Genomic DNA, 285000 nt, shown 5'->3' with positions numbered 1-285000 from the left:
GGTTGGGTATTAGTTATAGTCAGTTTATTCAGCTCCAAGGATCAAAGTCCAAGAGCTATAGAAGGCCGGGTGCTAGTTTCCTGCCTCTGGACAGAAGTTGTGCAACTTGCGGGAGGAGGCTGGCCTTGGCCTGGGTGGGTGTGGGGATTTCTTCTTCAGCTCTGTCTCAATCAGAACTGAGCCTGGCAGCCTGCATTGCCTTATCTAGACAGAGTGGGTGAAAGTTAACGCTATATAATTAATAACATTTTCCCTACTTCACTAGGGTGACAAGGGGAACTGTGTGGGTGCTGAGCCTTGAGGCTCCTGAGTCTTTTTCTATTATTATTATTATTTTAATGGAAATCTAGCAGATAAACTGTTGCTACAAAGCCAGTCCTTCAGCTAAAGGCCAATGACAACCAAGTTGCTTCGCTTGACTGTGTTAATTGTCCAATCGTAGAAGAGATATTTGAGTTCATTTCTTGAAATTTCAGATATCCAAGAACTGAGGTGTTTGATAAACATTGGTTAAGTTTCACGTAAGCCTGGGCTCACTGTGAGAACTTAGGAACCCAACTAGCTCCTTCATTAATCTTTTGGGACCTGAGCATTGGGCAGACATTATTACTTGAATGGCCAATTAGTAGGTAATTAGTGCTCTGGAACCCTGTGGTCAGGTCCTGCCTAGAAACCCTCTTGAGAATGAAACAGTAAATTCAAGACATGGGGGTGGCTTGTGGTGGCACAATGTGAAACCCAGCCCTAGGTAGGCTCAGGCAGGACAAACATGAGTCTGACTGAAGCCTGGGCTATGTAGTAAGCCTCTATCTAAAGGAAGGACCAAAGGAAGAGAGGGAAAATCTAGCCTGTAACTCCTATTATTCAAAAACATTCTTCATTGAAATCCTCACACTGGGGCCTGGGGATGTATGTCAGTAGTAATAGTGTGTGTTTACATGCCTGTGACACACACAGCTACATACTGAATTATCCCACCTATACTGTGGGATTAAATTACCTTAATTTACCATGTCCTTTTTGTTTTTTTCCTGGAGAGGTAAAGAGGGTACAGAAGTCACAGGTTATGAAGTCTAGATAAAGTCTATCTGGACCATCATGTGGGTAGCTAAGCAGCTCACACGTTCACTGGTATTGGAGGAAGTAGTAATACATATTTTGGAGATGTACTTTTTTCATATTTAATGCCTTGCTAGACTATAAGAGGAGAGTGGCGAGCCGGGCGTGGTGGCACACGCCTTTAATCCCAGCACTCGGGAGGCAGAGGCAGGCGGATTTCTGAGTTCCAGGCCAGCCTGGTCTACAAAGAGTTCCAGGACAGCCAGGGCTATACAGAGAAACCCTGTCCCAAAAAGCCATAAAAAAAAAAAAAAAAAAAAGAGGAGAGTGGCTTTCTTGGTTCTTGTATTTGGGGAAATTAAAATATTAATTCAGCGAATACTTGTTCAGTGTTTTTTCTGTGTCTGATGAGAGTGCACATGTAAGAAATACAGATGAACAGGGTGAGGACAGGATGCCACCAACCTTAAAAATTACATCACCAAATATATAGTTAGCTACCTCCTGCTGTGATTTGGGCCCAGGTTTGTCTCCTGGAACTGAGGGTCATATGTTAATGAGTCAATCTGAAGTCTTTTTTGTTTTTTTTTTTTTGTGTTTTTTTAAAGATTTATTTATTGATTATATGTAAGTACACTGTAGCTGTCTTCAGACACACCAGAAGAGGGCGTCAGATCTTGTTACGGATGGTTGTGAGCCACCATGTGGTTGCTGGGATTTGAACTCTAGACCTTTGAAAGAGCAGTCAGTGCTCTTAACCACTGAGCCATCATCTCTCCTGCCCCAATCTGAAGTTTTTTATTTAGAGCTAAAGTGTTTAGAAATAGTCGGGCATGGTGGCGCACGCCTTTAATCCTAGCACTAGTTAAGCAGAGGCAGGCAAATTTCTGAGTTTGAGGCCAGCCTTGTCTATAGAGTGAGTTCCAGGACAGCCAGGACTACACAGAGAAACCCTGTCTTGAAAAAAAAAAAAGTGTTTAGAAATGACTAAGTTTACAAGTTCATTAGGGTGGAGTACTGGTTTTTGAACCTTGGTGGCTTTATAAGAGGAAGAGTGGCAAGAATAGTAGGCCAAGTCATGCTCTATGCCACCACAGGACTGCCGGGAAAAGGTCTGTCGTTTGAAGTTATCCAGCTGAGGGAGGTATCACAGGTGGGTGCACCAAAACTGCCAGGTAAATGAACTCATTTTCTTTAAAAATTTAACCTGCTATTTCATCAGCAACCCAAAGCAGTCAATACCATGCTCTTTTTTTTTTTGTTTGTTTGTTTTTTGTTTGTTTGTTTGTTTGTTTGTTTTTTGAGACAGGGTTTCCCTGTATAGTCCTGGCTGTCCTGGAACTCACTCTGTATACCAGGCTAGCCTCGAACTCAGAAATCCGCCTGCCTCTGCCTCCCGAGTGCTGGGATTAAAGGCGTGCGGTGGTGGCTCACGCCTTTAATCAGCACTTGGGGGGCAGAGGTAGGCGGATTTCTGAGTTCGAGGCCAGCCTGGTCTACAAAGTGAGTTCCAGGACAGCCAGGGCTATACAGAGAAACCCTGTCTCGAAAAACCAAAAAAAAAAAAAAAAAAAAAAAAAAAAAAGATTTATTTGATAAGCTTCACAGCACAATAACTGGGTATTTATTAACCTATTCTATCCCTCTAAGGTACACTCTGCCTACCTTCCAGCCAAAATCCCAATGATACTTGCATTTTTAGTATTGATCTGCCTCTCTCTGCTTCAGGTGTTTTTACATGGTATCTCTTCAGCCCCCTTCCTCCTGGCAACTCCTCTCCTCCTCCAGTCTCTCTCCTTCCCTTAATAGAAGGGAAAGTCCAGGCCTATTCTCATTTCTGCCCAGCCATTGGTTGATCAGGTTTTATTGACAAATAAGAGAATAAATGGAGAGCAATGTTTACACAAACTTGAAGCAGGAGATACTTAGAATAAACATTACAATGCCATGTCCGGATTGTAAGAAGGTATGGGGGTAGAGGAATCAGTATTTGGATAGCACAAAGATAATCTTTACAGTGCACAAAAACACTGTGCCTACACTCAGCTCTGCTTTTATAGATAACCAAGAGTCAGGCCATCAGTGGCCAGGATGTGGGACAGCAGGGTTCTCTGCAGCTTCATAATGCACTCGGAGTAATAGCAATAGCCATCATAGACATCACAGCTGGAGTGATAAGGGGTGCAGGAGGGAGGAGAGCAAGCGGTCAGAAAGTAAAGGGCCTGTGTATCAAGCTAAGAAGGAAAGCTGAACTTGATGCCAAGGCAAGTGCCAGAGTCAGAAGCAGGGATTGAAATCATGTCACATGTGCGTAGTTGGGAAAATAGAATGTTTACTATAAATCCAGTGATGTGCACAGTTTTGTATCTATGTGCGCGTTGTTTCTTCACTGTTGCGGCCTGCCCGCAGTCCACAACACAAACGGTTCAACTGAGAATGGCAGTTCGAACTGAAAAGAGAGGAATCTAGATGGGGCGGAAGAAACAATGGAGCCAAGACAACAAACATTCTGATCAAGGCTCAATTTTACTATTTTCAGACACTCAGTTATAAAGGAAGGGGGAGGGAACCCAATATCCCGCCAAGTAACTCAGGGTCCAGTAGCAGGACGCACACGTGTGTGCCTCCAGGCAGCAAAGGCAGGTTCCAGCAGTAGGCGTGGCAGGACGAATGAGCAGGAAGCTCCACCCTTGAGCAAGCAAGTTCCAGGCTGGGGGAAGGGAGGCCACACTTCACAACTAGAAAGGGCCAGAATTTCTGGGCTCATGAACCATATATAATGAACTTTGGCTGGCCTACTATTTCAAGCAGGCTTGCCTCAAACTCCCAGAGATCTGCCTGCCTCTGGCTCCTGAGTGCTGGGGTTAAGGATGTGAGCCACAGCACTGGGCTAATGACCAGGTTTAGGAGGAGATTATGAATCCTCTCTTCGTCTCTTTTTCAGGTGTCCAAGCCATTCCCCCACATGAGATGATTCTGCTTTGAACCCTTTTTGGTTATACTGGTCTCAGATGAGAGTTCATTTGTCAGTCTTGTCATCCCTTAGGAGAAAATGGAAGGACAGAATGTAAAGAAACCTCTAGAATTACCATGTGTAGTTTGCTGAGGAAACATGACTAAGTGCTTTAAGGGAGGTGAGATCACTGCTTGTGGTTAGAGGTGTGGTGGGACTAAGGATTAATCACTGAGGCGTTTTTGCTCACAGATAAAGCTCTCCTTTCCCAACATATGCTATCTCAGTCCTTTGTGACATTTCCATCTCCAGTCACATCTGTCAAATGGCAAAGCCACTATGACTTTCTTCTGTTTGTTTGAGACAAGGTTTCTCTGCAGAGCCCTGGCTGTCCCAGAACTCACTATGTAAACCAGGCTGGCCTTGAACTCACAGAAACTTGCCTGCCTCTGCCTCCCCAGTTCTGGGATTACAGGTGTGCACCACCATACCCGACTGTGGCTTTGTCTAAAAATCAAGCCAAAGAGCCACTGTAGAGGGTGTGCATCTAGTCCCAACGTCACCAGTCTTCTTCTTCCTCTCCTCTTCTCTTCTTCCTCCTCCTCCTTTTGTTTGTTTGTTTGTTTTTCAAGACAGGGTTTCTCTGTGTAACCCAGGCTACCCTGGAACTCACTCTGTAGACAAAGCTGGCCTCGAACTCAGAGATCTGCCTGCCCCTGCCTCCTGAATGCTGGGACTAAAGGCGTATGCTACCACCATCTGGCTCATCATCATTCTTTTCATTGCAATGTTTTGGCAGGAAAGGACCCCTTTCTTGGGAAGTTGTGGCAAGGACAAAGGACTGGAAATACAGTTCATACAAGGATATTCCCCCGCCCCCGCTTCTTGATGACAAAACTCCTCCTGCCAATGACGTCAAAGGGGCTGGAGCTAGCACAGGCTGGAATTCACCAGCCACTTATATAATGTTCTCTAGTTCAGTGGTCTCAACCCAGGATGACTTTGTAACAGGTATGCTACTAGAATTTAGAGGGCAAAGGCCAAACAAAGTGTTACTAAATTCCTTATATGCACAAGACAGGCCCTGACCCCTTAATAAGGAATTATAGGATTTTAAGTGTCCATAGTGCCAAGATTGAGAAATAACAAAAACAATATTTTTACTTATAAAGATGTGGTTTTGAAATCTGAGACCTAACTGATTCTAGTACATAGGTGAAACTTTTTGTCTTATTTTTTTATATATGCATTGGTGTTTGGCCTGCATGTATGTCCATGTGAGACTCTCTAGAACTGAAGATATTGAAATTTAATACCAACTTTAAAAGAAAAATTAGATACTGGGGTTAGGAATTTTACTCCGTGGTAGAGTATTTGCATGGCCCTGGGTTTGGACCTAGCTCCAAATACAGTCTCACAGTACCCTTGACTAACCTGGAGCTCACCGTGTAAATCAAATTGGTTTCAACATTGCAGTAATTGTCTGTCTTTTCGCTTTTGCCCTCTGAGTGCCAGGATTACAGGAATGTGCCGCTGTGCCCAGCTTTAACAGAAACGTATTCTGAGTCACTAGGATTACCTCATCAAGAACCATCTGTGGTCTGGTTTCCATGATTTTCCTTTGTATTTGTTGTTACAATTAAAGAGACCATTTAGTTTTAATAGTATATATGTTTAATTTTAATGGAGTTAAACCCATCTAGGAAGGGTTGTCCTGGAGTTAGGTTGGCAAGGTTTAATGTAAAAAATATTGGCTGACTCGAGTTCTGCCTTATGCAGCACTGTTGGACATTAGTGGAGCTGTCTTGCCAGCCACAGTTAGGTAGCTATGAAGCGGGAACAATGGCTTTTCATGCGTCAGATAATTGTCTACCATAACAAATTAGGCCTAAGGCAACTACTGACAAAGAACACTTTGATTAAAGATTCTATGCTCCCTTACAGAGACTAAAGAAATAAAAACTGAGTCACCATGCAAGGGTGTAGTCAAGGTAGGAGCCTGACGCTAGCAATCGGGACCCTTTTCAGACAGAGCATCCCCTCAGGAAGCTCAACTTGTGTGTTTCTACTCACATTTCCACCCTGATTTTGTTTTGTTTTGTTTTTTGTTTGTTTATTTTTAAATAAAAGCTGTATTTAGAGGCTGGAGTGGGCTGGAGAAATGGCTCAGTGGTTAAGAGCACTGACTGCTCTTCCAGAGGTTCTGAGTTCAATTCCCAGCAACCACATGGTGGCTCACAACCATCTGTAACAAGAATCCGATGCCACCTTCTGGTGTGTTTGAAGACAGAGACAATGTACTCACATACATGAAATAAATAAATAAATCTTTTAGAGACTGGAGAGCTGGCTCAGGAGTTAAGAGCACTTGTTCTTCCAGAGGACTTGAGTTCAGTTCCCAGCATCTGCAAGGTGACTCTCAACGGTCTATAACTGCAGTTTCTGGAGATACAAACCCCTTTTCTGGCCTCCTTGGACACCAAATATGCACATAGTATACATACATACCTACAAGCAAGACGTTCATACATGGTTAAATGAACTAAATACATCTTTAAATAGGGAAAAACAAAACAAAACAAAACAACAACAAAAAAACAACCAAAACCATGTGGTGGCAGTGCACAGCTTTAGTCCTAGGAAAGGCATGCAGATCTCTGAATCAAGACCAGCCTGGTCTACAGGGTGAGTTTCAGAATATCTGTGTGAGTAAGTACACGTGTGTGTGTGTGTGTGTGTGTGTGTGTGCTTGTGGAGGCCAGAGACATTGTATGCCCTGGAGCTGGAGTTACAGGTAGTTGTGGGTGTCCAACATAGGTGGTGGGAACAGAACTTAAGTCCTCAGCAACAACACCAAGTGTTCTTAACTGCTGAGTCAGCTCTCAAGCCCCTGACACTGACTCTTTCGGTTCATGAACATGATTCACCTTCATTTATGTACATGTTCTCCAATTTAGAATTTTATCTAAGTTTATTATTTTTAATGTTTATTTTGAGATAGGGCCTCACTTGTGCTCGCCTGCCTGCCTCCAGTCTATTATGGCATGCAAATGGAGATCAGAGGGCAGTGTAAGGTAATGAGCTCTCTCAATTCACCTGTAGGTTCTGGGCATTCGACTGAGGATGTTAGGATTGGCAGCAAGTGCCTTTATGCTTGAGCTTTCTTGCTGACTAGAATGGTAATTTTCTTTTTTTTCTTTCCTTTTTAATTTTTAAAAAAAGTTATTTTTATGTATATGAATGTTTTCTTTGCATATATTAATTGTTTCCATATATATACATACATACATATACATACGTACATATATATGGTCCCATGTGGATGTAGCTTGTTCTATAGCTTCTGTCTACCTAGCTCGTCGAAGGCTCGTTCAATCTGTAGCATCAAAATAAAAATTAGGGGGCTGGAGAAATGGCTCAGGAGTGAAGAGCACTGAGTGATCTTCTATCCTGAGTTCAATTCCCAGCAACCCCATGGTGGCTCACAACCATCTGTAATCGGATCTGATGTCCTCTTCTGGTGTGTGTCTGAAGAGAGTACTAACATATATAAAATGAATAAATCTTTAAAAGCGGGGGGAGGGGATCTGAAGAGATGGCTCAGTGGTTAAGAGCAGAGATTGGTCTTCCAGAGGTCCTGAGTTCAAATCCCAGCAACCACATGGTGCCTCACAACCATCTGTAATGGGGGGGGGGGCTCCTATGTCCTCTTCTAGTGTGTCTGAAGATAGCGACAGAGTACTTATATAAATAATAAATAAGTAAACCTTTTTAAAAAAGGGGGAAGGGTTTACAGTTTATATATATATGTGTGTGTGTGTGTACACATGTGTGTGTGTGTGTATATATAATTAAAAAAAGTGTGGCCCGGCCAGTGGTGGCGTATACCTTTAATCCCAGCACTTGGGAGGCAGAGGCAGGTGGATTTCTGAATTCAAGGCTAGCCTGGTCTACAAAGTGAGACCAGGACAGCCAGGACTATACAGAGAAACCCTGTCTCGAAACACCAAAAAAAAAAAAAAAAAAAAGAAAAGAAGAGAAAAGAAAAGAAAAGAAAAGAAAAAGTGTGAAACCTGTCATTATAATTCATAGCAGTAATCTCAGCATTTTGGAGCTAAGTCACAGGGACTGTCTAAGTCACAGGGACTATCCTGAGTTTAAGCCAGCCTAGGCTGTATAGTGAGACTCAGACTTCCTTTACAAAACCAAAGGCTAGGCACAATGGCTCAGCAGGTAAAGGGCCAAGCCTGATGACCTGAGTTCCATCCCCAGGAACCACAGGGTGGGAGGAGAAAGCTGATCAGTCTGAAAGCTGTCCTCTGGCCCACCTTGCTCTCACAAGAAAGAAATGAATAATGACAACCATTTACCTTCAGGGTGGGAAGGAAAAAGGAGAAAAAGAAACAATAAGGCTGGAGAGAGGGCTGGAGAGAGGTGCCGTGGGTACAAGTGCTGGATGAATAGGAAGACGTGGCTTTGGATTCCAGCAACATCGGGAGAGAGGGCTGTAGCTGCATAGCTGTCTATAAAACCCCAGGGCTGTGTGGGTCGAGACAGGAGCATCTCCACCAGCTCTGCTTCATGTTCATGCTTCTTTATAGAGAGAGGCACAACCAGCATCTGCCTCTGGTCTCTGCTCAAGTGTACAGGTACATGACTCTGAGAACACACTTGAGCATATACCACACATGAGCATACATCTATGTCACACTCATACACACGCACACATACACACACACTTGAGTATATACACACATGAGCATACACATATATATCATGCTCATACACACACACACCAAAAAGTAACTGAACAACAACAACAAAAAACTACTGTTGTCAAGAGAATTGATAAATGCATAAAAGGCCAGATGCTCAGGCAGCATGACATGGCACTTCCCCATTTCTATCCTGGTGCAAGGGCCGTGGGAAGTAGTGGGGTTAACTCCTCCACCAACTGGAAATGAATAATGTGAAATAACCTCATGCTGAAAAGGAAAACGAAAGTCACTACTGTTGTAAAGGATGATACATACCCAAAACTTCAGATACTCAGCTAGCATGACATAGCTTTTCCCCTATTTTTTTTTATCCTATTATGTTACTAATAAGAGTTAAGAGAAGTCTTGAAAATAAAAGTGCCAGAGGTTTGGCATCATGTGCCTTTAATCCCAGCACTTAGGAGGCAGAAACAGTTGGATCTATGAGTTTAAGGCCAGCCTGGTCTAAGGAGTGAGTTCCAGGACAGCAAGCACCATACAGAGAAACCCTGTCTCAAAAAACCACACATGCATGCACACACTCACACACAGTCATTGTTCCTTATATGTGACCTTACAAAAAGTATAATCCTACTAAGCCTTGTCTTTTCTTGCCTATACAATAGAATAATTCTAACATCTTTCTTCGGGAGTGGGGATGACACTTTGAGGCAGGGTTTACCTGTGTAGCCTTGGCTGTCCTAGAACACGTTTTGTAGACCAGCCTGGCCTCGAACTTAAGAGATTTCACTTGCCTCTGCCTCTCAAGAGCTAGAATTAAAGGCATGCATCAACAAGTCTGGCTAACTCTAGTATCTTAACGTAAATAACTAGTATCTGTTAGCATAATACCTAAATTTGATGTGGTGGTAGGTGTTTTGTTCTGTTTTGTTTCTGAGACAAGTATCTCCTTTACGGTCCGGGTGACTCAGCCTCTTGAGTGATAAGATTATAGCCATGCATCCGTAAACCTGGTCCATAATACGTAGTTCTTACTGTGTAAGAGAGAAGTGAACTATCATTTCTGTTGTAACTTTTTCATCACCCTCACTTAAAGCTCAGAGCTGCTTCAAGGCTATCTATTCAAACCAGGAAAACCAATTCCACTTAATTGCAGAGAGGATAAGCCTGTAGACTCAGATAAGCATTACTTCCTGGAAAGCTGATTAGTCCCTTTAACAGAGTTACCAGCTCTCATTTGTCCCCTGACTTGACCATTATGCCTAAACCTCTATGGCCTAATAAAATCTTCTAACTGTTGTGTTTCCATGTCCGCCCCATCCTTGTAGCATGACTTTCTAGAGGGTAAAGTTTGGATTACATCCATCTCTGGGTTCCTAAATCACACAAAGCATGTGATATGAAATGGGAACTCTGAGCTTTGTATCTATCTGGCTTCCCCTCCTCTCCCCCAAGGTCTCTATGTTGTCCTTGCTGTCCTGGAACTTGCTATGTAGACCAGGATGGACTGAAAAAACACAGAGGTTCTCTTGCCTCTACCTTCCCAGGGCTGGCCATCAAGCCTGACCCCTCTTTAACTCTCTTGACTTTTTTTTTTTTTTTGGTTTTTCGAGACAGGGTTTCTCTGTATAGCCCTGGCTGTCCTGGAACTCACTTTGTAGACCAGGCTGGCCTCGAACTCAGAAATCCGCCTGCCTCTGCCTCCCGAGTGCTGGGATTAAAGACTTTTTTTTTGGAGGCAGGATTTCTCTGTGTAGCTCTGGCTTTCCTGGAACTCGCATTGAGACCAGGCTGGCCTCGAACTCAGAGCTCCATTAGTCTCTGCCTCTAGAGTGCTAAGAAGATGTGCCATCACTGCCTGGCTTGGAACAGTGACTTTTTTTTTTTTTTAAATCTTTTTTTTTTTAAGATTTATTTATTTTTATTATATATAAGTACACTGCAGCTGTCTTCAGACACTCCAGAAGAGGGCGCCAGATCTCATTACGGATGGTTGTGAGCCACCATGTGGTTGCTAGGATTTGAACCTTGGACCTTCGGAAGAGCAGTCGGGTGCTCTTACCCACTGAGCCATCTCACCAGCCCCCGGAACAGTGACTTTTAACTCAGGAAATTAACCACAGAGCCCCAGTTTTTAAAAACACAAATCAGTTTAGTGACAAGCTGAGATTCAGAAAGATTTAAGAATAATGCAAGAAATGGGAGTGAAACAGAAAAGCAGTATCCAGTAATCAGAGACCAATGGAGGCTGCCCTGAGTGGTGAGGGTTACTGAGGACCAGACTAGAACAGGAGTTTTTGTTTTTGTTCTTAACGATTTATTTCTTTTCATTTTCCGTGCATTGGTGTTTTGCTTGCATGTATGTGTGAGGGTGTTGGATCCTCTAGAACTGGATCTACACAGCTATGAGCTGCCATGTGGGTGCTGGAAATTGAGGCCGGGTCCTCTGGTAGTGCAGCCAGGGCTTATAACGGCTGAGCCAGCTTTTCCAGCCCTAGAATAGGTTTGTGAGGCTGGGGTGCAATTTGGGAGCACAGTTTTCCCTGAACGTTGTTTAATTTTAGACGTGGCCTTCCAAGAACAGTAAAACAGACCCTTCCTCTAGTTTGGGTCTTGATTGCACACCACACAGTGGTCCTGGGAATAGAGAGGCACGGATTACCCGGGTACCCCGATTAAAAGATGAAATGACTCAAAAGGAAGTGCTTTTCTACCTCTGAGAAAAACATCACTGAGAGTGTGTGCCTTTCTCAGAGACCCCCTCCACTCCAGGCCCATCCAGGGAAAGCGCTGAGTCATCCCCCGTCCGCCGGCCAGGGTGGGGCGGGGCTCAGCCAGGTCCCCCTCTTCCCGCACCCCCGGCCCGTGCGAATCTCGCGAGAACTTTGTGGGCTATAAAAGCAGCTCCCCGCGCGCGCTGTCGGGCGACCTCTTCCTGCGTTCTCACGGCTCTTTCTGTTTGTGAGACCTGTGGCTCGACCCTGGTGAGTGTGCGGGTATTGCCGCTAGGAAACGCCGTTCGCGCCCATCACTGGTTCCTTCTCCCTCTGGCCGGTCCCGGCTCGTCCGGGGCGATCACGGGCTGAAACGGCAGGGCGAGGCCTGGTCCCGCGAGTGCTGGAGCTCTACTCGCATTCTTCACGTGGCGCTTAGCTCCCGGACTTGTTGGAACCCTGAGGCTAACGTTGAGTTTCCTCCTCTCCCGCTCACCGATAGAGGGCGGAGATGGCTTGGTGGGACGAGTTTGTGCTGGAACTTACTGCGCGCACTGGGCTGGGTCGTTGTTTTCTGAAGTGCTAGGGTGGGTGATGGGGTGAGTGGTAGGAACGTACCTCCGGAGAGCTTGGGGCGTGACCTTCTCTGGCGTTCTAGTCCGATTCCTACGGAGAGACTTCTCAGCGGCCGGAAGTCGCTTTTCCGGGATTGGTTGAGTTTGGAAGTTCTGGGCCACGTTGCAAAGCAAGTTTGATTAAAAGATGGTTTATGGTAGGGGGCACACCAGATAGGTAGTTGCTATCTGCAGGTGCAGCATGTCCCTGAAAAAAAAAATACAGTTAAAAGTTTTTTTAAAGTTTGCGATGAAAGATGCTTTTTTCTTTGCGTTTCTTTTGGTTATTGGTGTTATGAACCAAGAGAGGCATAAAATTTCTTTTAGGTTGTGGGTTTTTTTTTTTTATGTGTATGTCTACGTGTGTGGCACTCCCCCCCCCCACACACACACCCGAGCTAGAGCTAGTTACAGGTGGTTGTGAACCCATCCTAAGTGGGTGGAGGAATCTGAACCAGGACTTTTCCCCAAAGGATCAGTGTAGGCTCTTAAATTGTTGAGCCATCGCTGAAGCTCCTAATGTTGTACATCTTAATTTATTTGTCTTGGTGTTGACCTGGGTAGATAGTGCAGAAATCGGTTTCTTTTTTCTTTTTTTTTTTTTTTTTTTAATATTTATTTATTATATGTAAGTACACTGTAGCTGTCTTCAGACACTCCAGAAGAGGGCGCCAGATCTCGTTACGGATGGTTGTGAGCCACCATGTGGTTGCTGGGATTTGAACTCTGGACCTTCGGAAGAGCAGTCGGGTGCTCTTACCCACTGAGCCAGTCACCAGCCCCAGAAATCGGTTTCTTAGTAGTACATTGACTTTTTTTGTATTTTTCTTAGAGTTTCATGTAACTAGGTTGTCCTCTAATTTGGCTAGCCTTGAACTCCTGAATCTTAAGCTTCTACTTCCCAAGTGTTGAGATTACATATCCCAAGTTTTTTCTTTTAAACATTTATGTGTGTGAACCTTGTAGAAGTCGACTTTCCATCTTTCTGGGCATTCTGGAGATTGGACTAAGGTCATCAGATAGCAAGTACTTAACCTGCATAACCTCCCTCATACAGAGACTTTTTGAGACAAGTGTTGCCTCGGTTTGGTATCCTCCTCCCTCAGCATGCAGAGTGCTGGGATGATGCTCCACGGTCCCTGGGTTACACCTAAAGAGAATTTTAAGACAAGGTCACTAAATCTAGATTGGCCTCAAACAAGTTATGCAGAGAAAACTTAAGCTTAAACAGAACACCTAAAGATCAGAAGCAATAAATGCCAATGTCCTGGCATTGATGTGCTTGGGATTTTTGTGTCTGTTCCATTTCCTTCCTGCTTCTCCCTAATGAATATGCAGATTAAAATGCCATTGCAAAAACTGGCTTAGAAAGGGTGGGAGAACTGACCTATTTAGACTCTGGAGCTGTTAGCAAGTGAAAACAAAGGCTGATTTTTCAGTCTCACTTTGACCCTGGAGTTGGAGCTTTGGGTTGAGACCCTAAACTGTGAGCCTGTGCTCTGATTGAGCTACAGTTAAGTTCCTAGGTAGGCGAAAGCTGTTGCTTATTTAGAAGAATAGGGTTTACTTTTTTTTGTTGTCTTTTCCAGCTGATAGCAAGATGTCTTCAGGAAATGCAAAAATTGGGCATCCTGCTCCCAACTTCAAAGCTACAGCTGTTATGCCAGATGGACAATTCAAAGATATCAGCCTAAGTGAATACAAAGGTAAGATTAATTAAAGAGGCCACTTCACATGTCTTTATGTTGAAGTGAAGTCAAGGTTAGGACAGTGATAACAAGGGTAGGTATCCTAGGTATGAGTCATTTCTAGAGAAAGTATGCTTGCTTTATTATACCTTAACATTTACCTGATTACCTTTTTTAGTGGCATTTATTTATTATCTGAAGTACACTGTAGCTGTCTTCAGACACTCCAGAAGAGGGAGTCTGATCTCGTTACGAATGTTGTTGCTTGCTGGGATTTGAACTCAGGACCTTTGGAAGAGCAGTCGGTGCTCTTAAGGGCTGAGCTATCTTTTCCTTTTCTTTTTTACTTTAATTTAAAAAGTTTTCTTTAAGATACGATCTTTATGTAGTTCTGGCTGTCCTAAAGCTCACTATGTAGATCAGGCTGGCCTTGAACTCAAAGACATCCTCCTGCCTCTGCCTCCCTAGTGCTAAGATTAAAGCTTGCACAATCTTGCCCCCTTTTGTTTTGGTCAGTTCTCTCTCTCTCTCTCTCTCTCTCATTTGTTTATTTGAGCTGTCTCACTATCTATTCCCTTGGCTCTCTTAATATGTAGACCAGGGTTGTATCTAACTCCTAGAGATAGATACAACCTGCCTTTGCTTTTCCCTTCCTCTTTTTTTTTTTTTTTGTTTGTTTGTTTTTGTTTTTTTGTTTGTTTGTTTGTTTTTTTGAGACAGGGTTTCTCTGTGTAGCCCTGGCTGTCCTGGAACTCACTTTGTAGAGCAGGCTGGCTTCGAACTCAGAAGTTCGCATGCCTCTGCCTCCCGAGTGCTGGGATTAAAGGCATGTGCCACCACACCTGGCGTTAAAACATTTTTTAATCTTATGTGTATGGTGGATTTTTTCTTTTCCTGAATGTGTCTGAGCATCATGTACATATGGTACATGAGGAGGGCATTGGATCCCCTGGGACTGGAATGTAGATGTTTTTGAGCAGCCATTATGATTAACAGCCGAGCCAACTTTTCAGTCCCCTTCAGCTCATTTTTTTAAAAAAACTACATTTAGTCTTACAAATCAAGTCTGGAGCTGTGGTTTTGCTTCTGCTCAAAGGGAAGACTTGACACTCCAATTACCTTTTGTTTTACCATAGTTTCATACAGATACTTGGCAGGTTCTGTTAATGGTTTACCTTCTCTCCTTTTAAAAAATTTAGCTCCTAGCTAGGTGTAGTGAATGGAGTGGTGTATCAGGTGGATTTCGGGTCAGCTAAAGCTGCATGGTGGGACCCTGTCTGAAAAAAAGAAAAGAAAAAGAAAAAAAGCAAAACAATTCGAGGCCTCCTGGTCTACAGAGTGAGTTCCAGGACAGCCAGGGCTACACAGAGAAACCCTGTCTCGAAAAACCAAAAAACAAACAAACAAAAAAAAAGGAAAACAAATCTATCAATCATATATCATATCTGATCATTTCTGTTTTTGTTTTGTTTTTTGAGGCAAGGTTTCTTTCTCTACGTAATCTTGACTGTCCTGGAACTTGGTCTGCTTGTGTGCATAGGTGTTGGAACTCCTGAGACTGTACTTACAGATGGTTGTAGATGTTTAGATCCTAACCAGAGTTCTTGGCAAGAGCAGCAATATACCTGTAAATGCTGAGGTATCTCTCTAGTCTGCATTCTTTCTCCCTTGCCGTCTCAGGGTAATTAGGTCTTTTGAGACCATTGAGACTATAGATTTCTTAGGTACAAGTTGCAAACTCTGGTTTTAAATGTACCTTCTTTAGTGCTATATGAGTTTCTGGAGATAGCTTTTGAGTAAAATATTCAGTTAGATTTCCTGACATCACACTTTGTAGTTGGGATGAGAACAGGTGCTGTGGGTTGTATAGAGAAGATCTCACTGGCAAACAGTACCTCTTGGGAGGTAGAGGTGACCCTGGCACATGGTCTTGGGAGGAGTGCTTGCTCTCTGCCCTGTAGGGCTTGGTCTGCTGAGGCTTCAAAGTGCTTATTAAGCAAAGCCACAGAGAGATTGCTTAGATGAGTCAAAGACTGCTTGTTTTGACTTTCAGTCATAGTTACCACCTGGAAATAAGTAGGTATTTGGAAACGTTCCAGTAAGTAGTTTAGCCATTAGGCATGGTGAGAGGCTTCATAGCCTTGAAGATTTGCTTTGGTAATCTCAGTTACTAAAGTAAAATTGGAGCTAGAGGTCCTGTTACCTACTGGTACTTAGCGTTCTTTTGGTTGCAACATTTTTCTTGTCATGTCCTGTTGGACTTGTTAGGAACACATTGTGATTTATGACATTACTTAAACATAGCCCATGAAGCTTGGAAACATTGTTCAGTAGGTGAAAGTGTTTGCTGCACATGCACAAGCTTGAGGGGCTTCAATTTATCTAATCCATGGGACCTACATAAAAGATAGGGTTAATTCGTTGGCTTCTATAGTATCACTAGTCCTGTATAGTATCACTAGTCCTGTATAGTATCACTAGTCCTGTTCAAGGTAGATGCAGACAACTAGCCTGTTACTACCACACCTTAACAGCAGAAACAAGAACCTGCATATAACAAGATGGAAGGGGGGAAACTACTCAGGAGATCACTTAATTATTTCTTGCATCATTGTATAAAGGGTCTGACTTGACTCTTTGTTGTTGTTGGGCTTTTTGTTTGTTTGTTTGTTTGTTTGTTTGTTTTTGAGACAGGATTTCTCTGTGTAGCCCTGGCTGTCCTGGAACTCACTCTGTAGATCAGGCTGGCTTTGATGCTGGGATTAAAAGTGTGTGCCAGTACTACCCGGCTGCTTTTTTTTTTTTTTTTCCCTTAAATATGTATGTGTGTGTGTGTAAATAATGTGTGGGTGTTTTGTCTGCACATATGTCTGCATTACCCATGCATGTCTGTCTAGTGCTGGAAGAAGCTAGAAAAGTGTGTTGGACACTCTGGGTTGAAATTATAGGCAGTTGTGAACCATCATGTGGATGCTGGAAAAGAAATTTAGGGGTTCTAGAAGAGTAGCCAGATCTTAAAACTGCTGGATGACCTCGTCTTGATTCTCCTGTTCCCTGCCTCCCAAGTCCTGGGATTATGATGTTGAGTTTCTATCCCCAACTTTTTTGTTTTATTTTGTTTTTTGAGACAGAGTTTCTCTGTGGCTTTGACTGTTCTGGAACTTGCTCTATAGACCAGGATGACCTTGTACTCAGAGGTTCATCTGCCAGGCATATGCTGCTACTATTCAGGAGTTTTGTTTTTGAGATGGGGTCTCCTTCTTGGAATTTATTAAATAGCCTAGGCTGGTCTTGAACTTGTGATTTTCCTGCTTCAGCCTCCTGAATGCTGGATTTTGGAATACTGAATTACAGGCAGTGTTTGCTACCCACATCCAGGCTTTTTTCGTGGGTGTGGGTGTGTTTTTGAGGTGGGGGCATTGTTAGAGACTTTGACTATGCATCCTGAAGCTGGCTTGGAGCTCAGTCTTCCTGCCACTGGATCTCACCCTGACTTGCCTTTACTTTCTGAGTGTACCAGCACACTTGATGTTCTGGGCTCTGTTTCTGTTGTTGATCATTTACTAGATGAGTTGCATTCTTGCCCCCTCCCCCCCTTTTCTTTTCAGTGTGAAAAGAACTTGGTGTGTATGCTAATACTAACCTCTCAGAAGATCAAAATTGACTGAATAATGTTTATTCTATAGTTAGCAAGCCAAAGAAGAAACAGTCATTTTAATTTAGGCTTTCTTGGTACAAAGGTTATAAAAGTAGCTGCTAAGAGCTGCCTTTATTAACTATGCTAACATTGATTACTGTGTTGGTGATTAAAAAGTCTTCTACAGGATAATGTCTGCAAAAGAATCTTTTGGAAATTTCTTGTTTTCATTCAGACAGGGTTTCTAAACCTGGCTGGACTGGTTCTTACTCTGTGTGGTTCAGGTTGACCTCAACTTACAGCAACTGTCCTGAATGCTGGGAATTTAGGCATGTATTAGTGCCCCTAGATCAGAAACTCGGCTTCAAAGCTAACTTCTTGATTGTCTTTTTCCCCGCCACAGGAAAATATGTTGTGTTCTTCTTTTACCCTCTTGACTTTACTTTTGTGTGTCCCACGGAGATCATTGCTTTCAGTGATAGAGCAGACGAATTTAAGAAACTCAACTGCCAAGTGATTGGAGCTTCTGTGGATTCTCACTTTTGTCATCTGGCATGGTAAGTTTTTGGTCTATGTGGCCCATGAAATTTTTTGTTATTTATTTATTTTTTTTAAAGATTTATTTATTTCTTTTATGTATATGAGTACTAATAGCTGTACAGGTGGTTGTGAGTCTTCATGTGGTTGTTGGGAATTGAATTTTAGGGCCTCTGCTTGCTCTGGTCAACCCAACTTGCTCCAGTCAGCCCCGCTCTCTCAGTCCCTGCTCCATTCAGCCCAAAGACTTATTATTATACATTAAGTACACCGTAGCTGTCTTCAGATGTGCCAGAAGAGGGCTTCAGATCTCATTATGGGTGGTTGTGAACTATGTGGTTGCTGGGATTTGAACTCAGGACCTTTGGAAGAACAAGTCAGTGCTCTTTACCACTGAGCCATCTCACCAGTCCATTTTTTGTTTTTTAGTCGGGGTAATATTTAACTCAAGCTGGCTTTCAGCCTCATGAATACCTTGTACCACCAGCCTCATGAGTAGGTAGGATTAAAGGTATACCACAACTTCTGGCAGTGTGTTGTTGATTTCTTGAGCAAATTTAGAGGTTTGACAGTAGACCGAAGTGCTGGTTTCTGGGCTCCCGCTGCCTCTTAGCAGAAGCGAAGTACTTTGAGTTGCTAATATATAATACGCACTGGTGAGCACACTTAAAGCACATTGACTTTTACTATTGGAAAAAGTTGAAGTTTTTGGATAAAGTTAGATAAAGAGTTTTTAGAAAGGTGAGGATAGGTCTGGTTTTCTTCACAAAGATTTGAATGGTTGTATTTTAAGACACTCTTTTGCTGTAGGATTAACACACCCAAGAAACAAGGAGGATTGGGACCCATGAACATTCCCTTAATATCAGATCCCAAGCGCACCATTGCTCAGGATTATGGAGTCTTAAAGGCTGATGAAGGTATCTCTTTCAGGTATGTACTTTAAGGATGGGAGGTGGAAGTTGCTATGAGAACAGTCTTGCTAGCTAAAAGCCGTTTATTTGGAAAAGCCAGAACACATCTGAGGAATACCCTTCTTCATGTCTTTTCTTTTTTTAATAAATGTGTCATATAAATGTCAGTAGATAACCTGGTGTTTCTCAGACATTGTCCACTATCTTTTAGAGATAGTGTCTCCTTGACTTGGCAAGTGAACACCTGGGATTTGCCTGTTCACACCTCCTCAGTGTTGGGGTCGCATGCTTAATTTTAAATATATTTATTGTATGTACTTGACTGTGTGTATGTGCTCTACCTGTGCACAGTGGATCCCCTGGAACCAGAGTTAATGTTTGTGAACCACAATTTGCTAACCATCAATCCCAGGTCTTCTGGAAGAGCAGCCAATGTTCTTAACGTCTGAGCCTTTTCTCCAACCTCTTGACCTTTTTCTTATTTTATTTATTTATTTTTTTGTTTTGTTTTAAAGGTGAGATTACTTACGTGGTAATTTATTTTTTAATGTCTTCTGGGGCTCAAATTCAGGTGCACATAGTTGAAAGAGCAGCACTTCACTGAGTCATCTCTCCTCAACTCCTTTGTTTTTAGTTTTTTTTTTTTTTTTTTTTTTAAAGATTTATTTATTTATTACATGTAAGTACACTGTAGCTGTCTTCAGACACTCCAGAAGAGGGCGTCAGATCTCGTTACGGATGGTTGTGAGCCACCATGTGGTTGCTGGGATTTGAACTCTGGACCTTCAGAAGAGCAGTTGGGTGCTCTTACCTGCTGAGCCATCTCACCAGCCCTGTTTTTAGTTTTGAGACAGTCTTGTTATAGCCCTATTTGGCCTTAAACTTCAGGTTGACCTCTTACTAGAATTTATGTGCGTGTGCCATCATGCCTCTCCTCCAACCTATTTTATTTTGGAAATGGTGTCAGATAGCTGAAGATAAACTTGAACTCCTGATCAACTAACTGTCTGCACTTTACATTAGTGCACCATGTCTGCATCTGTCATGTTTGGTTTTGGGCATCAAACCCAGTGTTTTCTGCATGCTAGGCAAACACTCTGCAAACTGAGCTATAGCTCTTTCTCATTGAGTTATTTAATGTAGTGAGTGGTCTCACTAGTGGTAGGTTGGTATAACTTGTAGCAAGCCCATTTCCTTAGGAATTCTAACAATGAGGACTTGTAATGAGTTTTTCTCAATCCTTCAATTTCTTCCACCCAGGGGCCTTTTTATTATTGATGATAAAGGTATCCTTCGACAGATAACAATAAACGATCTTCCCGTTGGCCGCTCTGTGGATGAGATTATACGACTAGTCCAGGCCTTCCAGTTCACTGACAAACATGGTGAAGGTAAGTCATCTGCCTGTTAGTGGCATAGTGGGTGGTAGGGCACAAAGGCTATTGGATAAAAGGGTGATTGTGTCTGTGAAAGGCTGTGGTTAGAGTTTTCTGTGGGGATTAATAAATAGTTGCCCTGAGGAAAAAACAAAGGCTTTTTGTTCAAACACCATATTCTCCACTTCTGTTCTGATTTGGAATCACTGACTGCTGCAGATCTGAGGAGGATCTCACTATAGAGGATAAAACAAATTGGGTGTAGTTGTTTAAGCCCAGTAATCAGGAGGCAGAGGCAAACTGAATTTGAAGCCAGCCTGTTCCAGGACAGCCAGAGCTACCTAATCGTGTTTCAAGAGAAAAAAGAATTTTTCTTTTGACAAAAAAATAAACAAAAAACTAGAAAGGTAATTTAGTGGTTAAATGAATTAGATTTGATCCTTAGCACATACATGGTGGATCAAAAAGTCAACTCCATTTCTAGGGGTCCAGTGCCCTCTTCTGACCTCAAAAATGTATGGTTACTACAGATGTAGCTCCTTGGTAGCTTCTCTAACCTGTGAGTCCCTGAGGTTCATGTCTAGCATTCATGCTACCAAGAGTTGGTATTTTGGTGCTGGGGATGTAGCTTAGTATAATCCTAGCACTTTCGGGAAGAGGTTTAAGGTCAGGCTCATTCTGGGCTTCTTAGTGAGTTATAGGACTACATGCTCAAAAATAAAAGGTGTTGGAGAACTCATTATAGGATCAAGGTAATATTTTGCTGTGTGAAAGTCTGTTCTTCCTACTTGTAGCTCAGTCCTGTAATCCCAGCAGAGGCAGGAGTAGTGCACATTCAAGGCCAACCTGGACTAAAGAGTTAATTAAGTCTGTGTCCAAATTAAGGGGTTATGGGAGCCTTGCCAGCAAGCTGGCATCATACCACACCTTTTATACTCTTATTTTCTTTTTGGAGGCAGAGTCAGGTGGATCTCTGATGTTAATTTTACTTATTTTTTGGTTTTTCGAAGATAGGGTCTCTCTAGGTGGGTAGCAGTTGTCATGCAGAAAATACAGCCAATCTTAGACTTTTTCCTAAGTGTGTAAAAGATTAAGAAACTGCTCTTTACAAAGGAGTTGAAGACAATTAAAATGGAACAGCATTTGTAAACTGATGGCTTTGGTTTCTTTTTGGTTTTGGTTTTTGTAGTTAGACAGTTAACACTGAGAGGCAGTTAGGTATAGTGGGTTGCACCTACAGTCTCAGTACTTAGAAGGAAATTTGCTTGCTGCAAACTGGAGTCCAACACGTGTTACATTGAGTTCTCGTGTCAAAATAACAGACACTGGCCCCCTAAAAAAACAAACCAAATCACATACACCCAACAAAAATCCCTGGGGTTGTAGCTTGATATTTGAAGGTTGCTGCTCCTGGGATTTTGAAATGCTATGTATTTTGGGTTTTTAAGGCTTTTGGGTGGGGGTTGGGAGAGAATCTGATGTAGCTTAGGCTGCTCTCTGTAGCTAAGTTTGAACTTGAAAATCTCCACCTCCTGGATGCTGGTGCTGGGATTAACAAACTCGCATTTTATTTTACCTAGTCTTCTGTTAAGGAATGAAAGAATGCTAGTAAATCATTTTTAAGTGCTTTATGTTGGTATTTGCAACTTTTATTCTGGTAAAATAATTTACCATTTTAAATATATATACATCCATATCCATCTCCATTATTTCTGGAACTTTTCATCACTGGATATGGTGGATCTTTGTGCGTTTGAGCCCAGCCTGGTCTGTAGTGTGAGTTTCAGGATAGCCAGAGCTATATAGAAAACCCTGTCTAGAAACATCCCCTCCCCCCACAAGAAGGGTTACTGTATGCCAAGTCTGTGTAGGAGCCTCTGGAGGCCAGAAGAGTGCATTGGATCCCTGGAATCACAAACTTTGGACCTCTGGAAGAGCAGGAAGCACTCTTAATCACTAAGCCATCTCTCTAACCCCTAGCCTAGTCTTTTGTACTAAATGGATGCAGCTTCTGCCAGAACTTTTGCTTTTTGTTTTGGTTTGTTTATTTGTTTGTTTGTTTTGGTTTTTCAAGACAGGGTTTCTCTGTATAGCCCTGGCTGTCCTGGAATTCACTCTGTAGACCAGGCTGACCTCGAACTCAGAAATCTGCCTGCCTCTGCCTCCCGAGTGCTGGGATTAAAGATATGTGCCACTACGTCCAGCTGAACTTTTGCTTTTTAATAACTTATTTTGTGGCAGGGTGGGTGTGCTTATGTATCAATTGGTGTGTATATCAGGATAATTCATGGTAGGAGTTAATTTTGTCTTTCTACCCAGGGTTGTTGGGCTTCATGGCTTAATCACTAAGCCATTTTGCTGGCTTGTGGAGTATAAAGAGTGTTAATTCCATGATGGCTTCTTGAAGAACCAAGCTCTAGCACCTTCTGTTGCATGTTTTAAGTTTGGTTTTGGTTGAGACTAGGTCCTGCTGCGTTTTTGCCATTCAGACAGGCTATTATAGACATAGTAGAGATAAGTTTTATTAGATTTTTTAGATGCAAATAAATGAGCTATAATAAATAGTATGTTAGGGCTCTTGTTGCAGAATATTTGATCACACTGTGAACCTCAGATTGTATTGTTTATTGAACACATGCCTTTAATCCCAAACAATGAAGACAAAGTAAGTTTATAGAAGGAAGCACCCTTGTTTGAAAGTGGTGTCTAATTGAGAGGCAAAGTTGGCAAATTAGAGAAAGATTTGACAGAATAGGATATGCCCAGCTTTCATGAGAGAACGGGAAGCTACTTCAGGGGGCAGTGCAGGGACAGGAGGAGGCAGTTTTATCAAGATGGGTTGAAGCAAGAACAAGCTAGGCACAGGTGAAGACAGATTAAGCAAGAGAATGAGAAGGAAGCAGAAGATTAGAAGAGTTTGCCAATGTTAGTATGAAACTAAGAGCAATTCAAGAGAGGCGGAGAGGGAAAGGAAATTGAATTAGTTAGCCTAGAGAGGAGTTTGAGCTAGACGAGCTGAGTAGAATAGCCAGTTAGAGATCAGAAAGCCTCAAGCTGAAAACATTCTAGGCCTAGGTTAGCAGACAGAGGCAGCAAAGCAAGCCTTGGAGATGACAATTGGTTCAAGAAAATAAAGATAAATATTATAGGCTGTAGTGAGGTGTAAACATTGTTAGCTATACCAAAATCCTGAGTGGCAGATTTCAAAGTTGATCCAACTCAAGATCAGATTTATTTATTTATTTTTGCCTCCCCAGGATCAGATTTTTAAATTAAAGTTTATTATTTTTTAGAATTATGCATGTAGAAGGTGTTGAGTGCCAGGCAGTTGCAAACCATCAGATGTGGGCTATCTTCTCTAGCTGCTTTGGGTTTTGGTGGGGAGTTGAGGGACAGAGTCTTATCATCCATCCAGCCTAGCCTGGAATTTGGCTAAGATAGGTCTCACTTGGCTAGAATTCAGGGCTGGCCTTGAACTTAATTCCAGAGATCTGACTGCCTTTGCTTTTTGAGTGCTGGAGTAAAGGTATGTGCCATAAAACAATGTGTAGCCTAGGTTGGCTTCAAACTCATAACCTGCTTGCCTCCATATCTTTACCATAGCCTGCCAGCGTGTGCCACAGAAGACATACAAGGATGAAGGGGCGGAAAATACACAGCCGGAACAGGTTACTAATTAATAATCTCTTTCTCTTGGCAGTGTGCCCAGCTGGCTGGAAACCTGGCAGTGATACCATCAAACCTGATGTCAATAAGAGCAAAGAGTATTTCTCTAAGCAGAAGTGAGCGCTGGACCATTTTTCTGCCAGGCAGCATTGAGCAGCCAGAAGAAACTCTCTTGTACTCTACTCATGCTTAAACACATGATGTGGTGGGATTCCAGATAAGCCTTTCCTACAGGGCTGGGGATGGATAGCCTTTCTTCCACTATTGGTAATGGTCTGAGCTGTGTTTTGGGCAGACCATCTTCTATCAGTCACAGAAAACAGTCTGTTAATTCTTTTTTCTTCTTTTTTTAAGTATCTATTAAACGTGAATTCTGAGAACTTGGTGATTCATTCTTTAAAGGCAACATTGGAATTTTTTTTTTTTAATATTTTTATTACATATTTTCCTCAATTACATTTCCAATGCTATCCCAAAAGTCCCCCATAGCGCCCCCCACTTCCCTACCCACCCATTCCCATTCTTTTGGCCCTGGCATTCCCCTATATTGGGGCATATAAAGTTTGCAAGTCCAATGGGCCTCTCTTTCCATTGATGGCCGACTAGGTCATCTTTCGATACATATGCAGCTAGAGACAAGAGCTCCGGGGTTCTGGTTAGTACATCATGTTGTTCCAACAATAGGGTTGCAGATCCCTTTAGCTCCTTGGGTACTTTCTCTAGCTTCTCCATTGGGAGCCCTGTGATACATCCAATAGCTGACTGTGAACATACACTCCTGTGTTTGCTAGGCCCCGGCATCGTCTCACAAGAGACAGCTATATTTGGGTCCTTTCAGCAAAATCTTGCTAGTGTATGCAATGGTGTCAGCGTTTAGAAGCTGATTATGGGATGGATCCCTGGATACGGCAGTCTCTAAATGGTCCATCCTTTCATCACAGCTACGAACTTTGTCTCTGTAACTCCTTCCCTGGGTGTTTTGTTCCCACTTGTAAGAAGGGGCACAGTGTCCACACTTTGGTCTTCATTCTTCTTTAGTTTCATGCGTTTAGCAAATTGTATCTTATATCTTGGGTATCCTAAGTTTTGGGCTAATATCCACTTATCAGTGAATACATATTGTGTGAGTTCTTTTGTGATTGTGTTACTTCACTCAAGATGATGCCCTCCAGGTCCATCCATTTGGCTAGGAATTTCATAAATTCATTCTTTTTAATAGCTGAGTAGTACTCCATTGTGTAAATGTAAACATTGGAATTTTAAAGAGGATTTTATTTTCATGAGTAGGTGAAAGGGTTTGTGTGAGTGTTGTTTACCTTTTTTAAAAAGAATGTTTTCCCAGCATGTGTACCATTTACCTGCCTGTTGGATAGATACTCTGGGACCATGTGGGTACTGGGAATTGAACCTGGGTCTTCTATAAGAGCAATGGGGTTCCTAACCATTGAGCTATCTCTCCAGTCTTTTAACTTTTGAGACAGGATCTCTCACTGATCTAGAACTTGATGTATACCTGAGGCTAGTAAGCTCTCAGGATCTACTTTTCTAGTGCTGGTTTTATAAGCATGGATTACCATAGTTGGCCTTTTGTTTTTGGAGACAGGCTTTCTCTGTGTAACAGCCCTGGCTGTCCTGGAACTCTGTAGACTAGGCTGGCCTCTGAAAGATCTACCTGCCTATTTAATCTGCCTGGGATCAAAAGTGTGTGCCCACCACTGTCTGCTTCATGCCTAGCTTTTTTTTGTTTTTTTTAAATGGGAGTTCCGTGGAGTAAATTGCTTCCTCACAAGCATGTCACAGCTGAACTATCTCCAAAACCCCTGCTTTTCTTAGAAAATTGGGTTTGAAAGGTGACTCAGGTCTGGAGACAAAGCTTTTGGTAGAGTGCTTGCCTGGTATTCTGTTTTACTTCTTGTTGCTGTGTTATCAGTTGTGACTAAAAATATCTGGCTTATACTTCCTGGTCACAGTCATCTCTGAGGTAAAGTCAGGGTAGGACTTCAAGGAGGAACTGAAGCAGAAAATGTCCCACAGACCAGTCTAATCTTGGAAATGTTTAAATTGAGGTTTCTTCTCCTGGGTGAATGAATAATTGAAAAAAAAAATACTGTCAAGTTGACAAAAGTTAACCATTATGTTTAGCGTGCACAAGCCTTGTTATAACCCTATTGCCATGTAAACAAGGTGTGATAGTGCACACCGGTAATCTCAGTACTAGCGAACTGAAGGCAAAGGGATCAGAGGTTCACCTGTGTGATGCAGTAGGCCTGGTCTTTAAAGGGGAAAAAGGGCTTCAGTACACATACCACACAGAAGAAAGTTTTTAGTTTAACAATATTTTAGATTGAAAAGCAGACCCAAGCCTTGCTGTCCTCTCAGCCATTGCACTGCAGTTCATGTTTGCTGGGTTTAGGCAAGTCTGAGAAAGATTTATTTGAGCTGTTTAGCGCTGGGAGGGTTGCATGGGATAGAATTTTTGCTTCTTAGGATAAATGCCTAGTGTTTGTCTGCTCTGCAAAATAATAGGACTTGGCCAGTAAGAAGTTCATTGGGTATCTTAGAGTTTTATTGCTGTTAAGAGACTTCATGAGGGCTGGTGAGATGGCTCAGTGGGTAAGAGCACCCGACTGACTGCTCCTCCAAAGGTCCGGAGTTCAAATCCCAGCAACCACATGGTGGCTCACAACCATCCGTAACGAGATCTGACTCCCTCTTCTGGAATGTCTGAAGACAGCTACAGTGTACTTACATATAATCAATAAATCTTTAAAAAAAAAAAAAGAGACTCCATGACCATGGCAACTCTTAAAAAAGGAAAACATTTAATTGGGGCTGGCTTATAGTCATTATTTAGTCCATTATGGTGAGAAACATGGCACAGTACAGGAAGACATGATGCTGGCCAAGGAGTTGTGAGTTCTAGCAGAAAAAGACTTGTGTGCCACACTGGGTGTGGTTTGAGTATAGGACACCTCAAAGCCTGTTCCCACAGTGACACTTCGCACCAACAAGACCACACTTACTAACAGTGCAATTACCTATTACCACCACATTAAAGATGCTTGCCACATGGTGCAAGAAGAGAATTGGCTCCTTCTTACAAAGTTGTCCTCTGACGTCATAAATGCACTGTGATATGCCTCTCCCCATGAATATGAGTGTAATCGAGGAGGAAAAAGGAATGACCACTGGGCCTGTCAAGTTTTTAATTGCAGAGATGAGTGCTAGATTAGGCTATAAGGTAACACTTTGCTTGTAGACCAGAAGAATGTGTTGGACCTTTTGGGGCTGGAATGAGAAGCAGTTGTGAGCCGCCTGCTTGAACTGGATGCTTACTGAGGTTTGCTGGCCAATAAGCTCCAATAATTATCCCCTTGTTCCCAGCAAGCAAAGTATGGAACATTGGAGTTCTGGGCAGGGCACAGTAAAGTGCTTGAAAAAGTTATTAGGGCTTCTTTTTTCCCTTTTGCCACTACATTTTTTTTTTATCACGGAATAAGTAACACCTTGGAAATGTTACACCTACCAGTTTTCAGGATGCATTTTTAAGATTTACTATGTATACATGTTATATACATATCATGTATACACATGGTCTCCCCGCACATATACCTGCGGGCCAGAGGGCACCAGGTCACATGTGATTGCTGGGAATCACTCAGGACCTCTACAAGAGTATCCAGTGCCCTTAACCTCTCTCCATCCTGGGTGGAATTTCTTTTTTAAAACCCTCAGTAGTTTGCTTCTCCCTCCCTGTTGCAGGGTTTGGGGGGCAGGGGTGGATTCCTGTTCAAGGAAGAGATTTGAGATGAATATGATTGAGTCTGAGACTGGTCTGTCTCTTGTTTTCAGTTTTCAACAAGTAAAATCAGCACATTACAATTTACCAACTAACCTCCCTGGACCCTGGGAGTGAAACTTGAAATATCAGAATTGGGGAACTATCTCTGGAATCAACAAACAGGCAAACAAAGTTGGTGGCTTTGGATATGATTGTATTCAACTTCTTGTATTTTAGCTGTGATGAGAGAATATTCCATTTTGATCCTGTAAAGTCAGGAAGAAGTTTCTTCTGGATTCTTGGTTAGGGTAGACAAAACAATCCTATGACATCATGTCCTTCCAACATTCCAGAATTCAAAGTACATCTATTTGAGCATAAGTATAAGATTGCCTAAGCCTTTAGTAATAGCACACTGTAGGTCGGCAGTTTCAATGTAGTTTACTTAAATATTAATTCAGCATAGCTCTATGTGGTGGGTACCCCTAGGAGCTACTAAATCTGTTTCTCAGCCCCCAGGGGTTGTTGAACAACCCTTTCACTGGATTCCCTAAGACAATTGATTCATAAATAGCAAAATTATTAGGTAGCAACAAAAATAATTTTATGGTTGCGGTCACTACAACATGAGGAACTGCCTTAAATGATAGCAGCTTTAGGAACAGTGAGAACCATGGTTCTTAAATAGTATCTTAAGAGTACTACTCAAAGCCGGGCTTGGTAGTGCACGCCTTTAATCCCAGCACTGGGGAGGCAGAGGCAGGTGGATTTCTGAGTTTGAGGCCATCCTGGTCTACAGAGTGAGTTCCAAGACAGCCAGAACTATACAGAGAAACCCTGTCTTGAAAAAGAAACCAAAAAGAAAGAAAAAAAAAAAAAAAAAAAAAAAAGGTACTACACAAGAGCCTGGCATGGTGTGGTGGTGCACGCCTTTAATCCCAGCACTTTGGAGGGAGGCAGAGGCAGGCGAATTTCTGAGTTCGAGGCCAGCCTGGTCTACAGAGTGAGTTCCAGGACAGCCAGGGCTACACAGAAAAACCCTGTCTTGAAAAACCAAAAAAAAAAAAAAAAAAAAAAAAAAAAAAAAAAAATAGTAATGGGCATGAGTCTAATATTTGAAGTCAACTGCTGATTTTGAGTCTGCCTTGGCATCTGATTTATCTTGACCAATGTAAATTGAGTCTTGACTGTCTGAAGCACTATTATCAGGAAATCCTACCCAAAATGAAATGGTTTTACCACAGTGCAAAAAATCAGCACTCTGGAGGAAACAGAGGCAGGTGGATCTCTCTTAGCTTGAGGCCAGCCTGGTCTGGGCTACAAAAAAACTAAAAAAGGAGAAAGTGTTTTTTTTCACAACCCAAATCCTACTTAAAATAAATGTATTATGAGTGGGATCCCGAAGGGCAAAAGTTATCAAGGGCCTGGGGATACAGGTGGTGAGGCACTTGGACTCAGCCAGCTTCGAGCTCTCCTGGAATTCTGAGGTTTAGTAAGCAAGGAAAGAGGATGCTCAGATGTAGTGCTAGGGTGTTCTGAGGGTTGGGCTAAGCCTAATAGGGCCAAGCGTTGGGCAGGTGGGGTGGAGAAGTAGATCTTCTGTTCTTCGGAGTACCGTTCTTCAGGAGTCACAGCATCACGGTAAGTCCAGTCCCGCCAATGGAAATTGAAACCTTCAAGCAGAGTGATGCGGCCAGCTCTTGTAGGCACACAGTCAGGGGGCTTTCTGGGTGGCAAATTTGGCACTTCAATCCCTGGCAGCAACATTACCCCTCGGATGGCAAACCAGCCCCCAAATCGGGGGTGTATGCACACGCCTGCTATGTGCTGGGGAGAGGACAAAGAAAAAGCAGGGTTACAGAGGTCATTTTGACACTAGGTTCAACGACTATTGGAAACTTTTTATCCCCCAAGAATGGGTATGAGTGTCTTGCTTGCATGCAAGCAGTACCCACAGCGGCCAGCAGAGGGTGTCAATCTAAAAAGGAGTTGCAGATGGTTCTGAGCAGCCACGTGAGTGCTTGGGATTGAACATGGTTCATACAAAAGCAACAAATGGGGCCTGGGGTGGTGGCGCACGCCTTTAATCCCAGCACTCGGGAGGCAGAGGCAGGCGGATTTCTGAGTTCGAGGCCAGCCTGGTCTACAAAGTGAGTGCCAGGACAGCCAGGGCTACACAGAAAAACCCTGTCTCGAAAAACCAAAAAAAAACAAAACAAAAAACAAAAGCGGGCTGGTGAGATGGCTCAGTGGGTAAGAGCACCCGACTGCTCTTCCGAAGGTCCAGGGTTCAAATCCCAGCAACCACATGGTGGCTCACAACCATCCGTAACGAGATCTGGTGCCCTCTTCCAGAGTGTCTGAAGACAGCTACAGTGTACTTACATATAATAAATAAATCTTTAAAAAAAAAAAAACAAAAAAAAACAAAAGCAACAAATGTTCCTAATCTTTTCCTAATTCTTTCCCACTTAGTGCACACTCATTCCATGCAGAAGGCTCTGGCCCTTCTATTAAATTAAAAAATCTAGCCAGGCAGTGGTGGGGCACACCTTTAATCTCAGCACCTACACAGACCTTATACTTGAGGGGCCTTTACTAGCCTTCCCCTTGGTCCCCACCCACACATTCACTCTCTGACCTGGGTCCCCCATGGGTCTGCATCCACATCTTGTCGTTGGTAGTAATAAGCAGCACCTGCCACATGGGCTGCTGTCTGGGCGAGAATCTTAGGTCGCCGATTGGGGTGTACCTCATAGTCAGCAATGACTTCCATATGCACTTCTGGAAACTTCTGGAACAGAATACAGGGCGCTTGTTAGCACGATGGGAGTCATGACTTTGTTCTAAGGCCTATGTTATGTATTAATATGCCTCCTGTTTTCATAAGCCCATGGGTTATTTTTGTTGTTGTTTTTTTTGTGTGTGACAGGGTCAGAATGACCTTGAACATGCTATATATATCTAAAGATGATCATGAATTCCTGATTCTCCTGCCTCTATCTCTCTACTGCTGGGATTCACCATTAAAAGTCTGTTTGAAGGAAAAACAACTTTAACCTAAGGAGCTACAAAGTGAAGGAATTTAGAGTTTCTCTGCCCCCTCAGAAGGGCCTGTACTTGAAAGGAAATATAAAAGCCTTGCTCAGAAGCCTCCATTATAGGAGTTATTGAGTCGTCTGTGGCAATTCTAGAGTGGAAAGACCTAGAATGTATATGTAAAGATTTATGTGTATATAAATGAGTACAGGCTGAGAAATAGTCTTCTGCCTTCGAAGGCTCCACAGACAGCATAGAACGCATAAACCCAGGCAAAGGCCAACGACCAATGACTAAAGATGTTGGATTACTAATATTCCAACATCTTTAAGATTAAGACTACAGGTTCCTCTAGTTGTCTATCAGTGTAGTCACTTTACAAAACTGATTTCAGATGGGGAGTCTGCTAAAGGAAAGGGTAAAACCTGGGTGTAAGAAGTTGCAGAATGTCAGGGCTCCTAGCCCTAAGGGTAGATTGTGCCCTGAGTGAGGTCACCAGGGAAGCAGATGTGGGTTTGGGAGTTGAAGGAACGTTCCACATTACCTCTGTAACACTCCTCAGGTGGTAGGACACACATTGATCCACCGGGTCTCTCAGGGTTTGGAAGTGGCAGCTCTTCAAGAAGGGTTTGAGGGCTCGGTCAAACATAGCAGGTGTGCTGAGTACCAGGAAGGCCAGGGTAGGTCCTGGGAAGGGCAAGTGGAAGGCTGGAGGCAGGAGTTCATTGTACCACGCCACCTGGAACACAGAAAGCTCAGGCAGTTGGATCTCTGAGTTTGAGACCAATCTGGTCTACAGAGCAAGTTTCCAGGACAGCCAGGGATACACAGAGAAACCCTGTCTCGAAAAAACAAAACAAAAAAAGAACCCCATCCCCCTGCCCCCCACCAAAAAAAAAAAAAAAAAAGGAAAGAAAAAAAGAAATAAATGCACTAGGGGAAGCTTGAGAGATTAGTAGGAGAGAGGTTGGGCCTGGCCTTACATATCAACTTAAAAACTATGGCACCAACTTGATGAAGATGAGGAGTCATTTAACCCTTAAAAGAATAAAGTGGAGACTAGTGAGATGGCTCAGTGGGTAAGAGCATCCGACTGCTCTTCCGAAGGTCCAGAGTTCAGATCCGAGCAACCACATGGTGGCTCACAACCACCCAAAATGAGATCTGACGCCCTCTTCTGGTGTGTCTGAAGACAGCTACAGTGTACTTACATATAATAATAAATAAAATAAATCTAAAAAAAAAAAAAAAGTAAAATCTTAAAAAAAAAAAAAAGAATAAAGTGACCAATAATTGGAAAGATCTGGTTGCGCTGTAGAGAATGGATTGGAGCCAAGATGGCAGCAAGGAGATTATAATAATTCATATGTGAGAAGTGTTCTGGGATATAGGATAGGTTGGTGGGCTAAAAAACAACAACCTGTGTTTGGAAGATTCAGGTGATATTCATGGTGGCTGTTGGATATAGGACTGGAAAGGTGAGTAGCAAGACCTTATGAGACAGGCGGGGCTAACTCTGTTCAGTATAATAGTTCCTATTATCCAGACTAGACACACACACGTTTAAAATAAGATGGGGCCTCACTATAGCTCTGGCTGACCTGGAGCTTGCTATGTACATCAGGCTGGTCTGGAAGCCTCTGCCTGCTGCGTGCTGGGATCAAAGGCTTCGGCCACCATGCCTCACATTCACATAGGCACTCCTATTCTTTCCCATATCCGCCTTCCATCACTGCCTCCAAATTCTGACTTTTTAAAAAAGATTTAGTTACTTATTTTATGTATGTGAGTATACTGTAGCTGTCTTCAGACACCAGAAGATGGCATCAGATTCCATTACAGATGGTTGAGAGCCACCATGTGGTTGCTGGGAATTGAACTCAGAATCTCTGGAAGAGCAGTCAGTGCTCTTAGCTGCTGAGCTCTCTCTCTCCAGTCCCAATCTGACTCTAGAATGTACATAATTCTCCTCTCCTTTCAATCCATCTTTTCATATACATTTCTCTGTTTTTGTGCTGGTGATTGAGATTTGCAAATGCTAAACCAACACTCTAGCTAGCTAGCCATCCACCTATCAGATAAATTTCTGATAGATGGATAGATAGATATACATCTCATTTAAGTTTTATAGCCTCAGCTTTCAATTTTGTTTTTTCCTCCTTACTAGGAATTGAACCCAAGACCTCAATCATGGCTTTCAAACTAGACTTAACTTCTCAATAGTATCTTCTTACAAGTCTTCCCCTGGAAAGCTCAATGGACTAGGAATCTTAAGATAGGCCAAAGGACACAGGCGGATTTTAGTTTGTGTCTTAAACATCATTTTGTTCACTCAGCATTGTGGGAGGAAAGTGTGGAATAGGGCGGGGCTGGGTGGGGTGGAGAGGGACTGTGGTTACAGAGACTTCTGTACCAGGCGAGCGTGAGGAATTTCTATGCTCAGTCCTGTATTGATGGCAAGCAACACCATGAATTAGCCTTCTGTTGGCTGACCGAACAAACTAGCCAATTGTCTCTTGTTCAACATTAGGAATACTCTTCTCTCTTCATCTGATCGAGTACATAGCCACACCAGCCTTCTAAGTTTTGACCTCTTCTAATTCCTTTGGAAGAATCTGATGATCCCGCCCACACCGGGAGACCGTTTTCTGGTAAATTATAATGATGACAGGTTAGGGGATCTTGGGCTGTATCCCATTCACTTGTTTGACATCATAAAGACATAAAAGGGCAAACGTGTTTCTCTACGTTTTTTAATCAAGCCCCATTTTACAGCACGACCTGGTCCGTCAGACGGCTGCGGTAGGTTGAGAGAATCAGAAGGGCTCACCGGCCTTCACACTTTTGGCACCAAGGCAAATCCTAGAGCTCACCCTAGGACCACAGGGAAGACAAACCAACCTGGAAGGGGTAAACTTCGAAGCCAAAAGGACACAAGTTGTCCTCAATCTTCTGCTTCAGCTCTGCGACTCGCGGCTCCATAACGCACGCTGAACGCTGAGCTTGCTGGGAAATGGAGTCTCACAGCTAACTTGGGCCTGTATGCGTCCATCAGGGCTGGACTACATTTCCCAAGAAGTAAAGGAATAGTAACGGACTCAACTGACTCTGCACGGTGCATCTTGGTACACGTAGTTACTTTGGTCCTTGTAACCCAAACATAACCAAGTCTGGAAGACTCCGTGTCCCGACGAGCTTCACGGGAGGTGTGCACGTATCTCCAGGGAAACGTATTTCCGCCCTCTATTGCCTGTGGTCTCCGCAAGAAGCGGACTCAGTTTCCCGGGTGGCGCTGCGGCACCGGTCCTTAAAATCTCATTCTCCGCCTACCAGAGTTTGAACTCTTGAGCGGCACTTGTCACTTGTCTCAGTGGTGATAGCGTCCTTGATTTGTGGAGGTCTCAACCAAAATTCGTTTTATTCTACCCTCTCGATATTATTCTGTTTTCTTCGCCCCCTCGACCCCCCACTTTTCAAAGTACTCCGTTCCGTAGTTCTAGATTCACAATATTGCTATCGTACTGTATCTGTAGCCCTAGTATATTCCCACTTTACTCATTTCCACCTAACTCTGTGGCTTGTCCTGGGCTGGCCCGCGGGTATCTGAGTGTGGAAGAGCAAGAACAGGGAAAGTTAGGGACGCAATTTCAAGTGCTCCAGGATGAACAGGAGCCCTAGCTGGTCTGATCAGCTTCATGCGGTTCTCAGTTCAACTGATGAAAATATGGCCCGGATTAAGGTAAGAGGGGGACCCCTGGGATCCCCCTCTAACCCCTCCCATTGGGAGGCTAGGCTAGGGCGTAGTAAAGGGCACTGAGAGCTCACTGGCTTGTTGAACTGTTTGCTGTTGTTTGTTTTTTGTTTTGTTTTGTAGCAGAGTTTGTATCCCTTTCGAGTTTCCTCTACAGGTAAGTATTGTCTTTTCTCCCAGCCCTTTTGTCTTCTCAGAGCCTCCTTTCTTTCAGTGCCTGCCTGTACAGCTCACAGTTCTGTACAAATCCCAGCTACTCCCTCTGGTTTCCTACACAGACAGGCCCTGCTCTTGTCCCTTCCCTATTTCCACAATAGGGGACCTGGTTGACACCTGGACTTCTCATCACTTACCTCCTCAGCCAGAGGCCCAAGCTCAACAGCCTTGTGCTCTAAAGACTCCCATTCTTGGAGAGAGATTGAGCTGTACTGAAGCCCACAGCTCCTCTCTCTGGGATGAAGTTACTAAACTCCGATCCCAGCTTCAGGCTCAGGCTCAGGTGAGGTATTCAGGGTATGTACATGGTGATAATGTGAGATGATAATATTAGGAGTTGGGGAAATGACTTAGAAAGGAATGTCTGGGTTTTCTCTGCTTGGGTAGGTGACTGAGGCGCTGAAGCATTCTGTACAGAGCCTGTTGAAGGATCGGGAGAAGTATATGTTCAAGATCAGTGCTCTAGAAGGTATTGGGCCAATTCTTTTCTATGTACGGCACACAGAGCCAGTGAGCTCTCAGTGCCCTTTACTACGCCCTAGCCTAGCCTCCCAATGGGAGGGGTTAGAGGGGGATCCCAGGGGTCCCCCTCTTACCTTAATCCGGGCCATATTTTCATCAGTTGAACTGAGAACCGCATGAAGCTGATCAGACCAGCTAGGGCTCCTGTTCATCCTGGAGCACTTGAAATTGCGTCCCTAACTTTTAAAATGGAAACCAAGAGTTTGGCACATGCTAATGATCTGTGCTCTACCACTGATGTCCATACAGCTTTCGGTTGTGGGGCTTAGCCTTTTAGTGAGTGGGTGAGCTTCTCTCCCTCCAGCCCTACACAGCTTTACCTATGCGTCGTTTGCTCTCATGGGAGTCTCTTAGAGCCACTGACCTTTACTTTCTCCTCTACAGCATCGCTAAAACTGCTGCAGGAGGGCCCCAAAGGGAGAGCCCTTCTGGAGCAATGCCTGGAAGGGCTGAGAAAGGAACTGCAGGGCCTTCAGAGTCAGGTTCAAGAGCTAGTCCAAACACAAATGAAAGTAAGACCAGGAAAGTTGGGTCCTGCCAGTGGCTTTCACCAAGAGCTGCAGAGTGAGTAAGTGATGGGCAAGACTTCACCCTTTTGGTTGTTTAAGATGTGCTTCTTGGGGGCTGGAGAGATGGCTTAGAGGTTAAGAGCACTGACTACTCTTCCAGAGGTTCTGAGTTCAATTCCCAGCAACCACATGTCGGCCCACAACCATCTGATGACCTCTTCTGGCTTCTGGCCTGCAGGCATACATGCTGTATATATAATAAATAAAATTTTTTTAAAAATGTGTTTCACTCTTCCTCTGCTCCTTTTCCCCCTCTTCTTCTTCTTCCCCTTACCCTCTCTCTCTACACGTGTTCCTGGCAGTGGCAGGCCTCTCCTCTCCTCTTTCTCTGTTCTCTCTCCCTCTCTCTCTCTCTCTCTCTCCCCCTTTCCAACTCCCCTTCTGTGCCCTGAATAAACTCTATTCTATTCTATTAAAACAAATGTGCTTCTTGGTGGCACACGGTTTTAGTTCTCGTGCTCAGGAGGCAGAGATGGCCGGTCTCTATGGGTTTGAGACTAGCCTGCTCTACATATTGAGCTATAGGCCATCCAGGGTTACAAAGATCTTTTTTCAGAAAACAAAAAGGACACACAAAAAAAGTGTTTTACCTACATATGTATGCATGCCACATATATGCCTATTGAATCCCCTCTAATTGGAGGTAAAGATGATTTTGAGCCATCATGTGGAGGCTAGAAATCAAAGTTCTCCTTAAGAGCAATTGTTCTCATAACCACTGAGCCATCTTCCTAGCCCAAAGCTTCCTCTTTTGAGGCTTCTGAGCTCCTCGCATAAGATGTTTGGTGTAGCCGGGCGTGGTGGCTCATGCCTTTAATCCCAGCATTCGGGAGGCAGAGGCAGGGGATTTCTGAGTTTGAGGCCAGCCTGGTCTACAAAGTGAGTTCCAGGACAGCCAGGGCTATATAGAGAAACCCTGTCTCGAAAAACAAAAACAAAAACAAAAACAGATGTTTGGCCTACTCACTTTGTTTCTCTGTGATGTTGGCTATTGAACCCTGGGCCCAGTACATGCTAGGTAGATGCCCTTATCATTAAGTTGTGATCTCCAGCCATTCTGGGTTTGTTGTTTGGTTCTAGAATGACACTGCTGTCACTCATGTAGGCACCAGCTTTTGTGGGAAGAGTCAGAGATTCTTCGAGAGGAACTGAAGTTGCTTCGAGACCAGCTGAGTGAGTGAAAGATTGAAAGTGGTTTTTTGCCCTTGTTTTTGGAATATCTTCTTTTTCTTCCAGTAAGTGACATTACTTCTGACTGTTTGAACTATTGAAAAGTCTGGCATATTAGTTTTGTTATTTTTTTAAATTTATTTTTATTTCATGTGCATTGGTGTTCTGCTTGCATGTGAGTCTGTGTGAGGGTGTCAGATCCCTTGGAACTGGGGTTGCAGACAGTTGTGAGCTGCCATGTGGATGCTGGGAATTGAACCAGGATCCTTTGGAAGAACAGCCAGTGTTCTTAACCACTGAGCCATCTCTCCAGTACTCTACCCCCACCCTTTTTTTTTTTTTTTTTTTTTTTTTTTGGAGACAGTGTCTCTACATAGTTCTGGCTGTCCTGGGACTCATTGTGTGGACCAGGCTGATCTTGAACTCACAGAGACCATATGCCTTTGCTTCCTAACTGCTGGGATAAAGGCATGTGTTACCACCCCTGGCTAGGCAAATTATTATTGATATTATTATTATTATTGTTACTATTATTTGTATATTTTATAATTTAAATATTGTGTAATGTTGGGTATCAAATGCACAGGGCTTTTTATTTGCAAAGCGTCTGCTCTGCCACCAAGCTACACCTGTAGCCTTTGGCAAAATATTTTATTTTGCTCTTTATCTCTCATGTCATTTAGTCTTTCCCATCAGCTTGGTATCTTCCCAGCAGCTGGACCAGAATGTGTTTAAGTTTCTACCACCATTCTGGTCACAAGGCAGTGAAGAAAAAGGAATGAAGTTGGAGAATGGTCCCCTTATATTCTGTCTTATTTTCAGGCCAACATCAGGAGTTGTTGCTGGAACAAATAGCTAAAGGGCCCCAGGTTCAGGCCCGCAGCTGGAAGGTAAGACAGGGTTAGATCAAACTCCACATAGTTCATCCTGAGTCTCCATCCTTGCTTTACAGAAAGGGCTTGGATGTCTTCTCCCACCTCCATCTCTCTTTCATTATTTCCCTTGCTGATTCCACATCTCTCCAAAGCAGTTATTCCCAGTCTCTTTGCTGTAAACATGATTCACTGTCCTTGCCCACATGTAGGTTCTCATGTGTCAAGGAGGGGAGTTGTGGGAGGGAGTTTCCCTTGGAAAGAGAGAGATTTAGCCCTCCCTCTGCACCTCGGTCTGGCAGACGTTGGAGCACCTGCAGAGTGACCAGATGGACAGGGTTCATACCTTGGAGGTTTCCAGTACAGAGGCCCATGATGCCCAGAAGGAAGAGCCCTACCTCCTCAGGTCAGATGTTGTGTGTGCTGGGCCGGTACAGGGGGTTTGTGTTGTAGAGGTCAAGCAAAGTTCAGCTACCCTAAATTTGGCCAAAATTGGTTAGGATGGTCAGTCTGAGTATCTGGGTTTGTATTCATAAGAACAGCATTGGATAGTCTAGCTTAGGCTGTCTTTGAACTCCTGGTCCTCCTGATTTATCTCCCAGTGCAGATGTTACAGGTATATGTTACCAGACTATTTTTATTGAGATGGGTGGGTTCCACTGGGTAGCCCAGATTGGCCTCAAACTCACCAGCCTGCTCTCTTTGTTTCCTACAAATGAACAACAAGTGTGTGCTATTATGGTCACTTGTATTACTGAAATTGGTTTTTTTTTTGTTTGTTTGTTTGTTTGTTTTTTTTTTTGTTTTTTTTTTTTTGGTTTTTCGAGACAGGGTTTCTCTGTGTAGCCCTGGCTGTCCTGGAACTCACTTTGTAGACCAGGCTGGCCTCGAACTCGGAAATCCGCCTGCCTCTGCCTCCCGAGTGCTGGGATTAAAGGCGTGCGCCACCACGCCCGGCTTGTTTGTTTGTTTTTGTTTTTTTGAGACAGGGTTTCTCTGTGTAGCCCTGGCTGTCCTGGAACTCACTCTGTCTACCAGGCTGGCCTCGAACTCAGAAATCCGCCTGCCTCTGCCTCCCAAGTGCTGGGATTAAAGGCGTGCGCCATCACTGCCCGGCCTGAAATTGTTTTTTGTATTTTATTTATTTAGTCTGCATACTTGTGGGCATATGTAGCATGAAGTGCATGTGGAGGTCAGAGGTCTGGTAGGATTCAGTTCTCTCTTTCTACTGTAAGGGTTTTGAGGATCAGCCTCAAGTTGTTAAGCTTGGTGACAGGCATGCTTATCAGCTGAGCAACCTTGCTGGCCCCAGTGTCAGGCATTCTTCATTTGATTCAGAGTTGTGAGATATATATATATATATATACATACATATATATATATATATATATATATATGTATCTGTATATATATTTTTTTTTATTTTTTTATTTATTTATTTATTTTTTGGTTTTTTTGTTGTTGTTTTTTGGTTTTTTGGTTTGTTTGTTTGTTTGTTTTCAAGAAAGGGTTTCTCTGTGTAGCCCTGGCTGTCCTGGAACTCTTATATTTTATTTATATGAGTACACTGTAGCTGTCTTCAGACACACCAGAAGAGGGCATCAGATTCCATTACAGATAGTTGTAAGCTACCATGTGGTTGCTGGGAATTGAACTCAGGACCTTTGGATGAGCAGTCAGTGCTCTTAACCGCTGAGCCATCTCTCCACCGCAGTGATATATCTTTATATGTCTGATCAATAATGGAGGGGGTGGGCTGGACTCCTGGCCTCAGAACAGAAGGGTTCTATGCTGGAAGAGTATCCTAGGTCCATCACTTCTGCATGTTCTGAATGTTCTCTCTAGGAACTCCGTTCCTGCCCAGCAGTCAAAGCTGCCACTGGCACCCACTTTCGCCATGTCTCTTTCTTCATCCAGCTGTGAAGTCAGTCTCCCAGACTGTGGCCGTAGGTGGGAACTTTTAAAGAAATTGGATAGGGGTAAGGACGTATCTGAATGACTCCTGAATGCAGCTGTCTAATTGTTTGAAATTGTCTTTTTTTGTGAATCCATCTACCTATGTTATGTCATGGAGAGTAAAGCTACTTTATTATTTGATATTTGTTTAGTAAAAGGCAAAAGATTTATGTGAATTGAAGAGAAACCAAAGTAATTATTATTTAATATTTATTTATTTATTTATTTATTTATTTATTTATTTATTTTGGTTTTTCGAGATAGGGTTTCTCTGTGTAGTTCTGGCTGTCCTGGAACTCGCTCTGTAGACCAGGCTTAATATTTATTTAAAAGTCAGGTTTTGTTGTGTAGCTCAGGCTTGCTATGTAACCCAGATTGGTGTTGAACTCAAAATCTTCCTGCCTCAAGTTCCTGGTGTTAGGATTACAGTCATGGGCCACCACATTTTCATTTAACCACTTAAATGTAGTTGAGGGATAGGTACAGACAGAGAGAATTCGCCAGAGTCAGCACATGTAAGATCAGGCCTGTGTGTCTTTTCCAGGGCGGTCCAAGACCTAGTTCTGTGCATGGCAGTCTTGCTAATTTCTTTCCTTTTTGGGGGGTTGAGGGGAGTTGGCTTTTTTTTTTTTTTTTTTTTTTTTTTTTTTTTTGAGACAGGTCTTCTCTGTGTAGCCCTGGCTGTCCTGGAGCTCACTTTGTAGACCAGGCTGGCCTCGAACTCAGAAATCTGCCTCCCTCTGCCTCCCAAGTGCTGGGATGCTAATTTCTTTTTTAATTTAATTTTATTTTCCTTCATCTTAGAGCTCCAGAACAACTCCTTTCCTAACCTGGAGCCCAGCAGCTCTCAGCTCCGTGCCCGGAGGCTTGGGCACGAGGACCTGTTCCTTGAGGGCCCCACGATCTTCCAGAGTGACCTGTAAGCACTTGTGAGAAAAATGAGGTGCAGCTTCTATCCCAGGCAGCCTCCTCATCCTCTCCGTTCACGCCCTCTTTACTGAGGCATCGCACTGTGCAGCCAGTCCTGCTCCCTGGCTAATTCAAAATAAAGTAGCTTCATTCTCCCTGATGTGTTCTCTGTAAATCTTGCTGGTGATAGGCTGGGCCGTACCTTTCCTTCTTGTTACTTACCTGCGTCCTGTGACCCTGCCTCTGAAATCTGACAATCATAGGTGCTCCTTTGACTGACCTCCAGTGAACCTGGGAAGAAATCATCTCTTGTTTGGTGAGTAGAATGGGTTAGGATGTTGGGAGTATTGAGGCGATTACAGAGGACAGTGTGATGTTCCGGTGGGCACTAGATCCAGTCAGTCTCACTGCTGGGAGGCTTACCCCGGCCTCTCCCTACCTCCTCACCCTCAGTAGCCCAGTCTGTATGTCTACAGTTCTGTTTCTCTGAAATTGAGATGTCTTCAAAACAAACAAACAAAAGCCAACAAAAGAAAATCTCTATTTCTTTTTCTTTTTTTTTTGGTTTTTCAAGACAGGGTTTCTTTGTATAGCCCTGGCTGTCCTGGAACTCACTTTGTAGACTAGGCTGGCCTGGAACTCAGAAATCCGCCTGCCTCTGCCTCCCGAGTGCTGGGATTAAAGGCGTGCGCCACCACACCCGGCCAAAATCTCTATTTCTTATTTAGAGAAAGGATCTCTTTAAGTAGCCCCGGCTGTTCTGGGAACAGGCTTTCCTTGAACTCTCAGAGGTTCTCCTGCCTCTGCCTCCCTAGTCCTGGCATCAAAGGTGGCACAGCTACACCCAGCCAAGAAGTAGTTTTGGCTATAACCTTCATGAGGAAATAAAGAGTTCCATGATTCAAATTGTACTATTTTTATTTTTAAGCATTATTTTATTACTTTATGTATATGGGAATTCTGCCTGCACGTATGTCTATGCACCATCTGCGTGTAACGTCCTGAGGGACCAGAAGAAGGTGTCAGACCCTCTTGAATTGGACTTAACATGATTGTGAGTTGTCATATGAATGCTGGCCATCAGAGCAGCAAGTACTCCTAACCATCGGGCCATCTCTTCAGCTGCTTTTTAATTTTTTGAGGCAGGGTTTTCTTTTCTTTTTTTTTAAAGAGATTTATTTTATTTATATGAGTACACTGTAGCTGTCTTCTGACACACCAGAAGGGGGCATCAGATCCCATTACAGATGGTTGTGAGCCACCATGTGGTTGCTGGGAATTGAACTCAGGACCTCTGGAAGAGTAGTCAGTGCTCTTAACCACTGAGCCATCTCTCCAGCTCCTTGAGGCAGGATTTTATGTCACACAGATTGGCTGAGTGAAGTTGACTGTCTTAGTTACTTTCCTATTACTGTGATAAAATGCCACCACCAAGGCATCTCCTAGAGGGAGAGTTGTCTTGGGGCTTGTAATTTCACAGGGCTAGGAGCCCAGCACCATCATGGTGAGATTGAGATACATGTCAGCAGCTGGTGGGAGCAGAAGCCGAGACCACAACCATCTGAGACCACATCTCATCCACTAGCAGGAAGCACAGAGAGTGCACAGGGACTGACAGATCTTTTGAAACTTTAATGACCCAGTGACACACCTCCAATAAGACCATACCTCGGGGCTGGTAAGATGGCTCAGTGGGTAAGAGCACCCGACTGCTCTTCCGAAGGTCCAGAGTTCAAATCCCAGCAACCACATGGTGGCTCACAACCATCCATAATGAGATCTGACGCCCTCTTCTGGTGCATCTGAAGACAGCTACAGTGTACTTACATATAATAATAAATAAATAAATCTTTAAAAAAAAAAAAAAAGACCATACCTCTAATCCTTCTGAAAGAGTGTCAACAATTGGAGAACAAGTGTTCAACATATGAGCCTATGGGGGGCACTTCTCATTCAAACCACCACAATGACCTTGAACTTTATGATCCTCTTACTCAAACCTAAATTCTAAAATTGGAGGTGTATGCTGCCATACCCACTCGTCTTCTAGGTGGCTTGCTTGCTGCCACCCACCTGTCTTTTCCTTGCAGTGGCAGGGATTATTGTACCCAGAGCCTCATTAAATGCTAAACAAGGGGGCTGGAGAGATGGCTCAGCAGTTAAAAGCATCAACTGCTCTTCCAGAGGTCCTGAGTTCAATTCCCAGCAACTCTGACGCCCTCTTCTGGTGTGCATGAAGATAGAGACCGTGTATTCATATACATTAAAATAAATAAATTTTTAAAAAATCTTAAAAAAATGCTAAACAAGTGGTAATGCTATACCTCTGGTCCATTTTTATTCAATTTCATTTAAAAAATGCCTTATACATATTTCACGTAGTTATCTGAAATAATTATAAATAAATAAAGGTTGTGGCATATACCTGTAATCCTACCACTAGGGAAGTAGAGACAAAAGGATCTGAAGTTTTTTTTTTTTTTTAATTTATTTTTATTTATATGAGTACACTGTCTTTATCTTCTGACACACCAGAAGAGTGCATTGGATCTCATTACAAATGGTTGTGAGCCACCATGTGGTTACTGGAATTGAACTCAGGACCTTTGGAAGAACAGTCAGTGCTCTTAATCACTGAGCCACCTCCCCAGCCCAAGGATCTGGAGTTTGAGGCCAGCTTGGGCTGCATAAGACATCCTGGTGTCAAAGCCAACAATAACGACAACAAAACAAATACGTCTTATGGCTAGCGGTTTAGTCCTTAGCTTACTTTTCGACTGCTGTGACAAAACACTAAAAGCAACTGGAGGAGGAAAAGGTGAATTTTACCCATCGTTCAATCCTGAAGAGAAGTCAGGACAGGGACCTGGAGGCAGGAACTGACATGGAGGAAGGTAGCTTACTGGCTTAAAAAAAAAAAGATTTATTTATTTTTTATTTATATGAGTACACTGCAGCTGTCTTCAGACACACACTAGAAGAGTGCATTGGATCCCATGTGGTTGCTGGGAATTGAACTCAGGATCTCTGGCATTGAAGGGCAGCTTTGCTTTCTGCTTTCCTGGACTTTATGTTCTAGGGGGTTCAAGATTTCCTAAGAATCAGCAGCATTTCAGAGACCTCATGAAGCCTCTGCCAGTGGTAACTGTAGACAAGAGATAATGCCATCCATCCACCAGTTAGGTCTTTGGATGCATTTGCTTAGAACTAAGGTGTGCAGTCAGCTTATGGGAAGGTTCCAATTCTTAGTTCAGGCTGGCAAGAGGAGACAGTTATCTTAAAAAAAAAACAAATAGAAGGATGAGGTAGTAAAACGGGAGCTACTTTTAGTAATGGTATATTTAAATCTCTGGCCCAACTAATAGCCAACATTATGGGGAGAGGGCCTTGGACATTGAATAGTTATAGGGATGACTTCCACGTTCTTTTGTTGGTGTGTGTGTGTGTACATGCGCGTGTGCACAGTTGCGTACATGTGTGTATGCATGTGTGAGAGCGTGTGTGCACTTGCTCCTGATTATTCTGAGCATTAGTATGTGGTGACCAGAGGCAGGGTCTCTCAGTGGATGTGATAGCGCACATCTTTAAGCCCAGCTCTTGGGGAGAGGCAGATGGATCTCTGAGTTCAAGACCAGCTCTGACTGTATAATAAGACCTTGTGCCGGGCAGTGGTGGTGCACGCCTTTAATCCCAGCACTAGGGAGGCAGAGGCAGGCAGATTTCTGAGTTAAAGGCCAGCCTGGTCTACAGAGTGAGTTCCAGGACAGCCAGGGCTATACAGAGAAACCCTGTCTCGAAAAAGAAAAAAAAAAAAAAAAAAAAAAAAAAAAAAACCTTGTCAGAGAGAGAGGGAAGGAGAGGAGAGGTTCTTTTTGCTTTTGTTTTATTGTTATTTCATGTGAGTGGGTGCTTTGCTTTGCCTGCATGTGTGTCTGTACCACTGTGCTTGCCTGGTGCCTGCAGAGGCCAGGTGAGAGCACTGGATCCTCCAGAACTGGAGTTAACTAGAATCAGCATATATGTATGTGCTGGGAATCTAACCAGGATCCTCTGCAAAAGCAGTCAGTGCTCTTACCTGCTGAGCCATCTCTTCAGCCCTGTTTTCATTTATTATGTAGTATGCATTTACTTGGACTGACTCAGAACTCTGTAGCTCAGGTTGGCTTCAAACTGGTTTCAATCCTGCCTGAGTCTCCTGATTGCCAGGATTACAAGAGATACAATGATATCATACTTAGCTTCAGACCCAGTTTTATTTTATTGATTTATTTTGGTGTGTATATGACAGAATCCTGTGTTGTCCAGACTCTCTATATAGCCAAAGATGGCCTTGTTCCTCCCGTCGCCACGCCCCAGGTATTATAGGTATCTAGACCATACCTGGCTTGTTTGTGTACAGTCATGCTATGGAGTACACGTTGGGATTAGGAGGCAGCTCTGGTGTTGGTCTTTGCCTCCCACCTCCCAGGAGTGCTGGGATGACAGACTCTTCCTCAGGTTTGCACGGTAACTACTTGAACCCTCGTTGTTGTTGTTTTTCCTCCTTCCTCTATTTAATAGTTTTTATTTTGAGGCCAGGTATCAAGTGTCCCAGGCTGGTCTAGACTCCATATCTAGCTGAGGATGACCTTGAACTCCTGATATCCTGCCTCCACTTTCTGAATGGTGATTTGATAGGAGTGTGACACCACATCTGGGTGGCATGCATACTAATACTGCCACATGGACTGCATCTCCAGCCCCAAATTTTAAAATTTTTTGTTATTTAGACCCACATTTAACACAAGCCTTTTCATCAAGCCTCTCTCTGTCTTTCACAGGGCAGATAATTTATCTGGCACGGTGCCATTAACTCCGATTGCTACCAGTAGTATTTATCAACTGTTTGTATCAAGCTCTATGGGAGACACACTTGCAAGGGTGCCAAATCTTTCAACAGAAATGTTAAAGGACAACGGTGGAACAGTGGGTCTGATCTGCCACCAGGTGGCAGCACATAATTTATGTCAGAAAGATCCTGAACAGGCCAAGAGAACTGTGTCTAGGTACCTCCCTTCAGAGATTCTGTGAGCTGCTAATTACTCTTCCTCAAACAACTCCCTGTTTAGGTTATGCTTCTGTTCAAGGATAAATCACACAGCATTTAAAATAAAAAGATAATTTTATTATTTAAACTCCACTCATGTTTAGCCTCTTCCAATTTTATTTCCTACTATACATTTTTTGTAAACTCAGCTGTCAGTAGCACTACATTCCGTTGGTATTATTATTTTCAGTGCTGGGAATTGAACCCTGGACCACATGGTACATTACCATTGCTTTCTGCCCGTAGTCTTTTTTTGTTTTTGTTTTTGTTTGTTTGTTTCTTTGTTTGAGATAGGGTTTCTCTGTATAGCCCTGGCTGTCCTGGAGCTCACTTTGTAGACCAGGCTGGCCTCGAACTCAGAAATCCTCCTGCCTCTGCCTCCCTAGTGCTGGGATTAAAGGCGTGAGCCACCACGCCCGGCTCCTAGACATATTTTAATTATGTCCCACATACTAAAGATTTCTGAAGGGAGGCCCCTAAACTGTTGGGAGTAAGGCCTATATCCCACTGTATCTCTCTGCTCTTATTCTTCTTTTGCAGTCTGCTCAGCTATAAAATTATGAACCCTTGAGATCCATGGCTATGGAAAGTGTGAGGAAATCTGTACCTGATGAACACTTGGGTAGAATTCTTATTCCCTTCGAAGATCTTTCATAACTCTCCTTTCCATCTAGCTGGTGATACCAATCCTCTAAGCCTTCCCTGAATTCAATCTCTTCCTTTGGCATTTCGTTTAAGTTATACTTACTGCTCTTTCTCAAGACGTTAGGAATTATGTGCTAATTTTAGCTTGTCAATATACTGCGATCCTGCAGGACACTGCATTCGATCCAGCAGAACACCTTATTCAAAAGCCGCGCCAGTCTAGTGCTTGTTTAATTGGCTTAATTAATTTACCATTCGCTTCTGTTTGGGGGGTTCGATTGGTCTCTCTTGTGTCCCGCCCTCTGAGACTCTTTAGACTAGGTTTTCCCCAGGGTGAATTCTCTCCTCTCCGGTTCCGCTTTTTCAACACACTGTCCCTTCTGTTTTTACCTCCACTCCCTTCCTATTGGTTCCCTTCATCTTCTAAGAGTTGGCGCCGAGCGTTGCTGATTGGCTTTTCTGTACGCCCATTGTGCCCACCCTCGTACCACGTGGCATTCCTAACGTTAATTGGGCAACTCTACTAGCTCGTTTGTCAAAGGTTGAAGATTGATTGGCTGCTCTGAGGGAGGCCTGAGGAGGGGGCGGAGCTCATGGGACCCCGCCCCCAGTCCCCTGCCCCCCCCCAGGCATTTCAGACACTCACCGGCGGGGAGCCGAGAGTTTCCAGCAGCCCTCTCTGTCCCAGCGGTGATCCGCCTCCGGGCCCCGCCGAGCAGGCGGGGGAAAGCAGCCTAGACCGCAAGGCCATGGCAGTAGCCTCCAGCTCCTGCGCCGCCGCTGGCCCTGAGCAGTCGCCCGCTTCTGCCCGAGGGACCCTCACCTCCTCCGCAGGCTAAACAGCCGGGAGCTGCTATGCTCGCTCTGGGCCGCTGCCTCCCTTGCCCTCCGGCCGGCGCGGACGCCCCCTCCGCGGCTCAGTCGTGCCTCAGGTAACGTCGGGAGAGCGCCTGGGGACCAAGGCTCGGCATCCCTGCCGCGCGCTCAGCTTGGCTCATGGGTCGCTGAGCACTGGACTATCCGGTGCTGTACTTGAGATTCTCAAAGAAGCGGGGACTGTCTCTTGCCCCTCTCTCCCTTTCCTTCTCACTTCCCTCCGGGTCCCGGGACAGTCCCCACCTCGTCTCAGGGGTCAAGAACCCATTGGAAATTATACTCAAAAGGGTTGAGTTTGTGTCTGACCTTCCTCACTTATGAAGTTGTGGAATCCTTCACGTCCCGTTCCCCTACTGAGTGTGCCTCACTAGTCTCAGTGCCCACTTCTCCCTCTGAGATCTGGATTCCCTCCGAAACGTGCTCATCTCTCCTAACCACCCTGACTCCTATCCTAAGAGACTTCTCCTTTTTATTCACTTTCTTACCCTTCATTTTGAAGACTCTTATCTAAACTTACGATTCGGATTTAGCTGGAAATAAAAGCCAGATTAGACCAATTGAAAAACTTTTAAATTTAAACCTCTGAGAAAAACTTGTTAAAGAATTTGGACTTTATTTGTAGGCATACGGAGCCATTGAAGGTTGTAAGCAGGAGTTTGATATGGATTATCTCTGGAAAATGTGAAAGAAAGATTGAAAGTAAAACCGGAGGGCAGAAGGCCCAGGTAGTCAGGAGGCTGTTGTGTTCTGTGCGTGAGAAGAGGATGAATGAACTGGAATAGTTGTAGGGAAATGAAGAGAATGGCATGAAATTCCAAGAATTTTAGAATAGAGTTTAGAGGGTTTTTTGTTTTCTGCTTTTCTACATAAGGGCTTTCTCATTGGTTTACGGTATTGGGTTGGAGGTGCTAACAATGTAAAGAAGTAGATCTGAAGAATGGTAAATTGGGTTGTGCACAAGTTCAATCCGAGTTTTTGAAATAGAGGTGGAAAATTGGTCATAGAACTGATTAAGTTAGGCTCTAAAGACATAAATTGGAATTAAATATCCTCAGCAATGCTGCCTCTGTCCACAGCCCAATTCTCCGCTTTCTGGAGTACTACGAGGGGGTGCTAAGGTTTCAACAGACACTGAAGAGAGCTAGAACGCTGTGGCAGTATCTCGCAGAAGCCAAAGGAAGACCTTCTCCAGAAGGGAGGGGGATCCCAGGCGCTTCAGAGGTCAAGCAGAAGGAGAGTGTGAAGCCAAGGAGTCTGGCAATTAGGAAGTGACTTTCAAAGGCAGTTTTGATAATCTGGTGGTTGTAATACAGTGGTCAGCTCACGGATTTAGGAGTAAGTGGAAGGCAGGCGGCAGTGAGCAACATGTCTGTCTTCTTTCTCTCTTTTTCTGCTTGTTTGAGGGTAGGGTTGTGTAGCACAGGCCAGGCGGGAATTATGCGTGTTATCACACTAGACTGGTCTTATTTTTATTGTGATCAGTTATCTGTAGCTAAATCAGCTTTCTCTGGAGGTTGACGGAACTGCGGTGAGTTTCTGACATGAGCATTATAGCCATAGGAATCATCAGTGGGAAATAGCAAGGGTTTGTTGTTTTTAGATTTATTTTTATTTTATGTGATGAGTGTTTTTTCTGTTGGTTTGGTTTCAGACAGAATCTCACAGTGTAGCCCTGACTGATTTGGAACCCACTGTGTAGATCATGCTGTATGGTGTCTAAGTGTGTGCCTGTGTGTATGTTTATGCACATGTGTGATGGTGCCCTCAGAGATCAGAAAAGGGTGTCAGACCTTTGGAACTGGAGTGATGATTGTTGTGGCTGCCACGTGGGTGCTAGGACTCCAACCTGGGTTCTCTAGAAGAGCAACAAGTGCTTTAAACCACTGAGCCATCAAGGATAAGCATCCTTCCTTCCTTCCTTCCTTCCTTCCTTCCTTCCTTCCTTCCTTCCTTCCTTCCTTCCTTCCTCTCTCTCCCTCCTCTCTCTTTTCCTTTCCTTTCTTTCTTTCCTTCTTCTTGAATTCAGATCCACCCGCCTCTGCTAGAATTAAAAGGTTGTGTCACCATCAGATTTTACATTTTCCAACACCCTACGAACAGGCAGACAAAAAACAAAAATAAAGCAAACCCCAAAAGATTGGGTTGATCCAAAACTGGAATTTGCAAAGCAGAAATATAAAATGGGAGCCACTTTTCAGACTGCAAATGATACTGTGGGTCTATGATTTAACTGCACAGTCTGAATTAGAAGTTATAAGAAGTAAAATCTGGGGTTGAAGAGGTGGCTTAGCTTTTAAGAGCACTGGCCTTTCTCCCAGGGGACACAGATTCAGTTCCCATTGACTATATGCAACTGTGCGTAACTCCAGTTCTCGGGGAGCCAACACCTGTTCAGGCTTCCTTAGGCGATGCATGCATATAATACACAGACATATAGATAAGACACTCGTGCATACAAAATAAAAATTAAAAAAAATCTTTAAGAAAGCTAGTGTAGGGCTGGTGAGATGGCTCAGTGGTTAAGAGCACCGACTGCTCTTCCAAAGATCTTGAGTTCAAATCCCAGCAACCACATGGTGGCTCATAACCATTTGTAATGAAATCTGATACCCTCTTCTGGAGTGTCTGAAGACAGCTACAGTGTACTTACATATAATAAATAACTAAGTAAGTAAGTAAATAAATAAATATTTAAAAAAAAAGAAAAAAAGCTAGTGTACTTGGAGAAGAGGTGATAACCAGAATTGTGATTGAAGACTGGGTTTTGTAAGAATACATGATTGGAAAAATTCAGAGTTCTTTCCAAGGCCAAGGAAGAAAAAAAGGTGTAACTGTCTCAGTACTGTTGAAGGGAAGTGGAGCTATATAGGTCATTACAATAGTTCAGCAGCATTAAGGGCTGTGTTGACTATGTCATCTGTATAGATGTAATAACTACCCAATATGATGGCAGGAGATGGAACACAGGAGATATTATAGGTGGGGCTTATCATCAACAAGGAGGGACTCACCTGTTAGAAACTAGTGATCAATGGTACAGATTGTGTCTAAACAGTGAGGTTCTCAGACATCTGGGTGATTTCAATGCTTGATACGTTATTCTTTTATAGAGATAAATGTTTGGGATGGTTCCTCAAACCCTTGTCCTGTGTGGTTTGGCATATGAAGGCCTTAATTCTGGTTTAGACATGTACATGCCGGGAAGCTAATAACCTGCTCTCTCAGGCACTGCAGTGACGCTTTCTACTTACAGTCTCAGCTAATTATAAGAAGAAAATTGTTCCCTGGCTTATTTAGAGTAGAAAGGGGCTCATTTTTAAAAATGTTCTTCCCCCTATATTAAAGTAGTTACAAATACATTGTTAATATCACACACTTGTTTTATTAGAGTTTGACATCTTGGATAAGGACTTTTATGTGGGTTTTTTTCTCTTTCTGGTAACTGGAGCCTAATTAATGCATTGTTCATATGGGTGATGGTGAATGTTTGGACCAACAATGGGCGTTATGCTCTTTTCTGAGGCATCAAATGAACATGACTTCAGTGTGGTCTCAGTAGGGTTATGTTTGCTGAGTGGTCAGAGGGCTGGTTGTTAACATATTTGTAATGTGTCAACTATCCATTCTTGACATTTTATTTATTTTTTACTATTTGTATGTGTGTGTGTGTATGTGTGTGTGTGTGTGTGTGTGTGTGTGTATAGAGGACAACTTGGAGAACTTGATTCTGACCTCCCGTCATGTGGATCTTGGGAATTGAACTCAGGTCATCAAGTGTGGCAGCAGGTGCTCTTACCCATTTTTCTGGCCCTCTGATTTTATAAAGGCAACGTGAAAAGAGGAAAATATTGGAAATCTTCATGGTAAATCAAAACTGAGATTGTGTTATTAACTATATGGTTATAGGTAAAATGCTTATCTTCTGTAAGCTTTAGTGTTTTTTTTTTTCAATGTTATATTTAAAGCTGGGTGCTGTGGGGCACTCCTGTGGTCCTAGCGTTCAGGAGACTGAAGCGAGAGGCATCGTGTGCTTTGGGTTAGTAGCATCTTGTTCCACACAGTCAGAGTCTGTCTCAAAAATACCCAAATAGTGTATTTCTCTGTTAGAATTAGTTCCACGCTTGGGAACTTTCCACACTCTTCCTTAATATGTATGTTACTTGGAAATACAATGTATTCAAGTAGTTAAATATCAGACTGTTTACATATAACATGATTTTAAATATTTATATATTTTGTATAAACAGTCACAGTCTCATGACTGCTGTGTCTACCCAGCTCCCTGCTCCCTTCATGCCTCCCAACCATTTTTTTAAAACTCTCTGGGTGCTCGGAACTGAAGCTGAACTCTCAGCTGCCCTTGGTAGTAGGCCCTCACCTCACCCCCATTTTTATTTATTTATTTTTTTTTTAAAAAGATTTATTTTATTTATTTATTATATGTAAGTACACTGTAGCTGTCTTCAGACACACCAGAAGAGGGCATCAGATCTCATTACGGGTGGTTGTGAGCCACCATGTGGTTGCTGGGATTTGAACTTCGGACCTTTGGAAGAGCAGTCGGGTGCTCTTACCCACTGAGCCATCTCACCAGCCCCCATTTTTATTTTTGAAGAAGGGATTTTTGAGGACAACCTTCAACTTCTGACTTCCCTGGCATCCAGGACAGACCACCACAACCCAGCTATCTTTGCATTCTTTTAGACTTTGTTTAGGTAAATGCTTCCAAACATGAATATATATAATGTTTTTGTTTTTTTTCCCCCCCTTAAAAAGCTGATGGTTTCTCACAGTTCTGGGCTCTACTCACTGGGCGTGTCTTTCATTTTAGTGTATCCTGGAGAGCTTTTCAGATTAGAACTTTGAGGACTTCCTCTTTTGTCTCCCAGGGACATTCCTACTTTTTCTCCCAGGGAATTCTTTTGGGTGTAGATGGGTGTGGCCATGCATTCTGGCATTCCTGGTACTCAGGAGGCAGAATGAAGTAGATCTCTGTGAAGTCTAGCCTGGTCTACATATCAAGGTCAGGAATAGCCAGGACTACATAAAGAAAAAAACCTATCTCAAAAACAAAACAAATACCCCTCCCTCCCCTGAAAAACTTCTTTCAACCCTGAGATGTCTTCATAGAGCTTTGGGGTTTGTCTGTGTGTTATGTCACCCTGCCTCCGGGCCATAGATTATTGGCTGAGTTCAGTTGTACAGAATGGACGCTGGTGAACAGGGAGATCACCTCTGGGCTGGCAGGGAGATCTGCAGACACCTAGTAAGCCTTCTAGGTTGCTGTTGTCTGAACCCAGGCTTTGAATGGAGGAGGATAAATTCAGGACAGAGGAAGCCATCTGTGCTTCTTTGTGGAATAGAGCAGGCCTCCATAAATATCAGTCCTGGTCCCTGCTGAACTAGTCCCACAAGCCTTCTCTGTACTTGGTCTAGGACTATTCAGAATTTAACAAAGATTTTTCATAGGCTGGTGTGTGTGTGTTGCCATTTGGGGCTATCACAGTACCTGATGGGAGAAGGCTACACACAGCAAAAGGGAGGCCAATATAGGCTACATGAAACCCTGTTTTAAAAACCAAGACAAGCTGGGCAATGGTGGCACATGCCTTTAAACCCAGCTCTTGGCAGAGGCAGAGGCAGGTGGATTTCTGAGTTCAAGGCCAGCCTGGTCTACAGAGTGAGTTCCAGGGCAGCCAGGGCTATACAGAGAAGCCCTGTCTTGAAAAACAACAAACCAAAAAAAAAAAAAAAAAAAAAAAAAAAAACAAAAAAACCCAAGACAAAAGCAACAACAGGGCTGGTGAGATGGCTCAGTGGGTAATAGCACCCAACTGTTATTCCGAAGGTCCGGAATTCAAATCCCAGCAACCACATGGTGGCTCACAACCATCCGACTCTCTCTTCTGGAGTGTCTGAAGACAGCTACAGTGTACTTACATATAATAAACAAATAAATCTTAAAAAAAAAAAAAAAGCAACAACAAAATGGGCTGTTCACATGGCTCTGTGGGTAGATGTTCTCGTCACAAGAGTCTCTCACACTTGGTCTATGGGACCCACTTGGAGAGAGAGAACAGATTCCCATAGGTTGTCCTCCGGCCTCTCTACACACAGATAAATAAAATGTAATAGAAAAAAAAATGTTTAAAGAAACACCGAAAAGGCAGGGCATGGTGGCGCACGCCTTTGATCCCAGCACTAGGGAGGCAGAGGCAGGCAGATTTCTGAGTTCGAGGCCAGCCTGGTCTACAAAGTGAGTTCCAGGACAGCCAGGTCTATACAGAGAAACCCTGTCTCGAAAAACAAAAACAAAACAAAACAAAAAAAAAAGAAACACCGAAAAGCTATTGAATCTGTATTAAAACTTGTTGCCTACTCTGCGCATTCCTTTAGCCTTGCTAAGCAGTGCTGTAGTGTAGACCCTGAGTGTGTCACTTTGACATGTGTGCAAGGGGATTTGAGGGGTAAATTTACAAAGGCAGAATTTTAAAGTTGATGTGCATTTATTACCAGGAACTGCTCAGTTTCTTTCCTCAGGTATTTCCTATCTACATTGCCTGTGTCATAGCGAATGCTCAGACAGTGTTCTGTACAGTAAATACCATTCTAGGAGTTTACGTATGTCATCTCATTTAATCTTAGCAAAAGCCCTTTGAGGTGGGCACTGGTACTATCTGATCCATGGCCGCCGAGCTGCAGAGAGCTACCTGTAAGCACTGTGACTGGAGGATCAGTACTGTTACTATTATGCCTGCTGTTATCAATCTTGAATTGTTGCCAATGTGGTAGATAGAAAGAAGTGATAGATAAACTCGGAGAGGTTCAGCTCTTTTAATTATGCTGAGACGAAGCATCTTTTATGTTCGAGTCATAACTTTTCTGTTGAGCCAGGGATCCCTATCGTTCTGATTTCTTGGGCTCTCTATAAAAAGTTAAATAAAGGTTTGTGATATGTTTTACAAGAATTCTTCTTTTTCCTTCCTTGGGCGCAGGGTATTGAACTCAGGGCTTCCTGCATGCCAACCATCCACTCTGCCCTCAGGCCCTCAGGCTCGCTTTGATATTTGCCTTTCTGACGTCTTTTCTTTTATTCCTTATAGAAGTTCTAGATTTTTATGCTGATAAACTTTTCCATCTTCTTTTATGGCTTTTGGATTTTGAAATATAAAAAGGCAGGCTTTCTGCATTTCAGTCCTTGCTGTTTGAATCTATCCAGCTGGAACAAGGACACAGAATTGTCATAAGGGTCAAAGTGCTTTGTGAACTGTAAATCATTAGACAGATGAGACGTAGTGTTATTTATTAATTTATCTTCTGAACAAGTTGTACAGAGGCTGTCATGTCTTCCTCTGTATTAAGTAGAATAGAATGATATAATTTTGTGCAATATAGAAAATTAGAAGCTGGGCCTGATGGTACATGCCTTTACTTAGCACTTAGGAGGCAGAGGCAGGCGGATCTCTGTGAATCTGAGGCCAGCCTGGTATCATAGTGAGTTTCAGGACAGCCAGGACTCTGTAGAGAAACTCTCTCAAAAAACAAAACAAGAAAAAGAAAGAGAAAAAGAAGAAAAAATTAGGATGATTTTATTGTTAATGTTTTCCTAGGACAGTTTGCATGGGCTTTTTTTTTTCAAAATGATTTCCACAATGAAGCCAGTGTGATAATCTTGATAAATTTGCATATTTTATTTTTTAATATATTTAAATTTTTCCATTCATTAGATAGTTATGGAAATAACACATTTAAGGAGAAAAAACAATACAATGTATAGTATATATCATTATTGATATAGTGTCATATGAAAAAGAACTTTAGGAATGAATTTTCTAATTTCGGGAAAGTTTTACTTTCAGAAATAAATTCACAGAACAACATATTCCCTCCTTAACTGTCAAGTACCAGGCTCTGCCTTTTGGAATGATTTCAGCCACTAGGTTATTAGCCATAATGTGTTCTGGCTCTTACTCTTTAATTACTTTTACAGTGTGCCTTCAATTGATCTGTCCAGCGACATTCAATTAATTTAATTCTTAGCAACTTTTAAAAAGACATTTAAAAAAAAATGTGCACGAGGGCTAGAGAGATGACCCAGTGTTTAAAATCATTGACTATTGCAGAAAACCCAGGCTCAATCCTCAGATCCACACGACAGTCTCACAGTCATCTGTAATCTAGTTTCAGGCAGCTGTTGCTCTCTCCTGGCTCTGGTGGGCACTGTGTACATGTGATATACACACAAATGTGCAGGCAGAACACCAATATACACAAAATAAAGATAAACGTAAAAAGATCTGTGTGTGTGTGTGTGTGTGTCACGCGCGTGCGTGTGTGCGCGTGTGCTTATGACACATGTGTTCAGGTGCTAAAGGAGGCCAGAAGAGAGCGTAGCTCCCCTGAAGTTGGAACCATAGGTGGTTGGGAATCACGTGACATGGGTTATGAGTTCTGAACTCAGGGTCCTCTGGAAGAGCATCAGGTGCTCTGAACCTCTGATCTCCTTCTCCAGCCCTTCTGAGATCATTTGAAGTATTTTTCTTCTGCTATTTCTATTAATGTATGGCTAATTGATGCCTTTCTTTCTGCATCTTTTTTTTTTTAAAGATTTATTTATTTATCGTATGTAAGTACACTGTAGCTGTCTTCAGACACTCCAGCAGAGGGCATCAGGTTTTGTTATGGATGTTTTTTTGTATTAGAGTGTGAGTAGAGGTTTTGAATGTTTACTCTCACATTACTCTCATAAATATATATGCTGTTTACTCTGAGTACAGTTCCTGCTGATTGGCACAAATTTATAACTTTGGGAAACTCAGAAAAATTGTGAATATCAAAATAATGCATATTCACTAATGAATTGGAAAATATCAAAACCAAAGGAAAATGAGAACCAAAAAAAAAAAAAAAAACAAAAAAAAAAAACAGCCGGGCGTGGTGGCGCACGCCTTTAATCCCAGCACTCGGGAGGCAGAGGCAGGCGGATTTCTGAGTTCGAGGCCAGCCTGGTCTACAAAGTGAGTTCCAGGACAGCCAGGGCTACACAGAGAAACCCTGTCTCGAAAAACCAAAAAAAAAAAAAAAAAAAAACAAAAACAAAAAAACAAAAAAAAAAAAACCAAAGGAAAATGAGACCACTGGGAAGAGGGTGTAGTGGCCTGTGCCTGTGCAGGGTCTTAAGGATCTTAAGTTTGAAGATAGCCTAGAGTACATAGCAAGACAATCTCAAAAAGGCAGGGGATGAAGAAAGGATTGGGAAGTAAGAAGATTTCAGAAGATGTAACCTTCTCATAATCTGCCTGCCTTAGTGTTCTCTTCAGGTGAAGAGATACCATGATCAAGGCAACTCTGATAAGAGAAAACTTTTCTTTTTTCACAACAAGGTTTTTCTGTGTAGCCCTGGCTATCCTGGAGCTCAGTAGACCAAGCTAGCCTTGATCTCAGAGATATACCTGCCACTGCCTCTTGAGTGTTGGGATTAAGTTTATGTGCTACTACCGCATTTCACTGGGGGCTTGCTTATAGTGTCAGAGGTTTAGTCCATTGTCATGACAGACATTAGCCTGGGTTCTGGGTTAACAAAATATGGAGGATCTGAAAATTAGCATTGGCTACTAAACCAAAGACACAGAATGAGAGCAAACAACTGGGCCTGTCATGTGGAAACCTCAAAGCCCACCTCCAGTGATACACTTCTTTCCACAAGGTCACACCCACTTCAGTAAGGCTCCACCCACTCATCCTTCTGATCTTTTCAAACTTTCTAGTGACTAAGCATTCAAATATATGGGTTTGTAGGGACCGTTTTGTTGTTGTTGTTTTTAGATTTATTTATTATATATATATGTGTGTGTGTGTGTGTGTGTGCTCTATCTGCATGTACACCTACCTGCATACCAAAAGAGGGCACCAGATAACATTAAAGATGGCTGTGGGGCTGGAGAAATGGCTCAGCGGTTAAGAACACTGACTGCAGCCGGGCGTGGTGGGGCACGCCTTTAATCCCAGCACTCGGGAGGCAGAGGCAGGCGAATTTCTGAGTTCGAGGCCAGCCTGGTCTACAAAGTGAGTGCCAGGACAGCCAGGGCTACATAGAGAAACCCTGTCTCGGGGAAAAAAAAAACAAAAAACAAAAAACACTGACTGCTCTTCTAAAGGTCCTGAGTTCAAATCCCAGCAACCACATGGTGACTCACAATCATCTGTAATTGGATCTAATGCCCCCTTCTGGTGTGTCTGAAGACAGCTACAGTGTACTTACATATAACAATAAATCTAAAAAAAAAAAGATGGCTGTGAGCTACCACATGGTTGCTGGGAATTAAACTCGGGACCTCTGGAGGAGCAGCCAGTGAGCTGAGCCATCTCTCTAACCCTGTAGGGGCTATTCTTTAAACCACCACACTGCCCAAGATTCACTAAGTTTTTTTTGTTTTTTTTTTTAGCTTTTTTTTTTCTAGATTTTTTTTTTTTTTTTTTTTTTTTTTTTTTTTTTTTTTAGGTTTTTCGAGACAGGGTTTCTCTGTATAGCCCTGGCTGTCCTGGCACTCACTTTGTAGACCAGGCTGGCCTCGAACTCTTTTCTAGATTTTTATTGCTTGGCACTTAGTAACTCTCCTTCACCTGTGCTGCCTCCCTAGCCCATTGGAAAATCCTGTGACCAGGGAAGTATTGAAAGATGAGTAAGTAACCCCACACTACAGGCAGTCAGTCAAGGAGTCCTAGCTACTTAATGCTGGGCTGTTGGAAACAAAAAAAGGGGTCGGGGGAAGGCCCTGGGGAAAAGGAGGAAGGGAAAAGGGGCCCAACATCCAGCCAGAGTTCCTGTGCTCTGGGCAGGCAGACACAGGCATTGGGGGTGCTGCAGGACTCTTTCTAGTCAGCCCCAGGTGGGCATTAAATTTCACTAAATTAATAGCTGTTTTGAATCTGTATATATCCTCTCTTGGGTGCATGTCTCTCAAGGGCTTGGCATGGTATATAGTCTCTAGGAGATGCTAAATAATTTGTTGACTAAGCAAATGAAAGAATATGACATATGGCCGGGCGTGGTGGCGCACGCCTTTAATCCCAGCACTCGGGAGGCAGAGGCAGGCGGATTTCTGAGTTCGAGGCCAGCCTGGTCTACAAAGTGAGTGCCAGGACAGCCAGGGCTACACAGAGAAACCCTGTCTCGAAAAACCAAAAAAAAAAAAAAAATATGACATATGAATATGTCAACCATGGTGCTGTATACCTTTAATCCCAGGTCTCTGGAGGCAAAGGCAGGAGGATCTCTGAGTTTGAGCCAGCCTAGACTACAGAGTAAGTTCAGTATAGCTAGGGCTACACAGTAAAACCCTGTCTCAGAAAAACAAAAAGAGAAAGAAAGAAAGAAAGAAAGGAAGGAAGGAAGGAAGGAAGGAAGAAAAAGAATATTTTTTAATATAGAGTTTGAATGTCCCTAAGGTGAGATAGCTCAGTTAATAAAGTGCTTATGGTACAGACCTGAGGATTTGATCCAAGTTTGAGCTCCACATCTCATTTAGAAAGCTGGGATATAATGTATCTATAATCCAATGCTAGGGAAATAGAGAGGATTGTCCTGAGGCTCACTGGCCAGTCAGTCTAGAATAATCAGCAAGATCCAGTCAGAGACTATCCTCAGAACACAGAGTTGATATGCGCATATGCACTAGGACACATTTCAAACGCTTGACAACAAAAAGCCAAACTAAATCCAAAGCAAAAGAAAACTCTAAAATTTGTATCTAATAATAAGATGTATATACCATAATTCATTTGAAGGTGAGCACGTTCAAGTCCAAGTCCTTATGGAGCTCATAGTCCAGAAGCAAACAGATAAGCCACAATTAATGTACAGGAAGATAACTGTGATAAGGATTTGTGCAGGACAATGTTATATCAAAGCACAGACAAAGGAGACGGAAAGGTCAGAGAGCAGAGAGCACGTCTCATTTTAGTTGATTCCATGTGGAAGAAACCAATAAGAGCACACCGGGGAGAAAGCATGTCACATGCCTGGGCACTGGCATGTGAGCAGGCGTTACAGAGAAGCAGCTCAAAGAGAAAGGCTTGATTCAGGTCCACAGTCCCAGGACCTGTTTGCTGGGGTGGAGAAGTCAATGTGGTAGGCATCCTTGGGAGCAGCCGGTCACATCTGCTCAGAATCTGAAAGCAGAGAGAGAGTGAGTTAACATGCTGATGCTCAGTTCCCCTTCTGCCAGATCAAGGCCAGGAGTGGTGTCTGCACAGTGCATGGGGTGCCTCACCTGACTGATGCAGTCAAGATGATCCTCAGTGGCATGCCTGAGTGAGGTCACTATCATGGGACTCTAGATTTTGTCAAGTTGACAGTTAACACTAAGTGCATAAGTAAATTGTGTCTACGGATGGAAGAGTCAAGATGGATGAAATCGGAGGTAGGAGGGCAGGAGAGATAGCTCAGCAATTAAGAGATTAACTACAGCTGAGTGGTGGCGCACACCTTTAATCCCAGCACTCAGAAGGCAGAGGCAGGCGGATATCTGAGTTTGAGGGCAGCCTCATCTACAGAGTGAGTTCTAGGACATGGGACTAGATAAGCCCTATCTGGAACCTCCCTCCCCAAACCAAACAACAACAACAACAATGAAGCAGCAGCAGCTATCTTTGAAGATTGTACCCTTTGTTGAGACAGGATCTCATGGTGTAGCTTGGGCAGGACTCAGAGGTCCAGCCTCAGCCTTCTCCCTGTGGGATAACAGGTGTGAGCCCGGTGCCAGCTCACTAAAGACGTTTAACTGTTAGGTGTGATATATGAAAACTATTATAGGTTGTAGTTCACTTCCAGCTAGTCTGAGATGCTTTGAAATCATTCATGCCTAAGAAATAGTGGGGGTATTTTTAAAGAAAAATACATTTTGGTATTTATTTACTGGCCGTTGTTTTAACTATTAGCCTCAGATCCAGTATTCAAATAAAGTAATATACACTACAAAGCCAATACTACAAAGAAAATATCTGTAAGAATCTGAGCATCTGGGCAGGGGATGGAGCTTGCTTGCTGGAGTGCTTGCCCAGTGTGCATGAGTTCTGGATGGCTGGATAAAAGTGCTGTGGTAGAGCATGCCAGTTTGTTGTCACCGTTGGTCACACAGTTTAATTTTTTTTTTTTAATTACATTTCTTTTTTTTTTTTTTTTTTTTTTTTTTTTTTGGTTTTTCGAGACAGGGTTTCTCTGTGTAGCCCTGGCTGTCCTGGCACTCACTTTGTAGACCAGGCTGGCCTCGAACTCAGAAATCCGCCTGCCTCTGCCTCCCGCCCGGCTTTTTTTTTTTTTTTTTTTTTATTACATTTCTTTATTTACTCTGGGTGGGTGGGGTTTTAGTGCATATGAGGGTGTCTGTCAGAGGACAGCTTTCAGGAGTCAGCTCTTTCCTTTCCTGTGGGAACCAGAGATTGAACTTAGGTCACCAAGTCTGCTCTACAATCACTTCTACTTGCTGAGCCAGCTCGCTGACCTCGCTGACCTCGCGTGGGCAGGTCATAGCAGGGATTCCTAGCCAGATGTGGTGGTTTATACCAGCAATCCCGTACTCAGGAGGATGAGGCAGGAGAGTTACTATATGTTCCAGGCCAGCCTCGACTAGTGTGAAACTCTGTCTCGAGAAAACAACAAACTAACACACCAAACAAAAACTACAGAGATTCCTGGAAATGGTTAAGACATTTGAACTCATTTACCTTCAAATGCCTTTGTAACTCTCAGCCTAAATTTTTATTTTATGCTGTGGCCCGCTGCCTGGCCCGAGCCTGGCCGATCTAGTGTCATAGCAAATCTGGTAGTTACTCAAAAGAACCAACACACGTTTAAGAGCCATCTTTTGGTGTGCCTGGCACTAGTGGGTGCCACTGTGATGTTTGCAGCTGAGCGGGGGATGTCAGTTTTGTGCTAGAATGCCTTTGGTTTGAATGGCAGTTCCAGCTTACTGTTTCCCAGCAGGGCATCAAGCTCAGCAATATTGCTTTTAGTTTTAATTATGCAGCCATCCTGAAATGTGTCTGTGTTTACTGCGTTGGCCCGTGGGAAGGAGAACTGCTGGGCTGACCTGCCATGTACGTTTGCCATGGGTTTGGTCTTGAAACACAGCTCATGTGCTTGTCAGTGTCCTTATCCCGGAACATGAACAGGCGTACGTATCCCACAGGACAAATTCTTACTTTATTTTTAGCTCAGTTAAAGAGTTTTTATGATTTTAGAAAAAAAAACCAAAATGATTAGGACATCAGCATATTATATATTTGTATTCTTTTTTTCTTTTTTTAAAGATTTATTTATTTATTTTATTTATGTGAGTGCACTGTCCTGTTGCTGTCTTCAGACACACCAGAAGAGGGCATCTGATCCCATTCCAGATGGTTGTGAGCCACCATGTGGTTGCTGGGATTTGAACTCAGGACTTTTGGAAGAGCAGTCGGCGTTCTTAACCACTGAACCATCTCGCCAGCCCACCTCCCCTTTTTATTATTTGAGGCAGAAATCTCCCTGTGAATCCATGGCAAGGGGAATTGCTTTGTAGACGAGATCCACCTGCCTCTGCTGCCCATTGCTTGGATTAAAGATGTGTGCCACCACACTCAGTGACCTTCTTCCCTTATGTGGGAGAAATGCACACTTTGCAGAGATATCATGAAGATTAGAGGAAACATACATACAGTAATTGGTTGGGGCTCAGTGGTTATGAGTATTGGCTTCTCTTCCAGAGGACCTTGGTTCAACTCCCAGCAACCACATGGCAGCTCCCAACTGTTTATGGTCCTAGTTCCAGGATATCTGAGACCTTCACACAGGTATTCATGCAGGCAAAACACCAATGCAAAAATAAAAAATAAAAAATAAAATAAAACCAGAAACAGTTGTCAGAATGTATGGACCATGGTAAGTGGTGCCTGCAGTTATCTATAGAAGCATTTGAGCTAAGAGAGTGATCTGAGAGTCCTGAAAGTATCCTTGATTCATTGGGAAATGGTTTCTAGAATTGCCATTTTGGAAAGATAAAAAAGAAAAAAAAGTATAAGATATTTAGTCTACCATCTTTTATTCAATTGGTTCCAACCATGATTTTAAAAAAGGATTATACTTAAATATTTATTTATTTATTTATTTAATGTGTCCATGCATAGACTTGTTATGTGTTTAGGTAGAGGGTATGGACAACTAACTTCCTGAGACAGTTCTCTCCTTGTACAATGTGGGTCTTGGGAATGGGACTCTGGTGGCAGTCGCCTTTATCCACTGAGCTGTCTCACCAGCCTGCAACACAACTTCTAATTCTACCCACTTTGTTTCTTTTAAAAAGTTTTTTTGCTTTTTAAGATTTATTTATTTATTTTATGTATATGAGTACACTGTCGCTCTCTTCAGACATACCAGAAGAGAGCATCAGATCCCATTACAGATGGTTGTGAGCCACCATGTGGTTGCTGGGAATTGAACTCGGGACCTCTGGAAGAGCAGCTAGTGCTCTTAACCACTGAGCCATCTCTCCAGCCCTTAAAAAGTTTTTAAGGCTGGGTGGTGGTAGTGTCCACCTTTAAACCCATCACTGACAGTGTGGGAGTTTTCAAGGCAGGTGAGACCAGCTTAGTCTACAGAGTGAGTTCCAGGGATACAACACAGGACAAACTCTTTCCTTTTTTTTTTTTTTTTTTTTTTCGAGACAGGGTTTCTCTGTGTAGCCCTGGCTGTCCTGGAACTCACTCTGTAGACCAGGCTGGCCTCGAACTCAGAAATTCGCCTGCCTCTGCCTCCCAAGTGCTGGGATTAAAGGCGTGCGCCACCACGCCCGGCGGAAAAACTCTTTCTTGAAAAATCAAAGAAAAAAAAGAAAAGTTTTAAAAAATTTCTTTCATGTTTTTTGGGTGATTTACCTGCATGTATGCCTGAGCAACATGTGCATGCAATGTCTGAGGAGATCCAAAGAGGGTGTCATATCCCTGGGAACTGGAGTTACATGCCAGAGGTTGGGAGCCAAAATGTGGGTGCTGGGAATCGTAACTGCTGAGCCATCTCTCCAGTGCAACCTCAATGTAAATGAACTTTAAAAAAGAGGCTGGGTAAGAATTTCCCTCCCTCCTTCCTCCCTTTCCCCTCTTCTCACTCCTCCTCCACCCTCCTCTGCCCCCTCAACTCTTCTCTCCTTTCTTCTGTCTAAAAAGGTCCAAGTTGTAACGCAGTACAAAAAAAAAAAAGTTTGGCTAGGTACAGGCCTTTGATCCCAGCACCTGGGTGGCAGAGGCAGGTGGGTCTCTGAGTTTAAGCCAGCCTGGTCTGTGTAGCAAGTTCTAGGTCATCCAGGGCTATATAACTAGTCTGTCTTAAAAGCCAAACAAGCAATGTGTTTGTTTCCTTGTAAGCCACGTAAATTTGGCATTTTTGAAAGACCACTAAAGGCCATTTCCTGTTTAAGGACAAAAGCGATGAAGTTTTTCCAGCGCAGGCATCTCAGCTGGGCGCTGCTGGCATTCCAGGGAGGACAAGCCTTTGTTGTGCAGGACTGTGCTCTGCATTGCAGGACATTCAGTTTCTTTGGCTCCTGCCCACTAAAATGCCAGGATTGCCTACCCCACACCCTCAGCCTCCTTGACAAGGAGATCCAGCCTCCCTCCGGCAGAGTTTCACTGCCTCTAGTTGAGAGGTTCCTATTACTATCTGAGGAGGGATCAAGTATTACCAATTTTCATTTCTCAAAAGTCCATATTTTGTCTGGCACGTGCTCAGTGAAGGATGCTTATCTAGCACGCGAGAGGCTCTGGGTTCCGTCCCCAGCAGAAAGAAGAAAACCTAAGTTTTTACAAGCTTAAAATAACTCACACTTAGCCGGCAGGTTTGACACACGTTTCTTTAGCACTTGGGAGGCAGAGGCAGGTAGATGTCTGAGTCTGAGACTAGCCTAGTCTACAGTGCTGGTGTTACTACAGCCAGGGCTCCACAGAAATCTTGTCTCTGAAAACAAACAAATCCCTCATACTGAACGTAGTCTACATAGTGCTTAAAACCTGTGTTTCTCTTCTTCCCTTTCTTCTTTTCCTCCTTCCTTCTTTTTCTCTTAAGGTCAGAATGCCTTCAAACTCACTATGCAACCAAGGATTCCTTGAACCTGTGATTCTCCCACCTCTGCTTCCTGGGTTCTGGGATTACAGGCATGTGCACCACATCTGGTGAGATCAAGGGATGAACTGAGGGCTTTGTTCAAGCTAGGTGCTAACTCTGCTAGCTGAGCTAAAGCTCCAGCTCTAAAATGCATGTTTTTCAATCATTGCAGCTTCCTGGTAAATGTAAGAGTTATTTTAATTGTCTCTTCCCCCAAAAATTTGTATTTTGAAGGGCACCATAAGTGTCAAAAGTTACTATTCCAGGGCTGGAGAGATGCTTCAGTGACTAAGAGCACTGACTGGAGAGATGCTTCAGTGGCTAAGACACTGGCTGGAAAGATGCTTCAGTGGCTAAGAGCACTGGCTGGAGAGATGCTTCAGTGGCTAAGACACTGGCTGGAGAGATGCTTCAGTGGCTAAGACACTGGCTGGAGAGATGCTTCAGTGGCTAAGACACTGGCTGAAAAGATGCTTCAGTGGCTAAGACACTGGCTGGAGAGATGCTTCAGTGGCTAAGACACTGGCTGGAGAGATGCTTCAGTGGCTAAGAGCACTGGCTGAAAAGATGCTTCAGTGGCTAAGACACTGGCTGGAGAGATGCTTCAGTGGCTAAGAGCACTGGCTGAAAAGATGCTTCAGTGGCTAAGACACTGGCTGGAGAGATGCTTCAGTGGCTAAGACACTGACTGGAAAGATGCTTCAGTGGCTAAGACACTGGCTGGAAAGATGCTTCAGTGGCTAAGACACTGGCTGGAGAGATGCTTCAGTGGCTAAGAGCACTGGCTGAAAAGATGCTTCAGTGGCTAAGACACTGGCTGGAGAGATGCTTCAGTGGCTAAGAGCACTGGCTGGAAAGATGCTTCAGTGGCTAAGACACTGGCTGGAGAGATGTTTCAGTGGCTAAGACACTGGCTGGAGAGATGCTTTGGTGGCTAAGAGCACTGGCTACCCTGTCTTGGAAAACCAAAAAAAAAAAAAAAAAAAAAAGCACTGGCTGCTTTGGGTTCAGTTCCCAGCACCTGTGTGACAGGCAGGTCCCAACCTTCTGCTTCTGGTTATAGGAGATAATACAGTGCTCTTTTCTGACCTGTGAGGGCACCAGGCTCTCACCTACATACATGCAGGCAAAACCCTTATCCCATAAATCAAAATAAACACACACTTTTAAAAAGGTGATACTCTGTAAATAAGTCCTAAGTCAAGTAATCCATGCTCAGAAAACATCTTACTTAACATTTCATATATTACAAATAGTATATTTTCTGATTTTAAAATTAATCACTTTCAGATTTTAAAACTGTGGACAGGAGAGAACTTCAAGTCGTCCTCTGACCTCTCCGTGCTCACCGCGGCTCAAGGAGCTCCTCCCTGAATCCATAAATATGTACTTTAAACACACCGTCTCTTCTAACCCCCGCCCCCAGGAAAGCTTGTTTGTTTAAAATGTTTATTTATTTATTTAATGTATATGAGTACACTATTGCTCTCTTCAGACACACCAGAAGAGGGCATTGAACCCCATTACAGATGGTTATGAACCACCATGTGGGTGCTGGGAACTGAACTCAGGACCTCTGGAGAGCAGTCAGTGCTCTTAACCACTGAGCCATCTCTCCAGCCCCCTTGTTTATTTTTAAACAAGGTCTCACTATGTATTTGGCTCTCCTGGAACTCACTATGTAGACTTCAATTAAACTCACATCTGCCTCTGTCTCTTGAGTGCTGGGGTTAAAGGTACATGCCACTATGCCTGGCAACTTTAAACACTTTATTATTTTGTGTGCATGTGTGTGTGTGATTGTGTATGAACAGACTCCTCCTCTGTGGAACAGCTTGCAGGAGTTGGCTCCTTCCACCGTTAGTACCAGGGGTCAAACTCAGGCTGTCAGCAGGTGCCCTTACTCACTTAGCTGAGCCGCATCAGCAGCCTTTGTGTGGTGGTAGGTTTGGGTGTTTATCCATTCTTGCCTTTTATAGTTAATTAGAAGTTGTCAGAGAGCCAGGTGTGATGGTGCCTTTAATCCCAACACTGGAAACAGAGGCATGAATGTCTCTGAGTTCAGAGACAATCTGGTTTACAGAGTGAGTTCCAGGACAACCAGGGAATCTGTCCTCAAAAACCAACCCAACACAACAGCAACAAAGAGCAGAACTGAAGAGAAGCTCGTTAATAAGATCACTTAACTACCCTTGCAGGCGACCGGAGTTTGACATGTAGCACCCAGGAATTCATGCCTACATTCACATGAGCATACTCATACATGGGTATACACAACTGTCATACATGAACATACACCCCTCACAAACATGTATACTGCATCATGCATACATACATAATAATGAAGTAAAATATGGTTATTTAGTGGCTGGCCATGGGAACAGAGGGCACAGCTTAGGCATTTTCCTTTTTCAGAATTTTTTTTTTTTTTTCGAGACAGGGTTTCTCGGTGTAGCCTTGGCTGTCCTGGAACTCACTCTGTAGACCAGGCTGGCCTCGAACTCAGAAATCTGTCTGTCTCTGCCTCCCAAGTGCTGGGATTAATGGCGTGGGCCACCACTGCCCGGTCCTTTTTCAGAATTTTAAAAAGTTACTAGTGAATTAAAGGGACTGCACTGTCTACCATTCGTCCCAGCTGCCTAGCGATTAATATTACTTTCGCTGTAAGAGGGACTCTGAACTAAATACATTCTTTTCTATTTTAAATTTATGACTTGTATAAGTTAGACTTTAGTGTAGGATCTCTGTATTCCTTGGCTTGTAGTGGCACTGTTGCAGAAGTGTTTGAGACTCTGTATTCCTTAGACTGCAGTGCGACTGTTGCAGAACAGGTCACAGCATGCATGTGGAGATAAAAGGACAACTTGCGGGGGGTTGCTTCTTTCCTCCTCCGTGTGGGTCCCTGGCTTGGGCTGCTGGCTTGGAGCATGAGCTCGCCTGCCAGCTTGGAAGGTTTGCTGTTTGTTTGCTTGTTTGTTTGTTTGTTTGTTTTTGAGACAGGGTTTCTCTGTGTAGCTCTCGCAGCCCTGCAACTTGCTTTGTAGACCAGGCTGGCCTCAAACTCAGAGATTTGCCTGTCTCTGCTTCCCAAGTGCTGCTGGCATCAAAGGTATGTACCACCACCACCTGGCAGGATTTTGTTTTCTAGTAAAAGGAAATAAAATATAAATATTAGAATTCTTGGTATTTTTTCCTCAGGTCTCATTTCCCCTATTAAAGCAGCAGCTGTTATGAATGTAGTTTCTATATTAGTGATTTTTCTCCTTGTTGTGAACAGGTACCTCTCAAAAAGCAATTTAAGGGAGAACTTGTATTCACTTACAGTTTTGAGGGCTGCTGTTCATGATGGTAGGGAAGGTGTGGCTGCGGGTAGCTCTAACTGTGGGAGTCGCCTGCTCACATCCCATGGATAAGGACGCAGACTCCTCTCATTTGGTTCTCACTCCGTCCTCCTTTATCCAGACTCTAGCTTGTGTTGGTGCTATACATAGTCTCGCAGTGTTTTTCCTCTCCTTAGCTAATCCTCTCTAGGAAATCTCTCTCAGACATATCCAAGTGCGCCTGGTTGATGTTCTCGGGAATGTCATCAAGGTGACAGTCAAAATGAACCACCCTATGTGCATCCTTTATTAATTTGATACCCAAAGCAGTGGTTCTCAGCCTCCCTAATACTGCAGCCCTTCAACGTCATGACCCCCACAGCTGTATTATTGCTACTTTTATAACTGTAATTTTGCTACTGTTATGTATTGTAATGTAACTATCTGTGTTTTCCAATGGTCTTAGGCAACCTCTCTGCCTAACCAGGGACCCGTGGATTGAGAACTGTGGCTTTAAAGTGTAATATTCCACTCATGGCCCCGCTTGGCCCAGTGTTAATCTTTTTCTTTTGCTCAGAATTTATTTTTATTTCAATCCAGACCATAGTTTCTTCTTCCTCCTCTTCTCTCTCCCCACCTCCATCCACTCCTCTTTTGTCTTCCGAAAACAGCCTCTGTGGGTATTAGCCAGCCATGGCATATCAAGTTGCAGTAAGATGAGGCATCTCCTCTTCTATCAAGGCCAGACAAGACAGCTTCTGCTTCCCTCAGTGTTCATCATATAATGCAAAATGCCCTTAGCTCATCTCTTACAAGCCCCCAAAGCCTGAACAGCTCTAATCCTGTTCACAAGTCTAGTGTCTGCTCTGAGTTTCAAGCTATGTTCTCTGCCTCTCTCTTCTTGACTGGGTCTCATGTAGCTGAGACCGATCTTGAGAATCACAGTGTAGCTAAGGGTTACCTTGCATCTTCCTAATATGTGCTAGGATTATAGGCATGTATCACCATTCCTGGCTTCAAGGCCGGCTTTTAACTGTGAGGCTTTAGACAAATCAAGAAAAAAGTTATATAGTTCTAATATACAATAACACAAAGTAAACATTCCCATTCTAAAAGGAGGAATAGAGGCACGGAAAAGAAATAATTGGCTCAAAGCAAGACCAAAATGTGAGCATTACGAACATCAAACCATGTAGTTTCCTGGCTCCTCACAACATTGTCTGGGTTCCAGTGGACTTGGATAGCCCTGACTCTCCAGGTCTGCTATAGTGTATACAGCCTCCCTTCCTCTTGGGTAAGCTGTGCTCAGTACCTGCAGCTCTCGTTGGAGGTGTCTCACATTTCTGGTGCCTCCAATATCATAGAGTCTCCACTGTAAGTCAGGCTTCTTTATAGACTTTTCCACAGACCACTCAGTATTCCCATGCATAGATTCCAAGATGTTGCTTGGCCTGTGCTAACTTGGTACCAACCTCCATGACCACCTCTTGTATCTGGAATGCCTGAAAAAATCAGCACCATGTTGATAATGCCAAGTTCTGCCAGCTCTAACTGTAGCCAGGAAAGTTGGGAGTGTTGGCACACCCCTTTAATCTCAGCACTCGGGAGGCAGAGGCAGGCAGATCTCTGTGAGTTTGAGGGCAGCATGGTCTATATAGTGAGTTACTGGACACACAGGGATACACAGAGAAACCTTGTCTCAAAAAAATCTCAAAAGGGGGTGGGGTGGGGAGGGGGAAGGGGAAGGAAGGGGAGGAGACAAGAGGAGAGAAGGAGAAGAAAAAGAGTAGAGTAGCCAGGTCCTCTGGGGACTACAGTTGCAGCCATCGCTGTGCCCTCTGTGGCTGAGTCTGGGGACCAGCTTCCCAGGCACCAGTGTTCTAGTGAGTGCCCCGAAGCTTCTGTCCTCTGAGATACTCTCATGAATTTTCTCTGTTACACCTTGGAGCTCTCAATGTGTGGTATCTTGTTTCCTGTTGAGCTCGTGGGAAGTCTCAAGTGTCTCCATAATGGTGCTAATCTCTTCAACAGTTACAGCCACTTGGTCTCAATCTGCCCACCCTCAACTTTCTTTCATTGGCTTCAGGTTCCTTTCCTTACCAAGCTGCACATTTCTATCCATAACTTTGACAGGGTTCACTTCTCCCCCATATATATATATATATATATATATATATATATATGCCAGAGTGCCCTCTCCCTCTCTTTTCCCCTCCCCCTCCCCTTCTCAGTAAGTCAAGATAAATACTGTGAGCAACCACTATACCACAGCCCCTTTGTTCTGTTGTCTTGAAATGCTCTCCTTCAAACAGCTTCAGATCAGTTATTTTAAGTGCAGTCTCACTGGAGTTCTGAGGGTGTGGGCGAAAGCACGGCAGGTTCTTCGCCAGAGTGGAATGTGAATGAATGGCCTCCAGCCCCTTCCCTGGACAGTTCCTCTCTGAACCTCACTGTGCACTTTCCACGGCATTCTCATAGGCACTCAGAAGACCAGGATGCCATTACTGGGTTAAATATGGAATATACTATGCATATTTCCTTTGTTCCCTCTTTTAAGACACGTCCTTCTGTGGTAATAGACTTGCCTAAAAAACTTGCTTTGTAACTGGACTTGGAATCCTGAACCTCCTGTCTAGACCTCCTAAGTGTTTATAGTATAAGCATGCATGTACAAACACACATAGCTCTCCTTTACTTTATTATTGACAGGATCTCATGTGGTCCATGCCTGCCCAACTTGCTATATAGCTGAGGCAGACCTTGTTTGTTTGTTTGTTTGTTTGAGATGTGCTTGCTATGTAGCCCAGGCTAGCCCTGAATAATACTTGGCCCACATTATTGTTAGCCTCTTCCTGCTGAGCTTATGTGTATAGGCTTTGCTAATTGTGTGTGCTGGCCAGTCTTATGTCAGTTTGACACACAAACTAGAACTATCTGAAAGCAAGGAACCTTAATTGAGAAAATGCCTCCATCAAGATCCGGCTGAAGGGCATTTTCTTCCTTATTGATGGGGGAGGACCCAGCATATTGAGGGTGGTTTCATCCCTGGGCTGGTGATCCTGAGTTCTATAAGGAAGCAGGCTGGCCGGGCGGTGGTGGCGCATGCCTTTTATCCCAGCACTTGGGGAGGCAGAGGCAGGTGGATTTCTCTGAGTTCGAGGCCAGCAAAAAGCAGGCTGAGTAAGCCATGGGAAGCAAGCCAGTGAGCCGCATCCCTTTGTGGTCTTTGCTTCTGCTCCTGCCTCTAGGATCCTGCTCTGTTTGAGTTTCTGTCCTGACATTCTTTGGTGGTAAACGGCAGTGTGGAAGTGTAAGCCGAATAACCCTTTCCTCCTCCTCGACTTTGCCTTTTGGTCATTGTGTTTCATTGCAGCAATAGAAACTCTGCTAAAACACTGTGTTACTAAAAACCAAATAAATCCCCAGATTCTTCTCCTTTCTCTTAAGAAATGTTTGAGCTAGGTGTAGTGGGAAGTGGATGCTATTTCAGCACTCCAGAGGCTGAGGCAGGAGAATCTGGTTTGAGGCCAGTCTGGGATTCTAAATAAGACACCTCTCAAAAAAGAAGGGCAGGTCCTGTGAGCAGAGATGTGCTAGTTTTCAAAGTAAACACATACAATCTTTCAGTTTATTGTGTTATGCTTGTAACAAGACTTTTTTTTTACCAAGCCAGCCCAGCCCAGAGGCTGAAGACAGCGGCAGCGTACTCACATATATAAAATAAATACATATATCTTTAAAAAAAGATGTATTTATGTGTGAATACACGGTTGCTGTCTTCAGACACACAGAAGAGGTCGTCAGACCCCATTACAGATGGTTGTGAACTGCCATGTGGCTGCAGGGAATTGAACTCAGGTTCAGAGCAATCCGTGTTCTTAGGTTAAGCCATCTCTCCAGCCTTGGAATTTAGTTTTTAAAACAGCAGTTGAGAGTTTCTTTTCCCAAGTGACTCTACGTGTCAAGTTGATATAAAACTAGCCAGGATAACAAAAATTGTAACTCCAATTCCAAGGGATCTGAAGGCCTTTTCTGACCACTTTGGCAAATCACTCATCCACATGAAATGAAATAAATAATTATTAACTTTTTAAAGAGAAATTTTTATATTCTAGTCACATTAAGGATGGATTTTTTTTATAGCTTGCTTTTTGTGTATATCACTTGAAAGTAAAAACATAGAAATATTATTTAGATCTGGAAATCAATACAAATGGAAATATTTTTGTGTTGAGAGTTTGTTCATTTTTTTGTAGTCATTAATGGTTTTAGTAAAATGCGTATATGTGTTTATTTTTCTGTAGTGTCACATTGGAAAAGAAGTAAAATTGATCAGAAATTATGTGTGGAGTTTCTTCTTAAATGAAGAAGTGATTATTGAGATTATGGATCGGAGCAAGCGGAACTCAATTGCAGGATTTCCCCCACGTGTGGAGCGCCTGGAAGAATTTGAAGGAGGTGGTGGCGGGGATGGGAACCCTGTGCAGGTGGGAAGAGTTCCATCATCTTCATACCGTGCGATTATCAGTGCCTTTTCCAGACTGACGAGTCTGGATGACTTCACCCGTGAAAAAATAGGATCTGGGTTCTTCTCCGAAGTGTTCAAGGTGCGTGATACCTCAGCTTGTTTTATGTGGCTCTTCTGAAGGTCAGAATCGCTGCAGCATTAACAGTTGTTTGTGGTGGTTTGTTTGTTTGTTTGTTACTGCATTTTAAAGGTAGGGTCTCAGCATGTAACCCTGGCTGGCTTTGAACTCCCAAAGATCCAGCTGGCCCCACTTCCCGAGAGTTGGGATTACAGGCACGTACCACACGTTCACTGCCAGCCTCAAACTCTGTGTGCTGGGGTTATGTAAGCTGTGAACTGCCAGATGTACTTTAAACTATTTAGAGAGACCTCATTCATATATCTTCTACCTTTTTTTGTTGTTGTTGTTACAATATTTACAAGAGAATCCAGGGCCTTGTACATGCTAGGCAAACATTCTGCCACACCTCTTTTGTGGTGTGTGTATGTGTGTATGCAGGAGTGTGTAAGCATGAGTGTTCTGGCTAGCCTCAAACTTACTGTATTGACAGGGCTGGTTTTGAACTTGCATTGATTCTAATACTTCTGTCTCTGGTATAGGACTGTATTACTGAATGTGGCTGTCTTGTGTTTAAAAATATACTATTTTTGTTTTGTTTTGTTTTTTTTTTTTTGGTTTTTCGAGACAGGGTTTCTCTGTGTAGCCCTGGCTGTCTTGGCACTCACTTTGTAGACCAGGCTGGCCTGGAACTCAGAAATCCGCCTGCCTCTGCCTCCCGAGTGCTGGGATTAAAGGCGTGCGCCACCACGCCCGGCTACTATTTTTGTTTTTTTTAATTGAGTTTCTAATTTTGTTTGTTTTAATTGAATTTATCTTTAATTTTATGCATCTGGGTATTTTGCTTGCATGTGTCTGTGCACCAAGTGTACTATGCCTGGTGCTCATGGAAGCCAGACAGGGCATCAGATCCCCTGGGACTGGAGTTACAATCAGTTGTAAGTTGCCATGTGGGTGCTGGGAATCGAATCTGGGTCCTCTGGTAGAACAGCAAGTGTTCTTAATTGATGAGTCATCTCTCTAGCCCCACATTTGTTTTTTAAAAATCCTATTCATAGCCGGTCGTGATGGTGCACGCCTTTAATCCCAGCACTTGGGAGGCAAAGGCAGGTGAGTTTCTGAGTTTGAAGCCAGCCTAGTCTTCAAAGTGAGTTCCAGGACAGCCAGAGCTACACAGAAAAATCCTGTCTCGAAAAACAAAAACAAAAACAAAACAACAACAAAAAAATTACGTTCATATGCATTTTGGTTCAAATATGGTTTATGCATCCAAAACTAATGATAAAGTTTAATCAAATCCACTGTAAATATGCCTTCATCTTTGGTGTTTAGAGGTGTGTTTGTTAAGTGGTTATGTTTGAAGAGATGAAAAGAAGAAACTAAATATCCTGGTGGTGAAGATCTTGCCCCAAGGAGGGTGATGCCCCTGATCAGCAGGAAGTAGTCTAAGGTTATTGTCACACCTTTCCCTCTGTCCTCATTGATTAAAATTGTCATCTTTTTGTATTAACATTTCCTTTACAGTGTGACTTGGTTTCTTTCCAGACTTGGAGTCATTTTCCTATCTATTCATAAACCAGCATACATTGTTATAATAATTTAATCAAGTAGCTTTGATGTTTGATTAATTTAGTTCTCTTCTTCATTTTTAGGATTTTCTTGGTATTTATTTTTCCTTTTCTTCCTTTTATTTTTGTAGTTTGGGATGAGTCCTGGGCTTGCACACAGGTCTTTGTACATGCTAGCTAGACAAATGGTCTACTGTTGAGGGGCTTCTCCAGCTCCCTTATTTCTTGGGTGAATTTTAGAATTCGTTTTTAAAAACTTGCTCTTGTCATATTAATTGAAATTATGTTGTAGATTAATTTAGGTGCAGTTAATAGCTTTTTTTTTGTTCTTTGTTTATTTGAGACAGGGTTTCTCTGTATAGCCTTGGCTATCCTAGAACTCACTCTGTAGACCAGGCTGGCCTTGATCTCAGAGATCCGCCTGCTTCTGCCTCACAAGTGCTGGGTTTAAAGGCGTGCGCCACCACAGCCTAGCCTACTTTCTTTTTTTTTTTTTTTTTTAAGTGAATTGTATTAATATTTTCAGAGCATGTTTAAAATAATGACTTTTGACATTTTTGTCTTGTTCCAGACTTTAATGGAATGCTTTTAGTGTTTTCCAATTAAATGTGCTAAAATAGATATCTTTCATTCAGTTAAGGATCTCTTTCTTTTTTGATTTATTTTATGTGTATAAATATTTTGCCTGCATTATATGTATGTACCCCATGTGTATAACTGGTGTTTGTGGGGCCCCCACATATAGGAGTCATGGTTGAGCCATCCCTTTTTTCCCTATCCTCAAAACTGGAAAAAACAGCAAAAAATCTCCTGGGCTGTTGATAAGGCTCAGCAAGTGAAGGCCTTGCCAGCAAGCCTGGCGATTTTGTTTGATCTCTGGGACCCACATGGTGGAAGAAGAGAACCGATTCCCTCAAGCTGTCTTTTGAGCCCCATAAAGAATTGGCATGAAGCTGGGAGTGGTGGCGCACGCCTTTGATCCCAGCACTCGGGAGGCAGAGGCAGGTGGATTTCTGAGTTCGAGGCCAGCCTGGTCTACAAAGTGAGTTCCAGGACAGTCAGGGCTATCAGAGAAACCCTGTCTCGAAAAACCAAAAAAAAAAAAAAAAAAAAAAAGAATTGGCATAAAATGTTTGTACATACTAAAGTGAAACCTATCATGCAGTATGCGCACAAGGCGGGTAAAGCAAAGATGGGTGTCGGAGCTGGGATGCAGCTCAAGGACACTGCACTTGTTCAGGATGCATAGGCCGTGGCTTTCATTTCCAGCACTGAGAAAAATTTAAATGAATATTGAGTCTGCCTTTTCAGAGCCTGTGGCGTGGTAATTAATTTTATATACTTTCAACTTGACACCTGCGTTATGGGGTGTCAAATACTTGGCCAGATATTACTCTGGACGTGATAGATGATTTTGAAGTGAACTATGGACTGTGTTAGGAGTCTTCTTAATATGCATAGTCTTCAACTGATCATTTGAAAATCTGAAAAGAACAAAAAGGCTGCCCTGCAAGAAAGAACTCCTGCCTGGGTAAGTGAGCTGACATGCGGCTTTGCCTGGCTTTGGAGTGGAGAAGACCATGCAGCTCTTCCTGGGCTTTGAGCCTATAGTTAGGTGAAGACACACTGTCTTGAGCAAGCAGCACAAAGTGAGGACCCATGGCAGGGTCAAGCCATGAAAACTCCCATCATTTATTTTTAGCATGCTTCTTAGTTTTCTGTGGACTACTTTCTTGTATTTTCTTCTTTAGTCTTGAAGAAGTAACCACTGGGGATGGGATTCTTTGAGGGTCTTCAGCGAACCAAGGACTTCCTACGTAGGCTCCCGATTTTTCTTAGGCCGGCCTCAACTGTGCTGTGTAGAAAAGGATAAGGTTGAGATCTTGATCCTCCTGCCTTCACTTTCCCATGCTGGGACTACTGGATTGAGCCACCAAACCTGGCTCATTTGTTTTTTTCTAAGCAATCATTCATGAGGCATTTATTCACTATTTATGTATACTTGAAAGAAGTGTACACTGGAGTTTTCTATTCTCTACTTAACAAGATTATGAAGAGTCTAAAATATTTATGGATCAAAACACAACTGGTTTATACATGAACTATAAAGAACACTAAGTCTACATACAGCTGTGCTGTAAGACCAGAGACGGTTTTTTAACTCATGTTTTTATTATCAAAACAATTTAACTTATCTCATGGGGAAACAAGCCAGCATTGGGTGATGAAAACCTCTCTTGGCTATTATATCTCCTAATTTCTTGTCTTTTGTGCCTGAGTATTGAAGATGTAACAGCTTGAGGGGATGTCAGCAATAGATGGGCTACAAAGGACCCATCAGTTCTTAAAGACTAAGATTATTTGCTGAAATATCTGTTGAGATAGCTGCAGCCCCCTTGCAATCCATCTCTGTAGGATGCAGCAAGCGTTGATTCTACAGCATGCTTTGTCAAGGAGGCTGACCGCGAAAGGCGTGTGGTAGATACCCAGCGGCCACAGTGGGCATATTGAATGCAGTGTTAATTTATTTTTGACGGCTGCTTTTGTGCTACAGAGGCCAAGCTGAGTAGTTATTAGAGACCACAAGGCCTCAGGGCCCTGTTACGTTATGTTTACTGTCTGACCCCAAACGGAAAGTTTGCCAACCCATGATCTAATAGCTCTAGTGGATGGCTAAGGGGAAGTTAGGTTTAGTTTTAATTATAAAGTACAGATGGTTATAGAACTTAAAAGGTCAAGTGAAAGGAAAGGTGTCAGTAACAATGAAAAGAAATGTTTGACTCCAGATACAAGTTACACAGGCAACTTAATGACCTTCAGCTGAGAAGACCTACTAGCAAGAAGAAAAATGAAAAAAGAAAAGAAAGGGGGATTTAGTGGGGGGATGGTGACCAGCAGTGCTGTCATGCGCCTTAATTCCTGCCCAGCACTCAGGAAGTTCTTGAAGAGTGTATGTGGTATTTCAGTTTTGGAATTCAGGGCCCTGCAGACATTGTTAACAATAGATCTTCCTTAGTTGTATTACCTGCTTAGGTTATACTGTCTTTGTTTAGCTCTAAAGTCTGCCTCTATAGAGTCCTGGCTCCACAAAAGTTCTCAGTAGCTCAGACTACAAACTTATACCACTGTGCCGCCTGCGGCTTTTCTGTGTTTGTTTCTGTTTCAGCAGTATCTAGCACAGCCCTGCCACCTAGAGATAACTCATTAAATATTAGTTGCACAAGAGAAGACCTTTATATATGCACCTGTACATGTGTACCTGCATGCATGGGTTCATTTACATAATAAAAAGAGGGCCCAGAGCCGCGCTTGATTTCAATCGCAACTGCCACTGTAAAAGTAATTTTAAAAAAGTAAAAGGCAAAGGAAGTAATACCTAGTCAATGGAGTTGAAGATGTGCGAAGGTTCTATATATATGTAAAGGATTTACACCGTTATATACAGACATTATTCTAAGAGCTACTTGCTGATTTCATATACCTGTTTAAGAGCTGTTCAGTTCTTTGTGCTAGGTACCATGTTAACTTTTATGTATTTTCTTGTTTAAGATCTGTAAAAACCTTGTAAGTAGTTATACTTCCATTTTTTAAAGTTCATTTTATTTTTACTTATGTATATGTGACTATGTATATATACTTATGTATACGTATGTGAGCAGATACCCAGAGGAAGTCAGAAGAGTCTGTCCTGTCCCCTGAGCCCGGAGTTAACAGGCAGTTAGTTGTAAGATGCTTGACACGTGTCCTGAGATTCAGACTTGCTTAACCACTGAGCCATAGCTCCAGCCCCAATATTTCTAATTTATAATGAAGAAACTGAGGTTCAAAGATGATTACTATCCTGCCAGGTCCACCATGACATGTACATGCTGAAGCTAGGACTTTTGAGTTCCTTGGAGGAGAAGATGCTCAGTGGGTAAAATACTTGGTGTGCAAACATGAACACCTGAGTTTGGATCCCTCTACCCATATGGAAAGCTGGGCATGGTGGCCACACCTGTTCCTCCAGCCCTTAGTGGTAGAAAAAGCAGGACTCTGGGGATCTGTTGGCTAGCGTCAGGGTCAGCGTGAGACTGTGTCTTAAAGGAATGAGATGGGCTGGGTGGTGGTGGCTCACACCCAGATCTAGAGAAATCCTGTCTCAAATAACCAAAAAAAAGAAAAAAAAAAAAAAAGAAAGGAAATAAGATGGAAGAGCTGGAGAGATGTCTCAGTGGCTCAAAACCATCTTCCAGTGCCAGAGGATCCAGCCCCATCTGACCTCCATAGGCACTGGGCATACACATACTGCACAGACGTGAAAGCCAAACATTCATGCACAAACAGTAAGTCTTAAAACAATAGATATACAGTTGAGGAAACTGTGACTTCACACACACACCTACACACACACACACAGAGTCTTTTTCTCTGTCTCTCTCTTTCATTCTCTCTATCTTTTTCTCTCTCTCCTTCCTTCTCTTCCTCCCTCTCTCCCTCCCTCCCTCTCTCCCTCCCTCCTCATGGATATGAAGAATTCTAATTTTCTCCCATTATATTTTTCTAAACTGGCAACACAAATACCACCTTCTAAAGAACAATACACTTACAAGCTAAAAGAACCCAGTGTTTGCCATCTGTTTGCCACTGAAATATTGATTTATTCATGTTTCTGGTTATGCATTTATTATTTAACGCATATACAGCTTGTCATGCAAACTCTGAGGCATTCCCAACAGTTATGGTTGAAGGGAAGCAGGAGAACATTTTAGCAAACAAATATTATTCTGTGATGTTTATTGTTGTGACTGGGTAGATGGAGGTCTTATTTGTGCTTATAGGTATATGCAACCATGCCAGTTTTATGCATGCTTAAATTAAATGCCTTCTACCAGTGGAAATACATTTTTTTAAGATTTATTTATTATATATAAGTACACTGTTGCTGTCCTCAGACACACCAGAAGAGGGCATCAGATCTCACCACAAATGTGGCTGCTGGGGCCCAAACTCACGACCTCTGGAAGAGCAGCCAGTGCTCTCAACCACTGAGCCATCTCTCCAGCCCCAGAAGTTAAGTTTTTGCTTTTTTTTTTTTTTGACAGGGTTTCTCTGTGTAGCCCTGGCTGTCCTGGTACTCTGTAGACCAGGCTGGCCTTGAACTCAGAAATTTACCTGCCTCTGCCTCTCAAGTGCTGGGATTAAAGGTGTATGCCACCACACCGGACGAGGTTAAGTTTTTAAGTTTTTATATTCTCTCATACCTTTGTCTGGTACTTATTTATTTATTTATTTTGATTTTCTTTTTTTCGAGACAGGGTTTCTCTGTATAGTCTTGGCTGTCCCGGAACTCACTCTGCACCATCCCTGCCCAGCTTGGAGTTTTACTTGATCAGAGTCATTTGGCATTTTTTTAATCTTTGTTTTACTAATATTTCTCCTTCCCAAAATTAAGTTTTTAGTTTGTTGAATAGTTTCATAAAACTCTATAAATGGTTTGTTTTCTGTTTCATAATTCTACACTTGTCTATAAGTATACTTATTTGGAGTATTCTGTATTTTCCTAGTGTTTGTAAGTTTACCCATAACTCATTTTGTTGTTTTTGTTCCTTTGAGATAGGATTTCTTGTAGCCCAGAGGGCCTCAAACCCACCTTGAAGTTCTGTTCTTCCTGCTCTGAAACTGGTCTTTGGCCACTTTACAGGTTCTTCTTTCTTCTACTCTTCTCTTTCCTTGTTCCATCCTTTCAACACCCTAACACTAGATAGGAGAGAAGAAAGGATAGAGGGGGAAGGGGGGGAGCTATTGTTAGGCTACTTCCTGCTGATTGTCAATTCCTTGGGGCAAGTTTGATTTTCACTGTCAGGATATCTAATTTCTTCTTGTTGTTTTCTCTTTGCACAACAAACCACCACCAACAGCAGAAAAAACAGCCAGCCACCAACCCACCAACCATGACCAACCCTGAATCTCAGGGTGCTAACATTTCCATGCCCTCTGAAAAGTACCCAGGATTTCTGATATCTCAATATCACAGAAATTATCTGCAGCAAAATCATGCTCTTGCTAGATCTGAACTATTATGGTACCAGGTATACATGTGCTTGCTGTCTGTCTGTCTATCTATCTATCTATCTATCTATCTATCTATCTATACACACACACACACACACACACACACACACACACGGGGAAGCACTCATACACAGAAAATAAAATAAATATATCTTTTTTGTTTTTGTTTTTTGAGACAGGGTTTCTCTGTATAGCCCTGGCTGTCCTGGAACTCACTTTGTAGACCAGGCTGGCCTCGAACTCAGAAATCCTCCTGCCTCTGCCTCCCGAGTGCTGGGATTAAAGGCATGCGCTACCACTGCCTGGCTCTTAAAAACTTTTTTTGAGATAAGCTGTCTCTATTATGTGGCCCTGGCTATCCTAGAAGATGTAGACAAGGCTGGCTTTGAACTCGGAGATCTACCTGCTTCTGTTTCCTAAGTGTTGGAATTAAAGGTATGTATTACCTAGCTAAAATGAGTCTTTAAAATAAGAAAGCAAGCCTGACGTAGTGGCACTTTATCTTTAATCCCAAACTTGGGAAGCAGAAGCAGGCATATCTCTGTAAACCAAGGCCATATTGGTCTACATATGCAGTTACAGAGCAGCCAGAGCTATATAGTGAGTGTGTTTGCAAAATGAAACAAAGCAAACAAACAAAATAAATAAATAAATAAAAATTAAAGGAAGACAGATTGCTTATCCCTAAATGTTTTATTATCAAATATTCTTGTTTGTTTGTTTGTTTGTTTGTTTTGTTTTGTTTTTTTTGTTTTTTTTTTTTGAGACAGGGTTTCTCTGTATAGCCCTGGCTGTCCTGGAGCTCACTTTTGTAGACCAGGCTGGCCTGGAACTCAGAAATCCGCCTGCCTCTGCCTCCCGAGTGCTGGGATTAAAGGCGTGCGACACCAGGCCCGGCCAAATATTCTTAAGATTGAACATTTTGTTAAACATGCACAGTGGGGAGGGCAGGTGGTTGTGGTTTATGCTTTCAGTCCCAGCACTTGGAAGGCAGAGGCAGATGGATCTCTGAGTTTGGGGGCAGCCTGTCTAGAGTGTGTTCTAGGACAGCCAGGGCTATAAAGAAAAAACTTATCTCAAAAAATAAGAAACAAAAAGAAAAATTAGAGAAAGTCAGGCAGTGGTGGCTTGTGTTTAATCCAGCGCTCAGAGGTAGAGTCAGGTGGATCTCTGAGTTTGGGAGCAGCCTGATCTACAAATCAAGTCCCAAGACAGCCAGGGCTACACAAAGAAACCATGTACTGAAAAGCCAGGAAAAATAAACTAAAACTTCAGAGTGAACCAGGATATGGAGCACATACTTCTATTCCAGTACTCCCTTCGAGTTAGAGAGCATCCTGTTCGATCTGATGAATGCCAGTCCAATTCATGCTGTATAGCAGGACTATTTCAAAAATGATAACAAAAATATCCAGTGACAGTAGATGGGGAGACCCACTCACACACAGATGTGATCTGCACATAGAGCTGGAAAAATACTGTCAGTGAGATCTTTGTATAGAAAGGCCTCTTTTAACTTATCCTTGCAGGATCTAGAAAGGAAAGCCACTTCTCTTTCTTTAATCACGAGATACACGACAACAGTGTCATTGATTCCCCAGAAGAGAGTTGGCTTCCAGATCTCTAGAAGGATCTAGATGAAGAGAGGGCCTGCCAGCATTTTTCTTCGTTTTTCTGAGGATGGCTTCTGTAGCTTTCCAGCTTCTCTGCTGTGACCACTGCAAACCGTTGTTGCTTTAAGTACAAGACAAAGATAAGATGTGATGTGTCCTGTAGCAATGGATAAATTACACTTTAGAGTTATAGTTGTTTCATTGAGCCTTTGCAGGGCAAAGACAAAAGTCGAGGCAAAGTAATATTCCTGAAGTTCACAGAATGACAGTAGCTTTGCATTCCAGTCCCTGCTGCACCAGTTCTGAAATTAAATTTAAACAGTTATATTTGTTGATTGTGTGTGTGTGCGCATGTGTGCGCCCGTGCATGCATATGCACATGTCCAGTACACTGAGGTCAAAATCAGGACTTTGTGCATGATGAGTCAATACCCTACCCTTGAGCTACACCCCAGCTCTGTTATTCACCACTCAGAGATACATTTTTATAGTGCTAGTGCAAGCTGAAAGTATGTCATTTTTATGCCTTATAAAGTGTCTTATAAAGACAGTTTTATAGCTCATTGTTACATAAGGCTTACTCATACTTCTTCCCTTCCCCCACACTTAAGACTTTCAGAGGGACTGTTTCCTTCTGGAATCCCAACTCACCAGCCTTGGCCTTAAGGAAGCAGAGTAAAAGAATTGCCTCATTATCCAGGTGTGGGGGCTGAGTCAGGAGGATTGTGTGAAGCTACAATTAGACAAACAGCATCGTGAGATTCAGAGATACGTAACAAGACCCTGCCTAATCACCGTGTTGCTGGATGTGATGGTGTGCCTGTAATCCCACTCTAGAGGTGGAGGCAGAAGGATCAGGTGTTCGCCTTCATCCTCAGCTACATAGGCAGTTTGGGGCCAACCTGGGTTGGGTCCCAACTCTTCCCTGCCCCCCCAAACAAAAAACCCATAAAAATGAAAATAAAAGATATGAGACATTGTATTTCTGGCCAACTCAGTGTGGAACAATTTCGGTCTTGGATGAAATACATCTTTATTAATGGAGAAAGACAAGTACAATTTTTTTAAAGATGTATTCATTTTTATGTATATGGGTACACTGTAGCTGAACAGGTGGTTGTGAGCCTTCCTATGCTTGTTGGGAATTGAATTTTTTAGAACCTCTGCTCACTCCAGCCAACCCCACTCACACAGTCCCTGCTCACTCTGGCCCAAAGATTTATTTATTATATCTAAGTACACTGTAGCTGTCTTCAGATGTGCCAGATGAGGACGTTCGATCTCATTACAGATGGTTGTGAACCACCATGTGGTTGCTGGGATTTGAACTCAGGACCTTTGGAAGAGAAGAAGAGCACTCAGTGCTCTTGCATTTTGAGCCATCTCAGGCCCCTCCCCCCTTTTTTTTTGAGACTAGATCTCACGGTGTAGCCCAGGCTGGCCATACACTCATATTTCTGCATCAGCATCCAGAATGCAAGATTTGTTTTATCTAAGCTGTTACTAGACATCCTGGTATGTTCTGTGTGTGGAGACCTTGCTGTCACCTACAGCTGTTGCTTTTGCTTTATTTAACTTTGTAGGTGCGACACAGAGCTTCTGGTCAGGTGATGGCTCTCAAGATGAACACGCTGAGCAGTAACCGAGCAAACCTGCTGAAAGAGATGCAGCTCATGAATAGACTCTCCCACCCCAACATCCTCAGGTAATGGGTCTTCCTTCTTTCCTTCCTTCCTTCCTTCCTTCCTTCCTTCCTTCCTTCGTTCCAGGATCAGTAAGAGGCATCACTGGATGCCTGCTGCAGTAGTACTTTATCTCGTGGAGTCCATCTTGCTGGGGTTTAGCTAGGCTCTAGGTCTTTTTCTCCCCATTACAACTTAATTTCCTGTAATTAACAATATTTAGTACGGCAGCTTCTTCTCTCGGGTTGCTTTATTCTCATCAGAACATCAGTACTAGCCCATTAGAATAATTGTTTCCTGCTGTGATTAGGAATCCGTCAGATAAGAGACTGATCTATGTGGCTGTTTAATTTTTCTTAATTGCTTTATGAGGACTTGTAATTACATCAGTGAATGAAAAGAACAGCAACGTTATGGTGTAAGACTGTGAGTACTCACTTAGGAGACGCAACTTGCCTTTGAGAAGTGTTGTACTTATGCTTGCGAACCAGGATAACTCAGTGGGTAAAGGAGCCTGACCCCAGCCTGATAACCTAGTTGGGCCCCCTGGGTTCCACATGGCAGAGGGAGAAAATACAATGGTGGCCCTACTTTCAGCTAGACTGTCACTGACCTCTGTATATGCTTAACATGTAGTCTATGTCTCCTTTTCCTCTTGGCGTGCACGTGCAGGCATGCATGAAATAAATTTAATTAAAATTTTTTAATCCCAATATTCAGGAGTCAGAGACAGGTGGATCTCTGTGAGTTCGAGGTCAGCCTGGTCTACAGAGTGAGTTCCAGGACATCTGGGGCTACACAGAGAAAGCCTGTCTTGAAAAACCAAAAAAAAAAAAAAAAAAAATTACACTGGCTGAAGGAAGCTCAGCAGTGAAGAGCCCTGGCTGCATTCTCACCACCTACAAGGTCCAGTTATTAGTAAACTCAAGTTCCAGAGGATTCCACACCCTCTTCTGGTCTCTGTAGATACCAGGCATACATGTGGTGCAAATGCATATACACGTACAAAGCACCTGAAATAAAAATACAATCTTTTAAAAAAGGGTTGATATATGTATATATATATATATGTGTAATCAATATCTGAATATTTCTCACTTTAATCATGATATAGTAGGCAACTGTGCTGTGCTTCCAAATGATAGTGCACAGGCAATATAAGATGCTTATAATGTTGAAAATGACCATGCGGGCCTCAAAAATTCTATTGACTCCCAAGATCTGGAGTTACAGGTGAGTCACCATAAACAGGTTATATAAGAAATTTTTCTCCCCCACAACCCCTCTTTCTTGACAGGGTCCCATGTAGAGTCCACTGGCCTTGAACTCATTACATAGCTGAAACTGGCCTTGAACTCCCATCCTCCTGCTTTGCCATCCAAGTGCTAGAATCACAGGCATGGACCACCATATAGTTGATAGGAGTCTTTTGCCTGCAAGTATGTATGCCAGTGCCTGCATAAGCCAAAAGAGACTGTGAAACTGGAGTTACAGAATGAATTTGGGATTGGACCCAGATTGTCTTCAAGAGTGACCAGTGCTCTTTCTTAATCACTGAGCCATTTCCTTACCCCTCCTTTAAGGGTTTTAAAGAAAGGTTATCCTAGCTGGGCAATGGTGGCACATGACTTTAATCCCAGCACTTTCAAGGCAGAAGCAGGTGGATCTCTGACTTTGAGGCCATCCTGGTCTACAGAGCAAGTACCAGGACTGCCAAGGCTATACAGAAAAACCCTGTCTTAAACAAACAAACAAACAAACAAACAAAACAAAACCCCCCACAACAACAAAAAAGTAGAAAGTTGGGGGCTGGTGAGATGGCTCAGCGGGTAAGAGCACTGACTGTTCTTCTGAAGGTCATGAGTTCAAATCCCAGCAACCACATAGTGGCTTACAACCCACCCAAAATGAGATCTGACACCCTCTTCTGGTGTGTACTTATGTATAATAAATAAATCTTTTTTTTAAAAAAGTAGCAAGTTAAGTGGTAAAGTGTGCATGAGGATTCTAAAAGAAATAAAGAAATAATAAATTTCTCATGCATTTAGAATAGCAAAGAGATATGAGAAAAAACAAAAACAAAAAAAGCCCTGGTCAAAAGCCATTGGGGAATGGAAATTAGGAGGATATGGAATTGGGTTACAGATCTTGAGCACAAGACTTCCTGGCATAAACAACTCTATTCACAAGAAGCCCAAACTATCAATTCCTCCAGGCTCAACAAAATACTTCATTGTTTATTTAACTGATAACTTAGAACAACTGATAGTAAAACCCATCCATCTTACCTATACCTGTGTAGAAGAATATACATGCAAGCAAAGTGTATATCCCTCCCACCTCTGTGCCTACCCACTTGTTTTCTCGGATTTATTTACCTGCCCTTTGCTGGGATTGCAAGCGTGTGCCACCACATCCTGCTCTCCTTTTCTTTCTAAATGGAAATTTTTGTAGGGAAGATGATGAAAGGGAAAAGTTTAGCATGGAAGTTAGGGTCAAGGAGAGGAGACAGACAAACCTGGAGTAGCTCAGCTCACACTCTCCTGCTGGGCATGCAGAGCTCACACTCTGCATAGCTTACACTCTTCTGCTGGGCATGGCCTGCCGCAGAGGAACAATGTGTGCCCAGAGGATCGGGTGCCACCCTCCAGCAGGTCTCACATAGCAGCCTTTCCCCCACAGACTTCCAAATCACTAACTCGGGCATTTCCTTCCTTCCTCCTTCCTTCCTTCCTTCCTTCCTTCTTTCCTTCCTTTTTTGAGTGTTTAATTTTGTTTTGTTTTGTTTTGATTTTGAGTCAGGGTCTCCCTGTGCTGCCCTTGCTATCTTGGAACTCTGTAGACCAAGTAGTTTTAGAAGTCTGAGATCCACCTGCCTCTGCCTCTTCTGGGATTAAAGGTGTGCACCACCACGCCTAGCTCATGACAACTTGTTTTTGTTTTGTTTTTGTTTTCCTTCTGTTTTGTTTTGTTTTGTTTTCAAGACAGGGTTTCTCTGTGTAGCCCTGGCTGTCCTGGTACTCACTCTATAGACTGGCTGGCTTCAAACTCAGAGATCCCTCTGCCTCTTCCTCCCAAGGGATTCCTCCCAAGTACTGGAATTAAAGACCTGTGCCACTACCACCAGGCTGCCATTCTTTTGTTTAAAATTTTTTACATGTATTTTATGTATGGCTGCATATATGAGTGCACATGAGACATGCATATGTGGAGGTCACAGGACAGCTTGCAGGAATTGGCTCTCTCCTTTCACCATGAGTTCTGCAGTGATTGATCCCAGGGCATCGATCTTTGTTGCAAGTACCCTAGCATGCAAAGTCATCTTTCTGTACCCTACCTTTGTTTATGAGACAGGATGTTGCTATGTAGCCAACCTAGCCTCAACTTTGCAATCCTCCTGCCTCAGCCTTCTGCTAAGTTTTTCAGGTGCATGCATTGATCTTACCAAACATACTTCTAGTTTTTGTTGTTCCGGTTCGGTACAGCTAATTTAAAGAAGGACTCACTGACGTATTACGTCCTTGTTCTTTTCTGACTACTGGTGTTTGTTCAAAGTTTCTCCAGCTCAAGATGGGCATGGTGGGGATTGCCTGTATTCCAGATGGAGGCAGGAGGATTAAGAGTACAAGTTTAGCTTTGCTGTAAAATAAAATTGTATTTGTTATAATGGAGAATGTGACTCACTTACCAATCATTTCCCTGGGTCAGCTGTGGAGCAGGTTATCTAGCCTGTTGAGTACAAAGGATTTAGGAACCCATTGTCTTCCAGTCCCTTTAGTAAAGAAGCAGACTATGCACGTAAGAAATAGAAGGAGCTGAAGTGTAGCTCAATGGTAGAATGCTTGCCTGGTGCGAATAGGTTGTGGGTTCAATCACTAGCACAGAGGAGAAGGAAGAGGGCAGTGTGGGGGAAGACTAGGAGAGAGATTAGTATCAGCTACTGCCTTGATGATGGTTATTAAAATAGCCATCTTTCCAGTTAGCCAACCTGAAAAAATCCCAGGCATCTTCAGTATCCCTTTGTTCCTTGGTTTGATCCTGAATCTTGAAGACATATGCGTCTGTTCTTTTGTAGTGCTATATCTCTCTTCACTTTCACCTGCAATGGAAATTATTTTCCCTCTTCCTTCTGTCTCCATGCATCCTGAGGCATAGTCCTAACTGAACAGTCTTCCCCCTCTTCCTCTTTCTGTGCTGAGGGTAGAATATAGGGCTTCTTGCTATATCCCCAGATACGGTAGTTTTTTCTTAGAGTTTTTGATGACTCAACATTGATTTTAGACCTGAATCAGAAATCACTTAGACAATCTGATCTGTTTTTCCTGATTATCTTCTTTTCTTTTCTTTTCTTTTCTTTCCTTTTCTTTTCTTTTCTTTTCTTTTCTTTTCTTTTCTTTTCCTTTCTTTCTTTCTTCTTCCTTTCTTTCTTTCTTTCTTTCTTTCTTTCTTTCTTTCTTTCTCTTTCTTTCTTCTCTCTCTCTCTCTCTCTCTCTCTCTCATATATTTAACATAGCTTAAACATTTCTTAACATTCTCTAGGGCATATTATTCAACCTCTGAACTTTGATTTTAACTGCCAAATGAAGGACTAGGAATATATCAGTGGCATTAAGTCATTGTGATTTTAATTTTTTCAAATCTTTTTAATGATGGTTCTTAAATGCTTTAACCTCCCTTGTAGCCTGTCACCCACCAGAGGGAGTGGACAAGAAAGGATACAGGGGAGGTGGACCTGTTTAGAAAGGTTTCTTTGGAGCAACTCCTTTCTGTGTTGTGTGGAAATTGACAGTTCAGTTTATAGGTTAGCAGCGGCAGCTTGCTCCATTCACAAACACTTCATGGATACAACAGCAGTCCAGTTTGGTAGAGTCAGAATAGCAAACACAAATCAGCAATTGTGGCACTACCTAGCAGAGACAGCCAGGCCTCAGCCTCGGCTGGAGTCAGCAGGAGGGACCAGGAGGAATGCCAAGAGAAGTTCGCTGTGCCTCTCTCAGGGAGGTGAAGATCAGTGAGACCCACAGCTAGCTCTATAAGCAAGCCAAGTTCCACCTTTGTATGCTCAGGTTAAAGCATCATGTGTCCTTCATGTGTCTTGCCTCAGCACGTGAGTCTGTCTCAGCTGACATCGTGGTGAACCATCAGAAGTTTTTTTGTGAGGTTCTCTCTATGGAGTCCCAACAAGAGGAGCTCAACCATGCAGCGTAAAGTGGACCAGTATATGCATATTGTCAGCAAAGAATCCTACCTTCATCTCATGTCCTTTCATGTGCTTGCTTTAGCAGAACATCCTTTCTCCTGTGTCTGCTTCAGCTAAACATTCCTTCATGAGTCTGCCTTACTCTTTTACCTGTGTCCACTTTAGTTAAACCTTCCTTCACGTGTTTGCCCCAGCAAAACACCATCTGGTAGAAATCCCAAAGAACCCTGAAGTTTCCACTAGTATTTCTTTTTTTTTTTTAAAGATTTATTTATTTATTTATTATATGTAAGTACACTGTAGCTGTCTTCAGACACTCCAGAAGAGGGAGTCAGATCTCCTTAAGGATGGTTGTGAGCCACCATGTGGTTGCTGGGATTTGAACTCTAGACCTTCAGAAGAGCAGTCGGGTGCTCTTACCCACTGAGCCATCTCACCAGCCCTCCACTAGTATTTCAAGTCATACTAAATTAAATGGTGACTCTTAAATGATAAGGCTTGAAAATTTACTGTATTAGAGTGTCTATGTGTGCATGCACAGGTACACATGTCTGTTTCAGAATAGTGTTTAAAAATGATGGATTAAAGGAGATCTCTCGGATTTTATCATTATAATCCTGGTATCTAGGGCAGAGAGTCTTCAGAGATGGGCACTCTTAAACATCATGTACAATTAGGCCTAGTGGCTCAGGCTAACTTGGAACTTAGAACAATCCTCCTGCCGCACCCTTCTAAGTGCTGAGATTTCAGATATACACCACTATGTCTGGCTTTTTTAATATTTTGCTGTTGTTATTTGTTGAGTGCATTCATGCATTAGAGTTTCTATCACTGTGCTAAAACACTATGACCAAAAGCAACATGGGTTTGTTTCATTTTACAAGTTTGATGTCACAGTCCATCATTGAGGGCAGTCAGGGCAGCGGAGGCCATGGAGGAATGCTGCTTACTGGTCTGTTCCTCATGGCTTGCTTAGCCTGCTTCCTTACAACAACCACCATCTGCCCAGGGGCAGCATCATCCACAATGACCTGGGCCCTCCCACATCACCTGTTAATCAAGAAAATACCTCTCACGCTTGCCTACAGGCCAATCTCATGAAGACACTCTCGCAGTTAAATTCTCTCTTTCTAGATAGGTCTAGGTTTGAGTCAAGTTGGTAAGAACCAACTAGTACAGTGTATGTGTGCTTGCATGCATGTCATGAGCAAGAGACAGACAGAGACAGAAACAGACACCCCAAAACCTTTGGGAGTGGATTCTCTCTTTCTACTGGGGACGGGAAAGGGGAGGGTCCTAAGGATCAGATTCAGGCTGTCAGGCTTGGTGGTGAGTGCCTCTTATCAGCTAAGCCATGTTCAAGGCCATCTTTTTGATTTTTTGGGGACAAGGTTTTAGTACATAGTCCAGGCTGGCCTTAGACTCACTATTTGGCTTGTTTGCCCCAAATCTTCAAGGTACTCTTACCTCAGTCTCTTGAAAGAGGCTTGGGCATGGTCAGGAACTCCTGTAATCACAGCACTCTGGAGGTAGGGAAGGGGATCAGTGTAAGTTCAAGGCCAGCTTGGGCTACATAGTAGGACCCCTTCTCAACAGACAAGGCAGGCATTGTAGTGCAGCCCTGTAAACACTGCCCTGGTGTAGCGAAGGTGTGAAGATTAGGAATTCAGAGCCATCTTTAGCTTAGTGAGTTTGAGGCCAGTCTGGGCACATAGTGAGTTCCATGACAGCCTGCACTATAGGGTGTGTAACCATGGGCTTTTCCCACCTGGCCTCTTTGTTCTCAAAATAATGACTCTGAGACTTAATATTTCATGAATAAATGCCTAGGCCACAAGCTTTGGCTCATATCTGCTAGCTCATAACTTAAGTACCCATTTATTCTATTCTAAACCCTGCCACATGACTGGCTACCTCCCATCAGCTTTTCTGGAGCCTACTTTCTAGAATCTTATCTCTCTCTGTCAGATGTCCCACCACCTAATTCTGCTGCAGTTCCTTGTTCATAGGCTTCTTATGATAGGCGACACTTCCACATAGTATATAAGGATCTTCTCTACAAGAATGAGATGTTGTCACAAACCAACCACACAACACAATAAGAAGGGTAGTAATACAGCAGGAAGTCCCGGGATGACTTCTGAGCAAGGGCATAAACACTAAGTTGCCCAATGGAATCCAAGGATTATGAGTTTCAGGAGAAATGCTGGGTTGCCGAATGAGGTGTAAGGAATAAGATACATGTTTCTTGATGTTTTGGCAAGGTGGAAAAACATATTCCAAAGGATTTCATGATTTTTTTTTCAGTAACTTTGAGAAAAAGAACTAATGGTGGGTATAAAATGAGCAAAAAATTTAAAAGGCAAAAATTATAAAAGAAGCCGGGCGGAGGTGGCGCACACCTTTAATCCCAGCACTTGGGAGGCAGAGGCAGGTGGATTTCTGAGTTTGAGGCCAGCCTGGTCTACAAAGTGAGTTCCAGGACAGCCAGGGCTACACAGAGAAACCCTGTCTCGAAAAACCAAAAAAAAAAAAATATATATATATATATATATATATATATATAAAAGAAACTAAATTTTGGGGCTGGCAGGATGGCTCAGTAGGCAAGAACACTGACTGCTCTTCCAGAGGTTGAGTTCAAATCCCAGCAACCACATGGTGGCTCACAACCACCCTTTAATGAGATCTGACGCCCTCTTCTGGTGCGTCTGAAGACAGCTACAGTGTACTTATGTATAATAATAAATTAAAAAAAAAACTAAATTTAATTACATGATGTCTGATCAAATAATGAGTACAGTCAATTATAGTGTAAACACTAATTCTCAAAATTTCCCTCTCTAAATATTGATGTCGCCTAAGTTTGTTTTCTAATAATATCAGAAGGGAAGTAGTTTGAGGGCCATATCCTGAGCTTTTAGCCTTTGAAGTTGGTTGATAATATCAGCAGTAGCTGTGGCTGGAGAGATGGCTCAGCAATTAAGAGCACTTGCTGTTTTTGCAGAGGACTCATATTCAGTCCCCTGTACCCACAACGGCCGCTCACAGCCATCCACAGCTCTGGTTTCAAGGAATCTGATGCCTTTTTTGACCTTTTTAGGCACAACACACACATGAAGTGCATATGTAAGTGCAGGCAAAGTTTTATACACAAAATTCAATGAATAAATCTAAAAAATAAATAAAGATCTGTAGTAGCAGTGTATAAGCTAGGTTCATAAAGGTGAACAGGAGATGAGTAAAGGTCAGGTAAAGTTGCTTATGCCTGGAATCCGTGTATTCTCTGTGCAGGCTAAGGCAGGTGGATCTCTGATTTGAGGCCAGCCTAGGTGACTATGGTATCTACCCTTACCCCTCCCCACAACCCCCCAAAAAATATAGGAAGAAATGGTTGGGCCGGGCGTGGTGACACACGCCTTTAATCCCAGCACCCGGGAGGCAGAGGCAGGTGAATTTCGAGTTCAAGGCGAGCCTGGTCTACAAAGTGAGTTCCAGGACAGCCAGGGCTGCACAGAGAAACCCTGTCTCAAAAAAACCAAAAAAAAAAAAAGAAAGAAAGAAAGAAAGAAAGAAAGAAAGAAAGAAAGAAAGAAAGAAAGAAAGAAAGAAAGAAAGAAAGAAAGAAAAAGGTTGGAAGAGAACACTGTGCAATAGTATTATTCTATGTGGTTGGACAAGATAGAGAGGTCTGTTATTTTCATTAGCTACCATTTGAGCGTCTGTAAGTGTGTCTGTCAGTGGTGGGACGTGTTAGAACGCTGTCACAGCCATGCAGGCCACGCTGACAGGAGCTGAGGCTGCTATGTGATAGCACCTGAGATCGTAGTGCTGTTACTGAACAAGACCTTCGAGGGAACAGATTTTAGCAATGGGAGATCAGGAGACATAAAGTTGCAGTTAGATAAACAAATCTGGAATTTAGAGGAGAGGTTCTGAACCTGTACAAACAGTGTAGCCTCTGCTATCTCCACTTTCTAATCTCTGAAGCAGGGAGCAGTAACAGTACTGTGTGTTATCCTAGGTTGATGGTAGGATTAGGTGAAGACTGTACATAAACCATTTGAGGGGACACTAAGGCCCACTCAGTGGTTCAAAGCATTCATTACTCTTGCCGAGGATGAGGTTTGGTTCTCAGTGTCCACATGATGGCACACAACTGTCTCTAACTTCTGTTCCAGATGATCCAACCCCCCTGGCCTTCTCAGACACTGTATGTAGGTGGTACACAAACATATAGTCAGACCAAATACCCATACACATAAAATAAAAATTTAGGCCGGGCCTGGTGATGCACTCCATAGGAAGGGCCAGGCAGATCCCGGAGTTTGCGGCCAGCCTGGTCTGTAGAGTGAGTTTCAAGACTGCCAGGTATACATAGAGAAACCCTGTCTTTGAACACCCCCCCCCCAAAAAAAAACCCACCACCTTTATAAAAGAAAAGAATTTGAGTAGTAAGGCTGACATGATGGCCCAGTGGATAAAGGTGCTTGCTGCTAAGCTCACTGATCTGAGTCATGTCCCTGGAATACACATACATGGAGGGAGCAGAGAAGACTCCCAATATCCTCTGACTTCTACATGCCCCTCCCATCGATCAACAAATGTAAGTTATCAACAAAAAGGAGTTTGAGGTGAGCTGTGAGCATGGCTCAGTAGACAGAACATTTAACATTCAAACGGCTGTGGGTTAGATCCGCAGCACTGCACAAGCTGGGCAGGGAGTGGAGACAGGGTGAGGGGTCCACTGTCATTCTCAGCTATGTAGTGATTCCAGGCTAGCCCAGGCTGGTGTCCTGAACTGGTCAAAGATCCTCATCTTTCCTCTGAATCACTTGAAGAAATGACCATGCTTGTTTCTATAATTCTATTCCTTTTAGCCCCTGAATGGTACATAATGTATATGTAACAAGTAGTGAAGAAAAATGTGCCCGACAGGCAAACAACTCAGCCATTTGCTAACTTGTGCCTTTGTTTAAGCCACCTGTTTCCTTACCTGTAAAATGGCAATAACATCATTTAATGCCTGTTAATATTTTTATAAAAGTTAAATGGGGTAATCTTATGAAGTTTTTTTTTTTTTTTTTTTTGTTTTTTGTTTTTTCGAGACAGGGTTTCTCTGTATAGCCTTGGCTGTCCTGGAACTCACTTTGTAGACCAGGCTGGCCTCGAACTCAGAAATCCGCCTGCCTCTGCCTCCCGAGTGCTGGGATTAAAGGCGTGCGCCACCATGCCCGGCTTTCTTATGAAGTTTGTGTTTGACATTTTTAAACAATTTTTTGACATAGAGTCTTGCTTTGTAGCCCATGCTAGGTGTGAAGTTGAAACGCTCTTGAATATTAGGGTAACAGGCTTGGACCTCCATGCTTTGTGCTTGACTTAACCTTACATGCTCAACAATGCTCTACATCAGCATTGGTTTTGTCTGACTTGCTTGAAGATGGGGTCAGCATGTTGATTTCTATAGCCCTTTTCTCTGGCTCCAATGATGAAAAAAATAACAGTTCTGGGGTACAACTCAGTAGCTGGTTTGAACCCTGGAACCACAAGAAAGGGACCTGTTATATGCAGGCTAGATTGAAGTTTTCTTTTTCTGTATAATTTTCTATTTTGGTGCCTGTATTTTTGTGGTACTCTATTCATCCATTCATTTATTTTTGAGGCATTGTCTTCCAGTGAGAGAATCTGTCTCAAAGGAATGGATAGCATGTGGATGACACCTGAGGCTATCCTCTGACCTCCATGTGCACTTGCATATGCTGTCACCCAGGCATATATGTGCACACATATGCATATGTATACGAATACATACATGCATATATAGGCAAATCCTGGACTGAGAGGGTTAAGGGTGGTGGCAGACATCTGTAATCCCAGTATTTGAGATGGGAGGGGAGGAACATCGAGCGTTCGAGGTCAGTGTGAGCCCACGCTACCCCTGTGGTGATGAGCGGGAAATAACCTTGACCGAGCCAGCTCTGCTGAGTATCAGCTCTGTGAGGTTCGGTGAGTTTTCCTTATGAATACTCATGTCTAGGACCTGGCACAACCAGTTTTCTATGCTGTACTATATCCAGAGCACATCTGACCTGTGTAGTAAGTATAGTAAACCTTTACCCAAGGATATTACAGCCTTTTATAGATCTAGAGTCAGTGGAGACTAGAGATCTGCGTCATTACCTCTTCTACCTCTTCCTCTCCCTTTATTTCTTTTTAAAGATTTATTTATTATTGTATATAAGTACACTGTAGCTGTCTTCAGACACCAGAAGAGGGTGACAGATCTTATTATAGATGGTTGTGAGCCACCATGTGGTTGCTGGGATCTGAACTCAGGACCTTCAGAAGAGCAGTCAGTGCTCTTAACTGCTGAGCCATCTCTCCAGCCCCTCCCCCCCCCTTTTTTTTTTTGAGACACGGTTTCTTTATGTAGCCCTGGCTGTAGACCAGGCTGGCCCTGAACTCAGAGATCTGCCTGTTCTGCTGGAATTAAAAATTATGGCCTGGAGGGATGCCTCAGTAGTTAAGAGTACATGATGCTTTTCCAGAGGACCAGAGCCCAGTTCTCAGTACCGTCTTGAAGGTTTACAGCTGTAACTCTAGTCCCAGGGCACCGGATGCCTTCTTCTGGCTGTTAAGGACATCAGACATCCATGCAGTTCACAGCATATATGATACACAAACATGGGTGTAGGCAAAACATCTATCTATCTATCTATCTATCTATCTATCTATCTATCTATCTATCTATCTATCTATCGAGCATAAGTAATTTTTTTTTTGTTTTGGTTTGGTTTTTTCCAGATACGGTTTCTCTGTATAGCCTGGTTGTCCTGGAACTCACTTTGTAGACCAGGCTAGCCTCAAACTCAGAAATCCGCTTGCCTCTGCCTCCCAAGTGCTGGGATTAAAGGCGTGCACCACCACCGCCCGGCAGAGCATAAGTAATTTGCTCTGTTTAATTTTTCAAAATAGTGGAGAGATGGCTCAGTGGTTAAGAGCACTGGCTGCTCTTCCATAGGTCCTGAGTTCAATTCCCAGCAACCACATGGTGGCTCACAACTGTCTGCAACTTCAGTTCTAGGGAATCTGACACCCTGAAATGCTAATGTACATAATATAAAATAAATTATAAAAAATTTCAAAATAGCATGGCAGGTTGAGTCTTTTCCATTTTGTATCTTTTTTGTTTAAATTCCTTATTTATTCCTTGACAGTACCTGTATATGATACTGTTTTAGCCTAGGCTGGCCTTTAATGTCATAATCCTGCTGCTTTTGCCTCTGGAATATTGAGATTATAGGCAAGCAGCACCATGCCTAGCGTGCAGTTTCAATTCTATCTGTAACATTCATTCATTCCCTTTACCTTACAGCATTCATAGTTTCTAGGGACTTGAGTTTTGCTATCTCTTGGGAGCAATAGTCATCTACCACAGTGTCTCATTAGGAAAACATTTTTGAGTGTGTTCCCTTGTGCCACTACTAACTCATAATTAAATATTAATAAAGCTTGGGCTGAGAGGTGACTTGATTACTGAGAATGCTTACCGCTCCTGTAGAGGACCCAGCTATGGTTTCCAGCACACACATGGACGCTCACGGTTGTCTCTAACTCGAGTTCCAGGGATCCAATACTTTGTCCACAAGCTCTTGCATGCATATGGTGCACACACATAACAGGTATACACATACACAAACACACACACACATACACACATACTTATAAAGTTAAATTTCTCTTTTTACATAAAAGTTCTAATTTCCTTTCTATATCCTAACTGATGATCTTGGTCACTTTCCCCAGTGGAGGGTTACAGGGCCTAGGAAAGTTCTTGTCTTAGAATAAGAATCTTGAATTTTAGCCTGGCAGTGGTGGTACTTGGATGGCAGAGGCAGGCAGAGCCTAGATATTAGAGTGAGTAGCAGGGCCACACAGAGAAAACTCTGTCTTGAAAAACAACAAAAAAAAATCCAACAAAACAAAGAAGGGATTTTAAATTTTAATTAAATTTAGTAATTACTAACTAAACACTAACAGTGAAGTAGGCTACCAGTTTAGGTGGGCTTAATTACTGTAGTAAAGAAGATCTCGCCGGGCGTGGTGGCGCACACCTTTAATCCCAGCACTCGGGAGGCAGAGGCAGGTGGATTTCTGAGTTCGAGGCCAGCCTGTTCTACAGAGTGAGCTCCAGGACAGCCAGGGCTACTCAGAGAAACCCTGTCTTGAAAAACCAAAAATAGGGCTGGTGAGATGGCTCAGTGGGTAAGAGCACCCGACTGCTCTTCCGAAGTTCAAATCCCAGCAACCACATTGTGGCTCACAATCACCCGTAATGAGACCTGATGCCCTGAAGACAGCTACAGTGTACTTACATATAATAAATAAATAAATAAATCTTTAAAAAAAGAAAAAAGAAAAACCAAAAATAAATAAATAAATAAACTCATACACATAAAATAAATAAAATCCTTTAAAAAAAAAAAAGAAGAAGAAGATCTCCTAGCCTTAAAAGCATGTTTCTTGTTCCTGTCCTGGTGTGGTGAGGGTAGGTGGAGGTAGAGGTACTCTTTTTCTGCTAGGACAGAACCTCGAATGCCTCCACTGGATCTTCTGTATCTGCTGATGGATAAAGAAAGCTTAGTGGGTGATGTCGAGGTGTTCTGGGATAGGCCTAGGCGTGGCACCCTCTGCGCACATACCATGGTGATGACCAGCTGGGATCAAAACGGGGAAATGGCTGCAGCAGAAGGAAAGGTGAAGCAATCTTATGACCTTGACAGTCTTCCACATACAGGACCCCTGACCTGGCCCGCCTGCCTTGTAGCATAGTAAAGAGCAGCTAGACACAATTAGACATGAGGTAGGAGGTCGTGGGGCCTTCTGAGTTCTTCAGTAGAAGCTCCAAAATAGTCTTGTGTGTGTGAAGAGAAAGGGCAATCTTCATGAAAACATCAGAGAAATGGTTGAAATTGCAGCTGTGAATAGATTCTACCATAGCCAGCTTGAAAGGCAATTTTAGAGTGTGTGTGTGTGCGTGCGTGCGTGTGTGTGTGTGTGTGTGTGTGTGTGTAAGGGAATACTGTGGTTGAAACTAGAACCGTGAACATAATAAGCAATCTGCAGTTCTCAGCCTTCCTTTTTTTAAGATTTATTTTTATTTATTTATTTTTTTGTGTTTGAATGTTTTATTTACATGTATCTGTGCACCATGTTCCTACACAGAGGCCAGAAAACGCAGATGGTCGTATATGTGCTGGGAAATGAACCCATGTCCTCTCAAGGGCAGCTTGTGCTCTCAAGTGCTGAGCCATCTCTCCAGCTCCAACATTTCTCCCATTTTTTTATTTTTTATTTTATTTTTATTTTTTGGGGGGAGGGTTTCGAGACAGGGTTTCTCTGTATAGCCCTGTCTGTCCTGGAACTCACTTTGTAGACCAGGCTGGCCTCAGAAATCTGCCTGCCTCTGCCTTTCAAGTGCTGGGATTAAAGGTGTGTGCCCGGCTTTATTTTTTTATTTTGAACCTAATCTCAATAAATTGTCTAGGATAGCCTTGAAATAACTCTGTTCAGGTAGACCTTGCATTTACAATCCTCTTGCCCCATCTTTCTAAGCAGCTGGAACTGCAGGCCTGTCCCACAAAGTTCAACCAATGTAAGGAACTTAGCGACATAATATGTGGCCTCACTGTAGCCCAGCAGATACCATGTTTACTATATTAACACTATTTGTAGATTTTTGTTGTTGTTGTTGTTTTGTTTTGTTTTGTTTTGTTTTTTGAGACAGAGTCTCTATGTATCGCTGACTGTCTTGGAGCTTGATCTGTAGATCAGACTAGCCTCAGATTCAATAGATTTACCTACCTTTGAGTGATGGGATAAAGCAAATGTACCGCCACACCTGGCTTGTTTGAAGATGTCCTTAACTGAATTTTAAAGGATTGGTAGAATTTTTGAAAAGTAGGTTCCAAAAATACTTCTTCAAGCAACAGTGTAAACGTCTGAGAACTTAGACCCTAAGCAGGAGTGGCAAGTTATATAACTACAATAAAGAATGGTGTTAGATGTGATAGGAGATAAGGAGGGCTGGACCAGAACGTTCAGACCTTTTACAGTTTTTGTGTTTATTATTTTTCATTTTTTAGGTCTTTGGGGACAGAATCTCATGTTGTCCCAGCTGGCCTCGGCCTTTCAGTGGACCTGAGAATACCTTAGAACTGTTGTCCTCTGAGTCCTGCTCCCACAGGCTGAGGCTGTACCTTTGTGCCACCATGCCCTGCTCTCGGTACTGAGTAACATGTTGAGGAATTTGGTCCGCAATCAGGGCTGTAAAACTTTCAGTAACCAGGAGCTCGGGAAGGAAAGGGGGTGGGTTTTGTTCCTTTAAATTATTTATTTTATTTTAATCCTTTTTTTTATATGTATATGCATTTTACTAGCATGTGTATATGTGTGTGTACCAAGTGAATGTCTGGTTCCCACAGAGGTCACAGAAGGTATTAGACCTCCTGGAACTGGGAGTTACAGATGGTTGTAAGCCACCATGTGTATGCCAGGAACCAAAGGAACCAGTGCTCGTAATTTTTAAAGTTTTTAAAAAAAATTTATTTTATGTATATGAGTGTTTTGCCTGCTTATATGTAAATGTGCTACATGTATGCAGTGTCCATAGAGGTCAGAAAAGGATGTTGGGTTCCTAATAACTGGAATATAATAATTGTGGTTCTGAGAACTGAACCCAGGTTTTCTGGAAGAGCAGTTATTGGTCTTAACCACTGAGCCATCCATCACTCCAGCCCCAATAAGAAGTCTTTAAAAGAATTAAGGTGGAGAGCAATGGGAGGAGACCTGATGTTGACCTCTGATCTCTTACTGTGCACACATAGAATACTTTATCTGTACACACACACACACACACACACATACACACACACCAGCACACATGGAATAGTGTACCTATGTACACACACAAAAACACATGTACACACCAAAAATAAATAAATAAAATAAAACAAGATCCCAATTTTCTTCTTGATATGAATCAGTATGTAATATAAAACTAAAAATAACAAATTTGAGCCCTCACTAGCTTTTAAGCACTTGCCTAAGAACACACTCTCAAGGCCTGGAATGATGGCGCACTCCTTTAACCCCCAGCACTCGGGAGGCAGAAGCAGGCGGATCTCTGAGTTTAAGTCCAGCCTGGTCTACATAGTTAGTTCCAGGACAGCCAAGGCTGCACAGAAAAACCCTGTCTTGAAAGAAAGAGAGAGAGAGAAAGAAAGAGAAAGAGAGAGAGAGAGAGAGAGAGAGAGAGAGAGAGAGAGAGAGAGAGAGAAAGGAAGAAAGGAAGGGAGAAAGAAAAGAGAAAGAAAAGGAAAAAAGGAAGAAAAGAACAGAGCACACCTTCATCCCGAGTCACTGAAGTAAATGCTGGCTGGCATGATTGAGGAGGGAGTGGGCAATCATTCAGAAGCTAGGTGCAGTGGCACCGGAGGAGCACGTGTTTAAGGCCACCCACACATACATTGTAAGTTCTAGCCCATCCACCCTGTGCTACAGAAGACAACACAACAACAGACGCACAAAACAAAATAAACTAAAACAAAGAAAGGGCGGAAGAGAGGCTCAGGATGAATCAGGGAGAGTGTGGTTTTATTTAAGTGCCTCCTGTTTTGAGACTGGGTTTCACTGTGTCGCCCACACTGACCTTGGACTTACAGTCCTGCTACCGCAGCCAAAGTGCTGTAACTGCAAGTCCATGCCACCATATCTAGATGGCTTTTCAGGTTTTAATGTGGAAATGAACTTGTGCATAGAGCAGGCTGGCCTTAGAGTTCGATGACTCAAAGCCTTTACGTTTTGTAGCTGGTACTAGAAAGATACACCACCACACACAATTGATGTTATGCTAGGCAAGACCTCTACCCATCAAACTATGCTCCCAGCCCAGTGACACCACTTTGAATGTATCAGTGCTAGTCGGCTGTGAAAGGAATGAGGTCAGGTAGAAAAGCAATGCTCCTAATTGTGATATAATGATGCCAAAGCAGGGTGGGAAAGGAAGCAGGTAGAAGACTGTCAATATGATGTCTGTGCCTGTGGATGTGCTCTGTGAGTGATAGGATGTTATTGCCTGACCTCTTTATAAATACTAATTAAATAAATCAAATACATCTTGGCTTCCCAGCCTAGTGCCTGCCTGGAAATATTCCTCCTTTCTTTTCTTTATGCCTTTGGAGACAAGGTCTCAGTATATAGTGGCAGTAAAATGCTGTTTTATAATCAAGCTCACTGATTGGGTGTTAGGACCTCTCACTCAGTAACTGCTTACACAGAACACTGTGTGTGACCCACTCTGTCCATGGGAGCATAGGAGCTGGACTCTTTTAAAGAGGTATTTATTAGTAGTATTAATACTGTGTATGGAAGCCAGAGGACAGCTTTGTGGATTTGGCTCTCTCCTCCCTTTGTGTGGGTTCCAAGGATGGCACTCAGGTCATCAGGCCTCAAAGTAGGCGGTTTACCTGTTGTCATCTCCCAAGCTCAAGATCTGCACTTCTTTTTATTTTTTAATTTTTTTTTTTAAAAAGTTTTCAATGTTTTTGTTTGTTTGTTTGTTTTGTTTTGTTTTGTTTTCGAGACAGGGTTTCTCTGTGTCGCTGAACTCAGAAATCCACCTGTCTCTGCCTCCTAAATGCTGGGATTAAAGGTGTGCGTCACCTGCCCGGCTTCAATGTTTATTTTTATTTTATGTGCATTGCTGTTTTGCTTGCATATACATCTGTATGAGGATGTCGGATCCCCTGGAACTGGAATTACAGACTGGTGTAAGCTGCCGTGTGGGTGCTGGAATTTGAGCCCTGGGTCCTCTGGAAGAACAGCTAGTGCTCTTAAGCACTGAGCCACCTCTCCAGCCAGCCCTGCTTTTAATGTTTTTAAACATTTATTTATTTACTTGCTCTGTGTGTGTGTGATAAGGAGATCAGAGGTTAACCTGCAGGAGTCTGTTCTTTTTTTTCCACAGTATTGGTCTTGGAGATAGAACTCCTAGTGGCAGACACTTTTACCTGCTGGGGTGCCACACCAGTTCACACTGTACTCTCTTAATCTTCCAAGTAGGGGAATCAGTTATGCCATAGAATAACTATACTTTCTAGTTCATATTATGATTGTTTCCTCTTCACAATGGCTATAGGAGTTAGGCAATCGTAATTATTCCTGTTTTACGTGTGACCGAGTTTGACTTCAGACTCAGATGATCACTGTTGATGCAAACCAGCAGTTACTCAAAGCAGAGGGAACATGCGGGCCGGCAGCACGGGAAGGAGAAGGAAGAGCTGTTCTGCTAATAGCCTAGGTCAGCCATGACATCCTTTGCAGAGATGATGACATTTTAGCTGATCTTGGAAGGGTGATTTTTCAGAGTTCTATTACTCTGAAGAGATAACATAACCAAGGCAACTCTCATAAGAAAAGTCAGTTAATTCCGGGACCTGCTTACAGTTCCAGAGGCTTAGTCCATTATCATGTTGGGGAACATGGAGCTGGAGCAGTAGCTGAGAGCTAGTTTTCTCCTGATCTGCAGGCAGAGAGAGAGAGAGAGAGAGAGAGAGAGAGAGAGAGAGAGAGAGAGAAGAAGAAGAAGAAGAAGAAGAAGAAGAAGAAGAAGAAGAAGAAGAAGAAGAAGAAAGAAGAGGGGGGCGAGGGGAGGGGAGGGGAGAAGAGAGAGAGATGGGCTTTTGAAACCTCAAAGCCCACTTCTTGTGACATTCTTCTTCCAACAAGGCCACACCTTCTAATCTTTCTCAAATGTCCCACACCCTGATGACTAAGCATTCAAACATACAAGCCTCTGAGGGCTATTATTATTCAAACCACTAAAAGTATGTCCAAGCCATCTCAACAAGGGCACTTAAAACTATTAATAAATTCCTAGGTCATTAAAAAACATTCATGCTAGTCAACAAATCTTGGATTAATGTATGCAAGGCACTAGAAAGGCAGAGATCTATAAACTCTGTTTTTTCTCATATGAAGAAAGCTGCCACTTTTGAAATGAATAAAATGGGTGACAGAGCTGGGGTCTCACACCTGTAATCCCAGCACCAGGGAAACTGACCTAGGATGCCTTTATGACTGGCTGAGTTCTAAGGCAAACCTGAGTTTTATAGTCTCAAATTGTCTGTTTCCAACATTCCCTCTAATTTGCCATTATACTTTACTAGTTTTCTTTTAATTAATCTGGAAAGTATTGATCTATTTGTTTGTTTACAAACTTGTGCTAGGGATTGAACCCAAGACCTTGTCTTTGCTAGGCCATTGGGCTACAGCACTAGCCCTAAAGAATTGACAAGAGAGCCACGTGTGATGGCACACACCTTTAAGGCCAGCAGAGACAGGCGGATATCTGAGTTTGAGACCAGCCTGGTCTATAGAATGAGTTTCAGGACAGCCAAGGCTATATAGGGAGGAAAAAAAATTGTCAAAACTTGCCAAGGCAATCTCAAGTGAAGGCTTCATCTTCTTCTTCTTTTTCTTCTTCTTCTTCTTCTTTAGATTTATTTATTTATTATATGTAAGTACACTGTAGCATTTCAGACACACCAGAAGAGGGCGTCAGATCTCATTACAGATGGTTGTGAGCCACCATGTGGTTGCTGGGATTTGAACTCAGGACCTCTGGAAGAGCAGTCGGTGCTCTTAACCTCTGAGCCATCTCTCCAGCCCCTTCTTCTTCTTCTAAAGATTTAATTATTATATGTAAGCACACTGTAGCTGTCTTCAGACACTTCTTGCTCCGGCCCAAAGATTTCTTTATTTACTATTTATAAGTACACTGTAGTTGTCTTCAGACACCAGAAGAGGGTGTCAGATCTCATTACAAATGGTTGTGAGCCACCATGTGGTTGCTGGGATTTGAACTTGGGACCTTCAGAAGAGCAGTCAGTGTTCTTGCCCACTGAGCCATCTCTTCAGCCCCTGGCTTCTTATTTTATTATTTTGTTTATCTTATTTTATTTTGTCAATTCTGGGAAAGTGAATCTAGGTGAGTACTCCAGCCCCAGCCCTCCCCTGCTCTTTGAAGACTTGCTACCTCCCTCTTCACCACTGCACCATTGCCTTTTCCTCTAGGTATGCTACACCAGACATTTAATGACATTTATCAGTTAGGCATCTTTAAAACTTTAAAGATTACATTTATGAGATAGATACATAGATACATAGATACATAGATACATAGAGTACACTTGCTGTGTGTGGCACATGGAGGTCAAAGTTTCTATTGTTGTGATGAAACACCATAATCAAAAAGCAAGCTGGAGAGGAAAGGGTTTATTTGACTTACACTTCTGCATTGTGGTCTCTCATTGATGGAAACCTGATCAGGAACCTGGAGGCAGGAGCTGATAGACCGTGAAGGGGTGCTGCTTGCTGCCTTATTCTCCATGGCTTTCTCAGCCTGCTTTCTTATAGAACCCAAGACCACCAGACTAGGAATGGTACCATCCACAATGGGCCTGGCCCTTCCACATTTATCACTAATTAAGAAAATGCCCTACATCTTTTTTTGTTTGTTTGTCTTTTGTCTTTTTGAGACAGGTTTTCTTTGTGTAGCCCTGGCTGTCCTGTAACTCACTTTGTAGACCAGGCTGGCCTCAAACTCAGAAATCCACCTGCCTCTGCCTCCCAAGTGCTGGGATCAAAGGCGTGCACCACCACCGCCTGGCGAAAATGCCCTACATCTTATGGGAACATTTTCTCAATAAAGGACCCCTCCTTCCAGATAACTCTAGCTTATGTCAAGTTGACATAAGACTAGCCAGCCTGGTCTACAGAGTGAGTTCCAGGACAGCCAGGGCTACACAGAAAGACCCTGTCTTGAAAAAACAAAAAAACAAAAACAAAACAACAGCAAAAAGATTAGCCAGCATGGATACCCTGTAGGAATTAGTTCTCTCCTAACATCATGTTAATCCCAGGGATTGAATTTAGGTCATTGGGCTTGGTGGCAAGTGCCTTTACATACTGAGCCATCTTGCTGGCCTTAGTCGACCATAGTTATTTATTTAGATTTGGTTTTTCAAGACAGGGTTTATCTGTATAGTTCTGGTTGTCCTGGAACTCACTCTGGAGACCAGGCTGGCCTCCAGCTCAGCGATCTCCCTGTCTCTGGTTTCCTAGTGCTGGGATTAAAGGGGTGCACCACCACACCCGGCTCAATCTAGTGTCTTTTTCAAGATTGAGATGGTACAGGGACTTCACAAGCACTGCATTGTTTCCCTGGCTAACTCAACTGTTTTTTCCACATGGAATCGTATTCATGTCTTGTTCATTTTGTTTGAAAGAAAATCTGTTTTGTCTTTCAGGTTCATGGGTGTATGTGTACATCAAGGACAGTTGCATGCACTTACAGAGGTATGACGTCATAAGCATGCTGAAGTAGCTCCTTTACCTCTCTGTCAGCATCTATGATCTGTTTTACTCGTGCATAGAGGTAAAATGCATGTGTAATTATATTTACATTAAAGTGGCAGTAAGTTTGTTCATTGCCTTGGGACAACAGCCTTAGTGCCTATGCCTTAAATTCCTGTGTACTTAATATTTGGTGAGTGCCCTGAGAACAAAAGGTGTTCTGGTATAAAACTGGTTCTTCTCTGGATTTCTTCTCCCTTCCGGGTGAGGGGGTGGCATGGCTTGACTGTAAGCCCTTTCCTGACAGCAGATTCCCAAACCACTGGGAAGTGTTTGCTGTAGAGATCTGGAATCTCCTGCTCTGGTTTCCTGGTCCTTCTTATTGGAGTCAGTGGTACCGGCGGGGGGGGGGGGGGGGGGGGCATTGTGGTGTCACCTTGGAGGACCAAAGCATCTGTCTCATAAGCTTCCCAAATTCAGATACCAAGTCAGTAGGTGCAGAAAATGCTTGATTTCTTCTTGGAAACACTTCTGGAGTATGGATAGGTTCCATATATGTTCTTTGTTTTGTTGAGACAAGGGCTTGCTTTCTTCTGCTTCAGCTTTTTGAATGTGCAGTCCCTTACCACCACACCAGGACCCACATCTGTATTTTTCTTTGCCACCATTTTTATCTGTTTGTCTTTCTGTCTGTCTGTGTGTAGTTACATGTGGGCCACAACTTCCGGTGGAAGTTGGAGAACAACTTTCAGGGTTGGTTCCCTCTTTAGACTATATGGGCTTGAGGAATTCAGCTCAGGTTTGTTAGGCATGGTGGCAAGCACCATTAACCACTGAGCCTCTCACCAACCTTGTCTGTCTGTCTGTCTGTCCACTTCTCTCCCACCTCACCTTTTTTGTTTTTGTTTTTTTGTTTTGTTTCATTTTTTTGAGACAGGGTTTCTCTGTGTAGTCCTTGTTGGTCTGACACTCACTCTGTAGACCAGTGTCTTTTTTGTTTGTTTGTTTTTTTGTTTTGTTTTGTTTTGTTTCGAAACAGGGTTTCTCTGTATAGCCCTGCTGGCTGTCCTGGAACTCACTCTGTAGACGAGGCTGGCCTCAAACTTAGAAATCCGCCTGCCTCTGCCTCCCAAGTGCTGGGATTAAAGGCGTGCGTCACCACCGCCTGGCGACCAGTGTCTTTCTTATTTTTACTTATTTTGTGTATGTGTGTGTCTCTATCTGTATTTGTGTCTCTGTCTGTCTGTCTGTCCCATGGCTCAGAGGACAACTTTGTGGAGTTACTTGCTTGGAGGGGATTCCAGAGAGTGAATCTCTCTCTATTTTTGTGTATATAACTTGTGATAGTCAGGTCTTTCCACATTGGTTCTAGAGATTGAACTGAGGTCATTAAGGCTTGGTGGCAAGTCCCTTTACTTACTGAGAAATCTTACTGCCTCCACCCCATCTGTGTGGTTAAAAGCTCTCTTAAAGAGAACCAACTCACAAAAGTTATTCTCTGATTCCACACATGTGAAATAGCACATGCCATCTTTCCAATAACAAATTACTTTAAAAATTCTTTTTTTCTAAGCAACTTTAGTCCCAGTATTTGGGAGGCAGAGGTACCCAGGTGGATCTCTGTGAGTTCAACAGTTTCAGGATAGCCTGGGCTACATAGAGAGACCCTGTCTCAATGCCTTCTGCCCCACTCAAAAAAGAGTTTCTTAAGCATCTAGGCTTGATAGTCTTTGTTCTAGAATATTTTCACATTTCCCATCAAGAAGTACGTAGCAAAGTGTAAAAGTGAAGAAACTTAGGAAGGAAACTTGTTTAGTGGAATTTGCAAAAGTATTGGTTTCCTGTTGAGTGGTGCCTGGTGATAATTGTCCTTAATACCTTAAGAGCATGCCCTGTGTCCCGGGTGTGTTCTTTTCTCAGTTACTGAAAGCAAAATGTAGACTATCAGGCCAGTCCCAGCACTCAGGTGGAGGCAGGCCTGGTCTACACAGTGAGTTTCAGGTCAGCTAGGACTATGGAGTGAGACCCTGTATCAACAGAGAAAAAGAGTAAAGAATGATAGCCGGGCGTGCTGGCGCAACCTTTAATCCCAGCACTCGGGAGGCAGAGGCAGGTGAATTTCTGAGTTTGAGGCCAGCCTGGTCTACAGAGTGAGTTCCAGGACAGCTGAAACCCTGTCTCAAAAAAAAAAAAAGAGAGAGAGAGAGAGTAAAGAGTGTCTTGATGGAAGGAGTGCTGAGAAAGAGCATGGCCTTTGGCATCTGACTGCCTAGGTTTGAGTCTATTTGTGCCTCCATGGAGTTAGTGGAGATATTGATAGTTTTTGCTGAAAGGAACTGAGCCCTGGGGTATTTTACCTTTAGTAGGGAGGACAGTGAGGTGTAGACGGGGAGGCAGGAAAAAAAAAGCTGGAGAGCTTGTTGGTCTAGAATGGAAAAGAAGGAATTTCAAGGAGGAGGGAGTAATTAAACGTGACAAATGTTGCTGATGAAAGGGTGACCTACCTAGGCCACTGAGAGTATGAGATATAAAATGCTCATTTACCACAGTGCCGTGCTTATGAAAATTGCTTAATGCCCACTAACTGTTGAAACTTGTTTTCCTTTTTTTTTTTTTTTTTTTAAAGAAACTTGTATTTCTTACTGTGACATCTCTGCTTTGAATTCTGGTTTGCCTTTGTTTTTCCTATGTTTCCATTACTGTTAAATTTTGAAAAGCTTTTTACTGAATTTATGTAATAGAAGATACACATTTATGGAAAGTATTGTTCATTAAATTCTCCAAATTCATATGTTCAGAATTAGCTCCCCAGATCTACAAAGATTTTCTATTTCTGTTCTGAGAAGTAAACCTACACATTCTTTTTTAAAAACAAAAAAAAAATTTTTTGATTCTTTGGGAATTTCATAGCCTGCACCCCAATCCCACTAATTTCCCTTCCCCTTAGAGGCCAGCTGGGCAAGGTGGCTGGCATCTGTAGTCCCAGTTCAGTCTTTTAAGGTTGTTAACTTGGAGATGTTTGTGTGGACTGGGATGTGCTTCTGAGCTGCCTTGGTCAGACTTACATAATCTTTGAGCTTAAAGTGAAAGGAAACTCTATGGGTTCAGTGACCTAACTCATGCATTATTTATGAAAAGGAGCAGCTAGACCCTGATTCCAGTTTCTTGGTGTGCTGTGATCTTGCCAGTTGTCTCTTCCCTCCCTTGTTTTTGTATGGCCTAGGACAAAGTATTCCTCTGTCCTGAGCTGCCTTGAGTAGGATGCAAGGGCTGCCAGTCCTTCTGTGTTAGGTGAACGCTGGCAGCAGAAGCACGTGTGTCTTTCAGGCATGGGGCAGTTCCAGGGAGGCTATTGTGACCCATGGTAAAGAAGACTACTAAGATCTCTAGTAGCCTCTGCGGCTCAGAGATCCCTAAAGGACTGGCCATGGTGAGCACAAATAACCTGTGAGGAGGACAGTGCTAGGATATAGCTCAGGGCTAGAAGGTCCTAGGTTCAACCCCTAATACCAAAAAACACTAAGGAAACAAACCACCATCACAACCACAAAACCACAAAGGGAGAAGGTTTCACTGTTTACACAAACACCGGAGCGAGTCTGCTGTGGGCCAGACACTTTGCTAGTCCAGCTACAAATTCTAGTGCAGCATGGTCTACAGAGTAAGTTCAGGCCAGTTAGAATTACATAGCACGATTCTGTCTGAAGAAAGCACAGATAGATTGGGGACGCTTCAAACAAAAGCATGTAGGACACGTCTGGCTTTTCCTCATTTCCCAGTCCCATCTTGCTATTGTCTTTGTCTTTCTGTTTACATTCTTTTCCACTTTAACCTCTGTGATGTCATTGTATGCTTAGGTCACTACTAATATTTTATAGCTGGTTTTCCTGCCTCTATTATTTATTTACTTTTGTCTTTATTGTTTTGACACAGGGTCTCACTATGTATCTCTGGCTATCCTGGAACTCACTATGTGTAGACCATACTGGTCTATAACTCAACAATCTACTTGCCTCTGCCTCCCTAGTGATGGGATTATGCCTTGCCTTCTGGTTTTCTTGACATCATTTTGATATGCCCAAATTGGCTTCATCAGGAATAACTAAGAGTTAAATGCTTCTGTTTCAAATTCATTTAGATTCCTGGATCCTGTATAATCTGTTTTCAGAATATGATCCCCCTTTACATGGGTATTTTTGCTGTCTTCTATATACTCTGATTTATAGGTCTTAGAAAGTTTTTATCTTTTTTCTCTCTTATTCTCTAAGCTGTGTCAAGTTCCAGGTTCTCTAATGGAGCTTAGCTTACGGGATAGGACCTATAAAAATACCCTGTGCAACTAGGGCCTTAGTACACATTTAAGATATATTCATAGCTATGTAATGAGACTCAATTCTGTGAAAAGTTGGCCCCAGTGGTGGAGGGGATGCCTAAAAAGTGTCATGAGTGGCTAAAGAGATGGCTTAGCTGTTATGAGAACTTGCTCTTCTTGGGCAGTTTACAGCAGCCTGTGACTCCAGCTCAAGGGGATTTAACGCCACCTTCTGGCTTCTGCAGACACCTGCACATACATGACATGCACTCACGCAGACACACACATACACACACATAAATAAATCTTTATTTTAAAAAGTGGTATGAGAGCCGGGCGTGGTGGCGCATGCCTTTAATCGCAGCACTCAACTGAGTTCCAGGCCAGCCTGGTCTACAAAGTGAGTTCCAGGACAGCCAGGGCTATACAGAGAAACCCTCGAACTCAGAAATCCACCTGCCTCTGCCTCCTGAGTGCTGGGATTAAAGGCATGCGCCACCACGCCCAGCTCATAATTACAAGTTTAGTCTTTGTAAATTTATTTATATGTATGGGTGTTTTGTATGCATGTATGTCTATGCACCACATGCATGCCTGGTGCCTATGGAGAGCAGAAGGTGGTGCTGAATTCCCTGGAATTAGAGTTACAAATGGTTGTGAGCTGCCATGTGAGTGCCGGGAACTAGACCTCAATCTTTTGGAAGAACAGCCAATTGTACTCTTAACTGCAGAGCACGCAGCCTTGTAGACCTGTAAGAACTTTAGCTTTTACTCAGGGAGGGTTGTGACGTTTCTGGATGTTTCTGGATAAACAGCTGACTTGATGTGTTTGGGTTTTAACAGAGGCATCCTACCTCTGTGTGGTGAATTCCTGAAAAGGAATAAGAACAAAAGCAGGAAGAACAGCTAAGGGGCTTGTGCAATAAAGTCTGCAATGGAGGCTGGGGGTGTAGCTCAGTGGTAGAGAGAGGGCTTGCCTGGTATTTTTAAGTACCTAGGCTTAATCTCCAGCACTAAAAAGAAAAATTGGACTGGGGACATGGTTCAGTGGTAAAACTGGACGTAACTTCCAGTACTACAAAGAATGATAGGAATAAAAAGACCATGCAAAAAAGATGAGATGATGGTAATTTAACTGGAGTGATTGATACAGCTGTTGATGATGAGTCTTTTTTTGCAAGTAGAAAATAAGTCTTCCTAACACTGTATGTGGGGTGTTAAAGAAGTCACAACTAACTCTGACGTCCCGGGCATCTGAAACACACAGTTGTGAATGACAGTGGGGAAGATGATAGAAGGTACCAAATAGGAGATGTCAAAAAAAAATAGTCATTCGGGGGCGTGGGGTGTGCCTGAGTGGTAGTGTGCTCGCCAAGCATGCACGAAGCCCTGGGTGCATGTGCCCAGCTCTGGATAAAGCAGGCTTGGGGAGACACATGTGTAATTAGCATCTAGGAGATAGAGCTACCAGAATCAGAAGTCCAGGCTTTTCAGGCAGTGGTGGCACACGCCTTGAATCCCAGCACTCTGGAGGCAGAGGCAGGCAGATTTCTGAGTTCGAGGCCAGTCTGTTCTACAAAATGAGTTCCAGGACAGCCAGGGCTATACAGAGAAACTCTGACTCGAAAAAAAAAAAAAAAAAAACAAAAAACAAAAAACAAAAACCTAGGACTCACAGGATGGAAGGAGAGGACCAACTCCCACAGTTTGTCTGCTGTGTTTGTGGTGAGTTGCTTGTGCTTGTCCTTGTGCACATGCACACACACACACACATACACTCTGAATGTAATTTTTAAAAAAGGTTCATCTATGAATGTAGAGGAGTATACAGGGTTGTTGCTACTCCACGTCGGGCTGGAGGGAGCGATGCTCTTGAGCATGACCCAAACAGGTTACGATTCTGATAAAACTGTTTAGGATTTGGAGATGGGAAGTCAGATTGGATAAGGCTGTCAAGTGTGATCTGATTTAGTTCATGTCTTGAGGATGGGCATGTAGATGAGTGGTAGAGGGCTTGCCAGTCATGCATGGTACCCTGGGTTCAGTCCTCAGTGTCAGCACATTGGGGTACAGGCCTGAGATAGAGAGTGCCATTTGTTAACCTATAGCAGCTGGGGAGTAAAGACATGCATTCTAGTATGGACAGGTGCTCCTGCTGAGCCCTTTTTCCTTATCCCTTATCTCTTATCCCTTTTTCTTGTCTTGTCTTGTCTTTTTTTGTTTGTTTGTTTTGTTTTTCAAGACAGGGTTTCTCGGTATAGCCCTGGCTGTCCTGGAACTCACTTTGTAGACCAGGCTGGCCTCGAACTCAGAAGTTCTTCTGCCTTTCTGCCTCCCAAGTGCTGGGATCAAAGGCGTGCACCATCATTGCCTGGCCCCCTTTTTCTTTTCCTTCCTTCTTCCTTTTTCCTTCTTCCTTCCTTCCTTCCTTCCTCCCTTCCCCCCTTCCCTTTCCCTTTCCCTTTCCCTTTCCCTTTCCCTTTCCCTTTCCCTTTCCCTTTCCCTTTCCCTTTCCCTTTCCCTTTCCCTTTCCCTTTCCCTTTCCCTTTCCCTTTCCCTTTCCCTTTCCCTTTCCCTTTCCCTTTCCCTTTCCCCTTCCCTTCCCTTCCCTTCCCTTCCCTTCCTTCCTTCCATTTTTTCCTTTTGAGACAGGATTCCTCTGCATAGCCCTGACTGTCCTGAAACTCAGCCTGCCTCTGCTTCCTGACTAGTAGATCCCCAAGACTGGGTTCTTAATTTTTGCCCAGAAAAAGTATTTTAGACCAAGTACTTAGTTGGATGGAGCTGTTCTTGTTTTATTACATCTATTTGGTGTGTTTGTGTGTGCATGTATGGTCGAGTGCCATGACACATGTGGCGGTCAGAGGACAACTCGCGGGAGTTACTTTTCTCCTTCCACCATGTAGGCTCCAGGGATTGAACTCAAGTAGTCAGGTTTGTACAAAATGTACAGGTTTGTTCATTTTTGCTTGCTGAGTCATCTCTCTGGCCCCCAACTTTATTTTATTTACATCTAATTATTTTGGTTGTTGAAACAAACAAATAAACAAACAACCCACAGTTCTCACCATAAGGGTGTAGAGATAGTTTATTTTGGAGCCATTTTGAGTGACCATGGCTCAGAAACATGTTTTATGTTACCCTAAATTCTATGTCCTAGCCTGGAAGCATTTTCACAAAATTTTTATAGTTTTACAGAACAAAGACAATCATAAATCAAGACCAGTTTAAAATACATTTTTGGGTGTATCATAGGTAGGGACATTGAGGGAGGAGGGAGGCTTTGCTATAGGGTCAGGATGCTGTCTGAGCTCTTGGATTGCTAGAAGCTAGTTGCCTGCTAAGTTAATAGACTCAAAAGTTTTTTAAAAAATCTATTGTCCTAGCCGGGCATGGTGGCGCATGTCTTTAATCCCAGCCCTTGGGAGGCAGAAAAGCAGAAGGATTTCTGAGTTTGAGGCCAGCCTGGTCTACAAAGTGAGTTCCAGGACAGACAGGGCAATACAGAGAAACCCTGTGTCCAAACCCCCCCCGAACCCCCCCCCCCAAAAAAAAACTTTAAAACTGCTTCAATTTATTTCATTTTTTTTATTCTTTGAGGATTTCATACAATGTATTTCGATCATAGTTACTTCTCCTCAGCCTAGCTCCTCCCAGCTCCTCCCCCCATTTCTCTATACCTCTCAATCTCATGTCTTGTTTTTAGACCATTCATTGACTTTTACTTTATTTAGCATTGAATTTGACAAACTCTGCATTATTAAAAGTCAAGCAATAACATTTGAGTTTCTATAGAATCTGACAAGTTTATTTCTAGAGTATTATGGGGAAAAATATCAACTGAGAAAGAGATGTGATTGCCACATGCAGATACTCCTGGCCAAGAGGGAAGTAAGCCTGCAGGTGAGGTTCCAGATGTGCTGTACACTGAAGCCCGAAAGGAAGTGCAGGTCACTCTCTCAGGGTGGGAGGGCTTTCACTAAGTGGGAAGGTTGGCAAGATGGCAGGAACTCAAAGGCATAATTAGAATAGTTTCTCATTTTCCAAACAGTAATGGAGATATTTAAATCATGGGACTAGGATAAGAACACCCTAACCAGAGTAGGCTCATTGAATAATTCTTGGTTAATATGTACAATTTTCAACAATTTATAATAACCATTTAATCCTAGGTGTTGAGCCATGGCTAAAGTACAGATTTACCAGGGCCACACTCTTCAAGAAAAACCGCCTGTTCCTCCACCAGAAGCCATCAGCCTTCAGTAGTTCCTCAGTTAGGGGTGTGGGCTCAGGAGCCCCTCCTCCCTCCACTTTATTAAAGTGTTAACTGGCTTGATCTGGTTCTTGGAAGCACCCCAGTTTCTGTGACTGCTGGAGCAAAGCATTCCTGTTGTGTCTAAAAGACACTGGTTTGTTCCAGTTCTCATGGCTCTAGGCTCTTACAGTCTTTCCATCCCCTGTTCAGTGATGGTCCCCAAGCCTTGGATGGTAGTGGTGTTATAGACAGTGACAGCTTATTCATTTATTTTTAAATTGTTTTTTTGTTTGTTTCCTTGTTTATCCATGCCAAATAGGTTAGTTAGGATGCCCACAGAGCCCAAAAGAAGGCTGGATCCTTGGAGCTGGAGTTAGAGGCAGTTATGATTCACCAGACATTGGTTCTGGGAACCAAATGAGTCCTCTGGGAGAGAGCAATTAGTGTTCTTAAGAACTGAGTAATCTCTCTAGCCCCCGCTTCCATTTTATTTAAGTGCATTTAATTTTTTTATTCAACAGTTTATTGGTGAATTTATATAGGCAAAGAGGCTCAAACCTGTGATCTTGGTTCTTGGGAGCCTGAGGCTAAAGGATTGTAATTATTTTGTTAGTAGCCAAGATATTCAAGGAGAGACACTTGTGCCCCTCCCTATGGCTTTAAGACTATTGAGGCACTGGGCCCCCAGGAATTTCTTGCTGTGAGAAGCAAATGGCAGAAGCTCTGTGCCATTGGATGAGGAACTGGTTTCCCAAGAGACTAGAGAGTTCTGACTTGTTAACCACCTGGCAGTAGAGACTGGAGCTGAGACATTGTGGGTCACCAGTGGGTACGACTGTGCCTTGGCCAGGACTGCATACCTTCTGCCTTCATTTCAACCTAAACCACATATTAAGACCAGAAGATGGACTTGAGGTGGTGGGAGTGGGGTGGCGAAGGAGGAAATGGTGTGTAGGGTCATTGAACCTCTTTGTTCCTCTTCCCAGCGTGGCCACTTTGAAGAAATCTCTCTTCTTGGCTATTCACTGTTTTATTGAGGACTGGTGGTCAATCCTAGGTTGTTGGAGCTGCTAGGGCCTGACCCTAACAGCTTTGATAACAGGATCACTATAGCCAGGCCTGGGTATGTAGTGAGTTCCAAGCAAGCCCAGGACTGTAGAGCAAAACCCATTTTCCAAAACAAAATTTAAAATCCCATGGTTTATCTCTCTGGATCCTGCTAAATAGGCACCTCCGCCGCTTGCCTTGGGTTTGAAAGCTCAGAAATAATTGGTCTCTACCATCAGATTTTTACTGTGCTTAGCAGGAGTAGAAATATGTCCAAGATACAGAAATGGCACTAAATCAGGAAAAGGCCCCAGCCAGGCTTGGAAGGACAAATAAAAATTGCACAAAGAGAAGGATATGGGAAAGCAGAGCAAGTTCAAACCCTTATTCTGAATATGTTATGGGGGTAGTAAAAGCTATTTTGTAGCCAGAGCTAGTGTCCTCTCTTTCTTGACTCCACTCAAGCCGGCTTTAGTGAATCTCCTGGAGCGGCTGTTGAACAGTGGCAAACAGGTCTTAGCGGATGTGCCCATGTATGCTTTCCCACTGGCTATGGATGCTCCAACTGAGAACAGGAGGCTCCTTTGGAGCATAAGCCTCCCACAGGGCGCTCCTGGGGCGCCTGTCCTGGAATTACCCAAGCCAGTAACAAAGCTTTCTTTTCTTCTTTAAAGCAAGCCAGCGGGATGGGATGTCTGCTAGCCTTTGTGCTGAGAGCTGACCAACAAGCATCCAGTGGCTAGCACAAAAGCATTGTTAGGCTACAGTGAAAAGTAGGCCGGCACTCAGGCCCCTCTCTTTAGAAGACCCATCCAAAGAGCAGGGGTCCAACAAGCCTGTATTTGGCTATTTTGACAGCAATACTAGTTTTTCATTTACTGCTGACACAGTACGTCAGATAGGATCCTGGGCTCTCTTTCTGTTGCTGCTCTGAACATCTCAGTCTGGAGATTCCTGAGTTGCCTTTGACTCTTTTTCCTTAGCTAACATGCCTATTCTCAGTCATAGTTGGGGCGCTGGGAGGGGCTGGGGCTGGAGATGCAGCTCCACACTGTCTCCCTTTGCATCCTGAGTTTTTTTTTATAAAAGATTATCAGGGGCTGGTGAGATGGCTCAGTGGGTAAGAGCACCCGACTGCTCTTCCGAAGGTCCAGAGTTCAAATCCCAGCAACCACATGGTGGCTCACAACCATCCGCAACGAGATCTGGCGTCCTCTTCTGGAGTGTCTGAAGACAGCTACAGTGTACTTACATATAATAAATAAATAAATCTTTAAAAAAAATTATCAGGTGAAATCAGGATTCTTGACTTAACTTCAGAAAGGATTTTAGGAAGAGGCAGTATGAAGCAAAGTTGGAGTTTATTAAAAGGAGATAGCATAGGCTTAAGCAAGGGGGAGGGGGTGTTAATAGGGAGATAGGAGAAAGAAGGTTAGAGAATCGCGCTATTGTATTTACAATAGCCATATATACCATTTTGGTGGGTTCTGAAGTTGTATCCTCAAAGACTTGCTAAGGAATTGAAATTAGATCTCAGGGTGCCTCTTGGGGTGCTTTGGGTAGGATTTCAGTTGGTGAGATCATTGTGTGGCTTGGGAAGTTAGGATGCCTTAGATGAGCTAATCCTGCTTATAAGCCATCTTGTTTGTTGTTGTTGTTTTCTGAGTCAGGATTTCTCTCTGTAGTCGCAGCTGTCCTGGGACTAGCTGTGAAGGCCAGGTTGGCCTTGAACTCACAGAGATCCTCCTGCCTCTGCTTTCCAAGTGCTGGGCTTAAAGGCGTGTGCCACCCAGTTTAAAAGCCATCTTATAGTAAAGACAAACTAGGTTCATTCCTGTTTACCATTAAACCTGTTCTCAAGGATTGGGCTATGTATGCCCCACCAGTAACCTTAAGTACAAATGGTTCAGTACTGCCTGTTCCAGGAAATAGCCAGCCAACATGTCTTGTTTTAAAAAGTTTATAACCATCTTGGAATCCTATCTTTGTTTTAAAAGGTTGTTATGCCTACTTCACAATCATGTCTTTGTTTTGGGAGGTCGTTATGACTAACTTGTTAGGCTTGCATTTTGCCCAGCTGTCCCCTATTTGGAAGCCCCTATCCCTGAGCTATAAAAATCTTGCCCTGAGCCGGGCGTGGTGGCGCACGCCTTTAATCCCAGCACTCGGGAGGCAGAGGCAGGCGGATTTCTGAGTTCGAGGCCAGCCTGGTCTACAAAGTGAGTGCCAGGACAGCCAGGGCTACACAGAGAAACCCTGTCTCGAAAAACCAAAAAAAAAAAAAAATCTTGCCCTGCTGAGTGGGTACTTGGCCTTTAATGGAAGCCCTTGGGAAGTAGAGGCAGGAAGATGTCTGTGAGTTCCAGGCCAGCCTGGTCTACAGAGTGAGTGCCAGGCAATCCAAGTGTACACATAGAGACCCTGCCTTGAAAAACAAAACTAGCTAGCAAGCAAACAAACTGCCCCATCCCCCCCCCCAAAAAAAAAAAAAAAAAAACAGAAACAACCAAACCAACTTTGTCTTCCTCTTGCCCTATGCTGACCTATTGAAATCCACCTTAGGGGTGGCAGCCTGTGTACAGGAATAAAATAGCTTGCTTTAATTAATTTGGTCATAATGATTTGGGTCAGTGGTCTTTCTTCTTACATCTTTGGGATAAACATTTTCATTGCAAACAAAAGGTAATGGTTTCATTTGTGAGATTCCCAGAAAATATTTAAGAAAGGATTAAGGCTGTACTCAAGGTTATGTACCCTCAGGCCCTACAGCATGTTTATTGCCATTAACAGTCTTATTTGAAACTGCCTCTAAATAAATGGAGTGTTACCTCTATGTTGGCAATCTTCACAGCAAATGTTACTATGGTGTTTTTTTTTTAAAGCATTTTTTATATTTATTTACTTGCATATTTGTATGCATACTCTTAAATTTTTTTAAAATTAATTTGTGTGCACATATTTGAATTCACATTCCTCCTGTCTCAGCCTCCTGAAACACCATAACCAGCCCCAAATGTTCTTTATAAAATAAAATGCACTCTCTGTTGTGCTAGTCTACAATGTGAGTGATGTATAACACAGCTCTGAGGGCTGTGCCGACAGGGCCCATTTCCTCTCAAGGCTGTTGGGTCCTTTGCTTCCCCTTGACTCTCCTGGGTGTTACCAATCCTTCCTGTTCTTTGGCTCATAATGTGTGAACCCAATTTATGCCTTTAATATCATATGACATTTTTTTCCAGAGGATCTGATGCCCTCCTCTGGCTTCTGGGGAGTCAAAACACCCATACATAAAATAGTTTCCCAAAAAAAAAAAAAAAAAAAAAAAGTACACAGTCTGTGTAGTATGCGGGCTTTCTTGCCAGACTGAAATTTAATTTCATCCTAACTCTTAGTTTCATCTCCTCATTTATGAAGGACAAAAAGATCCAGTCTAGCCACTGTGCTTTCTTACTCTTTGTTTCTTTTGCCTTGGATGTCTTTCTTACTCCCAGTTCTTCCTATGGGTTATTAGGAAATGGAACTCTGCCCTGCACAATTAGTGAATGTGAGGTGGGGGTGGAGCAGGGAAGGGTATTTCACTGTAAAGCATGGACAAATGTGCAGGTTAAGTGGTTAATAAGAAAGGGTTTGTGGGCGGGTGAGATGGCTCAGTGGGTAAGAGCACCCGACTGCTCTTCCGAAGGTCCGGAGTTCAAATCCCAGCAACTACATGGTGGCTCACAACCATCCGTAACAAGATCTGACTCCCTCTTCTGGAGTATCTGAAGACAGCTACAGTGTACTTACATATAATAAACAAATAAATCTTAAAAAAAAAAGGAAAGGGTTTGTAAACTATTCTCAGAATTATGAGGGGTCTTGTCGTTGTTGAGACAAGGCCTCAGGTAACCTCAAGCTTGCTGTATAGCAAAGGCTGGTCTGGATTTCCATCCAGTTCCTCTGCCTCTGCCTCCCAAGAACTATTTTTAAGTTTGTCTGCCTGTTTTATGTTCATGTATGTCTAGGCACCATGCTCTTTCCTGGTGCCTGCAGAAGCCAGATGAGGGTGTGAGGTCCCTTAGACCTGGAGTTACAGCCTGTTTTGAGCTACTGTGTGGGTGCTGAGTATTGAGGCTGGGTCCTCAGGAAGAGCAGCCAGTGTTCCTAATGGCTAAGCCTTCTCTTTGTTCCCATCTGCTGAAGTTTTCAGTTTTAGTCCAAGAGTAATAGAAGATCATTGGATAATTTAACACTGGAGTAGCTTTAGATTGGCATCCATTTCAGGAAGATTATTCTAGTGAGGTATATAATGGGATATAATGAGATCTGACGCCCTCTTCTGATGCATCTGAAGACAGCTACAGTGTGCTTAGATATAATAATAAATAAATCTTAAAAAAAAAAGTGCACACTACTGTACCCTGACCATTAGTTTTGTTCTTTTGAGAAAGGGTATTGCTGTGATGCAAAGGATGGTTTTAAATTCATAGGTTCGTGTCCCTCCAGCCTCAGCCTATGAAGTAGTGTGGGACAGACAGGCAGATTGTCATCATTATTGTTGTTTGATATACAGTATCATTGTGTGGCTCTTGGTTAGCCTGGAACCCGTAGATCAGGTTGGCTTTGAATTTACAGGGTTTACCCTTATTATCCAAGTACCACCAAAGACAATCCCTCAATACTATTACACTGGGTATTAGCTTTTCATTTGTTTGGTTTATAAAGACAAGGTCTCACTATGAAGCTCTGCATATCCTGGTACATAGACCAGGCTGTCCTTGAACTCAGAGATCTCCCTACCTCTGCTTCCCAAGTGCTGAGACTAAATGTGTGCACCAATACGCCTGGCTTCACGGAAGTTTTCTTTTTTCTTTTTTTTTTTTAACAGCTCTTCAAAAATAGTAAATTCAGAGATCAGCTGAAAAGAAGCAGGTTTTGGTATAGATAAAATTGACATATGTATCATTTAGCAGTTACTGGACATTTAACTGAAATACCTATAACTCTCAATTGAGAGGTAAGGCAAGAAGATCAAGAATTCAAATTAATTCTCAGCTGTCTGGCAAATCTGAAGCCAGCCTCAGCTGAAGAGATCCTGCCTCAAAAAAAAAAAAAAAATGTTAAAAGTTTTGTAAGGTATTTAAGTATCTTGTCAGTATTGGCTTGTTCCATAGGAGAACCCAAGGGGATTTGCCTGTGAAAAATTGAATGCACAGCATGTGTGATTCCCGTCCAGGGAAGCTGACCAGGCCAATACAGCTGTTCTTGCCTTGGCTTTCCTGCAGAGTGATTTGTTCAGAGGCTGCACAGCTGAGTCTGCACTGGGAGTTGCTTATGGGGAAGTGAACGTTCCTGCTAATGGGGCACACAGTGTTTAGCAACCTAGAAATCTTCCTTGTTGGCAGATCTTAAACTTCCTTGCTTCATACATGCATGCATGGGTCTTGAGACATCGAGAAGTTGTGGTTTTTGAGGGCTCATGGGCTTATCAGCCCCACCAGCGAGTTCTCCAGCATCAGGCAAGGCAAATGGATTGTGGGGAAAATAAATTCTTTTTTGTTTCCCTCCCTGGATCTCATTTCTACTTTTCCATCCTGCCTAGGGAAGCCAGAGTCTGTTAGTCACTGAGTCCTCATCCTGCCTCCTCTTCTCTTTGCTCCCCCTTTTGGCTGTGGATTTAGTTCTTCCCTCCCTCTCATCCTGCCTTTCTTTTTAAACCGGATCCTTCTATGTCATTCATGGTGGCTTTGGATATTATCTTGCCTTAGCCTCCCAAGTATTACAAGTATAAACGTGAGCCACCACACCCAGCTAAGGTGACTTTCTTGGGTGTTGACACTTATTTGTAAATATGTGTTTCTCTGAACCAAAACCAAGAGTCTTACCATCACCAGGCCTCCAGAAAATACAAATACACACAGTCTTAGTTTCTTCTGCCTGACATTCAGCCATGTATGTAATGTGAGTGGTTTCCTGAAGATAAGCCTTCCTTGCCATACTGCTACCATGTCAAAGAAGTGGACTGTTTCTTTAGATGTTTAGCTTTCAGAGCTGTGGATGTTTGTCGGCATGATCAGTCCCATTTCTTTTCAGTATAGGCACTTCTGGTCTGAATTTGGGCAGATTCACCTAGAGTGAGAAGTTGTGGTGTTAATGCTTTCCGTATACCGCTGTAAGATTTCCAAGGTGGATCACAAAGAGGGTTAAGCAGGCTAACAGGTTTTCCTTATGAGAGTTACCAGGCAGGCGTATTTTTTAGCTGTTCTTTCTGCCTTGCCAAGCCTGCTCTGCTTTCTCTAGGAGATCTGATAATGCACTGTACGGTGCTGCCCCCAGCTGGACGGTGCTGCCCCCAGCTGGTTCTTTTTGATGCGTCTGTCACCATGTTCTTTTAAACAAACAAAAAGACAGCTGGCCTTACTTGTTGATTTGTTTTTCCAAAATGAAACCATTCATAGAAAGCATAATTGAACTAAAATTCAATTTAAATCTCTTGTCTGTTTTACCATTAGTACTCTAGTCCTTGATAAGTTCGGTATCATATTCTAAAAATGATTAAGGTACTCACTTGTAGAACTCATCCTTTTTTTTTTTCTCCATTGGAAAGAGGATGGAGATAATGTATCTTGAAAGGGTTGAGTAAATTCTTTTTATTTATTTATTTTTTATAAATTTATTTATTTATTATATGTAAGTACACTGTAGCTGTCTTCAGATACACCAGAAGAGGGAGTCAGATGGTTGTGAGCCACCATGTGGTTGGCTGGGATTTGAACTCTGGACCTTCGGAAGAGCAGTCGGGTGCTCTTACCCACTGAGCCATCTCACCAGCCCCGTAAATTCTTTTTAAAAGATTGATTTATTCATCTATTTTATCTCTATGAGTGTTCTGTCTTTATACCAGAAGAGAGCATCAGATCACAGATGCAACCATGTGGTTCCTGGGTATTGAACTCAGGACCTCTGGAAGTGAAGTCAAGTGTTCTTAACCACTGAGCCATCTCTCCAGCCCAAGTGGATTCATTTTTGAGTTCCTGTCCTGCGTGGAGTTCTCTCATTCAAATGCTATGACCACTGACTCCTTGTATAATGAATGTAGCTGTAAAAAGATGTACTCTGGAGCCAGACTCTATAATCTGCCTGATTCTGCCCTTAATATAATAGAATAACCTGAACCTTTAAGTGTCAAACTCTGAAACTGGGAACACCTTTGATCCCAAACATTTCAGATCTTGTTACGGATGGTTGTGAGCCACCATGTGGTTGCTGGGATTTGAACTCTGGACCTTCGGAAGAGCAGTCGGGTGCTCTTACCCACTGAGCCATCTCACCAGCCCGATCCCAAACATTTCAGAAGAGGGATGCTCAGCCCATGTGGATCTATCTTGTAGGATTGTTGTGTGGATTAAATGAGATAATGCATATAAAAACTTTAGGGATTGATGGCTCAGTGGTGAAGAATACTAACTGCTCTTCCAGAGGTCCTGAGTTCAATTTCCAGCAACCACATGGTGGCTCACAACTACCTGCAATGGGATCCGATGCCCTCTTCTGGTGTGTCTCAAGACAGCTACAGTGTACTCATATAAATAAAATAAATAAATCTTTAAAAAAAAACAGACCAAAAAAAGAGAGCAAGCAAATAAGTCTATTTATATATAGACCACCACAACAACCAATTTTCTTTTTTTTTTTTTTTTTTTTTTTAGTTTATTGATTTTTATTTTATGTATAATAGTGTTTTGCCTGCATGTATGTCTGTGTGAGGCTGTCAAATCTTTGAGTTACATACAGGTGTGAGCTGCCATGTGGGTGCTGAGAACTAAGCCCAGGTCCTCTGGAAGAGCAGTCAGAGCTCTCAACCTCGGAACCATATCTCCAGCCCCAACAACAAAATTTTCATTGAATATTTATACATAATGCCTATACGACATTAAACATTTCTAAAAGTTTTTTGTTTGTTTGTTTTAAAAGATTTATTTATTTTATGCATATGAGTACACTGTCGCTCTCTTCAGACACACCAAAAGAGGGCATCTAATCATATTACAGATGATTGTGAGCCACCATGTGGTTGCTGGGAATTGAACTTAGGACTTCTGGAACAGCAGTCAGTGCTCCTAACTGGTGAGCCAGCTCTCCAGTCGCCCCACTTCTCTTTTTTGATCTGTAGAGTCTTACTGTGTAACACAGTCAGGCCCAAAACTTACAGAGATCTGCCTCCCAAGTGGTGGGATTAAAGACATACCAACACACTTAGCTACTTTTCCAGACTTTAAAAAAAAAAAAAATCATCGGGCTGGTGAGATGGCTCAACGGTTAAGAGCGCCAACTGCTCTTCCAAAGGTCCTGAGTTCAAATCCCAGCAACCACATGGTGACTCACAATCATCCGAAACAAAAATCTGATGCCCTCTTCTGGAGTGTCTGAAGACAGCTACAGTGTATACACATATAATAAATAAATAAATAAATCTTAAGAAAAAAAAAAAAAGAATTGAGAAACCATCAGCTATAAGCCAAGTTCAAAGTCAACTAGTGTGACAAGACACCCAGACTCTAAAAATAAATAAAATATTAAAAAAAATCATCACAGGGGACTGAGAGTTGGTTCAGAAGTTAAGAGCACTTGCTCTTGCAGAGAGGCCAGGTTCAGTTCCCCCTACTTACATGGTGTCTCACAACATTCTTTAGTTCTTCCACAGCCCTGTCTCCTCCTGCTCGGCCCACTTAGGTCTTAACCTCTGAGCTGGAGCTGAAGTGCTTCAGCATAGCAGTAAATAACAGCCTAGTGGCCTGGCTGCAAATGGGCATTTTTTTCCCAAGCATCTTATTTGGTATACACAGCTATTTGATACAGTTTGCCATTTCCTTTTTGACTATTCTCTTCCTCTAGTTTCTATGGTAACATTTTGGCATGGTTTTTGTTTGTTTGTTTGTTGTTTTGCTTTTAGACAGGGTCTCACTTTTAAGAGCACTGACTGCTCTTCCAGAGGTCCTGAGTTCAATTCTCAGCAACCACATGGTGGCTCACAACCATCTGTAATGGGATTCGATGCCCTCATCTGGTGTGTCTGAAGATAGCGACAGTGTAGTGTACTCACATATATAAAATAAATAAACCTTTAATTAAAAAATAAAGAAAAGAAAAGAACAAATTTAGTTTTCAGGCGTTCACTCTTCCTGCTTTTACCACCAGCCGGAACCTTTTTGGTAAACCCTGACTGGGCTTTCTTTCTCTTTCACAGTACATCAACTCTGGGGACCTAGAGCAGCTGCTGGACAGTGACTTGTATCTACCGTGGGCTGTGAGAGTGAAACTGGCCTATGACATAGCCGTGGGCCTCAGCTACCTTCACTTCAAAGGCATTTTCCATCGGGACCTCACATCGAAGGTGTGAAGGCTTTGCTTTCATAACTGTTGAGGAGCACAGGGGTAAAAAAAAAACCAAAAAACAACCTGTACTTATTAAGAAATCTGGAACTATGGGGATCTCTGTTTTAGATTTCACTTTTAATCCAAACATAACTAAGTATTTCTAAAGATTAACTACTATAGTTAATCTTTAGAAAGCATCTACCTGGACTAAGACTCTTAGTTGGGAGGATGCTGGCTTAGTATGAACAAAGATTTGATCTCTAGTACTAGATAGTTTAAGCAGGAGGATCAAAAGTTTACGATCAATCTCAGCTACATAGAGTTCAAGGCCAGCCTGGGTAATTTAGATCGTCTCTAACAATCAAATCCAAATGGGCCTCCGGCTGCTCATAGCAGCCACTTTGAGCGTGGAGGCCGGCAACACCCACATCTCCAGAGCCTTTACATTTGCGTTTAGTCCCCTGAATGTGTGCTGTAGGAGCTGCATAAAGCCTCAGCACAACTGTGTAGCCCAATCAGTTTTCTCCCGAGGCCACCAAGAAGCAGCTCTCAACTACGGACCGAGTTCCCTGAGAGTCAAGGGAACGCATGTTTGGCGTGCAGGGTGGGCCACTGTGTGCTGACCCATTTTCTATTGTGTGATTGAGTTTCTACCTTCCTGCCAGGTCTTCTTTGATGTTAGCTGGTCACTGTAGTGTTGTTTTGTTGTCCAGATTGCTGTGTGACCAGGCTAGAAAAGTGTTTCTTTCAGAGAAAGTTGGCCTTGTTACAAAGCAGGAACTGAAGGACTGAATGTCCCAGGATACTTCCATGACAAGACTCCCCCCTTCCCCCCCTGAGACAGAGCTTCTCTGTGTGTAGTCCTGGCTGTTCTGGAACTTAATCTGTAGACCGACTCACCTTGAACTCAGAGATCTGCCTGCCTCTGCCTCCTGGGATTGAATGTATGCGCCACCACTGTCTGGGTCTGTGACAAGGCTTTTAAAATTATTTGAGCTAATGGAAGGACTGTACAGCCACCTAGTTTATGTAGTATGATGCCTGCCCAAGAGCCACATTCAAGTCTTCTAAGGTTTGTTAGAGGGTTTGTTTTGTTTTGAGGGTTTAGTTTTATATGTATGGATACTTACTTATATGTATGTGTCTGTACTATGTGCATGTGTATGCAGAGACCAGAAGAGGGTATCAGATCCCCTAGAACTGAAGTCCCTGATTACTGTAAGCATGTGGGTGCAGGGAAACAAACTCAGGTCCTCTCCAAGAGCAGCAAGCACTGCTGAGCCATCTCTCTAGCCTGAGAATAGGAGCTTCATACATATCCAAGAGTACTCTCACTCTATTCCCTGCCCCAACATATACATGTGCACATATATGCTTATATGCATCTAGCCAAAATGAGATCTTTGGCTTTCTATGAAAAAAAGTATCTCTTCTAAAATGGAAGAAATTTACAACATATCACCCATATCTATATGAATGTTTCCTATGCTTGGATTCATGGATAAAGTAATAGAAAAGGTAAATTTCGGGGCTGGTGAGATGGCTCAGTGGGTAAGAGCACCCGACTGCTCTTCCGAAGGTCCAGAGTTCAAATCCCAGCAACCACATGGTGGCTCACAACCATCTGTAATGAGATCTGATGCCCTCTTCTGGTATGTCTGAAGACAGTTACAGTGTACTTAGATATAATAATAATAAATAAATCTTAAAAAAAAAAAAAAAAGAAAAGGTAAATTTCTAACCTATGGTTACATATAGTCTCATTGAGAAATAACTAACTAAAGGAGTTGGGTGCATGCCTTTAATCCTGAGGTGCCTGCTTCAGGAGGCAGAGGCAGTGACACACCTACTCCAACAGGGCCACATCTTCTAATTTTGCCACTCCCTGGGCCGAGCATATACAAACTATCACAGTATTCTTTTTGAGCTTGTTATTGTAGAAATGAATAAGCTCTCTGGGCATAGATAAGAATGCCTATAATCTCATCCTTTCGAGAGTTGGACATGATGATCACCATTTGAGGTTAGCTCAGGCTATCTAGTGAGATTACCAAGTCAAAAAATGAGGTGGGCAGTAGTGGTGCACGCCTTTAATCCCAGCACTCGGGAGGCAGAGGCAGGCGGATTTCTGAGTTCGAGGCCAGCCTGGTCTACAAAGTGAGTGCCAGGACAGCCAGGGCTACACAGAGAAACCCTGTCTCGAAAAACCAAAAAAAAAAAAAAAAAAAAACCAAAAAAGACCAAATAAGCAAATAAAAAGAACAAACTAAAACAACCCAAAGGAACTATTGGGTACGATCACCAGCCTTTGATTTTCCTAATATGACAGTAGGGATTCTATTTATCAGTGGGCTTAAAACAAAATGTAGGGAGATGGCTCAGTTTCGAGTACTGGTTGCTCTTCTAGTTCCATTCTCATCTTCAGCATGGTGGCTTGCAGCCTTCTGTGATCCAGTGCCCTCTTCTGGCCTCTGCAGGCACTTAATTCACATGGCATTCAGACGTCCTGGCAAAACACCCAAACATTTAAAAAGAAAACTTAGGGACTTACAACACTCCCTGGATGAGGATCCCTCACTGGCTTTAATAGGGCAACCCTTGTCTCTGCCTCCCGAGTACTGGGATTGCAGACACGCACCACCCCACGTCAGTCTAAACTTTAAGGTGGTACTGAGGATCCTGGAAAGTGGAGAGATTTAATGACTTTTTAAAGGTCTAATGGTGGTATAGGAAGTTCTCTAGAATGGAACTCAAATTGAAAAGAGTAGATTCATCTATTCTTGTTTTGCAATGCTTGGGGTTGAACATAGAGATGTAGTCATGGTAGGTAGGTACTCTACCGGTGAGCGATATCACTGGCCCTCCTTTTTTATGTAACTATAACTGGTCTCAAAATTGTTGTATAGCCCTGGTTGGTCTCAAACTTAGCAATCTTGTCTCAGCATCCTTGGTGCCAGAATTAAAGGCTTGGGCCACCATGCCTAGCCTTTGTTTGCTCTTTTGTTGTTGTTGTTTTTTTTTTTTTTGATGATTTGTTTTTTGGTTTTTGTTTGTTTGTTGTTTTTTTAATTTTAAAAAAAGATTTATTTATTATAATCTAAGTACATTGTAACTGTCTTCAGACACACCAGAAGAGAGCATCGGATCTCATTACGGATGGTTGTGAGCCACCATGTGGTTGCTGGGATTTGAACTCAGGACCTCTGGAAGAGCAGTCAGTGCTCTTAACCGCTGAGCCATCTCTCCAGCCCTGATGATTTGTTTTTTATTATATATATATTGGTGTTTTACCTGCATGTATGTCTGTGTGAGAGTGTCAGATCTCTTGGAAGTGGAATTACAGACAGTTGTGAGCTGCCATGTGGGTGCTGGGAATTGAACCTGACTCCTGGAAGAGCAGCCAGTGCTCTTAACTTCTAAGCCATCTCTCTAGTCCCTGTCGTTAACTCACCCACATACAGACATACATACACACATACCTAGTTTCAAGTAATAAATATATTTAAAAAGTACAAAGGTAGCCGGGCGTGGTGGTGCACGCATTTAATCCCAGCACTTGAGAGGCAGAGGCAGGCGAATTTCTGAGTTTGAGGCCAGCCTGGTCTACAGAGTGAGTTCCAGGACAGCCAGGGCTACACAGAGAAACCCTGTCTAGAAAAAAACAAAAACAAACAAACCAACAAAAAAAGGTATCAGAGGGTGGAAGCAGACAGACACAGAGACGGCGTGGTGGGTAAGAGGACTTGCACCAAGCTTGATGACCTGAGCTCTGCGCACTGGGCAGGAGAAACTTACGCCTGCCAAGTTGTTCTGACTTCCACGTTTGCTAGGTGCACATCTACACACACACACACACACACACACTTTAAAATGTACCAGGATATGACGGCTCATGTTTGTAATCTAATCCTGGATTTCAGGGTGTCTGAGGATGAGGCGAGAGGATCACAAGTTCAAGACCAAGATCAAGTTTGAGCTACATGGGAGATACTGTCCCAAAACAGAAGATGGGAAAGTTTGAGAGATGCAGGGAGTGGCTGTTAGGGCACCTGGAGTTATTACCCTTTTTTTTTTTTTCTTCTTCTGAGACAGGGTCTCACTATTTATATTACTAAATGTCCTGGAACTCACTGTATAGACAAGCTAGCCTCCATCTCACAGAGATCCTCTTGCTTCTGAGCACTGAGATTAAAAGTATATGTCACTACACCTGGTCAGAATTTCTAAAAACCAAATCAAGCAGCAAATAGGGCAGTAGAACAGCCCTAGAAACAGAAGTTTGAGTTGTTGGTGAACCATGAAGAGGATGAGAGAAAGAAGTAATGGATGTGAGCTGTCACTGTCTCACAGGCTGACCTATACCTAGGGCTTTAGCTGACAAGTTGGCATAGGGCTCATCTTTTCATAGACAAAGTCAGAGATCTGGAGTGTTGATCCAGCAGAACTTAGGGATGAGCCAGCACAAGCACAAGGACAGTCCTTGAAAGCCACCCACTTTACTTCTCTGGGGTCCAGGATTGATTGTGATGGAATAATAACAGGGAAGAATAGGTACATCAAGATCAGAATACACAGTTAATGTGTACCTGGTGTGCAATAAACAGGAGGTAACTCAGCCAGACTGGCAACAGAGAGGGAGGGAGGGAGGGAGGGAGGGAGGGAGGGAGGGCTGGAGGGCTGGGTTGGGTCACATGGGGCCTTGTTGGCCCCACAAATGTTTCTGTGAGCCAAGAATTCCTGCTCTCTGCTGCCTCTGGAAGAGGTGGGGCGTGGGTCTCCTGAGCCTGGAGTGTTGGGGCTATTTCCACTACAGCTATTTGGGGAGAGCTAGCTGCAGCTTGAGTTATTTATAGGTCATTTGGGGTCATTCTTTCTCTAGAGATGGCAGTGTGTGTGCAGTACCATGCCCTTAGCCTCTCCCACAAACTGACTACTAAGAATCTGCTCCAGAGATGTTCTTCTAGAATCTTCTCCAGAGATGTTCTTCTAGACTGTCACAAGAGTGGCACCGAGGAACTTGGGGAGTTAAGAAGAGAAAAAGGTGAAGGGCTGCAGAGATCAGGGTTGCAAAGGTAGGGTTGCCTTCAAGGAAGGTGTGGTGGGGCTAAGGAAGGGTTCAGTGGTTGAGTAGATAGAGCACTCTCCATGTGTGAGCACTGAGTTTAATCCAAGTACCAAATACATAGATACACACACACACACAAAGAAAAATAACCTTATGCACTCCCAAATGCATAGATCAGAAAATATTCCAAATGGAAATAAAGAGAAAATATAAGCAAAGACTTAAAGGAGTTCTTCAAGTTTGCTAGGTCCAACTTGCATGTGACACGTTTGGGAAGGTACATTGCATAGCAGCACCAGGAGCAGGGATGTGGAAAGTGGGCCACATCATATTTTTGATGGGCAGATGCTAGGCACTGAACCAAGTCTCATGTAGGCTAAACTCACATTGTACCACTGAGATATGATCCCAGCCAGGTCACAAACTTCTTTTTTTTTTTTTTTAAAGATTTATTTATTTATTATATGTAAGTTCACTGTAGCTATCTTCAGACACTCCAGAAGAGGGCGCCAGATCTCGTTACAGATGATTGTGAGCCACCATGTGGTTGCTGGGATTTGAACTCTGGACCTTCGGAAGAGCAGTCGGGTGCTCTTACCCACTGAGCCATCTCACCAGCCCCCGGTCACAAACTTCTTATACCAGGGAATTTAGTTATTATCTTTTGGTCAATGAAAAATAGTATATGTAAACTTCAGAAGCTGTCCTGAGCCTCCCTCATTTGGCAAGATTAGGGTTGGGTCTTGGTAACTGTATACTGAGGAAACAGGGAAGCCAGTGGCTTGATAGTCTGTCCTTTGACAGTACATTATATTAAGTTATTTATTTGTTTATTTATTTATAATAGGATTTGACACTCTTGGGACTCACTCTGTAGACTAGGCTAGCACTGAATTCAGAGATCCACCTGCCTCTGCCTCTAAAGTGCTGGGACTAAGGCATGCACCTCCATTGCCGGCCTACATTATAGTAAGCTTTAAGAGACAGGATTTCTGTTTTATTCGCATTAGTATCTTTGATACTTAAGACCATGTTTAGTGCTGGGCGTGGTGGCACACGCCTTTATTCCCAGCACTCAGGAGGCAGAGGCAGGCAGATTTCTGAGTTCTACGCCAGCCTGGTCTACAAAGTGAGTTCCAGGACAGCCAGGGCTATACAGAGAGACCCTGTCTCAAAAAACAAAACAAAACAAAACAAAAAGTCAACGATGGCACCCCTTTAATCCTAGTACTCAGGAGGGAAAGGTAGGTGGATATCTGTGAGTTTTAGGCCAGCCTGGTCTACAGGGCAGTTCTAGAACTGCCAGGGCTATACAGAGACCCTTATTTGCGGGTGCGGGTGTGGGAACCTTAAAAAAAAAGTGCTTTAGAAATTCAGAACTTGGGAAGTGGAGACTGGAGAATCAAGGTCATCCTCAGATACGTACCAAGTTCTAGGCCAACCTGGGCTCTACCAAAAAATAAAATACAGGAGTCTGAGTCCAAAATCATGTTTTTGTCTGGTCATGGTGGCTTGTACCTTTAACCCTATCACCCCAGAGGCAAACAGATCTCTGTAAGCTGGAAGCCATCCTGGTCTGCACTTTTAGTTCTAGGCCAGTCAAGGGCTACATAGTGAGACTGTCCTGACAAACACACACGAAAACAAAAGGTAATAGCCACATGTGAGTTCTGGCCTTGTTCTGCCCATATTGATCCGGTGAGCACTGTGGGGAATGTGAAAGTTCCTCGTCCACTTCCTCACACTGCCCTGGATGAGAAGAAAGCTGCATGTTTTCCTCAAATCACCCCCTATAAGCATGGCTGACCAGAGTTTATTGCATACCTTCAGCTTTTTCACTGGGAAGATGGTAGTCTCCCATAACTGTCCTGTGAACCTGCTTCTTGTGTACTACAAAAAGGAGAAGAGAGATTCTGGACCATCACTCGGAAAAGTGTATGGGACCTTAAGCACACATTTGTTGTTATTGTTGGATCAAATGATGACCATTATATACTGATGCTCTATCCCTTTGCTTGTGGAGTATGTTGCTTACAGAAATACTTAGATTAAAAAACAAAAAACAAAATAAAAAACTTGCTTGAAGCCGGAAGTGAAACCTAAGGCAGTCACTCACTCAAAATCCAGAATTATCTTCTCACTTGGCCTTTTTTTGGAGGTGGGGGAGATGGGGGTGTATTAGGGTTCTCTAGAGCGATGATTCTCAACCTGTGGGTCATGACTTTGGCAAAATATTTACATTACAATTCATAATAGTAGCAAAATTAGTTATGAAGTAGCAAAAAAAATAATTTTGTGGTTGGGAGTCACCACAGCATGAGGAACTGTGCTAAAGGGTTGCAGCACTAGGAAGACTGAGAACACGGGTTTGAAGAACAGAACTTACAGAATGAATAGATTTATTACAATAGTTTACAGGCTGTGGTCCAGCTAGTCCAACAATGGCTGGACTAGAAGGGCCAAGAATGCCGTAGTTGTTCAGTCTGATGTCTCAGCTGATCGTCTATCTATGCCAGAATATCAAAGTAGGCTCTAATGCCAGTGAGGGCGTGGCATGTCAGTGAAAGTACAAGCAAGCAGGCAGAGAGGAAGTGTCTTCTATGTCCTTTATATAGGCTGCCAGCAGAGGGTGTGACACAGATTAGAGGTGGGTCTTCCCACCTCAAAGATCTGGATTAAAGTGGGACTTCCCACCTGAAATAATTTAGGAAAAAAAAAAATCTGTCACAGGTGTTCCCAGTCACCTGTGTTTTAGTTAATTCCAAACATAGGGGACAACCAAGAATAACCATCACACAGACTCTCATTATGTACCCTCGCTAGCCCGGACTTGCTGCCTCCCCAGGGCTGAGGTTAAAGGATCACACCTAACCTCATTCGCTATATTAAAGCCCCCAATTTTGACCTTGGGATCAGGCTAAGTGTGTGGTTCACCAATAAACAGGACAAGCTATTCTTGTAGAGACATTCGTGTTAACTCTGGCTGGCTGATCCCTCCTTCTAAGCTACCTTCTTTGCTTTGGGAACCCTAGAACTGCCTGATAAAGAGAGATGAAAACGGTTACTCTGCTGTGGTAGCTGACTTTGGCCTGGCTGAGAAGATCCCTGATGCTAGGTGAGTAACCCTAGTGGACACTAAGCCTACAGGCAGTAGTCAGAACTAAGGCAGAATCGGGACCTGGCCACGGCTCAGGTTCACTCCTGGAATTGACCCCTCCAAGTCTATACCCATCCTTGGGAGCACCAAAACCACAGCGATCAAAAGATCCGTGTATCTTTTTTTTTTTTTTTTTAAGATTTATTTATTTATTATATATAAGTACACTGTAGGTGTCCTCAGACACTCCAGAAGAGGGCGCCAGATCTCGTTACGGATGGTTGTGAGCCACCATGTGGTTGCTGGGATTTGAACTCTGGACCTCTGGAAGAGCAGTCGGGTGCTCTTACCCACTGAGCCATCTCACCAGCCCCAAGATCCGTGTATCTTGTTATAGTAGGGCATAGTGGCACACACCTGTAATCCCACTGCTCTCTGACTGTATGGACAGACATGGTGGCACACTCTAATCCCAGTGCTTTCAAGGCAGAGGCAGACGGATCCCTGCAAATTTGAGCCTAGTAGGGGCTTTATGAGCCTGTGTCTCAGCAACAAAGACTTAAAAAAGGGCTGGGGACACAGCCCAGTTAGAAGTTAGTTAACTAACTTCTGCTTGCTCACCTTGAATGCACAAAGCCAAGTAAATCCCATGCCGGGCGTGGTGGCGCACGCCTTTAATCCTAGCACTCGGGAGGCAGGCCAAGTAAATCCCAACACCAGAGCTCAGAAGGGAGAAGCTGGAGGATCAATAGCTAGAAGTCATCCTCCATTATATACAGTTTAGGCTATGTGAAACCTTTATTTATTTTGTTAATTCCCATTGCACCAGGCACTGGCAAAGTTTCTTTCCTTCACAGTATAGGGAGCGAGAAGCTAGCTGTGGTGGGCTCGCCTTTCTGGATGGCACCTGAGGTTCTCCGAGATGAGCCTTATAATGAGAAGGTAAGTATTAGAGATTAGCCTTTGTGGCCCAGGAAAAGATCTGAGCCATTCATGTTAGCATCTGGCAGTTACCTGGTGGGTGACTTGAATAGAATATGGGAAACATGGCCTAGACCTAGGCTGTTAAAGAGATGTGGGTGAGGCAGGGAAGGTATCCCACTCCTCACTCCACTGAGGGAAACTGAGCTCTGACTACTTACCAGGCAGACGTGTTCTCTTATGGCATCATCCTCTGCGAGATCATCGCCCGCATTCAGGCTGATCCGGACTATCTTCCCCGCACAGAGGTAAGCTGCTGGCATGGAATGAACACTACGGGGATGGGTTGCCTTGACTATGGAACTGTTTTACCCTTGGGGTGGAGTTGCTGGAACTACTCCATTTCTGAGGCAGCTCCCAGCTTCTAAGTGTGTGTATAATTTATGACTTTTCTGTTTGTGTCCCTTGTACACTTTTCCACCTTATTCACCCACAGAATTTTGGGCTGGATTACGATGCTTTCCAGAACATGGTGGGAGACTGCCCCTCAGACTTCCTGCAGCTCACCTTTAACTGCTGTAATGTGAGTGTCTTCTTCACCTGGCTTTGGTCAGGTGCTGGCTGAGTCCTTTTCATTTGGTTAGCATGTAGGGAAAGGCTACACATTTGCCTCTAAGGGGCATGCCATCGTTTCCCCCAGATGTGTAACACCAACCATATTCCTACTCTGGTCTGTACAGACTCTCCAGAGAGCCCTGGACCAAAGACAGAAAAAATGGCTGTTTTTTATTTTTCAATCCTCAGCCTGCAGGGTAAACCCCACAGCTCTCCTTGAGTGCTGACGAAGCTTTGTCAGGTTTTATTTGTTGGAGTAGAACACCAGCCAGTCCTAATACTAGAGAAAACTTTAGTTACACAATCTGAATCTTAAGATGCCAGAAACAGATTCACACTTCATCTTTGGGGTGAGAAGTGAACTATAGGGCTCATGGCTGGTATGGATGCCTGCAGATGGACCCCAAACTGCGCCCATCCTTTGAGGAGATTGGGAAGACCCTAAAGGAAATTATGAGCCGCTTACCGGAAGAAGAGTTGGAGAGAGATAGGAAGCTCCAGCCCACAGCTAAAGGTAAGAGATCAGATCAGAACCCCAAACTTGACCCCAAAGGGAGGGAAGAGACTGTGAGACATTCCCTCTAGGGAAGGTCGTGGGTTCAGAAGGAGGAGGGCAGTGGTCATGGGCAGTAAAGTACTAGGCTCTCTTACAGGGGTGACTTGTCACAGTGCTTCCCTGTTTGCTCCCTCGTTGATGAAATGGACAAGAAAAGTATGTAATAAAATACTGCTTATATTGCCTGAAAGTAACCCAGGCTTGCTGTTCTTTAGGACCACTGGAGAAAGTGCCTGGAGGGAAGCGACTGAGTTCACTGGATGACAAGATTCCCCACAAGTCTCCACGTCCAAGACGTACTATCTGGCTGTCTCGAAGCCAGTCAGATATTTTTTCTCATAAGCCCCCACGTACAGTCAGTGTCTTGGACCCCTATTACCAGCCACGAGATGGTGCTACACATACCCCAAAAGTCAACCCTTTCAGTGCACGCCAAGATCTCAAGGGTGGGAAGGTCAAATTCTTTGACCTACCCAGCAAATCTGTCATTTCCCTTGTATTTGACCTGGATGCACCGGGGCCTGGAAGTACAACTCTGGCTGACTGTCAGGAGCCTTTGGCCATGTCTTCCAGACGGTGGCGGTCTTTGCCTGGTTCACCTGAGTTCTTGCATCAGGCTTGTCCATTTGTGGGCTGTGAAGAATCACTGTCTGATGGGCCTCCAGCACGACTCAGTAGTCTCAAGTACGGAGTAAGAGAGATCCCACCATTCCGGACATCTGCCCGATCAGCTGCTTCAGGCCAAGAGGCCATGGACTGCTCTAACCCCCAAGAAGAAAACGGTTTTGGACCCAGGCTTAAGGGGACCAGCCTATGCACTGGGGCTGCCTCTGAGGAGATGGAGGTGGAAGAGGAAAGGCCACGAAAGGCTTCTGTCCACTTCTCTATCTCTGGAATAAGCTTGCAAACCCAGGGAAAGCAGGATGGGTGAGATGGGGGCAGGACTAGTCCCTGCCTGCTATATGAGAGGTGTTTCAGTAGTTAGGGCCAACCTAATTCTAAGCCTCTGAAATCCAGCAAGGAGATTTGGCTCCCATGGACCACAGTGCACGTCCTAGACAGGACCAAAAAACTCTTCGTTCTAGGCTGGGCTGGCAGGTACCATGTACCAGTTCCTTTCCTACTCTAAGTCTCTCATGCCGATTCTGGGGCATAAAAGCTACAGGATGGAAACTGGAGTTGGCTAGGAGGCTGTTAGGGGTATGGCTGTTTCTTAGACCTGAAGACTGGGATGCTTCTTGCCAGTATGTCTCAGACACTTGAATAATTGCTGTTTGCACTTACTGTATGTCAGACCACATCACTACATCTCTATGCAAGGGGGAGACAAGGCAATGTGGTGGTCAAGGATCTTTAAGCTAACCTATTCAAAGACTTTTCCAATTGATTAATCTATTTTCATATTTATAAAGGAGTCTTAATGTTTTGCCTCAAGACTTTCAACCTTGCGTTGGGAGTGGGGCTGGTATTGTAGGCCCTAGGGCCTGCTTTATGTATGTGTCAACAGGTGATGCAACCTTTAGTTAATGGTTTATACTTGGACTGATTTTGTTTTCTCCTGTAGCTGGAGCTCTGGGAACAGTCTGTCCTTACAGAGCCGCAGTAAGAAATAACCAAAGAATGAAGTTGGTCAATTCATTTCTGTTGATTTTTTTTTTTTTAACTTTTCCCAAAACACTTTCAGATTAAAAAAATAATAAAGTTGATGTTGCAGGTGCTAGTTAGCCTTATTTGTACCCAGGCCTGAGTCTGCAAGAGAAGACAGTACTGAAGTAGTCAGTATCTGCCAGGACCTGCTCGACAACTCTGTAGCAGTTAAATGTGACATAATTAGACTAAAGACTCAAATGACTTATTTTTGAAATATGATTTTGCTGTATAGCTCTGGGTAACTTGGAACTATGTAGGCCATGAACTTGTAACAGTCCTCCTGCCTTAGCCTTTAGGTTCCTGGGATGACCAACACAAGCCACTACACTCTGCCAAACATCTCTTCTCCTACTCTTCTTCGCTTCTCTCCCTGGGCCTAGTTACCAAGTAGATGTTGGAGTCAGCTGCTGCCCCAAGCCAGCTTCATTTTCTGGTTGTGGGCTTTGGATGGACGGGAAAACTGGCTCTTGGTCACTGTGAGGGGTACAGTTTTACCACTTAGATATACCTTGTTGTGACATTCAGGAAGCCAAGGTTCAGAGCTGCAGAGTTGAAGTCCCTGGCTCAGGCCCACATAGGCCATCACATAGCCTGTCATAAAGGCATCAAAACCAGCACGATGCAGTCCATCCCCAGGCACGGGGTTAGTGCTGGCTTGGTTCACCAGCAGTTCTGAGGTGGCCACATCAGCTGTTTCAGCACTTGTCCTCCTATGTGCCATTTCCAAGCTACTTGTGTGACCTTCCCTGGAGCCAGGCTGATCCCCAGCCTCACCTTCCGCCACTTTTTGTTCCATTTTCTCAGTCTTGAGGCTATCTTCACAGACCTGCTTTGTGGGAGGACCATCTTCAGCTTCCGCAAGGGCCTGTGTCCCTGGTTGGCTCTGTAAAGACCTCTTCCGTTTGTCCTTACGTCGCCGTCTCCGCCGCTTATCTTCTGCCACAGCCTCATCAGTGTCAATTATAAGGTCAATATCGTGTGACTGAGGACACTGTGGTCCCAGAGGACACCAGCCATAGGCCTGGAGGTTGGAAAAGTGTAAGAAGGGGCTCCATACATCAGAGCCTTCCCTCCCCAAGAAACAGACATATACTCACTGAGAACTTGTCACAGATGCCAGTGGGACGAGAACGACGGCAGGTCCCAGGGGACGTACAGCAGCGGTAGTCAATGTGCCCTCTCATGCTAGATGGATAGCTGCAGAATTCCAGGGCAAGATGTGGGCTGCCAGCTGCCCGTTGCTTCCCATTCTCCCGCTCACTGCAACAGCGCAAGAAGGTATTGCTCCACTAGCATATGAGTTCCAACAGAACAGGGGGGGGGGGGTTGTTTTGCTCACTGCTGAATCTTCAGCACCTAAAAACAGTGCCTGGCATATGGTAGGTACTAGATAAATAAGCGAATGAAACAGGCTCATGCCAGGCCCCACTCCTTCCCATCAACCATGTTCTCACCATTTCCGAAAAGCGTATTCTAAGTAGGAAGCTACAAATCGGGCATGGAACTCGGAGGCATATTTGGTGTCATAGATGCCTGCTGGGAACATCTCACACAGGTCAGCAGTGAAGGTCCCCAAGTTCTCAGGCAGGTGCGCGTAGAAATTCTGGTACAGGAACACCAAGTCTATAAGGCCATTATGTAGCACCAGGGGCCGACGGGCCCGAATCAGTTCAAGGAACAGCATCCGTACCGACTGGCTCTGGCTCTCATCTCCCTAGGTGGAAGGGGAAGGACAACGATGCCCAGTCAACACCCTGTCAGCACACTTAACCAGGTTTCCCACTGGGGAAGCACCGCCTCATTATCTAACCCCGCTCTGCCCCTTCCTCAAAGGTCTCGTTTCTCGAGCCTTGTCACACACATGTCACCCCCAGGCCTATGCAAGCAAGAAATAAACCACAGGGGACTCGAACTCAAGGTCAGAGGAAGCTGGAGAGCTACCTTGTCATTGCCCTTATGGTAGGGGATACCCTGGGCGTACTGCCGGTTGAAGTTGAAGCCATGCTGTACCAGGAACTGCACAGATTTCGGTTCTATAACGTACTCCTCCATGCACAGCAGGGTGAGATTGAACACTTGAGCCAAGTAAGAATTTTCACCCTGAAAAAACGAGGATCTGCTTTACCAAAAACTGTGAGGAAAACCCTCCACCACCTTTAAGATCTCAACTCTCATGCCCCATGCCTCCCTCAGACCTGGGATGAGGGTAATTCCTACCTTATCTGGTTGCTGCCTGAAGCAGGCGAGGCCCAGGGACAGGACAGAACGGGTCCTGGCAGCATGACACACGGCCTTGTAACGTTCCTCAATGCACCTTAGAGTTGGGTTTGGGCATGAGTTAGTTTCACAAAGAATCCAAACTACCAGGGCTGGCAGTCCCTAGCATCAGGGTTGAGACCTACATATTTGTTAGAGCTGGGATTACAGGCAAGGCTTATACTTACTGGTTCAGCAAATTCTTCCTATCCCCAAGTCCACTCAGCTCCTATGGGTGGGTAAAGGAAGTGTGGTTATCTTCCACACCCATCACCAAACCCTTCAGAGCCACCTGCCCTCCCTTTCTCCCATGACTCACCGTGTCCACAGCCACAAAGCTAGCTGTCTTTAAGGCTAGCAAGAGTGAAGGCCAGATCTCCTTGAAGTTGTCACTCTGTACGTCTACCACAGGAACCCGAACCACAAACTCCTCTGCAGATTGTGTGTTTTTGTTGACACCACCTGGGGATAAGGGCGTTGATGGATTTAGATGGTTTCACAAGGTCCCAGTGAAGCAAACACCAAGCTAGATGTGGGCAAAGGGGCGCCCACTGACAAGCTTTCGCTTAAAGATTTTGCATCTACCAGCTCTAAACACAAGCTCTGAAATGGGCAGTGCCCTAAATTTGGAAAAAGGGCATCTGTGTCCTCCAGTGCCTTTATGTGGGATTGGGAAATCATTTCTTTTTTGCATCATGATCAGGAGAAAAGTGGACTAGATAACCTTTAAGGATTCTTTATCCTCCAGCCTGTAACCCCAGGTCTAGGGAGCATTAGGCTGAAGGACCACGAGTTCAAGGCTAGCCTACAGAGCATGCTCCTATCTCAAACACAAACCGATCCCGTAAAGCCACATATGTATGGTGCCTCAACAGCTACCGAAGTGCTCCAAAGTTAAACCCAAGCTCCACTCACTGTGGACGACTACGCACTCCGGTATTACCGACTGACAACCACCGGCTCCATCCAAAACACACCTCCCAACCCGCCTCACTGCTCCACTCTACAACAGTTCGAGTTTTGCAGTTGCACGCGCTGCACACTGGGAGTTGTAGTCTAAGATAGCTGAGGCAAGAAGAACTACCGGCCTGTCTCCGAGCTACCGAGCCTAGGCTTTTCCCTCCCCAGGACCCCTTAGGCTTCTGTGGTCACCCCTGGGGAGCTGCTCACCATCAGAGGACGTTGGAACTGGAGGCACGCCATCGTCACTGTCCGCGGCCATGACGCCCTCGCTCCTCTCCAGCCTTCTGGAGGTACGCAGAGACTTCCGCTTCGTCTCCAGAAGCGACACGGATCTAGGATGGGGCGGGGTCTCGGCGTCTGGGTCCCGTAGGGTCAACTTCCGTTCCGAGTGGTCTGGAGGGGTGCGGAGCGTGGGCCTTGCGCGCGCTGAGTATCTATTGGCTGGACGGCCCTACTGAGCGAAGCCACGCCCCCTGCGGGGTTTCTCGGGAGCAGCCGGCCGGAGACTGCGCAGGAGGTAATCTATGCTTCCATTTGTGGTGGCGGGAACGTGGAACCTTGAAATTACAGCCGATCGTTTCACCTACACAAACTCAAGAGTTAGCATGGGCAGCGCAGGCTTCCCGGCGCTGGGTTGAGGAAAGAATGTTCCCTGCGCTGAGCTAAAGCAAGCATAGGAGTTCCGGAGAGAGGGGTGCGCGGCCGAGTAAAGGGGGCCTGAGCGTGGATACAAGCCCAGAAAGATAAGGAAGTGAGAGGGAAGCGTTCTACAGGACACACGTAGATAAGTAGTAAAGTGACCAGGAACATTTTAAAGATAATTCACCTAAGTATTAATGTGCACTTGAGTTAAAGTTTTGGTAGGACGATGGCAAGGAAGAGCCAAGTTGTCTTAGTTTGATCTGTAGGTGGTAACAATGTCGGAAATCAGTCCCATCCTAGGACGTGTTCTCTGACTCCACCGACCTAGATTTCTCCTTATCTTAAAAAGAGAAAAGGCTTCAAACTTATCTTAAAAGGAGCTGGGCGTGGTGGCGCATGCCTTTAATCCCAGCACTCGCGAGGCAGAGGCAGGTGGATTTCTGAGTTCAAGGCCAGCCTGGTCTATAAAGTGAGTTCCAGGACAGCTAGGGCTATACAGAGAAACCCTGTCTACAAAAACAAACAAACAAACAAACCAACCACAAGCCTGGGAGTTGAAAAGATAGTTCAGTGGTTAGTGACAATTAGCACAGAGTTGGATTTCCAGCACCTCCCAATCATCTGGGTGGGCTGGGTGGGATGGTTCCCGACATTAATCTCATCATTCAGGAATCAGAGGCAGGCAGATAGATCTCTTGAGTTCAAGGCCTACCTGGTGTACTGAGTGAGCTCCAGAACGTCCAGGGCTGCACAGAGAAACTCTTGGTCTCCAAAAACAAAACAAAAAGCAATCTTCACACCTGGAGTGCTGGGTTATAGGTGTGCACAACCACTCTGGTTTGACTTTTTAAAAAGATTTGTAGCCGGGCGATGGTGGCGCACGCCTTTAATCCCAGAGTTTTGGGAGACAGAGGCAGGCGGATTAGGCAGATTTCTGACCACAAAGTGGTCTACAAAGAACAGCCAGAACTACACAGAGAAACCCTGTCTCGAAAAACAAAAAAAAAAAAAAAGTTTGTTATTATTTTTAATTCCGTGTATGATTTCTGCGTGGGTCTGTGTGTGAGTGCAGTCAGATCCCACCCTCCAACACAGATCTCACAGCCCTCTAATCCCCCTGGCCCTAGCCTAGGGCTGATGTCACAGCTGGTTTATGAGCAGTCCAATATGGATGCTATGATCAAAACTCATGAGCCCCCACTGTGCAGCCACGTGGGATCCAGGATTGAACACAGGACTTCATGTACCCTAGACAGTCACTGACTGACCCACACCTCCACTCAAAGTTGTGGGATTTTGGGTTTTGTTTTTTTTTTAACTTTTACTTTGTTTAATATATATGACTGTTTTCCTGTATATGTATATGTGCACAGGGTCCCTGTGTCTGAGTTTATTTGATGTATATGAGTATTTTCTTGAATATATGTATGTGCACAGGGAGGGTCCCTGGTGCCCATGAGGCTAGAAGAAAGTGTTGGATCACCTGAAACTGGAGTTGCAGATGATTGGGAGGTGCTGGAAATCCAACTCTGTGCTAATTGTCACTAACCACTGAACTATCTTTTCAACTCCCAGGCTTGTGGTTGGTTTGTTTGTTTGTTTGAGATGAAACCAGAGTTCATAGTCATCCTGCTTAGCTTCCAAAGTGCTGTTTTATTTAAAGTAGAATAAGAAGACATTGACCAAAAGAATCAAAAGTAAATTTGATATTACAACTGGTATAAAAGCTGCAATGGAGAATGCCAGGTATGGTATTCAGGTGACAAAAGCCATGAACCTTAGCACTGGGGAGGCAGAGTTCCAGGCCAGCCAAGGCTGCACAGTGAGAGCCTGTGGCAAAATAAAGTAAAATAAGATTAAGTTAGGCAGTTGGAGCATAGTGAAAGGATGACACTCTGGCCTCTGGATATCAAAGCACCTCGCACACTGGGTTGGACTGGAAGGAATGAAGCTTAGCCGGGCTGGTGGGTTAGCAGGATCTCAGCCTCAGTGAGTGTGGAAGAAACAGCCCTCTCCTGGAGACAGGTGTCAGTGAAACTGCTCTCCTTTATTGGGGGTAACAAGAGCTATATAAACCTTGGGGAGTGAGTAGGGATTTTCAGGCTGGGTGTGCATTATTGGCGGGTGCTGAGATGCTGGGACTGCAGGAAGAGCAATTCTGGGTGCTTGCCTGATGTTTCCTTATAGGAAGAGAAGTTTAGCCTGTAATTTGGGCACCAGGCTACCCTCAAGGGTGGTGGGGGTCATAAGGCTTCATGCTCTGGGATATGCAGGCCCAGAACAAGGAGGAAAAGAGTCCCACTCCTGACACGGATTGGACGCTCCTTGACCTCACTCTTGCACTGGTCTGGCTCACCAAGTAGCTTACTCAATGGCTCCCCACTGAACAAGAACCTAGGGCACTGATCCATAGATCTTCACAATGATACCAAGGCAAGTTTGTCTAAGAGCCAGTAGTGTGACCTGAAAGTTCCCCCCACACCCCCAAGCTACTTCGTGACTACCCGACCTCTCCACCTCCTCTCACCTGAGTCCTACCTTCCATCCCCTTTCCCATGCATTACAACACACTAGATTGCTTGCAATGCCACAGACCTGCTGCCAGTCTCTTCAGGGCTCCTCCACTGTCGCATTTGTTCGTTTAAGATAGGGTCTCTTACTTTGTAGCCCTGGCTAGACTGGAACTTACTGGGTAGACCAGGCTGGTCTGGAACTCATACCTATCTGCTTGTCTCTGCCTTCCAAGTGCCTGCATTAAAGAAGTGCCACCATGCTTACCTCTGTATGCCAACAGTTACTTTATATTTTAATTTTTTTTCTTTTTCAATACTGGGTTTCTCTGTAGCTCCGGCTGTCCTGGAACTTGCTCTGAAGACCAGACTGGCCTCGAACTCCCAGAGCTCCGCCTGCCTCTGCCTCCCAGGTGCTGGGATTAAAGGTGTGCATCACTGCCAGCCAGCTAGTTACTTAAAGCGTTTTGTATAATTTGTTATGTGTATTGTTCATTGTCTACCTGTTAGAATATAAGTTGTCTTCTGGCAGAAGCTGTTCGTGTTTGCTGAGGCTTCATCATGGCCTCCCAAAGCACCTTGGTTTGGTTCAACACAACTCTGTAGCCAGTATTCGGAGTCTCACCCCTCCCCCCCCAGTGGATTTTTTTAGGCATATCTAAGCACAACACATTTTGGTGAAAGATTTCCTGGTGATAAATCACTCAGCCCCACGTGTACAATCAAACTTAAGATATCAAAACCTTTGACAAAGTACAGTGAGATCATCCATAGAGAACAGGTTCAAAGGCTGATACGGGTCTGGGGAAGGGTTGGGTGTTGCCTCAGCCGCACAGATAGAGGAGCTGTCACCGGGTTATTACCCGGCTTTCTGGGTGGAAAATGGGTTTTAGGTCTCTCCCTTTGCAGAGACCCCCACCCCTTCGTGTTTTAACATTCCTGGCTCCTCTGAAGCACAAGGACTTCTGTAGCTCCTACACTGGGGTAGATTGTTTGACATACAGTAGGCAGTCTGTAAATAGAAATATTTGTTCAGGGATTGATAGAAGCCATTAAACAGTTCATGTATAGAAGTGGAAAAAACCAAAGCATCATCACCTGTCTTTTCTTTTGCCATGTTGTTTCATGCCGGCTAGAGTAGCCCTCAAACTCAGCTTAGCTGAAGACGGCCTTGACCTTCTCAGCCTCCTGGCTTCATCTCCTAAATGCTGGGATTACAGCTGCCAGCCAGCAGGCCATGATCATGTCTTGCTTTCTTCTTCAGAGAACAGGCTGTAGGAGGAATTGTGAAAGTGAGTGAGCGTGGCAAGGAAGTTGGCGATGATGAGAGAATGTGTCCTCTTCAGAGTACTGTAGGCGTGGTCCTGGGGAAGAGGAGGCCTTCACATAAAGGTTGGGGGGAAGGCAGAGCAAATAGACTTACCTTGTATACCCCGTACACTGAAAGTGGAAGCAGGGCCATATGGTGAAAATGAAGGGGAGGAGGGGGGAGACTATTAAACAGGTTAGGTAGGGTTGCAGCACAGCAGAGATAAGATTGAATTGCTTCACTCTTCAGGCCTCTGCTTCCCGAGCTGTATGGAAGTACTAGTCCCTGCCTGCTGGGGTTGAACTCACAGTAAGCACTCCCTCTAAGTGTCAGGTACTTTTAGAAAGTCCCTTCTCCTATTGGCTTTATTTAATCTATTTCTAGTCTATGTATATGTGTGTGAGTCCGGGCATGCCATGGTCATCAGGCACCCGTATCTGCTCAGTGATCCTACTGTCCCCTGTTAGTAACGTTTTTTTGCAATTAGAGAAAAGATACCCAGGAAAGCAGGCTGGCAGCATCAGAAAATACCTGATGTATTTTCTCATGACTAATGGCCAGCCAGTAAAATTTACTAGCCCAGGAATCGATTTGGAATGAAAATAGTCTATCTGCCTTATTTCATTGATTTGCTATCTGTTCTCAAGCAAGTCTTTCCCCCTCATTCTTATTTCTCATTTCTGTGAAGTGGACTAGGTAGTTACAGATGTTTAGTATAACTATGCTAGATATCTAACAGACAAACTTCCTACATATCACATACTCCCAGACACCCCAAACACCCCATAACAATGGATACATGGTGCTAGGCATCAGGTATATATATATATATATATATATATATATATATATACACAAGTGCTCCTTGGGTTTTGGCCCCGCCCCACCCTGCCCCTTTACTTTTTGTCTAGCATCCTCTGAAGCCACTTGCTCAACTTCTTTGGGCATACATCAGTGCCATAGTTAGCCAACACCAAACCATAGGCATTAGTTTCTGTTTTATTGCTCAGAAAAGGCACCATGACCAAGGCAACTATTACTTTAAAAAAACAGAAAACAGAAAAACAAGAAGCATTTAACTGGGGCTGGCTCACAGTTTCATAGGTTTAGTCCATGTCATCATGGCAGGAAGCAGTGGCTGAGAACTTTGCATCCAGACAGCAAAGAAAGAAAGAAAAACCTGGCCCCTGGTATGAGCCTTTTTAAATTTCAAAGCCCACCACCCCCAGTGACACACATGCTCCAACAAGGCCACACCTCATAGTCCTTCCCAGACAGTTCCACTAACTGGGGACAAAGCCTTCAAACATGATCTTATGAGGACCATTCAAGTCAGGACAGGAACTCACACGGGGCAGGATCCTAGAGGCAGGAGCTGATGCAGAGGCCCTGGAGGGTGCTGCTTACTGGCTTGCTCCGCATGGATTGCCCAGCCTGCTTTTTGTTACAGAACCCAGGACCACCAGCTCAAGGATGGCAGGTGGGCCCTCCACTGATCACTAATTGAGAAAATGCCTTACAGCTGGATCTCATGAGGCATTTCCTCAACAGAGGCTCTTCCCTCTCTGATAACTAGCTTGTGTCAGATTGACACACAAAACCAGCCGGTACAGACATGTCCGGTATAGCTGTGCACACGTGGGAGGTAATGATAGGAGGATATATTTCGGTCTCTAAAGGGACAGACCTGATAGAATATACATATTAAGAGGTGACTTAATAGAGTGGCTTATAGGCTGTGGTTCAACAATGGCTATTTCCTGATGGAAAGGCCAAGAATCTGGTGGCGGTTCAGTCTAGGAAACTGGAGGTCTCTGCAGTCCCAATCTGTGCTGAAGTCACTGGCTCTGGGGACTGGAGAGCTGCTGGTCTTCAGTCTATGTTTGAATCCTGGAGTAGGTTCTAATACCAGGGAAAAGATGCCTCAGCAACAGAAAGATAAACTTGCCAGCAAGAGTAAGGGCAAACAGGCAAAAAGCAAGCTTCTGCCTGTTTGTCCTTTGATGTGGGTACCACCAAAAGGGATGATGACCCGGGGTTAGGATGTGCTTTCCCACTTCGTAATATCCAATCAAGAAAATTCTTCACAGACACGTCCAGCTGTTTGGATTTTAGTTGATCCTAGTTAAATTGACATCCATCACAGGAGATCAGGACTATGAAACCAGTCTGTACTATATAAGTGAGACCCTACTTCAAAAGTCAAAGTAACAGGGCTAGAGAGATGGTTCGGCATTTAAAGGCACTGGCTGTCCTTATAGCAGAGTCCTGTTCTTAGCACAAATCCTATAACTCCAGTTTCAGGGATCTCACACCTTCTCTAGCCTCTGAGGGTCGCACATGGTATCTGCATGCATGCATGCAGACAAAAGACAAAAAAAGGAAAAAAAGTTAGACATTCTGAGTGATCTGGGAAGGGTTGGCTATAATTCCTGCAGGACTCCTGAGATTCAGCCTCGTTGTGGCTGACCTTCGCCCTTTTGTTTCGAGAGATGACCACATTGGCCACATCTGTCTGTTCCAGGTTATCATGAAGAAACTCCGAGCATCTGTGAGGAGTCACAAAAAGCAACCAGCCAACCACAAGAGAAGGAGAACATGTGCCCTTAGCAGCAGCCAGGCTAAGCCTTCCAGCCTGGATGGTAAGGAGCTTGACCCTCACCAGTTTCAAGGAACTGGTTTCACTGGCCAGAAAAGAGGGCAGATTCAGGCTTGCTGTGAACCAAGGAATTAAGAAGCAAATTCTGACTGTGTTGCTGTGTAACTTTGAGCCACTGCCTTGGGTGTTTTATTACCAGTAGAATAGAACAATTTCTTTGACACATTCTTGTGTGTCATGTGGCTCTCATGGGGTCACATGAGCTTATAAGCCTGAATATGATTTGTAAATAGGGACGCCCATAGTATTGCATAGTATATATTCTGCCTAAAACTGTTGGATTTTTGTTTGTGGTTGAGAGAAAACAATGACTCTGACAAAACTAAGATCAGAAATTTGGTCTGGGCTTCACACAACCAGAACTCGGGTCTGATGGCAGTTGCAAAGCCTGAGCGAGAGACGAGAGTAGGAGGGAGAGGCCCCGAGTGGGAACAGATTGTATGGGTTATTGTGCTCTGGGTCCCCAATGCGCCTGTGCAAAAAACAATCCGTAAAAGAGCCAGCAGACGGTTCAGCTGGAAAAAGCCTTTGCCACACAAACCTAATGACCTGAGTTTGACCTCCCGGACCCACGGAAAGGCAGAAGGAGAGAACAGACTCCGAGAAAGCAGCCCTCTGACCTCCACATGCACACCATGGCACTCATGCCCATACATCACATCAGACACACAATAAAAACAATTAGATAAATCGTAAATACTGAAGAGCCAGGCGTGGTGATCACCCTTGTCATCTTAGCACTTGGGAGGTTGAGACAGGATTCGGTCATAACCAGCCTTGGCTACTTAGCAAGTTTGAGTCCAGCCTGGAGTGGATGAGATCCTGTTGAGGCCTTGCCTCAGAAAACTGAAAAGGGTTTCCAGAGATGACTCAGCTATCAGGCAGTTCACAACTGCTGAGAACTCCAGCTCTAGGGAATCAGAGACCTTGGACACACACAAAGTTAAAAATAATTCTTTAAAAAAAAAGATCCCTGAGTTCTCCTGGCTGTCCTGCAGGCCTGGCCAAGCAGAAGAGAGAGGAGTTACTGCAGGCCTCTGTCTCCCCATATCATCTCTTCAGCGACGTGGCTGATGTCACAGCTTTCCGAAGGAACTTGCTCAGCTGGTATGACCAAGAGAAGCGTGACCTCCCTTGGAGAAACTTGGTAAGTGGATGGGACAGAGACAGTGGAATGGGAAGTCAGCACTTCGCCCTTTTGACAGTAGTTTTCACCCTTGGTTTTATTGACAGGCGAAAGAAGAAGCCAACTCGGACAGGAGGGCCTATGCTGGTCAGTGCAAAGGCTGCTTTGCCTGGAGGTCCTTGCGTTTAGGGGTTGATCTTGTGTTTGAGGGCTAAGAGCTTGGAGCCAGCAGTCCTCTCACATTAATCCCCCTTCCCCAGTGTGGGTGTCAGAGGTTATGCTGCAGCAGACCCAGGTTGCCACAGTGATCGACTATTATACTCGATGGATGCAGGTGATGTTGGGGAGGGAGGGAGAGTTGACTAGACCCCAGAAAAGGCTTCCTCTATCATCCCCATTCTTGACCTTACTTCGTTTTTTTATTTGTTTATTTGTTTGTTTGGTTTTGGTTTTTCAAGACAGGGTTTCTCTGTGTAGCCTTGGCTGTCCTGGAACTCACTCTGTAGACCAGGCTGGCCTCAAACTCAGAAATTCACCTGCCTCTGCCCAGTGCTGGGATTAAAGGTGTGTGCCACCACACCCGGCTTTTGACCTTACTTCTTTTTGCCTGTCTTGGGTCTACAGAAGTGGCCAAAGCTTCAAGACCTGGCCAGCGCTTCCCTGGAGGTGAGGACCCCCCCCCACACACACACACTGTTTAGGGAAGATAGAAACAACTGAGAGACAGACCACTGAACTTTGACCTCTGACCTCCACCTAGGAGGTGAACCAGCTCTGGTCTGGCCTGGGCTACTATTCTCGAGGCCGTCGGCTACAAGAAGGAGCTAGGAAGGTAAGTGGGTGGGTGCGCTGAAAAATAGCCCGGTGTCCCCTGATATCTTAACTGTGAGCTTCCTGCTCCATTAGGTGGTAGAGGAGCTAGGAGGCCATATGCCACGTACAGCAGAGACCCTACAGCAGCTCCTGCCTGGTGTGGGGCGGTACACGGCTGGAGCCATTGCTTCCATTGCCTTTGACCAGGTAAGCCCATAGCCTGGCTATACTTAATGTGAGCGCCCCTTACACCAAGTCCAGTCTGACCCCCAGGCTCCTCTTGTGCAGGTAACCGGTGTGGTAGATGGGAATGTTTTACGGGTGCTGTGCCGTGTCCGCGCCATTGGTGCCGATCCCACCAGCACCCTTGTCTCTCATCACCTCTGGTAGGATAATGAGGTGACGGGAAGTTGGAAAGGGTCTGTTTAAAGGGCCTTTGCTTACAGAAGTGCTCCTTACTTTTAGGAACTTAGCCCAGCAGCTAGTGGACCCAGCCCGGCCTGGGGACTTCAATCAAGCTGCCATGGAGCTGGGGGCTACAGTGTGCACCCCACAGCGCCCTCTCTGCAGCCATTGCCCCGTGCAGAGTTTATGCAGGGCACACCAGAGGGTGAGCCTCCAGAGGAAGAGGTATTAAGAGTGTCCTAGAGAGTGACTCTTGTGCTGTGACACCCTCTTTTGTGTCTCCCAGGTGGAGCGGGGTCAGCTCTCAGCCTTGCCAGGCCGTCCTGACATAGAGGAGTGTGGTGAGCACTGGCCCTCACCCCAACCCTGGCCCTTTCAGGGAGGTCCCTTTTCAAGCCTGAGTATGATTCTGCAGTGGGACTAAGCCTCCGCCTGGGCTTGGCACCTAAGGCCCCTTGGCCTGAGCAGGGCTGGGAATCTTTGTTTCTAGCTCTCAACACCAGACAGTGCCAGCTTTGCCTCCCTTCCACAAGCCCCTGGGACCCCAGCATGGGAGTGACCAACTTTCCTCGAAAGGCCAGCCGCAGGCCTCCCAGGGAGGAGTACTCTGCCACCTGTGTTGTGGAGCAGCCCCGAGCCATCGGGGGTCCCCTCATCCTCCTGGTGCAAAGGCCTGACTCAGGTACCCAGATATTGGGACGGAGGACAGTCATGAGCAACAGGAGTTAGAAGAGGCAGTAGAGGAGGCTGACTGGATATCTGGCTGCCATCAGGTCTGCTGGCAGGACTGTGGGAGTTCCCATCTGTCACCTTGGAGCCCTCAGAACAGCATCAGCACAAAGCCCTTCTGCTGGAACTGCGGCGCTGGTGTGGGCCCCTCCCTGCCACTCGTCTCCAGCACCTTGGGGAGGTAGGTTAGCAAAGGTGACAGGGACGAGGGATTCTGTGTTCACATTCACAGACCTGGTTCGGTCTCTTCCTCCTCCCCCCAGGTGATCCACATCTTCTCTCACATCAAACTGACGTATCAAGTATATAGTCTGGCTCTAGGACAGGCGCCAGCGAACGCTGCACCCCCTGGCGCTCGATGGCTGACCTGGGAGGAATTCTGCAATGCAGCTGTGTCTACTGCCATGAAAAAGGCACCACCTTTGTTGTCTTTGCTGTCCTCTTGTCTGTCTCTTACATGCTTTATGTAAACTCCTTGCTGTGTAACTGAGAAAGAATGCATGCTGTAAACAGTATGGCTGGGGCTGACCTTAGGCTGGGGTGGAACTCTGGGTATTGGTTCTTTTTGTAGAAGGTGCCAGCCCTGTCTTGTTCCTTCCACCTCCATCTTTGCTAGGTGTTCCGCATGTATGAGGACCATCGGCAAGGGACCTGCAAGGTGAGCCTCGAAGGTTCATTCCGCCCTCTTCCCCCAGGCCTGTTTCTGTTGACCTTCTGGCATGAATATTACCCAGTCTAGGTTTTGCTGGAGGCGGAAGGACAGTTTGTAAACTAGGGACTGATTGTACACTGTGAACCTCAGGGTAGGGGAACAAGAACATTGGAGTGGGCTCTCTGTCAAAGGTACGCCAAGTGTTTGTGCTAGGTTTGTGGGAGCTTTGTAGTGAGCCATCCTTGAGAAAAGAATTAAGAAAAGCTGCTTAGAGAAAATAACTGCTAATTTGAGTCCTAGAAATGAGTAGCTTGCTTCAGCTTTGGGAGGAGAGTCAGCCATGACTGGAACATAGTGGAGTCTGCAGTGCTTAAGGAGCTGGAGAGGGTGGCTCTGTGTCAGTCAGTCAGCCAGGACATGAAATCCTGACTGCCAACACATTTTATGGAGAAGACAGGCTTTTTTTTTTTTTATTTTTTGTTTTTTTTTTTTTTTTTTTGGTTTTTTGAGACAGGGTTTCTCTGTATAGCCCTGGCTGTCCTGGAACTCACTTTGTAGACCAGGCTGGCCTTGAACTCAGAAATCCGCCTGCCTCTGCCTCCCGAGTGCTGGGATTAAAGGCGTGCGCCACCACGCCCGGCGTCCTGTAGGACATTCTTAACCACTGACCCATCCATTCTCACCCTCACTGTGCAGCTGAAGATGGCCTTGAACTTGTAATCCTCCTTCACGATGGGATTCTAGGCACACGCCCACTGCACTCAGTTTCATCTGACACTAGGACTCAAACGTAGGGTTCTGTGTGTGTTAGGCAAGCCTTCCATCAACCTAGCTATGTCCCCAGCCCAGCTTTGTATCTTAGCAACATTTTCTTGGGTACCTTTTAGGGAGTCGATTGAAGAGGTTGATGCTTGAAGGCAGTTGGAAATTTTTCCCTACTCCAGTGGGTAGCAGAGTCCCTGGTGTGCTCATTACCTCCCACCTTGGAATTTTGCACAGGGTTCAAAAAGGTCCCAGCTGTGTCCTCCATCAAGCCGGAAAAAACCCAGCCTGGGACAGCAAGTCCTGGATACTTTCTTTCAGCGTCATATCCCCACAGACAAACCCAACAGTACTACCCAGTGATACTGGGATTCCCCACCCAAAATCCAGTCCAATAAAGTGCTTATTTTTGTAGTCCTTTGGAGAACTTTCTGTGCTTTTTCTAGCCTCTTCACTTAAGTTTGAGAGACTCAGAAGATGGTAAAGTCAGCTCGGGTCTGACTTCCTCTGGCTGACAGTTCTGGAGGCTAGAGGCACCCTGACCAGATGTTCTCCCTCGGAAAAGAGCAAGGGCAGCTGGAGGGAGCATCTGTCAAGTGCCTGACATCCATCACTCCCATCTGGGTCTCAGGTCAGCTCTGATTGGAACTAGACATCACCTTACCCAGGCGGTTGGGCTAATGCTGGCCTATTAGTCTGCACCTGCAACAGGTGCTCCCTAGAGAGGTCAGCACAAAGGAAGATTTGTATCAAATTCCTTCCTCAACAACAGAATCATTCATTCAGGGTACATTTCACCTGTAATGAAACTTCAGAAAGTAAAAGGACTAACAGTCACAAAACTTGAAGGGTGGGTGGGAGGGAAATGCAGGAAGACACCGAGGCTCAGGAGTGTGGTTGTCTTACGACCGGATTCCTTTATTGATATTACCTACACATTTTAGGGGTTCTTGCTGTTTTAAATCCCATCTCAGATACTGTTTGGGATGAAGATCACACCTGACCCTAAGGGAACTAGAGCCTTTCTATCTGGGTGTAGTTCCGTGGAGGTGTGGTCCAGCTCCTGCTGGCCTGTGTCAGTTCCAACAGGCAAGGAGCACCAAAGACAAGTTCTAGCCTGGGTTAGGCTCCCTGGGCCCTGGCTGCTTCCTCTTGCACCGCCTGCCATAGTGCCCTGATGTTGTTCTGGCCAAAACCTGTGGCCCCCTGTCTCTGAATCAGCTCCAGGAAGAAAGTGTCTTCGGCGAAGAGGGACTTGGTGAAGACCTGAAGCAAAAACTCGTCTTTATCACCATCCAGCAGGATTCCCTGCCGTTCTAGAAGGCCAGGCTTGTGCCCTGCGGCTAGGATTTGTTCTTCTTTGCCGGGCTGTTGGTAATAAGCTTCAGGAGGAGTCAGAAGCCGGCATCCAGCCTTCTCCATTCCCTCAGAAGCGTTTATGATGTTAGGAGTGTACAGTCCTACGTGCTGCAGGCCTGGCCCCCCATGCCGGGTTAGAAATTGCTCTACCTGGTCCTGTTTGCTGTTGAGTCCCGGCAGGGACTCCGCCAGCACGAGGGTGGGGACAGTACTATTCGGCGGAGTCTGCAAGGCAGTAAGCCGTAGTCCCCCTCGCCCAGACCCTGCAGCCACCTTGAGGCCCAGCTCCGGATCCTCACCTGGGCTCAGCGGCAAGTGATGAAAGCCTAGGCAGTCGTGGAACCAGCGCATAAGTGTAGGGGAGCTGCCGGAGGTGCAGGCCAAGGTCAAGTGGTCCACGTGGCTGACCCAACCTGGGCCAGGTGTGCAAGGCAGAGGTCTGAACCCGGGCAGGAAGGATCCGCGATAGCCAGCACGCTGCAGCAACGTAAGGCTTAGATTACCAGCCGGAGAGCTGAGCACTGTGTAGGTGGCTGTGCCCTGTGCATCTCTCACCCTAGTGGGTGGTACCGGCATGATGCAGCCGCGAGCCGTCAGCGCGCGGGCGGCGCCGTCCACATCCTCCACGTCGAAGCACAGGTTCGTGGCACTGGGCACCGAATGATGCGGGTCCAGGCTGTACAGTGGCTCCTGGGGCCCGGTACCCTCATTCACTAGAAAGACAGCGTCCCCGCTGCGCAGGGCCAGCTGTCTCCAGCCGCCTGCTTCTCTCACCGCCAGGGGCTGGAAGCCGAAGAGACGATGTAGGTCCCTCGCTAGGGGCTGCCCAGCTGGCACATGGAAAGCGATGTGACACAGACGGCGGGCGGGCGCAGCCATGGCGAGCCCAATTGCCGGCCACCCGGATCTGTTTTTCTGGGGCCGCTCACTCGTTTAGAACTCCAAGACTCTTGGTTCAGGACTAGTAGTTGGAAGCCGGCGGAGTCCTGGTCTATCCGAAGAGCGTGTTTTCTGGGCAGAGGTCGCGAAGTCTAACTTTGGGGGACTGATCCTCTCTGCAGGGCCACCTCAGCCAGAAGCCGGCTGAGGACCTCAGGCTCTGCAGGGTAAATTGTATGAGAACCACGCGGACACTGTGCGGGGTGGACCAGGAGGTCGGGGTGGAGCCTGAGACTCCGCCTTTGACACTCCCTCCGTCCAGAACCTGTCTCCCGGAGTACAGTGGGCACGAAGGGCAGTTCCTTCACAGGGCCTTGGACCAGGTCACACCCTTGGGCAATGAGCCACCCCTTCCGGGGCCCGGGAAGTCACAATAGCCACCTTCACTCTGTGCCAGGCGCTCTCTTCCCGCGACCTTAGAGCTAAGGACTGCTTGTGTGTGGGAGGAGCCCCAGTCCTTTCTCTACAAATGGAATTTTGTTGGCCTGGTGTTTGTTCTTTACAATTCAGAAGTTTGTGTTCAAGAACGGGCTCTGTTAACGTTTTATTTATTTATTTTTCTTTGATTTAAGTTTTATTGCATTATGATGAGAAAAGATACATAATTTCAATTTATCTTATTTTTTAACATTAAAATATTTTTAGTGCCGGGCGTGGTGGCGCACGCCTTTAATCCCAGCACTCGGGAGGCAGAGGCAGGCGGATTTCTGAGTTCGAGGCCAGCCTGGTCTACAGAGGGAGTTCCAGGACAGCCAGGGCTATACAGAGAAACCCTGTCTCGAAAAAACAAACAAAAAAAAAACAAAACAAAACAAAAATATATATATATATATTTAGTTACAGATTTTCAATTCCCAAACAGGGCAGAGAAATTGATAGAAGAGCAAGCGTTTACAGCTCTCTCTATTTGGCAATCTCCACTTCACCTGACTCTGACTCTTCAATTCTACTTCTAAGTCTAAGTGAGCTTTGGAGGGATTAGAAAACCACTGTGTTTTGTTTGTTGTTCCTGTAAGGAACGATTGCTCATTGCCTTAGTAGGTCTCCAAGAACTGCCCAGGCCTTCCTAAAGATATCAGCCAGGGGAACTCAAGATATGAGATCACTAGAATGAGGAAACTGGAAGTCTTGTGGGACTTCAGCTGGAAGGTTAGAGGACATTGAAAGGGCAAAATGTGGGAGCAAACCTGAGAGAAGATGCAGGCCAGACTCGGAACAATTGCGCTGAGAAGACATTTGAGAAGGTCACCATGCCCAGAAACTTATTTGTCAGGCAATGAGAAAAGGCTGCCATAGGGGGACCAGACTTAGACAAGGAGGCTTGTCGAGGTCAGGGCCTCTTCCTCTGACCAGTGATCAGAAGAACATGGATTCCAGAGCTAAGCAGCCCTGGGTTAGAAATATCTCTAACGTGTACTTACAGGACTTTGGTCATGTTGGATAATTTCTCCAAGTTTCCTTATCTACAAAAATGAGCTTTCTCTCACCCCAACGCTAGGGAGCAATGCTAGGGTCTCACACAGGCTGGGCAAGCACTCTACTTAATTACATGTCACCTCTAACCCAGATTGCTGTGGTTGAGACACTAAGTTTCCATCAATAGTAGCTGTAGCTACTGTTTTATTTTCATTACACAATATCAGTGCTACTTCCCAGAGGGTACTGTGTGTCTTTGAGGACCTGGGAATGGGCAGAGACTGCACTGACTTGGGTCAAAGATTAGGCAGCCAAGTCAAGGAACAGTTCTGATAATGATCCAGAACAAGCTCTGACTCCTTTCTGGGAGTCTTGAATAGCATTAATACCTGATCCCCTGTGGCTATACCTCCCCCTCCCCCTAAGGCTTGAACTCAGAGCCTTGTGAATGTTAGGTAAATACTCGTATTGACGTTAGTTTACATTCTAGCCCTTTCTTCTCCCATACCCCTTAGACCTCAGCTTCATTCCTCTAAGACTGTGGAAAGTATGGGGACTGCCTTAGGGAGGGGCGTGTGCTAGGTAGTGCCCAGCCTTACTGTTTTCTTGAATAATGCAACCTCACTGTAAATCTGTATAATCCCACCTCAGTTTTCACAAATCATATTGAGGCCGATAGTTACCCATGGTCTCACGCTAGAGCCTTAGACAGCTGCAGATAAAATGAAAGACTAGATAGTGTAACGCCAGTGGCCTCACCTTCCCACCAAAAAGCAAATGCCCCTGTTATCAGATCCTAGATTGTGCTCTTCCCCCCCCATCCCCGCCCCCCGCCCCCAGGCATACACAGCTAAGGAATCGAAACCTAGCAAGATACGGCTTTATCCCATGAACCTGGGTCTGATGGTGTAGGGCCAGGTGGCTTTGACCTGGCTTTTAGTGAGCTTAGGTCACATGACACAACCAAGACAGGAGTGTCACAAAAAGACTGTAGCCTCGATGACATCACATAGTAGGACCACTCCCAGAGCACTTAGGAAGGCCCTGATTTTGGTGGATTCTGAGGACCTGGAAATACTATGGCTATGACTGCTGGGGTGAAAAAGGGGTGCCTTCGGGTTTTTGTTTGTTTTGTTTTAAGATTTATTTTTATTTTATGTATGTGAGTACACTGACGCTGTCTTCAGACACACCAGAAGAGGGCATCAGATCTCATTATAGATGGTTGTGAGCCACCATGTGGTTGCTGGGAATTGTACTCAGGGCCTCTGGAAGAGCAGTCGGTGCTCTTAACCGCTGAGCCATCTCTCCAGCCCGGTGGCTTGAGTTTTTATAGTCAGGGCTCCACAATCTATACCCTCCAAGCCTTCCACCCAGTCTCAGAAGTTTGCTTTCAAGGGCTCCAAATACAAAAACCGTGAGTATAAACAAGGCCACTGCCCTTAGCGCCCCACTTGCTTAGGAAGGAGACCACAAGGATTATGGAGATGATGCCTGCCCTCTGCTTGGGCTACTTATGTTTGGGGTCAGCAAGACTAAAGTGAAACGGAGGAAGCCGTAGGGGCGGAAAAAGAGCCCACGGGCAAGAGAACAAGGTCGTGTCACTGCGGGAGCTTCCTGCTTTTTAAGTCCGCTAGGTCAGGTGAGGTAGGGGTGAGCTTGGGCTGTGGAAAGCTGAGACCAAGTCGTAGAACAGCGCCTAGGCTGCGGGTCTCGACGCTAAACCTAGCGGACTGCTGTAGCTCGCCGGCTTGCTAGTTCTTCCAGGCTCTAGCTCCGGCCCGGTCCGACCCCCGCCCCGGGTCCAGCCAGCAACCCGCTCCTTTAAGGATCAGCCACTCTGAAGCCCTCCCGGGTCCTCTCCGTGCTCTTTTACCTTTCTCTTCCGCCGGAAGCGGCTCCGGAAGCTACGGCAGTTTTGGATCCGCCTCCATTCTTCTCGCTTGTCTGCCGGGGGTTGGCCCAGAAAAACCTCAGAGAAGGTGACCTTAGTTTTCCTTCAAGTTGTGCATATACATAGACTATACATACTTACTAAGGAATTAAAACAACAAAACGTACAGAGCCTCATGTAGCCCAGACTGGTCTCTAATGCGTTTGTAACTGAGATCACTATGTCTGCCTCCAGAGTGCTGGGATTATATGTGTGCACCGCGCCTGGTTTATGAAATGCTAGGAATGGAACTTGGAACCTAAGACCCAATGCGTGCTAGGCAAGCATGCCACAAAAGGAGCTACATCCCCAGCCCCAACTTAACTGATTTTTTGCTGTTTTGTTTCTGGAGACAGGATGTCTTTGTGTAACCCGGGTTGTTCAGTAGACCAGGCTGACCTTGAAATCAGAGACCCTTCTGCCTGTCTCCTGAATGCTGGGATTAAAGGCGGCGTGGCCACCCCTGCCTAGCCCAATTTAACTTTTAAAGTGCACAGTAAGGTGGGAGTGAGAATATTCAAGCCAGGGTAGAGGCATCCCCGATGATTTCTTCCTTTAGTTGTAGAATGGGCCCCTAAGTGAAAGGAACCAGCAGGAGGGAGGGGAAGAAAGATGGGCGTGGATAGTGCTTCAATGTAAAGGGCCTGCTTCCCTAGCATACTAGAAGTCCCAGCCTGGTTAACACCCCAAACAGCAAAACCAAAGCAGAATGTCAAATACTGTACAATTCCACTTACATGAAGTCTATTCTGGAGTTGTTAGGATCATAGACACAGATGAATGGTGGCCTCCAGAACTGAGGAGGGGAAATGGGGAGTTGGGATCTTAGGAGTACAGTTTCACTTGCGGTTGTGGTGACCACCCTTGAACAATATCCTGGTTTTATTGTTTCTTTGAAACAGGGTCTAATTCTGTAGCCCAGGCTGGCCTTAACTTCCTGGCAGCCTTCCTAGTCAGCCTTCCAACACTAGGACCACAGGTGGGGGGCACAAAATACAGCTCTACACGTGTGTGTGTGCCAGCACGTGTGTGTCACAGACAGGTGGGAAGTGGAGGACAACTTCCAGGAATTCTCTTCTTCCACTGTGTGTCCTGGGCTGGAACTCAGGTTGTCAGGTCTGGGGACCCCTACCTGCTGAGCTCCCTTGCTGGTCCAGTTGTCATTTGAAAATTACACACACTAGCCAGACCTGGTAACACAAGCCTGTGACCCCAGCTGCTCCAGAGGCTAATTCAGGCCTTCAGAGCGAATGTAAGGACAGTTGGGCAACTTAGAGAGACCGAGGATACTGCTCAATTGAAGGGCCGGGCGTGGTGGTGCACGCCTTTAACCCCAGCACTTGGGAGGCAGAGGCAGGCGGATTCCTGAGTTCAAGGCCAGCCTGTGAGTTCCAGGACAGCTAGGGCTATGCAGAGAAACCCTGTCTCGAAAAACCAAAAAAAAAAAAAAAAAGGACACTTGGCTGGCATGTATGAGGACCCAGGTTCTATCTTCAGTACCATGAAAATAATAAATAAACAAACAAACAAATAAAAGAATCTATCTACACAGGCAGGTAAGTACTTTTAATAGCTTGGGTGAACTTACTCTAATTGTCTGCAATGTGCTAATTAGACTTTCCCCAGCCACGCCGACCTATAAGGCTCCGACATCATCAACGGATTTTATGTTGCTCGGTACTCAGTCTTTAGCTCTTACAACTGTGGAAAGGTTTGATGTAGTTGACCATTCTCTCCTCCTTGTCTGTGCCCCAGTTCCATGGTGCCGTGCCCACTCCCCCACTGGCCCTGTTGCATCTCTTCTGCCAGCTTTTGTGTATCATCTTTTATAGAGACAGGGTCTCCCGTAGCCTTGGTTAGTCTTGAGCTCACTGTATAACTGAGGAAGAAGACGCTGAACTCCGGGTCCTCCTGCCTCTACCACCCAAGTGCTGACCCCTATGCCTGTTCTTAACTATCCTAGCTGTTCACTGTCCTCCTCCAGATGTCTCTCTTGCTGACATTGTTTAGCTGCTCTTCTGGCTTGGATGGGTCCCTCAAAGTCCACCATACCCAACACTGTAGTCTTATCCTCTTGGCAGCTGCCTGAGCCAGAGACCTGCACATGCCAGATCCCCTCCCAACACCACAGTCCTCACCTCGAGGTGTGTCCCGGTTCTGTCTCTGTAATGCCTCTGACTCCTCAGCTCTTTCCTCTTCCATCTCCACTATTTCCCATAACTGGGGCAATACAGTAACTTTAAACTGCCTTCAGGGACTTGAGTAAGAACTGAGAGGTGAGGTCTAGTTTCCTGCCCTGCTTGAAATTCTTCAGTCAAGTCCGACTGTGCTTAGGCTCAGGCTCAGGACAGAACTATTTCCTGATGAACTTGCCTGCCTTTTTGTTTTTTAATTGACTTATTTCCCTCTGCTCCCCTAACCTTCAAATGAAATGTATTTACTTTGTGCATGGAGTGTGTATAGACTTTAGGTCTGCTCTTGTCATGTTGCATGTGGGGGGGGGGGAGGGGGGGAGGACTATCGTGGGGAACTGGTTCTCTCCTTTCATCCTGTGGATCCTGGGGAATCAAACTCAGATCCTCAGGCTTGGCCCCTTACCTGCTGATCTTTCTCACTGGCCCGCTCCTGCTTGGTGTTTGTTAGTTTCTTATTAATATTCTCATCCCCCATAATATAATTAGATCCTGTGAGGGGTTTTTGTTTGTTTGTTTGTTTTGGGGGGGGGTTCGAGACAGGGTTTCTCTGTATAGCCCTGGCTATCCTGGAACTCACTTTGTAGACCAGGCTGGCCTCGAACTCAGAAATCCACCTGCCTCTGCCTCCCCAGTGTCCCCAGTGCTGGGGCTAAAGGCGTGCGCCACCACGCCTGGCAATCCTGTGAGGTTTTATGTTACCACCCAAGCTCTTGTCTTTGCTGCCTGAATGTTTTCCCTTGGACTGACCTGGTAAACATTTTCTTAATCAGTAGACATCGGCACAAATCCCAGTTGACTGAAATGTCTTCTCAGATCCTTGGGATTTTTGCTTCGTGTCTAGCATAAGAGTTGGCATGTGCTGAGAGGTCAGTAAATATTTATGAATGAACCAACTAAATAAAGCCCTTAAGGGCCAAATAGGTCGTTCGAAAGTTGCAGTTTTTCATATGACCTCTAGGTGTCACCATTGGCCTCATTTTAACCAGCTCTTGCCCTGGCTTCCAGGAGAGGTGCTGGTCTGGTCTACCCGCCCAGCAAGCTAGGAGGGGTGATGTACAACCCAGATTCTTCCCCGAGATTTGAAATCTCCCTCCTCCCTGGAAAGGCTGCTTTGATAGGGTGGTGACTTACCATCCCAGATTCTTCAGGGCTGAATTTTAGACACTTTAAAGAAAACTGAATGCTAAACCTAAGAAGGAACCTGGATGGGGATTCGTCAGTGGTGTTCGCCACTTGGTTTTTTTTTCCCCTCAAGGAGACAGAATCTCAGTCTCACAATGACTACTGTCTTACAGGATAGCCTGGAATTCAGGAGACTGACTGGGAACTCACATTCCCGGGACAATGTTGTCCTAGCTTCCCAACTTGCTTGGGTTATAGGCATGGGCCACGAAGCCAAGCAAAGATCCATGCCTTTAAACTCAGCACTGGGGAGGCAGAGATCTACCGATCTCTGTGAGTTTGAGGCCAGTCTGGTCTCCATAATGAATAATGGCTAGCCAGGACTACATAGCAAAACTGTGTCTCGAAACAAACTAAGACAATCCCAGATAAATAGAGAAGATTATGTTTATGTCCTAGTTTACATTAATACAACACCTCACCCAGAGTTTGAGTTCCTTAAATGGCTACAACAAAGGCAAGGCAAAACTCCTCTTCTTCCCAGGCACATTGTACAATTTATCTATTCATTCAAAAGTTGTATTTTATTTATTATTATTGTTGTTAGTGTGTATGCAGTGTGTGTGTGTGTGTGTGTGTGTGTGTGTGTGTAGGTTGGAGGCAACCTTGGGGAGTCAGTCCTTCCTCCATGGATTCTGGGGATTGAACCATCTCAATGGTTTCTCTTAAGTTGAGCTTTCGCTACAAATTCCGTATTAAACAAGAACTGGTTGTGTATAGACTTAGTTCTGACTTGAATGGACAGTGGCCACACAATAGTCTGGCAGCCACATATCTACTCCCTGGGACATATAATAAGCCAATTTTCGTATCTTTTCATGTTATAAAACAAAATTCAAACACCCCTCAAACAGTTTTAATTAATTAATTAATCAATCAGTCAGTCAAGACAGGGTGTCTCTTTGAAACCTTGGCTATCCTGAAACTTACTGTATAGACCAGGCTGGCCTTGAACTCGCAGAGATCCATCTTCCTCTGTACTGGGACTAAGGGTGTATGCTTAGCATTGCCCTGACTTCCTTTGATGATAGATTACAACATGGAAGTGTGACTCAGATAAACCCTTTTCTCCCAGGATGCTTTTAGTCTTGGTGTTTTATCACAATAGAAACCTTAAGACAATGACCTTGAGAAAGTCATTTAACCCCTAAATATTAACTTCCTCAACTGATAGAGATAATATATATACGTCACAAGTTTGTTTTGAGGCCTAAAATTGGCCAAGCTATATATTTAATGCCATAAACATTTACTGAGCAATTATTGCTTGGCCAACCAGGCTTAAGTTGCGTTGTAAACAGTGCGAGCTCACTTGGCCCTGCGTGTTATGTGCTTTCATTGTCTGAGCTCTGCAGATGCAAAGGCTGGGGCTGGAGAGCTTTAGTAACTTGCCCGCCACAGTCTCAGAGCTGTCAAATGGTGGGATGGGGTTTTAGACCTGGGCAGTTAGGCTCCAGTTAGTTCCCAAGCACCATCTACTAAGCCAGGATGCCATATGGAGCAGGGCTGAATAATGAATAGCTATTATGCTCATTGTAATTTAGCCTTAAGTGCTTTTTATATCCATGGTGCTAAGTGTTAATTATTAGTGTATTTGGATGCAACATTTATCCTTTTTGTTCCTATTTTTTCCACAGCCATGGCAACAAAGGGCCCTGTACTTTCTATAGAGGAGCACCCTGCCTTTGTCTGATCCAGTCCGGTGCTCCTCCGTCTCTGCAAACAACAAAAGATGTGGCCACCCGGCTGGCTTCCCCGCCCCCACTAGAGCGCTAACCGAGACTGAGGCAGGTACAGCTCAGCAGACCAGGAGCAGGCCTCACAAGTGAGGTCATGCTTAATAAACTTGATTAATTTCTTTGAGCAGCAGCCTTGCAAGAGGACAAGGGTGAAACAAGAGACAGTAATTCATCCTGATTTCGAGGTGCAAGAATACAGCTACAACCAGCAGAGATTTTTGTGAAGATGCTGTTGGGGCCTGGAGAGTCCCCTGGGGCTCAGCCATGGAAGCAGCAGGAAAACTCAGGGACAGGGACATATTTGCTCATGATGGCTTAGTGAAAAGGGAACCCGTACAGGGGACAGAACACGGACCCTCTAAGTCGTTGAACCAAGACACAGTCTCCTGCTTGGATCCCTTGAAATGTGTCCTCAGCATTTCGATCTGATAACAGTAAAGATAATCCTAGCTGCAATACTGTGTATAGAGTGCTTTAAGACAGTCTAAGAAAACTGGACATGGTGGCTCACCCCTTTCATCTCAGCACTTGGGGAGGCACAGGCGGATCTCTGTGACGTCAAGGCCAGCCTGGCCTACAGAGTGAGTTCGAGGACAAGGACAGCAAGGGCTACATAGAGAGACCCTATCTCAGAGAAAGAAAGAAAGAGAGAGAGAGAGAGAGAGAGAGAGAGAGAGAGAGAGAGAGAGAGAGAGAGATTATATACAACAGGGACTCAGGGACTCCAATACCTAGGCCTCTTCTTGCAGGCTCACTCTGAGTTGACTGTATCAGTACCTGAGTTTAGTGGAATGTCTCTTCCAGCAGGCGGGAGGCCTCTCCACAGCAGGAACCAGACTTCCAGCAGAGTTGGAATAGGAAACAGCAGGATCCTGCGTGTCCCTCGCTCTGAGCATGCGCACGCACGGCCACATGCACCTTTAGCTCCTATCTGCGCATCTTGGAGGAAGACCTCTGAGCATGCGCACGCACGGCCACATGCACCTTTAGCTCCTATCCGCGCATCTTGGAGGAAGTCCTCTAGAGAAGACACATAGTTGTTTCCCTTTCTTCTCTTCCAGCCCAGCTGCTTAGTACAAACCTTTCATATTTTTTTCTCATTCTTCTTGCAGGTATTGCTGTAGGAATGAGGCCATGCCGTGGTCTTTCTCGGTGAAATTCATAGGATTGTCTTAGGCACGGTCAGTTGCTTTAGCAGAATATCATAGACTGGACAGCATAAACACTTTTCTTTCAGTTCTGAGTCTGAGATCAAAGCACTTGAAGATTCCGTGTCAGGTGATGTCATGCCTCTGGTGGCCATCTACTTGATAGGATTTCATATGGAATAAAGAGGGCTTGAGAGCAGCCCGGTCCTTTTTGTTAAAGCACTAATCCCATTGATGAAAGTTTTACCCTTCGCCTCGCCTCTCCTCCTCAAAGGCCCGGTCTCCTGACCTTTTTACCTTGGTGGTTAGGATTTTACCTTGGTGGCTATATTTCATCAACAGCAAAGATGCCATCGTGGAGAACTAGGAATCTTGTCCCTCAACAGCACCCCGCCTTCTAACCCCGGAGGCCACGGTAACTCTGAGCTTCCTCCGAAAAGGTAAATCAAGGCCATTATCTGAGTCTTTTCAATCACAGTATCCATGACTGTGTAGAGAGCACCCTTACTGGTGAGACCAGGGTAGCCTCGTGATTTTTGTGGGCTCCTTCCTAGATTAAAAGGTTCCTTTGTGATGTGAAGGACGAAACCCGGGGCCTCAGACACAGGCTGGGTGTGCACTGTACTACTGAGGTAGATCCGATTGTGTATGTGTGTGTGCGCGTGTATATGTGTGTGTGCGTGTGCCTGCATGCATGCTGCAGTGCACATGTTACTGCAAGAGGACAACTTGCAGGAGCCACCTTTCCTACCATTCGGGCTCCAGGAATCTAACAGGTCATCCGTCTTTGTGACAAGTGCCCCTCCCTACCTGCTGACCCACCTTCCCAGCTCAAGTTATATTTTGTGACCAAATTGGCATGAAGTTGAAAATATTATAACTAGGACACCATTGGCTTAAGAGATAGCTTTCCTTCAAGCACATTGAAGTATTTTTGCGAATCCTGAGTACTGGAGGCACCTAACACATCCTAATAGGCTGCCTGGAGAACAGCTCCCAAGCGAGATGCTCATCTTCAGCCCTCACCTCTTGCCTTCTTTGGCTTGTTTATTTGAAACTCGGTCTCACATAGCCCAGACTGGTCTCGGAATCAGGAGCTGAGGATGACTTTGGACTCTTGGTCTAGCCTCATCGAAGTCAGAGAGGACTTACCTGAGTCTTGACCTTATAAAAGGTAACATCTGTGATTCTTCGTTGGATCTCAGGACATTACACAAAGTGTGCACTCGAGCGCGCACACGCACACACAGAGCAAGTTTCCAAAAAGTCTTTGTTAGGTAAATGAGAGTGAACAAATCTGTCTGCTCATTATACCCACTGGGATGTTAAATGTTACTCCAGTTGCTTAAGTGGCCGTGAGTGGTATAACTGTGGCAGAAGGGAAAGTCTGAACTATGTCACGTCAGTCCAGGAGGTACAGGATCTACTGTGCTATTGTTTGCTCATGTTTACATTTTCTTCACAAAAATATGTTTTTCTGGTTTACAATTCTGTGTGTTTTCCACCCAAGATGGAGTTTCTCTGTGTAGCCTGGCTGTTCTGGAGCTCAGACTGGCCTGGAACTCAAGAGATCCACCTGCCCCTGCCTGGTCTGCTGGTGCCACTGCCACCTAGCTTGTTTACAACTTTGTGGTCATTTAAGGGTGTGGCTTATTCTATGAAATACCGACTAGGTGTCTGTTCTGGCCCTCCGGTCAGGCATCTTCCTGGGATGCAGTCAGAGTTTAGAGCATCACTTCCCAGATTTCTTTGCTGCTAGTGTTAGTTTCCATCAAGCAAATGCAATCATGCTGAGTTGAGCAGGGGGAGGTGGAAGGGGAGCCTGGGGCGTTTATCTTGCTTCTCCAGATGGCTAGAAGGTGATGCATTCTAGACCTAGACATGCAGGAAATGACATCCTCATCTGATGTGACAGAGGCACACGATTCCAGAGCGAGTGACTCTAGGGTTCTGTCTGGTTCACGCATCTGGCACTCTCTCATTCTGGTTATGACCGTCCCCGAATCCCAGCTATGTGAAGTGGAGAGTTATTTCTGGAAGACCAGGTTCCAGATGGTCTTCAGCCCATCTCAGGACCCTGGACTCATCTCATACTTTCCTAATAAGCCCCTTTCTGTGCAAGGGGGTAAGTTATTTTCTCTGCCACCGACCCCTAACCAAAGAATCTGGAAGTTACTATGCAGCTGACAAGATGGTCTACCTAGTGATCGTGCGTTATTATACAGATATAGCAATATTTATGAAACTTCAATACTTGATTGTCAGACCCAGTTTCAAACAGAAGTACACACTCCTGCAATCATTTATGTATCAGGTTTTTTTGTTTTGTTTTTGGTATTTCGAAACAGGGTTTCTCTGTGTGGCCCTGGCTGTCCTGGAACTCACTCTGTAGACCAGGCTGGCCTCGAACTCAGAAATCCACCTGCCTCTGCCTCCCAAGTGCTGGGATTAAAGGCGTGCGCCACCACTGCCTGGCAGGTTTTGTTTTAAATCTTATCAAATTCCGGGGCCTGGAGATATTGCTCAGTTGTTAAGAGTACTGATTGCTCCTCCAAAGGACCTAGATTCAATTCCACAGCTAACAACTGTCTGTATCTGCCAAGGGGATACGATGCCTTCTTCACCGCTGTGGGCACTGCGTGCATGTGGTACTCAGACACATGTAGACAAAACACTTGCACACATAAGTAAAAGTAAAAAAAAAAAAATCCCCAGGTGATGGCGACACATGTATCCATTCCCAGCACTGGAAAGGCAGAGGCAGACAGATCCTGTGAGTTCAAGGCCAGCCTGGTCTGCATAGTGAGTTCCAGGACAGCCAAGGCTACATAGAGAAACCCTGTCTTGAAAAACCTAAATAAATAAATAAATATTTCCATTGGCTCTATTTAAGACAGTGGTTCTCAACTTGTATGTCGCAACCCCTTTGGCAAACTTCTAGCTCCAAAAAAAATTTACATTATGATTCATAACAGTAGCAAAATTAGTTATGTAGTAGCAACAACAACAACAACAAAAAATCTTACTGTTTGGGTGTCACCAGAACATGTGGAGCTGTAGTAAACGGCTGCAGCATTAGGAAGGTTGAGAGCTACTGCTGTAAGAGACAGGTGGACCAACGCAGGAACCTTCCTAGACTAAATTCTAGAATTCTGAGTAAAGCCTATAAAAGCCCATCCTGGGTCAGACAAGTCGCATCCACTGGAGAATGCCAGTCACCTTGTTTTGTGTGTAGAGGGTACCCCTGTAGCGCAACAGTTTGTGTAACACAATGTGACCCAACGTGACGTCCTTCCAAGCAGCCATCCTGCATCAGCCACTGTGTTACCTCATGAGAACCCGGCAGTACTGCCCCTGCAAACTCGTAGATTGTGGGTGGAGGGAGGTAGATCCTGAGAAGTCTAGAGGTAAGTTAATGTCTCCATTGTAAGAATGGCCATAGAGTGCTTTCTAGAGCTGAGGAAATGGTTGACTTTGTGAAGTGCTTGCTGTGCAAGCATGAGGACCTAGCCCAAGCTAGAGCCTCAGAATCTATATCCAAATCTGGCTGAGTCATTCCTATGATCCTAATACTGAGGAAGCAGAAACTGGAGTTTCCCTGGTGCTGATTGGCCAGCCAGCATAGCCATTCAGTGGGAGGCCTTGTATCAAATAAATATGGTGGAGGGGCTGGAGAGATGGCTCAGATGTTAAGAACACTAGCTGTTTACAACTGTCCATAATTCCAATTCCAAGAGCTCCAGCTCCCTTCTGAATTCTTACAGCATCAGGCACATACACGGTGCATAGGTACATGCAGGCAAAGCCCTCAGACACCTAAGTAATAAAGATAGAATCTTTAAAAGACAGGGAGGAAATTGGTAGAGTTAGACACTGCACACAACTTCTGTTGTATGTGTGCATCCACCCACAAATATATACACACACACATGCACACACACACACACACACGAACATGTATCCCCACAAACACATATACACACTATGCTGATTTTAAGCACATTAGACCAGAGGACAACAAATTATAACCCACAGGCCAAATCCACTCACCTGTTTCTGCGAGCGTGGTTCTATAGGAACATAGCTATGCTATTTGTGTTATAGCGATTGCTCCTTTTTTTTTTTTTTTTTTTTTTTTTGGTTTTCTGAGATAGGGTTTCTCTGTGTAGCCCTGGCTGTCCTGGAACACACTCTGTAGACCAGGCTGGCCTCGAACTCAGAAATTCGCCTGTCTCTGCCTCCCAAGTGCTGGGATTAAAGGCGTGCACCACCATTGCCCAGCGCAATTGCTGCTTTTCAACAAGCAGATCACCACTGACTTGTGAGGCAGACAAACTCTATGAAACTTACCGACTAGCTCAGTTGCCGGTCACTCTAAAGAAGATGGAGTTGTTGGTGGCCTCGGGGTCACCTGGGTGCTTTTCAGGCCCCCCTCTATCTTTGCCTGCTGGATGAGAATCCACTTTTTAACCAGATCACCAGGTGACTTTGGGACACACTGAAGTTTGAGAAGTGCTACAGTAAACTCAGTGGGCACAACCTGATTGAAGCTCTACCCTGACACAACGTCCGTTGAGGCTGGTGGACATATGCACTGGCCCAGGCAGAGTAGGTTAGGGGTTTAGTGTGCCACTCACTATCTCTGCATTTGATGCAATGATTTCTTTTTCTGACATTCTCAGGTCAGAGTGCCATTGGTCATCAGCCAGAATCTTTACTATGCATCTACCTGGACAGAGACTACAGTCTCTTAACTATCTGTACGCCCATTTGATAGAGGGCATAGCCTGTATTTGACTATACAATTAACTATAGGTGTGGACAGATTAGCATATCTGTGGCCCTCACAGAATTATGGAGTTTTAACACTTCATCTAGTTCTTTCTAAAACCTCATAGGTGGCTGCTTTACTCTCCACTCAAAAACCAACGGTTAGAGAGAGTAAATGATTTACTCAAAGTCATATATGGCGGAGCTGGAAATTGAGCGTCTGTTTTCTGACACTGTAGTTTATGTGCAGTACTGCCAGACATGATGGTGGGAGATCATAATCTAAATTAGATCTCCAGCCAGCAAACCCATGTTTTATAGATAAGAAATATTGTTCTTCTCTCTCACTTCCCAGATGTAACCAAGATGATCCTGAAAGATTGAGGAAGACTGGAAGTGAGGTCCAAACTCTTCTCCCGGCTCCTGCTCTTCAGAAAGGACGAACCTTCCACCTTTATCTGTGAAGAAGAGAAAGGGTGACTCTAGCAACCCTGTTCCTTTCAGATACCTAAAGTGGGAGGAACCTCTGAGGCTGGCAGTAGGATGAGACTTAGGGAGGAGAGGGCTCAGGGCTCATGTAGTCCCTGGGCCATGTCCTCCATTAGCTGCTTCCTTCACTGCCACTCAAGGGAAGAAGGAAGGCATCATGTTGGCTCACTGTTGAAGAGGGGACACAGTGGCAGCGTGTGAGGTGGTCACGTTGTGTCAGCAGTCAGGAAGCAGAGAGAGGTGATCGCTGGTACTCAGCTTAGCACATGGGAAGTGCTGCCCACAGGGCTGGAGAGATGGCTCAGTGGTTAAGAGCACTGACTGCTCTTCCAGAGGTCCTGAGTTCAAACCCAAGCAACCACATGGTGGCTGTACTGGCTATTTTTGTGTCAACTTGACACAGCTGGAGTTATCACAGAGAAAGGAGCTTCAGTTGAGAAAATGCCTCCATGAGATCCAGCTGTAAGGCATTTTCTCAATTAGTGATCAAGGGGGAAAGGCTCCTTGTGGGTGGGACCATCTCTGGGCTGGTAGTCTTGGTTCTATAAGAGAGTAGGCTGAGCAAGCCAGAGGAAGCAAGCCAGTAAAGAACATCCCTCCATGGCCTCTGCATCAGCTCCTGCTTCCTGACCTGCTTGAGTTCCAGTCCTGACTTCCTTTGGTGATGAACAGCAGTATGGAAGTGTAAGCCGAATAAACCCTTTCCTCCCCAACTTGCTTCTTGGTCATGATGTTTGTGCAGGAATAGAAACCCTGACTAAGACAGTGGCTCACAACCATTTGTAATGAGATCGAATGCCCTCTTCTGGAGTGTCTGAAGACAGACACTGTACATAACCACCTATACAGCTACAGTGTACTTCCATATAATAAATAAATAAATAAATAAATCTTAAAAAAAAAAATCTAGCCAGGCGGTGGTGGCGTACACCTTTAATCCCAGAGTGAGTTCTAGAACAGCCAGGGCTACACAGAGAAACCCTGTTTGAAAAACAAAACAAAACAAACAAAAAATCTTTGTGCCAGAGCAAGCAGGGCTGACCGGAGTGAGCAGGGTTCTAAATTCAATTCCCAGCAACCACATGATGGCTTACAACCTCCTGTACAGCTACAGTGTATACACTCATACACACAGCTACACTCACATACATACATTAAATACATAATAGATAATAGTAAAAAATTTTTAAAGAAAGAAAGAAAGGAAGGAAGAAAGAGAGAAAGAGAGAGAGAAAGGAAGAAAGGAAGGGAGGGAGGAAGGAAGGAAGTTAGAGAGAACCTTCCCTCCTCAGTCAGACTTGCCTGGAGACACCGCCATAGACATGATGCCCAAGGTGCTCGCTCTCCTAGATGATTCTGAAACAGTGAGTTGGCAATGAAGCATCACAGACTCCTCCCAAAATACGCTTACAACTATACCTTCCCTGTGTATCTGCATCCGGCCACTGGAGCAGAGACATGAGGCTCATGGAGTGTGCTAGAGGGGCTGGGCGTGACCGAATGCTGGAAAGGATGTTGGGCTTCACATAATTGAGGAGTGCAGGGAAAGGGAAAGAGAAGAGAAGTTCAGGACAGCAGGCAAAGTAGAATACTTGCTAAATAAATAAATAAAGCCGAGCGTGGTGGCGCACACCTTTAATCCCAGCACTCGGGAGGCAGAGGCAGGCGGATTTCTGAGTTCGAGGCCAGCCTGGTCTACAGAGTGAGTTCCAGGACAGCCAGGGCTATACAGAGAATCCCTGTCTCAAAAAACAAATAAGTAAATAAATAAATAAATAAATAAGGTCCCCCCCAAATTAAGACAACACATTTGTAGAAAATGTGCATCTTTATTGAAAATAGAGACCTTATTGCATAGATGATACAGCATTAAAACAGGGACAGAGTTGTTTGTTGTATCAGGTTCTATAAGAATCCTGGAGATAGGCAGGGCTTGGTGGCTCAAGCCTTTAATCCCAGCACCTGGGAGGCAGAGGCAGGCGAATTTCTGAGTTCAAGGCCATCCTGGTCTACAGAGTGAGTTCTAGAACAGCCAGATCTACACAGAGAAATCCTGTCTTGAAAAAAAAAAATCCTGGAGATGACTTAAGTATAGAAACAAAGTGCCCAGGGTCTATGCAAACACTGCACACACCATTTCATAATAAGAAACTTTAGTGTCTATGGAATCTGGCATTGGAGGTGGCCTGGAGCCAATCCCAGCAGGTACCAGCAGTAACATCACTCATCTGCATGCACTACATTTTTGGATAAATCTTTCCAGGCAGTGATGGTGCACACCTTTGATCCCGAGTGGGAGGCAGAGGCAGGTGGGCCTCTCAGTTCAAGGCCAGCTTCAGTGTAAGTTCCAGGCCAGCCAGGGCTATACGGGGGAAACCCTGTCTCAAACAAATAGCACAAAAGGGAGAGAGAGAAGAAATCTATCCAAATTAGTAACTAATTTTTTTTTTTTTAAACATAGTCTCACTATGTGAGCCTGGCTGGCCTGGAATTCACTACGTAGACAGGGGTGGCCTTGCATTCATATGCCTGCCTGCCTGCCTCTGCCTCCCAACTGCTGGAATTAAGAGTGTGCACCACAACACCTGGCTAAATCTTGAACAAACAAACATATTTACTTACTTATGTGTGTGTGCGTCTACATGTTTATGTGCACAGAGTGCACACATGTGTTCTCAGAGGCCAGAGAGTCTTGGATCCCCTGGAACTAGAGTTACAGACAGTGGTAAGCCTCATGTATGTATGGGTCCTGGAGTCCCAGCAAGAACAGTACCAGTTATTAACTGCTGAGCCATCTTTCCAGTCCCCATAGGAACTAAATCTTGCAAATTATGGGATCCCTTCCTTAGCTCATTTCAGGTCTGAACCAGGGAAAAGTTGTTCTTTGTAACAATCTTTTGTCTTGATTTTTAGCAATTGTAAACATGTCTCAACCAAATGGTCACACAACTCCCCGGGAGTTGTCAAGGGCGAGAGTATTAACTGTAAGAAGGACTTTGAACAGTGTGGCCTGTCCGGAAGTCACTGAGTGCTGGAAGCAGAGAGAACTTGGAAGGCCAGGGTGCCATTCTTGGGCTGTTCAAAGCAAGCTAGTCAGGCCTGCAATTAGACAGGCTCCAGGACAGAATGACAAAGGGTTCCCAGAAGCTGGGGTGAAGGGAGGTCAGAGGTCAGAGTACCAACAGCAGCTGAGAGAAGACTTTGTGAAGGCTGCCCAGGCAGAAATCTGTCCCAGTGAGACTCACCCCCTCAGCAGACTCCAGATGAATGTGTTTATCAGAGGAGGATCCTAAGCAGTATGGTGAGAGAATAGGAAGACGGGGCAGAGAAGAGGAGAGTGTGTGTCAACAAAGGCTTCTTAATGAGAAGGATACAGCCGATGCAATGGGGGCTCCGTGCTAGTGGAGGCTCTTCAAAGAGATGTATAGAACGGACAGACTAGACTCATAATTGTTCCCCCCAGGGGTTCAGGAAGCTGGGATATTTTCCTACCAGCTCCACCCCACAGTGGTTGAGAAGTTCTCTTGGCAAGTGTAATTATTTTTTTTACCGCTTCAGCCTGCCTGGTCTATGGGTTGGGCCCTCCTATAGCCAAATGAAACTCTCAGGTCAAGAAATGCAGGTGTTCCACTGTGGACCCAGGCGATCCACGGTTCTCAGGAACAGCAGGCACGCTGTGCTCCAGGCCAAGGCGTTTGAGTAGGGTGCTGATACCTTCTGCTACGTTCCCCGCAAATGTCTGAACAAATGAGAAAACTAAGAAGGGGTTTTTAATTTTTTTTTTAAAAGAACGATCTTTTTATTGGGGGAGGGTTCATCAATCCTTCTTGGCCGCCTTCCTCATGGCTGCCAGCACTTTGCTCAGCTCCTCCCGCTTTCTCTTGGCACGGATGTGCGTGCCCACCCTCTTCTTGATGAACTTAAGTGCGCGCTTGTCCTTGGACACTTTGAGCAACTCCATGGCGCGCCGCTCGTAGGGCGCGAAGCCGCACACCTCCCGGATCATGTCCCGCACGAACTTGGTGTGCTTGGTGAGGCGCCCGCGGCGCCGGCTGTGTCTCGGCTTGCTGACGTTCTTCGTCACCTTGTGGCCCTTGTTGAGGCCCACGGCCATGGGGTAGCGCAGGGCCATATCTGAGGGCAGCGGGGACAAGACCGCGGCTGAGACTCGGTACCTCGGCCCGCGCGCACCCGCCCGCCCGTCTGCACGCCGGGATGCCCCGCGGGGCCAGGAGGCCCGATGGCGCCAGAGGAGCCCCGAAGAGACCCACTTACCTGCTGCTCTCCGATGACCGCAGGGACAGCAAGAAGGCGGTTTTGAGGAAGGCCAAGGAACAGAAAGAGTCTAGTGAGGCTGGGGTGAAGAAAGCAAACGGGCGTCTGTAAAACAAACAAACATATTTAAAAGTGTAGGGTTTTTGTTTTTGTTTTTTGGAGACAAGGTTTTTCTGTATTACCCTGGCTGTCCTGGAACTCACTCTATAGACCAGGCTGGCCTCAGAACTCAGAGATCTGCCTGCCTCTGGCTCCCAGGTGCTGGGTCTAAGGGCGTGCACCACCAATGTTTGGCAAATGTGTTTTAAAGATGGTGAAACTTAGGTTCAGAGCTAGGTGTGGTGACACACACCTTTAATCCCAGCACTTGGGAAGTAGATGCAAATAGATCTCAAGGAGGTTGAGTCCAGCCTAGTCTGCATAGCAAGTCCTAGGAGAGCCAAAAAAGAATAAAATTAGGTTTTAGTGTGTGTGTGTGTGTGTGTGAGAGAGAGAGAGAGAGAGAGAGAGAGAGAGAGAGAGAGAGAGAGAGAGAGGGAGAGAGAGAGAGAGCTCCTGCACACATGTCACAGATTGCATGTGGAGGTCAGAGAACAGTTTACAGGAGTTTAGCTCCCTCTGTACCATGTACCTTCCAGGGTCAGGTACATCAGGATTTGTGGCAAGTGCCTCGCACCCGCTGAGTCACCTCTCTCTGGCTCTCCCCCATTTCATGAATGACGTTGAACATGATTTGTGAAGTGAAAATAGCAATACTTACATCAAAAATTTCATGTCAGCTCTGAATAAAATGATGCGAGGTGTTCCCGTGGTGGAGCCTTTGGCTTCGGGTTGGATCTGTAACACCGCCACTAAACAAACAAACAAACAAACAAATAAATAAATACACTGCAAAGCCCTGGCACATAGTAGGTCCTCTCTCTATAATATCTCAGATTACATCAGGCTTTCACAAATGTCAGCTACAGTGGTACATGACCCAGTGTGTTATGTATGGATGCAGGCATGTTGTGTTTGTTTAGCCGTGGCTTCACGTTGTGTTTAGTCGATGGCTTCTGGGAGTGTGAAGGCTTTGGAAGAGATTTGCATTTGGTTGGTAGAATGAAGCCTGAATGTCTTTGCTCCGATGGCCGTGCTCCAATCTCTTGAGTCTTAGTTACTTTTTCCACTTCTCATTGACAGTTATCTTCTTTTTTTTTTTAATATTTATTTATTATATGTAAGTACACTGTAGCTGTCCTCAGACACACCAGAAGAGGGAGTCAGATCTCATTACAGATGGTTGTGAGCCACCATGTGGTTGCTGGGATTTGAACTCTGGACCTTTGGAAGAGCAGTCGGGTGCTCTTACTTGCTGAGCCATCTCACCAGCCCGACAGTTATCTTCTTATCTTTCCCTGGACTGAGTTCCTGAGGACAGGGATGTCACATGGTTTATCTTGCAGTTACTCCACTCTCCCCACACCCCGTGGGAGCTTTTATAATTTTTTTCAGGAAGCAGGATCTCATCTAGTCTAGGCCAGCCTCAAACTCACTCTATAGCTGAGGGTGATTTTGAACTTCTGACTATTCTGCCTCTACTTTCCTAGCGCAAGGATTACAGGCATGCCTGGTTTCATGCCACCATGGCTGGTTTCACTCAGTGCTGGGGACCAAACTCAAAACCTTGTACATTTTTGGCAAGCACTCTACCACCCTCGCTCTAACCCCGGCCCCTCATTTAACCCCTGTTAACACAGCACCTATTTGTCAAACTGAGACACTTCGGACATGGTCATGACCGAGCTGCCTTCTGTACGTTCCCACAATGTTTAGAGAAGTTACTACATTTTATCACAACCATTGTGTCAAATGGTTGGCACCTAACTGAGGATGTGAACCCCAGACTGTGCCTGTGTTTTTAGAATACTCAAAGGCCACAGTTTGGGACATAGTACATGCTTATTGTATTTGTTAGATGAATAATCTGAATGGGAGTACTTTTTAATTGAATTACTCTTTTCACAACCTTCCAACTAAATACTGGCCCAAGCTACCCTAAGGAAAGCCAAGTTTTCCTTTATAATCTCCTGAAGCATAGAAGAAACATGGAGCTGAAAATGGTGTTGGCCTGGGTAAGTAGGCAATGAGCATCACTTTACAAACTAGACATCTATTTCTTTAGCCAAGGACAGTGACATGCAAAGGTGGCTAAGGTATTTAAAAATCACAGTGCCTAAAGCATTTCTTTTCAGTGTTTGTTTGTTTGTATGTATGTTTGGTTTTTTTTTTTTTTTTTTTTTTTTTTTTTTTTTTTTCGAGACAGGGTTTCTCTGTATAGCCCTGGCTGTCCTGGAACTCACTCTGTAGACCAGGCTGGCCTCAAACTCAGAAATCCACCTGCCTCTGCCTTCCAAATGCTGGGACTAAAGGTGTGCGCCACCACCGCCTGGCTTAGCATTCCTTTTCAAAAGAAGGAAGGCAGGCAACTGAAGAGTTTGGAAAGTGAGCCACCGGAACCAGGAGCTCTCTCTCCCAGGACTGAGTCTAGAGGAAACTGAAAATCAAGCCCCAGAAAAGGAGAGGTAGGATGTGAATGGAAAGGAGCAAGGCAGGAGGAGCTACAAAGAAGAAAGTCTGGCATTTGGGAGGGGAAGGAGGTAGTCTGACATTGGAAAGTGCCCTGCATGTAAGATGTGCATGCAGCGTGGAAGGGACAGGTGGCTAATCAGCCGTAAGAGACTCCACCTCAGGGCTGGTGAGATGGCTCAGTGGGTAAGAGCACCCGACTGCTCTTCCGAAGGTCCAGAGTTCAAATCCCAGCAACCACATGGTGGCTCACAACCATCCGCAATGAGATCTGGCGCCCTCTTCTGGAGTGTCTGAAGACAGCTACAGTGTACTTACATATAATAAATAAATCTTTAAAAAAAAAAAAGAGACTCCACCTCTTTTATCATCTCTATATCAGAAATACATTGATGAGGTCCTGACGTAATAAACATTAAAATTCTAGGAACAGCCAGGCAGTGGTGGCGCACGCCTTGCACTTGGGAGGCAGAGGCAGGCAGATTTCTGAGTTCTGAGAAACCCTGTCTCGAAAAAACAAAAAACAAAACAAAACAAAACAAAAAAAAAAACAAATCAGACGAGAGATGCTAAAACCAGACCCCTGTATATATGGAATGTGGTACAGTATTATGGCAGAAAGGAAGTTACCTGTCAGGAGACAGGGTGGGGGCATTACTGAGTGCTTGAGCAAACGATCTAAAAGACACAATCTTACCCAGACCAGGACACCATTCAGAAAGTGGTAAAGAAGAAATAAGGGGGAACATTTTTGTGACTTTGGGAAAAGATTTTTCTTCCTTCCTTTCTTTCTTTCTTTCTTTCTTTCTTTCTTTCTTTCTTTCTTTCTTCCTTTCTTTCTTAGACAGGTTTTCTCTGTATAACAGCCCTGACTATCCTGGAACTTGCTTCATAGACTAGGCTAGCCTCACACTCAGAGAGCTCTGCATGCCTCTGCCTCCCAATTGGCATGGGACACCACTGCCAGGCTCTCTGGGGATGTTTTTTTTTTTTTTTTTTTTTTGGTTTTCCCAGACAGGGTTTCTCTGTATAGTCCTGGCTGTCCTGGAACTCACTTTGTAGACCAGGCTGGCCTCGAACTCAGAAATCCGCCTGCCTCTGCCTCCTGAGTTCTGGGATTAAGGAGTGCGCCACCACTGCCCGGCTTGGGGATGGTTTCTTTTTTTTTTTTTTTTTTTTGGTTTTTCGAGACAGGGTTTCTCTGTATAGCCCTGGCTGTCCTGGAACTCACTTTGTAGCCCAGGCTGGCCTCGAACTCAGAAATCCGCCTGCCTCTGCCTCCCGAGTGCTGGGATTAAAGGCGTGCGCCACCACGCCCGGCGGGGATGGTTTCTTAAATGGAGCACAGAAAGCATAAAACATAAAGGAAAAGGCTTATCTCTTTTACATTAAAAGTTTCATAAATTGGCTGCATTTGCCTCCATGTGCAAAGCCCTGGACTCTGTGGAGAGCTTTGGGGGCCACTTCTAGAAACTTGGCAGGAATTGGACCAGGACAGGGAAGTAAGCTCAGGCAGGGATTTTGAGCTAGAATGAAGAAGTAGGCTTTAGGCAGGAATTTAACTTTGGGCTAGGACAGGGAAGTAAGCTCAGATATCTTAGTTATCCTGATAAGCCCCTAGAAACAGTGCTCATGGGTCTTTGTTTATTGCCTCGCTTGTTCCTTGACTATTTGTGTTAATTGCCTTGTGTGTTCCTTAACCTAGAACTGACATTATTTGCATGTACTTAGAATGGTAATAAAAGCAGACAGGAAAAAAAAGAGGAAAAAAGAAAAAAAATGCATACAGGCAAAAAATAAACCCACTTCAGCCTTAGAACAGACTGGGGTCATGCTACAGTGTTGTCTAATTGTCCTTTTCTATTTACTCCTAGCTCCCCCCCTTCCCCCCTGAGAACCCATTGACTGACTGAGCTGGCTTGGTAAGGCTTGATCTCTAGCATTTAGAGGGCATAGAGACCAGTGATACTGACAACATGAAAAGCTAAGTGACAAATTGAAAGAAAAAAATACTATGATCTAGCTGTTAAACAAAAGGCTTGTATTTAAAAATACAATGATCAGGGCTAGAGAGATGGCTCATTGGTTAAAGGTGCTTCTTGCTACTTTAATCCCAGCATTTAGGAAGCAGAGGCATCTCTGTGAGACTGAGGCCAGTTTGGTGTACATAGTGAATTCTAGGCCAATCAGGGCTACACAGTGAGACCCTGCTCAAAACAAAACAAACAAAACAAAAAGAATGCTTCCCGCTTCTCCAGAGCACTAGAGTTTGGTTCCTAGAATCCACATCCAGCAGCCTACAGCTGTTGTACCAGCAGCTCCTGGGGGTCCAGCTCCCTCTTCTGGCCTCCTGAGGCACCTGCACACATGTGGCATACACACCACAGACACACATGCACACAAGTTAAACTACAAGGATGAAGTACCGATCAATAGATTAGTGTCCTAGGTATGCTTTAACAAATTGTTGCATACAGATGGCCTAAAATAATAGAAATAATCTCTGTCACAGTTCTGGAAAGCAGACATCCAGAATGAAGGAGCCAGTGGAGCTGGCTATTTCAGGAGGTGCACGGAGAATCACTGTGCACTTCTCTAACCGGTGTAGCCTTTGCTGCTAACCTTTAGGTAGATTTGCATTACTCCAATCTCTAACACTGTCTTCACAAGCTCTTTCACCCAGAGCTGTGCCCTCCCAAGGCTTCTTAGAAGGTTAACAATCATACTTCAAGATTACCCTAGTATAATGTCACCTTGATTCCACCTGAGAAGGCTACTTCGTTTTCTTTTTCTTTTCTTTTTTTCTTTTCTTTTCTTTTCTTTTCTTTTCTTTTCTTTTCTTTTCTTTTCCTTTCTTTTCTCTTCTTTTTCTCTTTCTCTTCTTTCTCTCTTTCTTTCTTTCTCTCTTTCTTTCTTTCTTCCTTTCTTTCTTTCTTTCTTTCTTTCTTTCTTTCTTTCTTTCTTTCTTTTTTTCTTTGAGACAGAGTTTCTCTGTATATCCCTGGCTGTCCTGGAACTCACTCTGTAGACCAAGCTGACCCTGAACTCAGAAATCCACCTTCCTCTGTTTCCCAAGTGCTGGGATTAAAGGCGTGTGCCGCCATTGTCTGGTGAAAAGACCATTTCTATTCTTCTTTTTTTTTTTTTTTTCAAGACAGGGTTTCTCTGTATAGCCCTGGCTGTCCTGGAACTCACTCTGTAGACCAGGCTGGCCTCGAATTCCACCTTCCTCTGTTTCCCAAGTGCTGGGATTAAAGGTGTGCGCCACCACGCCTGGCTGAAAAGGCTATTTCTAAATAAGGTATGTTCTGATTCTCCAGTAGACATGAGAGATGCTGTTCATGCCTGGAGAGTCTGCTCCCCTGACCCCTCAAATTCATATATGTTCCATCTACAAAGTACACTCATGCCATCCCAACCTGCCCGAGTCCTAGCTCATCCCAACACATGTAAATCCTAGGTCTCATCTAGGTATCAAACACCCCGCTCCATCTCATGCTCCTTATCACTTAAACAACAAGAGGAGGCGGGGCTCTTTCTGGTCCATCTGGAGCTAGGTTCACCTCTTTTTGTAGACCTGTAAAATAAAACAAACAAACAAACAAACAAACAAACAAAATCCAATCATTTGCTTCTAAAATACAATGCCAGAATGAACATAAGACACACCCCTCCATGCTAAGAGTGAGAAAATGGAAGGAATAATGGAGGCCCCAGGTTTAAAAGAGTTTGAAACTGAGCAGGGCCATTTCCCGAGGTTTCAAGCCTGGGGTAAGACTTTACAGCTTGATCTCATCTGTGCCTAAAGAGGCTTCTTTGCTCTCTGTGCTGCCATCTCTGATCTCAGCCTCAGGGGATCTGTCTTCAGAGTTATCATTCCTTCTTATTGAATCACATCACATACGTGCTGGTGAGTAATCCTGCCAGCTCATTTCTTGCCTGTAGAATCCCTGAAGTCCTTCCTTTCATTCTGTTTCTGTCTCCATTAGTTCAATTAGTTTCTTTTCCTTTCTTAAATTTATTGTTATCTTATGTGCATTGTTGCTTTGTCTGCATGTCTGTCTGTGTGAGGGTGTCAGAAGCCCTGCCTGGCACTGGACTTACAGACAGGTGTGAGCTGCCATGTGTGTGTTGGGAATTGAACCTGGGTCCTCTGACAGGGCAGCCAGTGCTCTGAGTCACTGAGCCATTTCTCCAGCCCCATGTCAATGTTTCTGTAGCTACAACATTCTCAAAAAAAAAAAAAAAAAAAAAGTGGGTCTAAGATAAATGTCATAGAGAGCCAGGCTGTGATATAAGTGAGTTCTGCCTGGATCCTTCCTGCTTGAGCTGAGATGGCTGATTAAATCTGCCAGTCACACAGCCAAACTTCTCAGCAGAGCCTGCAGCTATGCACTTGCCTTCAGTTCTGGAGCACACTGCCTGCAAGGAAGCAGCTGTGGTGGCAACACAGTGAGATCATCTTGAGAAAGGGGGAGAGAGAGAAACAGACAGACAGAGAGAAACCGAGGGATAAACTGAGAAATTTCCTAAATCAAACAGTTGATTTTTGCTTAAAAATCACTTTTTCCGCCGGGCGTGGTGGCGCAAGTCTTTAATCCCAGCACTCGGGAGGCAGAGGCAGGCGGATTTCTGAGTTCGAGGCCAGCCTGGTCTACAGAGTGGGTTCCAGGACAGCCAGGGCTATACAGAGAAACCCTGTCTCGAAAAACCAAAAAAAAAAAAAACAAAAAAAAAAAAAACACTTTTTCCATGTATCTCTTTCCTCTCATATTTTGCTCTAAGCATCAAGGAGAGAGCAGGCCATATCTTCCTCATTTTTCTTTTCTTTTCTTCTTCTTCCTTCTTTCTTCTTCTTTTTCTTCTTCTTCTTCTTTCTCCTCCTCTTCCTCCTCCTCCTCTTCTTCTTCTTCTTCTTCTTCTTCTTCTTCTTCTTCTTCTTCTTCTTCTTCTTCTTCTTGAGACAGGGTTTCTCTGTGTAGCCCTGGCTGTCCTGGAATTCACTCTGTAGACCAGGCTGGCCTTGAACTCAGGAATCCACCGGCCTCTGCCTCCAGGAGAGAAACCCTGTTTCGAATCCCACACCAAAAAAAAAAAAAAAAAAAAAAAAAAAAGGAATCTACAGCATGTAATAATAACAGTGAAAGAAAAAAAAGGGAGAGATTTTTTCTTTTTTCTTTTTTTTTTTGGTTTTTCGAGACAGGGTTTCTCTGTGTAGCCCTGGCTGTCCTGGAACTCACTTTGTAGACCAGGCTGGCCTCGAACTCAGAAATCCGCCTGCTTCTGCCTCCCGAGTGCTGGGATTAAAGGCGTGCGCCACCACGCCCGGCTAGGAGAGATTTTAAGTTTTAGGTTTTTATTGTTTCTGGCAAATTAGGAGCGATATGGTCACTGCATAATAAGGAAATAAATAGGCGGGGGAGGAGGTAAAATATGTAAGGCTATTATAGTGGGGTTTGGTTTCGTCTTTGTTTTGGTTTGGTTTTGGCTCTTTGATACAGAGTTTCTCTGTGTAATCCTGGCTGTCCAGGTTCTCTGTAGATCAGGTTGGTCTCAAATTCAGAGCTCCATCTGCCTCTTCCTCCTGTGTGCTGGGATTAAAGGTGGGCGCCACCACTGCCCATCTTAGTTGTTTGTTTGTTTTCGTTTTTTAAAAATACTTTATTTCTAATTACATGTACATGTGTGTACTTATGTGGGATGTGTGCACTTTTCGCAGGGGTTTGTGGAGTCCAGAAGAGGGCGGTTGGCAGGAATCACAGGCCATTGTGAGTGGCCCAGCATGGGTGCTGGGAATTCAGAACAACAGTAGTCAGATCTCAGCTACTCTGCCAGCGGTCCAGACCCCACCCCACCCCACCCCACCACAGCTCTTGTTTTTACAACTAATTATGCAGCCATATTTGATACTTACAATTTTGTCTCTCTGTTACCTATGCAATCTTCCCACTCCCCTACTGTTAACCCTCGGCTGGCCTGGGACTCGTAGATATATCCGCCTCTGAGATGCTGGTACAGGCATGCGCCACACGCCCAGAACTTGGTTGTGGCTCTTTTACGCGATGGGATGACCAGAAGCGCTGGTGTCGGTAGTGATTGTTCCTGTATAACTGTGTCTTTCCATTAGTTTTTCTACTGAATGTAAGAGCTAGAAGGTACCTGGAAGTCCTTCTGCTCTGTTCTTATGTGTCTCACTGCCCACAGTGACCTGTGTGACTCACAGTAGCCAGCTAGCCACTCCTTCCTGCACTGAGCTCTAAAATGTCCACATCAGCCTTCCTTGCTCCTGAGCACTGTGTGCTGTCACAGGGGGTGGGGGTGGGTGGGGGTGGGTGGGGGTGGGGAGCACTCTCCTCAGGGGACGGAGCAGGGTCTCACCCTGTAGCCTGGGACAGCTGGATGTTTGCTATGCAGACTAGGCTGCAATTGAACTTGTGGCAGTCCTCCTGCCTCTGCCTCTCAAGTGCTGAGATTACAGGTGTGAACTATCATGTCCTCTGTAAACATTTCTTCTTCGAACTGAATGTCTCGAAACATATGAAACCCCGTGTTACAGGGATAGGAAATAAAGATATTAAGGTTGTTGGGTGTGGTGACACATACTGGTAATCTCTATGCTCAGAGGGAGATGGCAGGAGAACTGTGGTAAATTGAGACCAGCCTGGGCAATGCTGGGAGATATTGTCTTCCTTCCTTCCTTCCTTCCTTCCTTCCCCTCCCCTCCCCTCCCCTCCCCTCCCCTTCCCCTCCCTCCTCTTTCCTTCCTTCCTTCCTTCCTTCCTTCCTTCCTTCCTTCCTTCCTTCCTTCCTTCCTTCCTTCTTTCTTCTTAAGATTTATTTTATTTTTTAAGATTCATTTATTTTATTTACATGAGTAAATAGCTGTCTTCAGACACATCCGAAGAGGGCATCAGATCCCATTACAGATGGTTGTCAGCCACCATGTGGTTGCTGGGATTTGAACTCAGGACCTTTGGAAGAACATTCAGTGCTCTTAACTGGTGAGCCATCTCTCCAGACTTTCTTTCTTTCTTTCTTTCTTTCTTTCTTTCTTTCTTTCTTTCTTTCTTTCTTTCTTTCTTTCTTTCTTTCTTTCCTTCCTTCCTCCTCCTCCTCCTCCTCCTCCTCCTCCTCCTCCTCCTCCTTCTTCTTCTTCTTCTTCTTCTTCTTCTTCTTCTTCTTCTTCTTCTTCTTCTTCTTCTTCTTCTTCTTCTTCTTCTTCCTCTTCCTCTGCTGCTGCTGCTTCTTCTGTAATGTTTTGAGACAGGATTTCTCTGTGTAACAGACTTGGCTGTCCCAGAACTCACTCTGTAGGCCAGGCTGGCCTTGAACTCAGAACCTACCTCTGCTTTATGGGACTAAAGGCATGCACCACCATCCCTGGCTCCCCCACTCTCACTTCTTCTCCTTGGATCTCAGACCCAAGAATTCTGACTAGGGGAAAACAACGCCATATATACTGGTCAGTTTAACGCATGTCCTATAGGTAGAGGAAGAGCACCCAGCCATATTAGATGTTCTCTGGCACCGTCAGGCTTCAGGGGATATTCTTGCTGTTCTGTCATGGCAGCTACTGAAGGATAGCTGGGTAGAAACCCACTGAAGTTCTTCAGTGACCATAGAGGAAGCTCTTTGGTCGGAAAGACACTGTATGAGCTAGGTAATAGTGAACAAGGAATCCCATCAGTCCAAGGATTAGGGCTTTACTGGAAGCCTTGCAGGTCCAGGAAGGAAAAAACCACATTTTGAACAAGTATTCCAGCCAACAGTAATTGCTGCACTTCCATAGCAGGAGCTGGGTGGTGTAACCAGCCTGCTGTAAGGGTGACTGGCTGTTCCTCCCGAGAATGCCATCAGAATGAAGGTTAAGTGTTGGCTTCTAATGCTGGCTGATTGAATACTCACCTGCTACTGTATCCTTTGTAAAGGGTAGTTAATATGGATAATCCTTGCATAACTATCCTGCCGTCATGGCCCTGGTCACGAGTTTATTAAGCAAGATTGGCAAGAAGATGATGCTTGGGGGAAGAGGTGGCCATCTGCGGCACAGGCAGCCCCACTTACTGGGAGCCTTCTTGGAGGTGGTTACCATTTGGTGGGGGTTCGTAATGGGATCCCAGTGTCCCTCCACTCTTCATTCCAAGAGCTCCCATCATGTGCCTCTTCCTCAGATTTCCCTCCATGCTCATTTCTTCCAAGTTACTATTTATTAACTATGATTGTTAAATTTCCGTAAAGGCATACTTCTATGATCTCTTTTTCTGGGTCAGCTAAGCCTGCAAAGTGATTTTTGGCCAAATGCCTAATGAGTTGCTTAAAATCCCATACGTAGGGGGATTTTCTGTTCAATTAGAAACATCCCCAAGTGAGGCTGTGATGCTCACATGCTTCCAGGTGATGTCACCACACCGCAGATGGATGATCAGAAACTCAGACCTGGGGCTGAGAAGTGGCTCAGTCCTTAAAGGGCTTGCTGCATACACACCAAGTTCTGACTTTGGATCTCCAGCACTCAACTTTAAAAGCTAGGTCTGCAGTGCATGTGTGCCTGTAATCTCAGCACTGGGCGGCAAAATAGGTGGATCCCTGGGGCCCACTGATTAGCCATCTTAGCCAAAGTGGTGAGCTCTGAGGTTTTTTTGTTTTTTGTTTTTTGTTTTTTTTAGGCAAAGAGCTATTGAGGAAGAGACCTGATGATCTGATGTCAACCTCTGGCTTCCACATGCATGTGTACACAATGTACTAATATTCACACAAGAACACACACACATGGTGGTGAGGGGGGGCGGCAGGTAGTGGTGGTAAACCAGGCCTGGGGAGTATGTCATGGTGGTTCACATCTATAATCTCAGTACTAGGGAGCTGAGGTTCTATGTCAGGCTGGAGCACACACATGAGCGTGTGCGCGCACACACACACAAACCCAATGAAAAGATAAAAGAAAGCCAGGTCTGGATTTCCCTCCATTCCCCAGTGTAGCTGTTGAAAGACATAGACGTAGGTCCCTTACCCTTGCTTGTCCTATGGGAGTCTGAATCACTTGTTTGTGTGATCACTTGTATCTGTTCCCACGGGTGGCCAGTGAGAATGGCTAACAGTGTAAGTTTGATAGCAGATGCTCAGTAAACACTTACAGATTTTCATGTTTAATAAACGAGAGTCAAACTGGACTTCATTTCAGGATTAGAGAAAAGTTACAGCACACACAGAGAGTTCCCATGTGTTCCTCATCTGGTGTCCTCCTGGTCAGCACCTTACATTATTGTGATACACAGTCAAAACTAAGACACCAGCGCTGCTACAGCTACAGTCTTATGAATGATACTTTTTGTAAAGGCCAGACTTTGATCCTATCAATGTCTTCTTTTTGTTCCAGGATCCAAGGTGTCCCATCCCATTGCCTTTATTTATTTATTTATTTATTTATTTATTTATTTATTTATTATATGTAAGTATATGTCGCCATCTTTAGGCACACCAGAAGAGGGTATCAGATCTCTTTACGGATGGTTGTGAGCTACCATGTGGTTGCTGGGATTTAAACTCAGGACCTTCAGAAGAGCAGTCGGTGCTCTTATCCACTGAGCCATCTCACCAGCCCACCTTTTTTGTTTTTTAAAGATTTTTTTAAAATTTGTTTTATATATGTAAGTACACTGTCACTGTCTTCAGACACACCAGAAGAGGGCACCAGACCCCATTACAGATGGTTGTGAGCCACCATGTGGTTACTGGGAATTGAACTCAAGACCTCTGGAAGGGCAGTCAGTGCTTTTAACTGGTGAGCCATCTCTCCAGCCCCTGCCTTTTTTTTTTTTTTTTTTTTTTAAAGTCAGTGTCTCACTAAGTAGCCTTAGCTGGTCCAGACTCACAAGTGTAGGCCAGGCTGGCCTTGAACTCATGACAATCCTCCTGAACCTCCTGGATGTGGCACCATGTTGCATTCTCACTTTGCCTTCTCTCTGGTCTATGAAGTATCTGTCTCCCTTTGTTTTTTATTAGCATGACACCCCTGCCCGCACAGGAATACCAGCAAGGTCTTCTGTGACAGGACTCCTCATCTGAGTTTGTCTTATGTCTTCCTATAACTGGTGTGGGTTTACAGGTTTTCAGAAAGAACATCGAAGACAAGGAGGTGTCTCTTTCATTAAACCCTGTCAGGCATTATGAAAGACAGTGATATTACCTAGACCAGTGGTTCTCAACCTGTGGGTCACGACTCCTTTGGGGGTCTTGTATCAGATATTTAATTGCAATTCATAACAGTAGCAAAATTACAGCTATGAAGAAACAATGAAATAATTTTATGGTTGGGGTCACCACAACATAAGGAACTGTATTAAGAGGTCACACATCAGGAAGGTTGAGAACCACTGGTCTGTAATGTTATCCTTCTCCACTTGACTAGTGTAGTATTTGCCAGGCATCTGACTTTTCCTGGTCTCTCCTCTCTTTTCCCTGCTCTACCTACCCTTTCATAAAGAGCTACTGAGTCTAGCTCATATGCAAAGGGAAGAAGGTGAGAACTAAGCTTCACTTTAGAGATGAGGACATCTACATAGGACTCTTCTGAAAGATGAATAATCACCATTTTAATTACAGATTTGCAACAGTTTCTGTGGGTCTGAGGATCAACTTTAGAAGTAGAACGCTTAGCATAGGTCAGGTCCTGGGTCCAAAATAAAATTTTCTGTCAAGGGTTAATCTTCATTCATTAACAAAATACTTGCACTTATATCTTCCAGGACTTAAATTAACTTGATAAGCTTTCCCGTCCACTCCATTCTACTCCCAGCTGCTCTCTGGCTACACTGGGTTGGCTTGGCTGTTGTCTCCAGCTGCCACCAGGATTATCTACTAGGACCTTATCAGCCACAACAAGTTGTTCTCTGATATCTACCAGATCCAGGAGAGAGAGGATGGACTATGCCTGGAGGGAAGGGGTCAAGACGGCCAGTAGAGCAGAGGGTAACACTGATGCCTCCATCACTGGTGGAACTCCTTTCTGTACAGGTAGAGGGCGAAGGTTCCGGAAGCACAGTAGCCAGCGGGTTGATGCTGTAGTGAACCACTACCACTTAGGAGAAAATGGAGACACAAAAGTACATCATAGCCAGGTGTGGTGGCGCATGCCTTTAATCCCAGCACTCGGGAGGCAGAGGCAGGTGGATTTCTGAGTTCGAGGCCAGCCTGGTCTACAGAGTGAGTTCCAGGATAGCCAGGACTACACAGAGAAACCCTGTCTTGAAAAAAAAAAAAACCCAAAAAACCAAAAAACAAAACAACAACAACAACAACAAAAAAGTACATCATAGATGACATGAAATAACTCAAAGGCAAACTTGAAGAACAAAGCCAGCAAGAGCAAAGCCATGAAAGCAGGACTCTAGGTAGCATGGTGTTCTCCTGGACTACCGTGCAGACGGTGTGACTCTATTTATGCTTTCTTTAAAGGGTGGTTTAGAGATGGAAAAATGTTAACAAATTGGGCAATTACTTTGGATCTATCAGTTGTCACCATGTCTGGCTAGTGTTTGTCATCTATATAACACCAGGCCTTAAGACAAATGGGACTGGTGTCATCTTGAGCTCTTATTCTGCCCTTGACATATTTGGAGTTGAGGCGTTGCTTTTTAAGAAAAGGAAAAAGTCATTAGGCTGTCTTTAAATAAAGTGCATTTAAGCTAAAAAAAAAAAAAAGCAAAGCAAAATAAAATTAACATCATGAACTGGTTAGAATTACATTTAACAATTCACTAATTTAGAAGGAATGATGTCTAAGGCTACGGTGCTTGTCTCTAGTTGGTTGAATCTTCCTTTATATTATTGGGATTACAATGTGTTGATAAATTAGTATAAATTAGTTCAAGGATCTGTTTTGTAGCCAGATAACACAGTCCAGAGTCTTGACAATCAGCAAAGCGGGAGAGGGTGAGATGAGGTCTGAACTGCCCCAGGGAGGAACTTAGCAGGGACACAGGCCTAAGGCTGTTGCGGAATTTTGAAAATCAGAATAAAACATAGGAAAAAAAAAGTTCTGAAACCCAGGAGGAGCTTGGGGAAAATGCTGATAAAAGCCAAAGTCCCGTGGAGAGGAGAGAGCAGATTCCACGCAGGTTTGCATCCCCCTGCTGGCGTGATCTGGCACACAGGAGCACTGCGTGGAAGAGCAATGAAGAGTGACTCAAATTCTTGTCCTTAAACCTTTGACCACACAGCATGGTCTGGTGGGGCACTCTTGTAATCCCAGCACTTGGGAGGTAGAGGCAGGAGGATTACAAAATTGAGGGCATCCCTGGCTACATAGTGAACCTAGGCTACAGGAGAGTCTGTCTCACATGACTTCAGGGGTGTGTCAACTATCATGGGTGATTTCATTTACTTGAAATATTTGTATTTCAAATTTTATTTATGTTCTTTGAAGTGTCAGTCATATTTCATATTTATGTTTAGATGATGGTCGAATCATAAAACTAATGCCGATATACACACATGGAAAATATGCATCGTGGGGCTAAGGAGGGGGCTCAGCTTAGGTAGGAGGATTACCATACATAAGAAGCCAGCCAGGTACAGTGACCCGAGCTTGTAACCTCAGTGCTGGGGAGGCAGAGGCCGGCGGATCTTCATGAACAGAACTACAAGCCAACATTGTGCCAAGCATTTTGTGTTTATCTTTTGTATCCTTTTTCAGTTCCATCAAGAACTTACCAGCTTTGCCACTTTGGACTTCCCTAGCTTGGGGTACTTTCACTGTTCTCTGTAAAGCTTTAAATTACACGGTTTAAATGTCACTTGTTTAGGGAGGTCCTTTAATCCATTCTGTTTCCTAAGGGCTATTGTTATGTGACCCCATGTGACAGACACTGAAGTGACAGTCCCCTTCAAGAAAGAACCCTGAAGAGCAGGTCAGCTGACACCATCTGGCTGTTAACTCTTTCAGTTCCAGCTCAGCTTCTCAGAGGTTATATCCTTCTCAGGTGGCCTAACCAACAACCTAAACAGTGGCATAGCACCCCACCAATTTCTGCCCAGTGTGGCCCCCTTCTCTATCACCTCCCCACTTGTAACAGTCCATCCTTCCTCCTGAGCATCCCACTGAACTGCCAATGTTGACAAATCTGCATTGCTCTTCAGGTCTCTCCCTGATCAACCCTGCCTCCATCCTGGTCCTTTCCTGGTTGAACACAAAGCATTTAGCAAGGAACCTTTTATTTCCATAATTTCCCTTCAGTATCAGCTTCCTGGAAGACTCAACTGCTTGTATGTGTTTTGCTAGAGCTGGAATATAGAGATTGAGGGGGTTGCAAGGCTGCAGAAAATGTGGCAGACTCTGCAGACCATGCTGAGTATCATTTCATTTTTTAGGGCAGTGGGGAGTCAAGTATGTGTTTTCAAGTAGATTGGAGTAAGAGAGAGAAAATCAAAGAGAAATTTGGAAAGAGCACCCTGACTCCTGTGTGGGAAGACAAGAGGGATGGAAAATGGGGGTGAGAGTTATTTAAAAGGCACCAAGGCACCAGTCTCAGGGCACGGGGAGGTGCATTGGTGGCTAAGAGGGCTTGCAGCTCTTGCACAAGACCAAAGCTAGATTCCCAGTATCCCTTTCAGGCAGCTCACAACCTGTAACTCCAGCTCCTGGGAACTGAATGCCCTCCTCCAGCCTCCAAGGGTACACACACACTCTCACACACACACAGATACATACACACACATACACACACACACACATACATGCACACATACACACTCACACTCATACACACACACAGATACATACACACATACACACACTCACACACACATACACACATATATACACATACACAAACATACATACACACACATATACACACACATACATACACACATACACACACACACATATATGCACATACACACACATACACACACACAAATAAATCTCACAAATATCTTTAAAATGTATTTATTTTATTTTATATGTATGAGTGTTTACATGCATGAGTGGCATGCATGTATGTATGTGTATCATGAACTTCAGAAAAGAAATTTGGATTCCCTACGGCTGGAGTTACAGATGTTTGGGAATATACCTGAGTCCGCTCACGAGAAACAAATGCTCTGGACTGCTGAGCTATCTCACTGTCATAAATCTTTTAAAATGTTCACTTATTGTTTTTTTGGGGGGTGGTTCAAGACAGGGTTTCTCTGTATAGCCCTGGCTGTCCTGGAACTCACTTTGAAGACCAGGCTGGCCTCGAACTCAGAAATATGCCTGCCTCTGCCTCCTGAGTGCTGGGATTAAAGGCGTGTGCCACCACACCCGGCTCACTTATTGTTAAAGGAAGAGTTGGGATCACCTAGGAAAGATATTATGTAATGAGAGAAGTCTAAGATATTGACCCAGGATGTTATGAAATATAATGCAGTGCATGTGTGTGTGTGTGTGTGTACCTGGCAGGCCTATGCCGAGGTATCGCCTGAGAAATCACACCATTCAGCAGAGAAGGGGGAATAAAGGAGGATAATTTGGGAGAATGGAGAGGAGTAAGCAGCTTAAGAAGGGGTAGAGGCAAACAGACAGGAGCAGAGCCTTGAGGCAGAGAAGGGGGCACAGAGAAGGACAGAAAAGGGGAGAAAGAGTCCAGCCAGGAATACATGGGAACAGAGGGAGAGCCAACTGGGGTGGCGAGCAGTCCTTTTCTATGCCTGCATGCACCTGGTGGCAGGGAATGACTTAAGCCATAGCTAGGTCCCAGGTCCCTGGGAGAAGCCTGGTGGAATTGCCTGTAAACCAACGCAAGAAACTCCAGCATGTGCTTTCTGACAGAGGATGAGGGTAGCAAATGAGATGCAGGCCAGCAAACTCGGTGTCTCGGAAAACTTTTGTTTATTTGGCTGTTTCAGTTTTTGAGACAAGGTCGTTCTATGCAGCCTAGTCTGACCATTACATAATAGCTCGTGGTTGTCTCCCTTAGGGGAAGAGGTTGAAGTCATACCATGGGAATTCTGTTCTTCCTGTTGTGAGAACAATTATTCTGGTGAGAATATCTACTCTCTGTGTCCTTCTGGAATTCTCTGAATCCTTGTGAGAAAGGCAGTTCACACCTCTCTCTGGCGGGCCACAAGGGAATTTTATTCCAGGCTCACACTGAATCTTCAGTCAACGATTTACATCTTATTTCTATTTAAGCACATCTGATAGTACGGCTCAAATAGATTTTAGGGAGACCAAGTCCTTACCCCGAAGCATCGTGTCTGTTCCACAGAGCTGATTATCCATGCGAAGCATGGTCGGGCCTTGTGCTTCCTCCTATCACAGTGAACTCTGGAGCCTTTTCAAGTCTGAGATGTTTAGATGGGAACCATTGTGAAAAGCGAACGTGAATGTTCTGTTTACGCATGGCTTCCGTATAATTTATTCCTGCTCTTTTATGCTAGCAAGAGTATTCCCATGTTATTTTAGCATTTCTAATTAACCAAACTGAGCATCGCTGATGAGCGGCAGGGCTTCTCAGCTGAAGAACGCCTTTATGCTGAAGTCAGCACTGCTCGGGCAGCAGAGGAAAGCATCTACGCCTGTTCTCCTGTGCTGACGGGTAACTTTGTAGATCTTTGCCTACTTGTAGCTCTTGCTTCTGGGAGAAAAGAGGTAGTCACCTTTTGTAGGTTTGAATATATCCTCAACTAACAAACTTTATATTAACAGTTTTGATTTTCAGGCCTGGAAAAATGGCTCTGTGTTAAAGAGTGCATGGCTCTTGCAGAGGACCTGAATTTGGTTCCCAGTACCCAAGTTACATGGCTTACAACCACTCGCAACTCCAGCTCTAGGGAATCCGACACCCTCTTCTGGATTTTTGTGTGCACCAACACTTACACATGCAGGTAACCACTGCACATCCACCATAAGAAAGAAAGAAAGAAAGAAAGAAAGAAAGAAAGAAAGAAAGAAAGAAAGAAAGAAAGGAAGGAAGGAAGGAAGGAAGGAAGGAAGGAAGGAAGGAAGGAAGAAAGAAAGAAAGAAAGAAAGAAAGAAAGAAAGAAAGAAAGAAAGAGAAAAAGAAAGAGAAAAAGAAAGGAAGAAAGAGACAAGAAAGAAAGAAAGAAAAAGAAAAAGAGAGCGAGAGAGAGAGAGAGAGAGAGAGAGAGAAGGATAAATCCTAGCTGGGCAGTGGTAGATCATGCTTTTTATCCCAGCAGTTGAGAGGCAGAGGTAGGCAGATCTCTGTGATGTGAGTTTGAGGCCAGCCTGATTTACAGAGTGAGTTCCAGGACAGCCAGGGCTACACAGAGAAACCCTGTCTGGAAAAAACAAGAAGGAGGAAGAGGAAAAAGAGGAAGAGAAGAGAAGAAAAGAGGAGAGGAGAGGAGAGGAGAGGAGAGGAGAGGAGAGGAGAGGAGAGGAGAGGAGAGGAGGAGGAGGAGGAGGAAACATAAAGAAAAAAAAACGGGGGGCTGGTGGGATGGTTCAGTGGGTAAGGGCACTGACTACTCTTCCAAAGGTCCTGAGTTCAATTCCCAGCAACCACATGGTGGCTCACAACCATCTGTAATGAGATCTGACACCTTCTTCTGGAGTGTCTGAAGACAGCTACAGTGTACTTGCATATAATAAATAAATAAATCTTTTAAAAAAGAATATAACATGGAAAAATTCATTGATTTGAGTACATTTACTAGACATTCCAATATTGCATGTGTGTTATTGTGTATAGATTGAGGTGTCTCTAACAGATTATTGGGCTGGTGTTGCACAGCTTGAGTCTGTAAACCTGACTCAGGCAATGAAGGAAGGAAGAAAGTAAACACACACACACACACACACACACATGCAAAAAAGCTGGGTCAAGGTAGTGTGCACACTCTAATAGACCCAAACTAACCTCTGTGACACTTGCTGGAACTTCATCCAGTTGTTGTTGTTTTTTGTTTGTTTGTTTCGAGACAGGGTTTCTCTGTGTAGCTCTGGCTGTCCTGGAACTCGCTCTGTAGACCAGAGTGGCTTCAAACTTACAGAGATCCACTTGCCTCTGCCTCCTGAATGCTGAGATTAAAGGAGTGTACCACCACCGCCCAGCCCTCATCCGGTTTTTCATATACAGCACCGCAGGAGGGTACTCTAGTGTCCATAGGACCTAAAGGTCTCCATCCCTGTGGAGGTTGAACAACCCTTGCACAGGGGCCACCTAAGATCATCTGAAAACACAGATACTTAGATTATGATTCATACCAATTCCAAAATTACAATAACAAAACCAAATTATAGTTGTAAAATAGCATTAAAAATAATCTTATGGTGGGAGGTCACCACAACCTGAGGAATTGCATTAAACAGTCGCAGCATTAGGAAGATTAGAACCCACTGCTGTAGCAGGTTTCTGTAGGGATCAGTCTCAGGCTGCAGTCACCCTGGAGGAGGAAGCTGCAGTTGCTAATTTCTGTATACACTTGTGAATCATTCGTAACCACTCACACTTAGACAAGAGGAAGACAGCTTTGCCAGTTCTGAGCTCCCTGAGTGGGGGCTGGGGGTGGAGGGGGGATGGCTTTGCCAATTTTTCCATGTTTCTTTGCCATGGCCAGCTCATGACAAAGAATACCCAATCACTCAGACCTTCCCTTGCTCAAGACCTTATTTGCTTCCTACAGGCTATCTGAAAACTTGATTTAGTATTGACATGTTTTTTTTTTTTCTGAAGTATGGTTTTATTTTTTAATATGTCTATTCTAAGTTAGCATACAAAGTAAGCAATGTGCTTCACTATGGTGTTTCCATTCATATATGCAACTTTATTACTTTCTTCTCTATCCTTCCTCCCTATAGCCATCCCACCTCCTGCCCAAAGTCCCTGCTTGCCTCTGCTCTCTGCTTTCATAGTGCATGTATTACATCACTGTTCTGGTTATTTTTCGTCTGTTTTGTTTTGCCAACTTGGCACAAGCTGCTGTTATCCGAGAAGGGGAAATTCAGTTGAGAAAATGCCTCTGTCAGATTGCCTGTGGGCAAGTCTATGGGGCATTTTCTTGATTAATAATTGGTGTGGGAGGTCCAACTCACTGTGGGTGGTGCTGCCCCTATGGAGGCGATCCTGGGTGCTATGAGAAATCAGGCTGACCAAGTCATGGGGAGAAAGTCAGTAAACAGCACCCTCCATGACCTCTGTTTCAACAACTGTCTTCAGGTTTCTGCCTTGACTTTCCTTTATGACAGACTATAACTGTAAGCTGAGATAAACCTTTTCTGCCCCAAATTGCTTTTGGTCATGGTGTTTTATCACAAAAATAGAAAACAAGCTAGGACAATTGCTCTGTCGTTACTTCTTACTTCTGACATGTGTTTAAAGAAGATGGGATGCCAATACTTTATAGATGTGAAGTAAAAAGGGAGTCTAAAAACCGGAGGAAAGTTAGAGTAGCATATCATGTGCTAACTACATACTTATTTCTCCACTGTACTTCCTATGGAGCCTAGAAGGCTTCACTGTCACTAAGGTCTGGGTATGTAAAATAGTAAAATATCGAGGGACACATTAGAGAGAGCTGAGGTGTTTGTTTGTTTGTTTTTTCTGAGATAGGTAAGCAGGCAGATGCTGCCTTTGAGCTGAATCCCAGGTTTCTCTAGAAATGATGTGATCCTGAGAGTGATGTCAAGCGGTGATCCTGAGAGTGATGTCAAGCGGTAGTGCTTCACCACCACAGACAGGGCAAGCAGAGGTGTGGTCAGGAGTAAGAGTGCTTGGCCTTGCCTCGGTCTGCTTGGACTGCTATAAGAAGGACTCTGGAGACAGGCAACTTAAAGTAAAGGCTTTTCTCACATTTCTGGATGATAGGGAATACAAGGTCAAGATGCCAGCAGTTATGGTGTCTTTTTACTGTGTCCCGCTGTGGTGGAAACCCCAGAGAAAGTACCTAAGGTCTTTATTGTAAGCAGATAACTATCAGGATGGAGAGATGGCTCAGCGGTTAAGAGTACTGACTGCTCTTCCAGAGGACCTGAGTTCAATTCCCAGCAACCACATGGTGGCTCACAACCATCTGTAATGGAATCCAATGCCCTCTTCTAGTGTGTCTGAAGATTGCGGCTGTGTACTCATATACATAAAATAAATAAATCTTAGAAAACAAAAGGTAGCTAACTGTCATTCATGAGAATGTAATCCTTAGGACCTAGTCACTCCCAAAGGTCCTACCTCTTAATTCTTCTTAATTTATTTATTTGTGTTTGTGCACATGTTCACATGTTCACATGTGTGCGAATGTCAGAGGACAATGTCGAGGAATAAGTTCTCTCCTTCCACTGTGTAAGCCCCAGGATTGAAACCAGGTTGTCTGGCTGGGCAGCAATGCCTTTACCCATGGAGCTATCTCACCAGCCTATATCAACCTCGGAATGCCAGATCATTGCAGGTTAGGGCTTTAACATACAAGGTTTTCAGAGTGTGACATTAAGCATTCACTTTTTTAGCAGGTCTCTAGGAAACTTTGGCTTTTGCTAATTGATCATAATGTTCTTGGTATGAAGTCAAGGAGCATTCTGTTCTATTGGCCCCAAACATGATTTGATTTACTAAACAGATGAGTTATGCCCCTCACTTCATGTAGACTTATGCCAGTTCGTTTGGCCCCTGTGGATGTTAATGGGTCTTGAAGGCTGACTGCAGATTATCAGGTTAGAAGAAGAAACCACATTCTCCTTATTTTTATACTAGTTGTTGGTTAACTTTATAGTTGTTTCTTTAAAACTCTTTGTAGCAGAAATTGAATCCCCGAAATTGTTTAAGTACCAGTGTATTGGGAGACCCTGTTTGAATTTGAGGGGTAAAGCAAATGATTGGTACAGTTAGTACTTGGACTATGCATCTCCCCATCTTCAGGACGGGGTGAGAAGGTCTTCTCCACGTGGGAACACTCACTTTGTTTCCTGGGGCTTTGTGCATGTGCACAATCCTCCTCAGAGCCCTACGGATCATTCTGCGTTCTGGAGTTGGACATAGTCAGCGTTTCTGTTTTGTCAGCTGGAGTAATGTTTATTAGTCTTTTAAATGGACCTCTAGGATGCTGAAAGGCAATAAGAGAAAGCTACATCATTTCCTGGTTCCAGTGAGCTGGGCTTTGACATCATAAAGGCAGCCTGGCTGTGCTTACCTCAGCAACTCTCATGGACCGACTGTGACCTGCATCCTTCATCTTCCATGCCTCTCTGCTCCCTAGCAAGTTGCTCCTGCCGCGGTTACAAGCAACCTGTAATATTCACAGTGGATGACTCCGACCTGTCAGATCCTCCTCCACCCCATGATTTGGTAAATTTCTCTGTCATCCTGGAATCCTAACACGTGGGAGAGATAGGGATAGATGGATATCCTTAAAGGTGTGTTTCCCTGATATTCTGAACATTGAGCTCACAGAAGTTGTCCATGCCTCCTGCTAAGAGCTAGCCTTCTCCTCATGTGAGAAAACGATACAGTGCTCTTTTCTTCATAAACCACCCCCCCCTCCTCAAGCCCCATACCCCTCTTACCCTCCACATTCCCCCAAATCCCCAGGATCCCTGTTATTTGACCTAAAATCTGGGTTAAATTGCAGCATAACACAGTTATATGTATTGTATGTCCATTGATTTTCTTGTGTGGCTTCTACAGAATCTAGAAGAAATCTAGAAGAGACCTGTAGATTACCACATGCTCAGCCAAGGGGGCAGCTCCAATTGTATTAGACGTAGGATCACTGCTAGATTAATGTGGCTCAGGTGCATAGCATAGTATGTAGCCATTGAGTTAACATATGCAGTTCTCCTAGCCTAATCAAAAAGAGAACCAGAAAAAAAAAATTACAGAGGCTGGAGAGATGACTCAGCAGTTAAGAACACCGGCTGCTCTTCCAGGGGACCCGAGTTTAATTCCCAGCAACCACATGGCAGCTCACAGCTGTCTGTAATTCCAATTCTACTGGATCCAATGTCCTCCATGAAGACCAGGCATGTAAATAGTACACAGACAAGATGCAGCCAAACATCTACACACATAAAATCAAATACAGTTAAAAATTAATCTCACAGAGGACATTGTTATTGTGTCAGGGAAGACTCACGCTATCATCTGGTGATCCCAGAAGAAAACTTGAGAAAAAATACTGCCCCACTCAGGTACTCAGTGGCAGAATGTTGCCTGCAGGTTCAGTCCTGGGGTAAGCTGTGGATAAGCCACAGAGGCAGTGTATCTCCTTATCCACTTTGTAAGGGAGGAAGAATTGATAGAGAGAGAGAGGTGGAAAGCTGTACAGATTCTTGTGTGGTGGCCCAGGCTCAGGCCATTTGATCATGGACCTGGGTTTTTATGATATACACTAATGACCACCAGAAAGCACCTATCATGAATAGACACTGAGCAAACAGACAGATGCTGAGCCTGGCAAGGCTGTGCTAACTAGCTTTTCTTTGTCTTTGTGTACCATAAAACTGACGTGACAGGGACACAAAATAACTGTCACGGAGACTATAAAGGGCCCAAGCCAGAAACTTCTGCTTACAAAGGCTGATCTTTAATTTTTAAATTACATTTGTTTGTTTGTTTGTTTGTTTTGTGTGAGTGAGAGAGATAGAGAGCCATAGATAGATAGATAGAGAGAGTGGTCTATGGGCATGTATATGTATATAGAGGTCAGAGGATAATGTGTGGGAGTTGGTTCTCTCCTTCTTCCATGGGCTCCATGGATCAAACTCAGGTTGTCACGCTTGGTGGCAGGTTCCATTACCAACTGAACCATCTTGCCAGTTTTAGCCTTTTTTTTTTTTTTTTTAATTTGTATGTATGCACACACACCTGTACACCATGTGTGTGGAGGTCAGAGGACAACTTGTGGTATTGATCCTCAGGGACCTTCTATCTTTTGTTTAAGACAGGGTCTGTCTTAGTTAGGTTTCTATCACTGTGATTAAGACAATGACCAAAAGCAGCTTGGAGAGGAAAGAGTTTATTTGGCTTACACTCTCATATCAGGACAGGGAGGAATCTGAGCCAGGAATGGAAGCAGAAGCTATGGAGAAAGGCTGCTTATTCTCTTGCTTCCCATGAATTTCTGAACTCACTTTCTTATACCACTGAGGGCCACTTGCCTAGGAGTCCTACTGCTGTCGGTCCATCTTTTATCAATTAGAAATCAAGAAAATGCCCCACAGACTTGCCTGACAGTCTGAAGGAGGCCTTTTTTTCTTGATTGAAGTCCCTCTTTCCAGATAGCTCTAGCTTGTATCAAGTTGACAAAACAAAGAACAACCAACCAACCACCACCACCACCACCACCACCGACAACAACAACAACAAAACCCAACCAGGACAGGGTCTCTTATTAGCCCTGAACTTGAATAAGTGGCTCAAGCTAACTGGCCTGTGAGCTTCCAGGAATCTATCCATCTCTGCCTCCCATTTCTGGAATTATATATACATATCACATTGCACCTGGCTTTTTACAGGGCTCTGGGGACCTGACCTGATGTCCTCAGGATTTTAAAGCAAGCAGCTTACTGACTGGCTATCTCTTCTGCCCACACAAAGGTTAGTTTTTTGAACATTCAACTTTTGGCATCAAGACAAACAGCTACATCCCCAGTTACACTGATGCTTTTCAGGGATCAAAGAGTCAGGGCTTGTTTTCAAGAAGATATATCTGTGTATGGGCTTGCATATCCTAGTTGCATATATCAGATATTACTAATTGGTTTCTGGGTATATGTGGAATAGCTGCCCACCAGGGAACCCATTTCAGAGCCAAAGGCATGTAAGCCTTCCAGGCTGTCAATAGAATCTAGAAGCTGTGAGCATCACTAATTCCTGGGAAGGCCTTCTCAAGGCACATTTGGAAGACTAGGCTCAGACAGAACATTCTGAAGGGATGAATGTTTCCTTTGAGATGACGAGTGTGGACCAAGCTAGGGACCTTTACATAGTGCTGTGGAGAGCTTTTGGGACCACTTCTAGAAACTTGGCAAGAATTTGACATTGAACCCAGACAGGGAACTAAGCTCAGGCAGGGGTTTGACTTTGGGCTAGGACAGGGGGAGTAGGCTCAGAACAAAATATTTACATTTGGGCTAACACAAAGCTCGAGGTAAACTCATCTGCAGATGTGTGGCATTCTTTTGATCTTGGTCATCCTGATACGCCCCTAGAAACAGTGGTTGATGGGCAGGACTTTGTTTTTTGCCTAGTTTGTTCCTAGAATATTGTGTTTATTGCCTTGTTTGTTCGTTGACCTATAACTGACCTTATTATTTGCATGTAGTTAGAATGGTATTAAAGCAGGCTGGAGAATAATGATCCTGCTCCAGCCTCAGTACTGGCTGGGGTCATGCTACAGTGTTGTCTAATTGTCCATTTCTTTTCTTTTTTTTTTTTTTTTTAAAGATTTATTTATTTATTATATGTAAGTACACTGTAGCTATCTTCAGACACTCCAGAAGAGGGCGCCAGATCTCGTTACGGATGGTTGTGAGCCACCATGTGGTTGCTGGGATTTGAACTCTGGACCTTCGGAAGAGCAGTCGGGTGCTCTTACCCACTGAGCCATCTCACCAGCCCCTGTCCATTTCTTTTCAATCCTAGCTCCCTCCCTTGAGACCTTGTTGACTGACTGAGCTGGCTTGGTCATAGTGCTGGGCCTTCAATAAAAAGAAAATGTGGGGGCTGGAGAGATGGCTCAGTGGTTAAGAGCACTGACTGCTCTTCTAGAGGTCCTGAGTTCAATTCCCAGCAACCACATGGTGGGTCACAATCATCTGTAATAAGACCTAATACCCTCTGCTGGTGTGTCTGAAGACAGCAACAGCGTATTCATATACATAAAATAAATAAATAAATCTTAAAAAAAGAAAAGAAAATATAAGTCCAAAAGCCAGTGGGTAGAAGTAGGGGTGGTCTCACTTATTCCCAGTGACCTTTTGGGAGATTTTGTGTCCCGGCTCTAGGTTTAACAGGATTAGAGTGGATCATTAGACCCTAAGTTATTAGGTTCTAGCAGGGAACCAGAGACTCCTGGTGCAGAGTCTAGAACATGGCAGTCACTGATCCTTAAGAAGAGAGAAGTTACTTGGGAGGCAGAGGCAGGTGGATTTCTGAGTTCGAGGCCAGCCTGGTCTACAGAGTGAGTTCCAGGACAGCCAGGGCTACACAGAAAAACCCTGTTTCAACAAACAAACAAACAAACAAACAGAAGAGAGAAGTTTGCCTTTTATACAGTGGGGGCAGACATGACTCCATTAAGAATACAAAAGTTCTACCAGATGCCCTCTCCTATCGTAGTTGTGAACAGACTCATGAGACATTCTGACCTGGAGAGGTGCAGCTGCCAAGAACTCAGAATCTTACAGACTTAGGGTTTGGGTCACACTGATAAGTCTGTTCTACAGCCTGCCGAAACAGAGATGACCAGGAGGCCTTCTCAGCATGGGTAGTGGAGGAAGAGGTAGGGATCCTAGTCGTGACTTCGGGCATCAATTGTACTGACCAAGGTTCTAATTCATCTCCATATTCTGAGTCTTTTCCTCAGGAAAGAACCACAGAAGAGCTGCTCCCTGATCCTGTGTGGGGGAAGCAAATCTCTGTAGGTCAAGCAAAGGGCTATGGCCACCATGGCTCTGCTGGATTATGCCTGACAGTAGGGAGTGTATTTCGCTGACAGCTTTGCTGCTGCTCTTGAGACATTCTGGGCTTCTCTTAATGGGCAAATTCATCTCAACTAACCTTCTTACCACTGCATTACCATCTAAGATCCTGCCACACACAATCCTCTTGGCTTTTTTCCCTTTTGTCTGCATTGAGATCTCAGGGCTCCACAGATCTCACTAGTCCCTTACTTTCTTCCCTTTCTTCCTGTCTTAGTCAGGGTTTCTATTCCTGCACAAACATCATGAGCAAGAAGCAGTTGGGCAGGAAAGGGTTTATTCAGCTTACAATTTCCACATTGCTGTTGATCACCAAAGGATGTCAGGACTGGAACTCAAGCAGGTCAGAAAGCAGGAGCTGATGCAGAGGCCATGGAGGGATGTTCTTTACTGGCTTGCCTCCTCTGGCTTGCTCAGCCTGCTCTCTTATAGAACCAAGACTACCAGCTCAGAGATGGTCCCACCCACAAGGAGCCCTTCCTCCTTGATCACTAATTGAGAAAAAGCCCCACAGCTGGATCTCATAGAGGCATTTCCTCAACTGAAGCTCCTTTCTCTGTGATAACTCCAGCTGTGTCAAGTTGACAGACAAAACCAGCCAGTACACTTCCTATAAGGCAAAATCTCTAATAAACTTCTTTTTTTTTTTCTCTTTGGTTTTTCGAGATAGGGTTTCTCTGTATAGCCCTGGCTGGCCTCGAACTCAGAAATCTGCCTGCCTCTGCCTCCCAAGTGCTGGGATTAAAAGCATATGCCACCACTGCCTGGCATAAAATTTCTTGCATATTAAAACTCATCTTGGAGGCTGGAGAGATAGCTCAGCAGTTAAGAGCACTGATTGCAGGCTGGCGAGATGGCTCAGTGGTTAAGAGCGCCGACTGCTCTTCTGAAGGTCCGGAGTTCAAATCCCAGCAACCACATGGTGGCTCACAACCATCCGTAAAGAAATCTGATGCCCTCTTCTGGAGTGTCTGAAGACAGCTACAGTGTACTTTCATATAATAAATAAATAAATCTTAAAAAAAAAAAAAAGAGCACTGGTTGCTCTTCCAGAGGTCCTGAGTTCAATTCCCAGCAACCACATGGTGGCTCACAACCATCTGTAATAGTATCTGATGACTTCTTCTGGTGTGTCTGAAGACAGCTACAGTTTACTCATATAAATTAAATATATCTTTAAAAAAAAAGAAAAAAATCTTGGCTAATATATACCTTAAATGTGCATGAAAGGGAATATAAATAATGTAATGGATTACTATATAAGATAAAAACAGAACAAGCTGTCACCGGGTAATATAGATAACTCTTGTAAACGTTATGCTTAGTGAAAAGAGAAAATATTCATATTACGTAATTCCATATAAATGTGTAGTGGGTATGAAAGACCCACAGCATGAGGACTTCCCCATGTTCTGACTCAGGAGAGGCGACACCCCAAATCACTCACAAGAATCAGTCTTGATGCAAACTGCAAGAGGTTTATTCAGGAAAGACTAGTGCATGCACTGGGGATGACTTGTATCCCACGCAGGGGTAGAGGAGTCAAGGGGTAAGGGGCTTATAAAGGCAAAAACCACAAACACCTGGCATTGGGCTATTGCATTTAGCAAGCTAGCAAGTTTGCATAACGGGTTTAAGGAACGGTTAGAGTATTCTGTACAAACATTTCCTGGAACCATGGGGCAAGTTCTACTCCCTGCCATTAGTGAGGTCTATTTTGGAAACAGGTCTAGGGGCTTAAATAATTTTTTACTCTCTCTCAGGATCTTTCAAGTACCTTTGAGCTATGGGCACTGATTGGAAAAGGACACAAGGGAACTTTCTGGAATGGCAGAATGTTCTGTATTTTGATCCATGTGTTAGCCTCATGGATGTACATGCGCAAAAAAAAAAAATCATTAGACTTTGCACTTTAAATTTGCACAGTTTGACAGTGTGAATTATACTTTAATAAAGTACAGAAAGATAATAAAGGGGACTCATTGGTTCTGTGTGGTTGGTTGCCGCCAGTCGTGGAGAACATCAGTGGCTTGGTTCAGCTGTTCAGTAGTGCTGTTAGAAAACTAATTATTTCCCGTACGCTTTTTGGTGTGTTGGGCAACTCAAGCCTGGCTTGTTTTCACCACAGGTTACCACAACCGCCTCTTTCTGTGTCCATATGCTAAGAGAATTGTTTCTCAGGCTCTCCTTCTGTCAGCTTTTTTTGAGACTAGGGTCTCTTTATGTAATCCTGACTGTCCCAGGGCTCATTATATAGACCAGGCTGCCCTCGAACTCACAGAGATTCATCTATCTCTGCCTCCTAAGTGCTGGGATTAAAGATATGCACCACCATATCCAACTTTTCAAGTTCTTTTAAAAGTCAGAACATTTTTTTCTTCCCTAGAAAATGATAGAAAGGCTGGAGAGATGGCTCAGTGGTTAAGAGTACTGACTGCTCTTCCAGAGGTCCTGAGTTCAAATTCCAGCAACCACATGGTGGCTCACAACCATCCGTAACGAAATCTGACGCCCTCTTCTGGTGTTGTCTGAAGACAGCTACAGTGTACTTATTTATACTAATAAATAAATCTTTGGGCCAGAGCAAGCAGAGGTCCTAAATTCAATTCCCAACAACCAGATGAAGGCTCACAACCATCTGTACAGCTACAGTGTGTACTCATATACATAAAATAAGTAAATAAACCTTTAACAAAATCTGCCTACTCCTGAATGAATCACATTAGAGCAGGATATGGAATTACTTCCATTGATTAGTCAAGGTCAGGCGAGACTTGAATCTTCCTTCTTTTAGTTGTATCACTGCATCATAACTGGAGCAAGGTGTGATGCCTTACAGAAGACAGCCACTGAATTTACTAAAAGAAATATATAATTATTACATCAACTCAATACCATTTTAAAAATTTTTTATTGAACCGGGCGGTGGTGGCACACACCTGTAATCCCAGCACTTGGGAGGCAGAGGCAGGGGGATTTCTGAGTTCGAGGCCAGCCTGGTCTACAAAGTGAGTTCCAGGACAGCCAGGGCTACACAGAGAAACCCTGTCTCGAAAAACCAAAAAAAAATTTTTTTTTTAATTAAATATTCTCTTCATTTACATTTCAAATGCTATCCCAAAAGTCCCCTATACTCTCCCCACTCAATGACACTTTTAATCACTGTCTCCCTTTTTATTCCCTAAATATCTTTCCACAGGTTCACTTCATACAATGTTTACAATATAACCAAAGTGTGTGTGTATGTGTACACATATACACAAACTCAAAGTTAATGTTATCAAAAGGTTGGCTGGAGGCTGGGGATATAACTCAGTTAGTAAAGGGCTTGCCACACAATCATGAGGACCTGCGTTTGATGCCCAGCGCCCAGGTAAAGACTGGGCATGATAGTATGTGTGTACTTTGTAATCTCAGTGCTGGGAAGGGAGAGACACATGAATCTCTGGGGCTTGCTGGACAGCTAGCCTAACCTAATCAATGAACATCAGTGTCTCTAAAATCAAGATTGTAGGGAAACTCTCTACCAACTGGGCTATATCCTTAGACTGCTCGGCTAAATTGACATAACATCAAATTGCTTTCTAAATATTTATGTTCATACCCATAAACAAATTCTACTGTCTTTTAAAATATTTTCGTTTAATTTTAAGTATGTGTGTGTCCATGTGTGATGCTAGTGCAGATGCCCCTGAGAATTGGGCACTGTGTTCTCTGGAGCCTCAAAGTCTTAATAAGAGGAATCCCTTTCCTCAGTGAAGGGTTAGGAATGCAGATTCATGGATCACAAGTGGTAAGAATAGGGCTAGAGAGGTGGCTCAGCAGATAAGAGCAATGGCTGTTCTTCTGAAGGTCCTGAGTTCAAATCCCAGCAACCACATGGTGGCTCACAACCATCTGTAATGAGAACTAATGCCTTTTTTTGGAGTGTCTGAAGACAGCTACAATGTACTTACATATAATAAGTAAATAAATCTTTTTTAAAAAATTTTATTTATTTATTTATTTATTTATTTATTTATTTATTTTTGTTTTTTTGCGACTGGGTTTCTCTGTGTAGCCCTGGCTGTCCTGTAACTCACTTTGTAGACCAGGCTGGCCTCGAACTCAGAAATCTGCCTGCCTCTGCCTCCCGAGTGCTGGGATTAAAGGCATGCGCCACCATGCCGGGCTAATAAATCTTTTTTTAAAACAACAAACAAACAAACAAACAAGTACTGAGAATAAATGTTGGATGGGTGATCCAACCTAAACAAGCCATCTGCTCTGTAGCTCCAGGAATATTGCAGAAGATTGTAAGACCAAGAAGATAGGGAGGAAGGCTGAGAACTGCCATCTTTTGGACAGGATACAACCATTGCAATTTGAGACTCGAAGCAGCCTTGGATGCTTGCACTTGGTTTGCACAAGAATGGGCCCATCAACAGCCAGGCATAGATGGAGAAGTGGGTCCGAAGGCACTACTCCTGGATGCTGAACTCTTTGCTACTGATAGATTCAGGGAGAGAAGGGGGAGGACCATTGCCTTTAGTTGTGTACCCACTAATGACCCCACAGGTTCCAATGGATAGTTTCAACCCAATACTGACACAGTTATTCCTGGCTAATCTAAATGGGCTCTAAAACAAAACCAAAAGTCATGAAAGGGAAAAGGAGTGAAAGGAGCAGGCACTGATAGGGATGGGAGAGAGATTAAAAAAAAAAAGGCAGGTGGAGAGAGTAATCAGAATGAGTATATACTCGCTAGAGTGATGATGGCTCAACCATTCAGAGTATATACTGCCGTTCCAGAGGACTCAAATTCAAGTCCCAGCACCCAGGACAGAGGGCTCATAACTACTTGAAACTCCAACTCCAGGGGTATTGAACAACTCTGACCTCCGAAGTCACTGGTAGTCACAGGCACATATATGCATACAGATAAGTAAAAATTATAAAAAGAAATTGTAAAAAGAATGACTATATACATGCATGAAAATTTCAAAGAACAAACTTAAGAAAATTTTAGAAAGTGGATAAAACTCAGGTGGATGGCTCCTAAGGAAAGACGCCTGAAAGTGATCTCTGAGCTGCACATGCACACACACACACTCACACCACACACCCACACCCACACACACACACACACACACACACACACATAATAAAAGCACAGGTGTCAGTCTTCTGCTGACATTGTACTGACTGGTTTGTGTGGACTTGACATGGCACAAGCTAGAATCATCAGAGAGGAAGGAACCACAGTTGAGGAAATGCCTCATCATAAGATCCAATCAGTGATCAGTGCAGGAGGATCCATCCCATTGTGGGTGGAGCCATCCCTGGGCTGGCACTATCTGGGTTCTATTATTACAAAACCCATTGAGCAAGCAAGGGGAAGCAAGCCAGGAAGCAGCTTCTCTCCATAGCCTCAGTCTGCATCAGCTCCTGCCTCCAGGGTCCCGATCTGCTTGAGTTCCTGTCTTGATTTTCCTTTTTTTTTTTTTTTTTTTTTTAAAGATTTATTTATTTATTTTATGTATATGACTACACTGTTGCTCTCTTAGACACACCAGATGAGGGCATCAGATCCCATTATAGATGGTTGTGAGCCACCATGTGGTCACTGGGAACTGAACTCAGGACCTCTGGAAGAGCAGTCAGTGCTCTTAACCTCTGAGCCATCTCTCCAGCCCTTGGTTTCCTTTGATTATGAGCAGTGCTGTGGAGGTGTAAGCTGAATAAACTCCTTCCCAACTTGCTTTTTGGTCCTGGTGTTTCATCACAGCAATAGAAACCCTGACTAGGACAGAAATGGAATCCACATTCCGTTATTAAATGAGTAATGAATGAGTTGCACAGTGTGTTTGGATAAATCCTACTCTCTAAGTCCTACTCGATCCCTCACCTTTATCTCATTGCCAATCTTCATGCCGACCTGAGATGAGTGCTTCATCAGTTCATCCTTACAGCTTCATTTCTAAAGTTGGCTCCTGATCTCCTAGACATCAAAGCAGCTGTGTTAAGATTCCTGGCAATTTCTGCTTTCACTCTGGACATTGAAATATTGTTAAAGATGTCTCTTTAGATTCTTACATTCTCTTTGAAATGGTCATTTTCTCCGCAGAGGAGACGTGTCAAACAAACTAACAGAGGCCCAAAGCCAGTGTTAGCTCAGATGGTCCCTGGTGAGACCTGGTAAAAGGCACTGTTTATTCCCTATCTACATCTGTCCCCGAGTCCTGAACTTTTACGGGTTTATGCTGTGGGTGTAGCCTACAACTTATTCTTTGCCTCCAAACTCTATTCTCCTGATTCTCCCTATGTATTAACCAGGAAGAAGTACTATGGATAGTACTTCTGACTGAGTGACAAACCCCTGCCTTGAGGTATTTGTTCTCCTGTCCACAGCATCCTTACCAGCTTCTCTCTGCCAACCCAAGACTGTTCCGATTCTTCAACTGGCATTTTAACGTTTTTCACAATGTCTCCTATCTCCTTTGAAGTTTTTTTTTTTTTTTTTTTTTTTTTTTTGTTTTTTCGAGACAGGGTTTCTCTGTGTAGCCCTGGCTGTCCTGGCACTCACTTTGTAGACCAGGCTGGCCTCAAACTCAGAAATCCGCCTGCCTCTGCCTCCCGAGTGCTGGGATTAAAGGCGTGCGCCACCACGCCCGGCTGAAGTTTTTTCTCATGAATTCTCACCACAAACTTTGAGTTCCCATCAATCTAGTATGCTTGCTGTTCCCAAATGTCTCACGTGACATGTTACTGCCATCTGTATTTACATGTTTGTTCAACATCTGTTTCTGGAAGTAGACTATGTGCCCCATGCTGTCAGTGTGTTTGATTTTGTATTTAAAGCACTAGAAAATGTCAATGCCAACAAAGTGTATCACTTTCATTTAGGCCATTGGATGGTCTTGAAAGATCTGGCAGGTGTCACCAGTGGCCTCACGTGCCTCCCAAGGACACTACTGACCATCATACCCCACACATTGCATGCTAGCAAGGCTTAACTCTGGTTTCATTACTATCCCACTTCCTTATATGTCTAATATCTCTTGTTACACAGCAGTGTTGTGTCTCCTTTTCCTCCTCTGTTTCTTCTCCTTCCTTTTTTTTTTTTTTTTTTCCCAGACAGGGTTTCTCTGTGGAGCCCTGGCTGTCCTGGAACTCACTCTGTAGACAAGGCTGACCTTGAACTCAGAGATTCACCTGCCTCTGCCTCCCAAGTGCTGGGATTAAAGGCATGTGCCACCACTGCCTGGCAAGTGCTTTCATTCTTATACCTTAAAAAAAAAAAAATCAAGTCTGGGTATGACGGTGAGAGATGGGTGTGGCAGGCAACATCCAAACATCCAATATGCACCCTCCACCTTCCCCCCTCCTCTGGTGTAGTCTTCTCCAGCATTGAAGTAGGGCTGGGCTGACAGGCTAGGTACAGTAGAAGTGATGACATGTGACTTCTGACTGACAGGCTAGGTACAGTAGAAGTGATGGCATGTGACTTCTGACTGACAGGCTAGGTACAGTAGAAGTGATGACATGTGACTTCTGACTGACAGGCTAGGTACAGTAGAAGTGATGACATGTGACTTCTGACTGACAGGCTAGGTACAGTAGAAGTGATGGCATGTGACTTCTGACTGACAGGCTAGGTACAGTAGAAGTGATGACATGTGACTTCTGACTGACAGGCTAGGTACAGTAGAAGTGATGGCATGTGACTTCTGACTGACAGGCTAGGTACAGTAGAAGTGATGACATGTGACTTCTGACTGACAGGCTAGGTACAGTAGAAGTGATGGCATGTGACTTCTGACTGACAGGCTAGGTACAGTAGAAGTGATGGCATGTGACTTCTGACTGACAGGCTAGGTACAGTAGAAGTGATGGCATGTGACTTCTGACTGACAGGCTAGGTACAGTAGAAGTGATGGCATGTGACTTCTGACTGACAGGCTAGGTACAGTAGAAGTGATGACATGTGACTTCTGACTGACAGGCTAGGTACAGTAGAAGTGATGGCATGTGACTTCTGACTGACAGGCTAGGTACAGTAGAAGTGATGGCATGTGACTTCTGACTGACAGGCTAGGTACAGTAGAAGTGATGACATGTGACTTCTGACTGACAGGCTAGGTACAGTAGAAGTGATGGCATGTGACTTCTGACTGACAGGCTAGGTACAGTAGAAGTGATGGCATGTGACTTCTGACTGACAGGCTAGGTACAGTAGAAGTGATGGCATGTGACTTCTGACTGACAGGCTAGGTACAGTAGAAGTGATGGCATGTGACTTCTGACTGACAGGCTAGGTACAGTAGAAGTGATGACATGTGACTTCTGACTGACAGGCTAGGTACAGTAGAAGTGATGGCATGTGACTTCTGACTGACAGGCTAGGTACAGTAGAAGTGATGACATGTGACTTCTGACTGACAGGCTAGGTACAGTAGAAGTGATGGCATGTGACTTCTGACTGACAGGCTATGTACAGTAGAAGTGATGGCATGTGACTTCTGAGGCTTATGAAGGCTTTGTAGCATCTACCTTGTTTCCAATTCTTTTTATTGGAAACCAGTCACATAAATGCCCAGGTCCGCTGTCCTCAGCCAATATCTGATGCCAGTTTCATGAGCTAGAACTGAAGGGCTTCTTCCAGATGCCTCACTCACAAAAACTGCAAGAGGGGGCTGGTGAGATGGCTCAGTGGGTAGGAGCACCCGACTGCTCTTCCGAAGGTCCAGAGTTCAAATCCCAGCAACCACATGGTGGCTCACAACCACCCGAAATGAGATCTGATGCCCTCTTCTGGTGTGTTTGAAGACAGCTACAGTGTACTTACATATAATAAATAAATAAATCTTTAAAAAAAAAACTGCAAGAAATAATAAATTAGTGTCATTTGATGCTTCTAAATTTTGGAGTAATCTTACTCAGTGCTAGCTACAAATTGTCAGTATTCACCATAAGGGAAATATTTATATTTTATGATTAGATTCTAGTCTAGTTACATTCTCCAGAGAGATTTTAGAATATAGGTATGTAAGAAAACTCAGAGAAGAACACTGTTGGAAGTGATGTTTGAAAAAAAGAAAAGGAAAAGGAAACTTTAATGTGATGTCTACCATTAATAAAATAAATACCCAAATAATAGCTAACATTTAATATATAAGCATGTAGTAGATATTATTCTATACAATCCATATATATTAATTATAAAACAACTTTATTAGATACATTTTGCTTTGGTTTTTGGTGTTTTCGGAGGCAGGGTTTCCCTGGCTGTCCGGGAGCTCACTCTGTAGACCAGGAAGGTCTGAAACTCACAGAGATTCATCTGCCTCCACCTCCCAAGTTCTGGGATTAAAGGACAGATACACACCCTTAACCCTACTTTATAGATCAGAAACCTGACATATTTTGGGTCTAAGTCACTACTTTCAGGTGTTTATAACTAACAGGGAGTTGCATTACTCTTTAATGAGAGATCCTTTTTTTTTTTTTTTTTTTTTTTGAGATAGGATATCCCTTACACAGTTCAGTTTGGCCTTAAGCCACTGTAGTATTCTCAAAATATTTCTTAAAAAAAAAAAAGCCTTATAAGCTGGGCAGTTGTGGTGCATGCCTTTAATCCCAGCACTTGGGAGGCAGAGGCAGGAGGATTTCTGAGTTTGAGGCCAGCCTGATCTACAGAGTGAGTTCCAGGACAGCTGGGGTTACACAGAGAAACCCTGTCTCGAAAAAAAAAAAACAATAAATAAAAAAAAATAAATAAAAGTTTTATGATTCATTTGTGTGGGGGCACGCACATGCCACAAAGTACAAGTGGAGGTCAGAGGACATTTTTTATTTTTAGGATTTATTTATTTATTTATTTATTTTATGTATGTGAATACACTGTAGCTGTGAGCCTTCATTTGGTTGTTGGGAATTGAAATTTAGGATCTCTGCTAGCTCTGGTCAACCCTGCTTGTTCAGTCCCTGTTTGCTCTGGCCCAAAGATTGTTTATTATTTATTATACATAAGTACACTGTAGCTGACTTCAGACGCACCAGAAGAAAGCATAAGATCTCATTATGGATGGTTGTGAGCCACCATGTGGTTGCTGGGATTTGAACTCAGGACCTTTGAAGGAACAGTCTCTTACCTGCTGAACCATCTCACCAGCCCTGGTTAGAGGGCATCTTTTGGCAGTCTTCTACCATGTTGATTGTTGGCATTGAACTTGAATTTGGAGGCATGTACCTTACCCCCTGGCCCTAAAATATGATAGTCTTGTGTATTTGTTACTGCACCTGAATGTGGAAGCCAGAGGTTGTTGGGGTGTGTGTGTGTGTGTGTGTGTGTGTGTGTGTGTGTAGGGTCTAAGGTCTTGCTTGATTGTTCTTCACCTTAATTTTTGAGGCAGAGTCACTTATTGAATCCAGAGCTTATTGGTTTGGCTAGGCTGGCTAACCAGTGAGTTCTGAAGAGAGCTACCTGCCTCAGGCCCCTTCAGCCCCGAGGTTACAGGCACCTGGGATTTTATGTGGCATGCTGGGGAGTCTAAAAAATTGTTCATTTTTAATGTTTTTATGTTTATGCATGTTTCACCTGCATGCCCAGTGCCCCAGTAGGTCAGAAGAGGGCATCAGACTCTCTTGGAACTATGGTTACAGATGGCTATGAGCTGCAATATGGGTGCTGGGAACCAAACCCAGGCGTGCTGGATGAGTAGACTCCCTTAATCACTGAGCAATTGCTCTACTCATACTTATGATGCAGGCCCTTCATCAGAATCTGCATCATCTTCACAGCCTCAAAATGTGATACTTTTTTTTTTTTTGGTATTTCAAGACAGGGTTTCTCTGTGTAGCCCTGGTTGTCCTGGAACTCACTCTATAGACCAGGCTGGCTTTGAACTTAGAAATCTGCCTGCCTCTGCCTCCCAACTGCTGGAATTAAAGGCATGTGCCACCATTGGCCGGCAATGTCATATATTCTTAAAATAGACTGTTTTATCGCACCTGGGAATGCCTGAGGATTTATTTTGTATTTTTTTAAGCATTTATTTATTTATTTTATGTATATGAATATACCATTGCTCTCTTCAGACGCACCAGAAGAGGGGCATTGGATCTCATTATAGATGGTTGTGAGCCACCATGTGGTTGCTGGAATTGAACTCAGGACTTTAGGAAGAGCAGTCAGTGCTCTTAACCGCTGAGTCATCTCTCCAGTCAAAGTTTTTTTTTTTTTTTTTAAAGATTTATTTACTTTAAAAAAAAAAAAAGATTTATTTACTTTATTTATATGAGTACACTGTAGCTGTCTTCAGACACACCAGAAGAGGGCATCAGATTCCATTACAGATGGTTGTAAGCCACCATGTGGTTGTTGGGAATTGAATTCAGGACCTTTGGAAGAGCAGTCAGTGCTCTTAACTGCTGAGTCATCTCTCCAGCCAAGGATTTTTATTATGCATTGGAAGAAACAAAGTAACAGGAGAAACGTATTGAGTCAAATCATTTAATTAAACACAAATATACAAAAGTTAAGTGCACCTATACAATTTGGAAATAGACTTACAAAAGTTAAAATTAAAAGTTAAAAAGTTAAGGGCTGGTGAGATGGCTCAGTGAGTAAGAGCACCCGACTGCTCTTCCCAAGGTCCGGAGTTCAAATCCCAGCAACCACATGGTGGCTCACAACCATCCCTAACGAGATCTGACTCCCTCTTCTGGAGTGTCTGAAGACAGCTACAGTGTACTTACATATAGTCAATAAATAAATCTTTAAAAAAAAAAAAAAAAAAAGTTAAAAAGTTAAAATTACAATTGCTTCTGAGGAGATTATACAAAGACAGTTGATATAGACTTTAGATATGGTAAATAATAATGATTAATTCTGAGTGATGGGCCTATGAGTATAGATATGCTATTCTTTTTTGTTTTTAACTAAAAGAACTGATGATTTTATTTTCTCAATAGAAGTGAAAACCACACTTTTTTTTTGTATCACCTCTCCCTGAAAAAAATATCCTCTCTGTTAGGAAGGGAAACCCTTGTCATTCATTTAGTAAACACTCAGGCTCACCACCAAGATCTCCTGGTGAAAAAGAACAAGAATACAAAATGATCAAGAGTGCTTCTGCTCTTATCTGTCTGGCCAGGTCATGCCAGGCCATGTGGGCACCATCATAGGGTGGGAGGGAGGTCTCATCATTGGAGGCCCAACATCATGGGCATGTGGCCTCCCATGGGTGGCCTCATCCCAGGAGCTGGTCCCACAGGCATCATACCAGGAGACTGGGGGGAGGTGGGATCATGGCCCCTGCAGGCAGAGGAGCAGAAAACAGAGCAGGAGGGATCTTTCCTTGTTGAAATGCAGCTGTTGTTTTGTCATTCAGGCTCTGGGCCTGTTCTTCCATCCGTTTCTGGTAAGTCTTTCACATTCTCTTTGTGTTTCTGACCACTGCAGTGTGTCTTCCTCACAGAGAATCTCGGGTAAAACATTACCACATGAATGCTCACAGTCATCTATTGGATGGAACACAGGGCCCCCAATGGAGGAGCTAGAGAAAGCACCCAAGGAGCTGAAGGGATCTACAACCCTATAGGTGGAACAACAATATGAACTAACCAGTACCCCCAGAACTCATGTCTTAGCTGCATATGTAGCAGAAGATGGCCTAGTAGGCCATCATTGGGAAGAGAGGCCCCTTGGTCTTGCAAACTTTATATGCCCCAGTACAAGGGAAAGCCAGGGCCAAGAAGTGGGAGTGGGTGGGTAGGGAAGCAGGGCAGGGGTGAGGGGGGGAAGGGTATAGGGGACTTTCAGGATAGCATTTGTAATGTAAATGAAGAAAATATCTAATAAAAAATTGAAGAAAAAAAAAGACACGTACCACAGTAGTCACAAAAAAAATCTTAGGCATGTTGCTCCACAAGCTGTTGGTTACGGGGTTCCCCATCACCAGGAACACAGGCTCAGATATGCTATTCTTTTACTTTGTAGTGTCCTCAAATTTTTTTTGCTTAATTCAAACTTTATTGTTACTATGTTTAAGTAACATTTTTTCTTCCTGTCTCATGGTCTTTTAATCATGCTTGTCAACAACTGATTAAATCAAAGTAACACACTGGCTGATTCAAAATCAAATGTTCTTTTCTTCCCTATTGTCTATCATCATTTTCCTTTCTATTTTAAAAATTCAATATTCTTCAAGCAGCTTTCATTTTTTTAAGAATTATGGCAGGTGATAATCATCCCTTACTTAGAAATGGTTTCTGTCTTTACAAATCTATTAGGGGAGTCAAGGAGACTGACATTAAAGAAGACACACACAGGCGCACGTGCGTGCGCGCGCACACACACACAATTCTGAAAAGAATGGGCATTATGAAAGCCCATGACTGTGGTAAGTGATTCATTTAAGTAGAGACTGATACTTCATAATAATTCAATTATACTTGCAGAAATAATATCATATTATTTCTGAAATGTTATTTCTGAAAATGTTTATGAAAGAAGCAATTGACCTCAATTTTAATTCTTACATGCTATATGCACAGACATTGTTGTCAGCTTCCTTTTACAAATCATGAGTCGTGATTAGCACCACAAGACCATTAAGAGCGATTCACATCTAGGTTATAGCCCGAGCTCTTTTCTTCTGAGATTACTGCAAAACCAAACTACTTTGGCTGCAGCCTACCTTCTCTTATTCGTTCTTTGTATTACTCTTTCTAGCTGAACTCAGCTATAGGATGTTTTCTAATACAGTTTCTGGAACTTTTTAAAAGTTATAGTGATTACGTCACAACTCCGTGTTTATGAAGAAGTTACTGTTGAAGTTGTCACTCTTGAGTACCCACTAATGTACCTGGGTGAGAGGACACCACAGTGAAGAAAATGGACATGACCTTCATTGTTATGGAGATAGACAGTTAGACAACAAATAACAAAAGACACATTAAATTTTAGGTAAATTCAGGGGAATGAATAAAAGACAGACAAGAAAAACATGAAAATCCTAATTTAAACCCGAGGTAAGGGATCAGAGAATTCTACCAGAAACTACACAAAAGTGTTGGGTCCCCCCCGCCCCCGCCGTCCCCTGTAGGATGCAAGGTGCTAAACCCCTCAAAGAACCCCACGAGGGTGCTGCTGCCTCAGCGGTGAGGTCCTGGCGCCCCATTGTTCGGACTGGCTGATGGACTTAGCCAGTTTCTGAGCCGGCGGGGACGCCGATGCGGTCCTATATTGTGACACGGGGAGAGTTTTCATCCCGGGAACTTTCTGATTCCACCCTCTACTCCCACCCGGTGGCTTCCTTCCTAGCATCTTTCTGCTTGGTTGGTGCCCCTTGGGTTGCGACAGTCGCTTGTCCGTTCTGTCTGCTGCAGGAGCCTCACTGGAGTTGTTTCCTCTCCTCATGCCCCTCAAGCCTGTTACTTCATGGCGACAGCTGGCGGCCGGGTCTTTTCACTTGGCCACGCGGCCATCCTCGCCCGCCCGCAGGTGCGCCGGAGGCACCAGGTGCCGGCGCTCCTCGTCCTTGGCGGCCCGCGGCCCCGCACGAGCGCTCGGATTGTGTTCCGGGCTGGCTGCGCCCGGAGCGCGCCCGCAGCCTGTGCTCGCCCCCGCGTCTCCTCGCGCCCGCGGCGGCCCCGGACGGCGCGCGTCGCCTCGCGCTGGTCCTCAGGCCAACCAGCGCCGGCCCGAGCGGCGCGAGCACGGGACCGGCCCCGGCTTCCCACTCGGGCCGGCGGGCTCGTGGGTTCGTTCGCCCCGCCCCCTCCCCACAGCGCCGCCGCTGGGCGCTTGCGCGGGGCGCGTGGCCGTGGCCGGGGTCTCCGCCGCAGCCCGAGCAGCCGCCTCCGCCTCAATCAGTCAGTCAGTCAGTCCCCAGCAATGGCGGAAGGAGGTGAGCGAGAGGAGCTGCTTTCGCCGCCGCCGATCTCTCCGGCCAAGAGGCTGTGCTCTTGGCCCAGCCCGCAAGCTCACCACCCCCGCGGGACTCCCGGGGCAGCCGGCGGAGGGGCGGGGGGCGGCGGCGGCGGCTGCCTGGCCCCCGGGGCCCGCCCCCACCTGCAGCCGGAGTCCTTGCTGGACTGCGCCGCCAAGACGGTGGCGGAAAAGTGGGCGTACGAGCGGGTGGAGGAGCGCTTCGAGCGGATCCCGGAGCCGGTGCAGCGCCGCATCGTCTACTGGTCCTTCCCGCGGAATGAGCGGGAGATCTGCATGTACTCCAGCTTCCAGTACCGGGGCGGCCCGGGAGCCGGCGCGGTTGCCGGCGCGGCGGGGGCTTCGCCGGTCGAGGAGGGGCCGCCGCCACCCCCCGGGGCCGCCGCTCCGGCCGGCTCCGCCCCTGGGGCCGCCGGGGCGGGCTCGTCCCCCGGGCTGGGCGCTGGGACTGGAACGGCGAGCGGCGGCGGCGGCGGCGGCGAGGGGCTGCCGTTCCGCCGGGGCATCCGTCTGCTGGACAGCGGCTCCGTGGAGAACGTGCTTCAAGTCGGTAGGTGCTGCCCGGCCCCTCTCGGCCCCCTGCCTCTTCTGCAGGTGCCTTCCCAAGCCCTGGGTCAAAACCCAGGCTTTCTGCCCAACTCCGGCATCCCCGCCAAGGACAAAAAAGTGGCATAAAAAACTTTTCCCAAGGTTTCCTTCAGGTCCACTACTGCTCTTTCCCCTACCGGCTGCCCTATTTCTTTTTCTTTTTGTTTGAAGAGCGAGTAGGTCTCTCTCTCTCTCTCTCTCTCTCTCTCATTCTCTCTTTCTCTCTCCTATACCCTCATACTAAAGGAATAACCGTGTGATGTGCCCTTTTGGATGTAACAATTTTCAAAACGCGTTTTACTGATTTAAGTTTAGAGGGAAAGGGATGGTTAGTTAATCTGGAGCAATAGGTTTTAGAGGGAGTGTTTGAGGGACAGGCTGTCACAGCCAATCTGTAGTTATAGCAGATTGAATCTGAGTGTAATTAACTTTCACATCGGAAAAAGCAACAGAATACTGTGCATTTTAGACAATTTAAATTGTCTGTTTTAATATCCCTCCCCCCGACCAGTGATGCCTGGGAATCTAGGCTGCAGATTAACAATAACGGAAGATGGAAATGTGACAGCTTCTCTTTTCTACACCCCCATCCATGGGAAAGGGGGAAAAAAGCTACACAATCTGGAGTGGGGGCGGGGTCTGCCTTCCTTGTCAGACTGGGGTAAATCAAAAGCCAGTCACGTTGGATGTTTCAAATGCTTTCATTTAACGCGTCCTCGTATTCGCTTTTGTTTTATCTTTTTGTTTGTACAAAAATGGAAACTGATTTTAAAAAATCTACTCTTTCTCTTGAACGTCTAGTTAGTTTGTTAATCTTAAGTATTTAACTAAAGTGTACCTGATTTGTGAAATGATTACGGAGGAAGAAAGAAACGACATTGTTTAACATTGGTTTGCAATGCATAATATTAAAACACTTATGGGGGGTCCTATTTGAATTATTATAGCATTCTGGAAGTGCACATCTCTATGCACATTATTGTACACTATATGCTTATATTTACTAAAGGAAATAGTGATTTTTCTAAAGTTGAATGAAGGACATTTCACAGGCTCAGGGACACATGCATATATATAAATCCAAACATCCAACTGTCTTCTCTTCAGGTAAAACCAACATATTTGGAATTATTTTCCTTTGAAAACTAGTATATCACAGTTCCTTACATGGAACAGTCTCTCCTAGTTATTAAGAATGAATAGATTCTGTCGTATTTTTTAAAAGCATATTATAATTTTTAAATAAATATGAAATGAATATTCATTCTGCATATTTGAAAGATGCTAGTGCTTTGTGTATTTGTGTATATTTTAGAAAGAATGAGTTGGATAAATAGGCAATTAGGGTAGACAGCTTTAATATTGAAGTGTTGAAAACATGAAAATTAATGTGTTTCATTTTATTAATCTTTAAGCTTTAATCTTTCTGAGAGCTTAGGACAGTTAACTTTTAAAGATTCTTATTTAAAACATTATAAATTGGTAAAAGTTAGTTCAAGTGGTTGTCTTAGGGATAGAAATCGGTTTGAAAGAATTTCAAATTTTAAGGGAACATATAAGGGAGATGAGTTTTATTTCCCTCCCCCACCCTCCCAGTGCTGGGAATTGAACTTAGGGCCTCTGGCATGCTAGGCAAGCCTGCTACCATAGAGCTGTAACTCCAGCCCCAAGAGGTACCTATTTTTAGAGTGATTAAAATGTCAAGTTCCAAGTGAAATCAGATTTAGAGGATGATCCAGATAGTATTTAAATCAGATATTCCTCTTTTAAAATGATAGTTGGTGTACTTACAGGGTAATGGACTCATACCCAGGCATTTCATGGAGCCTGAGAAGGACACAAACAAATGTCTGATTTATTTGGATTTCCTAAAGAAAGAATGAATTGATACTATGTTTGAGAATTTGCATTTTGTGATATTTATTTCTCTGACCTGAATTTGTACCAGTAAGGTGTGGAAGAATATATCACAATTCTTCATAACATAAAATATTTTGCCATGAATCACCTCGTAATATATAAAGCTAGAGACCCATCTCTCTTAAACTTTTGTGTGACTTAATCTAGATGATCAGTCTTCTAAAAGTATTGCTAAGTGATAAGTGAGTTATTTGCATATAGTCTGACAGTAAACCATGTTCTTTAGTTTATAACCTCAGTTCAAACTCATTTTAACTCTTACGTTTCTCTATGTAAGGATTCTTCATATTTTCTTACTGTTTCCAAAACATATCATGACCTTGGAACTGAGGATTGTTACAGGTAGAAAGAAAGAAAAATCTAGGGCTGGTGAGATGGCTCAGTGGGTAAGAGCACCCGACTGCTCTTCCGAAGGTCCAGAGTTCAATTCCCAGCAACCACATGGTGGCTCACAACCATCTGTAACAAGATCTGGCGCCCTCTTCTGGAGTGTCTGAAGACAACTACAGTGTACTTACATATAATAAATAAATAAATCTTTAAAAAAAAAAGAAAAATCTAGACTTACAATAACACCAATTTATTCTTTTAAAATCTTAAGGATTTATTTTATGTATACATGTGAGTGCCCAGATGTGTGCCTGATGCCCCTGGAGGCCAGAAGAGAGTGTCAGAAGCCCTGGAACTGGGGCTGTAAGTAGTTGTGAGCCATTATGTGGGTGCTGGGACCCACACCCAGATCCTCTGCAGGAGCAGCAAGTGCTCTTAGGGGCTGATCCATCTCTCTAACCTTGAATTTTTTTGTTTGTTTATTTGTTTGTTTCGAAAGAGGGTTTCTTTTTGTAGCCTTGGCTGTCCTGGAACTCACTCTGTAGGTCAGGCTGGCCTTGACCTCAGAGCACCTGCTTCTACTTCCTAAGTGCTGAAATTATAGACATGAACAATCAAACTTTAATATGCTTTAAAAGATTCATAATGGAATCTCTCTCTCTCTCTCTCTCTCTCTCTCTCTCTCTCTCTCTCTCTCTCTCTCTCTCTCTCTCTCTCTGAGACAGGGTTTCTCTGTGTAGCCCTGGCTGTCCTGGAACTCACTCTGTAGAGGCTGGCCCCGAACTCAGAAATCTGCCTGCCTCTGCCTACCAAGTGCTGGGATTAAAGGCGTGTGTCACCATTGCCCAGCTTCACAATGGAGTTTTTAAAAAGATACTTTAAACTTATAATTACTTGGTTATGTGTGTGGGTGCATGTGGAATACAGGAGGGTGGGCAGATCTTCTGGAGCTGGAGTTATAGGGGTTGTGAGCCACCCCATATGGGTGCTGGGAACTGAACTTAGGACCTCTGTAGAGCAGTCATTAAGCATTCCTAACTGATGAGCCACCTTTCCAGGCCCTTAGAATGTATGTGTGTGTGTGTGTGTGTGTGTGTGTGTGTGTGTGTGCACGCGCGCGTGTTGAACAAGAGTATACTCTTGTAAAACCAGCACTGAGGTGGAGGCAGGAGAATCATGAGTTTGAGGCCAGCTTGGATTACATAGTACGTTCTTTTCACAGACATAAAAGCACAACACACAAAAGTTTTTATGGAAAAGTAAAAGCAAACAAAACTTTTATACAGTCTATATAGGTTAAATTCTATAACTTCAAATTACTTTCCACATATAGGCTAAATTTTATAACTTCTGATTACTTTCCATGTTGAATCAGTGTGCTTGGTATTCGGTAGAAAATACCACATTTTGAATGAGAACTAAAACTTCTTACCTCATGTCAACAGAAGGGAGGACTTCAGGCTTAGTGTTTAAAGATACGCTTCTTTCACAGAACAATACTGAATCAGAAGTATTGTCCCTTTTAAAGGGGGAAATTAGTCTTTTCATGTATTTCTCTAAGTTTGAAGGTGTGTTAATAAACTTTCAGTCTGATCCCTCACTATTACGAAGGTAACATAATTCAAATTTTAAAAATGTTTTATTTATTGGTATTTTATATTGATGTCAAGTGCTACCTTGTGTGGAAAAGTATGACTACAAAGCTAATAGTTGTAGTAGAAAAGGTCAATTTCAGGAAATTATCCACAATTTAAACATCAAGTAGTAAGTCTATAATTATGTATAATTGTATATCATCAATAAATATATCTGTGAAATTGCCTATGTATTGTAACAAGTATAATAGTTATTTTTTTGTTGCTATTGTTTGTTTGTTTGTTTGTTTTGTGATGTGTAGAATGGAGCTCAGGCCAGGCAAATGCTCTGCTACTGGCTATACTTGTAGCCCCAGTTATATATGAAGTTAATTTTCATATATAATATTGGGGGATACTAAAGTTGCTTATACCTACTAGAAAGCTTTATAGCATTCCCTGTAGACTTGAATAGAATAGGTAAAATTACAACAAAGTTTCATCATGGCTTAATTTATATGTAAGATATTTTGTCACAAAAGGTAGCTATATACCTTTAAGAAATATTTGGTGACATTAAGTTTTCTTTCTTTAAAAAAAAAAAGATTTATTTATTTAATTTATATGAGTACACTGTAGCTGTCTTCAGACACACCAGAAGAGGACATCAGATCCCATTACAGATGGTTGAGAACTACCATGTGGGAATTGAACACAGGACCTCTGGAAGAGCAAGTAGCCAGTGTTCTTAACCACTGAGCCATCTTTCCAGTCCAACATTAAATTTTCTTGTTGTTTGAGAAAGAGTCTAACTATGTATGCCTGGCTGGCCTGGTACTTGCTATTTTTGTAGATCAGGCTGACTATGAACTCATGAGATTTGCCTGTCTCTGCCCCAGCAATACTAGAATCAAAGGTATGCCCTGCTACATCCAGCTTTAAAAACCTGTTACATTTATGTATGTGTGCTTGTGTGTGTGTGTTTGTGTGTGTGTACACGTATGAAATTTGTGCAGAGGTCAGAGAACAATTTGTGGGAATAGGTTTTCTCATGCACTTTGGTCTCAGGGATGAAAGTCAAGTCACTGGGCTAGGTACTAAATGCCTTTATCTACTGAGACATGTCTTTTTTTTTTTTTTTTTTTTTTAAATTAACTTTAATCTTTTTTTACAGTCCAGTTGTTATCACCTTCCTGGTCCACACTCTTACAGTTCCTCATCCCATTCTTCCTCCGGGTCTCTAAGAGGTTGTTCCCACCCACCCCCACTCCACCCCACCCTGCCAGGCTTCCCCACTCTCTGGGCCTCAAGTCTCTGGATGGTTAGGTACCCCTTCTCTCACTGAGGTCAGACCAAGGCAGTCCTCTGCTGTATATGTGTTGGGGGCTTTGTACCAGCTAGTGTATGCTGTCTGGTTGGTGGCTCAGTGTCTGAGAGATCTCAGGGCTCCAGGTTAGTTGAGACTGCTGGTCTTCCTATGGGGTCACCCTCCTCTTCAGCTTCTTCTAGCCATGGGGTCCCCAACTTTAGTCCATTGAGTGGGTGTAAGTATCTGCATCTGTCTCGCTCAGCTGCTTGTTGGGCCTCTCAGAGGGCAGACATGCTAGGCTCCTGTCTGTAGGCATACCATAGCATTGGTAATAGTGTCAGACCTTGGAGCCTCCCCTTGAGATGAGATCCCAATTTGGGCCAGTTACTGGACCCCATTTCGGTCAGTCTCTTCTCCATTTTTGTCCCTGCAGTTCTCTCTTTTTTTTTTTTTCCCCGAGACAGGGTTTCTCAAAAAGCCCTGGCTGCCCTGGCTGCCCTGGAACTCACTCTGTAGACCAGGCTGGCCTCTAACTCAGAAATCCACCTGCGTCTGCCTCCCAAGTGCTGGGATTAAAGGCATGTGCCACCACCACCACTGCCTGACGTCCCTGCAGTTCTTTTAGACAGGAACAATTCTGGGTCTGGATTTTTCACTGTGGGATGGCAACCCCATCCTTCCACTTGATGCCTTGTCTTTCTATTGGAGGTGGACTATATAAGTTCCTTCTCCCCACTGTTGGGCATTTCATTTAAAGTCCCCCTCCCTTTGAGTCCTGAGAGTCTCTCACCTCCCAGGTCTCTGGTATATTCTAGAGGGTTCCCCCCACCGCCTACCTCCTGAGGTTGCCAGTTTCTACTCATTTTGCTGGCCTTCAGGGCATCACTTCTGTTCCTCTCCTCTATTTTCTTTTTTAGCCTGTTTATCATTTGTATAAAGGAAGGCTACTGATTTGTTTGAGTTAATTTTATATCTGGCCACTTTGCTGAAGTTGTTTATCAGCTGGAAAAGTTCCCTGGTAGAATTTTTGGGGTTGCTTATGTATACTATCATATCATCTGCAAATACTGATACCTCGACTTCTTCTTTGCTAATTTGTACCCCTCAATCTCCTTTTGTCTTAATGCTCTAGCTAGAACTTTGAGTACTATAGTAAATAGATATGGGGAGAGTGGGCATCCTTGTCTTGTTCCTGATTTTAGTGGGATTATTTCAAGTATGTCTCCATTTAATTTGATATTGGCTGTTGGTTTGCTGTATATTGCTTTTATTGTGTTTAGGTATGGGCAGTGAATTCCTGATCTCTCCAGTACTTTTAGCACAAAGGGGTGCTGATCTAGGAGAATAGCTTGAGTCCAGGAGTTCCAGATAGCATAAGGTAAAATAGCAAGACTTCTTTCCCCAAAGAACCAACCAACCAACCAACCAACCAGGCAAGCAAGCAAGCAAACAAACAAAGAGCAACACATATCCAGAAAAACAAAAACCAACAGCAAAAATCCTGAAGGGAGAAGGGAGATAAGCCTGAATTTTTAGTGTGAGCATGTTATAGGAAGTGACAGGGGAAACTCCAAACCTGCCTATATAAGCACCACAGCATCATATGTGTTCTGTGAAGTGGTGATTTACCATTTCCCAAATATAAGAAATATATATGAACCGTATAAAGATGACCACCCCGAGACCAGAGTTTTAGATTTCAAAGATAATGGGCAGGCTAAAGAGCAGATTTCTTTTTAGACTAATGCCTTGGTACAGGTGCTGGGGCTGAGTGCTGCAGGTCAGCCCCCAGCAGCGCAGTTTTTAAATGTGTTTGACTGCACACATAGGCTTCACAATACAGTTTTACACAGAAGCTGGAAGCACTTTCCTTTGTATTTTGCAGAAAGGCTAGAAACATGAGGACTTTCTTTAATATATCAAAGTACAGCCACAATTTTTAAGATAAATATTACTGAAATGTCAGTTTAAAGCTAGTTTAAATTTCAAAGAGAGAAAGACTGGAAATTGATTTATGCATATGTGACCCAAGGCATTTCTCCTACGTCAACAGTGGCTAGGAAGCTGGATGTGGTGATGCACACCTGTAACTGAGTGCTCTAGAGTAGTGGTTCTCAACCTGTGGATAGAAACCCTTTAGGTAGCGGGTGGGGGCTTCAAATGACCCTTTCACAGGGGTCACCTAAGACCACTGGAAAACACAGATAGTTACAGTGTGAGTCATAACAGTAGCAAAATTACAGCTACTAAATAACAAAAATAATTCTGTGTTTGGGGGTGACCACAGCATGAAGAACTGTGTTAAAGGGTCACAGTGATAGGAAGGTTGATCAGGAGTTCAGAGTGTCCAGATGTTGAGTTTGAGGCTAGCCTGAGCTACATGAGAAACTATCTTAAAACAAAACAATAAAACTTCCCCCATTCCATCCCCAAAAAAAGAAAGAAGAAAAAAAAATTCCACATGGCTATGAAAAATCAAGGCATTTACTGATGGTATTCTGTTTTGGTTAGTTTTAAGAATATGGGACTGTACACTTAAAGATCAATACTTCGTACCAAAAAGAGAAAAATTTAGGGTTTGGGTATAGCTCAGCCATGGGCGGCTTGCCTGCCATATGTAAGCCCCAGCATTTCCCAGGAGACAATAATTCATTTTGTTGTGCTTTTTGTTTTAGAGGTTTGTTTGTTTGTTTTGGTTTGATTTGGGTTTTTTGTTTTTTTGAGACGGTTTTCTCTGTGTAGTCCTGGCTGTCCTGGAACTCACTCTGTAGACCAGGCTGGCCTCGAACTCAGAAATCCACCTGCCTCTGCCCCCCAAGTGCTGGGATTAAAGGTGTGTGCCACCCCGCCCAGCTTAGAGATTTTTATTGTATAGGCCCAGCTTACTTCATAGCCCTTGAACTTGTGATCTTGCTAACTCAGCCATCCAAGTACTCAGTTACTTTTATATGAATTTTCTGCCTTGTAATTTATTTATATGCTCATTTCTTTCTTATAAAGGCACTGTACTTCTTGACCACTTTTAACTTGTCCTTAAGCTAGTGTGACGAGGAATTTTTATATTGTTTAGAATTTGTTCCAGTTAGATTGATTTTATTTTCTTTTTTTGTCAACTCAACACAAGCCAGCCACCTCAGTTGAGAACATGCCTCCATTAGACTGGCCTGTAGGGATGCCTGTGGGACATTTTTTTGATCAATGATGATTGATATGGGAAGGCCCAGCACACTATGGATGGTACCACCCCATGGCAGGTTGTCCTGGGTTGTGTGAGAAAGACTGAGTAAGCCATGGGATGCAGGCTAGAAAGCAGTGTTCCATGGTCTCTGCTTCAGTTCCTGCCTCAAGTTCCTGCTCTGAGTTCCTTTCATGATGTCTACGGCTGTTAGCTGAAATAAACCCTTTCATTCCTAAATTGCTTTTAGTCACATTCTTTTTATCACAGCAATAGAAACCCTAAGATAGTGCTTTTAGTCACATTCTTTTTATCACAGCAATAGAAACCCTAAGATATGCAAAATTATTCTGTGATACTTTTCATAATGATTTTGGTTTTCAATATAACTTTCTATCCCTTAGAGAGGTTAATGTAATTTACTCTAAATGGTGTTTAGTACATATTTTTCAATTTATGCATTTATTCTGATGTGATTATCTCATTTTGTAGCCCATGCTGGCTTGGAGTTCATTGCAAACCTCCTCTTCAGCCTCTTGAGATCTTAAGATTATAGGTGTGAGCCACTATGCCTGCTTAACACATTTTTATTGAAGGAAGGAATGGTCACATGCTGTTTGTATGTTTTGTAGTATGGCTAGATCTCTTAATTAACTTATATGTGACTGGAGCCTGGAAGATATGCTGACATTTTGACTTAACCTTTGGATATTTCTTGTTTTCAAAATCTTATGTATATTTTTAAAAGTGGTAGAGCCTATTATTAACTAGTTCTTCCTTATTTACTGAGTTAACATGCAGTTACTTGTTTTGGATAAGGATGGTAGATAATTGCTTACCAGCTTTTGATAGAGTTGTTTCAAATACACTTTGTATTCTTCATTTTGAGTTCAAATCCAAGGTTGGATACCAAAGCCTAAGATTCTAAGAATTACATTATGTTACCATTTTTATGTAGGCAATAGGCACCAGATTAATCAACAACAAAATATAGAGGTATCTATTTCCACAAAAAACGACAGATCAAGAGGTTGTTTAGCTACAGGAACAAGATTCTGGATTAAAAGATTAATTTGTGATAGTTTAGAGATGTAGTAAAAGACCTATATTGGGTTAGGAAAAAGAAAAAGAAAAAAATGGGCTCTAATCTTGGTTTATATTTAAATCACATGAGGGTTTTTGTTGTTGTTGTTGTTGTTTAATATGGTCATGCTCAGAATACATATTAAGTTAATTGAGTTAGAATCTATTGAGAATCAAATTTCAGAATAAAAAACCCACAACTATCCAAAAAGAGAATTAGTTTGTGGTACTTGGATAAAAAAACCTAGGACCTCAGTCATGGAGGCAGATGCCCTTACCCCTGTGCTCCATCTCTGCCCTCCCAGGGGTTCTGTGACAAACACTGCTCTTGACACACAGTACCTCATTAATGTTGTCCCTGTTTCAAGTGTACTGTTGACATTTTGCACTTTAGACAACATGAATGTTTTGGCTTGTATCAACTTTTACTTGTTAATAGATTGCAAAATGAGTGATTTTCTTAGCACATGTCTCTTCTGTCTTTTGAAAGTCATTCCAAAGTGTATCAATTTTTGCCAATGTAGCCATCATCAAAAGACCCTCTTATTAGTGTGGTGCCAAGTTACAGTTTTCTTCATGCTTGTTCATTTATTTATGAAACATAATATTTTTAATATTCAGTATAGAAGTTAATTTCTATGTCATAAGGAATATACAGGATGCAAATGTAAAATAGTGTTTAATGCAATGTTTTATTAAAGTAGATTTAATTACGGAGACAAAGTAGGAAGTGATTACCCTGCAAAGTGAAAACAGCTGAACATATTGCTCTACTTTAATGTATTTCCAACTATAAGAATTTTAAGGGGCTGGAGAGATGGCTCAGCAGTTAAGAGCACTCACTGTCTGCTCTTCCAGAGGACCCAGGTTTAATTCCCAGCAACCACATGTGCAACTCACACCTGTCTGTAATTCCAATCCCAGGGCATCTGATACCCTCACAAACATACATACAGGCAAATACCAATGCCCATAAAAATAAATAATAAAAATATACAATTACAGCTAATGTTGCAATAAAGATTAATAAAATTGTTTACTGTCATAAGCTTGATTAGCCTTTTTTTTTTTTTTTTTTTGGTTTTTCGAGACAGGGTTTCTCTGTATAGCCCTGGCTGTCCTGGAACTCACTTTGTAGACCAGGCTGGCCTCCAACTCAGAAATCCGCCTGCCTCTGCCTCCCGAGTGCTGGGATTAAAGGCGTGCGCCACCACGCCCGGCTTGATTAGCCTTTTATGGAATTCCTTTAGCTGTACATTCACTGTTGGTGCCACTTGGTGCCACTTGGTGGGGTGTTGGATCCCCATCTGAAATTATGAACAGTTGTGAGCTCTCATGAGCTGTCATGGAACCAAACTTAGGTTTTCTGCAAGAACAAGTGCTTTTAACCACTGTGCCATCTCTCCAGCCTCCTGAGTAATTTTTTCCTAAAGTAAACTATAATACTTTTTTTATCACTATGTAATTCTTTTATTTTTTTCTTTTAAAGATTATTACTGCTTTTAGGTACAAATATGATGGATCTGATAGGTAAAATAGCCCATTCTCCATCCATTTACTATCTTATACTCAGTAAGCAATGCATTGTTTCTTTGAAAATTGGGCAATACATTTCCCCCTATTTATTCATTATTTTATTGAATAAAGCCGGTAGTATTAATCATACTTACTCATAGCCTGCTTGTTTTTATTTTGCTGGAGTCAATAACACTTGATAAACTGGCCTGGAAAACATCCCTAACATCATTGATATTATTAGATCGGCATAAGGAACCTTTTCTATATTATGGCCCCCTAAGATGAAGAATTAATGTTCTGTTTAATATGGAGCCTATTCAGCAAAGTTGAGGAGGGGCAGCAAACCCAGGGATATGTCTGTCTTCTCCTCAGCACCCAGTTACAGGTGTGCAGGCCCCACACTTGGCTTTTTTATGTGGGTCCAGGGATTGAACTAAGTTCTTGAGGATAACGTGGAAAGCGCTTTGCTGACTGAGCCATCGCCTCAGTCCTCCAAATCCTTTGCTATAGCATTGCATTCTTTCCTATCCCATATGTTTGTAAGGTACTTGTTGCGGTCAGTCTCCAACCCAAATATGCCCCAGCAATGAGAACACAACTCAACTAATGTAAATACATGCTGTGCGCCTCTGCCACTACACGACCATCTTCCCCTATTAGAGACCCCTTAGAACTTGCGGCTTCTCCAGGCCACGTGCTTCTGCTTTCCTTCCACCTCCTCCTCCTCCGTTGGCCTCTCTCTCTCCCAAAGCTCCACCTTCCCCTCTTTCTCCGCCCAGTCACCAGCTCTAGCCTTTATTTATAAATTAAGGTGGAAGAAGGTTTATAGGAAATCACCTGAGTGCTGACTCATTCCTTGTTCACAACCCTTCACAGGAGAACAGAATTAGCATCAAATACAATTGGGCTATCCGCAACAGATACTCCTCTGTGTGTGTGTGTGTGTGTGTGTGTGTATGTATGTGTGTGAATGTGTGCGTGTGTATGTGTGCTCACTCCTGGTTCCTTATTATGTTTGTTTCTCAGCTGTAAATGGATAAAATAACGCTATCTAGGAGTTGGAGAGATGGTGAAGAGAACTTGCTACTCTTGCAGAGCACTGGAGTTATTTTCTCAGCACCAATATCAGCTAAATCAAACCCAACTGTAAATTCAGAACCAGGGACCCAGTGACCCTTTTTAAGCCTCCATACCTGCATACATGTGACATCACTCACATGTTCACTCACACACATACACGATAAATTATTTTAAAATTGATGCTATTGCAGATTATTTTGAGAATTATATACATTAATAGTAAAGCTGTTAGAATGAGGCCTAGCATAGGAGTATTCGTTATTACCGCAGTAGCCCTCACAGGTATTGTTGCATAGTCTTTACTTTCCCCTTCCTTTTCACCTCCTCTTAGAAGCTTTTATAGTCTGACAGGTGTTCTCATTTGCTAAATTAAAATTGATATCTTAAAGGTTACCAGTGACCTCATGATGTTCAAACACAGCATCCTTTTTCAGCTCTCATTTTTCATGTTGTCTGTAGAATTTTCTATAGTCTGTTGCTCCTTCTTTTGTAAATGTGCTCAATAGGTATTTGTTGTGTAAGATTTCTCTGACATTGAAAAATTCCATCCTGCAGGAAAGCTTTTTAAGTAGGGGAGGTAAACTGTAAATGTAACTGTTATTCACCTGTAGTAGTTGTTGTCTCCTTCTGTCTGCTAACCTAAGCTTAGACCTGGAAGCTTCTAGCATCTGTACAATCTTATCTAGGTCTAGAATGTTTTCAGTCTCTGAGACTTACTGCTGAATAAGATCATCTTTCCTAGTTCTTTCTGATCTCTGGCTGGCTGTTCAATTCAGCTGTTCTGGCTCAAACTCCTCTCCAAGCTGACTGATTCAATCTGGCTTCTCTCTTGGGCTTTCTAGAGTTGCTCTGCTTGGCCTCATACTAACTCTAGCAATCTCTTCTAATCTTCTGGCTCCTCATTCACTGGCTTGTTCTGTCTTTTCCTGTGTCTAGCTTGTTCTTTCAGTCTGTCTCTGTAAAACTCTACCAGTAAAACTGTCTCCTCTTTCACTTTGCACTGCTCTCATAAGTAGCTTCTTTTTTTTCTCTGTGTTCTCGTTAGAGCTGGGCATATCCTATTCTGTCAAATCTTTCTCTGATGCATCACTTTGTCTGCCAGTTAATTAGACATCACTTTCTTTTCTTTTTAAGATTTATTTATTTCATTTATGTGAATACACTGTAGCTATCTTCAGACACACCAGAAGAGGGCATCAGATCTCATTACAGATGGTTGTGAGCCACCATGTGGTTGCTGGGAATTGAAACCAGGACCTCTGGGAGAGCAGTCAGTGCTCTTAACTGCTGAGCCAAGCCCCCAAGACATCACTTTCAAACATGGATGCTTCCTTCTACAAACTAACTTTACCTTTATTGTTTGGGATTAAAGGTGTATACTAAGTTATGTCTGCATTCTAATTAGATTACACAGACCTACAAGGTTTTTGGATGTGATCAGAGCAGCCATGTTGCTGGATTAAAATTCCTCTACGCTAAACAAGTCAATTTGGCTTCAGGAAGTCCCTGAAACAGACCAGATTAACTAGACCCCATCCTGCCAGATTAAGAAAGAAGGGAGCCTAAGAGTCACTCTCAGACTAAGGAGAAGTTGAGCTGAAAAGAAGATTTTGACAAGTCAGGCTGCAAAGAAGACTCTGAGGCCAGGCCGGTCACCTGGAGGAGGCTCAGACCAACAGGCCAGGCCGGTCACCTGGAGGAGGCTCAGACCAACAGGCCAGGCCGGTCACCTGGAAGAGGCTCAGACCGACATTCTCCAACCTGTTGAGCAGTCTGCAGGTTGCGCAGTGTGCACCAGCTTTTCAGCTCTTGTGCTCTGTCACCTATGCTGGGGTGGGCTCTGGTGATGCAGCTGTCTTTTGAGTCATATCTGCTTCTGTAAATAAGCCCTCACTTATATTCCTGTAAGCAATCCCAATAGAATTCAAGCTTCACTCAGTTGGACTTTGGTGGTATCCATACTGTGGTGTGTCATGGGCTTCCTATCTGGGATGAGTAGATGCGTTCCCAGAAAAGGTTTTTACCACACACCAGTGTTCAAAACCAGAACATTTGATAAGGGATTAATATCCTCCAGATTATAAAAAATACCAGAAGCTAGCCAACAGAACCTAAATTCATATGTGGGCAAAAGGTTTGAAAATCATTTCTCCAAAGAAGATATAAAAATACAGGAAAATTTTCTATCAATAATCATTAAGGAGATGGCAGTTAAGTTCATGATGAGACACTAATTTGCACCCATTAGAGTGAATAATTATTAATTTATCTGCTCTCTCTTGCTGTATGTGTGTTTTCTCTGTCTCTTCTTTTTATTTACTTTTTCCTTTTTTGGTGGTGCTGGAGATTGAACCTAGGGCATTGTACATTCTAGACAAGGTCTTTACCACTGAGCTATTTCTCTAGGTCTTGGGTTTTTATTTTTATTATTTATTTATATTAAACTCTACTCCCAAATACAAGCAAAGATGTGGAAGAAGCTGAAAATAGTGTAGTTACGCTGGAAAATTGTATGATGTTTCTACCAAAAATAAAACAATTACCGTATGACCCAGCAGTTCTAGTTCTGGGTATAAAACCCAGAATAATTGAAAGCAGGGACTTAAACAGATATTAATATAGCTACAGTTAAACAGCATTATTCATGATCACTGTGCTGGCTATTTTGTGAACTTGATATAAGCTAGAGTCATCTGGGAAGAAGGAACCTCATTTGAGAAAATACCACCATTGGATTGGCTTATATGGAGGCAATTTCTTGGTTAGTGATGTATGTGGGAGGGCCCAGCCCACTATAGGCAGCACTACCCCTGGGCAGAGAAAGTAGATCAAGGATTTTCAGAGACTAGGGTAACAATGATTACCAATGGATATAATGTTTTCTTCTGGAATATAAAAGTATTCTAACATTGGATACTGACAGAAGGCATACAGAATCACAAGTATATTAAATAGCATTGAACTACATGCTTTCAACTGGTGACTCTTATGACATGAATTATACTGCAATAAAGGTGTTACCAGAAAAGCAAGTACGCTGCCCCCACCAAGAGAAAAACCTCCAAAGACATTCTGTTTCACTGAGAATAAAGTCTAAATTCCTAACCAGTCTATCTACCCACCCGTGCTTAGATCCTAATTCTATTGCTTTCTAGTTGTGAAATTTTGGTTAAGTTCTTAGCCTGTCTGCTTTAGTGTCCTTGTCTATACATTGGGAATACAATAATCATGTTAAGTGAGTCCATGTGTATGTTTGTGTGTGTGTGGTGTATGTGTATATCAGAATTTCTTAGCTGTTGTAGGAGTTCTATGAATATAATTCTTTTCTTGCTTTGCTTCTTAAAAAAATAATTTTGAATGTGTGTATAATGTGCTTTAATCAAGTCTACTCCCTATTCTCTCTCCTCAAATTCCTCCCTTATCCCCGAGTTCCCTCCCAAGCTCATGTGTTCTTTTTCAAAACCTAATGAGTCCTCTGAGTGCTGCCAGTATATGTGTGGGTGTGGGGCATCTACTGGAATACGGGGTGGGGGGCACTTATCAGTAGCCACATCCCTGAAGAAAACTGATTTTCCCTCTCTCAGCAACCATCAGTTGCCAGTAGCTTTTCAGCTGGGGTGGTATTTCTTGACTACCTCCGCATCCATGCTGGGATTTTGTCTGGCTTGACCTGGTGCATCTAGTAGTCAGGGCCTCTGTGATGTCATTTGTTCAACTGTCCTGTTGTGTCAGAAAACACTGTTTCACTGTAGTGATCTACCCTTTGTTCTGCAGTGATCTCTGTAGTAGCAGTGTCCCATTTAGGACGGAGCACTCCACAGCCTCTATCTGAGCTCATTGACCAGTCTCTGCATTAACTACCATCTACTGCACAAAGAAGCTTCCCTCTCCTTGTCTTTTAAAATTCTTTCTGTTCTCAATGGGACAGGTGGTTTTTCTGAGTTTGAGACCATCAGCCTGCTCTATAAAGTTAGTCCAGGACAGCCAGGACTATTACATAGAGAAACAAAACAACATAAAAACCAAACCAAAGCAAAACTTTCTGTTTTAAAAAAAATGCTGTTTCCTTATCTGTGTAGTTGAAATTAAACTTGTTTTTTTGCTTTTTGTGTTATTAGCAATTGTTTATTGAATATCAATGTGCTAGGCTTTAGTTTATCCCCTGGAGATATAGCAGTGAACAAAAATTGTTTTGTATTTTCTTCCCAGGGAGCACATTTCAGTGAGGTGATAAACACTTTCTATCTTTAGCTTGTGTTGTAATTGTTTGTTCTACGTATTGTCCTTCCTTCTTGTCTATAAGCTCTCCCAGGACAAGGATTGCATCCCACAATGTGTCCCTTGTAGGCTTCATAATGTACTTTATTGTTTTCTTTTTGCTGTGCTAGGGGCCTCTTGTTAGAGTCACCTGGGAAGAGAACCTCAATTGACAAAAATGCCTTCATCAGATTGGTCTATAGGCAGGCCTGTGGAGCCTTTTCTTGATTAATGATTGATGTGGGAGAGCCCAGCCCCTGTGAACAGAGGTACTTCTGAGCAGATGGTCCTAGGGGATATAAGAAAGGCAGCTGAAGCTGGGTGGTGGCAATGCACACCTTTAATCCCAGCTGAGGCAACTGGGTCTCTGACCAGACTGGTCTACAGAGTAAGTTCCAGGAGAGTCAGAGCCAGGGACAGGGAGGGCTACACAGAGAAACCCTGTTTCTCACTCCCTCCCTCCCTCTCTCCCAATGAAGGAAGAAAGTACACACACACACACACACACACACACACACACACACACACACACGGGAGGGAGGGATGGAGGGAGGGAGGGAAGAAGGCAGGTAGCTGACCATGAGCCTAGAGAGCAACCCAGTAGTCCATGGCCTCTCTTCTATTCCTGCCTTGAGCTCCTGATCTGACTTCCCTTTATGATTGACTATAAGCTGTAGGATGAAATAACCTTTTGGTCATAGTGTTTATCATAGCAGTAGAAAGCAAACTCTTTATATCTCCCTCCCCTGATAATGGAGTTTAAACAGGTTTTTGTTGAAATAAATTGGGAGCATTAATTTGTTCATTTGTATAACTGGCCTAATAGTGATTCCCAGCCCTGGCAGCTTTCCAGAGCCACTTGAGCTTTGTACAGTCCATATCCTGGGGCTCCACTCCCTTAAAGACGTGGGACTGAGGTTGGCGTGGGGCTCATGCTTGGGAATCCCTGCTCACAGCACTCAGCATACTCACTTGGAAAGCGGTTAAGAAATTGGTAGGATCGATATGTGCTCTAGATTGTTTCAAACTAGCTTTGGAATTTGTGAGTTAAGTTGTTAAAGGAACAGGCTGGAATCTGGTTCAGCAGGAAGGGTTCCATCCAGGGACAGGTTTGCAGTGACTGAGCAAAGTGAGCCAGTGAAGGCTGGTAACAGTGGGGCACGGAGACCTGCCTGGTGGGGTGGACTCCTCTTCACAGCCCTCCTGCTGCTGCTTTGCCTTCACAGATCATAGCAGCTTCACCCCACTTCTGCCATCGCTTTCACAGAGAGCTCACCTGAGAATACTTTGGTTGAGGGTAGCTTGTGGAGAAGGCCAGAGTGGTGAGCTGCCAGCAGACCACTAACCTGGTGGCTAAAGTAATGAGCACCTTGATCCTGAAAGAAGGCTCAGGATAATACATTCCTGTGTCTCCTGAACTTACTTCGTGTGGATACAGCTTCTCCAGATTCTGTTAGTCTGTTCTCTGGGGAAGTTTAGAGAGTTAAGATCAATGGGTAAGTTACTGCGGCTGCTATCCTAAAACTGACAGTGTAGAGATTCCTGGGCAGAATCTCTGCGGGCCTAAGTGGTTTACCTCAGGGGTGAGGGAGAATGTCTTCTCTACAGCATCTGAACCTCCTCACCATGTCCTATCTCAGACCTTATTGTTTGTTTTCTTTCAAAGCGTACTCAGTTGTGAGGCTTGTGACAGCTGGCTAGCATTTGGTGTCAAGTAGTGACTGACTGCTCAGTCTCCCGAATTTCCTTACTGGAGGGTGGGGAGGCTGTCTTGTCTCTTGCCTGCCATTTAACAAAGAATTAGAATGGAGAAATGTTTTGTTTGCCAATAAGGCATACTCCTCTCTAGTTTTAATCATTACTGATTTTACTGTTTGGGTTATAAGGACTGTAAGGCTTGGGGGAACTGCTGCATTGCTGTTGCCCCTTTCCACACCTGTGTGCAAATGACATTTGTTTTTCTAGTTACCAGATGGAGAAAAGGAATGGCCATAAATCACAGCCTTGTCATAACCTGTGGCAAATACTTTCCCTTTTCAATATCATATAATTTTTCTTGTTTTTTAATATCATCATTCCATATTTTTTGTTTGGTTTTGGGGAACATAATGAATGATTATTTAGTAGATTTCTCCAAGAAAGTGGCATTTAAGGTAATATGTGGCCCAGATGTGGTGGCACATGCCTTAATTCCAGCACCAGGGAAACAGACAATTGGATCTCTGTGACTTTTGAGGCCAGCCAGGTCTACATAGTGAGATCCTGTCTCCAAAAAAAAAAAAAAAAAAAAAAAAAAAAATAGACATGTGAAGTATGTAAACCATATAGTCTCTATAGATGATTTTCAGTTAGTTTAACAGATAGTTGTAATCATAGCTTACTTTTTAAAACTGGAGTCAGTGAAGCCAAAAGTATTCACAGAATCTTAAAAGCAAATTTGACTAAATTATTTAAAGAACAGCAATGCATAACTACTATTTATTTATAATATGCTAAGAGAATTTTGTGCTAAGTAAAGATTCTGGTGAGGGCATCTCATTTAATCTACATTAGATAATATCTGCATTTATAAATAAAAATGAATTTGAGCCGGGCGTGGTGGCGCACGCCTTTAATCCCAGCACTTGGGAGGCAGAGACAGGCGGATCTCTGAGTTCGAGGCCAGCCTGGTCTAGAGTGAGTTCCAGGACAGCTGGGCTACACAGAGAAACCCTGTCTCGAAAAACCAAAAAAAAAAAAAAAAAAAAAAAAAATGAATTTGAACCATTATCTAATTTAACTAGTTTATTAGGGGATTAGAATTTGTATCTAGAACCCAGGTTCAATTCCTATCACCCACACGGCTGCTCAAAGCTGTCTGTATTTCAGTTCCAAGAGATCTGACACCCTCACATAGACATACATACAGGCAAAATACTGATGCACTATATATATATATATATATATATATATATATCTTTTTAAAAAGCTTTACTTAAAAAAAAACAGAACAGAAAACAGTAGGGGCTGGAGAGATGGCTCAGTGATTAAGAGCACGTGTTGCTCTTGCAAAGGCATCAGGGTGAGTCGGTTCCCAGTATTTATGTGGTGGCTCATAGCCATCTCTAACTCCTTTTCCAGGGGATCCAATGCCCTCTTCTGACCCCCCAAAGTACCCAGAAGGCATGTGGTATACAGACAAACATGCAAGCAAAGCACTCAGATCCATAAAATAAAATAAACCTAAAATTCTGCACTGTATAGCTCTTACAGTGACTACTAAAAGCTATTTTAACTTATTTTTAATAAGTTATTAGTATACCTTTTATCAACATACTGAAGGTAATTTTATGTGAATGTTTTATACAAAAGATAAAACTTGACTAATTCTAGTATAGGTAGGATTCAGTACAAATGTTTGTACAATAGCATGTCATTTCAATTTTCATATGCTATAGGACATGACTGTTAGTACAATATAATATAAATTCTATAGCTTTTTTTTCCAGTTTTACCTCCAGATGAAAATTGCTTTTGATTTGACTATTTTTAGATTCAATCTTATTTTGCATGTTACTGTGTGAGAATAAAAGAAAGACATGTTAATCTTTTCCCAGGAGCCTTGGTTTTTTTTTTTTATAGTCTCCTATTGCAATGATTTATACTATTGTGAAAATTTAAATTTTTATAGAGTTTTACACTCTAAGAATTGCAGTTCAGCTATTTAAGGCAGCAACTGCCATATTATTCTAGAACTAAAATTAAAAAGGAACATGACTAACTCCTACTTGAAGACCTTTATGTAGCAGATATGTCAAGCCCCATTGTCTGAAGTCATCATAACTCTGTATGATAAGCGTTGCCTCCAGTTTATGGGTGGGATAAAAACCTTCAAAAGTGAAATACTTTGTTCAGATTCCCACAGTTAGTTTTAAATAGAGCCAGGTTTTAATCCTATTTGATTTTTGAAGGGAGAGGTCCAGTTATAAATAATTGTCTCCTGGGAGATATTTGAGAAATGTTTAATTGACAAAAGACTGTTATCTAAGGTGTATAGACAACTTAGTAATAAAAAAAGACAAACAACCCAATAAAATATGGGCAAAAAAGGGAAACAGACCATCACAAAATATTATATACAAATGGCTAGTAAATGTATAAAAAGCACTCAGCATAATTTATCAGGAGACCCCCCAGTGTAAATTAAATCTATACTGACATTACTATATTCCAGACAGAATAGTTAAAATTAAAAATCAGAATTCCCAGATATATGTTGTTATTAGGAATCTAAAATAGCACATAGCCACTTTGAGAAAAGGTCTAAACATATATTTATTTTACATTCTACTCCTGACTATTCACCCAAATTAAATGAAAGTGCATTTCATGAAAGTCAACAACAAAAAAAATTTTTTAAAGATTTTTTTTTATTTTATTTATGTGAGTACACTGTCGTGGTCTTCAAACACCAGAAGAGGGCATTGGATCCCATTACAGATAGTTGTGAGCCACCATGTGGCTCCTGGGAATTGAACTCAGGACTTCTGCAAGACCAGCCAGTGCTCTTAACCACTGGGCCACCTCTCCAGCCCGCACATTTTTTTATAAGTATATTCACAGTAGCTTTAGCTCCAGACTAGAAGCAGCCTCATTGTACTTGAGCAACAGAATAGCTGAATGAGCTGGTATGGTCGCACAGCAGGATACGACTTTTCAGCAGTGGGAAGAAACAAATTACAGATACATACAAACAATAAGACAGGGGATGTCGAGACAGCCGGAGATAAAGGCACCTGCTGCTACACCTGATGACTGGAGTTCCATCTCTGAGACTCACCTGATGGAAAGAAAGAAAGACCTGGCTTCCCCAGATGCTTCTACCTCCACACATGCACTGTGGCACATGTGCGTGTACATGCATGCGCGCACGCGCACACACACACACACACAAAACAAACGTACATGAAAAATTACTCAAATATATATATTGTATAATTTCATTATTAGAGGTTCTAGAATATACAGAACTGTGGTTTAAAAAATCAGAATAATGATTGTCTCTGGAGGGGACTGATAAGTAAAGGATCTAAGGGACTTTCAGCTGGTGATGGTAGTGTTTTATGTCTTGTGTCTATTTCACTTTTATATTGTTCATTGAGCATGTATATAAGAACAAATTATTTTATCTATTGAACCTTATAACCGTACTGAACATATTTATTTCTTTGTGGGTGTTATGTGAATTTCTTAGGATTTTCTATATAAAAATAACCTAACCTATGAATAGTACCTGAGTCCCTGTTATTTCTTTTGTTTGCCTATTTACATTTTCTTAATAATCTTTGTGTTCTCTTCCTCAAATCAGCCCTGTTCCTACTCTAATGAGCAACCTTCTAGATTTGCCCACTTGCCTGTTGCTCTAAACTCAAATGGTATTTTGCTTGCTTGTTGTGTACCACACGTATATCTGGTGCCCACGGAGGCCCAAAGAGGACATTGTATTGTTAGTTAACATGTGGGTGCTGTGGGCACGGGTCTTCTGGAAGAGCAGCCAGGGCATTTAACTGTGGAGCATCTCTTCAGTCCCTTAGATTATTTTCGAATCTTTTATTTTCCTTACTCATTATATGCCTAGTTTATCATTAAGTCCTGGTGATACTGCTTCCTAATTTTCTGATCCAGTCTGAAACTTATCTTTTGCCCCTCAGCCCTTAGCCAGACTGTCATAATCTCTTACTGGGATTACTGCATTTGCCTGAAGGGCTCCTCCAGAAGCCGTTCTTGGCCGTCTCTTATTTGTCAGTTGTTAGTTGATTTGTCTGAAAAGATAAATGTGGACATGTCATTATCCAAGTAAACTTTCCTAGTAGCTTCCTGTTGAAGGTCAGCGTTACTGGAGCCTGATTGCTTTCAAGTCTCTCTTTGTTTAAAAACCAAATATGGTCTGCAAGGCCCTGCAGGTTATAACCTCCAACCTCCCCAAACATCTTACTCTGGGATTCTTTTACTTCCTTGAATCATTAAGGATCACATACCCAGGATCTGATATCAGTAGATATTAGTTGAATAAATAAAAATTTCATACACAAATAGATGAGTTGTAACACTTTAGAGCAGTATATTGCCCGCTAGCTTTATTCTCAGTAGGGTTACATTCTTTTTCATTAAAATCTTCTTCCACCTTTCTTTGCTCACTCAGTTCCTTATCCTTTAATCTTTGATTAATTGCATTTCTTCAGAATCTAGCTTTGAATTTCCTTTGTGTCTTGCTAGGTTCACTCTCCCTGTTATACCCTATACTTTCTCCCTGTTATATATCCTATACTTTCCTTGAAAGCATTTATCATTTATCATAATTGTATATAATTTTATAATTTAAAAATTTTAATTTTATAATTGTTTATAATTTTATTTCATATAATCTCTTTCTTTTTGTATCTTTCTTAAGTATCACAAAAATAAAAACTAAGCCTTTCTTATTCACAGATGTGCCCTTTAAGTATATTATAGGCATCATAAATAAATGAACTATGTATTCATTTATTTATTAAGTAAATATCTATTGAGCCATATCATGAGCCAGGTACTGTTCTATGTTTGAAGTTATGACAGTGAATATAATATAATCCCATATCTTTCCTAATGAAATTTATATCTAAGAGTTGGGAAACAGCTAGAATATCAGGGGTGATAAATGCCATAGAGAAAAAACAATCAGAGAGAGGGATACATAGTGTTGAGGCGTGTGGAACATTGGTCTCATTACTCACAGGCACATTTAGGCATTGTGGGGTAGACTGGGGAATGCTGGGCTACTTTGGAGGAACTGGGCATAAAAGGCATTGAGGCACCTGAACAGTTTAATGCAGTTAGTGAAGCTGTGGGAGTTAGGATCTCACTGAGTCCCTGGTTCCCTCTGATTATTCTGCAAATGGTGATATGGGTGTCTGACAATCTAATCCTAGGCTCATATTGAGCCATAGGTCAGTTGGTCTCTCTCTCTCTCTCTCTCTCTCTCTCTCTCTCTCTCTCTCTCTCAAGATTTATTTATTTATTTCATGTATGTGAGTACACTGTTGCTGTCTTCATGCACACCAGAAGAGAGCATCGGATCCCCATTACAGATGGTTATGAGCCACTATGTGGTTGCTGAGAATTGAACTCAGGACCTCTGGAAGAGCAGTCAGCTCTCTTAACTGCTGAGCCATCTCTCCAGCCCCATGGGTGTTTCTTTTTTTTTTTTTTTTTTTTTTTAAAGATTTATTTATTTATTATATATAAGTACACTGTAGCTGTCTTCAGACACTCCAGAAGAGGGCGCCAGATCTCGTTGTGGATGGTTGTGAGCCACCATGTGGTTGCTGGGATTTGAACTCTGGACCTTCGGAAGAGCAGTCGGGTGCTCTTACTCACTGAGCCATCTCACCAGCCCCCCATGGGTGTTTCTTAATTGTTGCTGGTAGGGTTATTAAGTATTCATCATGGGCAAAATCCTATGGGACAAGGAACAATCTCCTTGACTTCAATAGTTCCTTGTCCTCTGTCTCAGGAAACACACAGACTTGATGACAAGATATGCATCAAAAAAAAATTGACATAAAAACAGGATGTAATAGCAGGAATGCTAAAGTGCCAAATGATGGAAAAAAGCAAGAAGAATTGTAGAAATTGGAAACCAGTAGAAAAATGGGTAAGATTTAAGTAAGCAGAACTGTAGGAAAGAGCATTCTAACCAATAGCTACCACAATGCAGATGTGGGTTCCTTCTCAAACTCAATATGGCTTATGCAGGCATCTCCCACAAATTCAGACACTTCTCCTAATTGTCTTTGATGGTCAGTCAGCCTAGCCTAATTGGGGATATCTGGGTTCAGTGACAGGCCCTTACTTCAAATAATAAGATAAAGTACATTTGAGGCAGGCAACCGATGTTAGTCTCTGGCATCTATACATGCTCACGCACCATTTCCCTTAATATGGTAGCCACTTTTACTTCTTTCTTTCCCTGAACTTGGGACAGCCACTGCTACTACTATTTTATTGACTAATTGCTATGAGCCGGATACTGTACTAGATGTCTCACATAATTAGCATACAACTGATGTGATATGCCTCACACCACTCAGAATGAGATGTAGTCTCCCACTTATTTCTCTAAATTAAAACCAACTCAAATCTCTATTCTTTCTTTAGTAGAGAGATCAGTATCGGTTTTTTCTCACGCATTGTTTGAAACACAGGCATTTCCTTTCCTCAGTATTGTCTGAACGCTGCAGAGATTCATCATTCTAAACGTGGTATATCTGATTCCCACTTCTCATCACTAAATCATTAGTCTCTTATACTTTGTTGCCAGGGAGTACAGACGGAAACACCTCGGCTATATGATTGTTGGTTTCCACACAACAGAGTCTCAGTGTTCAACCTGTTTGCTTACTTATTTACTTTTGAAATGGAGTCTTGCTATGTAGTCCAGGGTACCCTCAAATGATCAGTCCTCCTGCTTCAGCCTCCCAAATGTTGGGATTGCAGACCTGTGCAACCATGTTCTGCTCTGTTCCTGGTCCAGGTTTCTGTTTTGTTCAGTTTATTTTTTATTATTATTATTTTTTGAGATAGGGTTTTGCTATGTAATCCTGACTGTCTCTTTACTCATTTTATAACCAAATCTATCATGTGAGGTGACTCCATAGACAAGCTAACATCATCAGTGCTTCAATTGACCCAGGATAGTTCCTTCAGGTTCATAATACAGTCTACCTTTTCAAAAGGCTCTGCTTTTTTTTTTTTTTTTTTTTAAGACAAGGTTTCTCTGTGTTGCTTTGACTGTGCTGGAACTCACTCTGTAGACCAGGCTCACCTTGAACTCAGAGATCCACCTGCCTCTGTCTCCCAAGTGCTGGGACAAAAGGCGTGTGCCATCACTGCCCAGTTAAAAGTCTCTGCATTTCTGGAGGTGCTACTTCAATGTGGGTTTCATTTCTCTCCTTACCAAAGCCAACATCATTGTCTTTCTATGAGACTTTTCTAAGAATTTATATTTTTCTCTGGATTTTTAAAAAAAGATTTCTTTATTATTTTATGTAAGTACACTGTAACAGTCTTCAGACGCCAGAAGAGGGCTCAGATCTCATTACAGATGGTTGTGAGCCACCTTATGGTTGCTGAGATTTGAACTGAGGACCTTCGGAAGAGCAGTCAGTGCTCTTACCTGCTGAGCCATCTCTCCAGCCCTTCTCTGGCTTTCCTAAATAAAGGGATTCAGTGTGGTGCCCTATGCTTTGCCTTGGTTTGCTGAAGCCAGTTAGTTCTTCCTCATAACCAGTGATGGCTGGATGGGGGTGTTTATACTTGAATCCATTAGAATTTTGCTAAGCCTTATTCACTAAACAATAAAATAAAAAATAAATAAGAAGCTGGAAAATATGGGTTGATTGAAGTATTTGCCACAGATGCATGAGGGTCTAAGTTCCATCCCCAGCATCCTTAAAAAGCCAGGTGTGACAGCAGATGCCGATAAATTTCAGCTCTGGGGATGGAGACAAGAGAATCCCTGAAGTTTGATGGTCAGTCAGCCTAGCCTAATTGGGGATATCTGGGTTCAGTGACAGGCCCTTACTTCAAATAATAAGATAAAGTACATTTGAGGCAGGCAACTGATGTTAGTCTCTGGCATCTATACATGCTCACGCACATCTATTCAGACATTTGCATGTATACACAATGCACATATACATACTTATAAAAAGAAATCATCACCTGTACTTTCAAAATGGTATGGATCAGATTTGTGCTGTTGCTAAAGTTACAGATTAATGGGTCTAGAGGTTCTGATTGATTAGTTCTAGAATGAAATTTAGAAGTTAGTATATTTTAAGACATACCCAGTGATTCTAAAGCATTTGGGTTTTAGTTTATCTTTGTAAAACACAGTCTTGTACCTCTATTCCCCTTTAATACAGTATTGTTTAGCCTTGGGCATTGCTCCTTTTTTTCTTCTCCTTCTAGAAGCATTTCTTTAAAAGAAAAAAAATTAAAATTTTATGTGTATGGATGTTTTGCCCACATGTATGTCTGTGCACATATGTGTGCCTGGTGCTCTGGCTTTTTGGTTGTTGTTTTTTTGTTTGTTTTGTTTTGTTCTGTTCTGCTCTGTTCTGTTCTGTTTGAGACAGGGTCTCTCTCCATAGCCCTGACTGTCCTGACATTCATTATGTAGACCAGGCTGTTCTAGAACTCAGAGATCTTGCTGCGGGTCTCCCAATTGCTGAGATTCAAGGTATGCACCACCACAACTAGTCAAAAGTACAAATCTATATTGTGTTTACTTATGAGTACAGACTTTGTCTATTCTTGGAAATACAGTAAGGTCTAGAGTAAGTGATGCTCAATATGAGATATGAACTTTGGATAAAAGCCAGGTTAAGAGGTATGGGGAAGCCAGCTAGTAGTGGTGCATGTGTTTAATCCTGGCACTTGGGAGGCAAAGGCAGGCAGATCTCTGAATATGAGGTCAGCCTCGTCTACAGAGAGAGAACAGCCAGAACTACATAGAGAATTCTTGTCTCACAAAACAAAAACAAAACAAAAACAAAAACCAACAATGACATAAGAGCTACAGGGAAAATATATCATGTACAGAAACTGTTCTTATATTTGAAAGTCTAGGGGTTGAGAGAGTGACATATTTGAGAATAAAATAAATTTAGTAAAAATTAGAGATTTTTGACTAGGGTCAAATCAGAGGTCCTAAGTGGGTTATAATCTTTGTTGTTATTGGGTTATTTGTTTGTTTGTTTGAGACAGGGTCTCACTGTGTATCCCTGGCTAACCTGGAACTTGCTTTGTAGATCAGGCTAGCTTTGAATTCTCAGAGATCTATCTGCCTCTGTCTCTGCCTGCCTCTGCCTCCTCCTGAGTGATGGAATTAAAGGCTAGAGCCACCATGCCTGGCAGTTAGGGTCTTAATTGAATTAGAAGGTTAACTGCAGTTTGGAGAATGAACTAGAATGACAACAAGAGACAAAGTTGTTTTGTAAACTATAGCCATTAGATAATATTAAGTGCAGACTTCAGCAGAACAAATGTTAAAATTTAAAACATACTGAGATTATTATCATGGCCCCTGTATAAGGGGTGGCACATACATTCATAAAGAATTCCGTTACAAAAAAGAAAATAGTTTTGATCTGGCTTAATGGTACCCATGAACAAAGTGGTTTGATTATAAGAATGTGTAGCAAGCAGTGAAATAAGTCGGTAGTGTTTTAATACTTAGAAGTTAGTTGATGAGACAGCAGTTGGAGACAAGGACAGAAGGCAGATTTCTGACCTTATGATACTGCCACTTAGTAAGCAGAGAGGACTGATGAAGGAAAACAACTGTGTTTGGAAGTTGGGGAGCAGCTTTAGATCAGACTTGAGGTCGAAATGCCTATTACTTACCCAAGTGATAAGAGAGATTTGAATAAAGAAGAAAAGATGTCTTATAGAATGAAGGCAAGCTGACGAAGAAAATATAAGACCTCCTAGCAGTATTATGGACCCAAATAAAATAGATGGACCTAAACTTTCATTAGCATCAGCTGATCTAATCCTATGATTGTTGTTTTTGATTTTTGAGACAAGGTGTCTCTATGTAGTCTTGGCTGTCCTGGAACTCACTATATAGACCAGGCTGACCTTGAGTTCACAGAGATATACCTACTGCCTCTGTGTGCTGGGATTACAGGTGCCTGTCAAACAGAGAATATGGATCATTCTAGGGTAAAGTTTTTTGATAGGTAGTTGTCAAATAAAAATAGTTGAATAACAGGTTTTAGGTACGACTAATCAAAATAATGGAATATAGAATCTAAGCTGGATGATAATAATAACTGTCATTAAGTGATTACTATAGGCTAAGCACCCATGAGAAGAGTAAAGAACAGAGGAAACTAATGGAGTGGTTAATGGACTAAAGATCTAAGTGAGGTGGAAACCAGCTGTAATATGATAAGTGAGTCAACACCCAAGACAGAAAAAGAATAGGATATGTGACTTCATGATTTCAGCAACAGTTGGGAGTGTTCTAAGAGCTAAGGTGTGGCCAAAGAAGCATGTAGCTGAAATGATATGAGAGAAAAGACTACTGGAATCATGAAATTAAAAAAAAATTAGAGACTGTTTTTATTTGTTATTCATATGGAGGAAGACAACCATCTTAATGGCATTGCCTTCTGGTAGGAGTTAGTAAGACCTCATTGGATGAAGTGAAAAGACCATTCAGTGGATAAGCCTGGCAATTATTTGTGTGGCTTTTAGATAATTCATATCTGTTAGGATGGAAGTGATACAAAGTAAATGTAAGTAAATGCCGTTGTTTTGAATAAATACAATTTGTTTTGAAAACATACCTTTTTAATCCCAGCATTCAGGAGGTAGAGGCCAGTCTGGTCTACAGAGTGAGTTTCAGGACAGCCTGGTCTACAGAGTGAGTTTCAGGACAGCCTGGTCTACAGAATGAGTTTCAGGACAGCCAGGGCTATACAGAGAAACCCTGTCTCAACAAAACAAAACAAAGGAATATGAACAAAAGAAGAAATAATTTTGAACACATGACAAAGTTGTAAGAATAACACAGAGGTTACAGGCCATATGTGAGGATGTGGAACACCTAAACTATCTGTCAAAAAGGTTACAGACCACTTTGGAAAAAGTTCTGGTGGCTTCTTATAAAACTGCATATATCCCTACTTATGACCCAACATTGACACTCCTAGTTGTATATTTTTCATTGTTTGTGTGTAGAGTGTGAGCATACACATGCCATGGTGCATGTGTAGAGATAAGAGGACAACCTTAGGTATTGGTGCCACCTCGTTTTCAGTCTCTTACTTTTGCTCATTGATGTGCCAGATCCTCACTCTTTTTTTTTTTTTTTTGGTTTTTTGAGACAGAGTTTCTCTGTGTCGCCCTGGCTGTCCTGGAACTCACTTTGTAGACCAGGCTGGCCTCGAACTCAGAAATCGGCCTGCCTCTGCCTCCCGAGTGCTGGGATTAAAGGCGTGCGCCACCACGCCCGGCTCCAGATCCTCACTCTTGTGTAGTGTGTGCTTTGCCCACTGAGCCATCTTCCTGGCTCCCTGTTCCTAACTTTTTTTTTTTAATCAAGAAAACTGAGCATGTCCACACAGGCACAAATTACAGTAGCAGAAATAACAAGTCAATATATTCATTCAGTGACCCGCTAATTAGCAACAAAAAGGAACAAGTGACTGACACATATACAACTTTAATGAATCTCAGAAACACCACATGCACAAGAATACAGATAATGTGGTTTTATCACATGAAGTTCCAGAGCAAACAAAGCTAACCTATAGTGAAAGCAAAAATCTGAGTGGTTATTGATGAAGCAGGTGGGAGAGTGGGCCTGAATGGAGTGTGTCATGAGGAAGCCTTTGGATACGATAATGGTATCCTTTTGAAACTGTGGGGTCCATTTGTGTTTGCATTCAGTTTATCATTTCCTAGTCTTAGTGTGTGGGAGCTGCTATATTAAAAATATGGACTAAGGGGCTGGAGAGATGGCTCAGTGGTTAAGAGCACTGGCTGCCCTTCCAGAGGTCCTGAGTTCAATTCCCAGCAACCACATACATGGTGGCTCACAACCATCTGTAATGGGGTCTGATGCCCTCTTCTGGTGTGTCTGAAGACAGCATACAATATACTCATATAAATAAAATAAATAAATCTTAAAAATATATGGACTAGGTGACTTAGACCACAAAACAATTTCTTCCTCCTCCCCTCCTTCTCCTCCTCTTCCTCCTCTTTTCTTCTTTTGCAGTTGTGTAGACTGGGTCGTCAACACCAAGGCACTACATTTTTGGCCTACCTATATGTTTCACAAAGGGCCGTCTCAGCATGTTGTTAAATAAAGAAAGGGCAACGGAGATTTCTTTAAGAGTACTATTCCTACTTTTTAAAAACTTTTCTTGTCCTTCCTTTCTTTTTATTTACTTATTTTTTGTAGACAAGGTCACACTAGTCAGAGAGCTATCACTGTCAGTGTCATATCTACCTCACCCCACCTCTTTCCGTTTTCAAAACCATTTTCAATTTATTCTGCGTTGATACTAAATGCCAGACATAGGAGATTGGCTGAATAAACTAAATAGAAAATATAAATACAATGGAGTGTTACGTGGCTGTTAAAAGATTCTCTATTTCAAAGACATACCATTTAGTGAAAAAAGTAATTGCTTATTTTATCTCCTGTTGTTCCTGCCTTCTGTTTGTGATGTTTTAAAACTGATGCGTAGACATGGAGAACCATTATAGTGCTACTTTATCTTTGCCATTCAGCATTATAAAATAGCATCCGTTGTCCTATTTTATTTTTGTCCTAATTCTATTTTGTTTGGCATCAACATGATGTTTTATTGTTTCCCTTTATCTGATGCATTCTTGTTTAATCCTTTAATTTTGGTCTTCTTAATCTCCAATTTAGGTGTAACTATGTGAGGGTTAAATTTTAATTAGAATCCATTTGAAACATGTTCTCTTTCAGTAAGTGAATTAAACTTAAAATAAAGTCTATTATATCTGTATAGTGTGTGTGTGTGTGGGGTGTTGTAGGTGTGACATGTGTGTGATCAGAGGCTGATGTTGAGTGCTATCCTTCATCACTTCCCACCTGATTTATTTATGTTTTAGTTGGATGTAGTATGTATGGTGACTTGGGAGGAGTCAGTTCTCCTTCCCCTGTGTGGGTACTGAAGGTCAGACTCGAGTCTTGATGTCAAGCACCTTGGCAGCTCTTCCATCTGTTTTTATTTATTTATTTATTTATTTATTTATTTATTTATTTATTTATTTATTTGATATAAGGCCTTTCACTGAGCTCTGAGTTCACCAGTTGGCTAGACCAGTTGTCAAGAGAACTGCACAGTCTCTTTCTGCCTCCATCCGTGCACTGCTGGGTTACCCATGGCTTCACCATCCCTGTCTTCATGAGTGTATGAGTGTTGTCACTCAGGCCCTTCTGCTGTTGAAGCAGGCCTCAGCCCCCTTATTTATTAATGCTACTGACAAAGCTTACTCTAAATGCTGTTGTATTATTTTGTGTCTTCATTTCTGTCTGTATTTTATTTCCTGGGTCCCCCCCACCCCCAGTGCCCTCCCACCACCCCCTGCTTTTCAATTGTTTTGGTAAGTGAGTTTTGTTTTTTGCTGGAGTGGTTTTCTTTTTATACTTTTATCACACCTACAATCACACTTTTAATACTTAACCTTTTACTATGTCACATATCACCGTTTTAGTGCTTTGGGTTTTTTGAGACATATAGCCCAAATGCGTCAACATTTGAACCTAGTGCACTAGGATTATAGGCTTGCAAACCACACCACTGTGGTTCAGGATTGAACCAAGACATCAGGCATGCTTTGCAAACTGAGCTACAGTGGAGCTGCCAACTGAACTACACCCTGGCTTGTCGTTTTTCCACAGGATCCTTTGATTCTTACCATTGCCTTTTTACGAATATGATCTCATTATTCGACTTCTGCCCTCACCCCCTGAACATGTTACATTTTCATCTTACTTTAAGTAATAAACAGTAAGAAGCTTTTTCTTTGTTTGTTTGTTTTTTTTTTAATTGAGGTGGAATTTCCATAACATAGTTAACCATTTTAGTTACTTATTGTGCATTTGTGATATTATGGATACACCACCTCTCTCTGGTCTCAGAATTTTATTTTTTAATCACCCTACAATATTCTCTATCTATCTATTAAGTAATTGTTCCCTTCCCCCCCCCCCTTACAACTTATATAACCTTCTTATTTTGGTATTTTATATAAAAGGGATCCTACAGCATGGGACTTTTTGCATTGGCTCTTAATGCTTTCAAGGTTAATTTTTCAGCACACTATTTCTTTTGATGGCTGAATATGTTCAAATTGTGGTTATACCAGATTTCCCCCACCCCTGGTGTTATGAGGATCAGTCCTTGGCCCTTGTGTGAATGCCAACCAAGCACTTTTCACTGAACTTCCTCTCCAATCACGTTTGTATTTATCATAACTTTCTTATAGTACTCTAAAAGTTACTATATCATTAATTTTACTTTAACATTTCTCATAGGGGAAAGTCAACAAAGTATTACTTTATAAAGTATACAGTATACAGTGATAGCACATGCCTGTAGTCCTCCTGTCTCAGCACTGGGAGGCTAGCTGGATTCAAATAGTGAGAGCTTGTCTCAAAGAATAACACCAAGCCCTGAGGTGGTAACACAGCCTTTACTCCCAGCTCTCAGAAGGCAGAGGCAGGTGGATCTCTGTGGTCTACACGGTGAGTTCTAGGACAGCCAGGGCCACACAGACAGACCCTGTCTTGAAAAACAAAAAACAAAACAAAAGAAACAACAACAACATCAACACACACACACACACCCAAGACTACTGTAGTCACAAAATTACTTATTGCAAAGTTGGATGCTGTTTTTCAACATAAACAAATATTTAGCTGTATTTATATTCTGTGCCATCCTGTGGATCACATAGGTTGTGAATCTGTTACAAATAAATGAATACAAATTTAATTCATATAAAACTGTTACACATGTGCTTTCACCCTTAAGTCCTTGGCTTAGCTTGGTTGCTGTGATGCATTTTGCTAGGAGGGTTTTCTAAGGCCTTGTCTCAGTTTTTAATATAGATAGTGCTATGTAGCTTATGTGCCAATACGTAAAATTATTGTAGCTTATAAATTATGAATTTAACAATGTTTACCTATGCTTCATATGAGCATGGCCATTCCATGAAGATTTATGTTAAGTACTTTACTGTAGTTATCATTAAACCTAATAAAGTTTGTTTCTAGTCAGTCCTTCCAGGCTGTTTTACTGCAGTCATAACAAGTGCAGAGTCGGAATAGTTGTCGCTGTTGTTGTTGTTGTTAATGCTGATTTGTTATTCATTTTTTCTTTGTTTTGCTTTTTCCTTTTTCTGTTAAGCAACTGTGATTTTGTGCTACGTTGGTATGAATTAAAGGAAGAAAACTACAGGATTATGAGACAAGTACTAGGAGAAAAAGTATTTAGTATTTGGTATATAATGAAAGGGTTCAGTGTTCATACACCTTTAGGACATGAGGAGCCACTGGGTGTAGCTACTAAAGGGAGACTATAGCTGTGTACCATTTTGTTCCTTTAGAGAAACTTCACGATGCTCTAGAATATGCACTTACAAAGCTTTGGATCTCACAAAAGCCTGAATACATCTTTGATTGGTTATATATTAAGGGAAATAGCCCACAGCATGGTGCCAGACAAGTGTAGAGCCCAACCGATTTGATCCTTAAGCAGGGAGAAAAATTCTATTCATCATTAAGAGGTTAGATTGTAAAAATGTTGTAATTATTTCAGCCTAAATTGGTTCACAGCTATTTTTTTTTCAATAAAAGTTCTCTTGCAATCGTGAGGCAAGAAGACAGTTTTCATTTTGATGACCTTTGCTGCATTGTGTTTTCTTCAAGTCCTCAACCCTACCCTGTAGCTCCTCTGTTTACTGTTCAAATCTGAATCATAATGTGCACCTGGAGGGATCCTGAGTCATGTGACAGACTGAAGAGTCTCTTGTCCTTTATTAACATTCTTTGAATGTCTAATTTTGACATAGCATTTGGTTGTATCATGAAGAAACTTACTCCTGCTCTTGATGGCTTTGGGGTCTGTGCACATGTAACATTATTTTCTCTCATTTTCTTCTATACAGTTTGTTTTGTTTTGTTTTAATTGCAAAATCAAACAAAGAATGCAGCCACATTGGGCCTTGACAGAGGTCCTTTTACTTGAAGGACCACTCATATAATGAATGATTTTTATTCAAGTGAATATTCATATATTTCTGACTGTAATTTGTATGAAATGACAGCCTGCACACCATTTTGTTTGATTACAATCGCTTCACCTTCATTATCTTTTGTCTATTTAAGCTCCAGGCTTCCATATCCACCCGACCCTCCCCCACGGCTCTGCAATTCCTTTCATCGCAGTTCTTCTCTCTTCTCTTCTGTGGGCATTCACAGATTGTTTTGGTTGTTGTTGTTGGGTTTTATTTTATTTTATTTTTTGTTCATTAAAAAGGGAGTGTAGTGTGTTGTCTGGGTAGAAAATATATTTGAATGCTTGAGAGGGGACTAAGAGTTTTTGTGGGCTTTGGCATAGATCCCGCTTTGGGGGGATAAAGGGAAGATGAAAAAAGGGAAGCATAAGATTGGAGTTTAAGAAAAAAATGAAGAAACACTGGGGTGATTTCCCCCATCCAATTCTTTTCTTTTTGTATTATATATGGCAAGTTTTTTCCTGTATGCATAAACCACTTGTCTAACAATGGAACAAATTAGAGGCCTTTCTTAGGAGTGGTTTTGAATGCACGATTGAGTTCTGCAAAGCAGAAACCTTTTGGGTGAGGGTAGATGGTAATTGTATATTTACAATCGAGAAGCTGGCAAGTTGGAGGGTCTGTCTGTCTGTCTCCTACCCCTCATAGTTAATTAGAAATGGTTTTATAAGAGATTGTTTCTTGAATTTATAGATTTCACCTAAGCTGTCTCTTCACAAAAGTTTAGCCATGTTTTGAATTAGGATTTTTTTCTTCTTTTAGTTTAAAAATTTCTACAGATGTAGTTCTTTGGTAGTATACTTGCTTACCATGTGTAAGGCCTCAGATTTGGTCCCCAGCTGACCCCTGTTGTTGAATTAGGGAAGGCTGAAAGAAGCCGAGGAGAAGGGTGATTCTGTAGGAGGACCAGCAGTCTCAATTCATCTGGACCCCCGAGCATACACCAGCTGAAATGAATCTCTGCTTAGGTAGATACTACATACCCACTAATAGATGCAAAGAGAAGTTTGGCTAATGTGAAAATGGTTTGTATATGCTCAGCCCAGGGAGTGGCACTAATTTGGATGTGTGGCCTTGTTGGAGTAGGTGTGTCACTGTGGGTGTGGGCTTTAGTACCCTTCTCATAGCTGCCTGGAAGCCAATATTCTGCTAGCAGTCTTCAGATGAAGATGTAGAACTCTCAGCTCCTTCTGCATCTTGTCTGCCTGGATGCTGCCATGCTCCCACCTTGATGATAATAGCCCGAACCTCTGAACCTGTAAGCCAGCCCCAACTAAATGTTGTGGATTTTTTGGTAAGAGTTGCCTTGCTCATGGTGTCTGTTCATAGAAGTAAAACCCTAAGACAGCTAATATGCCAACAAAGAATATAAAAGATAAGAAAACGGATGATGGGTCAAACAAAATAAACCACAAAATGACAGGTTTCAACACAATCATATAAAAATCATATTAAACATAAATGGTCTAAAGAGTCCATTTAAAATGGCAGAAAAGTTATGGAAAAAATACACCTAGGACCAACCATGTCTGCCCATTAAAGAAAAATCACTTAAAATATAGATAGGAAAAATGAAAGGATAAGGCTCTAAAGTTACATAAGATAAAGTTACATAAGATAAAATAAAGGTGTGGTGGTGCACGCCTTTGATCCCAGAACTCAGGAGGCAGAGGCAGGCGGATTTCTGAGTTCGAGGCCAGCCTGGTCTACAGAGTGAGTTCCAGGACAGCCAGGGCTATACAGAGAAACGCTGTCTCGAAAAACCAAAACCAAAACCAAAAAAATAAAATAAAAAATAAAAAAGATAAAATAAGCATATTTGACTGTGACTCTCACAGGAAAAAACATTCTAAAATCTGGACAGAATACATGGAGACAAATATGAGGATTCTGAAAAGTCATTAATATCAAGCAGACAGAAGACCAAAATACACGGAAGTAGCAGTCCTTTTCTCCTCTCTAGTATCTTCAAACTGAATGCATACATAAGAAACAACAAAACTAGCAGTGAGGGCTGGGCAAGCAAGCTGCAGGAAATGAACAGAACCTCAGACTCAGTGTAAAAATGCCAAGCTCCATTTCTAGTTCTTTTGTTTTCTTATCATGTCCCATCCCAACTTGCAGGCAATCTTCAGTGAAGAAAGTGTTAAAAGGAGCAAAGTCTATACCAATAGGAACCCTCAGAAACTGAAACCTGAGAGACAGAGCCTTCCTCTGTTGAGTGAAGTTGTGGTTCCCAGTTTTTCCTGTTATGTGGACCCAGATACAGAAATACACTGCAGAAAGGGATAATTAGTGCCTCAGAATAGAAAAGGAAACCCCAGAGAACAAGAACCAGGGAACCACAAAGACAGGACGACTCAGGAAAGCAACTTGAACTGAATTCAGCTTAAGCTAAACACATGTGGAGCAAGGCTCTGTTTCAGTATATAAAAAAACCAAACCTAACTCCTAGTGGCGGAAAAGAGAACAGACATCAGCCTCAACACCTAAGGAAGCCTAAGGAACCTGAGTTAACCAGTAAGTAACCTCAGTTAACCAGTAAGCTAACCAGTAGGACAGCTTGTAAAAACAAAAACTATCAATGTGTTCCATAAGATTTATGAAAAATAAGCTGAGTAGGAAAATAGAACAACCTTTACTTCTGTGCTGGTGAGATTGTTCAGCAGGTAACTGTCTGTTGCCAAGCTTAACAGCATGAGTTAGACCCCTAGGACACAATGTGGTGGTAGGAAAACAACACCACCTACCGAGTTGTCCTCTGAGTAGACACATGTAGGCAAGCACACACACGTACAATACGATGGGGTTTGTTTGTTTTCCTTTTATCTACAACATTTTCATTTTCTTTTCACAATAAGATTTAAAATTATGTAAGTTTTTGTTTTGGTTTGGTTTTTGAGACAGGGTTTCTCTGTGTAGCCCTGGCTGCCCTGGAACTTGCTCTGTAGATCAGTCTGGTCTCGAACTCACAGAGATCCATCTGCCTCTGTCTCCTGAGTGCTGGGATCAAAGGTATGTGCTATCAGCAATAAAGATGTTTTTAAAACCCCATTTTAAATACAATGACATAAATTAAATTAAAAGTAAAAGAATGGAAACACACATACACACAAATATTAATAAAAATAAAGCTATCATGGGTACAGTAACAGAAAACAAAGTAGAATTTGGCTTAAGTACTCACACAAACACACAAAGAATATTACACACTGGTAAAGGATCAACTAACCAAGAAAAAAAATCTTAAATGTGTATTCATTTCACAACAGTGCTTCAGATTATGTGAGGAAAATAAAAGAACTAGAAATATTTTCAGTTACAGTTGGAGGATTCAACACTCCTCTATCGGTAAAACAGACAACGAATAGAAAATACTCAGTGACACACACGACAGAACAGTCCTGTCAAACATAGGATTTAACAACATCTACAGAACACCGAATAGTATGCATATTACTCTATGAAATGTTGGCAAAAGTAGTTCATGTTCTGGGCTTAAAAATGAAACTAAATGATTTTGAAGAATTTCTTACTTTCAAGTCATAACTGGGTTGCAACAGAAATTAAGAACAAAAATATGGGAAAATCATTAAACTCAGAAAAATAAGCAACAGATTTCTAAATGATCAAAATTTATTAAAAGTCTCAAGGAAAATTAGAAAATGTTTAACTTCATGAAAGTATATGTAAGACTCATCTAATGCATGCTTACAAGGATTTACAGCATCGGTGCCTGTACACTTTTTTTTTTTTTTTTTTGGTTTTTTGAGACAGGGTTTCTCTGTGTAGCCCTGGCTGTCCTGGAACTCACTTTGTAGACCAGGCTGGCCTCGAACTCAGAAATCCGCCTGCCTCTGCCTCCCGAGTGCTGGGATTAAAGGCGTGCGCCACCACGCCCGGCACCTGTACACTTTTAAATCCCTCAGTTTAATGTCCTAAGCTTCTGTCCTAGGCAACTTGAAAAAGCATAAAGTGAAATACAAGTCAAACAAAAGAAAGGAGATAAAACAATTAATGATGTGACAATGTGGACACATCTGTCATCAGGGTTGATTCTGCAGATCTGGCTAGTTTACTGGGAATCCTCTTCCTTCCTATGAGACTGAGTGCTCCTTTAAAGAGGATGAGAGGAAGGAGGACATTCTTCTGTGAAGGGCAGATGTGTAGTTGCAGTCCCTGCTAGAACCTCCAAACAAGCTCTCAAGATCCATTTGTAGTACACAAGGTAGTCAAGTTTCTAAGACTCCAGACTTATGTACCAAAATGAAATATACGTGAAAAATCTACATGAAAACCCATTGCTTTAAAATTTGGTAAATTAATTTTTAAAAACTGAATACAGAAATAACAAAGAAAACAGTAAAAATGAAAGCTGGTTTTCTGGAAGATCTACGAAAGTGAAAAGCGTCTATTCAAGTCTAAAGATGAAAGGAAAGACTACACAAATTACCCACTTCAGGAGTAAAAGAGGGGCTACCACTACATACCATGCAGATGTTAAAAAGAATAGTAAAGAGTTATTAGGGATAACTCCATATACAAATTCAACAACTTTGAAAAAAGGAGTAATTCCTCCAAAACTCAAACAAAGTGATTACAGAGTAAACAGATGAACTGGATGTCAGAGGTGAATACTTTCAAACTCATTTTTGAGACCACATAACTACCACGGCACTAAGGTAAGGAGGGAACTAAAGTAAGGGAGAACAAACTATAGTTTGTTGAACTCTCCCAAACATTAAAAAAAATTAGCATAGTCAATCCAGAAATACATTACAAAGAATATTTAATATGTACTGCATTATATAAAAGTATATAATACATATAATATATATACACTACATTATATGTATCATTACATAGTACAAGATGTTATATACAAATATGTATATTACATATACATACATGTATATATCATTACATTATATATTATACATGTATGCATTATATATTTCATTATATTGCAGATTACATGAATATATAATATATACATATATATTACATAAGCTCTCTCCTATAGATAGAAATCTGTGCTAATATTTCAAGATCAATTTATATATCATCATAACAGTCTACAGAAGAAAAAAATGTGAATATACTAGTCAACACAGAAATTACTTTTGACAAGTTAGTTTTAAGTAACAGTTTCTATTGCTACGATGAAACACTATGACCAAAAAGCAAGTTGGGGAGAAAAGGGTTTAGTTGGCTTACACTTCCACATTGCTGTTCATCACTGAAGGAAGTCAGGACAGGAACTCAAATAGGGCAGGAACCTGGAGGCAAGAGCTGATGGAGAGGCTATGGAAGGATGCTGCTTACTGGCTTGCTCCACATGAGTTGCTTCACAAGCCTTAATCTGCTTTCTTATAGAACCCAGGATCACCAGGCCAGGGATGGCACCACTCACAATGGGCTGGGTCCTCTCCCATTGATCACTAATTGAGAAAAATGCCTTACAGCTGGGTCTTATGGAGGCATTTTCTCAACTGAGGCTCCTTTATCTCTGATGTGTCCCTCCCTCCCTCCCTCTCTCTCTCTCTCTAGCTTGTGTCAAGTTGACCCACAAAACCAGCCAGTACAGTAAGATACAACAGCCATTCATGTACCCCAGCTGATCTAAAGCTACCAACAGCTCCATTTCTGAATTTAAAAGAATTTCCAGAATAAGAAATTTCCTCAATCTCATAAAAGTAATTCATAGTAAAACCGGATGCCTTCTAGCTAAGATCTGGAATAAGAAAGTCTGTCTGTCTGTCTCTCTCTCTCTCTTTCTCATTTGTTTGTGTATTTCATGTACATGAGTGTTTAGTCTGCATTTATGTCTTCATCCTGCAATGAGGGCACTGGATCTCATTACAGATGGTTGTGAGTCACCATGTGGCTGCTGGGAATTGAACTTGAGACCTTTGGAAGAGTAGACAGTGCTCTTAACTGCTAAGCCATCTTGCCAGCCCTCAGAATGTACACTTTCCACTCCTGCTCAATATCATACTAGAAATCTTAGGTATTTCTGACAGTGAAGAAAAATGTTATAGCAATCACACTAGTGATTATTACTATTGTTATCTCAGTATGACTCCTGATGCTGGGAATGACATCCAAGACCTTGCACATGCTGAGCACACACTGTACTACTGAAGTAGTCCCACACTGATTATAAAACCACGGTTATTAAGACATTGTTGCTGGATATAGTAGTATACTCCTTTAATCTCAGTACTCTAGGGACAAAAAATAGGCAGATCTCAGTGTGTTCCAGGAGCTCCATGCAAGCCAAGACTACACAGTGAGACAAGGTCTCAAATTAAATTAGACATTGTTGTAATAGTGAAGGGATAAACAACAAAATAGAACGTAGTCTAGAAATCTTTTGACACAGACCTGGTCAACTGAGTTTTCACAAAGATGCAGAAGTCATTAAATATATGCAACTAGCCATGTAATAACTCAGCTATAAGCAAAAATAAATTTCATCCTAAATTCATGTTTTATACAAAAATTCACTCAAAATGAATCATGCTTGGTGTGATGGCACATATAGTAACCGCAACAGTTCGGGGGCAGATGAGGAAGAAACTGCTTGAAGGTTAAAGCCAGCCTGGTATGTGCAGTGAGCTCTAGGGTAATTAGGGTTGCATAATGGGACCTAACAAAGCAAAGAAACAAACAGGCCCAAGATCTGCCAGTAAAATACAAAACTTAAGAATTATACATGGTAAGCTGGGCGTGGTGGTGCACGCCTTTAATCCCAGCACTTGGGAGGCAGAGGCAGGCGGATTTCTGAGTTCGAGGCCAACCTGGTCTACAAAGTGAGTGTCAGGACAGCCAGGGCTACACAGAGAAACCCTGTCTCGAAAAACCAAAAAAAAAAAAAAAAAAAAAGAAAAAACCAAAAACCAAAACCAAGCCAAAACAAACAAACAAACAAAAACCCAAAGAATTATACATGGTAGCGTGAAGGCATGTCACCAATTCATGACCCATAGAAGAAGAAACTTTTGGTGTCAGGTGGAATCTCAGGGTTGTTTTGATTTGCATTTCTCTGATTGCTAAGGACTTTGAACATTTCTTTAGGTGCCTCTCAGCCATTCGAGATTCTTCTGTTGTGAATTCTCTGTTTAGTTCTATACCCCATTTTTTAAATTGGGTTGTTTGGTTTTTTGGTGACTAACTTCTTTATATATTTTGGATATTAGCCCTCTATTGGATGTGGGGTTAGTGAAGTTTTTTCCCTGGTCTGTAGGTTGTCGATTTGTCTTATTGACTATGTCCTCTGCCTTACAGAAGCTTTCCAGTTTCATGAGGTCCCATTTATCAATTCTTGATCTTAGAGCATAAGTCATTGGAGTTCTGTTTAGGAAATTACCCCCTATGCCAATGAGTTCAGGGCTCTTTCCCACTTTCTCTTCTATTAGATTCAGTGTATCTGATTTTATGGTGAGGTTCTTGATTCACTTGGACTTGAGCTTTGTACAAGGTGACAAATATAGGTCTATTTTCATTCTTCTACATACAGACAGTCAGTTAGACCAGCACCATTTATTGAAGATGCTTTCTTTTTCCCACTGTATATTTTTGGCATCATTGTCAAAGATCAAATGACCGTAAGTGTGTGGTTTTATTTCTGGATCTTCAATTCTATTCCATTGATCAACGTGTCTGTCTCTGCATCAATACCATGCAGTTTTTTATCATTATTGCTGTGTGGTAAAGCTTGAGGTCAGGGATGATGATTCCCCACACTATTCTTTTATTGTTAATAATTGTTTTCACTATTCTGGGTTTTTTGCCTTTCCAGATGAATTTGAGAATTACTCTTTCCATTTCTTTGAAGAATTGTGTTGGGATTTTGATGGGGATTGCATTGAATCTGTAGATTGCCTTTGGCAGGACGGCCATTTTTACTATGTTAATTCTGCCAATCCATGAGCATGGGAGAGCTCTCCATTTTCTGAGATCTTCTTCGATTTCTTTCTTTCTTTCTTTCTTTCTTTCTTTCTTTCTTTCTTTCTTTCTTTCTTTCTTTCTTTCTTTTTTGAGACAGGGTTTCTCTGTGTAGCCTTGGCTGTCCTGGCACTCACTTTGTAGACCAGGCTGGCCTCAAACTCAGAAATCCGCCTGCCTCTGCCTCCCAAGTGCTGGGATTAAAGGCGTGCGCCACCACGCCCGGCTCTCGATTTCTTTCTTGAGAGACTTGAAGTTATTGTCATACAGGTCTTCCACTTGTTTGGTTAGAGTTACCCCAAGATATTTTATATTATTTGTGGCTATTGTGAAGGGAGTTGTTTCCCTAATTTCTTTCTCAGTCTGTTTATCCTTTGTATAAAGGAAGGCTACTAGTTTATTTGAGTTAATTTATCCGGCCACTTTGCTGAAGTTGAACCATGCTAGGCTCCTGTCTGCAAGTACAAGGCATCAGTAATAGTGTCAGGGTTTGGTTCCTGTGCCTGGGATGGAGGAGCCCAAGGCTGGCCAGTCACTGGATGGCCTTTCCTTCAGTCTGCTCTGGGTTTGTCCCTGCATTTCCTTTAGGCAGGAACAATTTTGGGTCAAAAATTTTGAAGATGGATGGGTGGCCCCATGCCTCAACTGGGGCCATGTCTGTCTACTAGAGGTGGTCTCTTCAGGTTCCATCTCCCCACTGTTGGGCATTTTGGATAAGGTCACCCCCATTGATTCCTGGGAGCCTCTCACATCCCAGGTCTCTGGGACTTTCTAGAGGTACCCACACACACAACCTACCCAGTGAATATGTTTTCAAAGTAATAAGTTCATATCAATATTTTCCAAATTATATTTAATATAATAGATTTTTCTATATCTCTTTAATATTTTGCACATAGAATTATGATTGTTAATGCTAACAATTAGCAATATGCATAAATAGTGTTTAACATCAACAGTGTTTCTCACAGTAAAGCATGCTATGTGGTTCATAGGTAAAGATCTCTGTGTAGTTCTTTTGTTGCAGTTGTATCCTAATAAAGATAAATAGAACTATTTTAAATTTTGTTTATTTTATTATCTGTGTGTCTGCAAGTGTATCTGTATATAGATACACATGTGCTATGGCTCATGTGGAGGTCAGAAAATAATTTGTAGGTTCTTTCTTTCCACTATGTGAGTTCCAGGGACCTAATTCAGGCTGTCAGGCTCAGTACAAGTGTCTTTACCCACTGAGCCACCTTGTCAATCCAGGAATTTTTTTTATCCTGTTTAGTAATAAACAAGGGCTCAGTCCATCCTCCCCTGCACTTGTGTGTGTTGTGGGGTTTTTGTTCTGTTTTTGAGACAGAGTCTTACTCTGTCACCCTGGTTGGCCTGGCGCTCACTGTGTAAATCAGGCTGCCCTTGACCTTGCCCTGATCCCCTTGCCTTTCTCTCTTGAATGCTGCAATTACAGAGGTGAGCCATCACTCCTGACCAACCTCTAGTTTTTGAACAGTAACAGCATATTCTGTTGAGTATGAGGTGGGATTGATAAATTATGTCCACCAATGAAATGAGTCAATTCAAGCCAAATTAAAGTAGATAAAGGCATGTTTATTGGGAAGTCACTCTTGGGCAAGTTCTCTGGTCCCAAAGAACAAGGCCCGGAAAGTCGCCATGGGAAGGAATGCAGAAAGAAGGGGTAAAAGAAAGAGGAAATACAGAGAGACAGGTGTGTGTGTGTGTGTGTGTGCCCGGCTAGCCTTGAACTTCTAATGCTCCTGCCTGTCTCCTAAGTACTGAAATTACACACATGTATGATCATGTCCATAGTCATTTGTAGTTCTTGAGTGACAGTCATGCTTGTTGGTTATTTGCATATCTTTGGAAAATTGGCTATTTAAAGTTTTTATGGTCTAATTGCACCATTTTTACTACTGACTTGTAGAAGTTTCTTATATACTTTGGACAGTAACTTATAGGGCACAGTAATTGCTTATATTTTCTCCCATGATCTAATTTAATTTATGTCAAAGATCAGTTTAGCTACCTAGTAGAAAATGGCTCAGTATAGACTACAGTAAGAGATACAGTATAGATACAATAAGATAATAAGATCCTTTCAAAAATAAAGAAAAGGCACTTATGACTTAAGTTATTAATGAGCGGGAGAGAGAGAGAGTCGGGAGGCTCTTGCAGCAGTCTCAGTAGTAGAAGATCAGGGCTGCCAGGAGCAGTGGGAAAAGCAAAAGGAGTGATTTGTCTTTGAGGTAGACTCAACATGATGTAGTTGCAAGACTAGAGAAGACACTCCCAGGCTTTTCCTGGATTTCTCAGGTGAGGGCTTGGGTGAATGGTGAAGCCATTTACCAATGTGGAGGAGATTGGAGGAGAGATTTTGCCAGGTGGGGTAGAGGAAGGCAATCTGCTTGAATACAAAATACATACTAGGTATGATGTGTCCATGTGGCATCACTAGGAATATTTTCCACATGCCTATAATCCCAGCAGTGACAGGAAGATCACCAGTTTCAGAGAAGCCTAGGCTATGTAGTGATTCTGCTTCTATAATGTGAATAAATTACTTTTTTGTTTAGTAAAAGTCTTTACATTTTACCTTAAGTTTTTTTCTTTTTATTAGATATTTTCTTCATTTACATTTCAAACGCTATCCCCAAAGCCTATACCCTCCCCCCTCCCCCCACTCCCCAACCCGCCCACTCCTGCTTACTGGCTCTGCCATTCCCCTGTATTGGGGCATATGATCTTCGCAAGACCAAGGGCCTTTCCTCCCATTGATGGCCGACTAGGCCATCCTCTGCTACATATACAACTAGAGACTCAACTCTGGGGGGGTACTGGTTAGTTCATATTGTTGTTCCTCCTATAGGGTTGCAGACCCTTTTAGCTCCTTGGGTACTTTCTCTAGCTCCTTCATTAGAGGCCCTGTTTTCCAAAGTTTTTATTTTAGCAAAAGTCTTATGTTTAATAAAGAATCTTGAAGAAATAAGTCTTTTGGGATGGTCAGCTGAGGTAATGCCACATGAAGGAAGGAAGATAAACTCTTGGTGTTGTTTATTCTGAAGAGTTTTGTTCTCTCTTGTTCCAATCTAAGCAGCTCTGAGCACAGACCATCCTCTTGTGTACTGAACAGCACAGCAAATATGGGAAGAACAGAGACTAGTGTGGTTGATTACAGTGTTTTTCTTAGTGGTCACTTAATTCTGAACAGGTTGAATATACACTCTATAAGTAGAGTTATAGATGATCTCAGAATACATTGTTAGCTGGGTTACAGGTTCGTTTGTAAAGGGAAAATTTAAAGAGCTTTTCTTGGAAAAATCAGCATGTAATCTGGAGCTTTAGAATAAAACATAAAATTATGTTAAATAGAGCTGGAGAGATGGCTCAGTGGTTAAGAGCACTGACTGCTCTTCCAGAGGTCCTGAGTTCAAATTCCAGCAACCACATAGTGGCTCACAACCATCTGTAATGGGATCTGATGCCCTCTTCTGGTGTGTCTGAAAACAGCTACAGTGTACTCATATAAGTAAAATAAATCTTTTTAAAAATTATGTTAAATAGAACATTTCAGCATACCTGTATACTTCATCACAAGACTTTTGCTATTGTAATTTAGCTTTGACTTTTTTTTTTTTTTTTTGGTTTAATGAGAAGTGGTTTTGGTTTTTGGTTTTGGTTTTTAAGACAAGGTCTCTCTATGTAACTCCAGCTGGCCTAGAATTTGGAATGTAGACCAGGCTAACCCGGAACTCAGAGATCTGCCTGCCTTTCTCTCCAGAGTGCTGTACCAAGGGTGTGCACCACTGTGCTCAGCTCCCCTCGCCCTTTATAAAGGGTAAGAGGAAGAGTGCATTCTGTGTGTTTTTCCTTCAGTCCCAGAGAGCACACCAGGGCCAGGCAAGAGTCCTGCTCAGTGCTCTTGTGTAGATTTCTAATAGAGGTTGTTTCTGTTGCTATCCCAGGTCAGGTTTAGCTTGACTCTCAACATCGTTCAGCATCCTTCTTTTTTCTCACTTGAACTGGATAGGGAAGGAAGTGTTTTTGCTTACATAAGCATTCTTTTTCTGAGATTACCCTTTGCTGCTTTTCACAGCCTGCATAGAAATTTTGTCTCAAATTCTTCTCAGCCACTTCCTGTTCTTTGAAGGTTGGCACTGTTATAAAAAGCTAATTGGCATTAGACACAAAAGATTATTCATTAACTTTTCTGTAAGGCCCACAGCTCCTTCCAAGTCTAATATTTTTAAAGGACCCGTCTCTTTCTTTCCTTCTGAACAGACATTTAGAATACATTTGAATAGAGGATTCACATTTTTAGAACAATTGCTTTACATGCCATATTTAATTTAAAAGTTACTTTTCCAAAGAAGTGATGTTATAAATGGTAGTTTTATTTTCCCAACTAATTCCAAAGTCTTTAACTTTCACCATAAGCAATTTAACTGCCAATTGTAACAGAATAGAACCAAAGGGGTGCAAGACAGAAGTTAATCCAGAGTTACAGTAAAAATAGTAATGTGGGCTTGGGAGTGTTCAGTAGGGTTGAGGGCCTGCTGCCAAGCCTGACAACCTGAGTTTGATCCTGAGTTCAGGTGTCCAGCACTGAATAAACTGTCATGGTGGAACACATCTATAACCCTATTGTTAATGAGGCAGAACCAAGAGAATCAGAAATTCAAGGTTGCCCTTGGTTACATAGTGAGTTCAAGGCCAGTCTGATTGTTCAGTAATTGATCCTGTCTCAAAACAAACAAACAAAAACAAGAAGAAACAGAAATAAACAAGGGATTGCCAAAACCTAAATCCAGTCCTCAGAATACATAAAAAGTAGGTTTGTAATCCCAGTGCTGGGAGGTTGGAAAAATCCTTGGAGTTAACTGCTGGCCCCTAGCCTAAACTCCAAGACTTGTAAGTCTCACTGAAAGACCTAGTCTCAGAAAAACAAAATTGTGACCATTGGAGTGGCTCCACAGATAAAGGCACCCACCAGCAAGCTTGAAAACCTTACTTTGAACCCCATGGCAGAAGACACATGCTGAGGTGTGTGCAAACCACCCCAGCCCATGCATACAACAACTTTAAATGTAATAAAATAGCTTTAAATTAGTAACTCTCCTCAAATTTCTTATTTTATGAGAAGAAAACAGAGTTAAAAGTCCTCTTTTATTGGAGTCTTTTATCTCATTAAGATGTAGCTCAGTAACAAAGTGTTTGACTAGCAAACACAACGCTCTGAGTAACACACACACACACGCTCACATTCAAACATGCACACATGCATACTGTGTGCAAGTAGCAACAAAAACCTCTTCTTAACAAATTTTTTTCTTTTTCATCTTGGCTCATCCTAAAATTCTTTTCTGCTACAAAGTCAAGAATCCTGTCTTCACCTGAGAAGGATTCTCTGAAGAGAACCCAGCACGAAACTCTATCTCTGGCCCTCCTGTTGTATTGCTACTTACATCTAACTCCTAGGAACCACTAATCTATTCTCTATTCCTATAATTTTGTAATTTCAATGTTGTATAAACTGAAAAATATATAACTTTGTTTCCTGCAGTGTATGATTGGAGCCTAGGGCTTTGTGCAAACCATGTGTGCTTTTATGTTTTGAACAGGAAGTATTTCTCAAAACGTGTGTGTGTTGAAGTCTTGGACCCCGCTGGTAGTGATGGTAATAGGTGATGGATCGTGACAGCACTATCTTCCTCAGTGGTTAATCTACTGATGAGTTCTTATTGAGTGGACTGTGCAAGAGGTCTGTCACTGCAGGAAGAGGTGGCTTTGAAGGCTGTATCTTATTTCAGCACCATCACCCTCTCTCTTATTCCTTTTAGTCACCATAACGTGAACAACATTCGGAAACCATTTCTTTCCAGCATATGTTCTGCCTCACTGCACACCCACCCAGAAGCAACAGAGCCTAATGACCATAATGTCTGAAACCAGGAGCCAAAATAAAACTGTCCCCCTTGTAAAAGTACCTTTTATTCACCTGCTCTAATTGTTGTCTAGGAGGCTTTACTGCCTCAGTCTCCAAAACAAGGCCTAGTCCTGAAAGCTTCTAGCTTCCATACAGTCTAATCTAGGCCTAGAATGTTTTCAGCTTCTGAGCTTACTGCTGAATACGCTCACCCTTCTGTGTTCTTTCTGAGTTCTGGCTGATTCAACTCAACTTTTCTGGCTCCAGTTCCCTCTTCAAGCCAACTGATTCAATCTGACCTCACTGGAATTGCTCTGCTTGGTCTCATACTAACTCTAGCAATCTCTTCTAATCTTCTGGCTCCTCATTCACTGGCTTCTTCTGTCTTTTCCTGTGTCTAGCTTGTTCTCCTTTCAACCTGTCTCTGTAAAACTCTCCCAGTAAAACTGTCTCCTCCTCTCTCACTCTGCACTGCTCTCATAAGTAGCTTCTCTTTTCTCTGTGTTCTTGTTAGAGCTGAGCATATCCTATTCTGTCAAATCTTTCTCTGATGCATCACTTTGTCTGCCAGTTAATTAGACATCACTTTCAAACATGTATGCTTCCTTCTACAAACTAACTTTACCTTCATTGTTTGGGATTAAAGGTATGTGCTTAAGGTGAGCCACACCACAACAGGTTTTTTGTTTTGTTTTGTTGTTTTTCAGGAAGTAACACAATCTCGGGGTTCACACTTTATAACATATCTTACAACTCTCCCTTATATTTTTTCCTTGGGCATTTTATTATAGCAACAGCATACTAGCAGAAAATTGGCACTGAGAGATGGAGTCACTGATGTCACGATTCTTTACCACATGGTTCAGAGGCCTTGAGAGCTGGTTTATGGGGAGAATTTGGAAAAGTCTGGAGAAGCAGGCTAGGAAAAGCCTAGAATTCTGTAAGTGCAACTTAATGAAAAATTCTGGTAAGCACTCAGAAGACCAGACTGCTGGTAGAGCACAGATAATAATGTCTAGGCCCTCAGTTTTCCAGATGGTAGTAGGTTCTGGAGGATTAGGTTAAAGGTCATTGCATTGCATTCCGGCAAAGATTTTATCTACATGCCTGAGACTCTGAGCAGCTAAAATTAAAGGTAACATATTAATTAATCTGGTAGAAGAAAGCTCTAGGCACTGTATCATTTTTCCTGTGACATGGCTGTTGCTGGCTCTTTTATTAAGATTTATAGTGAGACTATCAGCCAAGTAGATTTGAAAAACTTGTAGTTTGTTTACAAAAGAATGTATGAAGTTGAGACCAGGGGTGGGATGGTTGAAGAGTGTGTCCTTAAAGACAAGCCAAGTACCCCATATCAGAGTAACAAGAAAGAAGCCTTGAGAGCATCTTGGGAATTGGTTCTACCCATCCCTGTCAAGATCAAAGATGTAAAGATGTACATTCCTTCAAAAGAGACGACTTTGAAAAGGGAACTGCTCACACAGGGATTCTTTGGAAAGTGCTTTTAGAGGTTTGACTGCCCAGACAGCTGTGGTCCAGCCAACATTCAGTTTGGCGATGGATCTTGCTAGCATGTGTGTGATGCAGTTTTCAGGCATGTAAAATATAAAAGTTCTGGGATCACAGCACCTTCTTGCCTAGATTTCAAAGGAAAGGCCTGGGAGTCAAGACATGGTTGGATCAGATTCTCTGCAGGCTACCTCTGCGGAGACAGTGTTCGAAGCTAAGGGAATGAAGCCTAAGATACAATGAGACCCTCTGTAGAGTTGCCAGGAACATGAATTTCTGCTAAAGGAAGAGACAAGCAGAAGAGCCACCTCAGAAGTGAGGTCATGTAAGTCATAAGCAGCCGAGAACATAGGGACAGGCTTTAAGCTTACAGCCCACTGCCAAATGTCAGAGGCCTGACGTGAGACTACAGGATTTAATGTTTACCTGCTGAGTTAAGCTGTTTTCTTTGGTCTGATCCTTCCTGGCTGTTTTCCTATTTGTCCCTTTTGTAGTCAGAGCGTGTATTCTATGCTTTTATATCTTCGTTGAATATTTCTTTGAAAAACAAAATTTGTGAATTTGTTTGCCCCTAGTCTTAGGGGTTAGAACCTTTGTAAGGTTCTAATTTATCTGTGAGAGAAATGCCTTCAGAGATTCGTCCTCTGACACACACACACACACACACACACACACACACACACACACACAGAGAGAGAGAGAGAGAGAGAGAGAGAGAGAGAGAGAGAGAGAGGAGAGAGGAGAGAGGAGAGAGGAGAGAAGAATCTGATTAATTGGACGTAGGTTTCAAGAGTTTGACTTTGATGTGTGTGGTGTGTGCTTCTTTGTGTGTGATTCTTCTGAGCAGTGAGAGACCAAGTGTTCTAGATCCGACTTTGCCAAGCCCTCAGCAATCACGCCAGGTACTTGCAGCCTTGGTTTTTCTCCTTGTGGGGATGGAGACTAGAGCATTCGCTACTTTCTGAGATCCTGAGCCTCTATTTAGTGTTCATTTTTGCTTAGTTTTCACTCTCCCCCACCCCCTTCTCTGACTGGGTAATTTCTCTCGCTCTGTCTTCTGCTTCATTGACATTTTCCTGTGTCCCAGCTAGTCTCATGTTCAGACTATTCATTGAATTTTTTTTATTTCAAGGTCGTATTTTAAGTTCTCTAATTTCAACTTGGTTAAACATCTTACATTTCTTTTCTGATAGTTTCTATTTTCAAAATGTGTTTCGTGTATGTTTGTAATTGCTTGTTGAAAGTGTTTTTATGATAGCTCCTTTGAATGCTTTGTCAAGAGGACAGGAAGATGGCTCACCTGGTAAAGGCCCCCTGTGGCCAAGCCTGACAACTTGAGTTTCAGCTCCAGCACTCACAAAATACAAGAAGAGAATTGACTCCCTAAGTTGTTCTCTGACCTGCACTTATGTGCAGTAGTGTTCCTGAACCCACCCATATACATACATATGCACACAAAATAAATTAAAATGTGATACAAATTTTAAAGGCTTTGACAGGTTCTAACACCTGTCACTTCATGGTTGGTATCTATTGATTATCTATTTGAATGAGGTTGAGACTTTCTTCCTTGAAATGATGAACAAATGTCCACTGGACATTGGGAACATTATAAAACCCTGGATATTAAGCCATGTGAGGTGGAGCACAACTTTAATCTCACTCTGGAGGCAGAGGCAAGAGGATCTCTGTTAGTTTGAGGCCAGCCTCATCTACTGAATGAGTTTCAGGACAGCCACAGCTACACAGAGACCCTGTCTTTTTTTTTTTTAATAATTTATTTGTTTTATGTATGTATGTAAGTACACTGAAGCTGTCTTCAGACACCCCAGAAGAGGGCATCAGATCTCATCATGGATGGTTGTGAGCCACCATGTGGTTTCTGGGATTTGAACTCATGATCTCTGGAAGAGCAGTCAGTTCTCTTAATCACTGAGCCATCTCTCCAGCCCCTAAACCTCTGTTTTAATACATTCTCCAACACTTCAGGGGCAGGAATGGAAGAGGAGCTCTTTATTGCTACATGAATGTAGAAGTCTTGATTCCCTATTGTCTTAGTCAGGGTTTTACTGCTGTGAACAGATACCATGACCAAGGCAAGTCTTATAAAAACAACATTTAATTGGGGCTGGCTTACAGGTTCAGAGGTTCAGTCCATTATCATCAAGGTGGGAGCATGGCAGTATGCAGACAGGCATGGTGCAGGCAGAGCTGAGAGTTCTATGTCTTCATCCAAAGGCTGCTAGTGGAAGACTGACTTCCAGGCAACTGGGGTGAGAGTCTTAAGCCCACACCCACAGTGACACACCTATTCCAACCAGGTTCCACCTATTCCATCAAGGCCACACCTCACAAGGTGCCACTCCTTGGTCCAAGAATATACAAACCATCATACCTGTTGAGGTGTCTCCATGCTGAATTAGAAGAGCAGACATGCCTCATTACTGTTTGCTTCATGGCCTCTAATAGACATAGACTGGCAAAAGGCCTGACTACCATTGATTGTGTGGTGAAAGTCCTGACCCACGTAACCCTCATTCCAGTGGGCAAAGCCTAACCTCGCCTTTGCTGGTATAGAGTTACAGTGGTCTCTGTGCTGTTCATCTGGAGTACAGTATATTGTCTTAAATATTTTTGTACTAGTCTGTTCTTTCCCTCATTTTTTGACTACAAAGGGCAAAGGTTTTTATTTTTTTATTTTTCTGTATCAGTTAACGTTTCTGGATTGCTGCTTTCTTTATCCCCAAATCTGAGGCCATGAAGGATAAAAAAGAAAGCTCAAATATCTTATAATCCTGTCTTCTTGGGTCTAGATCTTGTTAGCTTGACCTCTGGTTTCTACATTTCAGAGTCTTTTTATGTTTGTTTTGTATGTGTCATGCTAGGCTTTTAACAAATAGATGCCCCATGAGAAGAATAGGAAAAGTATACTTGCTCTCATCTTCATTGAAGCAGAAGCTGAGTGGCTGCTAAGTGAATTTTAACAATTATCATTGATAACTTATTGTGTATTGACCAGTAGGATGGCTCATTGGGTAAAGAGTTCAACCCCCTGAACCCAAACGGTGGAAGAAAAGCTAGCTAACGCCTACAAATTGTCTTCTGACCTCTGCATATGAGCTATGGTTTGCACAGCCTGAACTCCTATACATATACACAAAATGACAAATAACTAATTATTTAAAAAATAAAACAACCAGGAGAACTTACAGTAGCCCAAGCACTAATCTCTTTTATTCATCTTTGCTTATCTAATCCTCACAATAATCAAATATCATTTGCATATGAAGAACCCAAGGCACTGAAAGTGAAAGGTCAAGGAACCCACTAAGTAACAGCCAACATTTGAACCCAGGTTTGATGGTAGAGCCTGTTCTCCTTGTTTCATTTATTATTATATGTATGTGTATGATGTGTGCATGCTACAGCCCTCATGTGGAGGTCAGAGGACAACTTTTCAGAGTTGGGTTACCTTCCACTGTGAGACCCAGGGATGCACTTGTATCTTGTGATGTGATAAAGCAAAAGCAGCTGAAGGGAGAAAGCAAACCTTCATCTTAGCTCACAGTTCTAGGTCATACTCTTTCCGAGTAGGGAAGTCTAGCTATCAGGAGCTTGAAGCAGTTGGTCACATCTGCTGTCAGAACAGAAAAATGAATGCATGGTACTAGGGCTCGGTTTCCCTTCTGTGCTTTTACACAGTTCAGGATACCCTGCCTAGGGAATGGTGTCATCCACAGTGGGCAAATCTTCCCACCTCAATTCAGATCATCAAAGTAATTCCCTATAGCATGTCCAGACGCATCTATTAGGTGATTCTAGGTTCTGTGAAATTAACAAGCTAACCACCACTTGTGACAGGCAATTTTACCTTCTGAGCTCTGGGCTGGCTCCAGAGCTTGTTTTCATTGACACTTTGTAATCCTGTTTCTCTGGATGTGGCCTCATACAGTGATATTATTTAAGGATCTCTCTCTCTCTCTCTCTCTCTCTCTCTCTGCCTCTCTCTGCCTCTCTCTGCCTCTCTCTCTCTCTCTCTCTGCCTCTCTCTCTCTCTCTCTCTCTCTGCCTCTCTCTCTCTCTCTCTACCTCTGTGTGTGTGTGTGTGTGTGTGTGTGTGTGTGTATGTGGCTTAAATGTTCTTAAGCTTGGTAGAAGAGTGTCCTCTCTGTTTCATCCCTAGCCCCTTTCCTTGTTTCAATTAAAAAAAAATAAATTTATCAGGCTGGAGAGATGGCTCAGCAGTTAAGAGCACTGACTGCTCTTCCAGAGATTCTGAGTTCAAATTCCAGAAACCACATGGTGGCTTACAACCGTCTGTAATGAGATCTGACACCCTCTTCTGGTGTGTCTGAAGACAGCTACAGTGTACTTACATATAATAATATATAAATCTTTAGAAAAATAGAAATAAATAAAAAGTAAAAATAAAATTATCAAATGGATGGAACTGGATGTTAACTAGAAACAAGCTAGACACAGAAGCCAGATGTCATATATTCTTCTCCTCTGCAGAATCTAGATTTTTTTTTTAAGGATTTATTTATTATTATACATAAGCACACTGTAGCTGACTTCAGACGTCCCAGAAGAGGGCGTCAGATCTCATTACAGGTGGTTGTGAGCCACCATGTGGTTGCTAGGATTTGAACTCAGGACCTTCCAGAGAGCAGTCAGTGCTCTTACCCACTGAGCCATCTCACCAGCCCCCTAGACTTTTGTTTTTAATGCATGAGGGGCCAACAAGATTTCTCAGCAAAAAAAAAAAAGGTGCCTAACACCAAGCTTGATCAACTGAGTTCAATCCTTGAAACATGGTGCAAAGAGAAAACAAACTCCTGCAAATTGTCTTCTGACCAGCTATACTGTGTTACATACCACACACACACGAGAGAGAGAGAGAGAGAGAGAGAGAGAGAGAGAGAGAGAGAGAGAGAGAGAGAGAGAAGAGAGAGGAGAGAGAGAACGAACTATAACTACAAAATTAAAAAATACAAGGCTAAAGATAGCTCTGTAGTTAAGAGCTGGCTGCTCTTCTAGGAGATTCGGGTTTGATTCCCAGCACCTACACGGCAGCTCACAATCATCTGTCACTCCAGTTCCAGGAGGGTCTGTGTTCCCTCTTCTGGCCTCTAAGAGCACCAGGTTTGCATGTGATACTCAGATATACATGCAGGCATGACACTTATACACATAAAATAATTTTTGAATTAAAAATACATAAACTAAAAAATGAATTATTTGGGAAGAAGAAGAGATGCCAATGCCCGTGCATTTTTGGAGCTCTACTCTGCTTCATTCTGAAATCAGGTCAGAGCAAATTGCACTTTAGTTTAGCTCATGACTGTTTTATAACCAAATTTAAACTTCCTTTAAAAAAGAAAAAAGGAAAGTTGAGCCCGCTAGACGGTAGTGGGTAAAGGTGCTTGCCACCAAGCTTGACAACCTGAGTCTTATCTCTGGGAGCTTATTTAGTGGAAAGAGAAAACAGACTCCCACACATTCTCCTCTAGCTTCCGCGTGTAGCTATAGCATGCACATGCAACCATTACCTCCTCATGAATAAGGGTTAAAAGTCATTTAAAATAAAACAAAAATATCATGTGAACATGAGAACCTATAAGTGTACAATTCACAGTTTAGGGGCCAATGTGATGGCTCAGTAGATAAAGGCACTTGCATTAGCAAGCCTGGTAACCTGAGATTGATCCCCAGGACCCACATAGTAGAAAGAGAACTGACTCCCTCGGGTGATCTTCTGACCTTGACACATGTGCCCTGGCACTTGCTCCCTGCCCCCTACCTCACACAAAATAAATGTTTAAAAAATTATGTAAAATAAAAATTATATGAAAATAAGAACCTAGAAATGCATAATTCCCCATTTAGATTCCCAAAAATGTGTTAAGGCACTCTTTCTAAAGAAGTAGTGTACATGAAAAAGAATCTCTGTGTCAGCGGTTCTCAACCTTTTAAATGCTGCCACCTTTTAATACAGTTCCTCCTGCTGTGGTGACCTCCAACCATAAAATTCTTGTTGCTACTTCATAACTGTAATTTTGCTACTGTTATGAATCGTAATATAGATAAATTATATGCAGGGCATCTCATGTAATCCCTGTAAATGGATCACTTGGGGGGTCACTCCCCACAGGTTGAGAGCTGCCACTCTACATCGTAGTATTGCTCCCTGCTTTTGAGACTAGAGCAGTAAAGCATGAAAAGCCAGAGAAGGGCAAGGAAGGGTTGGCTGGCCAGTCGATGGGATTGTGCGGTGCTATAATTTGACTCAGAAGAATTGCTAACACTTGGGATTTTTCCTGTGAAGAACTGCTCAAATCCAAATGAGGATGTGAAAGCATTTAGATCCCAGTAAAAACTTAATGAGGATGCCTTTTATCTGATTGGTTTTGTCTGGAACCAGGTTATTATACAACGTATAAAAAGTGGTTTTGCTCCAGTGTCTAAACAGAATGAAAGGATTGTGCTAATTGAATTCGTGTCGACATTCTTGCAACCCCACACAGGTCAGTGCGTGAGATGGAACAAAAGAATAGAGAGCCAGAGGGTGATATGAGGTCCTGACCAAAATGCTATAAATGTTAGGAATGTTGTTCTTACCATGTATGAACCCCTTAAATAAAGAATGTTGTGTGGGAATTTGCATTCATCTCCATATTAAAAAGGCTATACTGAAAATAAGATGTCATGAAGTTTAGAAAAGATGACGGTTAAGATCATCTGCAATTTATGCTTTTATTCCATAAGAATTTGGTTACAATTCATATGATGTGGAGATGTGGATGTATGGGCACTTTCTTTAAATAATTTGAGACTAGAATCTGCATGAAACAAGGAGTCCTTGAAAGGAGATGAGAATAAGGGAGCTAGCTAGAGTTATAGTCAGAATATTGGAATGATAACATTTTTATTGCAGTGGAATGGCAGACACTGTGCTAAACACACACACTATATTATAAATATAATTACATTGTATTTATAATTATTTGGTGACTTAATTTAGTGTCTTAATTCAGTATACACCATCTCAGAGAAGTAACAGAAAATCTTTTATTGCCAGCCATGGTGATGCATGCCCTTAATTCTAGGTGGATCTTAGTACGTTCAAGGCCAGTGTGGTCAATATTCTTCAATAATTTCATAGATGTATAAGCATATCTTAATCATATTCACCCTGAAGGAAACCCTTTTCCTCCTGGAAAATGGTTTCTGTGAGTTTTCTCTTGTTTGATACAAAATCTCACAGTAGGACTCAAACTGACCCTGACTCGGGATCCTTGTCATACCGTCAATACTGATTATAGGTATGCACCAAGCACTAAGTAAGTATAGTGCTTTCAAAATAAACCTGAGGGCTGTAGAACTGGCCTGCTGGCTAACGCATGACTGTTCTTGCAGAGGCCTTGGGCTCAGTTCCCAGCACCCACATCATAACCATCTCTCACTCTAGTTTCATGGATCTAACACCCTCTTCTGAACTCCATGGCACCAGGCACATGCATTGTGCATATATATATATATATATATATATATATATATATATATATATGTGTGTGTGTGTGTGTGTGTGTGTGTGTATGGCAAAATATTCATACACATCCAATAAGTACATATTAATAAAAAATAAAATAAATCTTAATACTATGTTGAAGACTCAAAAATAGAAATTTGATTATTCAGTATTGTGGTCAGTCAAAATAGCTAAGTATAATGTTTTCCTTTTGAAAAGTAATTTGTTGTTTTTAATACCCTCCACCCTATTGACGTAGGCTCCTGAATTGGAGTAGAATAGTTTATGAAATAAGATTACAATTATATGTTGCCTTTCTCTTTAATTATGAACCTAGGTAGAGACCTGGTCATGTGTCTAGTTCAGTTGGTAAAGTGCATACACAAACCACTGGATTCTATCCCCAACACTGAATAAACAGGATATAGTGGTACATACATGTAATCCCAGCACCTGGGAGATAGAGGTAGGAAGATCAGAAATTCAAGAATGTCCTCAGCTGCCTAGGAAGTTTGAGGCTATCCTGGAGAGCGTGTGTGCATGAGCATGTGAGTGTGTCTGTGCTTCTGTCTGCCTGTCTGTATGTCTTACATGCATTAACAAGTTCAAGATCTTCCTCAGTTACATAGGGAGTTTGAGGCTAGGCTGGTGTGTGTAGGGGGGAGGGGTATGTGTATGTGTGTCCATATCTCATACATGTACACACACACACAGAACCCATATAACACCTGTTTTAGCAACAATTATACTTTGTATATGTGAACACTGATTTTTTTCCCCTCTTTTATTGAAAATAGATTCCTAGCCTGGCATAGAGGCACATGCCATTTGGCAGAGGCAGGAGGATCTCTGTGAGTTCTAGACCAGCCTAGCAGCCCGATCTATAAAGGGAATTCTAGGACAGCCAGGAAACCCCGTTTGAAAAACCAGCAAAAAAGGACAATAGATTCCTTTTCTCACATAATCTTTCCTGATTATGGTTTCCTCTTCCTCTACTCCTAGTTCTGCCCACCTCACCTGGAACCAGTCCTTTTCTGTCTCTTATTAGAAAAGAGCAGGCTTTTAAGAAATAATAATAAGGGCTGGAGAGATGGCTTAGCGGTTAAGAACACTGGCTGCTCTTCCAAAGATCATGAGTTCAATTCCCAGCAACCACATGGTGGCTCACAACCATCTGTAATTAATTGGACCTAATGCCCTCTTCTGGTGTATCTGAAGACAGCAACAATGTACTCATATAAACATAAAATAAATATTAAAAAAAGAAATAATAATAAAATACAACAAAATGTAATAATATAAAAATAAAAGCTATCATATTGAAATCTGATAGACAGACAGAAGGAAAAGAGTCCAAGAGATGGCACAAAAATAAAAAACCTACTTATTCACAGACTCAGGAATCCCATAAAAACATTAAGCTGGAAGCTATAATATATATGCAGCGAGCCTGGTGCAGCCCCCGTGCACACTGTTTTCACAGAGAGCTGTTTGAAGTATGTAATAGTTTCTTTCAAATCTGTGAGCCAAAGAGATTTTTGATCTATAGTTCCAAATTGATTGGTTATCCACCAATATAACTTCATCTTGCACCATAAAGTGAGGTCTTTGTGCTGTTTATTTGTTTTGAGAGAAAGTCTCATAAAGACCAGACTAGCTTCAAATCATTCTTTGTAGCTTACGGTGACAATAACTTTGAACTCCTTATACACCCGTCTGCATGTCCCAAGTGCTGGGATTACAGGTGTACGCTGTCATGCCTGGTGAAATTACTGCTTTAAAGTAATTGTGTTTTCTGTATGTTAGATATTTAAATGAATTTTCCAGATAAATATGTTATTTTTCTTTTTAACATGAAATATTTCTAAAATTATATATATATTATATATGTTATATATATTATATATTATATATATATAAAAAAAATCCTGAAACTTTAAAACCATACACTTAATTCCCTTATAGAATTGAAGCCAAAACAACATAATTCTAGAGAACTGGGTGTTGAAAAGCTGTATCTAGAGGTGAGTGCCTGCATTTGGGAGGCTTTGGTTTTAGCTCTGGTTGCTAATACAGAGAGTAGAGACTGCTGCCTTCTGAGGCTGATGAAGAGAAAGGGCCATAGCTGTTCTTTAGAGGTTAATATAAGGAAACCCCTTGATTTGCCAGAGGAGTCTGGGAAGGGAGCAGATGGCAGCAAGAAGGGCCCTTCAGCTTACTCAGCTGCTCTGAGAAGCTTAGGGTGACCTCTCTAATACAAACAAACCAAGTAGCGTTCAGAGTAATGGGGCAGCATCATTTGTATTCCTGAATAACAATACTGCTCCTCACTTTATCTTCCACACCCTGATCCAATGTGTGGGCGCCATCTGCTTCTTGAGAATTTATATAGGCCCTGGCCCTGGCTAGCTGGGGTTGCTATTGAGTGGTATGTTGGGTAAATGTGTTCTTTAGAAAGCACTTCCACATGAATCTGATTAAGCACTATGTTCATTTGCATAATTAAGAAACTGAGGCAAAAAGGACTTGAGGGCTATTGGAGTTGTAACTCAGCCCCTGATCCCTGATGTGGGTCTATTTTACTGTTAGTCTCTGGAACTGTCCCACGGCACTTGTTAGCATTAGCTAGTAAGATTGTGAGTTAAGTTTTCCAAGAAGGAAATTAGTTATTTTATAAATGTTATTGTTGGAGTTTTAACAGTTCTCATGGCTACTTTTGTTTGGTTTTGTTTTAGGTAACAGATTTAAAAAGAAAGTAACTTGCCTTATTTTCTGCTGTATACAGCTGGACTTTCCAGTAAGCAAGAATTAGATGAGAAATTCTAATTAATTCTACACTTTCATCAAAACCAATTTTATTTAAATAAAGCCAGTCTGATACAAAGGAATACTTAGTTTATAGAGCCATGTGTGTGTGTGTTTATGTATGTATGTTTGCATGTGTAGTTATACATATTTTATATTTAAAGTGACTTTAAGAAAAACATATTCTTAAACCAGGTGTGGTGAGACATGCCTTTAATCCTAGCACTGGAGAAACAGAGGCAGAGTGAGGCAGATCTCTGTGAGTTCGAGGCCAAGCTGGGTCTGCAAAGTGAGTTCCAGTACAGCCAAGACTACACAGAGAAACCCTATCTTGCAGGTTGGGGGTGGTGTAGAAAAAAAGAAATGAAAAGGAAATGTGTTCTAAGACCAGCAAGATGGTGCCTGCCAAGCCTGATAACCTGAGTTCCTTTCCCTGGCACCCATATAGTAGAAGATCTCTACACACATGCTGTGGCAATTGTGCATCCACAGACACACAGACAGACACACACACACACACACACACAGACACACAGACACACACACGAAATGTAAGTAAATTAAATACAATGTGAAATTTTTTAAAGGAAAAAATTAATCTATTAGTAAATCCCAGCAGTCCTTTTTCTTGCTGTTGGCTGAAATGACACTCGTTTTCATGTATTAGCACCTGCCTAGAGGCCTTGGGGAATCAAAAGAGCAGTGAGCAAAGTGGTTTTAATTGCCTGGCTTTGCTGGAGCTTTTCTTACACTTAGAAACACAAAGGCCTTTGAATGGTGTCAGAGGGCTGTGCTGAGAAGTGCTCTTTTAGAACTCCACACAGATGATTCACGTGCGGTGGTGAGACTGTCTTGTAGTTCACGAGCCCATCTTTATTCCTCCAGTGAGAGTGCTGCATCAAATAGTTGCCCAGGAAACCAGGCAGATGTCAGAGTTTACTGACTTGTCTGTCATTAATGCAGAAGCCCGTCTTTGTAGAATTATGCTTGCTAATTACTTTTATAAAGTTTTGGATACATGCTTTAGCTGCAATGGTGTCATTCTCACTACACTGTGGTTAACAGTACAGGTTGTGGAGCCAGACTGCCTGCCTGTGCTCTAGCTCAAGTACGATGTTGAATGAGTTCCTTTATTCCCTGAGCTTCAGTTTCTTACTGCAAGGAAAAAGAGCAGACATTTCATTGTTCTGAGGACCTAACTAGTTAACATATGGGAAACACTTAGAATATACTGTCTAGCATGTAGTAAGCACTAAATGTTAGCTAATAAAATAGCTTGTGTTTTTATTTGTTTTTTTTTTTTTTTAATTGCGAGATAGGGCTTCTGTAGCCCTGGCTATCCTGGAACTTGCTGTGGAGATCAGGCTGGCCTCAAACTCACAGAGATCTGCCTCTGCCCCCTAAATGATTAAAGGTGTGTGCTACCATTCCTCCCATGTGTTTTTATTTTTTTTAAAAAATTATTGAGCAAAGCATGGATTAAAGGTAGTACACCTTTAATCCCAGCAGGTGGGAGGAAGAGGTAGATGGTTCTCTGTGAATTTGAGGTTAACTTGGTCTATATAGTGAGTTATAAGACAGCTAGAGCTATATAGCGAGGCCCTGTCTCAAACAACAACACAGTAATAATATAAATAAATTATTGAGTGAGAGAGAATGTGGACGTGCACTCTGTGAAGGGCAGAAGACTGCCTCAGGAGTTAGATGGTTCTCTCCTTCCAGTGTGGGATCTGAGGAATGAACGCAGATCATGAAGCTTGTGCAGCAAAGGCTGCCCTGACTGAGCCATCCTGCCAGCCCTCATGTTCTGTAGTTTTAAAAACAGTCAGATGTTGTGGTACATGCCTGAAGTCTCAACAAGCAAAAGACTGAGGCAGGAGGATTGGTCTGAACTCAAAGCTAGTCTGAAGAAAGATTCTGTCTCAAAAATATTAGTTAAATGTTATAGAAACCAGTTGAAGCTAACAGCAGTCCATTTAAAATTTGAATATAAATTATAGGAAAGACTCTTGTTATATTGATATTATCCTATATAAATTCTGTTTTGTTTCAAAAATGTTTTATTTGAAAATTATATAATCTCAGATATCTCATAAATTGCAGCCTCTAAATCACTACAGAAAAAAACAAATTCAATAGGAATTTCAAACTACTAAATATATTTCACACACACATATATATGTTCACACACACAAAATATTAAGGAATAGTTCTTAGCCTTGGGATGTACTCCATCTCCTGTTTTCATTGCTAATGTTCACCCAGTGCTGTGTATAATAGGCAAAGCTTTTATATATATTTAAGAGTGGGCAGTTTGTCCAATGAGGTATCGAAGTCTTTGAGGGGGGGGCCTTCTTTTTGGCTGATAGCTGCAAAGTCATATAAATATCTGTTGATGCCAAAGAAATGGGGCTTCTTTCAGAACCAAGTTCCAGTCCACAGCCTTGCTGGCTTTATGTATTGTAGGCATCTGCACTTGCATAGCAAGACAAAGGGTGCAGCAGAACCTGGAAATGAGGCAAGTCCTCGGCTTTAGTAAGATTCACTCTGGCTTCTAAAGCTTTCTTCATTTAAACCACTGACCAGTTTCTTTCATATAAAAGTGTTACAGAACATATTTCTTTAATTTTCTAGGTCAAACCCCTTCTTACCTACCGGCAATATACAGACACAGTAGCCTTAACTCTTCTCCTCATATTTGCTTAAATAAAGTGTTCCATCCACTGGATTTCAAGAAAGGTTGCCTCTGTATGTTGTATAGTGATTCCTTGAGTGCATTTGTTATTTTTTGTTTAGAGCTACTCATTGTTCTCCCGTTCTGATTTTGGGAATTGCCAAATTCATCAGAACTTGCAGCGCCTGTACTCTTTCCAGTCATGACAGATGAATGTCCATCACTTAAAGAGTCTGAGAATCTCCAGCTGGAGATGAGTCTTTTGTTTCTTTGTCATTGCTGGAAATTGTCCATTCACATCCTACATTGATAACCTAGGCCACATTCAGGATAGGACTATCACTGGCTCTGAAGAATTGCATCTTGATATTTAAGATGTGCTCTTGGGAGAGCATCCAAAAGGGCTGGTAGATGTCATCTCGTTAGCTTCTGCAGCTCCAACAGCAGCTGCACTGAAGCAGGAAGAGACCGTCGGTTAACTTTCTATACAATTTCTTGTTACTTTGTTCTCCATCCCAGTAAAATTGTTTAATTTGCTGATATATTTTAATCATAAAATCAGAAATTTTATAAACACACTTAATCCTCTGTGAATTATATAAAGATTCAACTTAGTGTTCACTTACTCATTCATTTATAAACAGATACTTATTAAACCCTTATAATAGGCCAGCTGAAAATATAAAAATGAAAACAAACCCTTGTTTACATGGAGTTCACAATCTAAAGGGAAAAGACAAATATGAAACTATTAATTACTCTGGTAGTCATTTGTTCAAATAAAGATAAAAGTGAAGAAAAATGAGAATTCTAAAGAAGTCCTTAGCTAAGTGTCCAAAGACATAAGGGAAGGCTTGTTTGAGTAAATATCATGCAAGCTGAGAACTCAGAGTGAGGAGGGGCAGGGAAGATCATGTTTGTATAGGGAATGTCACATATAAAGGCAAAGGTGAAAAAAATGGAGAAAACTTACCGTGGCAAAGAATCACTCAGTAAGCCTGGTAGGTTTGTGTACTGTGTAGTAAGAACAAGTCTGAAGAACTCAAAAGAGATCGCAAAACATGTTGCACTGTCCTGTGATCAGTGATGAGACACTAAAAGATTCAAAACTGTTGCATTCAGCAAGTATTTGTATATTTTTTCTGTGCTAGTTTTGGTATTAGGTATCAGAAATACAAGATAATGTGGAAATGACATAATTTTTTCAATAAAAGGGGGAGTAGGCTGCTAAGGTTGTTTAGTAGGCATTGGCACGTGCCATGAAAGCTGAGGGCCTGAGTGCAAGGCCCAAAGCCCTTATAAAGGCTGAAGGAGAACTGACTCCAAGGAGTTGTTCTCTGACCACAAGACTATGGCATCTTCCCCCATCCCACTCGCTCACTCTCTCTCTCTCTCTCTCACACACACACACACACACAAACACACACACACACACGGTTACTAAGCAATTGACTGTACACTGACTTGAAAGAATCAGTATAAATCTTTTCTAATTTTTAAAGTCTAAGATATTTCAGAAATTATGGTCGTTTAAGATTTTGTTCTCATGGCTATAATCATGAAAATTACATAACTGTTCTGGGCAATCAATGAAATGATTATTTCTTAGATCTTTATTTGATTCTGGACAAAATTTTTCTTGTAAATCAGAATATAAACTCCACAGGCATAAATGCTAAAGCTTTTTCATTTAATGATTCAACAACTTGAGGTACCAGGTGGTGTAATGTGAAGTGACATTGGAGCTAAGCAGTGTAGACTATAGAATTTCCTTATTTAGAAAAGAGAAGTTTCATCACATACATACAAGAGTATCTATTACTCCACCCTATCCTACTCCATCTTATCATGTATTTATATATCCAAATGGGAAATCATCCTTACTATTTTCTATTTACTTCAAAGTTGAGTTCAGTCTGTGTCTGGACTCTTCAGCTTGTTTAATGATGAGAACATTGTTGAGGGAAATTCTCAGGCCGTTTCTATTGTGTTCGTACTGCCAGTCAGTATAATAAGCAGGAGAACAACACCTGTTGTAAGTCACCAGTTATGCATAGTTTTGATTTGGGGGGTTTTTCGAGACAGGGTTTCTCTGTGTAGCCCTGGCTATCCTGGAACTCGCTTTGTAGACCAGGCTGGCCTCAAACTCAGAGATCCAACTGACTCTGCTGGAAGATGGCCTGGAGCCAATCCCAGCAGGTACCAGCAGTACCTCACTCATCCACATGCAGTAGATCAGAGCACCCAACAGACATATTCTTGGATAAATCTTCCCACGTGGTGGCAGAGCACACCTTTGATCCCAAGCAGGAGCGCTGGGATTATAGATGTGTGTATGTCACTACATCCGGCTCATGCATGGGTTTGTAGCAAAGAGTGTTTGGTGCATATTTGAGCACAGCACATTCTAGCAAGTACTTCTTCCAAACACTGTTCCTGCCCTCTGAGGACATTTTCATGGTTTTTAGTTTTTGTTTTTGAGACAAAAATCTTTCAATGTCTATATAATTCAAGCTAGCCCCAAACTTATAGTCTTTCTCATCTGAGTCCCGAGCGCTGCAGTCACAGTCATGTGCCACCACTGTGGGTTTGACTCATTTGTTGATTCTTGCCCAAGTGATACTTGGTGCATGTTGAAGGTAAAGAAAGTGTAACGGGTTTACAAATGGTATCCTGGAAGGAGCTCATAGCATGCATGTATCTATAAAAGGTCAGTGATTTTCCTACAAGTTGAGATATCAGAGCCATCATGATATGTAATGGAGAAGAGGCTATGGTCTGATTTTTATTTTTGTATTTTTAAGCAAGGAAGAGCTGGGTAGAGAAGGAGTCTAAATCACAGGTTGGAATAGAAATTTGAAATAAAGCATTTCCTTTTCATGTCAAAGCTTGCTTTGTGATTTGAGGATAAATATACTACTCATAAGCCAAGCAAGAACTCCTCGGAAGTATTTGGTGCTTTTATTCAGGGTCCACTCAATATTAGAGTATCTGAGAGGTTTTTAAAATTGGTTGTAGGTTTTTGTTTTGTTTTGTTTTGTTTGAGACAGTGTCTTGTCTCTATTGCCTGGCTGACTTGGAACTTTCTATGTAGACCAGGCCAGCCTTGAACTCACAAAGATGCACTTGCCTCTGCTTCTCTTCAAAAATTGTTTTAAACTTGTATATGATGTGAATGAGATAAAACAAGAGCAGCAGTCTATATATGTATTCTCTTTAAGAAACAGATCTCTGCAAGTCCACCATTCCTGATTACTTTGCACCAAAAAGACAGGCCTGTTAAAATAGACTAGAAATAGGCACGTTGTTCTTTATGGCCTACTGGAACCTCTCTAGTGGAGTAGATAGTACAAGTACTTGTTAACTGCCTGTCCTCAATCCACCCAGCATCCTTCAAGCTCTGCCCCTGATAAGAGAGGCTATTGTAAAGCTTAACCCTGCCGGGCAGTGGTGGCACATGCCTTTAATCCCAGCACTCTGGAGGCAGAGGCAGGCGGATTTCTGAGTTCGAGGCCAGTCTGGTCTACAGAGTGAGTTCCAGGACAGCCAGGGCTACACAGAGAAACCCTGTCTCGAAAAAACCCAAAGGAAAAAAAAAAAAAAAAGCTTAACCCTTTAAGTTAACTAAGTTAACCCTTAAAAGTTATACAAGTCCTTGGGCATTAGAGTACTCAGTAAATAGGATGATTTTGTGATACCTCAGGGGTTTTTTAATTTGATTTTTGCAGGTGTGTGCCATTGAGTTAAATGTGAGGGAAGAATCACCACAGAGCTGCCTAGGAAACTCTGTAAAGCAGTTGGTCTTCCCCATGAGTTTTGAGCAGTGTTTGGTGTTATTCCTGTTGCTTCCTTTGTTAAGAGAACTCCGTATTCCAACTGAAGAGATAGCTCAGCTGATAGATAGAGTGCTTGGTGCTCAAGCTTGAGCCTGGGGGGTAGTGGCACACACTGTAATCCCATTGTGATTCAGAGAGGTGGAAGCAGGAGGATGGGGTTCCAAGGTCATCGTTGGCTCCATAGTGAGTTAGAAACACCTCCGACTACACAACACCTTTTTTCAAAAAAAAAAAAAATTAAGCATTCTTTGTGTATTCCACAGTTATTGGTGTTGTGGGCCTTGTAAATAGAGTACTATATAGGACCCTTGTATGAAGTTTTCTCTATGTTGGGTTTCTTGCTTTTTGGTTGTTCCATATGGCCACCATTTTGGAATTGTGTGTTTAAGGATGAAATGTTCTTAAACATACTTACTCTTGTTTCTGTTCTCCCTCGTGGAATTCTTTTTCTCTCTCATCTATAGTACTCACGGGATTCTAGATTATACTAGTGTTGTTGTTGTTTTTATCACCATTTTAAATTCAAAATCTACTACAAGAATTATTCCTAACATTTAAGAGTTATTTATTAAACAGTTGAGACTGCAATGAAACTATGAACTATATCCTTCCAGAAAAATACATACAAAAGTATATAAAAAGTTTTTAAAGTCCAAGAGATTCATTCCAAGATAAAGCATTCTTGCGTTTCTAGACTGTGTATTCCTTCAGGACAGTACGTAAGTCTCACTCACAGAGTTTGTTGTCATCCAGGCAGGTCTCACTCCCTGTGTAGAAGATGCTGGATGAACTGAGAATTGACTAACCCCCAGAGACTCTCTAAGCAGGATGTTTTTCTTTGTTTCTTTAGGCTTCCATCTGAGTGGCACAGTCACGGAACCAGCCACTGCTTCTGAGCCAGCGGTGACTTACAAAGTTGCAATCAGCTTTGATCGATGCAAAATCACGTCTGTGAGCTGTGGCTGTGGGAATAAGGACATATTCTACTGTGCTCACGTGGTAGCACTCTCTCTCTACCGGATCCGGAAACCAGACCAGGTCAAACTTCGTCTTCCTATCTCAGAAACCCTTTTCCAGATGAACAGGGACCAGCTACAGAAGTTTATTCAATATTTAATCACAGCACACCACACTGAAGTTCTTCCTACTGCACAAAAGCTGGCAGATGAGATTCTGTCCTCCAACTCAGAAATCAACCAAGTGAATGGTAATTGTTTAACATTTTCTTGACTTAGAAAAATTAGCTTTTTTATATCTACTATTAAAAGCAATGCCTTTTCCCCCTTCTTCTGTGTTGCATTTTAAGAGGTTGGAATTTTTCTACTCTTGTAATAATTTAACCTTATTGAATTCATTTTGTCCAAACACCTGTGAATAACTCTTTCCTTCCTTCCTTCCTTTCTTCCTTCCTTCCTTTCTTTCTTTCTTTCTTTCTTTCTTTCTTTCTTTCTTTCTTTCTTTCTTTCTTTCTTTCTTTCTTTCTTTTTTAGGGGGGTTGGGGGGGATGCGTGGGGCATGAGACAGGGTTTGTCTGTGTAGCCCTGGCTGTCCTGGAACTTGCTCTATAGACCAGGCTGGCCTCAAACTCATAGAGATCCACTTGCTTCTGCCTCCCAAATGCTGGGATTAAAGGCATGTGCCACCATGGCCCAGTCATTAATAGCAGTAAACTATGGCTGGTGGGTTTTTGTTTTGTTTTGTTTTTGTTTTTTTAATGCTTTGGTATTCTTTTCTATAGTCAGTATATGCTACGTTTATAGTTCAAAAAGATGTTTAAGAACAAAGGACAAGATACAGTGGCCACCTAGTGGCCAGTCCTAGTCCTAGGGACCAGGAAGCAAAAGGATCAAGAACTCAGGTCCATCCAGAACACAGCAAGTGCAGTGGCAACTTGAGCTACATGAGCCCTACTCAGGGAACAGGAGTCGGGGAGCTGGTTCCTCAGCCGGCAAAGCTCCCTTAGGGTGTGTCACTATGTAGCCTCATGAGAAAAAGCCAGGTCCTGAAATGGCTTAGAGTGGATTTACCCTAGTAGTAATAGTAGACCATTAGAGGATTTTAAATAAGAGATGGTGTGATAATTCTTATTTAACTAATTGTGTGCTTCCTCTGTGGCTTGATTAATAGTTATTTATGAAAGATACCCCTTCCACTTTATCTTCTCCGGTCACCCTGGGGAAGATCCCACATCACACTAAAGTGTCACTGACTTGTTACCAGAAGGTCAGGCTCCTCCTCCTCGTTCTTTTTATGAGAAGGCTAAAATAGTCAAACCAACAAACTTACATAAGAACAATTTAATTCAGTGTAATTTAAATTTAAATCAATAGGTGTGAACTGAGAGTTAGTGGACAGCTAAGGAAGCCATTTTGTAAACTCCAGGGATTGCTTACCTAATCTGCTCACTTACTCCTAAATATTTCCCCTGCTCTGTCTGAGTTTGCAACGTGGACATTTCTTATTAATCTTTTCCCCCTCAGTTTCTGTGCTCTCTATAGATCTGTATATTTCAGCTACACCCTTGATTTCAGACGTTATCCACTTATCATGATATACAGATTCATTTTTCCAGTCAGCTCTTAAGAGCTTTATATATCCACCTGGTTTTTATACCACAGAGACATCCCAAGATCAATAAATCCAAATATGAATTTATAGTCTGTATTCTTTTACCTTTTTAATTTTGGGCAGTGCCAGGGATGGAATGAGGGCTTTCATATGTTAGGCAAGTGTTCTACCACTGAACTGCATACTGGCTGGAGTGTTAAGTTCCTCAAGCTTGCTTATTCTTCTGCTCATTCATCATCCCAGCAGTCAGCACCGTGTTCTAGACACTGATACACACCTGTAGTCATCTCTAACATCTTTCCTTTCTATATGTATTCCATTGCAGTCTTTCGCCTAGATTGCCGTGTTGTTCCCCTTTATTCCCCCCTCCACAGAGCCATCCCAAGTGATTTTTCTATGACTGTCCTAGTAGGGTTTCCATTTGCTGAGAACAGACACCACGACCAAGGCAATTCTTATAAGGGACGCCATTTAATTGGGGTTGGCTGATGGGTTGGTTCAGAAGTTCAGTATGCTATCATCAAGGCAGGAAGCATGGAAGCATCCAGGCAGGCATGCTGCTAGAGGAGCTAAGAGTTCTACATCTTGTTCTGAAATTTGCTTGCCTCTGCCTCCCAAGTGTTGGGATTAAAGGCGTGTGCCACCTCTGCCCATTCACTCCTCCAGTGTCAATTTTTAAGCTTATTATGGCCTTTCCACATGAAAGTGTGTGTGTGTGTAAACCTGAGGAAGCAGCATGACAGAAAAATATGCATGTGATTATTTGTTTATCCTCTCTCTCCAATTACTCCAAAGTCTCCAAGAGGACATAAATGTTGCTACATATTAAGCTCTTGGTAAATACTAACTATTGGCTTACTCTTTTCTGTTTTGTTTATGAAATAAGATCTCATTATATTGCTCCAACCAGAACTCTTGAACAAAGAGACCCTCCTTCCCAAGCCTCACAAGTTGCTGGGATTAGATGCACTGCATCTGACTAAATGTTTGCTTAATAAACGAAATTATTGGGTTTGGTGAGATGGTCAGTGGTTAAGAGCACTGGTTGCTCTTCCAAAGGACCCAGTTCAGTTCCCAGAACCCACGTGGCAGCTCACTATCATCTATAACTGTAGTCCCTTATAACTGGAGTTATTCACACAAACTTCTTCTGATATGAAGACATACATGCTGACAAAACACCCATCTACATAAATAAGTCTTTTTTAAAAACAAATAAAATATCTCATGAAATAATGCATGGTTCTGAGCATGATGCTACACATATGTAAGTCTTTGGAGGCCTAGGAAGGAGGATCCAGAGTTCAAACCAATCTTGTCTACATCATGGAATTGAGGCTAGTGAGGCGAGCCTTGT

General features: G+C 43.1%; 8 protein-coding genes, 1 long non-coding RNA gene, 1 other non-coding gene and 2 pseudogenes across 21 annotated transcripts in view; 7 read left to right on the top strand and 5 right to left on the bottom strand.

The window, feature by feature from the left end:
- Positions 1-11595: 11595 nt before the first annotated feature.
- Positions 11596-24256, top strand: Prdx1 (peroxiredoxin 1). The gene is made up of 6 exons (XM_021160767.3): positions 11596-11714; positions 13648-13764; positions 17787-17940; positions 18731-18853; positions 20095-20225; positions 23911-24256. The coding sequence occupies exons 2-6, from the start codon at positions 13659-13661 to the stop codon at positions 23994-23996; spliced, it is 600 nt and encodes a 199-aa protein (XP_021016426.1). The 5' UTR covers positions 11596-11714; positions 13648-13658; the 3' UTR covers positions 23997-24256.
- Positions 24257-27854: 3598 nt separating this feature from the next.
- On the bottom strand, positions 27855-33733 carry Mmachc (metabolism of cobalamin associated C). Its single transcript, XM_021161410.3, has 4 exons — positions 33598-33733; positions 31241-31435; positions 30299-30451; positions 27855-29484 (listed from the first exon to the last, which is right to left on the bottom strand). The coding sequence occupies exons 1-4, from the start codon at positions 33676-33678 to the stop codon at positions 29074-29076; spliced, it is 840 nt and encodes a 279-aa protein (XP_021017069.1). The 5' UTR covers positions 33679-33733; the 3' UTR covers positions 27855-29073.
- Positions 33734-34009: 276 nt separating this feature from the next.
- On the top strand, positions 34010-40821 carry Ccdc163 (CCDC163 homolog). 6 transcript variants are annotated; one of them, XM_085839058.1, is made up of 10 exons: positions 34010-34435; positions 34574-34604; positions 34765-34946; positions 35051-35132; positions 35570-35753; positions 36860-36927; positions 37747-37814; positions 38099-38202; positions 39642-39775; positions 40557-40821. In XM_085839058.1, the coding sequence occupies exons 1-10, from the start codon at positions 34358-34360 to the stop codon at positions 40673-40675; spliced, it is 1050 nt and encodes a 349-aa protein (XP_085695184.1). In that variant the 5' UTR covers positions 34010-34357; the 3' UTR covers positions 40676-40821. The 6 variants fall into 6 exon arrangements, with proteins under 6 accessions (XP_085695184.1, XP_085695183.1, XP_021017067.1 ...); XM_085839057.1 differs by having other exon boundaries at positions 34726-34946; XM_021161408.3 differs by having other exon boundaries at positions 34571-34604; positions 39714-39775.
- A 6205-nt stretch (positions 40822-47026) lies between these two features.
- Tesk2 (testis associated actin remodelling kinase 2) lies at positions 47027-135782 on the top strand. 2 transcript variants are annotated; one of them, XM_021159371.2, is made up of 11 exons: positions 47027-47324; positions 72027-72329; positions 83127-83248; positions 104796-104844; positions 123682-123828; positions 131910-131992; positions 132832-132916; positions 133120-133203; positions 133392-133478; positions 133907-134024; positions 134282-135782. In XM_021159371.2, the coding sequence occupies exons 2-11, from the start codon at positions 72108-72110 to the stop codon at positions 134995-134997; spliced, it is 1713 nt and encodes a 570-aa protein (XP_021015030.1). In that variant the 5' UTR covers positions 47027-47324; positions 72027-72107; the 3' UTR covers positions 134998-135782. The 2 variants fall into 2 exon arrangements, with proteins under 2 accessions (XP_021015030.1, XP_029332109.1); XM_029476249.2 differs by lacking the exon at positions 123682-123828.
- On the bottom strand, positions 134228-139368 carry Toe1 (target of EGR1, exonuclease). Of its 2 annotated transcripts, XM_085839056.1 has the most exons (10): positions 139143-139368; positions 138292-138434; positions 138161-138201; positions 137934-138030; positions 137658-137816; positions 137171-137430; positions 136814-136976; positions 136491-136737; positions 136055-136056; positions 134228-135815 (listed from the first exon to the last, which is right to left on the bottom strand). In XM_085839056.1, exons 1-10 carry the CDS (start codon positions 139192-139194, stop codon positions 135747-135749), a joined length of 1233 nt encoding a protein of 410 aa, XP_085695182.1. In that variant the 5' UTR covers positions 139195-139368; the 3' UTR covers positions 134228-135746. The 2 variants fall into 2 exon arrangements, with proteins under 2 accessions (XP_085695182.1, XP_021015031.1); XM_021159372.3 differs by having other exon boundaries at positions 134228-136737.
- Positions 139156-150956, top strand: Mutyh (mutY DNA glycosylase). Of its 4 annotated transcripts, XM_085839054.1 has the most exons (17): positions 139361-139452; positions 142423-142515; positions 145921-146038; positions 147054-147202; positions 147289-147328; positions 147442-147515; positions 147806-147847; positions 147942-148013; positions 148088-148201; positions 148283-148380; positions 148460-148604; positions 148686-148740; positions 148890-149081; positions 149173-149309; positions 149392-149541; positions 149745-149786; positions 150780-150956. In XM_085839054.1, exons 3-17 carry the CDS (start codon positions 145927-145929, stop codon positions 150903-150905), a joined length of 1548 nt encoding a protein of 515 aa, XP_085695180.1. In that variant the 5' UTR covers positions 139361-139452; positions 142423-142515; positions 145921-145926; the 3' UTR covers positions 150906-150956. The 4 variants fall into 4 exon arrangements, with proteins under 4 accessions (XP_029332110.1, XP_085695181.1, XP_085695179.1 ...); XM_029476250.1 differs by lacking the exons at positions 139361-139452; positions 142423-142515 and adding an exon at positions 139156-139225; XM_085839053.1 differs by lacking the exon at positions 142423-142515 and having other exon boundaries at positions 139331-139452.
- Positions 150957-151440: 484 nt separating this feature from the next.
- On the bottom strand, positions 151441-153156 carry Hpdl (4-hydroxyphenylpyruvate dioxygenase like). Its single transcript, XM_021161132.3, has one exon. The coding sequence runs from the start codon at positions 152778-152780 to the stop codon at positions 151665-151667; it is 1116 nt and encodes a 371-aa protein (XP_021016791.1). The 5' UTR covers positions 152781-153156; the 3' UTR covers positions 151441-151664.
- Positions 153157-156119: 2963 nt separating this feature from the next.
- Positions 156120-168304, top strand: LOC115030903 (uncharacterized). The gene is made up of 4 exons (XR_015047324.1): positions 156120-156238; positions 161204-161886; positions 162418-162893; positions 167579-168304. It is a non-coding gene; the product is annotated as an uncharacterized LOC115030903 (long non-coding RNA).
- A 3224-nt stretch (positions 168305-171528) lies between these two features.
- Positions 171529-180780, bottom strand: LOC110293294 (large ribosomal subunit protein eL36 pseudogene; annotated as a pseudogene). The gene is made up of 4 exons (XR_002377791.2): positions 180470-180780; positions 172748-172838; positions 171988-172092; positions 171529-171846 (listed from the first exon to the last, which is right to left on the bottom strand). The product of XR_002377791.2 is annotated as a large ribosomal subunit protein eL36 pseudogene (transcript).
- Positions 180781-210961: 30181 nt separating this feature from the next.
- Positions 210962-213258, bottom strand: LOC147004227 (U1 small nuclear ribonucleoprotein C pseudogene; annotated as a pseudogene).
- Positions 213259-213266: 8 nt separating this feature from the next.
- The window catches only part of Zswim5 (zinc finger SWIM-type containing 5), a 109919-nt gene continuing 38185 nt past the window's right edge, over positions 213267-285000 (top strand). Inside the window, exons 1-2 of the mRNA XM_021160422.3 lie at positions 213267-214680; positions 281926-282282. Coding sequence (XP_021016081.2) covers positions 213621-214680; positions 281926-282282 — 1417 coding nt within the window. The 5' untranslated portion in view covers positions 213267-213620. The remainder of the gene's footprint in view (positions 214681-281925; positions 282283-285000) is intronic.
- Positions 242010-242117, top strand: LOC115030939 (U6 spliceosomal RNA). Its single transcript, XR_003836537.1, has one exon. It is a non-coding gene; the product is annotated as a U6 spliceosomal RNA (small nuclear RNA).

This window comes from Mus caroli, unplaced genomic scaffold, assembly GCF_978045245.1.
Source record: "Mus caroli unplaced genomic scaffold, Mus_caroli_1 scaffold_6, whole genome shotgun sequence".
Classification (NCBI taxonomy): Eukaryota; Metazoa; Chordata; class Mammalia; order Rodentia; family Muridae; genus Mus; species Mus caroli.
This window is presented reverse-complemented; position numbering and strand designations above follow the sequence as displayed.

Excerpts from the sequence above, each read along its gene's own strand:
- Mmachc (XM_021161410.3), bottom strand. The coding sequence starts at position 33,678 with ATGGAGCCGCGAGTCGCAGAGCTGAAGCAGAAGATTGAGGACAACTTG. Across the intron at positions 30,452-31,240 it reads ACCTGAGGAGTGTTACAGAG|AAGTTTCCAGAAGTGCATAT; the intron begins GTAATGTGGAAC and ends ATTCTGTTCCAG. Across the intron at positions 29,485-30,298 it reads CAGACCCATGGGGGACCCAG|CACATAGCAGGCGTGTGCAT; the intron begins GTCAGAGAGTGA and ends TCCTCTCCCCAG.
- Hpdl (XM_021161132.3), bottom strand. The coding sequence starts at position 152,780 with ATGGCTGCGCCCGCCCGCCGTCTGTGTCACATCGCTTTCCATGTGCCA.
- Mutyh (XM_029476250.1), top strand. The coding sequence starts at position 139,193 with ATGACGCCCTCGCTCCTCTCCAGCCTTCTGGAG. Across the intron at positions 139,226-145,920 it reads TCCTCTCCAGCCTTCTGGAG|GTTATCATGAAGAAACTCCG; the intron begins GTACGCAGAGAC and ends TGTCTGTTCCAG. Across the intron at positions 149,082-149,172 it reads GGTGCAAAGGCCTGACTCAG|GTCTGCTGGCAGGACTGTGG; the intron begins GTACCCAGATAT and ends GGCTGCCATCAG.
- Ccdc163 (XM_021161404.3), top strand. The coding sequence starts at position 34,358 with ATGAACAGGAGCCCTAGCTGGTCTGATCAGCTTCATGCGGTTCTCAGT. Across the intron at positions 34,605-34,725 it reads CTTTCGAGTTTCCTCTACAG|ACAGGCCCTGCTCTTGTCCC; the intron begins GTAAGTATTGTC and ends TTTCCTACACAG. Across the intron at positions 37,815-38,098 it reads TTCAGGCCCGCAGCTGGAAG|ACGTTGGAGCACCTGCAGAG; the intron begins GTAAGACAGGGT and ends TCGGTCTGGCAG.
- Toe1 (XM_021159372.3), bottom strand. The coding sequence starts at position 139,194 with ATGGCCGCGGACAGTGACGATGGCGTGCCTCCAGTTCCAACGTCCTCT. Across the intron at positions 138,202-138,291 it reads GCTTTGTGGCTGTGGACACG|GAGCTGAGTGGACTTGGGGA; the intron begins GTGAGTCATGGG and ends ACCCACCCATAG. Across the intron at positions 136,977-137,170 it reads GAATACGCTTTTCGGAAATG|TGAGCGGGAGAATGGGAAGC; the intron begins GTGAGAACATGG and ends GCGCTGTTGCAG.
- Prdx1 (XM_021160767.3), top strand. The coding sequence starts at position 13,659 with ATGTCTTCAGGAAATGCAAAAATTGGGCATCCTGCTCCCAACTTCAAA. Across the intron at positions 18,854-20,094 it reads GATGAAGGTATCTCTTTCAG|GGGCCTTTTTATTATTGATG; the intron begins GTATGTACTTTA and ends TCTTCCACCCAG. Across the intron at positions 20,226-23,910 it reads CACTGACAAACATGGTGAAG|TGTGCCCAGCTGGCTGGAAA; the intron begins GTAAGTCATCTG and ends TTCTCTTGGCAG.
- Tesk2 (XM_021159371.2), top strand. The coding sequence starts at position 72,108 with ATGGATCGGAGCAAGCGGAACTCAATTGCAGGATTTCCCCCACGTGTG. Across the intron at positions 83,249-104,795 it reads TCCCACCCCAACATCCTCAG|GTTCATGGGTGTATGTGTAC; the intron begins GTAATGGGTCTT and ends TTTGTCTTTCAG. Across the intron at positions 104,845-123,681 it reads AGTTGCATGCACTTACAGAG|TACATCAACTCTGGGGACCT; the intron begins GTATGACGTCAT and ends TCTCTTTCACAG.